General features: G+C 44.3%; 7 protein-coding genes across 14 annotated transcripts in view; 6 read left to right on the top strand and 1 right to left on the bottom strand.

The window, feature by feature from the left end:
- The window catches only part of gpc4 (glypican 4), a 68576-nt gene extending 63749 nt beyond the window's left edge, over window positions 1-4827 (top strand). The window contains exons 5-9 of the mRNA XM_084332377.1: window positions 1356-1486; window positions 1603-1749; window positions 2389-2513; window positions 4219-4391; window positions 4476-4827. Coding sequence (XP_084188503.1) covers window positions 1356-1486; window positions 1603-1749; window positions 2389-2513; window positions 4219-4391; window positions 4476-4711 — 812 coding nt within the window. The 3' untranslated portion in view covers window positions 4712-4827. The remainder of the gene's footprint in view (window positions 1-1355; window positions 1487-1602; window positions 1750-2388; window positions 2514-4218; window positions 4392-4475) is intronic.
- Window positions 4828-11375: 6548 nt separating this feature from the next.
- On the top strand, window positions 11376-12094 carry LOC311243005 (polyubiquitin; the record flags this gene model as incomplete). The annotated part of the gene is made up of 1 exon (XM_084332067.1): window positions 11376-12094. The coding sequence occupies one exon, from the start codon at window positions 11376-11378 to the stop codon at window positions 11835-11837; it is 462 nt and encodes a 153-aa protein (XP_084188193.1). The 3' UTR covers window positions 11838-12094.
- Window positions 12095-61700: 49606 nt separating this feature from the next.
- On the top strand, window positions 61701-64575 carry hs6st2 (heparan sulfate 6-O-sulfotransferase 2). Of its 2 annotated transcripts, none has more exons than XM_084331710.1 (2): window positions 61701-62623; window positions 62799-64575. In XM_084331710.1, the coding sequence occupies exons 1-2, from the start codon at window positions 62040-62042 to the stop codon at window positions 63622-63624; spliced, it is 1410 nt and encodes a 469-aa protein (XP_084187836.1). In that variant the 5' UTR covers window positions 61701-62039; the 3' UTR covers window positions 63625-64575. The 2 variants fall into 2 exon arrangements, with proteins under 2 accessions (XP_084187836.1, XP_084187835.1); XM_084331709.1 differs by having other exon boundaries at window positions 62796-64575.
- A 35984-nt stretch (window positions 64576-100559) lies between these two features.
- Window positions 100560-185524, top strand: mbnl3 (muscleblind-like splicing regulator 3). Of its 7 annotated transcripts, none has more exons than XM_084331323.1 (11): window positions 100560-100809; window positions 107966-108231; window positions 108472-109240; window positions 152447-152611; window positions 155561-155764; window positions 156177-156416; window positions 163773-163923; window positions 172662-172697; window positions 173517-173627; window positions 175587-175672; window positions 177335-177487. In XM_084331323.1, exons 3-11 carry the CDS (start codon window positions 109067-109069, stop codon window positions 177350-177352), a joined length of 1185 nt encoding a protein of 394 aa, XP_084187449.1. In that variant the 5' UTR covers window positions 100560-100809; window positions 107966-108231; window positions 108472-109066; the 3' UTR covers window positions 177353-177487. The 7 variants fall into 7 exon arrangements, with proteins under 7 accessions (XP_084187449.1, XP_084187450.1, XP_084187446.1 ...); XM_084331324.1 differs by having other exon boundaries at window positions 177332-177465; XM_084331320.1 differs by lacking the exon at window positions 175587-175672 and having other exon boundaries at window positions 107966-108130; window positions 177332-185524.
- Window positions 185525-198491: 12967 nt separating this feature from the next.
- On the top strand, window positions 198492-205197 carry rap2c (RAP2C, member of RAS oncogene family). Its single transcript, XM_084331923.1, has 3 exons — window positions 198492-199216; window positions 199474-199796; window positions 203290-205197. The coding sequence occupies exons 1-2, from the start codon at window positions 198944-198946 to the stop codon at window positions 199750-199752; spliced, it is 552 nt and encodes a 183-aa protein (XP_084188049.1). The 5' UTR covers window positions 198492-198943; the 3' UTR covers window positions 199753-199796; window positions 203290-205197.
- A 5442-nt stretch (window positions 205198-210639) lies between these two features.
- Window positions 210640-215069, top strand: LOC311242679 (UDP-N-acetylglucosamine transferase subunit ALG13). Its single transcript, XM_084331680.1, has 4 exons — window positions 210640-210807; window positions 213476-213638; window positions 213811-213949; window positions 214720-215069. Exons 1-4 carry the CDS (start codon window positions 210727-210729, stop codon window positions 214829-214831), a joined length of 495 nt encoding a protein of 164 aa, XP_084187806.1. The 5' UTR covers window positions 210640-210726; the 3' UTR covers window positions 214832-215069.
- Window positions 215070-277408: 62339 nt separating this feature from the next.
- Window positions 277409-288358, bottom strand: part of jakmip1 (janus kinase and microtubule interacting protein 1) — a gene marked incomplete at its 3' end in the record, with an annotated part of 116121 nt that continues 105171 nt past the window's right edge. Inside the window, exons 18-21 of the mRNA XM_084332340.1 lie at window positions 283023-283091; window positions 281252-281329; window positions 280024-280233; window positions 277409-277480 (exon numbers count right to left, since the gene is read on the bottom strand). Of these exons, the coding sequence (XP_084188466.1) occupies window positions 277409-277480; window positions 280024-280233; window positions 281252-281329; window positions 283023-283091 (429 nt within the window). The remainder of the gene's footprint in view (window positions 277481-280023; window positions 280234-281251; window positions 281330-283022; window positions 283092-288358) is intronic.

Below are 288358 nucleotides of genomic sequence, written 5' to 3'. Positions count from 1 at the left end.
TAAGTAACCAACCATTACTTAACGTTGAGAGTGCTTAACCTAATAACGTTAAGTAACCAACCATTACTTAAAGCTGAGTGGTTAACCTAATAACGTTAAGTAACCAACCATTACTTAGCGCTGAGAGTGGTTAACCTAATAACGTTAAGTAACCAACCATTACTTAGCGCTGAGAGTGGTTAACCTAATAACGTTAAGTAATCAACCATTACTTAACGCTGAGTGGTTAACCTAATAACGTTAAGTAACCAACCATTACTTAGCGCTGAGAGTGGTTAACCTAATAATGTTAAGTAAACAACCATAACTTAACATTAAGTAAACAACCATTACTTAGCGCTGAGAGTGGTTCACCTAATAACGTTAAGTAAACAACCATCATTTTACGTTGACATGTGCCACTGCGTTGCATGTTACCAGGTTTATCTACACAACACTCACAGTAATGATATTGTAATGTCATCTAAACTTCCTGACACTTCACTTCCTGACCGTCATCTGAATTCTGCACGTCATTGGAATCATTTGACTGCAAACAAGCTATTTGTTGATTTTTTAAAAAGTGAATTGACCCTTTTTGACCAGTAAAAAGCCAGTGCCCAAACCAAACGTAACACTGACCTCAAGAATCTTATGAATCTCCTATATCCATCCATGCGTTTGTTGTTGTTGAAACATACACTTCTTATCCTACATTCAGCTTTAACTACATTTCTGCTGGATGAAGACTGTTTCCTGTTTCTTGGCCTGTTTTGTGCCAATAATTAAGCCATGTATTTTTTCTGAGTTTACTGTAAGCTCCAGTGATCTCACACAATTTATCAGATAAAAGAGGCCTCCATAGGCATGTTGGGAAGATGTTCTGGAGTCTTGGAAGTATATGAAAGTGAAAATAAAATTTCCAGAGTTTTAAAGACTGTCGTCACAGTACAAGGCACTGATTTGTACTAAATGTTATCCTGAGGATTTTGAAAGTCTGGGTAATTTGAAGAGTAACATTGCCTATACATCTAGAGGATTGTGTTGCAGACTTACTTGTGCATAATTCAGTATGAAACTATGATGTTTTACTTGTCAAAATTTAACCGTTACTTCTAACACAGCTTAAACATCATTGTATCATGTCATGTGTGTGTGCATGTGTCCGTGGGTGGAGGGGTCCAGTAATATTTAGGTGGTATATACAGTGTATCCAGCTTTCTGGCTGTTGTGTGCTTCCCTCTAGTGGTAGTAATATATAACGCCAAGAGATGACTGAGAAGGCCACTATAAAAAGTGTTTATATTTGCATTAAACCAGTAACTAACATGTGGTTGTGTGTGTTGGTAATTATGTGAACTGTGTTTGGCTTTCAGATGCCATGCTGAGTCTCGCTGAGAGGCTGGAGGGCCCCTTTAACTTTGAGTCCGTCATGGACCCCATCGACGTCAAGATCTCTGAGGCGATCATGAACATGCAGGAGAACAGCATGCAAGTTTCACAGAAGGTCAGTATCTTTTTAGAGAGAGGGAGATAGTGTGAGAGTGAGTATGAGAGAGATGGAGAAAGAGAAAGTAACAGATTGCATGTGGGTCTTACTGCTGTTCTGTACTTTCCTACCAGGTGTTCCAGGGATGTGGGCAGCCTAAGCCAAGCGTGGCCTTCCGTTCCCGTCGCTCTGTCAAGGAAACAGGCTTTACTGGTCGTTTCCGTCCCTACAGTCCTGACGCCAGGCCTACGACAGCTGCAGGAACCAGCTTGGATAGACTGGTAAGGTGTCATAATCCACAATGCATCAAGTAGACCTGAGTGATACGGCCAAACTGTCTTTTGTAGAACAGTATTTCAACTCATTCCCAAAGTCCGCACACACCGTTTTCTCCAGGTTCTCGGAGTAGCACATTCATCTTGAATTGAATACTTGACCAAACTGGTATTCTTGCTTCTTCACTTTATGTGGAAATAATTCACAATTATTAATGAATTTAATTATTTCTACATGAAGTGAAGAAGCAAGAATACCAGTGTGCTCGAATATTCCTTTCAATGTATAACAGTATTTGACAATATTTTCTTTTCCAGTATATTACACTGTGCGGTGTGACCTTTTGTAATAATTAATCTGTCGTGGTGCGACTTTCAGAACATTTTCCATCATTACATTTCCATCAATAATGTTTGATAATACTGCAGCGAATGTAAATGTTTTATTTATTTTATTATTTCGTTTATTTGATTTAAAAATATAAAATTTTATATTTATAAAATAAATTATTGCAGACCTATACTGTACACCTCTTTAAAGCGGCCGTGTGCCTCCTACCCCTAAATAGCAACGGTCACTTCCTCCATTTTTTTAACGGTAGTGAGTGATGGAGGCTGACTCTTCTCTTTCCTTTTCCCACCCAGACGACGGACGTGAAGAAGAAGCTGAAGCATGCAAAGAAGTTCTGGTCCACTCTGCCGGACACCGTCTGTGCCGGGGAGAGGATCACACCTGGAGACGACTGCTGGAACGGAACCGCCAAGAGCAGGTAGGGCTGCAGAGTCGCGGAACAATCTGCTCGATGGAATAAAAGCCTAGTTCTGCCATTGAGTGTTCTTAACCCTTTCACTACCACACTACAGAAGGTTAACCCTTTCACTACAACACTACAGAAGGTTCACTTTTCACTACCACACCACACAGTTAACCGTCTGTAGTGTGGTAGCGAAAGGGTTAACCTTCTGTAGTGTGGTTCTGAAAGGGTTAACCCTTTGTTGTGTGGCAGTGAAACGGGTAACCTTCTGTAGTGTCTCAGTGAAAGGGTTTTGGTAGTGTGGTAGTAAAAGGGTTAAAAGAAATGTCTGTTTGACAAAGTGCAGTAGAAACCGAGTGGGAGCTCGGCCAGAGGGTCACTATATGTATTGTGATTTAATTTATAATAAAAACACAAGATACTTGTGCCCTAATGAAAAGGATAAGCTCTCAATGAAGAAACCCACTCCCATTGCCGAAAGAAAGTCCGACATGCCTATAAATACTTAATCATATGCCCAAACAGCACTGCAAACATACCTGTGTCCTGTTGTGTGAGCGCCGGGTATTGACAATGTCGATGCCACATATCCTCCACACGACCCCTAATGGTAAATGGACTGCATTTATATAGCGTTTTTATCCAAATCGCTTCACATTCATCCATTCACTCACACATTTACACACCACAGCGGAAGCAACCATGCAAGGCGCCAACCTGCTCATCTGTATCTTGCTCAAAGACACTTCGACACGCTTCAACCTTTTCAGCATGGGACCCAACTTAATCGGTCACATTAAAACATACTTTCCGCGTGGAGACCCATTTCACACTTACCTAGGCTAGACCCATTTCACACTTACCTAGGTTAGACCCATTTCAAACTTACCTAGGTTAGACCCATTTCAAACTTACCTAGGCTAGACCCATTTCAAACTTACCTAGGTTAGACCCATTTCAAACTTACCTAGGCTAGACCCATTTCAAACTTACCTAGGTTAGACCCATTTCAAACTTACCTAGGCTAGACCCATTTCACACTTAACTAGGTTAGACCCATTTCAAGCTTACCTAGGCTAGACCCATTTCAAACTTACCTAGGCTAGACCCATTTCACACTTACCTAGGCTAGACCCATTTCACACTTACCTAGGTTAGACCCATTTCAAACTTACCTAGGCTAGACCCATTTCAAACTTACCTAGGCTAGACCCATTTCAAACTTACCTAGGCTAGACCCATTTCAAACTTACCTAGGCTAGACCCATTTCACACTTAACTAGGTTAGACCCATTTCAAACTTACCTAGGCTAGACCCATTTCACACTTACCTAGGTTAGACCCATTTCAAACTTACCTAGGCCAGACCCATTTCAAACTTACCTAGGCTAGACCCATTTCAAACTTACCTAGGTTAGACCCGTGGTTAGCACTGTTGCCTCACAGCAAGAAGGTTCTGGGTTCAAATCCCAGCAGGGGTTTGACCAGCAGAGGGCGAGAGTTTGTGTGGGTTTCCTCTGGTACTCCGGTTTCCTCCCACACCTACAACGTTGTCCTTGATCAAGGTGCTGGCATTACAACTGGAGTTGGTACTTGGGCACTGCACTATGTGTGGCTGCCCACTGTTCTTAAATACTTTGGATGGTTCAAATGCAGAGAACAAATGTCCCCAAAGCGATTAATAAAGGTTCAACTAACTAACTAACTTATTTCACTATAGGTACGAGTCTGTCGTCACTGGCAACGGATTAGCCAATCAGGTGTCGAACCCCGACGTGGACGTGGACATCACGAAGCCAGACATCGTGATTCGCAGTCAGATTGCCGCATTGAAGGAAATGACGAGCTGGCTCAAGGCGGCCCACAGTGGCAACGACATCTCCATCGATAACGGTGAGGACCGTAGACTTAGGACTCCTTCACTCCCGTCATGTCCCTCCTGCGGATGTCTTGACTCCCCTTGTGTCTCCGTTTCAGACGAGGACGCCAGCGGAGGAGAGGAGAGCGGCAGCGGCTGCGACTCCGACTCCCCGTCCTGCGAGACGGACCGGGACATCTACTTCTCCACTCCGCCGAACCCTGCCAAGCCCCGCGTCATCCCGGTGGTGCACAGGCCTCCGGCGTCGACCGACGGAGCCCGCGTGTCACAGGGCAGCGCAGTGCTGGCGCTCTGCGGGCTTGCCCTGGCCCTCCTCGCCCCACACCTGAGATAAAACTGCTGAGGCAGGGGAAGGGAGAGAGTGAGGAATACAGGTTGGAGAGAAGGGGAAAACTGTCAGAGAGACTTTAAAAAAGACTGCCTTCAGGACCTTGGTCTGTCCGCCATTGGGGGGGGGGGGGGGGGGGGGGGACTCTTTTGAGTTATTAATATTACAATAACTTTTTTTTAAGGACATCAGTGTACAGCGTTAGGAGTTTCTTCCAAAATATTCACATTTATTTTCCCTTACATTTTTTCGGATAAACTTTCACTCCTCGTGATTCCTCTCATGACGTCACAAACAGCGTTGGATTTCTTCTTTTTTTTTTACCATTTCTAATCCCACAGTTAAAATTTGTGTTGCTTTTTCTAAATGGTTGTCGAAATAGCTGAATAGGAAGCAAGATATGTGGTATATGAGTATTGAATGCCTGTGGTGAGATGTATCTGCGTGTTTCTGAGGACATATCTATTCACCAATGTGTTTTCATTATCCAGAGAACAACTAAGGAGTGATGTAGCAGATAGTGCTTATATTTGTGAGTGTTTGAGTGTTGATGTTTGTTTTTCGTGTGTGCATGTGTGCGTTGAGTGTGGTTGCGCTTCCATTTAAAATGTCAGCTATTCGTCTATTCTTGTTCTGGTCTGGGGGTATTCGTCCCGACACAGGAGCAGTCAAGCTCTTGAGAAGCCAGAATACAACAGCTAGATTACAAATGCTACGAGAGAAATTACCATGCATTTATTTGGTTCACGTGGAGGAGATGAAACTGCTTGGGGATAACTTGTAGTGCTCTCTGTGTGCCCAAACATGCATACATTTATGTATTACCACAACCCATACTATATTTCTATTTTATTTTATTATTTTTGTAACAGATACTCAAGCGGTTCTACTAAGTTCACACCTCGTGCACGCTCAATACAAACTAGCAATCGTTAAAACTGAAGGTGTCTCATTGAGTTAGATATGTAGGAGACATCTGGTGTATGATAACGATGAGAGGAGTGGGACTCCCCTGGCATAACCCCTAAAGAAGGCAAAACTGACAAAGACGAGTCCTGAACACCCTTTGGTACTGTAAGTTCAGTTCAGCACAGAGCACCTGACTCTGTACAGTCTTACTTTTATTTTATTTTATTATTTTTATTTTTTTAAAGGATTATGGAGTGACTTGTGTGTCCAGAATGTTTGAGAGATAAAGTAGAAAAGAGGAACAAAAGACTGGACTCTGATCAAATTAAATCAAGATAAGTAACATTTGTAATACAGGGTTTTTATGTTGAGGAGCTGTTGTAATCTTTAGTTATTTTTTTCATATAAAGATATATATTAGGTACTACAATGAATTTAGTTTTTAGGAGCTGGTGTGGGTGCGGTCAGTATGCACAGACACGCTTTTGGGGCCCTTTCTTTTTGCCCTATCCACCCACCAACCCCTCACCCCACACAATACACACTCTTACCTCTTCAAACGATGGCCTGCGTCAGTGTAAATGGACTCATCTTGAATATTTTGACCTAGCTTGGTCCTTACATTCTAATCATTTCAGCTCAGTGTTGAATGTTGACGTTTTTTTCATGAGTGCTACCAAATTTGATACACGCTGTCCGACATGTAAGCCTTGGTACGTTATTAGCTACTCCTTAATGTTAAAAAAAGAAAAGGAAAAAAAAGTGTCAATGTTTATGACTGGTCAAGGTGGTCACTTGTATCTCTTTTCTGCTCAAATTCTCTGTAGTTTTTTTATTTTATGTTTTAAGTTTGTTGTAGTCAACTGACGAGCACAACATGAGATTTTAATTTGATACTCTGGTCTGTACGTGACATTGCCTGGTCATGTCACCTCTAGCATCCGCTGCCTCCAATTACTTTTGTACAGTAAATTATGTAATCGCATGTTTTTTTTGTTTTTTTTTAAGGCATTTGCAAACATGCTTCCAGAAGTGACAAAGGTATCTACAAAATACAGTATTCAGAATGTATTGATATACATATTTGTAGATGAAAAATATTAATAATTTTTACAAATTAACTATTTGTACTGGTATCAGATTTCCTGTTTCACATTATGCATTTGTAAAAACAAAAAAGGATTTGCATGTTTGAGATTTGTCTGCTGGTCTAAGGTGGCTGATGTTGGGACATAATGGTAACAGTTGTAGCGGTTCGCTCAAGCCTTTGTGCCTCTTGTGTCCCATTGACTTCATCACATTGATTGTAAGTTTTAAGCGAGATCTCTTACTTAAAAGTAATGTTCCCATGATTATGATTGGCCAGTCGAGAGGACCTGAAGGAACCGGTGAGGACCGGAACGAACCGGTGAGGGCATGGACACCAAGAGTTGAACTTTGGGGGGGATCTGATCTTCATGCAGCAGAAACATCTATGCAACCCACAAAAATATTGAAGCCGTGATTTGACAACTCAATTTGGCATTACCTATGTATTTTACTGGTTCAATTTCTGTGTTCCTATGTACCGCCAAACAATATTTCTACAAGGGTTTGTGCACGTTTTGTGCGAGAGAGTTGTACATTCTTTGAAGAAACTCAACTTTCTAAAATTCTAAAAACAGCGAAGAAATGTGTGGATTGATGATGGTAGATGTCTGTGCTTGCGGGCCAGTGCGAAGATGGTAGATGTCTGTGCTTGCGGGCCAGTGCGATGATGGTAGATGTCTGTGCTTGCGGGCCAGTGCGATGATGGTAGATGTCTGTGCTTGCGGGCCAGTGCGATGATGGTAGATGTCTGTGCTTGCGGGCCAGTGCGATGATGGTAGATGTCTGTGCTTGCGGGCCAGGGCAGCAGTGTTTCCCAGCTGGCGTGAGTTGGCCCGGCTGCAGGACTTCCTCCCGACTCAGAGCAACTACTGTCGAGCGACTTTAAAGTTGAGCTAGACGGATGAAGACACCATCCCATCTGCCTTTGGCCCACAAGGACAGCATGGACTCATGTTCTGAGGAGAGAATGCGTGACTGAAAAGAATAAAGAGTATGTAAATAATGAGCAGCCATTTTAGATGTCTCTAAAAGAGGCCATAACAATCCATCAGATTTTTACTTGTCAGAGTATCCTAAATGTTATGGGGGGAAAAAGATGAGATAGATGCTAAATTGTAAGAGAGAGGTATATTAAACAACATTTCCTAGTCTTGCTGAAATAAAGACTGCCAATATTTAAACCGTTGTGAGTTGTTTAATTTCAGTTCAAGTTTTTTAAAGGTGACATGCATTATAAATGTCTTTTTTCAGTGTCTAGCATTGTATTATAGTAATAGGAGTTAGTATCAATGTGTTTGTGTCTCTAAATACCATATTGGCGGATTGCAGTCATTCAGGTCATTCATTTCCTGGTAGAAAAAATCAGGTCATTCTGATTTGACTCTCATGGTGACGTCACGTGGCGAGGATGGAGCGGATAGTGATCCGATTGGCTCTGTGGTTGTAGCGCACCAAACGGGGTTTGACAGAGCGAGCGAGAGAGAGAGGGAGAATCAGATAGACCCTTGCGACAGAGCACACATACACACGCGCGTCGCGCTGTCGTCTCTCGGTCTGTCACTCTCCCCCTCTCTATCTCTCTCGATTTGGGATCATAACGCCCCGTCTATAGCGGTAGCGCGCGGCACAGTGAAAGACTTCCTCAAACGGGAGAGAGAGAAAGAGAATGGGACCTGCGTATCTCGCACGCAGCTGTGTTTACACAGTGCTCTCTCGCTCTCTCTCTCTCTCTCTCTCTCTGTCTGCCACTTGCAGACTGTGTGGATGACTGTCACTGAAAGTGCTTATGGGCAGAGCCCAGCCAATAACAGGCTGAAATCTTGAGGCTGGAAAATTATGCTTTTGAGTACTCCATTAGAAATATAAAACAATGTTTTTTTTTAAAATAAACCTTACAGATGTCTTCCATAGACTCACAGGAATGTGTAAAGTTGCCCAAATAGTGCTAGGAATAGCAATGCAGGCCCCCTTTAATTTTTTTTATTATTAAAAACGAAGGTTCGAACGTCCGTTCGAAAAACTCTGACGAAGTTTGAATCACTTTATTCAAATTGAGGATTTAGTTTGAGGATATATATATATATATATATATATATATATATATATATATATATATATATAAAAATATATTTTAATACATTTTCTTTTTTTAATTAAAAACGAAGGTTCGAACGTCCGTTCGAAGAACCCTGACGAAGTTTGAATCCCAAAAACAGGCTTCGGGGACAGCCTTACCAAACATTATTTATATTATTCAAATGGAACTCAAACATGTTCTGTTGTGATGTCACAGTATGATGTCATTCTAGAACATTTGTGATGTCACAGTATGATGTCATAATCAAACATTCTAGAACATTTGTGATGTCACAGTATGATGTCATAATACACAATTCTAGAACATTTGTGATGTCACAGTATGATGTCATAATCAAACATTCTAGAACATTTGTGTTCTATATATATTCAACAATTCTCTAGGAAGATCTCATTGTGCATCTTGAAACAGGACTCAACAGTACTGAACAGATAGACTAAACAACATAGATTGAAGCCTGCATTTCTCAACCAACAACCAAGGTGCCTTGCCTACCGTTTTGCTGTGGAAAGGTGAGTGTCCACAACGGCTAGCTAGCTGTTCTACTTGAATACTGAATGTTAATATTGAATCAGACAATATTGAATACTGAATGTTAATTCAGGTTGACAGGGGGCTGGACAGTTGATTTAATAAAAGAAAAAAGACTAATTTAATCAGATTAATCACTTTATTCAAATTGAGGATTTAGTTTGAGGATATAATTTTATTTTTTATTATTAAAAAAAAAACTGACGAAGTTTGAATCCCAAAAACAGGCTTCGGGGACAGCCTTACCAAACATAAATTGAACTCAAACATGTTCCGTTGTGATGTCATGTCACAGTATGATGTCATAATAGAACATTCTAGAACATTTGCGATCTCACAGTATCATGTCATAATAGAACATTCTAGAACATTTGTGATGTCACAGTATGATGTCCTAATCAAACATTCTAGAACATTTGTGATGTCACAGTATGATGTCATAATAGCACATTCTAGAACATTTGTGATGTCACAGTATGATGTCATAATCAAACATTCTAGAACAAACTTTTGTGTATATTCAACAATTCTCTCAGAGGGTCTAAAGCTCGCCCTGATCTCATTCAGGAAATAATGTTGGTTTTATATAGGATTGCGAAGGCAGGCTGTTCAGTGGAGTTTTGTTGGGTTCCGGGGCATGCTGGGATTGCGGGAAATGAGATGGCTGACTCCCTTGCCAAACAGAGCCTGGGAAGGGAGGAAGAGATAGGCATTTCAATGGGAAGAGTAGAACTCAGAGAGAAGATAAAGAAAGGAGTTGAGGCTGAGTGGCAGGATGAGTGGGAAAAGGGGACCAAGGGAAGGCACTATTTCTCTCTGCAGCCTCGGGTCAAAATCAAGGTGGATGGATAGGAGCGATAGGGTGAAGATGTGTAGATTGAGGCTGGGACACTGTGGGTTGAACAGTACCTTGTGCATTGTGGGAAAACATCCAGATGGGCGGTGTGAATGTGGAGAGACTGAAACTGTCAGGCATGTTTTCCTAGAATGTGAAAGGTATAGGAAAGAGAGGGAAATCTTTTATAAAAGTTTGGTAGAGTTGGGAGTCTCTTCCTTCTCTCTTAAATCTTTCTTTGGCATGGATAATGAGAACCGCCAGCTGATCACAGAGTCAGTGCTGACATTTCTGCACGCGTCAGAGTTGTATCAGAGGATATAGCGTTATTGTATTTATTAGTATTGGACAGGCAAGAGGAGCAGAGAAGAAGGAGATAGAGACGATAGTAATGTGTTTTGAAGATGAGAAGAAGAAGAGTGTAAACAATCAAAAGTTGATTTACCAGACACCTAACTATGGAAACCAAACCACTAGCGTAGTATAAGAACTGAGGAGGGCAGTAATACGCCATGTTGCATCTACACTGCGGGAAATTCAAAAGAAGAAAGAAGAAGAAGAGCTCATCAAAAGAACTGTGGAGGGCAGTAATACGCCACGATGCGTCTACACTGCCTGAAATTCTAAAGAAGAAGAAGAAGAAGATCTCATTGTGCATCTTGAAACAGTACTGAACAGAACTGAACAGATAGACTAAACAACATAGATTCAAGCCTGCATTTCTCAACCAAGGTGCCTTGCAATGCCTACCGTTTTGCTGTGGAAAGAGACAATACAGACCCTCTCCCGTTGGCTGGCGGTGCACAGGCATCACCCACATTTTCACAATTTCCCAGCGTCTAGTCTAGATTACTATACACCTTACAAATATTGTATTTGTCATGAGTCATTCTCCTTGGCTAATCTTTGCCATCTGTTGGATTTAGCCAGGCATATCTTAGTTATTGGCTCATGATAGTCAAAACCATATCACAACACTAAACATTTATTTTTTGATTATCTTTAATTTAACTTAGAAAATAGAATCAATTATCAGCCCCCCCCCCACCCACCCTACTGCTAGCTGCAAGATAATGCTATTTGAGATTATGACTATAGGTTTGCAGTGGGTTTGCCTGAAATGTATGCTTGATTTGTGGATCTATATAACGTGTTGCACTCTTTTTTTTTTTTTTTTTTTTTATTTTTTTTTAACTACAGGTGCAAAGATGCAGATCTTCGTGAAGACCCTCACCGGCAAAACCATCACCCTAGAGGTTGAGCCAAGTGACGCTATTGAGAATGTCAAGGCCAAGATCCAGGACAAAGAAGGAATTCCCCCAGACCAGCAGAGGCTGATCTTTGCCGGCAAGCAGCTGGAAGACGGACGCACCTTGTCCGACTACAACATCCAGAAAGAATCTACTCTCCACCTTGTCCTCCGTCTGAGGGGAGGCATGCAGATCTTTGTGAAGACCCTTACCGGCAAAACCGTCACCCTAGAGGTTGAGCCAAGTGACACTATTGAGAATGTCAAGGCCAAGATCCAGGACAAAGAAGGAATTCCCCCAGACCAGCAGAGGCTGATCTTTGCCGGCAAGCAGCTGGAAGACGGACGCACCATGTCCGACTACAACATCCAGAAAGAATCCACTCTCCACCTTGTCCTGCGTCTGAGGGGAGGGCAGTAAAGTGTAAACATGAAACAAAGGTCTACAGTACACACTAAGGGTCCCATTGCAGTATATTTATTGGCACCAACCTGAGTAATAACTTATTTTTTAATGGGGCAGTAAATTATTCCATTTTCTTGACTACTTGTCCTTGTTTTTACAATGATTGTTAATATGCTTATGAATATTCCAGATACTAGCCAATATCCAGTTACAGTCTTGGATAGGATATGGTGGTGTTTATATGCATGTTAATCTCCTGATTACCAATTTGCCCGTATACATGAGTAAAATATCAGCAGTATTACCGTGGTAAGAGATTATCTTTGTCTTTGTTACTGGTCATGACCCAATAAAATGTATTTGAACATTGCATTTCAAATTTTTGGCATTGTTATTAAAATATGGATAATGTATTTACTACTTTTATGGATCTACTAACGGTAGTATGCAACATTTCACATCCGCATCAAGTAAACTGGCAAAATACTGTTTCAGATAGGCGGGAAGTGACATTTCTAATATGGCAGATACAGTGGCGGAAGAGATCTCCAGGTCATAAGACATTACACTCGGGTGTATTGAATCAACACTGAATACATTTTCTTAAAGCGTAAAATTAACCAGTGAAGGCTCTTAAATGTGTTGCACTGGCTGTGCTTTCACTTGCAAATGGAGGCCCCAGCAGGGCCCTCATTCATCAACGTGACGTAGAAAATGTTCTATTTCCATACTTAAGCACAGAATTTAGAATGTGTGCACGCACAAAAAAAACGGGATTCATCACACGTGCGTACACAGGTCCTACGCACACCTGTCATGATAAATATCACCTTGGTCCTACGCCGAGGCTCGTGCACACTTTCACGTATTTGCATACCAGAACCGCCCCGATTAACCATATACGGTAATGGAACACCCCCATGAAATGTGGAAAAGTGGACTAACCCAAGCGAACTCTGAGAGACTTCACTGAGAGCGAGATTGATCACCGAGGTCCAACCGAACTTGAACGTATAATCTTCGGTGCGCCGGGAGCCAAGGATGTTGACTGACCCAGTCCTGCTACAGAACCAGCACATTGACAGAAATAAATGACAAGAGATGACCTGACATTAAGCACTGTAATGACTGAAATTAAATCAATTTCAGCACGCCAACTCTGCGCTCTACAATGCCTATTGTGTGCGCTCGTCATGAGCCCGTGGTTCTGATCAGAGTCATTATGGCTTCAGTGGATAACCCTGATCTACATTGTGATGTTTTAGATACCCCAGTAATAACATTACAATTGACTTAAATACAATTAGGCCTGAATGAGACTCCGGCCACCGGCACATTATCAGCCAAAATGCGCGTTTATTGATGGAGCAAACTCTGAGAGATTGTTCACAGAGGCGCTGCCGAACCAAAATATAATATGATGTGTATAATATAATGTGTGTAGAGGCATATGATACAATCCATTTTGTTGTTGGTATTAGGTAGCCTATGAATTACATATAATAGCAGCCAGCCTACATTATGCAACAATAACTTGCGCATATATAACACACAGCCCTGCGAAGCCTGCATACAGTAAACTAACTTGATCATTAATCTAGCTGTTGTATCTTTACGCTTATGAAAACATTAAATAATATGTATAGGCTATAGGCCGCCTATATTCTCAAATGGCTTAATGGCTATCCAAGTCCTCGATATCCTCGCGGACGGACCAGTATTTATATGATCATATCATATTCATATTCATATCATAGTTTACTCTATCAGCCTACCAGCATGTAATACGTTCTTTGTTAGAACTCAACTCGTTATTATTTTGCGCATAGATTGCAGAAATACGGGAACGTTTTGATTTAGGCTTTGACATTGTAAAACTAAATAAGTGAAATTCTGTAATATCACCCACACGATATATGCTCTGTGTCCAGAGCATGTATGCTTTTCATTCATAAGACACATTTATTGCAAGGGTGTTGTATACACATACACTCAACAAATAACCTCTGTCTGTTCTCGTTGCAATGCGTTCTTATATCGTGGGTGTTCATATGACTTGTATTCTGCTTACAGCTTCGGGGTTCCACTTATTACGTTTAACAATGGCAAAGCCTTTTAAATATAATCAAAACGTTCCCGTATTTCTGCAATATATGCGCAAAATAATAACGAGTTGAGTTACGCAGAGCACAGTCAGTGCTTATTTCCGCGTTGTGAAAATATTCTACCACCGGCGCCACCTACGCATGGTCCGACCTGTGCTTAAATATACGCACAAAGTCAAGCACAAGTTCAAATAGATAAATCCCACACTTTGCTTAGAAATGATCGTACGCACGGCTTAAGCACAAATCTGTGCGTACGTCAGGTTGATAAATGAGGGCCTGGACCTCCCTTCCAGTCCTGGTCGGGTCGTTCTGTATCTGTGTTCACTCTGTGTTCATGGAGTGCTGTACGTTACCATTCTGTACGTCACCATCACCTGCCGCGTCTCCGGCGTGAGACGACGGCCCAGCCATTACCACCTGTCGCCGTTTGCCTGGAGTGGGACACCGTCTTCGCTCTCTAATTCTCTACGGGAGGTTTTCCAGTGTTCCCACTCCAGACGTCAAGGCGGCACGCCATCGCTCCCGATTCCACGGGAGGAAGGCGTCTCTTCGTGATCCTCGTTCCTGGGGTGAGGCTCGTCGTCGCTCCCTAGTATTCCACGGGAGGACGGCGTGTTCCCATCCCGGTCCCCTGGGACCCCCTTTGTTCTGCGCTGCCCGTCTGCAGCATCCGAGGAGGAGGAGGAGGATCTCCGTGCCCGGCCCCCGCTGTCAGGCCCCTGTCTCCGTGCCCGGCCCCCGCTGTCGGGCCCCTGTCCCCGTGCCAGGTCCCCGCTGTCGGGCCCCTGTCCCCGTGCCAGGCCTCCGCCGTCGGGCCCCTGTCCCCGTGCCAGGCCCCCGCTGTCGGGCCCCTGTCCCTGTGCCAGGCCTCCGCCGTCGGGCCCCTGTCCCCGTGCCAGGCCTCCGCCGTCGGGCCCCTGTCCCTGTGCCAGGCCCCCGCCGTCGGGCCCCTGTCCCCGTGCCAGGCATCCGCCGTCGGGCCCCTGTTCCCGTGCCAGGCCTCCGCCGTCAGGCCCCTGTCCCCGTGCCCCGGCCTCCGCCGTCGGAACCCTGTCCTCATCCCTGTAAGCAGCTCTGGCCCTCGCCCTGTCCAAGGCCTTAACCCTGTTCTCTGTCCCTGTCTCCAGCCCGCCTCTCCGGGCCTCTGTCCCTGTCCCCCTCTCCAGTGCCCCTGGTCCTGGCCCTGACACTTAGCCCTGGTCCTTAGCCCTGGCCAGTGGTGCAGTCGTAATATGGGAACTGGTAACACGCCACGCCACGTGCATGCGCACAGAACTGATTTATACACACACACACACGCACGCACACACACACGCACACACACATACAAGCGCATATACGCAAGTGCAATCTTTCTATCATACAAGCTCTTCTTGCTCTCTATTTGTGTGAATGTGCACGTGGAAAGCTGGCGCGCAGCACAGACGCTTGATTCAATATATCCGAGCCACATTAGTATTCACCTCCACTGCCTGTGTCACACAGAATGAAGGGGGAGATGCATTCAGATAGCCAACACCCAGACACTTAGTCTACCTGCGCTTTTTGTTATGTAAAACGGTGGCCGGGTACTTAGTCACAACGAATGGATACAGCGCATTTTTGTGTGCGCGTACACGCGAGTACACATCCGTGCGCGATCGCGCGTACTTCTGCCTCAGTGATCTGGTAACATGGCGTGTAACCGCGTGTGACCACGACTGCACCACTGGCCCTGGCCCTTAGCCTTAGTCCCTTAGCCTGTTCGCCTCTTAAAGGCACAGTGCCGCATTTTCCATATTTCCTTGACTCTAGTGTTTTTGTGTTTTCCCTTAAAGGGACTGTGCCGCTTTTTGTTCTATAATAAATATTTGCCCTGTTTTGGCTTACTCTCATACCTGTCTTGTGTTGTGCGATTGGGGTCGGTTACAAACCATAACAATCACTGGGATGTAAAATCTGGAGCTGCTCCATAGACAATGAATGAAAATAATGTTTGTGTGCACCCTTAATCACTGATTGGAGGGTTCCCTCTCTGATTCCTAGATTTAGGAGTGATTGGTGTGTGTGCACAAATACTTACTGGAAAACATAAGTGAATTCTTCAAATGAGTGGCATTCCCCTTTTAAGTGAGAGGTCTGGGGACACACAATTCTGATTTTGTTCGCATTGGGTTTGGATCTGCCAAACCACTTGTGGCTACCATAAAGGAAACCCTAGGGAAACACCATCAAGTCTCTCAAGCGCATGCAGGCCCGATTTTAGAAACTATTTTGAACGTTACATCTCTATTACAGATATGAAAAAATCTGACAACTAAAGCCTTTGTTCACACAGCAAATCTGAATCTTTAGGCTGACTGTACACATTGTAAGTTACAAGTGACCAGATCAGATTTGTGTGTTCAGCCAATGTAATAACAAAGTATCTCTCATTATATACTATAGTGTATCTGGTAATAATAATTTGCTGGCATATCTACTATTGGTTGTTGTAACTGAGGGGTACAATTCCCTGACTGTATTGTTAGATATGATACTTACTACCACTACCTCTTGTACTTTAGACTCTGGCCACCCAGTACTAGGTATGAATAATTATGATAAACACTCCCACCTGATGAAACGGATCCAACACAAATGTACCAAGTCGAAAGTCTGCGTTTAATAATAATACATAGCAAAAGGTATGTACAACGATCACTTAATTACATTTATGATTTGAAATAGTATGCACTTTTATGGCAAATGAGTATTCGTAGGTAGATCAATATCGAATGTCCAATCTCTGATTGCGCAGGAAGCAAATATACAACCTGGAATATTTAGGGAACAATAGCAATGATACTTGAATGATTATATAGCTGGATACACTAGGGGAAGGTTCCGACTGCTTGTAGGACAGCTGGAGGGGGGGGGTAGAGTCTGGCTGTATCCCGTCTGGCCGAGGGTATCCTGGGAGAGCCCACAGTCGTGCGACCCGGTGCCCAGCGATCCTCGATCCACAGATGAAAGCAGTTGGACTCTCTGTGGCCGGCGTCCTCCGGTCCACGATGGAGAGACGTGAGGCGACCTCGTCGTGTAGAGCATCTTCTCACCTGTCGTCCTCTCCGGGGGGGGTATTTCCAACACACCGCAGTGTTGGCCTTTATCCATAGAATAATCAAAGTACTCAAAGCATAATCCAAGCCGGGGAAGGCTAGCCGTCGTCGGTAGAATAATCCAATATACAGGTCCACTCGCTCTTTGGCCTGGAGCTCCTCGGGTGCAGCTTCACGTGGGGTCAACCACCCTGGATAAGCGTCCAGCTGATGCCCGAAACGATGGGGGTGCTGATTACTATAGAACTCTTACCGCACGAGGCACTACATATGAATAGACTATTATTAGCTTAATAGAATACGTCCAACTCGACGATATAGTGCCAAATATGACTATTCAAATATTAATATACACGATGTCTCAATGCCGATACTGGGCCGAATTGGCCTTACTGCCCACACGTGGTTCGCGGGGAGGCTTTTGCGTCTGTCACTCTGTTGGAGGGTAAGGAACTGGACTAAAAGGAAGCTCTACTTTAATAGCGCAGTATATATACGCACTATGAACAAATAGTACCATTAGTGGTGCGGTAGACATATTCCTACGCGGAACTAGGACTTGTCCATACATGTTGAGCGGTACGATTGAACCTGGTCTGAGGGGTATGGCGACCTGGCACCAAGGTCTCGTCCAATGGTAGAATGGAGACTATTATGGGATGTTCAGTAGACTAGAAGGGATATTCAATGCATATTGTACAAGGAATATACAAGGGATATCAGGGGATATACAAATACAATTAAATATATATATATAAATAAATATATATATTCGGTTTAATCTGATCCTTCAGAACAGCCGCCCCCTAATTGGTCCCAACCCAATTAGTTAAGCAGAGACAGATTAACCGCACTGTCTACCACTCAAGGGTTCGCTGTAAGGGTCAGTCAACTCACAAAGTCATAGGGTCATGGTCATCATCGATTGTGTCTGGGAGTCGGGGCAGTTCTATGAGCCTCGCCACAGGACGGGTGTAAATGCGCCCCTGGACGAGTACTTCAGCTGCTCGGACCTTGCCATCGGCACCGGTGATCACTTTGCTTACGCGGCCAGCCGGCCACATAGCTCTGGGTAGTGACTGGTCAATAATCATGACGACTGTTCCTTCCGTCAAATTGTCTCTCTCTTTTACCCACTTCTGGCGGGTCTGTAGAGACGGTAGGTAGTGCAGTAGGAAACTGCTCCAAAACTTGTCGGCTAATACTTGGCTGTACCTCCACATTCGTCGGCCGTTCGCTTCTTCAGGCCGGTACATTGTCTGGGGTAACGCGGGATCTAGCCGCCCCATCAGGAGGGTGTTGGGGGTGACTGGGTCGACATCTGCTACATCACTGGAGACGTAACCGAGGGGCTTTGAGTTCAATACTCCCTCAATCTCCGTGAGGACTGTCATTAGGACTTCTTCCGCCACAGTCTGGGCCCCAAGTACTGCGTACAGGGCTGTCTTTATAGAACGTACTTCTCGTTCCCAAGTTCCACCGAAGTGGGGTGCGTTTGGGGGGTTGAATTGGAAGTCAATCTGGGCTGGAGCGAGGTGGGTCTTAAGTTCTGGGCCCATAGCTTGGAAGCTCTCCCTCAGCTCTCTTTCTCCGCCTTTGAAGTTTGTCCCGTGATCGGACAATAATGTAGACGGTTTTCCTTTCCGTGATGTGAATCTTCGGAAGGCCATAAGGAATGAGTCTGCGCTCATGGTCGGAAGGAGCTCGATATGTATCGCTCTGGTGGTCATGCATTTGAATACAATACCCCACCGCTTCTCGGTGCCTCTTCCTTTCTTTATGTGCAGCGGGCCAAAACAGTCCATGCCTGTTGAGTGGAATGGCTTGTCGCCGAGTCGGAGGCGACATGGAGGTAGGTCAGCCATCCGTGGTATGCTGGGCTGCGCGCGCCACTTTCGGCAGTCTAGACAGGTTCGCTGGAAGCGTCGCACCGCCTCTCTTCCTTGAAGTATCCAGTAGCGACGTCTGATTTCCGCGAAGACTCTCTCTGCTCCTGCGTGGTGTACATCCTCGTCGTATTTCTTTATAATCAGCTCTGTGACCTTGTGTCGGCTGTTCAATACGATCGGGTACTTAATGTCATCCGGTAAATTGGGGGCTCTCCGCAGGCGACCACCCACTCTGATGAGGGTATGTGTGTCACTCTCGGGGGCCAGATGAATCAATCTGCTGTCTGATGGGACGGGCTTTCCTCCCTGTAGACAGTCTAGTTCATCGGGGAACGAGTCTCTCTGGGCTCGTTGCAGTAGAAGCAGTTCTGCTTCCTCGTAGTCAGCTGCTGACATATCAGCGGGGGACTTAATCTCTGGGTGGTGCCGCAGGAATGTCCGTTGCTGCGCACTCTCTATGGTAATGCAATCGTCTATGTTGGGGTCTGCGGAGACAACAGTGCTCAATCCACAGAACATGGGTTTCTTATTCTCAGCCTCCTCGTCACTTGCTTCCCTCGGGGTGGGCGTGGGCCAATCTCCTTCCGGGAGCTTGAGGAATGCTGGTCCGTCACTGTAGATGTTATGACGGGTTAAGTCATCTAGGGACATTCCCCGGGTGATGACGTCAGCTGGGTTATGTTTTGTATCAACATAGCGCCAGTTTGCTTCTCCGGTTAACTCTCCGGTTAACTCTTGAATCTCAGTGACTCTGACTCCCACGAAGACTTTGTATTTGCATGAATCCGATTTGATCCAGGCGAGTACTGTCGTGGAATCTGACCACAGGATTGTTCTATGCACCGGAATGGTGAGCTCACGTTGGATGAGCGTGGCTAGATGCGCTCCTGCGAGGGCTGCGCAGAGCTCTAGACGTGGGATAGACTGTTGCTTGCGTGGGGCTATTCTCGAGCGGGCGAGGATGAATGCTGTGTAGATCTCTCCCCCCTCTTCTTGGGCCCGCAAGTAGGCTACTGATCCGTAGGCGACCTCGGAGGCGTCACTGAAGACGTGTAAATCCATTTTACATGTCTCTGGCCTCACCGTGGGTGTGCGGGAATGGGGTCGTCCCAGCCCTGGTCCTTGTCCCACAATGCTCGTACAATCATCTTTGCCCTGGTGGTGTACGGTAGTATACATCCTAACGGGTCATATTGTCGGGCGAGTGTTCTGTACACACTCCGTCTGGTGGTCGGTATTGCCGTCGACCTTCCCTGCTCCGTGGTCAGGGGTTTGTGTCTATAGTGGAGCGAATCTGTTTTGAAGCGCCACACTAGTCCTAGTGTCATCTCTTGGGCTTCTCCTGGGATTGTGGCCATCCAGGTCTCGCTGCTCGCTGCCTTGTCCTCGGAGGAGAGGCTGCGCAGTACGTGCGGATCGCTGCTGGCCCACTGCCTGAGATCAAAGCCGCCTTTGATCAGAGAGGCGCGGAGTTTAAGTAGGAGAGCCTCGGCTTCTTCCTGGGTCGAAACGCTTTGTAGACAGTTATCTACGTAGAAGCTGTTCTTCACACTGTGTCGGACCTCTTCGTCCGCTGCTGGGTCCTCTGCGACATGTCTCTGTAGTGCAAATGTAGCACAGCATGGGCTGCATGTAGTTCCGAAAGGGAGGACTTCCCATTGGTAGATGGCTGGGTGCTCATCTCCTGGCCTCTCTCTCCATAGGAACCGCAACAGGGGCTTGTCCTCCTCTACTAATCTCACCTGCAGGAACATCCCTTTGATATCCCCGCTGATAGCCACCTTGTCCTGGCGGAAGCGGAGTAGTACGCCTAGTAGGGAGGGGCCGAGTGTAGGACCGGGCAATAGCTCTTTATTCAGATTTTGGGATCCGATTTGGTAGCTGCAGTTAAACACGATGCGGTCTTTGCCGTTGTGATGAACCTTGTGGTGGGGCACGTACCACGATTCAGTCGTCTGGTCGGCCTCTTTAATGTCAATCTTTGTGACGTGTCCCGCTGTGATGAGCTTCTCAATCTCAGCGCGGTATACACTTTCTTGGGCGGGGTCCTTGGCTAAGCGCCGCTCTGTGTTTAGTAGGTACCGCTCTGTGGCGTCTTTCTTTGCGTGAAAGGTAGGCATCCCTTCCCGCCGCAGGAGTGGCGTGGCGTATCTCAACACGCCGCTGACTGGGGCTCTCTTTGTTCCCGTCTCGAGGAGGTTAATGGCGTAGATGTCGTCTTTAGAGCGAATGTCTTTCTTTTCGTTCTTAAAGGGCATTTGTTCTAAGGTCCATAGCCTCTCTACATGCTGCAGGAGTGCGGTGTCTCCCTCTGTGACTCGGGAGTGGAGACAGCTAGTGGCTGTGGTTCGGTTGAGAGATTTGGCGAGTGGGCCTTGGAGAGTCCATCCTAGGCGGGTCTCGACTGCTGCAGGACAGCCTCTGGGTCCGGTATGAACCCGGTCTATCGGGACAATGAGGTCTGCATGGTCGGAGCCTATCAACAGTGTCGGGGTAGCACCGTCTATGAGTGGGATCGGTAGCTTGCGTAGATGTACATATTTCTCCATCAGCTTGGCTACGGGGTATGTGTACCGCGAGAGTCCTATTTCTTGGCTGGTGAAAGCGTCTGTAATCCTGTACCGTCGCTCGGGCTGGCCGCTTGCTGCGATAGAGAATGAGACATTCTCGCCCTTTATCGTTTTCAAATCTCTTCTTATTGTCCGAATTGTCATTTGGTTTTCGCTCCCCCGCAGCCCTAGCTGGGCCGCAGCGGACGCGAGCAGAAGGGTCTTCTCTGACCCGTCATCAAGGACGGCGTAAGTGTCCATGACTTTATTCTGGTAGCTCAATGTCACACGGACTACCTTTAAGAGCACTCTGGCTCCGCTGCTGCTGGCGGGGTCGATGTACATGACGCTTGCTTTGCTGCTTGATGGTGCGGGTGGAGGCCGCCGTCTGTTACTGTCGTGGAGTATGTCCAGATGGGCTCCATCGCACCGACTGCACTTTTTCTTTAAGCGGCATTCGGCTGCCATGTGTGATCGCGCACAGCGAAAACAGCGTCTGTTGGACTTTATCCATTGACTCGCTTCCTCCGCATTCATCTTGGGGAATGAGTCACATTGTGACAGCCAGTGTTCTTTCTCACAGTAGGGGCACACTATCTTCCACTTCTCCTTTCTTGAGGGGGTACTGTGGCTCCTACTGCTTGGCACTGACTCCGATTGGTGCATGACAGTCACCGATCTTCTTCCATCATTTAGTCTCCTGGTTCCTTCTCTGGAGCCAGGGGTGCTCCGTCCGAATGTATCTAGCCGTAAGCTGCTGACTTCTCTCGCCAGGAAGTCGGCTAGATCGAGGAGGTTCGGTTCGGGGCCATTAGGGTCTCGGTGGTCTCTCTGCCGCCTAAAGCGCTCCTGTCGGGCGGGCGGTAGCTTCTCCAAGATCCTCTCTACATTTGAGTTGGCGTATAGTTCATGCCTACCCTTTTCCCTCTGCGCTCCCAGCATCCCTACCAGGGACTGCACTCTGATGGACAGGTCGTCCAGTGCTCGATTGTCTGTTGCTGGGGGTAGGCGGTCGATGTGCCTGATCTCCTGGATCACGTAATCCCATATACGTCCATATCTCTGGTCCAACGCTACCAGCGCTGCGGTGTATGGGGTCGTGGAAGTGGCGTAGGCGAGCGCTATGTTGTGCGCGCGGGGTACCTTTAAATGCTTCAGTAGTATCGCGTATTTATGGCGTTCATCAATGACATCCACCAACATTGTCTCCAGACACATGCGGAGCTCCGTATACTGGGCCCGGTTCTCCTGGGTGAAGTCTGGTACCATAGGTGTGCCAATGTATGACGCGGATTGTTGATACATCGGCGAGCGTTGGGGGAGAGGCCTCCTAGGCGAGTCTCCTCCTGCTCCTTGGCGTGGGCTGGTACCGGCTGTGTACCATGGCCCGCTGGTCCAGGTGCTGTTCCTCGGTGCGGGTCGTGCGTCGTGCTCACCCGTGAATAGCGTCGGGGGTCTGTAGCGCAGCTCCGCTGGGGTATAGCCTGGGCTGTACTGGACCTCCTGGTCCGGTAGAGTACTGTGCTGTCGTCGGGCGTGGTTCTCCTCCTCTTCCTCTTCGTCTTCCGTTAGGTCATCCAGGGCTTGTAGTCTCTGATTTAGCCTCTCCGCAGTGTATGCTGCTCCTTCCCGGTGGCTGGGTCTCGCTTGGACCGGTTGGGGAAGGGGGTCTGCGGGGGGTATAAACCTTGTCTGTTGGTCAAGTTCATGGTCGCTTACTCGGCTAGGGGATGCCGCCCTGGAGTGATGTCTAGACGAGTTCCTGGAGCCTCTGGTGGAGGGAGGGGGTGTTGTCCTTCTGATCAGCTGTTCTATTAGTTGCGCTTGTGCTCTGTCGCGCTCGGCTTCGCGCTTGGTGAGATCCGATTCTCTCTGGGCACCGGTGGCGGCGCGCTGGGCGTCGGCCCGGTCTCTTGCCATATTCTCTTCCATCTGAATGCGTCTTATTTCCCGGCGTATGTGCTCTTCTTCGCTCCGTTGCTGTATCTGCAATCGATCGCGTTCACCCTGGAGTCTATCGCGTTCAGTAGAGGCTTTCAGGCTGACGAGGAATGCCTGCTGTAGTGTCCTCTCTGCCTCGCTGGGAGAAGACGGTTGTATAGGGGAGCCGTCCCTTGGGGTACTCCGTGCGGAGTCTTGGAGCTCTATCTCCACGGTGCTCTCCTCATCTTCTTCCGTGCCGAGTTCTCTCTCGGTAGTGTTGTCTTCCTCCCGGGACTCGTCGGGGACTACTTCTTCGGTATTGGCGGGGTGTAAAGTCATGTCTGGTTCCCCCTGGTCCCCACCGTGAGCTGGGTCAGTTACGTTAGAACCCATAGGGGCCTCTATGGTCGGGGTAGCCTGGTCGTTAGGGTTAGACATAATTTTACTTTCTAGTTTTACCGCGTTTACTGTTGGTAGAAGACTAGGTTGTTGACTGACAGCGTAAGCCTCTAGGTACTGAGGGAGCTGTCGTTTGCGCCGCGGGCGTTGTTGGTTAGGAGGATCGTTTCGTGGAGTGTTCATCATAGGCCATTTTAATATTAATAACACTATATTAATATTACACTGATTACCATCCGGCTCGAAGGACCAATTGTAACTGAGGGGTACAATTCCCTGACTGTATTGTTAGATATGATACTTACTACCACTACCTCTTGTACTTTAGACTCTGGCCACCCAGTACTAGGTATGAATAATTATGATAAACACTCTCACCTGATGAAACGGATCCAACACAAATGTACCAAGTCGAAAGTCTGCGTTTAATAATAATACATAGCAAAAGGTATGTACAACGATCACTTAATTACATTTATGATTTGAAATAGTATGCACTTTTATGGCAAATGAGTATTCGTAGGTAGATCAATATCGAATGTCCAATCTCTGATTGCGCAGGAAGCAAATATACAACCTGGAATATTTAGGGAACAATAGCAATGATACTTGAATGATTATATAGCTGGATACACTAGGGGAAGGTTCCGACTGCTTGTAGGACAGCTGGAGGGGGGGGGGTAGAGTCTGGCTGTATCCCGTCTGGCCGAGGGTATCCTGGGAGAGCCCACAGTCGTGCGACCCGGTGCCCAGCGATCCTCGATCCACAGATGAAAGCAGTTGGACTCTCTGTGGCCGGCGTCCTCCGGTCCACGATGGAGAGACGTGAGGCGACCTCGTCGTGTAGAGCATCTTCTCACCTGTCGTCCTCTCCGGGGGGGGTATTTCCAACACACCGCAGTGTTGGCCTTTATCCATAGAATAATCAAAGTACTCAAAGCATAATCCAAGCCGGGGAAGGCTAGCCGTCGTCGGTAGAATAATCCAATATACAGGTCCACTCGCTCTTTGGCCTGGAGCTCCTCGGGTGCAGCTTCACGTGGGGTCAACCACCCTGGATAAGCGTCCAGCTGATGCCCGAAACGATGGGGGTGCTGATTACTATAGAACTCTTACCGCACGAGGCACTACATATGAATAGACTATTATTAGCTTAATAGAATACGTCCAACTCAACGATATAGTGCCAAATATGACTATTCAAATATTAATATACACGATGTCTCAATGCCGATACTGGGCCGAATTGGCCTTACTGCCCACACGTGGTTCGCGGGGAGGCTTTTGCGTCTGTCACTCTGTTGGAGGGTAAAGAACTGGACTAAAAGGAAGCTCTACTTTAATAGCGCAGTATATATACGCACTATGAACAAATAGTACCATTAGTGGTGCGGTAGACATATTCCTACGCGGAACTAGGACTTGTCCATACATGTTGAGCGGTACGATTGAACCTGGTCTGAGGGGTATGGCGACCTGGCACCAAGGTCTCGTCCAATGGTAGAATGGAGACTATTATGGGATGTTCAGTAGACTAGAAGGGATATTCAATGCATATTGTACAAGGAATATACAAGGGATATCAGGGGATATACAAATACAATTAAATATATATATATAAATAAATATATATATTCGGTTTAATCTGATCCTTCAGAACAGTTGTCATAGTAACTGTTGAGTTTATGTGTTAATATGATAGTATGTAACTGCTTAACTGTTTCCACAAGAGGGCGCTGTAGGCGCAAGGAGATGTAGCTATTGTAGCTGACGTCAGGTAAGAGGGTATATAAGGGATTGTTCCCTCCCCCTCGATCTCTTCCTCATCTACCTCTCACAGAGAGAGAAGGTCTCATGGTGCATATACAAGTAAGGAATAATGTATAGCTACGAGGTCATTGTCGCAAAATAATTGACCGACACAGAGTTTAAAATACCGAGCCGCCTCGGCGAGGGTAACATACTTCTGTATTCACCTGCGTCGTATTTATACGTTAGGTGAACAAACTAGTACCAGCCCTATTCCTGTCTCGTATCCTTGCGCAGAGCCGTTCATGTCCAGGCATGTCTTTGGCGGTGACTTTGAACTAGACCCTGGGGGTATGGCAATGGCGCCTAAGGGACCGCTGTCCAATAGGAGAACGAAATATTATGGTCTGTACTAGGTTAAAGGGATATTCCGTGTATATGTACAAGGAATACACAAGGGATATCAAACGATATACAAATATTATGCAATATATATCAATCAATAAATATATATATTCGGTTTAATCTGATCCTTCGTAACAGCCGCCTCCTAATTAGTCCCACCTAATTAGATAAGCAGAGACAGATTAACCGCACTGTCCACTACTCAATGTCTGTTGTGAGGGTAGGCAGTTCACAAAGTCAGGGGGTCATGGTCGTCATCAAGAGTGTCGGGGAGCCTTGGCAACTCTATCAGCCTCGCCACGGGCCGGGTGTATGTCCGCCCTTGGACGAGCACTTCTGCCGCTCTGACCTTTCCGTCGGCACCAGTGATCACTTTGCTTACGCGGCCGGCCGGCCACATAGCTCGGGGTAGTGACTGGTCGATAATCATGACGACTGTTCCTTCTGTCAAATTGTCTCTTTCTTTCACCCATTTCTGGCGGGTCTGTAGAGACGGTAGATAGTGGAGTAGGAAACTGTTCCAAAACTTGTCAGCCAATACTTGACTGTACCTCCACATTCTTCGGCCGTTCGCTTCTTCAGGCCTGTACACTGTCTGTGGTAGCGCGGGGTCCAGCCGCCCCATCAAGAGAGTGTTGGGGGTGACTGGGTCGACATCTGCTACATCACTTGAGACGTAACCGAGGGGCTTTGAGTTCAATACTCCCTCGATCTCCGTGAGGACTGTCGTGAGGACTTCTTCCGCCACGGTCTGGGCCCCAAGCACGGCGTACAGGGCTGTCTTTATTGAACGTACTTCTCGTTCCCAAGTTCCACCGAAGTGAGGTGCATTCGGGGGATTAAACTGGAAATCAATCTGATATGGAGCGAGGTGGGTCTTAAGTTCTGGGCCCATAGCTTGGAAGCTCTCTCTCAGCTCTCTTTCTCCGCCTTTGAAGTTTGTCCCGTGATCAGACAATAATATAGACCGTTTCCCTTTCCGCGATGTGAATCTCCGGAAGGCCATAAGGAATGAGTCTGTGCTCATGGTTGGAAGGAGTTCTATGTGTATCGCTCGGGTGGTCATGCATTTGAATACAATACCCCACCGCTTCTCAGTCCCTCTTCCTTTCTTTACATACAGCGGGCCAAAACAGTCCATACCGGTGGAGTGAAAAGGCTTGTCGCCGAGTCGGAGGCGACAGGGGGGTAGGTCAGCCATCCGGGGTATACTGGGCTGTGCTCGCCATTTACGACAGTCTAGACAAGTCCGCTGGAAGCGTCGTACTGCTTCTCTCCCTTGCAGTATCCAATAACGACGTCTGATCTCCGCGAAGACTCTCTCTGCCCCGGCGTGGTGCACGTCCTCGTCGTATTTCTTTATGACAAGCTCTGTGACCTTGTGTCGGCTGTTTAAGACTATCGGGTACTTGACGTCATCCGGTAAGTCTGGGGCTCTCCTCAGACGACCACCCACTCTGATGAGATTATGGGCGTCGCTCTCAGGGGCTAAGTGGAGCAATCTGCTGTCTGACGGGACTGGCTTTGATCCCTGTAGACAGTCTAGCTCGTCGGGGAACGAGTCTCTCTGGGCTCGCTGTAGCAGAAGGAGTTCTGCTTCTTCGTAGTTAGCTGCAGTAATGTCAGTAGTGGGCTGAACCTCTGGGTGGTGCCACAGGAATGTCTTTAGCTGCGCACTCTCAAGGGTGAGGCAGTCGTCTATGTTGGGGTCTGTGGGGACGAGTGTGTGTGTCAACCCACAGAACATAGATTTCTTCTTCTCTGCCTCCTCTTCACTCGCCTCCCGTGGGGTGGGTGTAGGCCACTCTTCTTCCGGGAGCTTGAGGAACTCGGGCCCGTCACTATATAGATTGTGACGGGTGAGGTCATCCAGGGACATTCCCCGGGTGATGACGTCAGCTGGGTTGTGTTTTGTGTCCACATACCTCCAGCTTGCTGCTTCTGTTAAATCTTGGATCTCTGTGATTCTGACTCCCACGAAGACCTTGTATCTACACGAATCAGACTGGATCCATGTGAGTACGGTCATGGAGTCTGACCACAGGATTGTTCTTTGCACCGGAATGGTGAGTTCATGTTGGATTAACGTGGCGAGTTGCGCTCCTGCTAGGGCTGTGCAGAGCTCTAGACGCGGGATAGATTGTTGCTTGCGGGGGGCTATTCTTGAGCGAGCCAGGATGAAGGCAGTATGTATTTCTCCTCCCTCCTCTCGGGCACGCAAGTAGGCCACCGAACCGTAGGCTACTTCGGAGGCGTCGCTGAAGACGTGCAGGTCCATCTGGCACGTCTCCGGCCTCACTGTGGGTGGGAAGTAGCTGCGGCGTATGTTGACACCTGGGAGTGAGCTGAGTTCTGTCTCCCACTCTCTCCATGTGGAGGCAAGGTGTTCGGGTATGGGGTCGTCCCAGCCCTGGTCCTTGTCCCATAACGCTCTTACAATCATCTTTGCCCTGGTGGTGTAAGGTAGAATACATCCCAACGGGTCATATTGTCTGGCGAGTGTTCTGTATACACTCCGTCTTGTGGTCGGTAGTGCAGTCGACCTTCCCTGCTCCTTGGTCAGGGGTGTGTGTTTATAATGGAGTGAGTCTGTTTTGAAGCGCCAGACTAGTCCTAATGTCATTTCTTGGGCTTCTCCTGGGATGGTCGCCATCCAGGTCTCGCTGCTTGCTGCCTTGTCCTCTGGGGAGAGGCTGCGCAATACTTGAGGGTCGCTGCTGGCCCACTGCCGGAGATCAAAGCCGCCTTTGATCAGGGAGGCGCGGAGCTTGAGTAGGAGGGCCTCGGCTTCTTCTGGCGTCGAGACGCTTTGCAGACAGTTGTCCACGTAGAAACTATTTCCTACACTTTGTCGGACCTCTTCATCAGCTGCTGGGTCCTCTGCGACGTGTTTTTGCAGTGCAAACGTAGCACAGCATGGGCTGCATGTGGTTCCGAAAGGGAGGACTTCCCATTGATAGATGGATGGTTGCTCATCCCCGATCCTCTCTCTCCATAAGAACCACAGCAGGGGCTTGTCCTCCTCCACTAGTCGCACCTGCAGGAACATCCCTTTGATGTCGCCGCTGATGGCCACCTTGTCTTGGCGGAAACGTAGTAACACGCCTAGTAGAGAGGGGCCGAGTGTTGGGCCGGGCAAGAGCTCTTTATTCAGATTTTGTGATCCGATCTGGTAGCTGCAGTTGAACACAATACGATCCTTGCCGTTGTGGTGGACTTTGTGGTGCGGCACGTACCATGATTCGGTCGTCTGATCGGCCTCTTTAATGTCAATTTTCTTTATGTGTCCCGCTGTGATTAGCTTGTCAATCTCAGCGCGGTACACAGTAGCTTGAGCGGGGTCTCTGGCTAGGCGCCGCTCTGTGTTCAATAGATACCGCTCCGTCGCTTCTTTTGGGGCGTGGAAGGTAGGCATACCCTCTCGCCTCAGGAGTGGAGTTGCGTATCTCATCACTCCGTTGACTTTGACTCTCTTTGTCCCCCGCTCGAGGAGGGCTATAGCATAAATGTCTTCCTTGGAACGAATGTGTTTCTTTTCGTTCTTAAAGGGCATTGTCTCTAGTGTCCACAGCCTCTCGACGTGCTGTAGGAGGGTGGTGTCTTCTTCTGTCACTCTGGAGTGGAGGCAGCTAGTGGCTGCTGTTCGGTTAGGAGACCTAGAGAGGGGGCCTTGTAGTGTCCATCCTAGGCGGGTCTCGACTGCTGCAGGACAGCCTCTGGGCCCAGTGTGGACCCGGTCCATCGGGACGATGAGGTGTGCATGGTCGGATCCTATCAGCAGGGTCGGGGTGGCACCGTCTATGAGCGGTATAGGTAGTTGACGCAGGTGCACATATTTATCCATCAGCTTGGCGATGGGGTAGGTGTACTGCGACAGGCCTATGTCTTGGCTGGTGAAAGCGTTAGTGATCCTATACCGTCTCTCTGGCTGCCCGCTTGCTGCGATAGTGAAGGAGACATTCTCGCCCTTTATCGTCTTCAGGTCTCTTCTTATTGTCCGAATCGTCATCGTTTCTTCGCTCCCCCGCAGCCCCAGCTGGGCCGCAGCGGACGCGAGGAGAAGGGTCTTCTCTGACCCGTCGTCAAGGACGGCGTAGGTGTCCATGACCTTGTCTTCGTAACTCAATGTTACGCGGACCACCTTCAAGAGCACCCGGGCGCCCCCGCTGCTGGCGGGGTCAATGTACATGACACTTGCCTTTGTGCTGCTTGAGGGTGCAGGCTTTCTTCTGTTACTGTCATGTAGGACGTCCAAGTGGGCTCCGTCACACCGACTACACCTCTTCTTTAAGCGGCAATCGGCTGCCATGTGACTGCGCGCACATCGGTAACAGCGTCGGTTGGACTTTATCCATTGACTCACCTCGTCGGCGGTCATCTTCTTGAACGTGTCACAGTGTGACAGCCAGTGTTCCTTTTCGCAGTACGGGCATACAATCTTCCACTTCTCTTTCATCGAGGGGGTACTGTGGTTCTTGTTGCTCGGTACTGATTCGGCTTGGTGCATGACGGTCACCAGCCTGCGGCCATCGTTTGCTCTCCTAGGTCCCTCTCTGGAGCTTGGTGTGCTCCGCACGAACGTATCCAACCGTAGGCTGTTGACTTCTCTCGCCAGGAAGTCGGCTAGGTCTAGGAGGGATGGCTCGGGACCGTTAGGATCACGGTGGTCTCTTTGCCGCCTGAAGCGCTCTTGTCGGGCGGGCGGAAGCTTCTCTAAAATCCTCTCAACATTAGAGTTTGCGTACAGTTCGTGCATACCCTTTTCCTTTTGCGCCCCCAGCATCCCTACCAGGGATTGTACCTTGATAGACAGGTCATCTAGTGAGCGATTGTCTGTGGCTGGGGGTAGACGGTCAATATTCCTTATCTCTTGTATTACGTAGTCCCATATGCGTCCATATCGTTGGTCGAGGGCTGCTAGAGCCGCGGTGTATGGGGTAGTAGAGGTGGAATATGCCAGCGCTATATTGTGCGCTCGGGGCACCTTGAGGTGCTTGAGTAGGATAGCATACTTGTACGGTTCATCAGTTACATCGGACATCATTGTCTCTAAGCACATTCGTAGCTCTGTGTACTGTGCTCTGTTCTCGTGTGTGAAGTCCGGGAACGTCGGTGTGCCAAGGTACGATGCCATGGATGGCTGGCACATCGGTGAGCGTTGGAGGAGAGGCCTCCTAGGCGAGTCTCCTCTTACGTGTCGTGGTGGGCTGGTACCTGCCAGGTACCAAGGCCCGCGTACCCAGGTGCTGTTCCTCGGGGCTGGTCGTGCGTCAAGCTCACCCGTGAATTGAGTCAGGGGTCTGTAGCGCAGAGCCGCGGGGGTAAAGTCTGGGCTGTACTGGACCTCCTGGTCCTGTGGAGTACGGTGATGCTGTTGGGCTTGACTCTCCTCCTCTCCCTCTTCTTCTTCCTCTGGCAGGTCATCTAGATCCTGTAGTCGTCTATTTAGCCTCTCCGCGGTATAGGCCGGTTCTTCCCTGTTGCTGGGTCTCGCTTGGACCGGTCGGGGAAGGGGTTCGGAGAGGGGTATAGGCTCTCTCTTTTGGCCGAGCTCAGGGTCGCTTGATCGGGTAGGGGAGGGTGCCCTTGACCCTTGTTTTGACGAGGCCCTGGAGCCCCGTGCGGAGGGAGGGGGGGTTACCCTGGAAATCAGCTGCTCCATTATCTGCGCTTGTAATCGGTCGCGCTCTGCTTCGCGTTGGGCACCGGCGGCGGCGCGCTGGGCTTCGGCGCGGTCTCTTTCCATATTCTCTTCCGTCTGGAGGCGTCTAGTCTCTAGGCGTATGCGGTCTTCGTCACTCCGTCGCTGCGCCTGAAAGCGCTCTCGTTCGGTCGCGGAATGTTCGCGTTCACTAAGGGCTTGCGCTTGGAGTTTCGCGTGGAAGCGTTCTTGTTCCATGGAATAATGTTCGCGCTCTCTAAGCGTCTGTGCTTGGAGTCGATCGGTTGTTGAGGCTGCCAGGCTGGCGACAAAGGCCTGCGCCAGCATCTTGTCCGCCTCGCTGGGGGAAGACGCTGGTTGAGGTGATCGGCTCCTGGTAGTACTCGTTGGAGATCCGTTCTCCTGTCGCGTACCGAGGAGATCCATCTCCTGGGTGCGCGTCTCTTCTTGTGGTGGGTCGGGTTCCATCCCTGGAGGGCTTTCTTTATCCTGGAGCTCTCCGGGGACTACCTCTTCGACGTTGGCGGGGGGTAAAGTCATGTCAGGTCCCTCCTGGTCCCCACCGTGAGCTTGGTCAGTTACGTTAGAACCCACTAGGGTCTCTACTGGCGGGGTAGCCTGGTCGGTAGGGTTGGACATAATTTTACTATCTACTTTTTCCGCGTTTAACGTCTGTAGAAAGCTAGGTAGTATACTGGCAACGTAATCCTCTAAGTACTGAGGTGTCTGCCGTCTACGCTGCGGGCGATCTATTTTAGGAGAACCGTTTGTGGAGTGTTCATCATTGGCCATGTCAATATTAATACTACTATATTAATATTACGCTAGTTACCATCCGGCTCGAAGGACCAATTGTAACTGAGGGGTACAATTCCCTGACTGTATTATATAAGTATGGTATCATTAAACCACTACTGTCTTATGTACATTACTACTGGCCATACAGTACACAGGTATATTAGATGAACACTTCCCACAATGACACGGTTCCACACAAAACTGGGTTTAAGAATATTTATTAGCAGCAATGATAGTATATAACAATACTTTACGTAGGGTCGCGCTTATAAGGCGAAAGAATGTGCGTGAGCAAATCAATAACGTAAGTCCATTCTCATATTACGCAGGAGATAATGAATACCACCTGTATCTTAGGAATTATATCTATTGTACACTAGTGAGGCAGCGGGAGATACTGGTAGGGTCCCTCCGGTTGTAAGCCAGCAAGGGGAGAGGATTTGTCGGTAGTAGAGTCTGGGTCAACGAAGAATAGAGAGACTCCAAGTACAGGAGACGGTGCAATAATCTCTTGATCCGCAGACGAATAACAGCTGTTCTCCGTGGCATGCAGCTCCGCATGGAAGAAAGCTAGCCAGCCTCAGGCTTCTGAGAGGCGGGCTCGACGTTGCTCCTCACAGGGTAAATCCCACACAATTGTGGGTGTAGACGATTCTCCGCTCCATCAATTACAGGACCAAAGCAAATATAATCCAGCCGAAAAGGGCTATGTAGTCGTCGGGTAGATTATCCAGTGTACATGTCCACACGGTCCTCGTCTAGGGCTCCTCGGGTGAAGGCGCCAGGGTAAGCTGCCCAGCCTGGATAAGCACACTAGCTGGTACGAGGAAACGTTGGTGATGCTGGTCACTGTAGAACGGTAGCCGCACGATACACTATACATAAATAGACTATTACTGAATTAATAGAATAGGTCGAACTCGACGGTACAGCGTTAAACTCTGATACTTCAGTTATTAATTCGCACGCGGTCTCAATGCTCTATTTGGGGCCAAACAGGCCATACTTCACCGCACGTTGTATCGTGGGTGAGGCTTCAACTTATTGGGTAACATACTTCTGTATTCACCTGCGCCGTATTTATACGTTAGGTGAACAAACTAGTACCAGCCCTATTCCTGTCTCGTATCCTTGCGCAGAGCCGTTCATGTCCAGGCATGTCTTTGGCGGTGACTTTGAACTAGACCCTGGGGGTATGGCAATGGCGCCTAAGGGACCCCTGTCCAATAGGAGAACGAAATATTATGGTCTGTACTAGGTTAAAGGGATATTCTGTGTATATGTACAAGGAATACACAAGGGATATCAAACGATATACAAATATTATGCAATATATATCAATCAATAAATATATATATTCGGTTTAATCTGATCCTTCGTAACACTCATTTATTTGACAACATGTACTCGCCCTGACCTATGTTTTGTAGTGAGTAAATTATCACAGCATTTTGCTGATCCCACAGAGGAGCACTGGATTACAGCAAAACATGTTTTTCGCTATCTCAAAGGCACAGCAGATAAACAGCTTTGTTTCAGAAAGAGCAGCGAGGGCTTAGGGCTTCAAGCCTATAGTGATGCAGATTGGGCGGCAGATGCCACAGACAGAAGAAGTACCACAGGGTATTATGTGAGTTTGGGTACAGACTAGTGTTGTCAAAAATATCGAAAAATTGATACATATCGATTCTGAATATTTAAAACTGTTTCAATACTAATTTCCCGAAATATCGATATTTAATTCATAAAAAAAAAATTATAATTGTATAAGGAAGTTGCATTGTTCATTTCAATACCTGTAATAGTACAGTAGTCCACACACACATGTGCATTCAGTTAAGTCTGAATATGACTGTAATACAAACAGTTCAGTTTGTCAGGTACATGCAACACAGATTACAGTGTTTACATCTGTCTGCTTGAGAAAATACCATGTTCTGCAATAAAAATGATTGAAGTGAGATGAACAGTTATTTTTAAATGTGTGATCTAAAGATAAACAAAGGGTTTTAAAAGTGTTATATTTATCTTCTCTTATAGTACCAGAGAGAAGCTGAGGAGAATCAACCACCAACAAAAGCAAGATTTATATAAAAAAATAAAAAATTTAGATGGAATCTTTTTCCCTGTGGTATCGAAAATGGTATCGAATATCGATACTTTTCAAGGTATCGTATCGAAGTTCGAAATACCAGTATCGTGACAACACTAGTACAGACAGCTCACTGGTTTCATGGAAAACAAAGAAACAGTCCACAGTGGCACTATCAACTTGTGAAGCCGAATACATGGCTCTAGCTATGACAATACAGGAATGTATTTATTTAGAACAACTGCTTGAAGGAATGGATACCTATGTATATAAGAAAACTGTTGTTTATGAAGACAACCAGGGAACCATTGCACTAGCTAGAAACCCTGTGTGCCGACAGAGGTGTAAACATGTGGATATAAAATATCAGATCTGTCATCAGAGAAGAAAGGATGACACTTGTTTACTGTCCTACAGACGACATGGTTGCAGATGCTATGACCAAGCCTGTCTCCAAACTGAAATTGAAAAGATTTGCAGAGGTCATGTTTGGTGTGTAAAATATTGCCTGTTATGTAATATTGACTGCCATATTCTTTTTGATGTTTTGAACTGTATTTTCTTTCTTGAAAAGTTGTTTTTGGAAAAGTTGTACAGTATACACGTCATCCATAAGTGGGAGTGTTGAGTTTATGTGTTAATATGATAGTATGTAACTGCTTAACTGTTTCCACAAGAGGGCGCTGTAGGCGCAAGGAGACGTAGCTATTGTAGCTGACGTCAGGTAAGAGGGTATATAAGGGATTGTTCCCTCCCCCTCGATCTTTTCCTCATCTACCTCTCACAGAGAGAGAATGTCTCATGGTGCATATACAATGTGAAATAAACCATGCCGATTAAAGGCTAAAGAAGGACCTTGTCGTTATGAACCCATTATTGTTGCTCCCCAGGTGACTCTGTCAACAGTAACAATGCAGGGGTGTTGTTGCATGTTGCTGTTGCCATCTTTGATCTCATTATTTGTCTTTAGGTATTTCTTTTAATTATAGGGTAGGCCCCAAACAAATATAAAAATTTTGCGATTTTGGCCCAATCCCAATACCCCCCTTGGCCCTACCCCTCAGAGTGTTTTCAAATGCTGACTCTAAACCAGGGGTGGGCAATTATTTTTCCCAGGGGGCCGAATGAGCAACTGAAAATATGTTGGGGGGCCGGGCCAAAATTCCAAACTCAATTATGCATAATATACATTTTATTTCTATATAAAAAGGAGTAAATGGCATTGTTTTGACCCCTGGTAAGAGTGTATGTTATTATTTGGCAATTAAAAGGTGAGGTTAGCTTTCAAAAATATCATTTATTCAAATAGAATTTATTTCCAAAATGATAAACAAAATGTGAAACATTAATAACAAAGGGCATTTTGTGTTATGGTTTGTAACCGACCCCAATCGCACAACACAAGACAGGTATGAGAGTAAGCCAAGAACTGGGCATTTATTGAATACAAACAAAAAAGCGGCACTGTCCCTTTAAGGGAGAACACATAAATACTGGAACAAGGAAAAAGGGCAATGTGCCTTTAAGAGGCGAGCAGGCTAAGGGGAAGGCTAAGGGAGAACACAAAATACTGGAAACAAGAATTAGGGAAAATTGGCACTGTGCCTTTAAGAGGCGAGCAGGCTAAGGGGAAGGCAAGGGAGAACACAAAATACTGGAAACAAGAATTAGGGAAAATAGGCACTGTGCCTTTAAGAGGCGAGCAGGCTAAGGGGCTAAGGCTAAAGGACAGGGCCAGGGCAAAGGACAGGGCAGGAACAGGGGCACTGGAGAGGGGAACAGGGACAAAGGCCCGCGGAGGCGGGCTGGAGACAGGGACAGAGAGAACAGGGTTAAGGCCTTGGACAGGGCGAGGGACAGGGGCACTGGAGAGGGGAACAGGGACAAAGGCCCGCGGAGGCGGGCTGGAGACAGGGACAGAGAGAACAGGGTTAAGGCCTTGGACAGGGCGAGGGACAGGGGCACTGGAGAGGGGAACAGGGACAGAGGCCCGCGGAGGCGGGCTGGAGACAGGGACAGAGAGAACAGGGTTAAGGCCTTGGACAGGGCGAGGGCCAGAGCTGCTTACAGGGATGGAGAAGGAGCGCACAGGCTAGACGTCTGGAGTGGTGCGCGTGGGCTTGAAGAGCGCGCCGGCTCGGAGAGACGCATCCTCCCGTAGAGAATTAGAGAGCGATGCGCGTCTGGAGAAGTAGCGCGCCGGCTAGAAGTCTGGAGTGGTGCGCGTCGGCTTGGAGAACGCGCCGGTTCGGAGAGCGCGCCGGCTCGGAGAGACACATCCTCTCGTAGAGAATTAGAGAGCGATGCGCGTCTGGAGTGGAGCGCGTCTGCTGAAGGAGCGCGTCTGCTGTAGGAGCGCATCAGCGCGGAGTCTGGAGTGGTGCGCGTCTGCTGTAGGAGCGCATCAGCGCGGAGTTTGGAGTGGTGCGCGTCTGTTGTAGGAGCGCATCAGCGCGGAGTCTGGAGTGGTGCGCGTCTGCTGTAGGAGCGCATCAGCGCGGAGTCTGGAGTGGTGCGCGTCTGTTGTAGGAGTGCATCAGCGCGGAGTCTGGAGTGGTGCGCGTCTGCTGTAGGAGCGCGTCTGCTGTAGGAGCGCATCAGCGCGGAGTCTGGAGTGGTGCGCATCTGCTGTAGGAGCGCATCAGCGCGGAATCTGGAGTGGTGCGCGTCTGCTGTAGGAGCGCATCAGCGCGGAGTCTGGAGTGGTGCGCGTCTGCTGTAGGAGCGCATCAGCGCGGAGTCTGGAGTGGTGCGCGTCGGCTTGGAGAACGCATCAGCGCGGAGTCTGGAGTGGTGCGCGTCTGCTGTAGGAGCGCATCAGCGCGGAGTCTGGAGTGGTGCGCGTCTGCTGTAGGAGCGCATCAGCGCGGAGTCTGGAGTGGTGCACGTCGGCTTGGAGAACGCGCCGGTTCGGAGAGCGAGCCGGCTCGGAGAGACACATCCTCCCGTAGAGAATTAGAGAGCGATGCGCGTCTGGAGTGGAGCGCGTCTGCTGAAGGAGCGCGTCTGCTGTAGGAGCGCATCTGGCGCGGGGTCTGGAGTGGAACACTGGAATACCTCCCGTAGAGAATTAGAGAGCGCAGTACTGTGTCCCACTCCAGGCAAACGGCGACAGGTGGCGAAGGCTTGCACCTCGTCTCACGCCGGAGATGAAACAGCATACAGACAGATAGGGAATCTCCCGTAGGAGCTTACAGATAGAGAACGACCCGACAAGGACTGGGGGGGAGATCCAGGTATTTAAAGCCCAATGGGGCGCTAATTAGAACACACATCAGGTGCGTGAAGGTAATTGATACTTGACTAGAAGTGTGTGTTCGGCACGGACCAATCAAACACATAATGAAAGATAGTCCAAGGGTGTGGGCTGCTGAAGAGCAGACGAGAGTAAACGAACGCGAGGGTGGGGGCTAGAGAGGTGAGGAGACAGGGAATTAAAGGTCCAGGGAACAGGAATTAAAGGTCCAGGGAAGAGGCGAACCTCACAGTAACGACAACGCGAGGGTGGGGGCTGGTGAGGTGAGGAGACAGGGAATAAAAGGTCCAGGGAACAGGAATTAAAGGTCCAGGGAAGAGGCGAACCTCACAGTACTCCCCCCTCCACGGGAGCCACCGGGCGACCCAAAAATACAGACAGAGGGGCAGGGGACATAAACAAGGCAACAAACAAAAAAATTGGGCCATGCTAGCGGGGGAAGCTACACCAAAAGTGGGGCTAGCAGAGGGACAGGGTAGCTGAGGGGTAACTAGGGTAGCAGAGGGGTAACTAGGGTAGCTGAGGGGTAACTAGGGTAGCTGAGGGGTAACTATGGTAGCTGAGGGGTAACTATGGTAGCTGAGGGGTAACTAGGGTAGCTGAGGGGTAACTATGGTAACTGAGGGGTAACTATGGTAGCTGAGGGGTAACTAGGGTAGCTGAGGGGAAACTGACCTTGCTAGCTGAAAGGGCAGTCCTAGCAGTAGGGAAACTGACCTTGCTAGCTGAAGGGGCAGTCCTAGCAGTGGGGAAACTGACCTTGCTAGCTGAAGGGGCAGTCCTAGCAGTGGGGGAAAACAGACCTTGCTAGCTGAAGGGGCAGTCCTAGCAGTGGGGAAACTGACCTTGCTAGCTGAAGGGGCAGTCCTAGCAGTGGGAGATACTGACCTTTCTAGCTGAAGGGGCAGTCCTAGCAGTGGGGAAAACTGACCTTGCTAGCTGAAAGGGCAGTCCTAGCAGTGGGGAAACTGACCTTGCTAGCTGAAATGGCAGTCCTAGCAGTGGGGAAACTGACCTTGCTAGCTGAAAGGGCAGTCCTAGCAGTGGGAGAAAACTGACCTTGCTAGCTGAAGGGGCAGTCCTAGCAGTGGGGAAACTGACCTTGCTAGCTGAAGGGGCAGTCCTAGCAGTGGGGAAAACTGACCTTGCTAGCTGAAAGGGCAGTCCTAGCAGTGGGGAAACTGACCTTGCTAGCTGAAAGGGCAGTCCTAGCAGTGGGGAAACTGACCTTGCTAGCTGAAAGGGCAGTCCTAGCAGTGGGAGAAAACTGACCTTGCTAGCTGAAGGGGCAGTCCTAGCAGTGGGGAAACTGACCTTGCTAGCTGAAAGGGCAGTCCTAGCAGTGGGAGAAAACTGACCTTGCTAGCTGAAGGGGCAGTCCTAGCAGTGGGGAAACTAACCTTGCTAGCTGAAGGGGCAGTCCTAGCAGTGGGGAAAACTGACCTTGCTAGCTGAAAGGGCAGTCCTAGCAGTGGGGAAACTGACCTTGCTAGCTGAAAGGGCAGTCCTAGCAGTGGGGAAACTGACCTTGCTAGCTGAAAGGGCAGTCCTAGCAGTGGGAGAAAACTGACCTTGCTAGCTGAAGGGGCAGTCCTAGCAGTGGGGAAACTGACCTTGCTAGCTGAAGGGGCAGTCCTAGCAGTGGGGAAAACTGACCTTGCTAGCTGAAAGGGCAGTCCTAGCAGTGGGAAACTGACCTTGCTAGCTGAAGGGGCAGTCCTAGCAGTGGGAGAAACTGACCTTGCTAGCTGAAGGGGCAGTCCTAGCAGTGGGGAAAACTGACCTTGCTAGCTGAAAGGGCAGTCCTAGCAGCGGGGAAACTGCACAAAAAGTGGAGGCCATACAGAGGGACCAGGTTAGCTGCCTGGGCATGGCTAGCTACAGGGCCTATGCTAGCTGCAAGGGCTGCATTAACATAGAGGCTGTGCTAGCAGCCGGGGCTAAGCCAGCAGACTGGGGCCAAGCTGGTAGTAGAGGCCTGGCAAGCTGCAGGGGAGCTAACGAGGCTAACAGGGAAGCTAACAGGGGAGCTAACAGGGGAGTCAACAGGGGAGCTAACAGGGAAGCTAACAGGGGAGTCAACAGGGGAACTAACAAGGGCTAACAGGGGAGCTAACAGGGGAACTAGAGGGAACAAAAAAAAAGGCAAACTCAACATACACTGTCTGTGCTGGCTGGGGTCGTCGACTGGTCGGGTCGTACTGTTATGGTTTGTAACCGACCCCAATCGCACAACACAAGACAGGTATGAGAGTAAGCCAAGAACTGGGCATTTATTGAATACAAACAAAAAAGCGGCACTGTCCCTTTAAGGGAGAACACATAAATACTGGAACAAGGAAAAAGGGCAATGTGCCTTTAAGAGGCGAGCAGGCTAAGGGGAAGGCTAAGGGAGAACACAAAATACTGGAAACAAGAATTAGGGAAAATTGGCACTGTGCCTTTAAGAGGCGAGCAGGCTAAGGGGCTAAGGCTAAAGGACAGGGCCAGGAGCGCACAGGCTAGACGTCTGGAGTGGTGCGCGTCGGCTTGAAGAGCGCGCCGGCTCGGAGAGACGCATCCTCCCGTAGAGAATTAGAGAGCGATGCGCGTCTGGAGAAGTAGCGCGCCGGCTAGAAGTCTGGAGTGGTGCGCGTCGGCTTGGAGAACGCGCCGGTTCGGAGAGCGCGCCGGCTCGGAGAGACACATCCTCCCGTAGAGAATTAGAAAGCGATGCGCGTCTGGAGTGGAGCGCGTCTGCTGAAGGAGCGCGTCTGCTGTAGGAGCGCATCAGCGCGGAGTCTGGAGTGGTGCGCGTCTGCTGTAGGAGCGCATCAGCGTGGAGTTTGGAGTGGTGCGCGTCTGTTGTAGGAGCGCATCAGCGCGGAGTCTGGAGTGGTGCGCGTCTGCTGTAGGAGCGCATCAGCGCAGAGTCTGGAGTGGTGCGCGTCTGTTGTAGGAGCGCATCAGCGCGGAGTCTGGAGTGGTGCGCGTCTGCTGTAGGAGCGCATCAGCGCAGAGTCTGGAGTGGTGCGCGTCTGTTGTAGGAGCGCATCAGCGCGGAGTCTGGAGTGGTGCGCGTCTGCTGTAGGAGCGCGTCTGCTGTAGGAGCGCATCAGCGCGGAGTCTGGAGTGGTGCGCGTCTGCTGTAGGAGCGCATCAGCGCGGAGTCTGGAGTGGTGCGCGTCTGCTGTAGGAGCGCATCAGCGCGGAGTCTGGAGTGGTGCGCGTCGGCTTGGAGAACGCATCAGCGCGGAGTCTGGAGTGGTGCACGTCTGCTGTAGGAGCGCATCAGCGCGGAGTCTGGAGTGGTGCGCGTCTGCTGTAGGAGCGCATCAGCGCGGAGTCTGGAGTGGTGCGCGTCGGCTTGGAGAACGCGCCGGTTCGGAGAGCGCGCCGGCTCGGAGAGACACATCCTCCCGTAGAGAATTAGAGAGCGATGCGCGTCTGGAGTGGAGCGCGTCTGCTGAAGGAGCGCGTCTGCTGTAGGAGCGCATCTGGCGCGGGGTCTGGAGTGGAACACTGGAATACCTCCCGTAGAGAATTAGAGAGCGCAGTACTGTGTCCCACTCCAGGCAAACGGCGACAGGTGGCGAAGGCTTGCACCTCGTCTCACGCCGGAGATGAAACAGCATACAGACAGATAGGGAATCTCCCGTAGGAGCTTACAGATAGAGAACGACCCGACAAGGACTGGGGGGGAGATCCAGGTATTTAAAGCCCACTGGGGCGCTAATTAGAACACACATCAGGTGCGTGAAGGTAATTGATACTTGACTAGAAGTGTGTGTTCGGCACGGACCAATCAAACACATAATGAAAGATAGTCCAAGGGTGTGGGCTGCTGAAGAGCAGACGAGAGTAAACGAACGCGAGGGTGGGGGCTAGAGAGGTGAGGAGACAGGGAATTAAAGGTCCAGGGAACAGGAATTAAAGGTCCAGGGAAGAGGCGAACCTCACAGTAACGACAACGCGAGGGTGAGGGCTGGTGAGGTGAGGAGACAGGGAATAAAAGGTCCAGGGAACAGGAATTAAAGGTCCAGGGAAGAGGCGAACCTCACATTTTGAGTTTCATATACTATTGAAACAAGGATTTTCTTAGCTTTCTAAAGACATCACATCATCTTATAGCAAAAATAAACAAGACATGTCACTGAACTGTGTAAAGAAAAGTGTCCCAGTTTTGTAGCCTTTTTTACTTTACATGCCTATATTAAACATTTAATGTTTTCAGAACTGTGCAAAAAAAAGAAAAAAAAATATCAAGTGTCCCATTTCACTTGTTATATTTCCACATTTTAGTGTTCTTCAGTTCTTTTTTTTTTCATTCAGTGTGAGAAATCCAGTCTCTGTTGAGCTTTAACAAGTCCATCAAAGTCAGGTTGCATGTCTGAGGTGGAGATGCGAAGCACAGCTGCCAGATGTTGTCAGTGAGAGAGGATCTGTACCTGGACTTGGTAAACGTCATGACTGAGAATGTCTGTTCACATATGTAGGTGGATCCAAAGAGAACCAACATCTTCTGAGCATGTCTCCTAAGCGTATATTGTGCGTGTGAACGTTGACATGAAAAGAAAAAAGTCATCCCGCGGGCCGGATGGCCGTACAATGCCCAGGTCTGCTCTAAACGGAGGGGTAGAAGGGAGAACGTAAAGGACTTAGGTTTTGGTTTCCCTTTGAGGAAATATGCACACTGATTGTTACAAAAATGATTACTATAACTATTTCCATAGCTCCAAATCAATGAATGGATTTAGGTATGTTTTGATGGCGGACACGATGTTATGTCAGTTAAGCAATGAGATACCTGCTCACCAGCAGTACCGCTCATCATGACGGGTTTGTTCTCTCCACAGCCAGGATGGTAGAACACCAGTCATTTAAGAGAGACCTGTCCGGTTACGGAGAACCAGTGGTGTTTCATAACTTGCAGGTGTTCCGGAGATATTGAGGGAAAATGCCAAATTGTGAGGATTTTTCTCTCCAGATGCACAGCGTTCCAAAGATTTCAGTAAAAGAAAATCATTGTAGGCACACAATTAACGTAATCACAAAATACGCTGTAAATAAAGTGCTGTGTTTGATACATACAATAAATATGTAGGCCTATCATTATTATACAGTAGTGTAGTTAAACTACACGATAGGTTACGTTTCTAGGCCCTGCAAAAATAAATTAAGCTCATATTTACAAATATACTTATCAGTACAGAAATATGTAAGTCCATTATTTTACTACTGTTTATTTGTTTGTTGTTATTTGCACTTACAAACTGTGGCAGATATCATCCCCGTCCCATGGCTACATGAAGGATGGGAGATACTACTGCCACGAGGAGAGGAGAAGCAATTAGGCAGCTGATTAGGACTGAGAACACACCTGTGCACCACGAGATCACCCACATCCCACACACACACACCAGACACACATAACATAAAACACTAGGACAGACAGAGTATGGTTGAGTGGAGGTGAGGTAGGAGCGGAGTACAGAGAGAGAGAGATTGTGATAACCTACCGAAGTCGGCCCATGTCACCCCACTTCTTAGGGACCTGCACTGGCTCCCCATTGCTGCACGAATCCGCTTCAAGGCCCTCGACCTAGCATACCGTGCGGCAAAGGGAACCGCTCCCGCCTACCTCCGGTCAATGGTCTCTAACTACACACCCTCAAGACCCCTACGCTCTGCATCTTCTGGCCGCCTCAGACCTACTCCTATCCAAGCTCCGGGAGGGTCATCAAAGAGAAGTCGCCTATTCTCAGTCCTTGCCCCACAATGGTGGAATGAACTACCCACCCCAGTTAGGACAGCCGAATCACGTCCAATCTTTCGCCGTCGACTAAAGACGCACTTCTTCAACCATTATCTGAATTTTAAAAAAAAACAATAAAAAAAAAAATCTAACCCTAACTAACCGTACTGTCATGCACTTGTCCTAATAAACTAACCTACACTGTAGCACTAAACACTTTGATGAACATTGTTGCTCAGCTGATAGAGTTGTGCCCTTCCTGATGGCTTGTCGTACAGAACTTGTAAGTCGCTTTGGATAAAAGCGTCAGCTAAATGACTAAATGTAAATGTAAATGTAAATGTGATACGGAGTTGTGTGATGTGAGAGGTAGTTGAGAGGAGAGGTGAAGGCGAGAAGGTGTTCATTGTGTACTGGACCCTAGACTGGCTGAGAAACCCCCTTGTGTACTACTGACCCTGGACCGGAAGACAAACTCTGAGTATTGAACAGTCCCTTTTTTGTATGAGAGCCTGATACGTGTTTTGACCCTGGATTGTTATACGATTACCCTATTGCCTATTGGACTTGTTCTGTTAATCAATAAATATCATTTATTTATTGAAATTGTGCTTGTGTGGACATTGAAATAGTTTGTTTTGATCCGTGTCGAGCCTGAACACCACCAGGCTCGTCACAAAACATACTTTCTGGAATAAAAGAAGTAAAAGAAGAACAGTTCAAATGTGCAGGAAAGGTAAAAAAGCCCAAGGGCTTATAAGCGACCTCCCCTCTTAAACCTATAATAGGACAACTACAAAATCCCCCCCACACACACACATTATGCACAAACACACATGCGCATATCCCTCTCTCAGACACACAGATACATACAATACAGCATTATACAACAATTATAATGTTGAAAAAAAAGACTACTCACAAATACACATGGATACTACAGACTACAGGATCTGTAGTTCTTTTTTAAGCTTGCTTTTAAATGTATTTAAAGTGGAACATGTTTCTGTTAGATTTTGTATATCATTCCACATCACTGCACCTTGATAAACAAATACATACTGATGATGTAACAAGTGGTGTCCCATTTTTAACTTAAATTTGTATTAACATTTATAGACAAACAACACTTATACAATACCTACAATGACATCAATAACATAACAGTACATTAACATGGGCCCCTTGAATTCAGCTGCGTTCAGCCTCCCAGACCCCGATGAGAGGGACCTTCCCCCCTCCCGCCATCCACCCCTAGAAACCGGGCTCCCCCACACCCCAGGTCCGTCCCACCGGGCACCGAGCACTCAGCGACACGGGTCCCTTGAATTTAATTGGGCCAGGCTCAGTGGAGGGTCGAGGGGTGGTACTCCCCCCCAGGGGCGTATGTAGACCAAGCACTATACTGCGGCACAGGGGGGCACCAAGGTATGTGAAGCGCACGCAAAAAAATTGTTTTTGCCGATTTTGCCCGTTTTTTGGGCGAAAATGGGCAGATTTTGTAACTATTTTATTTTTAACTTTATTTCGGTTTTAGGGTTAGGGTAAGGTTAGATGCATCCATCTGTATGGAGAATGGGAGGGGTTTGTCTGATGTTAAGGCCTTGAGAACATAACCCACTGCCTTTGGAGCAAGGACCATTTGTTCTTCCTAAAGTCATTTTCTTCACTATTTTGGAATCATGTAGAATCTTTTGATTGAGCTTGTTTTTTTTAAAGAAAAAATTTATCATTTAGATGCCTTTATTTCATATTCGACGCAGACGGTAGGCTATATATAGCACATTTTGTTTGGTTTTCAGTTTTCAATCCATAATAAGTTAACAGAAAAAATAAGTACACAACCACATTATTTCAACCCAATAAAACTATGTTTATTGTCATTGTTTTAGAACACAAGGTGACTTGGTAATACTCACATTTTGAGTAAAAAGAATCCCACTGGTCACAATGGTGACCGTAATAATGTTTTTGTTATAAGGCTCTGAAAATGTTACTGAATGATGTATCAATGTATTTCCAGCTAAATTGAAATAATAAAGGGTCTCAATTAAATATGTGTAGTGTCACATGACCAGAACTCAGTCGTCGCAAGGTTTAACTGAGGCTGCGTTAACATGATGGCACACCCTCCTCCAATCCCTCCACCGGAGCAAGGCCAGAGAGAGAGAGAGGAGAGAGAGAGAGAGAGGAGAGAGAGAGAGAGAGAGGAGAGAGAGAGAGGAGAGAGAGAGGAGAGGAGAGCAGAGGGGGAGAGAGAGAGAGAGAGAGAGGAGAGGAGAGAAGAGAGGGAGAGGAGAGGAGAGGAGAGAGAGAGGAGAGAGAGAGGGAGAGGAGAGGAGAGGGGAGAGAGAGAGGAGAGAGAGAGGGAGAGGAGAGGAGAGGAGAGGAGAGGAGAGGAGAGGAGAGGAGAGGAGAGGAGAGAGGAGAGAGAGAGGGAGAGAGGGAGAGAAGGAGAGAGAGAGAAAGACGTTCAAGTTAACACGCCATGTGTAGGAAAATAAACAGCTGCCGCAGCCTACAGTACCTGAGATCCCTGGCACTGTTTTGCTTACTTGGTCCCTTTAAGCTGCACACCGGAGCATCTTTTAATCCAGCTGTTTGCTGTTCTCTGATATTTTCGGACATTTCGTTAATGCGTCGCTCGACACTTCGAGCTGACATGGGGATATCTTTTATCCTTGATTTGATTGTCTCTTTGTTTGGCAAGCCTTCAACATAAGTACACACAGCACGGTCCTTCTGACACACAAACCCGTAGTAGTCTGTCCACGAGGGCTGGAATGCCCGAATTTCTTTTGCTTTAACTTTCTTAGCTGGCGGGGTTGCCATCATGACAGAATGCGACCGCAGCACTGTGTGATTGTACCTGTGAACTGCGCGAGGCCAGCTGACTGCTGGGATGTACCATGTATTAGCTGTCATAGGGGTGTGCAAACCAGTCAACTTACAAAAAAGAGCCTGTTGGAGGATTTCAACAAGATAAATGCGACAACAGTGCAAAATATTTCACTATAATATTTCAAAGCGAAGTATTAACAGCAGTCCTGATCAACTGGATCACTGGGGCACAGCTGATCAACACTGGGGCCTGTGCCCCAGTGATAGTGGTCTAAATACGCCGATGCTCCCCCCCACCGAGCCAAGCCCGCTACCTCCCATGTCACCAAGCACCCCACCCCCCGCACAACGAACCCACAACCCACAAGACCCCACTCTCCCGGGCCAAACCGCGGAAACGATGCCCCCCCCCTGACATCCCCCCCCCCTGAGTTAAGCCTGTAGAACTCCCCCATATGCCAGGCCGATGCGCGCAGAGCCGGGCCCCCAGCGACACGGGTCCCTTGAATTAATTGGGCCAGGCCCAGCAGAGGAGAGGGACAGATTCTCCCCCCCCACCGAGCCAAGCCCGCTACCTCCCATGCCACCGAGAGCCCCACCCCACGCTCACGACCCTGCAACATACAGGACCCCACTGGGCAAAGCTCAGCCGCTCTGACCCCCACAAGAGAAACCCCTCCCTCCCGCCCTCCTCCCCGAGAAACAGAGCACCCCCATATCCTCGTCCACCATGCGCAGAGCCGAGCACCCAGAGCCCCCACCCGCCCCCGCCCCGACCGCCAGCCCCCCGGCCCATGAGAACCCCAAGCCCAGGCCCGCAGAAGGCCTAAGCACCACGCCTCAATGGTCCCCCGACCCCCTGCCCCCGCGGCCCGGTGACCATACAGCCCGGGCCACGGCGGCCGAGGGCCCCAGGAAACCCCACCACCCCATACCGATCCCACAACACGCAAGGCCCCCCCTCCCCCTGGGTCGAACCGCCGGAATGATGGCCCCTCCCCCCGACATTCCCCCCCACCGAACTCAGCCTGCCCGCCTCTGTACCTCCCATGTCACCGATATCACTATATACTGTACATTTATGAAAAAATAGCTGACAACACAATAACACTGACAACACAATAAGAAAGAATTATAAAATAAGCCATATGTTTAGCACTCTTTCCCCCGTTGGCGGTTTGGAGGGGAATCAGCTCTCCTGTTGAAGAAGCCCCCCCCCCTAGAGACAGAGATATCCCCCAAAGGAGATTCTCCAAGCCTCTCTTCATGTCCAACATTTTGAATTCTTGTCCTTCACAATTGTCCATGTGCACATTCAAAGCAACTGCTATTCTAACATAACTCAGAGGGGGAAAAAAAACTAAAGACAATTGGCACTTCCCAGGTAATTCTTTTTAACCCCGTTTAACCCCCGTTGGCGGTTAAACGGAGGGGTAAGGCTCTCCTGGAGAGGGCCCCCAATGGGGATTCGCCAATGTCCCTATTATTGTCCAACATTTTCTTTGAATTTTTATCTTTCATATGATAGTACAGTTCCAGAGCTCCCGGTCACGTGAATATTAAAGGCAACCAACTTGTGTTCGGCTTTTCTCTGATTGGCCGCGCCCCCCCGCCCCCACGCGCAGGCAAGCGAAAATGAAATCCAAGGAGCAAGCGAGCGGCAGCACGGGCAACCAACTTGTGTACCAACGCACTTGTGTTGGGCTGCTGTACCAACGCACTTGTGTTGGGCTGCAAATCCGCTGAACTAGAAAGCGTAACGTTATTATGTTTCGCGTTTTATTATGTTTCGCGTTTTTAACAACCAACTACCAGATTCACTTGTGTATAAACAAAGCCCATACAGTTATGAAATGCGCTGAACTAGAAAGCGTAACGTTATTATGTTTCGCGTTTTTAACAACCAACTACCAGATTCACTCGTGTATAAACAAAGCCCATACAGTTATGAAATGCGCTGAACTGGAAAGCGTAACGTTATTATGTTTCGCGTTCCATTGATTAACGCCATTACCTGCTGTGCTGTAGGAAGCAGAGGTACAGTAAGTTACAGTAGGTGTAGGTTACATGTTTAATCAAAGCCCATACAATTTTTTAGATGAATGATTGTGGATATAATATAGAAAACACATCATTATGATAAATCAAATCAAATCAAATCAAATTTATTTATAGGGCCCGACAACACACGTTAATGTCCCCATGGGCCGTACAGGTCTTCTTTAAACAAGTCAAGAAGACAACATAACAATAAGTCAAGAACAGAACAAGAACACAATAGGGTCCAAACATTTTTTAGATGAATGCAAATAAATGAAAGAATGCAAGCACTCCCAGACATACCCCACGCGAAGGTAAGGAAAAACTCACTAAAACCTAACAATAGGGAAAAAAGCTCCACAGGCGGTGTGGAGGAGAGAAACCTTAGAAGGGCCATTCAAGGGGGGATCTCCCTTCTTAGATGTTGGTGATAGTAGTGTTGCAGACGGACAGTTGGTAAGCATGCACTCATGTGTGTGGTGAAACACAGATGAGTGCATGCAATAGCAACTGTACATTTTGAAAAATTTAAGATAGAGCAAATAGCGATAGCAACTGAACATTTTGAAAGATTAAAGATAGAGTTGATAGCGGATCTATTTGAGGCACAGGGGCGGCGCAAAGAGGGTCACGTCCTCCCCGTCTTAGTCACGGGACATTCAACACTCCGGTCGTTGCTCAGGGACAGCCGGAGACAGGGAGATAGGGGGTGGCGCAGAGAGGGTCGCGGACTCCTCGACATCATCGCGGGACATCCGGCACTCCGGTCACCACTACGAGACCTCCGGAGACAGGGGGGCACACAGAGGGGGTCGCAATCTCCCGGCCTTCGTCACGGGACGTCCAACACTCCGGTCAATACTCCAGGACAGCAAGTCATAGGAAGACAGGGAGACGGGACAGGCGTTAGACAGCTCATGAGATTGTAGTAGGCGGACATAGCAATAGATACAAGTGGTAGGCATATATGTGAATGGAGTAGATATATGAAGTAAGCGTATTATGTGAATAGAATAGAAGTACTTAACCCAGCAATGAAACTGCGTTGACTGTTAATCTGTTAACAGTCTGTTAATCAGTTGACAGGACCACGGACAGACGGCGGTGAATAGCTGATCCAAGGCCTCGGAGGTGCATGTAGAGCAGTCACTACAAGCTTGGCCAAGACCCCGAGGCATCCATCACCTTGGTCAGCGCCAGGAGACGGGTACTCAGAGAGAAGGGGGAGGGAGGGGGGGGGGGGGGAGAGGCGGGGGGGGAAGAGTTAGAGAGTTCCCATGTTTGTGGTGCTGCAAAGGAGCAGACATGTAGTACCCTGTAGTGCCATGTAGTACCCCGTAGTGCCATGTAGTACCCTATAGTACCCCATAGTGCCATGTAGTACCCCGTAGTATCCTGTAGTACCCTGTAGAGCCATGTAGTACCCTGTGGTGCCTTGTGGTACCATGTAGTACCCCGTAGTGCCATGTAGTTCCATGTAGTGCCATGTAGAGCTATGTAAGCCATGTAGTACCCTGTAATGCCATGCAGTACCATGTAGTACTCTGTGGTACCATGTAGTACCCTGTACCCTAACTAAACTACCCTATAGTAAACTACCCAGTGGTACTATGTAGTACCCTGTACCATAACTAAACTACACAGATTAATCTAAAGGTCAGTCCCCGACCAGGTGAGATCAAGGTAGGTTGAAGGAGAGAGAGAAAAGATGAGTCTTAAGCAAGGATTTAAAAGCTTCGACAGAGCAGGTGCCCCTGATGACGGCAGGTAATTTGTTCCACATGTAGGGAGCGCGGTAGACAAAGGCTCTGTGGCCGGCGGATTTCTTTTTAACCCTAGGGGTCGATAGAAGCCCCGCATTTTGTGAGCGCAGAGCACGAGCGGGCGAGTATCGGGAGATGAGATCGGATAGATAGAGCGGTGCAAGCCCATTTAAAATTTTGTAGGTGAGGAGTAGCACTTTAAAGTCAGAGCGGGCTTGGATAGGAAGCCAATGTAGGGCGGACAAAACTGGTGTGATGTGATCAAATTTTCTAGTTCTAGTTAGTATCCGTGCAGCCGCATTTTGCACGAGTTGAAGATTTTTGATGCTTGAATTAGGTAGGCCTGAAAAAAGTGCATTACAGTAGTCCAGACGTGATGAGACAAAAGCATGAATCAGGGTTTCAGCATCAGCCAGAGTTAAAATGGGGCGTATTTTTGCGATATTACGAAGATGGAAGAATGCAATTTTGGTGACATTTTTTATATGTGCATTAAATGAGAGGGAGGAATCAAAAATGACTCCGAGGTTTTTTATGGTGGAGCTCTGGGATACATGACAGGTATCAAAGTTGAGGGAGATGTCCTGAAACAGGCCTCTGTGGTTTGGGGGGCCAACAATTAACATCTCAGTTTTATCTGCATTAAGGAGTAGAAAGTTTTGCGACATCCATTTTTTGACGGCAAGCAAGCAGGCCTCAAGGTTTTGTAGTTGGGAGGATATGATATGATATGATATTGTCAGATGGCGCAAAATACAATGGTGAGTGAGAAATATATCTCCAGTGATAAAACCCAGTGCTCTATGTCTCTATGATACACAGCGTGGATGGGCTTTCAGAGGGAGAGGCATGACTTCGCGACAGCCATATTAGACACTCACTGTACATCAGTGTGGAACTGTAACGTTATATGTTATTTCGCCCGTGGAGGCTGCTGAGCCTGAAGCGCAGCGGGTCCAGCGCATCGAGTCCAGCCTGCGTGTTGATTTGCATGTTAGCATTCTGTATTGCTTCTAGCCTGATCCGAATGCTAACTTGCATATTCATTGTGTTAGCTTCCATGTTAGCTTGTAGCTCCGTCTCCAGCCAGACCTCGCTGTGGTCTAACGTTATACTCGCTGCGTCATCTCCTCGTGTTGTACATTTCCCTTCATCGTATTTTCTTTGTCGGGGGTCACTCTTCTCTCACTTCTCCTCGAGTTTTGTGCACTGGGTCTTGTCATCCTTCTTTTATCTTCGAGTTGTTACTTTTTATCGTGTTTTATAACTTTTTATTACCTTTCTTGAATTTTGGACCGGGAGCTCTGTTCTGCAGCTGCTCACCCGCTCCTCGCCAAACCGGAAGCCGACTCAGTGTCCCATTTCTTAGGTAAAGATTTCAACCACTTCCCCTAGTCAAGCGCACTAGGGACAGGGCCAATGAAAGGGAATTGGGCCTAAGAAGTTATTTTATTCCTTTAATATTAGTCTTGCTGTTTTTCACCTCAAGGTAAAAGAGGTAAGGTAAAAAGGTGCACAACTGATGAAATATGTATATTGTGCATTTAATATAGTTGGCCTCATAGGTGTAGTTTTATATAGGGACGCTAGGGACATGTCCCTACCAAAGACATGACCCTACCAAAGCCACAGAAACATGAATTGTCTCTACCAAAGAGACAAACTTTGGAGACGTCTACCAAAGAGACTGATTGATTGATTGAAAACTTTATTAACAGATTGCAGAATGGGCACAATACTGTACAGCTCAATACTAACAACTGCTAAGAGGATGAAGACCAGAAAAAGACTTTCGTCTTGTTTACATAAGGGTGCTCCATTTTCAATGAATCAAGACATTTATGACATACAAATATATGGTACTGTGTAAGAAAAAGATATCATAAAAAATATACATCCGAAGGGGGAGAAACTGTACATTGGAGGGGGGTGGGGGGGGATTTTGACATTTACCGGGGCCAGTTTCTAATTGCAGCCACCCGTAGGTGCTCTTTGAGAGCGGTTTTGAAGGAGGGTAGGGATTCACATTCCTTTACGGCTGTGGGTAGAGCGTTCCACATTATTGTGGCATAATTGCTAAACGTGTTTAGTCCCTTGTTTGAGCCGAATCTGGGTTGAACGTGATTTGTGAAACTCCCTCTGGTGTTGTGGTCGTGGACTTCACTGACCTTTAGGAAGTATTTTGACAGGTACATGGGTACCTTAGTGGTGTAGTGTATCTTGTAGACCAGGCCCATTGCAAGTTGCTGTACTCTGTCGTCTACTCTAAGCCATCCTAGATAGTCAAAATGGGCAGGGGTAAGGTGGGTTTTAGGAGTAAGGTCAAGCAGTAGTCTGACCAGTTTGATGTTTGTAGCCTTGTTTTTAGGGCCTTTGAGCTGCTTTGGTACCATGAGGTGCAAGCATTGATTGATTGAAAATTGTATTAACAGATTGCAGAATGGGTACAATACAGTACAGCTCAATACACACAATTGGTTAAGGCAGTGTTTCTCAAAGTGTGGGGCGCAGAGGCATGACAGGGGGGGCCTTGAGATTTTTTTTTTTTTTTATTACAGAAAATTATCACTAAAGTGCTATCTGTTGCAGCTGCACTGTTCTCCATGAAAATACCATATTTGGATAAGTTTGACCATTTTTCAAAATCTGAAAATTATTATTTAATAAAACACAGAAATTAGATCCAATCACCAAATGCACCTTGACCATATGGAACAGAGTAGTAAAAACACACAAATTGGAGAAGCAGTCAGGGGTTCTGAGATGGGTAGCACATGACAAGAGGTTCAAACCAAGGAGGTTAGACCATGGATTCAGAAGGTGGGAGAGGGGGGGGGGGGGCAACAGCGATATGCAAAATGATAGAGAAGGGGGAAATGCTGACACTACAAAAATTAAAGGAGAAATTTGGACTAGAAAACAGGGACCACTTCAGATATCTACAGGTTAGAGACTACTACAACAAAGAAATAAGGGGGGCCAAAGACGAAGAACAGAATGGAATAATCAAGATGATAGTATGGGCATACGAAGGGGGGCAAGGAAGAGTAATATCAGCAATATACCGAGCTATAATGAACAGCAAGGGACACATGACCGATTACATAAGGGAGAAATGGGAGAGAGAACTAGAGATAGAAATAACAGGGAAGGAATGGGGGAACATATGCGAGGTGCAACATTCAACAACATGATCGAGGATATGGAAAGAGTTTGGATGGAAAAACATAATCAGATTCTTTATAACCCCAGAGCTGAAGGGAAAATATGCACCAACACAAAGAGCATGCTGGAGGATGTGTGGGAAGGAGGGGGCAAATCACACGCACATATTCTGGGGATGTCAGAAGCTGAAGGGGTATTGGGAGGAGATAGGGGAGGCAATGATCAGAATATTAGGATACGGGTTACCACAAACAGGACTGGTGCTTTACTTAGGAGACCTGACACACGAGGGAATACAAGGGGGGACAAATATTTAATAAAGATAATGTTGATAGCGGCCAGAAAAGCAATAACAAGACTGTGGTACAAAGAAGACCCACCGACAATAGCACAATGGGTAGGAATAGTGGAAGAGATACAGGATATGGAGAGGATAACACACATGCTGAGGTTACAGGAAGAGAAATTTGGAGAAAGATGGGGAAAGTGGGAGGATTACAAGGGGAACGAAAACGACATCACAGAGGAAGAACCAAATACATCACAAGAGGGCGAAGGGTAAAGGAGGAAAGAGGTTCAAAGAGGGTCTCTGAACCCATGTCACACACTTAATGTTTTACAATTGTTTTATGTTTTTTTAAGTCAGTATTTTTATTTTTCGTCTTTTGGGCATTACATTTTTTCTTTATTATTTATGTCTGTTTAATAGTGTTGTTGAAGTTATTGTATATGTTGTGTTGTTTGTCTCAATAAAAATGTAAGTTAAAAAAAAAAGAAAAAAACACAGAAAAGGATCACCAAGTTACTCTGGATAAAAAAATACTTTACAGACAACATTGAGACAAAGCTTCCTGACACATCTCCATCCAAACTCTTGGAAGAACTCATTGAAATCTCATCTGATACCACCTGGAGAGCTAGTTTCAGAGTGTGGTGCTGAGTACCAAGTATCTCATGATGCAGCAGTTAAGGTGTTGATACCATTCAGCACCACATATCTGTGTGAAGCTGGCTTTTCATCCATGACAGCTCTGAAAACAAAATATAGGGCCAAGTTGAGCCTTAAGGATGACATGCGTGTTGCCTTGTCAAAGACTGACAGCAATAAAGACTGTTTGCTTATTTCCTATGTTCGCTTTGTAAATTCCCAGTCACTGAGTGAAGATCTGCTGTTTTGCAAATATGTCAAAAACAGAGCGACAGCTGATGAGCTCTTCAAAATTATTGACAGTTACCTGACAGAACATGGACTGAAATGGGAGAACTGTGTGGGCTTTTGCTCTGACGGTGCGCAGGCCATGGCAGGGAAAAAGAGGGGGCTACAGGCGCTCATCAAGGGGGTCTCGCCAAACACGCAATGGACGCACTGTAAATTCACAGAGAGGCGCTAGCGTCAAGACAGCTTAGCCCTGAGCTGAATGAGGTTTTGAAAGAAGTTATAAACGTGGTAAATTTAATCAAAACCCGACCCCTGAAAGCGCGCCTGTTCTCTGCACTGTGTGAGGAGATGGGAGCTGACCATTCTGCAGTGCTGTTTCACAGCGAGGCAAGGTGGCTCTCGCGAGGGAAGGTGTTGTCAATTTGAAAGGTCACGATATTGGTGTTATTTCAATCAATTTAAACATGGCCCATTTCATGACTATTTTGTTAGGGCGAGGGGCGGGGGGGGGGGGGGGGGGCAAAATATTTTGGTCCGCCAAAGGGGGGCCTGACAGAAAAAGTTTGAGAAGCACTGGGTTAAGGGGATACAGACCAGAGAAAGATTTTCGTCTTGTTTACATCAGGGTCCCCCATTTTCAATTCATCATAACATATATGACATACATGACATAGCATAGTCATAGTACCCTTGAATGAGTGCTCCTGTTAGAGTCTTCAGGGTATTCTTGTTTACCAGAGAGGAGATCCGGTACAAGAATCTTGTTCGTTGGTTGACTTTTTTTATTACATTGGTTGCCATTTTGGTTTGCCTCTAGGATGGAACCCAGGTAGATAATTTCATCTATCCTTGTGACAATATTGTCACCCACTGTAACAGAGAAGCTGTTGGCCTTGCTGAGTTTGCTATTTGATCCAAAAAGATTATGGATTCCGTTTTACCCAGGTGTAATGATAGTTTGTTATCAGCGAGCCAGGTGCAGATTCTGCCGAGTTCAGAGCTGAGGGCTTTTTCAACCTGCAACTTGTCCCCGTCAGAGACCAGAGCCGAGTCGTCCGTGAAAACTGTACTTTTAGTATTATAATTCACAACATTGCAGTCTTGCAGAGCAAAGTCTTTTTATCTGTTGCAAAGGTGTAGGTTGACGGCTGCATCAAGAATCGGCAAGCTATCCTATTATCTGCAATATCCAATCAACAACCTGGACTTTCCTCCCTGTGTGTACCTCATATTACTCTCTCATGAGCGCTTCATCAGCGACAGAGGGAATATTGATTAGCAGCAAGTACGTTTGAAGTTTTCGAACAATTGGGAAAAAAGTTGACAGAATAAAGTTATTTTTCTGTACTCACAATTGTATCAATGATAATAGTTTGTGTCTGCTAAATGCCTAACTGTAAACTGTGTAAGGGATAATGTATAGCTACGAGGTCATTGTCGCAAAATAATTGACCGACACGGAGTTTAGAATACCGAGGCGCCTATACATTATCCCGCTTATTACATGGCTAACTTACTAACAATATACCTAATTCATTTTACACCATCGACAAGACGAGATCAAATGCAGACGCAGTTGTTCTGTTCTGTGGCTCCACGCTGTCATCGCCGGCAGCTTGCACTGATGAGTGCAGCTGTGCATATGCTGAGCAGCTTTCATGACTGCGATCTAAATGCTTGATTGCTCCGGCTGCGAACAGCGATCATTATTGCTCGGTTGCCCCTGACAGCGGTCAGTTATCGAAAAATAACTGACCGCTACTATGGCCAACCGAGCGCTATTGACCAATCACAATCAAGCATTTTCGCGAATGTTAAAACGCCATGTAATAAATAATGTTTGTTTCACTGATGCTTTAGTCAGCGCTAACAGTATTTACGCTCAAATTTGTGCAAAATCCTTTTCTAATATTAAGTGTCCCTACCAAAGCTCAAATCAAACCTATGCCCCTGATTGGCCTATTGGTCAAAATATTATTGTATTGGGCACGAAGGGTTTAGCAAAAGCTATGTTATCAATAACCATTCTAGTCTGTATATCTGATTACAATATCTGTTAATTTCATGTGTCTGTTCACCTCGTGTCAGACAGCTCCTCTCTGGCCACAGCTGTGTATTGATAAGTGTGTGCAGGCATCTATCCTCTGCTAGACTTTGATTGACAGGTCAAGAGGGTTATAGTTCAAGGTCAGACCTGGCTCCTCCCCCCCTCCCTTCTCGAGACTCCTCTTCAGGAAATGTATATCAACATTAGCTCACTTATTTGTATTTGAGTTGGATTCAGTCAGGGTCACTATCTACAGAAGCGTAGGCTATTGCTGCCACACCAGAAATGAAAAAAAGATCAGTATCACGTTATAGCGTGATAACTTATTGTTTTAACATAAAACGTTTCACGTTATAACGTGATAAGTTGGTATCACGTTATAACGTGAAACGTTTTATCAGAATCAGAATCAGAAAGGTCTTTATTGCCCAGTATACTTTTCACATACAAGGAATTTGCTTTGGACGTTACTGGTGCGACATTAGCGGACAGACATTAACAGACAGATAATACAATAAAGTGGTTGAGTAAAATAAAATAAAATATGAGCTAAGTTAAGCACAATAGAATAATATATTTATGAAATCAAATATAGGCCAGGGCTGTACGACTGTATAAGAGGTTGAATAAAATTATGTGGGATATAAACTAAATTAAATATAGCTCAATAGATAGATATAGTACAATTATAAGTAAAAAATAAAATAGGAATAGGAGTAGGCCAGGGCTGTGCAACTGGGCCGATGTGGTCAATTATACAATTATATACACTAGTTATAATGAAGTAACAATACAGTGGGCAAGTATATAGTCCAGTAGGGTGTGTTAATGTAACACAGTGGGGGGGTGTCAGTGAGGGTCCCGAGCCTTGATGATGAGGCTCACTGCAGAGGGGAAGAAACTGTTCTTGTGGCGTGAGGTTTTAGCCCCGATGGACCGCAGCCTCCTGCCCAAGAGGAGTGACTAAACAGGTTGTGACCGGGGTGGTAGGGGTCGGCCACAATCTTACCTGCATGCTTCAGAGTTCTGGAGGCATACAGGTCCTGGAGGGATGATAGATTGCAGCCAATCACCTTCTCAGCAGTGTGGATGACACGTTGCGGCCTGCCTTTGTCCTTGGCCATGGCTGCAGCGTACCATACTGTGATGGAGGTGAGGATGGACTCAATGATGGCTGTGTAAAAGTGCACCATCGTCGTCTTTGGCAGGTTGAATTTCTTCAGCTGCCGCAGGAAGTACATCCTCTGCTGTGCTTTCTTGAGGAGGGAGCTGATGTTCAGCTCCCAGTTGAGGTCATCGGAGATGATTGTTCCCAAGAATCGGAAGGACTCCACTGGGGAGTCACACAGGGTGATGGAGTTGAGTGGGGCTGGGTTCCTTCTGTAATCCACAACCATCTCCAGTGTCTTGAGAGCGTTGAGCTCCAGATTGTTCTGGCTGCACCAGGTCAGCAGATGGTCAATCTCCCACCTGTAGGCGGACTCATCCCCACCAGAGATGAGTCCAATGAGGGTGGTGTCGTCCGCAAACTTCAGGAGCTTGACGGACTGGTGACTGGAGGTGCAGCTGTTGGTATAGAGGGAGAAGAGAAGAGGGGAAAGAACACAGCCTTGGGGGGAACCTGTGCTGATGGTCTGGGAGTCTGAGGTGTGTTTTCCCAGTCTCATGTTATGTTAAAAACAATAAGTTATCACGTTATAACATGATACCAATTTATCACGTTATAACGTGATACCAACTTATAACGTGAAACATTTTATGTTAAAACAATAAGTTAGGCCGGCTGGGTGGCACAGCGGAGATTGCGCTCGTCACCAATGCGAGAGACTCCGGTCTCGAATCCGGGTGTCAGCATTGCCTCCGGCTTGGGCCAGCCGTCATACTAACTCGTTTGGCTGAGTTAGCGGGAGGGAAGTCGATGGGGTGGTAATCTGGCGTTGTGGACAGCGACTCCTACAGGTCAGGTCAGGGCGCCTGCACAGCAAAAGACAGGAAGTGGTGAAGGCAGTGTGACCTCCCACGCGTTACACTTCACCAATGACAGTCCGCGCTGTCAGGTGAAAAGAGAGCCGCTGGCTGTCTCTGCATGTGTCGGAGGAAGCATGTGGTAGACCTCAGGGCTCCCTTGACCGACCAGTAGGGGGCACATGTGCACAACGACCAGGTAGGGGAGGGGGGAATTGGCATAACGACTAAATTGGAATGGGAGGAAAAGCACAGAAAATCAGGTGGGGAAAAAGAGGATATAAAAAATAAATAAAAATAAGTTATCACGTTTTAACGTGAAACGTTTTATGTTAAAACAATAAGTTATCACGTTATAACATGATACTGATATTTTTTTTGTTTCTGGTGTGGCAGCAATATGCTTCCGTAACTATCTCTAGAGGCTCCACAAAAATAGTGAATCTTTTTAGATTTAGCCATATCTCACTTACAGCCCTTCTCCTCCCCTTTCTCCCATGCCAGCAAGAGTGACAGTGTCCATCGATTTGAAGTAAAGTATTCAAATACAAGTAGATGTCAAAATATTGCACCAGTCTGACAGCATAAAGTCTGAATACAGTCACAAGGATTAATTTAATTTCCAATCATAAGTTGATTCTAAAATTATTACTGTCTCTGTTCATTCATTTAAAATCACATGCTATCACTAGAAGAAAACAATACCTAGATGTAGCTGTGTGTGTGTGTGTGTGTGTGTGTGTGTGTGTGCGTGCGTGCGTGTGTGTGTGTGCGTGCCGTGCGTGCGTGTGACAATAACCAAATAGCTGAAACCATGTCCCACATCTTAAATGGTTGCCATGTATACAGGGGCCTCTACATAAGTAGGCATGACAGAATAGTAGATTTAATAGCGAAAGATATCTCTCTTATTTTTAGGTCCTCCATCACGCTGTTTAAGCATTCTACTGTGAAGCTAAGCATGTTCAACCTGTGCAATGATGATTCCATGTTCTCTAGTATTACAGCTAACACCCCTGATGTATTTGTGGTAAATGAACACCTTAGGGAGGTGTCCATTCTTGAGGTTGGCTGTACTTTTGACTACAGCTTAGAAGAAGCCTTCCTAACCAAAATGCTGAAATACCAACAGCTACAGCAGACCATCTCACAGCTAGGCTACAGATGTAAACTCCTAGTTTTTATCTTTGGCAGCCTAGGGCATGTGCACAAGTTGGTTGTGAGGGGCCTACAAATAGCCGGTCTCCCCAAAAGGAAGGCCAAGCAGTTAGCCAGGTACTGCTCAGTATCAGCAATTATAGGAAGCCGCTCAATTTGGAGGAGGCGTTGTTTCCTTTACCCATGATTCTGCCGTCCATGCACCTTGTACCTGACTGTTCTTTCATAATTTTCTGATTGCACTCGCATTGTTTATGTCCTTTGTATGAGGCCTCCTTGTACTTCTGTTCATGTGGACATAAATAAACATTTCAAATGTGTGTGTGTGTGTGTGTGTGTGTGTGTGTGTGTGTGTGTGTGTGTGTGTGTGTGTGTGTGTGTGTGTGTGTGTGTGTGTGCGTGCGTGCGTGCGTGCGTGCGAGAGAGCTTGTGTGCTTGCTAGGCTCTTTCCATTTGTCTAATACAATAACATCATGACCAATGTTACATGCAGGACATACTAATAATAATAAACTGTATTTGTATAGCACATTTCATACAAGAAATGCAGCTTTGTGAAGTGCTTCACAAAAGACAGGCATACGATGAGCAAAACAGACAAAGTCAAAGTAAGACATAGAACACCAATTCACAGCCTATGATGAATTGAAAATGGGGGACCCTGATGTAAACAAGATGAAAGTCTTTCTCTGGTCTCATCCCCTTGTGTGTATTGAGCTGTACTGTATTGTACCTATTCTGCAATCTTAACATTTTCAATCAATCAATCAATCAATCACAGTCCCCCACTTTATCATCCAACATCCCAACAGGCCTGTACTTACTGCAAGATTGGTACCTATAACTATTTCATTGTTTGGAATGAAATAGATAAGTCAAGATAGACTGCGCTCACAAAATAATACACTGGGTGCTGAAATCCCGTGGAGTATATTAGAAAAAGAAAGCAATACGCTTGGACCAGCACTCACAGATTTTGATTATTTAATGGCAGCCTGAAACAAACATGTTTCGGAACAATTTATGTTCCTTCCTCAGTGTTGATGGCTAGCAAATGTTCTCACCGACAATAATGTTTATATACCAAGCAAAGCAGGAAGTGACATCATCCACAGGTGTGTTGAGAGTTGCTATAAGGTCGAATTTGACCCAGGAAGTACTTTGATACCAAGAGTCCATTCTTAAGTCAAAATTACCACAATATAGAAATAATAAATGTAGATATAAAATATATAAACATAAAATTGTTGAATTGAATGAAATAGAACCAGGGACATTTAACAGTCTAACACTGAGCTAAAGTTTCGGCTTGCTGATTGTTATTCTGTATTAAATTGAGTATACTAGACTAGACTTACTAGCAATAGTAATACTACCTACATAACAATATGTCATGTATGTCCCTATGCCATAAATGTCATGATGTCATGTATGTTGTGTATGTCATAAATGTCACTATGAATTGAAAATGGGGGACCCTGATGTAAACAAGACAAACCTCTTTCTCTGGTCTGCATCCCCTTAACAATTGTATGTATTGAGCCGTACTGTATTGTACCCATCTGCAATCTGTTACAAACTATCCAAGCTCCGGGAGGGTCATCAAAGAGAAGCCGCCTATTCTCAGTCCTTGCCCCACAATGGTGGAATGAACTACCCACCCCAGTTAGGACAGCCGAATCCCATCCAATCTTTCGCCGTCGACTAAAGACGCACTTCTTCAACCAGATTATCTGAAATAAAAATATATACAAAAAATACAAAAAAAAATACAAAAAATCTAACCCGAACTAACCTTACTGTCATGCACTTGTCCTAATAAACTAACCTACACTGTAACACGCAACACTTTGATGAATATTATTACTCAGCTGATAGAGTTGTACCCTTCCTGATGACCTGTCGTACAGAACTTGTAAGTCGCTTTGGATAAAAGCTTCAGATAAATGACTAAATGTAAATGTTAATAAAGTTGTCATTCATTCATCATTCAGGCGCAATGATGATAGGCTGTCAGTCAAAAACATTGGTGTGACGTCATTTTCACCAAGCCTCCCCAGATCGAGCGCAGAGACTTCTGGGAAGAGGCTCAGGGACGGGAACGGGAACAGAACCGAACTGTGATGGAGAACACGAAGGAAAGCTCCAAATGCGCTGCGTGTAACTTGCCAGCAGCGAGTTATTTAACGAGACGCGAATGTTGTACAACAACCTCGTCCCACGGCGATAGAAGGGTACTGTCCTTTTAGTTGGACGTCGCCGACCCAACAGCAAACTGGCGAGCTAACGCAACGTTAGCAACCAAACAGCTAACTACTACATTGTTGTTGTTGTTGTTTGGCAGCTAATACCAGAGACAGACGGCGGTGTTTCCCGACCGAGGCAGGGGCTCGTCGTGCTGCCTACGTAATGTTAATGAGTTCTGCCACGGGAAGATGGATGAAAAGTCCAGTAACAACCACCGTCTCCTGCTCGTCCTGTTAATGGTGTTGCTCTTCGGCGTCATCGTGCTCCAGTACGTGTGTCCCAGCAGCTCCGACTGCCAGCTGCTGCACCTGGGCTCGGTGTTCAGGGGGCCGGGGGGCGGCGCCGCGGTGACCCGCCCGGGGGGCAGGAGCGACGGGAGAACCGGCCTCAAGAAGAAGGACCCGTACGTCGCGGAGGACGGCGCTCTGGTCCGCTTCGTCCCTCGTTTCAACTTCACAAAGGCCGACTTGAATCGCGTCGTGGACTTCAACATCAAGGGCGACGACGTGATCGTGTTTCTACACATCCAAAAGACCGGGGGCACGACTTTCGGCCGGCACCTGGTGCGCAACATCCAGCTGGAGAGGCCCTGCGAGTGTCACGCCGGCCAGAAGAAATGCACCTGTTACCGGCCGGGCAAGAGGGAGACGTGGCTCTTCTCCCGGTTCTCCACCGGCTGGAGTTGCGGTCTTCACGCGGACTGGACGGAGCTGACCAACTGCGTCCCGTCGCGCATGGGGACACACCAGGCTCCCAAAACACCCGTTCCAAGGTCGGTGAAAAATATGTCGCCCCCCCCCCACACACACATACCTGCTGCATCACATTATGATAATTAATTAGCATGACCTTTGTCTGATAATTTGATTCTAATATGCTTGTTATATTCTATTCACAACTAATTTTACAATAAAAATCCTAGTAATGTACTGTTGTCTCTCCAGTAGGAACTATTACTATATAACCATCCTAAGGGACCCAGTGTCGCGCTACCTGAGTGAGTGGCGCCACGTGCAGCGAGGTGCAACGTGGAAGGCCTCCCTGCATGTCTGTGACGGACGAGCGCCCACGCTGTCCGAGCTCCCGAGCTGCTACCCTGGAGACGACTGGTCGGGCTGCTCCCTGCAGGAGTTCATGGACTGCCCCTACAATCTGGCCAACAACCGGCAGACTCGCATGCTGGCGGACCTCAGCCTGGTGGGCTGCTATAACGTATCCGCCATGAGCGAGGAGGAGCGCTGGGCTATGCTTCTGGAGAGTGCCAAGCGCAACCTGCGGGGAATGGCCTTTTTCGGGCTGACGGAGTACCAGCGCAAGACCCAGTATCTGTTCGAGCGCACTTTCCGCCTGGAGTTCATCGCACCCTTCACCCAGCTCAATGGCACGCGGGCCGCCAGTGTGGAGGTAGCTCCGGAGACGCAGCGCAGAATTCGCCAGCTGAACCAGTGGGACGTAGAGCTGTACGAGTATGCCAGAGACCTCTTCCTGCAGCGTTTCCAGGCGGTGAGGCAGCGGGAACGCAGGCAGGCCAGGGAGAGGCGGCAACACCAGAGGAGGCGGCTCGGTGAGAGGCTCAAACCCAGGTCGGGGAGACTACTAAAGACCACGGAGGCTCCGCACCGGGATGCGGGCCGCCCCCTGCCAACCGAGGCCAGGCAGAGGGGGAAGGTTGATAAAGAAACACTGGAGTCTGAGGTGCAGCTCCCGGTCTGGTGGGATCTGGAGGAGAACGGCACTGTCGAAGACTACCTGGACAATGTTGAACAGTGGTAGTGGTGGGAGGATAGGGGGGGTCGCTTGTCTTAAAACTGTCTGAATTAGCCACATCTGCCTTGTTCACTATCAACGATGACCAGCTCCCGTTAGCATAGACCTTCCGTTGAACATTTTGTCCACCATGGTCAGTTTTCAGCGATGGACATCTATTTATTGATCTTGATTGTATTTTTTTGTCACAAATACAAGTTTTGTGTATTTACTTAATTAAGGCTGCTTTAGTTGCCACTAATCTCATACCATTCACAATCACTCTAGCCTTCCAGGATGTTTAATGGCTGCTCAACTGTTTGTACTGTAAGTTATTATTATTATTATTTTTTTAATTTTTTTTAAAGAAAAGACAATATACAAATTTTTACTTTTGACTGAAGAGATACTGTAATGTTTAAGTTATATGCTACTGTCATTAACTACATAATGTATGTATGTAGGCCAAAATGTTGAAATGCTGTTAAGTGATGGAAAAATAATGAACCCCCCCCATGTTCTCCCCAATTCCCCACGTGTATTCTGGTCATTGTGGTACCCCTGTCGGTCTGGGGAGGGTGTAGACTACCACATGCCTCCTCCGATACACGAGGAGTCTACAGACGCTTTTCACCTGACAGCTAGGATTTTCACAGGGAGAGCATAACGTGCACAGAGGTTCACGCTATCTCCCCTCCCTGCTGCAGGCCAACCAGTAGGAGTCGCTACTGAAACGACCAGGACTCATACCCTCACCGGCTTCCCACCCGTCAATTGTCTTTGTAAAAAGGAATTACCGCTGCCCGGGATTGAACCTGGGTCTCTACACTACACTTGTACCTCTACACTACAAAGACACAAAAGAATGACATTTTGATACTTACCTCAGTTGTGTAGCATACTTGCTAATGTATATTTACTGATCATGTACAATGTGTCTTTATCTATTTTTTCCTCTTTTTAAAAATAAATGCATTTACTCTGCATAATGATTTTGTCCTTCTCTTCCTTGCCCTTCTCTTCCCTCGGGTAGATGCTACAGGAACCTACAATCCAAGTCAAGCAGACTCAGGAACTTTATGTATGATAGCATGTACAACAGTGCTGTATATACCATATATATTTACCACAAATATATACATATCCATATCTGTGCATATAATCATCCTAGTGTGCCTGGATCTTCTCTTTATACTGCATCTTGTAAGTGTCTATTGTTCCCACAGGGGGAGCCAAAGTACAATACTAAAAATACAATCCGTTTTTTTTGTGCCAACTTCCTTACTGTATAAATGTGGGATATGTTCACATGCTTTCTTAAAAAGTAAAAAAAAAAAAAAAAAAAAAACGAGATGGAAAATAAGCTTTTTGGACATTTCTTAAATAAAGCAGAATATAGTTCTGTTTTACTCCCAAGTGTTACTTTATTAACCCCCTTGGGGAAATGCAGGTCATAGCAGGAGGGGGAAGGGGAGGTAAAGGCAGGAAAAAAGATAATAGTAATAAAGGTAGATCATAGTAGTAGAACGGCGGTATATTCATCAATAATAGTATACATGGTATATATAGTAATAGTATATGGTACAAACATTACCAATGTAAACATACCACAAAATACAGCAAATACAATGGAAAAACATTTACCTGCTGCATGGTGTTATAACTTGTATCAACTAGAGCACTGGTTAAACCCACTTCAGGCTATTTCTAAAATACTTTGCCTCTGGGGAACCCCATTTGAGAAGGTTTTTTTGAAGTTAGATGTTATGTTTTAGTCCAGAATTCTGTTTAACAGTGGAGAGTGAAATCTATGATGGGTCATTCTTGTAGTATTGTTGCTAAACCTTGTAAACTGTAAGACCCCAGTTCCAAAACCACTGAACATCTTCATTTTTAAAATGTACATTTCTTTGTCAAATACAAATACAGTATAGGCCTATACAATCAAACAACAACTATTTGTCTCACCATGTTTTGGCTTGCTAGTTTCATTTATTCCTTCATCAAGGTAACCTACATTGTATGCTATGACCATAGAGCAGTTATTTTGTTTGTCTGTTTTAAATTTATTTTGAGAACCATACAGCAGTGCTGTGGCTATTCTTCCTGGGGTCCATAACACGTAAAATACAGACGTTATACACTCACAAACATTCACATGGCATACAGACAATTAAAACAACAATAAATACTCCTAATCAAATTCATAATACAATACAACAATACATACTCCTAATCAATTAATAATACAATACAACAATACCTACTCATAATTAATTCATAATACAATACAGCATAATATACTATTTAGCTTTTACATACATTATCTATGTTCATATCAACCTATTATAATACAATCTTCTAATAATATATCCATATCAGACACATACCTTTTCATCTACATATATCCCTATCTCATTATCAGACACATACATTTTCATTTACATACACACTATCTATTAGGGAATAGGGAATGTCAATTTCTTTGGTTGAAAATGTTGTTTTACCAAGATTCTGAAACGACATTTACTATTCTCCTGCTTAACATGTCTGGGAAGAGAGTTCCATTCCTGCATACCACAGAACATGACAGTTTGCTTCATTGCATTCGACCTCGCTTTTGGAAGTGTAAAACCTCGTGCAGAAGCAAGTCTGGTGGAATGGTTGTGTCTGTCAAGACTTATAGATAAATTGTTATATAAAATTGAGGGGATCTTTGTAACAAGAATATTCCTAGTGAATACAAGGAGTGAGCACTGAGCAGAGTAACTGTTTGACAAGTAACCAAGTTAAACAACTGTGCATCGCTGCAACATTAGTTCTGTACTCACAGCGAAGCGCTATACGTGCTGCTTTGTTTTGTACCATTTGCAATTGTTTCAGTTTATTCGTCGTTACATTAGACCATACTACAGGACAATAGTTAAGATTTGACAAAACCAGAGCTTGAATTACCTGTTTGATAGAATTTAGTGGTAACAAATGAGCACATATTTTAACAACAGAAATCCCTCTTCCCATTTTCACTACTAGATTGTTTATATGGTGTGACCATGACAATTTACTGTCTAATGTTACTCCTAGGAGTTTAGTCTCCCTGACTTGATCAATTACCACATCACTTAAAAGTTTCAAGACTGGGTTCGTACTGAGAGTATGGTTTGAACCAAAAATGATGCTACTTGTCTTTGATATGTTTAGAACTAGTTTGTATTTTATTTTTTTATTATTTTTTAAACAAACATATAAACAAACATGACAACACACGATAAGATATACAAGCATTAATTGTCAGGGCACATCCAATGAGATCACCTTTTAGTTAGTTGTCTTATATAAGATATACCCATAATACCTGTTATCTAAAAAAAAACCTACACACATATGCTCAGCTCGAACCCCCCCCCTCCCGGACCCCACCTTGAGAAGTACCTCCACTATCCCTCGCACCTAACCAGACACTACCATTATAAGCTAGCTTTTATTCTCTCCACCACTTCTAACCACATTGACATTTTGGATTCATTGAGACCCAGAATTCTTGCTGTAGATATTTCATGGTAAATTACATCGAGATATGTAAGAAACCAAACTTTACGGCAAATTTTTTCCGGTTGAAACCAGCGTGATGCGATCAGCTTTTTGGCTACTGTGATACCCGATAAAACCAATCTCTTTAGCTGTGGATTCACTGCAAACTCAAAAACATCATTCAATAGTAATACCGAGGGGTGTACAGGTATATTCCAAGATACGAGTTTTGATATTTGTTGGGTCACATCTTTCCAGAATGCCTTAACTGGTGAGCAGTCCCAATACATGTGCATAAATGTCCCTTCGTCCCCATTTGTACATTGGGTGCATTTGGAATCTTGTTTAAGCCCCATTCGGCACAGTCTTATAGGAGTCAAGTATGTCCTGTGAATATAGTTAAGATTGATTTGTTGATGATCCGGGTTCCTTGATGTAAGTCGGACATTTGCCCAGGCTCCTTGCCAATCAAAGTAATTTTCCAGGTCTGGTATATCCCTCCTCCAGACAGAACTAGTTTATTTTTATTTTTATTTTTTTTATTATCTTTTTCCCCCTCCTTCTTTTTCCGATTTTTCTTCCATCCCACTGTTAGTCGTTATGCCAATTCCCAACCCCCTTCCTGGTTGTTGCGCACTTTCCCCTACTGTTGGTCCAAGAGGCCGGAGACTGTCACATGCTTTCCTCCGACGCATGTGCAGCCAGCCGGCAGCCAGCCTGGCCGCGCAGATTCTCACCGGGAGAGTGTAACGTGTGGAAGGTCGCACTACCTCTCTCCAGATCCTACCCTTGCTGAGCAGGCGCCCCGACCGAACTATAGGGGTCGCTGTCCACAACGCCCAGGACCCACCCACGGCTCCCCTCACCCTAACTCAGCCAAACGAGTTAGTATAGCGATCAGCCCGAGCCAAGGCTGTAAAGGAATGTGAATCACTACCCACTTTCAAAACCACTCTCAAAGAACACCTACGGGAGACTGCAAAAATCGAAACTGGCCCCTGTAAATGTCCTAACCCAACCCCCTCTAATACAATAAATGACCAAGTATGGTTTCGTCAATATTCCAATGTACAGTTTTGCTTGTACAGTTGTACAACACCCCGCCTCCGACTCCTATTCTTCGGCGCTACACTGTTACTATTGATGCTGACGTTATTAGGTTGAGTTGCACGCCCTCTTGGGGTTTTGTTTTGGGGAAGAGTGGGCGCGCGTGCCTGTGACAGGTCCGTTGTTGTGGAGTGGAAAGAGTTTTGATTGATTGATTGAAAATTGTATTACCAGATTGCAGAATGGGTACAATACAGTACAGCTCAATAGACACAATTGTTAAGGGGATGCAGACCAGAGAAAGACTTTCGTCTTGTTTACATCAGGGTCCCCCATTTTCAATTCATCATAAGGAAGGAAAGGAGGAGAGGAAGGTGAATTTTTCATTTCAACCTTTATTTAAAATCGTAAGCCTCTGAGGTTTCCTTCATTTACAGAAATGACGATTGTACAAAATGTAAACAGTACATAATACAAACAACATTGACAGAAATTTAAACACCAGAGTAAAAATAAAAAACGTTTCAAATAATTTAAAAAGATCAGCTAAAACAGTTATATTTCGTACTAGCTCTGCGCTCTGCTCTTTAGTGGGATATTCCCCTGTCACCTATTGTGACCTTGAAAGTTTCCTGCCACAATGCACCTACACCTGTCCGGCCACGCCCACTTCCGCCCTTGTATTTAAGCGAGGGGTGTGACCGTACTTCTGCTCTTCCCTTGTCTTTCACTTCTCGGAAGTCCGTTGCTACAGGCACACCTCAGAAGTAATTGTTAGCTATAGGTTTTAGATTTAGTCTGAAATCATACGTTTAAACATTCCAAGGGAAGGGAGAACCTCCAATTTCAGAGAGAGTTGAAGGACATTCCATGAGTTAGAGGCATCAAAGGAAAAGGCTGACTTCCCTAGATCAGAACAAACTTGAGGAACCCTAAGAACCATCCAGTCATTCGATCGAGTTGAATAGGTTCCAATATTCCAATCTAACAGTGAAGAGATATAAACAGGTTGTTTACCAATAACGGCTTTAAAAATAAATAAATACCAGTGTTTGTTGTGCCTTTCTGTAAGAGAAGCACACAATGGTGACATACAGGACACAATGGTGAGTATCATATCTGTCACCAGTAATAAATCTAAGAGCTGAGTATAAAACCGTTATGTTGATGATCAGATATCAATTCTCTCGTGATTTTAGTTTACTATAGTTTGAAAGTATAGGCGGACTATTCCTCGGTTACATTGGTTACACCGAGACCCAGTTGCCCCGCCATTGTTCTATTAAACCCATGCCGTGTGCAGTTACTGCTATCTAGAATGCTGCACTAATAACATGAATTATTCTAAAAGTTAGAATTTTGTCTCGTCTTAAAATTAAGAGATATTTCGGCAAGATTTTATTTTGTAAACTACATTTTGTGTCGTCGTTTTTAGTCTGATTGATTGATTGATTGATTGATTGAAAACATACGGTTATCCTATAACCATATAGTTATATGAGTATAGCGAGCGCTCTGCTCGTAGTGGAACCTTATCCCTTTCAATCTAATTCTGAATAAAATTTCTCCACATGTACACACCCATCCGCCTGGCCACACCCACATCTGCTCCTCTACATAAGCGGGGTCGTGGCCATACTAACAGCTCCTTCCCAAGTCTTTCACCACCAAGGCGAAGACCACGGGGTCCTCAGTGAGTCCGAGCAGAGCGCTCGTTATACTCATATAACTATGGTTATAGGATAACCGTATGTTATATTATTGTATAGCTTATGCTCTGCTCGTAGTGGAACACAGGAGCTGAGCAGAGCGTAAGTTCGACAAATGTACCCGCTGAGGCCCCCCACAACCATCAGAACCGGGGAGGACCCGAGCCCCCGGACCCCCCTAGAGGAGGACGGGAGGGAATCGGATCCGACTGTGCGAAGAGGGTTTAGCAACTCAACGCACAGGGTGAGCAGATCGTGGGACTTACCTTCACACAGAAGGACCCGCGACTACACAGGCGCGCATCCCACATGCCACTAGGGAACGAACGGGAAGGAAAAAATACCTGTTACAGCCCCTAACATCACAGGGTCAAAGGTCAAGAACCCAACCCCGTGGCAAGGCCGTAGCAGCGGAGCGCGGAGGAGGACCCAGCCCCAGGAACAGCCTGAGGGTCAGGACCCCCCGGAAAGGGGGCCTGGTGAGGCCAACGATGCCGTAGCATCGAGACCCCACCAGACGGTCACTAGTGACACCACCGCCCACATCGCCAGCGTATCGGACAGGGCCCAATCCAAGAGCAGGCCCTTCCCCCCTACAGCACGCCGCCCTGAAGCACTCCACAGAGGCTACACCCCCACAACACTGTGGGGCCAGTCGGCGCACCGGGGAGACAACCCCCAAAGAGGTTGATCCCTCAATCCTGGCAACAGGTCAAGAGTGTAACTCGACCTGTGCCCGGAGCACTGCGGACTAGACAGGCGCCTAAGGGGTCTACTGAGAACAGCACCCCGGCGGAAGGGGCATTCGGTATGCTGTGCACCATGTCGCAGCCTCCACAAAAACCCGACCCCCTAGAGAGGCCGAGGCAGAGAAGGCTGACATGATTGGCAGACGTCATGAAAAGTACGGGGGCACACTCGCAGGCAGACGGGGTCAAGCCCGGCCTAACCCGAGAGTCGACTCCGCTACCAACACACCAGGGAACCAACCACTCCCCTATGTTTAGTTTAACAGGAGGCAGTTGTTCCCTTAACCCCCCCAAGAAAAAAACTCCGAAACACAACTGCACGTATACACCGGCTATACAGGCAGTACAAGCGTTTCAGTTTTCAAGAAGGGGTTAACCGAGGCCAACAGGTAGATGAGAACGAGTCCGGACCTGGGCCCGGCGGACCGGGACGTACACAGGGATGCCAGAGGGGTACAATAGAACCACCTCGACAGCCCCCTCCCAGCCCCGCTGAGCAGGGAAAAGGAGGGGCGAAAAAGAATGGAGAAGGACCAGGCTCCTTAGCACAACACAATATGGACCAAGCAACTGCGAAGGATAACACGTAGTGACGTAACCACGAACACACCTCCATAACATCAAACCCTGCGACGCCCGGGCCAACCCGGCATTTTCCCCCCGAAAAAGTCCTTCAGGGTACCAGAACAGCAGATCTGCGCCCCGGCGGACAACGGGTTAACTGACCTGGTCCGGCGCGACCAGAACCAGTCCCGTGTCCTAATCACGCCACCATCCCCAGTCCTAAGAGGGGGGTAGGTACACGTGTCGATCTAAAACATCACAGAGGGCGCCACCAAGACGGTCAGAACATGAACGCACCACGCCCGGTGGCCCACCCCATGGGTGTGAGACCCCTCCGCCAATGTTTCGATCTACTCTGTCATCTCCCCCCAGAGATGAACGAGAATTCGTTGAGACTAACCTAGTACACTGGCGCTCGGAAGAGATAAAAATCTCCATCCCAGTTGCTCTATAAAAAACGCCGTTTCTATAATGAGCAACCAAGGCGCGCCAGCCCATGTGTGGTTGCACACAGAAGCACCCAGGGCCAGCGCTATGTACACGTCGAGACCCAAAACACATCAATGGTAATTCTAACAAGAACCCAGATAACGTTCCCTCCATGCCGCCTGGGATGAGCGGTAGGAAGCTGGCCAAAAGACACAGATATGGGCCCCATATGACGCGTCTGAGGGAAAGAAACCCTGTCAACCCTGCTCTGTATAAGAGAGGTGACAGGAACCCCCAGAGAGTGACCTCCCACGTGAGTAATAATTGAAAAGATATATGTAAACATTGAGCTACGTGACCAAAAGCTCAACACATATGCAATAGAGCGCAGAGCAGAAAACAAAGTTTCTACGCACCGCATAACTAAATTTTTTTTTTTTTTTATCTTTTTCCCCCTCCATTTTCCTCCGATTTTCTCCCATCCCAATGTTAGTCGTTATGCCAATTCCCAATCCCCTTCCTGGTCGCTGCGCACTTACCCCCCACAGTCGGTCTGGGAGAGTGGAGGCTATCACGTGCTTCCTCCGACACACGTCCAGCCAATCAACCGCTTCTTTTCACCTGGCAGCGCGGATTCTCATTGAGAGGGCGTAGTGTGTGGAAGGATCACACTATCCCACTCAAGTCCTATCCGCGCTTAGCAGGCGCCCCGACCGAACTGTAGGAGTCGCTGTTTACAACGACCCGGACCCACCCCGCCAGCTTCTCCCACCCTCTAATACTGCCAATTGTATTAGTGTGAACGGCCAGCCAAGCTGGTGACAACCCCGGAGCTGTGAGCTGGATTCAAACAGGCGAATCTAGCCGCTCCGGGGTTTGGTGACGAACGCAATCTCCGTTACGCCACCTGACCGCCCCGCATAACTCAATCTTGACAATAACAGCGGCCCACAACATGGAGCCTGAAAAAAACTCACGGAAGCCTCACGACCAATAGAAACGCGCCCAGTGACGTATTCTATGGCCGGAGAAATTCCGCGACCCACCTGCCCAAATATGGCGTGGGACCAGGGAACTCCCTCCCCCCCCCTCTCCTCACCCTGTGACACGCTGACCCAACAGCGTGACAGGAAGACCAAAGAACAGGAGGTCCAACCCCATGGCCAATCAGGAAAAGGGGGGGAGGGGTTTATCAGTTCACCCCCTTATGACCCCATACCCCGGATACGATGAAAACAAACAAGCAGCGATGATACCAGTTTACCTAGCATGCTACATGAAAAGCGTATATCCACTAGGATAAGCGCAACCATCTGCACGCCAGCCACAGACGATAAACTCGTTTGCAAAATGTTTTTTTTTATACAAGGCTTTAGGCTCATGTGCGAACACGTCACCCGTGTTTATGTACTTCACCAAGTAAAGAGAAAACACAGACGTTTAAAGAGAGGGTCAAAGACCTCGGTACAAGCTACATATATGATTACTTCTGTAGGCTAACACTCTAACCTGGTTGTGGACTCGATGCCATGTTTCCCAAACGTAACAGAATACACACAACCCCCTCAGATAAAAAAGGTAAAGTTCACTCTTACTACTGCAAGAAGAACACAGTCTTCTTCATGATGAGGGAAGACAAGTCTTTCGACCGAGTGCTAGCCACAGGCCTTGCTAAGCACACATATATATAGCGACCAGAAACAATTTTCAAGAAAACTGTCCTACTCTCAACACACAACCCCACAGCTAGGTGAGGGTTTATACATCGTATCCCCAATATATAGTGAATAAACACACATTTTGTAACAAAAAACAGTCCCTCACCAGGAGGGACCTTTTATTTAATAACAAAATCACATGTTGGGGGGGGGGGGGGAGGGGACAGGGGTAAACAGGGGAGTCACTAGCGGCACCTGCCACGTGCAGAGCGATGTTTGCCCCCACGGGGAGTCGGCCCGGAGGAACGGTTCTGGGGAGCCTGGGCCCTCATGTATCAACCTGACGTACGCACAGATATGTGCTTAAGCCGTGCATACGACCATTCCTAAGCAAAGTGTGGGATTTATCTATTTGAACTTGTGCTTGACTTTGTGCGTATATTTAAGCACAGGTCGGACCATGCGTAGGTGGCGCCGGTGGTAGAATATTTTCACAACGCGGAAATAAGCACTGACTGTGCTCTGCGTAACTCAACTCGTTATTATTTTGCGCATATATTGCAGAAATACGGGAACGTTTTGATTATATTTAAAATGCTTTGCCATTGTTAAACGTAATAAGTGGAACCCCGAAGCTGTAAGCAGAATACAAGTCATATGAACACCCACGATATAAAAACGCATTGCAACGAGAACAGACAGAGGTTATTTGTTGAGTGTATGTGTATACAAAACCCTTGCAATAAATGTGTCTTATGAATGAAAAGCATACATGCTCTGGACACAGAGCATATATCGTGTGGGTGATATTACAGAATTTCACTTATTTAGTTTTACAATGTCAAAGCCTAAATCAAAACGTTCCCGTATTTCTGCAATCTATGCGCAAAATAATAACGAGTTGAGTTCTAACAAAGAACGTATTACATGCTGGTAGGCTGATAGAGTAAACTATGATATGAATATGAATATGATATGATCATATAAATACTGGTCCGTCCGCGAGGATATCGAGGACTCGGATAGCCATTAAGCCATTTGAGAATATAGGTGGCCTATAGCCTATACATATTATTTAATGTTTTCATAAGTGTAAAGATACAACAGCTAGATTAATGATCAAGTTAGTTTACTGTATGCAGGCTTCGCAGGGCTGTGTCACACAGCCCTGCAAAGCCTGCATACAGTAAACTAACTTGATCATTAATCTAGCTGTTGTATCTTGCGCATATATAATAATAATAATAATAATAATAATAATAATAATAATAGATTGAATTTTAAGAGAGAAGCGCCTTTCTCAGACTCAAGGACACTGTACAAGGAAAGGATGGAAAAAATAAAAGTAAGTAATAAAATTGAAAAAATATATATAATAAAATACATAAAAGATCTGTGTATAGTAACAAGAAAAAACAAATAAGATAAGAGATAAAAAATAAATAAAAAAGGAGGCAAGTTCTGTCCAATTGGATGAAGTGGTTAAAATTAACAAACAAACAAACAAAACAAAACAAAACAACGGAATCTGTGGCTTAAAAAGAGTCAGGGGTGGGCTACTTGGGAGCGGGGCCGTGTTGCGTGAAGGCAAGTGTGAACAGGTGGGTTTTTAGCTTGGTTTTGAAGAGGTTGATGGTGTCAGAGCCTCGGATGAGGGGGGAGAGGGAGTTCCACAGTCTGGGGGCTTCTGCAGCGAAAGCTCGGTCTCCCAGTGTGGAACGCCTGGTGCGGGGGATGGTGAGGAGGTCGGAGTTGGAGGATCGGAGGCCTCGTGCTGGAGTGTAGGGGTGGAGTAGGTTGGTCAGGTAGGAAGGGGCCAACCCGTGCAGGGATTTGTAGGTGAGGAGGAGGATCTTGTAGGGGATTCGATAGTTGATGGGGAGCCAGTGGAGTTTTTGCAGGGTGGGGGTGATGTGCTGCCAGGGTTTGGTGCGCGTGAGGACCCTCGCAGCAGAGTTTTGGACGTACTGTAAACGATCCAGAACCTTCTTGGAGGCACCAAGAAGGATTCCGTTACAGTAGTCGAGGCGGGAAGTGATGAAGGCGTGAATGAGTGTTTCCGCTGAGGTGTCGGAGAGTGAGGGGCGGAGGCGGGAGATGGTTCTGAGGTGGAAGAAGGCGGATCTGGTGACAGACTTGACGTGAGGGTGAAATGAGAGGGTGGAGTCCAGTATGACGCCCAGGTTCCTTACCTCTGTGGAGGGGCAGATGGAGTAGCCATCCACGGAGAGAACAAGGTGGTCGATCTTTTGGAGGAGGGCTGGGGAGGCTACAACTATGAGTTCGGTTTTCTTACTATTGAGTTGAAGGAACAGCCTGTGTATTATATATGCGCAAGTTACTGTTGCATAATGTAGGCTGGCTGCTATTATATGTAATTCATAGGCTACCTAATACCAACAACGAAATAGATTGTATCATATGCCTCTACACACATTATATTATACACACATTATATTATATCTTGGTTCGGCAGCGCCTCTGTGAACAATCTCTCAGAGTTTGCTCCATCAATAAACGCGCATTTTGGCTGATAATGTGCCGGTGGCCGGAGTCTCATTCAGGCCTAATTGTATTTAATTCAATTGTAATGTTATTACTGGGGTATCTAAAACATCACAATGTAGATCAGGGTTATCCACTGAAGCCATAATGACTCTGATCAGAACCACGGGCTCATGACGAGCGCACACAATAGGCATTGTAGAGCGCAGAGTTGGCGTGCTGAAATTGATTTAATTTCAGTCATTACAGTGCTTAATGTCGGGTCATCTCTTGTCATTTATTTCTGTCAATGTGCTGGTTCTGTAGCAGGACTGGGTCAGTCAACATCCTTGGCTCCCGGCGCACCGAAGATTATACGTTCAAGTTGTTGGTGATCAATCTCGCTCTCAATGAAGTCTCTCAGAGTTCGCTTGGGTTAGTCCACTTTTCCACATTTCATGGGGGTGTTCCATTACCGTATATGGTTCATCGGGGCGGTTCTGGTATGCAAATACGTGAAAGTGTGCACGAGCCTCGGCGTAGGACCAAGGTGATATTTATCATGACAGGTGTGCGTAGGACCTGTGTACGCACGTGTGATGAATCCCGTTTTTTTTGTGCGTGCACACATTCTAAATTCTGTGCTTAAGTATGGAAATAGAACATTTTCTACGTCACGTTGATGAATGAGGGCCCTGGTCACGTCGATCCCTACCATTACCTCCGGGCGTGGGGCGGCTGGCTGCAGCGGACGAGGCACTCCCTCCACTCCTGGCCTTCTTCGTCGAAGGTCCAGTAGCGGCGGCGGTGGTGGCGGAGGCAACGATCGCGGTCCTCTGCTGGTGTTGCTTTTTCCGGACATCACCGGTGGCATCGGGTCGGGGGAAATGGGGTTGGAGCACAGAGCGCTCCTCCTCCATCTCTCTGCAGGCTGCCGTCATCTGCTGCATGGCCGACCCGAATAGCCCAGCATCGGAGAGGGGGGCCGTGAGCAGGGGAACCCTCTTCTGCTCCGGCACACGCGCCTGCTCCAGCCAAAGGTGGCGCTGGGATAGAGTGGCCAGGGCGCGCTCCTTCCCCGCGGCTATCACCTGCAGCTGGGTTAGGTGCAGGATGGCTCCAGCCGCCTGGGCGTGAAGATATTGTTGATGGTCATCCAATACCGACCCGCCCGCCATCATCCCCGACATGTAGCGCGCTAGCTGCGCGATGTTGGAAGTCGCAGCTAGGCTCTGAGTCACGGCGATGTACACCTGGTCACTCCAATTAGCCATCTGCCTAGCCGATTTCCCTTGGGGAACCGGCTTTCGCAACGGTTCCCACACCATTTCGGGACAAAGTATGGATGTCATCGGGCTATCAAGCCGAGGCACCCCGTCCTTTAGCCCCTGGACCAAACCTGTCACCCGCGTGACTGGCACGTAGGCGGGGGTTAAGGCCAACAATGCGGGAGATTACCTGTCCCTGTTTCACGTAGGCCTCCATTGATGGGAAGAATGGGCAGACAACGCCCGTCTCTCTCACAGGACGACGTTGCCAGAGATGACCTATCATGTCATCAGGAACAGGTGCAGGCAGAGGCTGCGGCAACGCCACGCTATTAGCGGCTGCGTCGGCCGCCATGAGCTCGGGGAACAAGGCAAGCAACTCCCCTTGCGTACCTCCCTCCACGTCACTCGCGTCCCTCACGTACGGGAGGCTGCTACGGGCGCCACCATCCGACGCGGCAGATAGCTGGGCATCTTGGCTCAGGGTCGGAGGTTCTAACCCAACACCGGAGAACAAGGGACCCCAAGGAGACGCAACACTCCCTGCCACTCCCCGAGGGGGAGAGTGATACGTCTCCACTGGGGCTTCGAACAAGAGAGCTCTCGCCCCCTCCATATGATCCTCAGTCTCCATCGGAAATGGAGACGAGGCAAGAGAACTCTCATCCGGCTCCAGCACAACATCAAAGCCTGGCCGTTTACCCCTGCAGCTCGCCGCCTTACGACGAGAGTGAGCAGAGGCGAAGAGTCTGCGTCGCAAATCCCCTGCCACTAGAGGAGCTGTCGGCCTACCGGCCGACTGTCCACTGGCGGGGGAACCAGGGCCGGAACCAGGCCATCTCACGGGAGATGGAGGCTCAACGGCCCCTCGGAGAGGCAAACTCACCACCGGGCGCCGCCCGGGCATATCTGACCGCCACAACCGCGGAGCCAGAGACGCCCCACGACGCACGGAGGACGCGGCAATGGAGAAGCGCTGGTGAAGGGTGAAGTTGTGAGCGTCCAAACCCTCTGAAGGTGCAAACATTATGTCTTCGCTTTTCTCGTAAATTGGCGAGAGAGAGAGAAAATTAAGATACAATGTCCACGTAGCTCCTTTCCAACAACTATTTCGGCACTAAACTCAAGTGGTGTATACAGACACTTGTCGTGGTGAAAATAGGGAAGGAACACACCAACGATGGAGATCAAAGAAAAATACAAAATCAAATGGGACATGGACAGGATCAAGTACCTAGGGGTGAACATCACAAGAGGGGTGGAGGGGCTAGCTATACGATGCAAACTATACACAGATAAATCAGAAAATCAAGAGAGATCTAGAAAGATGGACGGTGATGCCCCTAGATTTCAGTTCAAGGATCGAAATCATTAAGATGAACATATTACCAAGGTTACTATACCTATTTCAATCCCTACCTATATTAATACCACAAAAACAATTTAGGGAATGGGATAGACAGATATCAAGATTCATCTGGGGGGGGGGGGAAAGGCCAAGGATCAGATATGTGACTCTACAATTACCAAAGGAGAAAGGAGGGATGGCAGTACCCAGTTTAGAAAGCTATTACTATGCAGCACAGCTTAGAACAGTAGCATGCTGGTGCAATGTGAACTATGAGGCCAAATGGAAAGATATAGAAACCAAAAGAGAGGGATTCAAAGTGCAGGCACTGATAGGAGATAGGGAGCTGTTCAGAAGACAGGAACAACTACTAGATCCAATTACCAGATTCACTATAAACATATGGAACACAATAGTAAAGAAATACAAGCTAGAAAAAGAATCTAAGATACTGAGATGGATAGCACACGACAACAAATTCAGACCAGGGATAGAAGACCATGGGTTCAAGAGGTGGGAACGGGGGGGTATAACAGCAATGTGCACAATGACAGAAGGAGGGGAGATGCAGACTCTACAAAAATTGAAAGAAAGATACGGACTAGATAATAGGGACCACTTTAGATATTTACAGATTAGGGACTACTATAACAAGGAAATAAAGCAAGATAGAGACAAAGAACAGAATGGGGTAATTAAGATAATGGTAAAGTCATACGAAGGACGGAAGGGGAGGGTGATATCAGCACTATATCAGGCAATAATGGACAGTAAGGGAAATACAACATTGTATGTGAAAGAAAAGTGGGAAAGAGAGTTGGAAATAGAGATAACAGAGGAGGAATGGTATGACACATGTAAGACACAACAAACAACCACAGGATCAAGGATATGGAGGGAGTTTGGGTGGAAAAATATAATTAGATACTTTATAACACCAGAAATACAGGGCAATTACACACCAGCAAAGAAAACATGTTGGAGGGAGTGTGGACAGGAAGGGGCGAACCATACACACATATTCTGGGGATGTCAGAAGATAAGGCACTACTGGGAAGAGATAGGAGGGATAATAAATGAAATAATAGGATACGAAATACCCCAGGGAGGCCAAGTGTTGTATTTGGGGAATCTGTCACAGGAAGGAATCCAAGGGGAAGACAAATATTTGATTAAGATATTGATAGTGGCAGCCAAGAAAGCTTTAACTAAACTGTGGTACAAGGTAGAAGTGCCGACAAAGGATCAATGGATAGAGTTGGTAGAGGGGATACAGGAAATGGAGAGAATCACACATCTGCTGAGGCTGCAAGAAGAAAAGTTTGAATGGAAATGGGGAAAATGGGAAGAATACAGGAGGGGAAGTAACGACATCACAGAGGTTTGAAAAGGATACAAGGAAATGAATAAAAATGTAAATAAATAATGCAAATGTAGAATGGACCAAAGGACCCATGTCACACTTTTTCTTTACTAATTTTTAGTCTATTTTATGTACTGTGTATTAGTGTTGTCAAAAATATCGAAGTATCGATACATATCGATACTGAATATTTAAAACGGCTTCGATACTCATTTCCCGAAGTACCGATACTTTCTGCAGTATCGGTACCAGCTGGCGAGTGTTCTACCGCAAGTTGTTGACGGCAACGCGCTGTTCAGAGCGTTCAGCGCGCTTGCTCCCCGGTTCCTCCGAGTCCAGCCCTCCCCCTCACAGAGTCACAGAGAGCCGTCTTCTTCAGTTAGTAAACAAACATTTTAGCTGAAGATGGTAAATGCAGAGCCTCCGCAACTTGTGCTTGTGGATAAAGAAAACAGCAGAAGTGCTGTTTGGAGGTACTTCGGGTTTCAAGTAAACCACGAAGGACAAGCTACAAATTGTGCCAGATTATGTCCGGGACCAGATGGACACCAATACTGGAAATCGCGAGCAGGCAATTGGAATATTCTTTTTGGAATACCCCCACCAAAGATAAGGACTATATGACGTCAATTCCAGCTTGATCGTACAATGTTTTCATATCGATCCAGCTGATCAGCGCGTGTGGTGTTCGAAACGAATGCCGTCACTGGCCATCAAAGCATCAAAAAAGTTTAAAAACTACCCCATTCATGATGAAACATAATACCTATTATATACATTTGATTTGGAAATAGTAGCGTGTCCAGGCAAGAAAAGCCAACGCTTATAGCAGAATTCACGTAGCGCCCTATAACTCAGCTTTTCAGGAATTATCTCGGATCACTCCTAAACTATACAATATTCACCACGGGATAACACACGAACGTATACATGAAAAAATTATCTCTTTGTTGCATGTTCGACGGAAGAAAGTCACTGTCAAATGACCATAGTATTGTCTCCATAGCTATAATATAGAATATAGATATAGCTCTCCAAACATAGTGACGCACAGTGAAAATATGCTATGGAAACCTGGCGCATTAGCTACAAGGATAAGGCTAATGGCTGACGCCCAATGTGTTAAGCAATGAGAAACTAGAAGATTGCATGTTATGTTAGTATGAAACACATGATAATTGAGTGTTCCTATCCTTTTCAGTTAGCTAGCTAGGTTAACTAACAAAATAACGTGACACCTAGCTATACCATTACTAAACAACAGCATTCGGTTGTTTGCTTAACCTCTTACCACGCATTCGGTGAATATACCGCTCAAACCTTGAATTTGCCGACATTCGAACGCCACCCCACTTGACCAATTCCGTGCCTCGGTTCTCGGTTTACATGATGATATGTCAGGCAAGTGACTTTTTACAGGCCGCGGGTCAAATGACCACATTTGGACCTGTACTACATAAGACTTCAGGCTATGGAACCGCAGTGTTTTCAGGCTATGGAACCGCAGTGTTTTCCAGCTCATACCTCTATGCTGGAATAATGGAATCTGGCAACCACTAAAGAAAGATTTGAGTACACAAGTTCAAGTTTAACTCACGTTCAAACCTCTGTTACTCTATTTCATTAGCACTAAAAGTGATTATTCTTTTTTGCATTAGTAACTTCAGAATGGTATCTTTCAAAAGAGACCAGGCTCATGCATGTGGTATAAGTATAAAGTATAGGCCTAAAGCTAAGCTTTGCAAAAAAATTATGCAGTCCTCAAGTTCAAGTAAAAGAAATAGCTTTTCTGCCTGCCTGTTAACACATTGGGAGCCAGACCCGAGATATCCCGGGTTACCTCGCCAGCGGTTGAGCGCCAGAACCGAGATTTCTCGGGTTTTGATCCTTTTCCTCTGATCCCCGTTCTAAATCATCATCCGGATCATTCTAGCCGTCCCTGGCTTGTTTGTAAATGTTTGAATTGCAATGCCGATCGACTATCACCAGGTGGCAGTATCGTCTGTGTCTGAACTGGAATGGCTTGGTGTTGATACACGGCCTCCTTTTTTTCCCCTTGGTAGTGGCCCCTCCTCCTGCTTGAACAGAAATTCACATTGATCGCCTCGAAATTCCGTTGCCTAAGCGTATTTTACTATCGAAACGTGTATAGACATATACACTGGTAATCGCGATGGCGATGCGATCACTTGGAATTATTCTTTTTGGAATACATTCTGGCTAAGGTAAGGTATATTCTATGTCTATTTTACCGAATCTGAAACGTGTTTTTCTAACAATCACAGTTCTGTGTTTCACTGGATGTAAAACATACTCGGCAAACACAATCACAGTTTTGAGTTAAAACGACCCCCCCCCCCCCCTTGATGATTTTGTGAAGGTACTTATACATGTTATATACCTTTGATTTGGGAGTATTTGGGGGTTCAGGGAATCAACCAGAATGATTCGGGCTTATTGCACATAACACGTTTTATCTCGCAATCTATGAAAAAAGACTGGATTATCTTGGAAATGCGCAATGTTTAGCGTGTAATAAACTACAAACTAGTGTGTAGAAACGGTGGCTGGGTGGCGCAGTGGGCAAGGTGCTCGCCACTAACGCAGGAGATACTGGCATGATGGGGCGGCTCAGGTTAGTCTGCATTGGTTTCGGTCCGCAACGATTGTGCTTATTGCGATTGTGCATTTTGTTTATTTTTACTACTTTTTTTATAGAAACAACACTGGCGGGGACGCCATACGACCGCCAGTCACTTATTGACCTAAACTCCGGACTTAAAGAGGAGTTTAGAGACACTTTATGCCAAGATTGGCCACCGGAGATCAGGCGGGACAGAGACAAAGAGAAATGCGGCGGCAAGAAGAAGCATAGAGGCAGAAGAAGTGGAATCAGACTAAGGTTAAAAAGATCTGCTTAGGGGAGCTCCCGTAGCTCACCGCATATCTCGGCGCTATTTCTGCGTCGGGGAAAACCGTGCTCGTCACGGATCTGGGGGACACGAGTTCGATTCCCGGACCCGCCGTCATTTCTCAGAATGTCTTCCCCTGCTCTACATCCCATTTCAACCTGTTTCTGTCGGTCATGCTTGACCAGAAAAAGCGATAAACACTAAAAAAAAAAGTAAAAAAACAAAAAAAAATAATCTGCTTACCCATCCCATCCATCCCATCCATCTTTCTGGCGAATGCATGTTCGCTAGAGAGTAAGATGGATGATTTACGAGCGAGGGTCCGATTCCAGCGAGAGATGAGGGACTGCAACATCATGTGCTTCACGGAGACTTGGTTGAAACCAGCGACGCCGGACCCAGGGAGCGAAATTTACTTTTTGACTCACCGGCCAGTGGCGGGTAGATGGGAAGAATCTACCCGCCAAGCATATTTCTTACCTGCCAACTTTTTTTTTGATAAAATCTTTTTTTATTATTATTTTATATAATTCTTTTTTTAATAAAATATATATTATATAATCATACTTGTGATTGTGTTATCTGCGAGACATCGCCACCTCGCTGTCTGCAAACAGCTCCACTGTCTGTGTGTATACTCGAGTGGCCTCCAGCTCCAGCAAGGATTCTCCGGCGCTGCAGCTGGACCCTAAACGCTACATTCAGCATGCAAAAGGATTCTCCTGAGCTACAGCTGGACCCTATTCAGCAGCCCTCACTCATGCGATGTAAGCCAGGGATTCGAATACGCATGTTGTTGTTGTAGGACATTGATGCCAGGAGCTATCTGTAGCTACTGCTGGATGGCGTTGGGACAACGCCTCAGTGAACTATTTAGTTTACTGCGACATTTCGTAGTGACTAGTGAGCTACCTAGCCAACGGAGGTATTATGCACTGGACTATTGCTGGAGGATTTGTTGATGTCTGGAGCTATCAGTAGCTAGCCGGCTGGATAACGTTACACAATGCCTCATGTATTAAACTAAGTGAATAGTTGACTGGGTCATTTTGTAACGGTAGCAGGCCACGTGAGCGGATCGGCGCGGCCGAGAAATCCGCTCTTCGCTCTTTAAAGCTTGGTCCGCTCCGCTAATCGCTCATGTTGACCCCGCCCCCAAGTCGCTCTCCGCTCGCTCCCCGCTCACCTTGAATCGAGCGCTCCCCGCTCCCCGCGCCAGATCGCTCTCCGTTTTTTTCTTTTCTTTTTGGAGCATGGTGTAAATTAGCTCAAACTACAACAGTCTACACCCCCTGGGCCCCTTAACAATTGTTTGTATTGAGCCGCATTGTAATTGTACCCATTCTGCAATGTTAAATAACGTTGTTTATCCATTCACTAGCTCTATTAAGCGATGATAGGCTAGCCGAGCCACAATGCTATGGTCGCTGCCATTAACGTTAGCATGTAAGCTAACGACAACAACAATGGCGTCGATACTTTTTATAACAGGAGTGAGTGACAAAGCCTGAACAGGATATCACAGGTTCACCCTTCTCATTGGTTGAAAATGGCCTTCATGTTTGTACATCGCCATCTGTTGCTTTGGCATTGTACTGCATGTATATATTACATCAACAGTGTTAAACCACTGTGAGCGGCCTGGAGTGGATTGGAGCGGAGGAGAACTCTCGCTCCGGACATCGCGCCGACTCATTTTAAAACCCACTCCTCGCTCACGTCAAAACCGCCCGCTCCGCGCGCCGCTCACATGGCCTGAACGGTAGCTAACGTTATCTCATGAAGGTCCCACACTGACTAGACTAACTGACCGGAAACATCACTGCCTGGTATGGAAACAGCACGGCACAGGACAAGAAGGCCCTACAGAAAGTGGTGCGCTCAGCCGAGCGTACCACGGGTATTGCACTACCCCCCCTGCAGGTTCTATACAACAAGAGGTGCAAATCCAGAGCCTGCAGGATAATGAAAGACCCTCACCACCCCAATAACAGCCTGTTTCAGCTGCTGAGGTCAGGCAGACGCCTGCAAATCCCAGCTACTAGGACAGAGCGGCTTAGGCTCAGCTTCTTCCCCCAGGCCATCAGAGCCATGAACAATGTACATTGAGTGCTCAGAACATTGAACTGTCCACACACAAGCACACATGAACACACACACGACACGCACACTGTGCACGCTCACACACGAGCAGCCACTTAACACTTTAACATGAGCGGGCACACACTCATGTCGCACACACGCACACTTATGGCCAAAGGAAAGGACACTTTAAATTAGAATAACAGGAACAGTGTATTGCACTACCAAAGCTAACTAGCATGTCACACATGCGCTGTAAATAACTATGTACAGATACCGAGATGTCACTCCATGTTACCTGCTACCTGTTACTGCACAATGTTGTTTCTTCTTTTGATTCTATTATATGTACCACTGTATTGCACATCGTTGCGGGCAAGACCACACGCATTTCATTGTATACCTGTATGCCGTGACAATTAAAACTCTTGACTTGACTTGACTTGAACGTTGCGGTGACTCGGAGGCAATAGCCTCTGTTTACATGCAGGCATACAGAAACAGGTGGGGAGGGGGTAGGAGCAGCAGCAGCAGCAGCAGCAGCAGCAGCAGCAGCAGCAGTGCGCGGTGCGCTGCATGTCTGTGCTGAGACAGCGAGTGAGAACTCCGCTAAAGAATTGGATCATGATTTTCGGTTTTCACATGACTATTTGATTGCCCGCCACACGGCGGTCAGACCTCTCAGTGGGAGGCGCCAAACGTAAAAACTGAGCGCAAATGGCGGGTGGCGCTCTCTAGTTTCGGTCCCTGGCCGGACCACAGCGTCTCTCTCTCGGACTCCTTCACCGTCTTCCGAGCGGACCGCACAGAAGCCTCCGGGAAGAGCATCGGCGGGGGTGTCTGTCTTCTGACCAACAATGGCTGGGTTAGCCCCAAGGAGATCAAGATACTCTCCCGTTCATGCTCCCCGGACATGGAACATCTCTCCATTCAATGTCGCCCCTTCCACCTTCCCCGAGAGTTTACCGCGGTCATCATGACTGCGGTGTACATCCCTCCGTAAGCGAACACCGCCAGGGCTCTGGCGGAGCTACAGGATCATCTAAACACCCACCAGATCAAACACCCAGACGCAGCCATGATCGTAGCCGGTGATTTCAATCAGGCGAATTAGAAGAAAGTGATGCCGTCCTTTTTTCAGCACAGCGCCTGCTCCACCAGAGGAGGGAATACGCTCGACCACTGCTACACCCCGCTCAGAGCCGGCTACAAGGCAGTACCGGCTCCGCCATTAGCGGGAGCTACAAGCACATCTGATCATGACTCCATCTTCCTTCTCCCCGCTTACAAACATAGATCACGTGACGCCGTCGTGTCACGTGAGGTAAAGAGATGGTCCGACCAATCAGAGGCCACGCTTCAGGACGCCCTTGAAGATGCCGACTGGGATATGTTCCAAGGAAGCGCCAGTGATGTCAGCGAGTTCGCAGATACTGTTGTTAGATTCATAGCTACCTTGGCTGATAGTATCGTCCCCACAAAGAAGGCGAGGGTCTTCCCAAACCAGAAACCGTGGGTGGACACTGGACAGTACTATCAGAGCAGCTCTGAAATCTCGCACCACTGCCTACAACCTGGGCAGAGACAGGAAACATGGAAGAGTACAAGGCAACAGTCTATACTCTGCGCAAGGCTGTTAAACTGGCCAAACGGACGTATGCTGACAAAATGGAGACACAAATGGCACAGAATGACACAAGAGGCTTATGGCGGGGACTGAGGACGATAACTGACTACAAAGTCAGCGCCCCCTCAATGGGGAGCGACGACGCCTCTCTCACGGACAAACTCAACTCTTTCTACGCTCGGTTTGGTGCAAACAGTGACAACGCTAGCTCAACGGCTAGTGACGTCACTGGCGCGCCGGCTGTTGTGGAGGGGGGGCAACCGGGGACGCTCTCTCATTGACGGTACACAGTGTGAGAAGAGCATTTATGCAGGTGAACACCAGAAAGGCTGCTGGCCCAGATGGAATAACAGGACGCATACTTAAGTCCTGTGCTAACCAGCTAGCCCCTGTGTTCACCACCATATTTAATCGATCCCTGGCGGAGTCAGTGGTCCCTGCCTGCTTCAAGATGTCTACCATTATTCCGGTACCAAAGAAATCCTCCCCAACAGGTTTCAATGACTACAGACCGGTGGCACTCACCTCTGTGGCCATGAAATGTTTTGAGAGGCTGGTCAAGGATCACATTTGTGCCTCCCTCCCCAGTGATATGGACCCTATGCAATTTGCATACAGGCCAAACAGGTCCACTGATGATGCAGTCTCCCAAGTACTGCACAGCACACTCTCTCACCTGGACCGCCAGAAGGGGGGCTATGTGAGACTGTTGTTCATTGACTACAGCTCAGCGTTCAACACCATAGTCCCCACCAGACTGGTGGACAAGCTGATCAAGCTGGGTCTGAGCTCCGCTCTGAGCGCCTGGATACTGGACTTTCTAAGTGAAAGGCCCCAGGCGGTCAGGGTGGGGGGTCAGACCTCCAACACCATCACCCTGAGCATCGGGTCCCCCCAGGGCTGTGTTCTGAGCCCCCTGCTGTACTCACTATACACACATGACTGTGTGGCCAAATTCAGCTCCAACTCCATAGTGAAGTTTGCGGACGACACAGTGGTGGTGGGGCTGATCTCGGACAACAACGAGAAGGCCTACCGGGAGGAGGTTGAGGTACTGGAACGCTGGTGCCAGGACAACAGCGTGCTCCTGAACATTGGTAAAACCAAGGAACTGATCATGGATTATAGGAGAGGACAGCAGGAGACACACACACCACTGAGGATAAACGGGCTACCATGGACAGGGTGAGCAGCTTTAAGTACCTGGGGGTTCACATCTCAGAGGATCTGACATGGACAACACACATAGACTCAGTAGTAAAAAAGGCGAAGCAGCGCCTCTACCAGTAGCGGCCGGTGTGAACTACATTTGGGTGGGCGCGGGTGGGGGGGGGGGGTGAAGGGGGGCAAGTGGACAGCTCACAGCTGACCAAGTGGACAGCTGACGACATAACGTTACCAACGTTAAGTCGAGTTACTACACTAGTACACGTATGATCAATGCAATAATGAACACATATATATATCTTGTCATTTTAAACAAGTTACCATTCATTCATTCATCCATTATGCGTCAAATTAACAACAACAGAGAGAGAGAGCAAGAGAGAGCGAGAGAGAGAGAGCGAGAGAGAGAGAGCGAGAGAGAGGCCGCATTTATTAACATTTACATTTTACATTTTACATTTAGTCATTTAGCTGACGCTTTTATCCAAAGCGACTTACAAGTTCTGTACGACAAGCCATCAGGAAGGGCACAACTCTATCAGCTGAGTAACAATGTTCATCAAAGTGTTGAGTGCTACAGTGTAGGTTAGTTTATTAGGACAAGTGCATGACAGTATGGTTAGTTAGGGTTAGGGTTAGGGTTTTTTTTTTTTTTTTTTTTAATTCAGATAATGGTTGAAGAAGTGCGTCTTTAGTCGACGGCGAAAGATTGGACGTGTTTCGGCTGTCCTAACTGGGGTGGGTAGTTCATTCCACCATTGTGGGGCAAGGACTGAGAATAGGCGACTTCTCTTTGATGACCCTCCCGGAGCTTGGATAGGAGTAGGTCTGAGGCGGCCAGAAGATGCAGAGCGTAGGGGTCTTGAGGGTGTGTAGTTAGAGACCATTTACCGGAGGTAGGCGGGAGCAGTTCCCTTTGCCGCACGGTATGCTAGGTCGAGGGCCTTGAAGCGGATTCGTGCAGCAATGGGGAGCCAGTGCAGGTCCCTAAGAAGTGGGGTGACATGGGCCGACTTCGGTAGGTTTGAGATCAGGCGGGCCGCTGCGTTCTGAATGAGTTGAAGAGGCTTAGTGGCAGTGGCCGGGAGGCCAGCGAGCAGTGCGTTGCAGTAGTCGAGGCGGGAGATGACTGTTGATTGGACAAGGAGTTGGGTGGCTTCTTTTGTCAGGAAGGGGCGGATCCTTCTGACGTTGCTCAGGAGGAATCGGCAGGTTCTGGTTGTCGCTGCGATGTGAGCAGAGAAGTTCAACTGGTCGTCGAGGACAACACCAAGGTTCTTGGCGGTCGGGGACGCGGTCACAGCTGCATTCTCGACTGTGATGGAAAGGTCGGTCAGGGGGGAGGATTTGGCCGGCAGGTGGAGCAATTCTGTTTTGCTTAGGTTCAGTTTGAGGTGGTTGGTCGTCATCCAGGCGGAGATGTCGGACAGACAGGCCGAGATCCGCTCAGAGACGTGGATATCTGAGGGAGGGAAGGAGAGGAAGAGTTGAGTATCGTCGGCATAACAGTGGTAGGAGAAGCCATGAGACGTGATAATGTTACCCAGTGATTTAGTGTAGAGGGAGAAGAGAAGGGGTCCTAAAACCGAGCCCTGGGGGACACCCGTCCGCAGGGGGCGGGTGGCCGACAGGGTCCCTCTCCATGACACTTGGTAGGAGCGGTCATTGAGGTATGATGACAACCATGTCAGCGCAGAGCCAGCCACTCCCATTCCTGCGAGGGCCGCGAGGAGGATCTGGTGGTTGACTGTGTCAAAGGCTGCAGATAGATCTAGGAGAATCAGGACAGAGGAGAGGCCTTTCGCTTTTGCTAAGTGAAGTGCCTCTGTGACCGCAATGAGGGCTGTCTCTGTGGAGTGACCAGTCCTGAAGCCTGACTGATTAGGGTCTAGGAGGTCATTCTGTAAGAGATAAGCAGTAAGTTGGTTGGATACAGCACGTTCAAGTGTTTTAGAAAGGAAGGAGAGAAGAGAGACAGGACGGTAGTTGCCTATGACGGTAGGGTTCAGGGATGGTTTTTTTATGAGGGGCGTGACTCTGGCTTGTTTTAGGGAGGTGGGGACCACCCCCGAGTTGAGTGAGGAGTTGATGGTTGCAGTTAGGAATGGGAGGATGTCTGGTGCTATGGTCTGGAGGAGTGGGGAAGGTAGCCGGTCCAGCTGGCATGTAGTCGGACGGTTCGACGTTACCAGTGTCAGGGTCTCGGCTTCTGTAATGGGAGAGAAAGATGACAGAGTGAAGGATGAGGTTCTCGATTCAGCATTTGGAATGGGTGGGGGTTGGGAGAAGGAGCTGCGGATGTTCTCCACTTTTTCCTCAAAGAAGATCGCAAAGTCTTCGGCAGAGAAAGATGAGGGAGGGGGGGGTGGGGGGGGAGTGAGGAGGGAGGACATGGTAGCATGCAGTTTGCGAAGATTCTTGGGAGAGGCCTCGATCCTATGGTGAAAGAAAGAAGCTTTGGCATTAGTAATGGTTTTGGAGAATGTTAACAAGAGGTTGTGATATGTGTCGATGTCAGCAGTGAGGCGTGACTTTCTATACTTCCTTTCAGCTGCTCTCAGGACCTGTCTTTGTTCTCTCACTGGATCTGTCAGCCATGGACTGGGTGGGGAACGGCGGGCAGGTTTCTCAACGAGGGGACAGAGCTTGTCGAAGGAGGTTGCAAGGGCTGAGAGGAGGGTGGAGGTTGCCATCTCTGTGGAGAGAGCAGAGAAGGTGTCACTCAAAGGTAGAGTGGATAGTATGTCAGAGGAGAGGGTGGAGGGGGATAGGGAGGGCAGGTTGCGTCTGAGTGAGACGGTTTGAGTTGGGGTGAAGACCTTTCGGTTAAGCATGAGAGTTAGTGAGAAGGATATGAAGGAATGGTCAGATACATGTAGGGGAGTTACCGTGGTGTTAATGATACTGGAGTTACGGGAAAATATGAGATCCAAGGAGTTGCCTGCTTTGTGGGTGGGAGGCATGGCAGTGGGAGTCAGGTCAAATGATTGTAGGAGGGAGACTACTATGACTGACTGAGATGAGTCAGGCAGGTTGAAGTCGCCCAATAGAAGGAGAGGGGTACCATCTTCCGGAAAGGAGCTTAGAAGCATGTCCAGCTCATCTGTGAAGTGATCGAGCGGACCTGGAGGGCGGTAGAGTGTAACAATGGTGAGATTGAAAGGATTAGAGACAGATACTGCATGATATTCAAAAGAGGAGAGTGACAGTGCTGGGAGGGGTGTTAAGTTTGTAGTCCATGAAGGAGATGTCATGAGGCCAGTGCCTCCACCCCGCCTGGAAGGTCGAGGTGTGTGAGTGAAGTTATAGTTTGTAGATAATGCTCACTGTTTAGTTGAAACGTGGTCCAGGAGGGCTTGTCCACTGTCCCACAGTCCCAGACTGTTGATGTATGTATATCCACTGCCCAGTGCTAACAAGTAGCTTCTTGTTAGCATAACACAACAGTACTGTGATGATGAGCTGTGTCTTTGCCCATTTCCGTGTCGAACAGCCTGAAAACTACCTGTCGTTCTATCGCCCTGCTCTAAGACAAACTCTAACCATAACCAACTTTGAAAGAGTGCCTAAGCTTAACCGTCGAAAGAACTTGCTGACAAACTCTAACCTTAACCAACTTCGAAGAGTAACTATACAGCTGCAAAGTGCAAACTACAGTACCTGGCGTTCTATCGCCCTGCTCTAAGCCAAACCGAGAAATGCGGCTACGGAAAAGTACTGGCGTCGCCGCGTCGGCCAATCAGAGAGCGTCTCAGAGAAAGGCGGCTACGGAAAATACTGGCGTCGGCCAATCAGAGAGCGTCTCCGAGAAATGCGGCTACGGAAAGTATAGACGCTGCTTGCTTAGATGATAATAGATCGCTTTAACACGCGCCCGGCTTCCATCATAATACATCATATTTCAACGCACAGCGCGTTACGCACTGATTGGCTGCGACGGATACAGCGATGAAACCAGTGCACGCCCACTGTAAGCGCTATTGCGTCTAGCCCGAGAGAAATGCGGCTACGGCTAGCCCGAGAGAAATTCTCCCTTTTAACCAGGGAGGGCGGCGCTCTAGCGCCCCTATTGACCAGCCGCCACTGGCCTCTACCACCTGAGACAGTTAAGGAAGTTCAGAGTATCTGGGAAGATACTCCAGTCCTTCTACTCCGGAGCTGTAGAGAGCATCTTGACTGGAAACATCACTGCCTGGTATGGCAACAGCACGGCACAGGACAAGAAGGCCCTACAGAGAGTGGTGCGCTCAGCCGAGCGTACCACGGGTATTGCACTACCAACCCTGCAGGTCCTATACAACAAGAGGTGCAAATCCAGAGCCTGCAGGATAATGAAAGACCCTCACCACCCCAACAACAGCCTGTTCATGCTGCTGCGGTCAGGCAAACGCTTGCGAGCACCAGTAACGAGGACAGAGAGACTTAGGCTCAGCTTGTTCCTCCAGGCCATCAGAGCCTTGAACACTGAACTCTCCACACACAAGCACACATGAGCACACACACGACACACACACTGGACACGCTCACACACTAGCAGCCACTTTAACATGAGCAAACACACACTCATGCTGCACACGCTCACACTTATGGTCACTTTACAAAAGGAAAGGTCACTTTAAGAATAGTATAGTATAACTTGAGATTGTATAATATAGCATGTACATAAAGATCCAGTGCCTCATCCGTAGCTAACAGTGTATTGCACTACCACAGGACCTAGCATGTCCTACCATGCTCTGTAAATAACTCATGTACATATACCGATATGCCCTACTCTGTTTACTTGTTTTATTGCACAATGTCGTTCTATTGGATTCTATTATATATTACTATTGTATTATGCACATCGTTGTGGGCAAGACCCCCCGCATTTCATTGTATACTTGTATGCCGTGACAAATGAAACTCTTGACTTGACTTGACTTGACTTGAGATACTGGTATCGAGCCCAGCTCTCTGTGTTGCTACCGGCTTGGCCGGCCGTCATACTAACACAATTGGCAGAAAGCCGGTGGGTGGGGATTGGACGTTGTGGACAGCGACTCCTACAGGTCGGTTGGGTGACGCCTGTACAGCATAAACAGGAAGTATCGGGGGCAGCATGAGCCTCCCACGCGTTACTCCTTGCCACTGAGAGTTCGAGCTGTCTGGTGAAAAGATGCGACAGGCTGCCTCCTCGTGTACCGGAGGGGACACGTGATGCAAGGCTTCTATCCTCACTACAGCCGACCAGTGGGAGGCATAGTCTAGCAACGTTCAAGACAAGGGAGGGAAGAATTGGAATTACGAAATTGGGATGGGAGAAAAATAGAAAAATAAGGAGAAAAAGTGGATACAAAAAAAGCGAGTGTGTAGAAAAAAATGTTTCCCCATGTTGCACTACAAGTAATGTCTGTCAAATTAGCCACACCATTGTCTCTACAGCTATAATACAGAACACACACACAGCTTCGCAAACATAGTGAAACACCGTGGAAACGACTATCAAAGCTGGCCATCTAGCGGTAAAGATAACCGCTAAGTGTGGCGCTGAATGTGTTAAGAGGTTAATCAGTAGCTTTTCTGCTCTACTTACCACTGTCTTTCTTTCTTTTTTCCTCCTCATCTTTTTTCTCCTCTTATTTTCTGCTCCAGATGGATAATTCCTCTTCATTTATCTTTTTACATGTTGGTCCTGATGCTGGCTCAAAGTTTCGGTTTCACATGAAGTTTTTTTTTTTTTTTTTTTACACGAGTGAAATGGTGCCCCTAAGGGGGTTTCCTACCATCATTTCATTGCATTATTATCCATTGATTGTAAAAGGCGGAAGGGGTTGCGGTCGCTGCTGTTGAGTAGTACATTCTGTCAGCCCCCCCTACTGGTGGGAGCTCCAAGCAGTTGCCTGGTTTGTCTGTATTATATATAAATTATTATATATAATTTACTGTTCAGATGCTTCGCCTTACAGGTTACATCATCATTGCAGGTATGTTAGCTAGCAATTTCAGTGATTGCCATTTTGACAACCTAGGATGGCTTAGAGTAGACGACAGAGTACAGCTACTTGCAATGGACCTGGTCTACAAGATACACTACACCACTAAGATACCCATGTACATGTCGAAATACTTCCCAAAGGTCAGTGAATACCACGACCACAACACCAGAGGGAGATCCACAAATCATGTTCAACCCATATTCGGCTCAAACAAGGGACTAAACACGTTTCGCAATTATGCCACAACAATGTGGAACGCCCTACCCACAGCCGTAAAAAGAATGTGAATCCCTACCCACCTTCAAAATCGCTCTCAAAGAGCACCTACGGGAGGCTGCAATACGAAACTGTCCCCGGTACGTGCATGTGACGTCATTATAAACAGAGTACAGGCACTTCTGAAATTACCACTGCCCGCGTCCACCTCTTGTTTGATGTGGTCGTTCAAATAGAGAAGGCATGTGTCAGTGGAGTGGGATGTTCTGAAGTCAGATTGGAATTCGTAGATTAGATTTTTTCCCGCAAGGTACTTTTTCGACCTGTTTGTATACTATTTTTTCCATGACTTTCGAGATGGAGGTAAGGATAGAAACAGGGTGGTAGTTGCCTGGGTCTAATTTGCTGCCCTTTTTGTGCAGGGGTGTTACTCTCGCAATTTTGAAATCCTTGGGGACGTGTCCCTGTTTTATGGAGAGGTTTATTATGTGTGTGATAGAGAAAAGCCGAACACAAGTTGGTTGCCTTTAATATTCACACGTCCCTCACAGGAAGGGAAGTTGCTGTCCCACCTTTATTGTCATGGTATGTGTATACATATTTGTCAGTTGTGTCTAACAGAATGTGAGAGATGAAACCCCATCTCTATCTCTTTGTCGGTCTGCCTGTGTGTGTTTGCCAGAGCTATTTATTACCTGAGTTTGGCCAGGTTGTAACCACCTTATTATCATAGTCATAATAGTTATATAGAAATAGTTTCAACCTACTCTCGGAAACACGCATATCAACACCCAAGGCAAAGAGACATAGAAGCGTAGCTAACAACGCTAACGAAGAAAACAGCGAGCGTAACGGAGCTCACGCTAACGACGCTAATAGCAAGAATACCGGAGCTCACGCTAACACTAACGAAGCAAACAGCTGGCATGCCGGAGCTCACGCTAATGCTAACGAAGCACACGCTAACGACGAGACGACGAGGAAAACAGAGCCACTAGCGACACGGCTGGCAAACACGACCCAGACCGAGCGAACGGCTAACAGCGAAGAGACTATCATGCGCCGAGAACGTCGCGGTAGCCAACGCCGAAGGTACGGGACCAGCGTTAACATGAAGGCTAACGAGGCTCCACCAAGGCCACAGGACTGTGGAAAGAACCAGCAGACTAGGCCTAGCCCAAAAACAAACGGCCCCAAAACTGTTGGAAAGAAAAATGCTAACCTCACACAGAAAATAGACTGCATACTGATTGGAGATTCCATAACAAGGTATGTGGAGATGGCAAACACAGAAAATATCTGTCTAGACAATACAACTGTGAAAGAGCTAGCCGAAAAACTTCCAACACTAATCAGACCAGGAATAACAAAAATTGTCATTCACTCTGGATCGTTTGACATCCTGCGAAAGAAGACTGGCACAGAGACTTTGAAAGACGATTTCACACGTTTAATGAACACACTAGACAAACATCAGTCTGGGTACACAAACACTGATGTGTCCATCAGTGGACCAATTGCATGCTTTCGCAGAGGACAGGAAGCATTCAGTCGACTCCTAAATTTTAATTCATGGTTAGGGGCTGCATGTCTCGTACACGGCCTGAAATTCATTGACAACTTCAATGTTTTCTGGAATAACCCAGAACGTTTTCAAAGAAATGGCTTTTTCCCAAATCGCTTAGGTTCAAAGCTCCTATCAGCAAACATGCGTCATGCCTTGATGGCCTCCAAGAATATTAAGCTCACACCAGCACGAGAGATAGTCATGAAGGACACAATCTCACCACGAAGTACAGCACAAGACGTCCCATCCCCGCCCCCCCCCCCCATATCACACAAGGCCATCTCGTCTGATCAAATGTCCCCGAAAGCACAGTGCAGTCAGTACGGTACAGTATAGCACAATTACCATGCCATCTCTAAAAACATACAAGTAATCATAACTAGCCAATGGCATGGTGAAAAATATACGCCACCAATGCGTTTACCTGCTATTAACCTCAGGGCCATCACGGTCAAACCAAAGCAGACCTCCTCTAAAGAAGTCCAACAAATAAAATTAGCTTTCCTAAATGTCAGATCACTGAATAATAAAACATTCTTAGTAAATGATCTGATTAAAGAAAATAACTTAGATTGCATCTGCCTAGTAGAGACATGGCTAAATAATGACACAGCTACATCAATAATGATAGAAGCTTGTCCACCAGACTATAACTTTTTTCAAATACCCAGAAAAAATAAAAGGGGCGGAGGAGTTGCAGCAATCTTCTCCTCAAAACTCTTGTTTAGAATCACAGAACTAGGCGAGTTCATGTCAATGGAATATCTTGCCATTGAACTAAAAACAGAATCAACTATTATTGTCACAATATACCGCCCGCCTAGACACTCACCAATATTTATACAGGAGCTCTCTGAACTGATCTCACTATGTGTTACCGGATATGATAAGGTGATCCTAAATGGAGACCTGAACATCCATTTTAATAAGAAAACAGACTCCAAAACTATGGAACTAAAAAATCTACTGGATAGCTTTGACCTAATACAGCATATAACAAATGCAACTCACCGGCTTGGGAATACACTAGACTTAGTTATAACAACAACTGGGCTAAGCATAACAAATATCTCAATAACTGAATTACCTCTCTCCGACCATCACTGTATATTTTTTGATACTCAAATAACCCTTACTAAAACAAAAAAAGAAATCATAGTTAAAAAGAGGCTCCTAAACGACAAAGCTGAATCAAAGTTCATTGATCTTATCAGACTACATGAACCACACAATCATGACAGCTCTCTAAATGAAATGGTAGAAAATCTCAATGATGCAATGTCATCTATATTAAATTCTGTCGCCCCATTAAAAACGAAAAAGAAGAAAACTAGAGCCTCGCCCTGGTTAAACTATAATACGGTCAACAAAGAAAAAAGGAAATGTCGTGCAGCGGAGCGAAAATGGAGAAAAACAAAAACCACCATATGCTGTGATATATACAAAGATGCTTTAACTGCTTATAATAAAACCATCCGCTTAGCAAGGAAAGATTACTTCTCTAAAATCATTACAGAAAATGCTGGAAACTCCAGAATCCTCTTTTCCACTATTAATGTACTACTCAACACTGCCCCTACACCTCCTCAGTCATCAACGGTTAAGTGTGAAGAACTTGCACTATTCTTTAACAACAAAATAACCTTGATCAGGGCCAGCATTACTCATGATGGAAATAAAGTTGATTGCGGCAAACCGTGCAATGTAACCATGAGAAGTTTCACATGCATCACATTAGATGTACTCTGCAAAACTGTCTCAGAATGTAACTCCTCCACCTCAGACATTGACCCTATACCTACAGCTTTCTTCAAACGGGTATTTAATAGTGTTTCAAGCCCTGTGCTAGATATCATAAACACTTCCCTTAGGACTGGTATTTTCCCGGATGCCTTTAAAACAGCAGTTGTAAAGCCATTACTAAAAAAACCTAACTTGGATAGTAATGAAATGGCAAATTATCGTCCAATATCCAACCTACCATTCATTAGTAAAGTACTTGAAAAGATAGTTTCAGTTCAAATAAATTCCTTTCTTGAAGAAAACAACATCTTAGAAGAATTTCAGTCAGGATTCAGAAAATATCATAGCACTGAAACTGCCCTCACCAAAATAATCAGTGACCTCAGACTAAACTCTGACGAGAATAAGATCTCCATCCTTATCCTGTTGGATCTCAGTGCAGCATTTGATACAATCGATCATGATATTCTAATCGATCGTCTTGAAAACCATGTCGGTTTCTCAGACCATGTGCTGGGCTGGTTTAAAACATACATCAGAGGGAGGAAATTCTATGTTAAACTAGGAGATCACATGTCTGATATATACGACAACAACTATGGAGTTGCACAAGGGAGTTGCTTAGGTCCTTTACTCTTCTCCCTTTACATGTTACCGCTGGGTGATATCATCAGAGAACATAATGTAGATTTCCATAGCTATGCGGATGATACACAACTGTACATATCTGCTGAACCAAATGATACAGCGATTAGCTCCATTACAGACTGCTTACTGTCAATAAATAAATGGATGAGTAAGAACTTCCTGAAACTAAACGAGAACAAAACTGAAATTCTAATTATTGGCTCCAAAACTAAAAAAGAAACATTAATAAAGAACCTGGGGGGACTAACCCCTTGGATCAAATCTGAGGTCACTAGTCTTGGGGTTATCATAGATTCAGAACTGAACTTCAATTCTCATATTAGCAAAGTGACGAAAACATCGTTCTTCCATCTCAGAAATATAGCAAAAGTACGACCATTTATTAATCAGAACGATGCTGAGAAGCTAATTCATGCATTCATATCTAGCCGGTTAGACTACTGTAATGCACTTTTCACAGGTCTCCCTAAGAAAACCACAGAGAGGCTTCAGCTAATCCAAAACTCTGCAGCCCGACTGCTAACTAGAACCAAAAGGAGAGAGCACATTAGTCCAGTCCTAGCCGCTTTACACTGGCTTCCCGTAACATTTAGAATTGACTTTAAGGTCCTTCTCCTTACATACAAAGCTCTAAATGGACAGGGACCTAGCTACATCGCCAACACTCTAATAAATTACACACCAGCAAGAACACTGCGATCATCAGCTGCTGGACTACTAGAGGCTCCCAGAAGCAGTCAAAAGAGGATCGGTAATGCAGCCTTTATCAACTATGCCCCAAAACTATGGAACAAACTACCCCAAAACATCAGGGAAGCCAACTCGCTAGACATCTTTAAAAGACAGCTTAAAACCTATCTCTTTGCTCAGGCATTTCACTGATAGTTATCTGCTACCACCTAGTGGCAAGAGGAAACATCAGGGATATCCTGACACAACTTGTATTTATTCTTACCCTGCCTACTCTTTTACACTGCCTATCAAACTCATGTGTCGGTTATTGCACTTTTTACTTCTTACTGATGACTATTTTTAAACTGAATCATTTTAAACTATTCTTATTTATTGCTAGATCCAAATGTGAAACACTGCGGGTTGTGACGCACACACACACAGTCACACACACACAGTCACACACACACACACACAATCACACACAAACACACACACACACCGACATACACACATACACACACACACACAGACACACACACCGACATACACACACACACACACACACACACACACACACAGTCACACACAGACACACACACACCGAGTTGTAGTAGCGTTGTAGTTGTAGATCTAGGTTAACTGTGTCCTGGTAGAGTAGATCTAGGTTAACTGTGTCCTGGAGTGGTAGTTGTAGAGTAGATCTAGGTTAACTGTGTCCTGGAGTAGAGTAGTAGTAGTTGTAGCGTTGTAGTTGTAGATCTAGGTTAACTGTGTCCTGGTAGAGTAGATCTAGGTTAACTGTGTCCTGGAGTGGTAGTTGTAGAGTAGATCTAGGTTAACTGTGTCCTGGAGTAGAGTAGTAGTAGTTGTAGATCTAGGTTAACTGTGTCCTGGTAGTTGTAGAGTAGTAGTAGATCTAGGTTAACTGTGTCCTGGTAGAGTAGTAGTAGTTGTAGCGTTGTAGTTGTAGATCTAGGTTAACTGTGTCCTGGTAGTTGTAGAGTAGTAGTAGCTGTAGTAGTAGTAGATCTAGGTTAACTATGTCCTGGAGTGGTAGTTGTAGAGTAGAGTAGATCTAGGTTAACTGTGTCCTGGAGTGGTAGTTGTAGAGTAGTAGTAGCTGAAGTACAACCACACACACACACACACAACACAATAAACACACATACACACTAAACAACGATGCATACAGGATTATTTATGACTATTTTTAAACTGAATCATTTTATTCTTATTATTTGCTAGATCCAAATGTGAAACACTGTGATTATTTGTTCATGAACTACAGGAGTATTACTGAATAGAGAGCCTATTAAGATGCTAGATCCTAATGTGAAACACTGTGATTTGCCATATCTTGCTACGCTCGCTCATGCCTGTATTTTTTATGTCCGTTCTATTTTATAATTTTTTGACTATTTTTAAACTGAATCATTTTAAACTATTTTTACTATTTGTGTTACTGAAAACTGTAAGCGGAGAGCCTATTGGGATACTAGATCCTAATGTGAAACACTGTGATTCTACCCGTCTATCTTTTTATGCTCGCTTATGCCTGTATTTTTTACTGTTGTGAAGCACTTTGAACTGCAACCTCTGTATGAAAAGTGCTATACAAATAAAGTTATTATTATTATTATAAGCCACTGACACACACACAAGGAGGAGAAATGCCGGCTTCTGGTGTGAACTACCAGGCTCCTGCTCGCACGAGAATTAACGTGTTGCAGCGCTTCGGGTCCTGTGTGTCTCTGGCGTTAGTGTTGTGTCTCACCAGACCATGTTGAGGTTAGAGCAGCGAAGGTGAGTGTCGCGTAACTCGCGTTGAAGTGCCGGTGATCTCCATTTGTTCTGTACACACTCCAGATAAAAAGACACATTGTCACTTTAACTGTTTTGACTAAAAGTGGTCTATATTTAGCCGGACACATTCTGGGCCATATTTATGAGGGCTACGACATAGCCACAACAACGTTGAATTCGGGTCTAGGTTTGATATAGTTCTATATAGGGTCTGGTGCTCACACTGGGATAACTTACTAGCTGCATCCTGCATCTTGTTCAAAGAGAGGACGGCAAACACTTTCATTCCAACTCCTCCCTTCTGTTTTTGCCCTCCCTCGATTTTTTTAATCGGCCAGCCAGCCTCACACACTGCTTGTGTTCAGTCCAGACAGCCTGTGTTTGTGTTGTAGTCGTTGCCGAGCAAAATAGTTCCACATTTTCCAGCGGCATCCAGATTTCTTGCTTTCACTTCGAAGCACGCGCTTTTTTCTGTTCAGGCACGCGTTTGTTTTGTGCTTTCATCATTTTTATAGTTATAGTTACATTTTTTATTTTTTATTAACCGCTCGTAACTGAAGGCGAAAATATAAGTGAACTATATCGGGTTATAATAAACGAGAAGCGGTTTGAATTTGAACTCGACTGGACACCGGCGCCAGCAGGTAAGACTATGATCATGATACTGTAACCTCTCATGTCTGTCGCAGTTGACTTTCACCTCCGCGCCTCCAGACTGGGATGCACTCACTGTACTTGACGCATGCAAGCTAGCTGCGCTGGTAGCCACACGTTTATTCCGGCATAATAATAATAACGTACAGTATTCAGTACGTGTGTGATTTAGCAAGAAGTTAAGAAGCGTTTTAGTCCTCGCGCCTGTTGCCCGGTAGTTAATAAAGCTGCTTGTATTATTAAATAGCAAAGCAGCTATTGCAATGCGCAGTCATAGACATGTGATAAATATACAACTAACTGTTCAACACAGTAACTAACTAAAGCCACATCCCTGTGTCTAAATACGGATGGCGTGCTGTTGTTGTTGGTGCAAACATGAAAATGATTATGATTATATTTATCATTCATGCCTCCCACGAATCGCCTTCTGCGCTTTTCTTTTTCAAATGTCTTGTAATAATTATATAATTCAGTTTCCAGACTGAATCATAGAATTTTGGAAAAGGGTAGAAGCAAAGTGCGCAATTCAGGGGACTGGATCCAGGTTAGATTATACTAGTCATATGGAGTTTATATAGTTAAATGTCAAATCGGGGATTTTCACCTACAAATGTGCTGCAGGCTAGGCTACTAAGAGCAGAGAGCGTCTCATACATACACATAAATTATGGACTCGCATAGCAGACCCTCCACACTTGTTAGCGCTGTGCTAGCACAGGAGAGTAATAGGCCTACACACAGGCTTAGCTATCATCACTTGAGTGTATGACCAAAAGTCAAATATTAAACAAAATATTATTGTACTGCAGTGTGCCACGAAATACTGGATTGAAATAGGCATACAGTTTGCCACAAAACACAAACAGGCTGCTAAAGTAGGTTAAATTAGGATACTTCCGGTCATCTTGTTTTAGGTCTGTGAGTGACACTGCACCCAGTCTCCTTCCATGGAAGAAAAACAATTAAGGTTCAATCCAGGTTTTGTTTTCCTTATAACCACAGGAGCGGCAGATACAGGCAAGGAGACGGCGAGTTCTAACAGATCTATTAGGCAGTCAGACCCTCTTTAACATTTTTCTCACTCAATCTAGTTAGTGATATGCATTTCCAGGTGAGCACGTGCCAATGGCTTGCCTCATTTAACAGTACACAGCGAGTCTAGACTCGTTCAGCCTCTCCCCGGGCTGTGGACTCTGCTCCAGTCGAGCTAGTTTTCTTTTACCCAATATAAACACTGATAAACCGCCACACACACACACACACGCACACACACACACACACACACACACACACACACACACACACACACACACACACACACACACACACACACACACACACACACACACACACACACACACACACACACACACACACACACAGGGTTAAGCCACAATATGTCCTCATTTCCCCTCACAGGTATGCTCACAAGATGTAACATATTTTATGGTGCAAATAAAACATTACACTGATAAACCAACAACATTAACAAATCACACAATGTTATGCATGCTATATGGTATTGATTTAGCCACATCATCTACTAATGCTCATACAACTGGCAGTAAATATCCATTATCTGAATCTGGGATTTAAAACACTGCTCTACAAGCTACATCAGTACCTTGCTATGCTATTATAGTGAAGTAAAAATAAAACAGGGTATGTAGGGCCTACATTTTCAATTCACACAATGTGATTGATATGATAAAATGGCAAATAATTTATTCAATCCGACAAAACGATTGGATGCAGGAAATAATAGCAAAAAAAAGCCTATTGCCAGCCTATATCTATTTCCTGCATCCAAGTGTTTTTTTGTCCAATAGGCTAGTTGTTAAGCTTCATGTTTTGTACAGGCCATACTAGCCTACAGGGGACATGCTAGGTGCATGTTTTTGTGAATGGCCATTGTGGCGCTTTAATAGTCTGATAGGATTATAGATACTTAACCTAATTACTTTGCTTTCTACCTCCAGGTTGTAGGCATTCACCCTCATTGTGATTCACAGCTACACATATCTTCCACCTTGTGCTTTCTAATCAATCTTGTATGATCGTTCTGGTTACCATGCCATCTTCCTATCAGCACTTTCAGGAGTAACCCATGCAGATCGGAGCGTACAAGTTATTCTGGGAAGACAAGTGTTTTCTCAAGCCTGGTGATCAGACCTGTGTTTTTCACAGTTATTTGTTGCGGCCGCTTCTGCCTCGTGCTCTGAAAGGGTTCAGTTCTCTCGGCTCTGGATGTGTGTTTTGGTACGAGGGACTCGGGAGGGATTTGGGGGAAACTCCAGCCGACCTCTTGTCTGAAATGGTTGCAAAAATCGATGCAAAATTTAAAACAATCCTGAGAGACCTTGTCTACGAAAACGAAAGGACCTGAAAGAACCCATGGGTTTATTATGATAGCTATCATTCTCCCTGTCAAACACACTGTTCTGAGTGGGTTTCACAGACAGGTCCAAATATATTACCCTTCAATTCACTGGACCATAACCACGTTAGGCTATTTTCCCATCAACAGCTCTATTGGTATAATATGGCTGTCTTCAGTATCAGTAGACTGATCAGGGGCAGTGAGGTTGTCTCTTTAGGTGGCACCTACTAGCCTATAGCTATAATGCAGACGTCAGCTCTCTGGTGAAGGTTACGCTGTCATGTAGCCTGGTGGTGCACCATATTTGATGAGGGACGCAGTGCGCTGTAGTCAACACAGCATCCACCCCACCCCCCCTTCCCTTCATTCTGTCCCACCTCCACCCTGACCTCCTCCTACTGACTCCTGGAGTCTCCCTCTCACTGCAGACACCTGAAGGTGATGCTGCTGCAGCAGCGTAATAACTGTAATAACTAGGCCACACACCATACTTATGCACAACACAGCGTCCTGCAAACGACTGTTTATACTGTTTAACAGACTCAATTGGCCAGTGGCCAGGAATGGGCGGATATTTTGAGTCACATAATCCCTGCTCTTACAGTCTTCTTCCTTGTACAGGTAACTTACACAGGGATAGAGTTGCACGTTTTTGGTGCACTTTCAATATTATCAGGCCTGAATAAGTCTGTTGGCCATATATATGATTGCTTGACTAGAAATGATTGTCAATCTCACCTAATTGTCATATCTTACTACCTCAAGTCAGTGAGGAAGGGCACAGCTGAGAAGAGCTGGGCTATGGAGTGTGTGCTGCCAACGCACTGTAACGCAGCCCTACAAGGACGTGTGAAACAGGCTCATTGACCTTGTAGTGTCAACAACAAGCACCCCACCCCCTCGTTTGTTGTACTGTATCTCGATATCTAAAAACCAAGCTATCTGCTCTCTTAATATTTACATTTCTCCTACCATTATCTGCTCTCCTGTTCTTTTTACCTTATGTAGGCTATGTTTTGTTATTATCGGGTAGTAAGCTATAGGCTATTTGTAGTCCTGCTCCAGAGAAGGCCTGGCCTACTGTTTTATTGTTAGGCTACTTGCAGTACTGTTACAATAATGTCATGAGTGTAGTTTAGCTGTGAGCTGTGCACCATCCCACTGGAATGTAGCTGGATGTGGCCCAGTGTTTATATTGGCCTACTACTACTAAATAATTCACTGGCTATTGTGCTGATTAATCCCATGGTGTGCTTAGAGAATAGAGTCAACCGATAGATTATGAGTTGACAGCTTGTCACAGTAGACAGACAATTGAGTACTGTACAAATGATGGACTATGCATTAAGGTTTATATGTTAGCGACTTCCCTTCCTGTTCATATTGCTACTTTACTTTTCTGCATGCAATCAGAATCTAGCTCTTACCCTGAACAACTAAGTCATGCCCCCTTTCTGTCTCTTAGGGGAATGCAACTAATTTTAAGAATTTACATGTTATTTCTGTGCCCCAGGACAGGTCAACATGCACCTCTCTATCCTTACATTAGAAATCAAAGAGAACAATTTGTGATGTCACCTGGATGTAACATATGGGGCTGCCTAATAGACTTTGAATGGGGCACTGATTTTGTGCGCCCCTTGAAATATATGTGCATGTATTACACCCATATGACTTTTAAATTGTGTTTTCTATGCTAGAACATAAACCTCATGTGGTTGTGAGAACTCTTACATTTTCTTTTTTATTGAGTTTATTAACGGGATGCATCAGCTATCAGTGTAACCATTTCTCAATTGGTTTGACCATTTGATTATTAGGCTTGTTACATCGAACAAGTGTAACAAGCAAAGTACTTTGAAACTGTCACAAAACCGTATGAGGTTTTGACACTCAGCCTTGACAGGAGTGCATACTATAAGAGTTGGGACTTGATGCATTCATAAGCAGAGGCATAAACAAAGTGAAATATTACAAGAAGATAGTGTAACTTATTATTTTATTTATTTATGTCTCCACAAAGTCATTGTCATTTTCTATGGCCACATTTTACACTTGGATGACATCACAAATGTGAGGGTTCTCTCTCTTAGGAGAGACTGGTGGTCATATTTGCTATATTGAATTCTATATGAATTCTTAAAACTCATAGGCCTACAACTAGATCTCAAAGGCATCACTGGTCATGATAGATCCATTGAGAGAGATTGATGCTCTCTGTTGTGAAAGTGTTTTAAAGCAAACACGTCATAAGCTTAGCACAAACGAATGGAACCGGATGCGTAGCAGCTAGCCTAGTAGGCGTTGGCCAACTAACACCTCTCCCAGAGTTTTAAGCTAGGCTAGATGCTACGCATCCATTTCCATTTGTTTGTGCTAAGCTAGTCTAGCTTGCAGCCGGATAGCTTTCTAGTACTGAACGCACAGAGAGGAAATTGGTATCTATATTCTTGTCTGATTCTGGAGAAGACAGTAAGCGGCTACTAAGCACATTTCCTATAATGTTGGCGTGTCCCTTTAAGAAATGGTCAACCCAAGGAGGGACTCTGTCCAGAGTTATCTTACTTTAACACTTACTCATGATGGCATGGCATGGGTCCACTATTTGTCCACTGTATGGGTCCCCATTGTCCTATCATATGTAGCCATGATATCAGTGCCTTTGGCACACAATAAGCAAACAATTTGCAGGGATATTTGGAGGGTGAAACAAGAGAAAAGAACCACGGCGGTATAGAACAGCACGGGAAAGGTCATTGAGTGCCTTCTGTTTCTATTCAAAAGGCGCACAACGCCGTATAGACCATTAAAGGCTCTGGAGCAGAGCCAGTGTCCACTGTGTGTAACTTTCCAAGAAAGGCTGTGGTGGAAACTGCGTGCCATTCCGTGTATCTTAGCGTTTGGGGAGAGAGAGAGTGAGCAGACAGTGTGCTGCACTGTGAAGCACACACACACACACACACACACACACACACACACACACACACACACACACACACACACACACACGCACAGTGAAGTATTCTGATGATGCTGGCTGCAGCGTTGCTGCGTTGCTGCTGAACCGCGCTCTCTTAGGTGTGCCAAAGTACAAGCTCATGACGCTGATCTTGACCTGAATGCAGGATAGGCAGAGCTGCAGGAACAGTGCTCGCCCCCCTGAGGAAACTCTCCATCGATCCGTAGGTGGGATGAAAGTGGGGAGGAGGAGGATATAGAGGCGGTGGAGGAGGAGGAGAAACGGGTATCAAGCAAGCAAAGCAATCCTGTCCTCTCTCTCTCTCTCTCAGCCCCTGTATTCCCTTTGAGCCATGGTGCCTTTGTTCTCGTGTTAGAAGGTGGGTGTAGCAATTCGTCCCCCCCCCCTCAACCCCACCCCATCCCTCTCTCCTCCACCGCAGTGTTCTCCTTCTGGGCTGTCTATGTGTTCACTGTAACACACACACAGACGCTCTCACCCCCCCCCCCCCCCCCCCCACCAGCTCCTCCGTCTGTGTCTGTCACCGTGAGACACAGGGAGCAATAATATCTCCTCATATCCTCCCTGCTCCTCTTCACTCCTCCTTACTCCTCCCCACCAGCCGTTTGTTTATTCACTTTGTGCCTGAATGCACTGCATTCATGTTTTATGTAGGGTAGCCCTCCTTTCTCTCCACTCTTTCTCTGGGGTCCAGACCAGAGTGCTGCCCAGACTTTGTCCCCAAACCGCCAAGCCTCCTCTTTGTGGGTCGTAATAAGTCTTCTCTGTCGAGTTGTATTGAGTTAACCACCTTACTGTTTCCTATCTGTATTCCGATGGTGTCCACACACACAGAACAGAAGGTGGATACTGTAGGTACGCAGCACACATCTGACAGTCAAAGCCATAAGTAGTCGAGCCTGTCATTCGAGTTGCACTGTTTGAATCTGCATGTGGGCATGTGGCTGAGCCATGATGGGCTGTGCCAGAGAAGAGGCTGGGAGGGACAAGGATGGTCTGGCAGAAGGAGGGGTTGTTGTGGAGCATCCCCTCTTATTTGTTAGTGACGTATTCTGCCTGCCTTAAAACCTCCAGCTGATTGGCTGTGCCCTTGCGAGGAGTACATCAGTTGCAGGCAGTTATGAAGAAATACCCTCTATCTCTCTCTCTCTCTCCCTCTCTTCCTCCTCTTCCTTGTGTCTCCTTTTCCTCTGCTTCCCCTCATATTTATAACTATATATGATCGCTGCGGATCACTGGTGTATATCGCAAGCACCAGCATGTGCCAGCTCAAGGACATTGCCTTCCATATTGCAGTATGATTCATGTCAAGTTAGTCAATTACTTTCAGCTATGCGAAGCTCATGGGAGTTAAGGTGATGTCTCTTTCTTGCCTGCAATCTCCCTCCATCCTCTCTCTCTCTCTCTCTCTCTCTCTCTCTCTCTCTCTCTCTCTCTCTCTCTCTCTCTCTCTCTCTCTCTCTCTCTCTCTCTCTCTCTCTCTCACTTAATCAAGACATAGCTTGCCCTTTCCTGTTCATCCCTGCCTCCCTCCCTTCTGTACGCCCAGCTCTTCTTTGGTTCTCCTTTGCCTTTATTCTCTTTGTCTCATTCTCTCTCTTTCTCTTTCCTCTTCACTCTGTGCTTTGTGTTCTTCATCCTACTCTGTTTACAGGGCAGTCTTGAAAGTCTTGACTAGTTCTAAAAACCAGGAGCTAGGTGCTACTTTAAAAATGCAATTTTTTTTTATTTTCTCAGACAAACGACCAACTTATGTATTGTGTTTGTTTGTTGTTCCCCACAGCGAGGACATTGGTGCCACCGTGCACATGCAGAGAAGTCGCTGAGGAGGAAGGATGATGACAGCGAGGTAGAACGTCACGGCGGTCCGGTCCTCGGCTATGGGGGTTAGGAGGGATGAGAAAGAGACTGAAATAAGAGGAGGAAGTGGAACTCCGAAGTGCCTGCTGTGAGTGCCTGCCCGGTCCTGTGGTGTTTGGCTGCTGTTCTGCTGTTTGCTGCTGTGTTACTCTGCACTGGGCTCCTCCTCTGAGCTGTGGCCCTGGCTAGGTGAGAGCAGGACAGAGCGGTGTGTGTGTGTGTGTGTGTGTGTGTGTGTATGTGTGTGTTTGGCCTTGAATGGGGCTATATTTTACCCTGACAGCCAGAGAGTCATCCGTCCTACTGCTGATCTGCAATTCCCTACCTACCCGAAAGCCGCCGCCTTGTCTCATCAATACAAGGACGCCGGTCGATAAGGTTCTGCTTTTTCTTTTTTCTTTTTTCCTTTTATCTTTTCTGTTTCTCCAGCAGCCTGTCCAGACAGACTTGGTGCTACAGTGACCGCGTGCCCAGAGCCCGGCCATGTTGACGTGAGTGTGTGTGGCTGGTGAATCGCTGTGACGTGTATGAGGCAGACCTGGAAGCCGGACTGCGGGGAGGGACCCTGGACAGCAGGACACAAATCCACTCTTGGGACGGACGTACGCGGTGGGACAGAAGAGGGCAGAAGACACGGTTGCCGAAGTGCTTACCTCTCCCGGACGGTATCCGCCTGAACTCCATATCCCAGCATGCCAGAGTAATGTCCTCAAATACGTTTTTTCCTTATTTTTCTTTTTTTTTCTCTCTCTCTGAGCGAGAGCTGGTCTCTGCTCACTGTCAAGCCTTGCTGTCGCACTCTACATAGTGAATCTTTGACTAGTCACTTACCCAGTGAGACGCCCCCCTAACACCAGCCACCTCCAAGAGACCTGCTGTCGCTATACCCAGGAAAACTGATATCGCTCCCATTCTGTTTTGAGTGCTTATTTCCTCACCACCCATTCGTTTAGACTTGGACTTGTAGTCTTGTATCTTAGTCCTCCCACCTGCTCCCCCAACCCCCCCCCCCCCACCCCCTGTGATGGCTGTCAGTATGGCCATGGGACGTGACACCAAATGGCTGACGCTGGAGGTGTGCCGTGAGTTCCAGAGAGGCACCTGTTCACGGTCTGACGCCGAATGCAAGTTTGCCCACCCCTCCTGGAGCTGCCACGTGGAGAACGGCAGAGTCATCGCCTGCTTCGACTCCCTCAAGGTAACGAGCGGCACAACAGACACACCACACTCACCAGGCGTGGCCTGGCTGAGATTAGCTCTTAGTCGCTTGTCGATGCTTGCAGTAGGATTCATGTCACGTTATTTTCTTTTTCTTTGGCTCTGCAATGTGGGCTACTAGTACTACACCATGAGTGAGGTTAAAGTGTTTCTTTCTCTCTCTCTGTCTCTCTCTCTCTCTCAGTGTCTCTCTCACACATTTGAAATGTTTATTTATGTCCACATGAACAGAAGTACAAGGAAGCCTCATACAAAGGACATAAACACTGCCAGTGCAGTCAGAAAGTATGAAAGAACAGCCAGTTACAAAGTGCATGGACGGCAGAACGCTGTTACATACAGTATGGCTGAACTACTTGTCAGACACATCGGACACGAATCATGGGTAAAGGAAACAACGCCTCCTCCAAATTGAGCGGCTTCCTATAATTGCTGATACTGAGCAGTACCTTGCTAACTGCTTGGCCTTCCTTTTGGGGTGAGCGGCTATTTGTAGGCCCCTCACAACCAACTTGTGCACATGCCCTAGGCTGCCAAAGATAAAAACTAGGAGTTTACATCTGTAGCCTAGATGTTAGATGGTCTGCTGTAGCTGTTGGTGTTTCAACACTTTGGTTAGAAAGGCTTCTTCTAAGCTGTAATCAAAAGTACAGCCAACCTCAAGAATGGACACCTCCCTAAGGTGATCATTTACAACAAAGACATCAGGGGTGTTAGCTGTAATATTAGAGAACACAGAATCATCATTGCATAGGTTAAACATGCTTGGCTTCACAGTAGAATGCTTAAACAGCGTGATGGAGGACCTAAAAATAGAAGAGATATATTTTGCTATCAAATCTACTATTCTGTCATGCTTACTTATGTAGAGGCCCCTGTATACATGGCAACCATTTAAGATGTGGGACATGGTTTCAGCTATTTGGTCATTGCCGTGATGAATACAGTGAGGAGCATGATTGCCTGGAAACCAGATGGAGAGATTCAGTTTAGATGGTAAGACCTGTAATCTTGCTTTCAAAGTAAAGATAACAATGCACTCATCTATGGCAAAAAAATTTAACAGAGTGAGAGACAGAATGGTCCGCAGCAGGGAGACACGCAGTCTTCCCCTGCAGTCTCAACTCAGTCCATTGTTCTTGCTGTCTTTGCTGTTGTGCCCACAGGAGGCGACCTCGGGCATTAGTCAGTGGAAGTTGGTGATCCATTCCACACACAGGCATAGATGCTCTGACAGAGATACTGGGGTCAGATATAATATTCTCTGAGACAGCCACTGCCTCAGAGTTAGACCCCACCCACTCCAGGGTAACATCAGCCCAGCAACACATGACACACACACACACACACACACACACACACACACACACACACACACACACACACACACACACACACACACACACACACACACACACACACACACACACACACACACACACACACACACACACACACACACAAAGAGTGTCCTCATGATAAGAAATTTGCATTCTTATCCAACATAGCGCAGCTACAGTAACATTATTACAACAGGTTGGTTTTCTGTATCGTTCCTACGGCGAAGGGTGTGTGACTTATTAAGGTTCCTGGAGATATTTTGGGCCGCTGGCATTTTAATAATAAATGCCCGTTGGACCCATCCTCGACTCTTGTTTCTCCTCATCTATGCGTCTTCCCCATCTTGTCCCCTTAACGTCCTGTCCCTCCATTGCTGATGTGGCCCAGTCAGGTCAGTCAGCCCTGACATCTCCCTCTCTCACTTGCACTGCAGAACCAAAACATTACTGATCAGAATGAAGTTGAACTAACTGAAGTGGTTCTGCTGGGTTTTAATGGAGACACAGCATCAGCTGTCATGGTGGCTAATCATCATGCTAACATTTAGAATACACTTTCCATGCATGTGTGTGTGTGTGTGTGTCTTGGTGTTTTTGCTTGACCAGTGCCCCTGCAGTGTAAAAGTGAGACCTATACAAGGGGCTCTCTGTCTGACTGCAGCTGCTGTATCCCCGTTTATTGGGTTAGAATTTATTATTCAGCCATTTTTCTGTGTTACATCCTCCAGAGCAGTGGGGAGAGATGCAGACAGAGAGAGAGAGAGAGGGGGGGAGAGAGGGAGAGAGAGAGTGGGGGGGGGGGGGGGCTAGCAACAGCACAGGAGTGTGTACCCATTGGATAGTTGGGTTTTGATGTTCCTGAGTGGCACGGCTGTTTTTAGAACAGAGCAACAGTCTGTCTCAGTATTGGTTAGATTGATGGGTGGCGGGAAGGGGGGGGGGGTTGGGGATAAAGTGTAAAAGGCCACGTTTGGCCATCTGAGGCCTCAGGTTCATGCTGCTGCTTTCAGAAATGCTGAGTGAGAAATGCTGAGTGAGACAGGCTGAAGTGAGACAGGCTGAAGTGAGACAGGCTGAAGTGAGACAGGCTGAAGTGAGACAGGCTGAAGTGAGACGGGCTGAAGGACAACGTGGCTTTTCTCTTTCATCAGGATGTTCACATGCAGGTTATCCCTCCTACTCCCATCATCAGTGTTTGTTCCCTTATTGTCATGTATTCCTTTTATTTTACAATCACTGCTCGCTTGGCAGGCAACACTTCTGTAGGTCGTAAAAAATAAGAATCCGAATCCGACGGAAGTGCGTTCTGTTTCCACGAGAGCTCGAATCCTGCACCATCGTTTCTTCCTTCCTCTCCTCCTTCCCGCCCCTCCTGTCTTTGTTAATTTGATGGATTTATCCGCTAATGGCCTGGCCTGCCTCCCTCGCCGCCCCCTCTCCGTATCTGGCATCTCCTGGCCTCTACTCCTGCTGCTGCTCCTCCTGCTTCTCCATTAGCCCTGTCTGGTCAGTCTGAACCTGCTGGAGGAGGAGGAGGCTGCTTTACCTTGTTAGCTGGAGTGCTGCTCTCATCTAAAGTGATGAGTGTGCCTCTACCACATCTGCCCCTCCATCCTACTTTGTTGATAAATGCTACAGATTCAGCAGAAAATCTCCACGGCAACGTCTTGTTCTGGGTGACGTCATCGTCTCGTGTGCGAAGTAAACACGCCTAAACTTGAGCCGGTAGGTCCTTTTTTAATTAAGGATAACCTGTTAATTTCTCCCATTGTTTGGGTTCAGAAATTATCATTTCCAGATGCAACATGTTTCTATTTGTTTCTGTAGGGTGATCCAGGCTTGGTTTGTTAGGTTAATGTCCTGTCTCTTCCCTCTACATCATGCACACAGCAGAGGATAGGATACTACTGTACTTCTGTTGCTCAGTGTGTTGCCATGGCTACCAAAAGGAGATTCCTGACCCAGTATTCTGCTAGAGACAATACTTTTCGCTTGTCTCTCCCTCTCCACTAGTTTATATACATGTATATTATATTCACCCTTTAGCTAATGGGATCATATGCTTAAGGGAATAATAAAGTATGACTTAAACTTAAACTTAATGATCTTGGTAGTTGGTACGTTTTTTATCTAGGTTTAACTCTGACTGCCACGCTCTTCCCATCTTTACTCAATGGCGCCAAAATTATTGACCATTTTCGCAATGTTTGCGGACCCATCGTGTGTTCTGTATTATAGCTATGGAGACAATAGTATGGGTCATTTGACAGGCATTGTTTATAGTCCAAGAGTGACAAAGCAGTTAATTTCTACATACTGTAGTTTGTGCGCTATTACACGCTAAACATCGACCCTTTCGAAAATAATCCAGTCTTTTTCCATAGATCGCGAAATACGATGCGTTATATGCAATAATAATAATAATAATAACAGGGCTTGACATTAACTGTGGCTAGTGGTTTTCCAAAGTTACTAGCCACTCAGCATTTTCACCAGCCAAAAATCATCACACTAAATAATTTTTTCATCAATACGTTCCCATTTTATAGCGTGATGTTGAATAGGTTTAAAATCAAAATGCATATGATCGGTCGGGGGGGGGGGGGGGGGGCGGCGGACGTTGTTTCTGATTATTGATTACCAATTAACGGCATTCGTTATTGTAGCATCATACACTGATGTGTCATGATGTCATGTATGTTGTGTATGTCATAAATGTCACTATAAATTGAAAATGGGGGACCCTGATGTAAACAAGACAAACGTCTTTCTCTGGTCTGCATTCCTTTAACAATTGTGTGTATTGAGCCGTACTGTATTGTACCCATTCTGCAATCTGTTAAATAAAGTTTTCATTCATTCATCGGCTGGTTGGCTATGCTAACAAGGCCTGATCAGCATGAAATCGTTCTTACCTGTGGCCGGTTGGATCCCAAAAAGGATTTCCCAGTTATTGATCGCCATCTGGTAGATCGATATGTCCATTGGCTGATGCTATATTCCTTTACTGCATACTGAATTCGGCGTCGCAAAAGGTATTCCATGCGATCTGATGAAGGCATAGCTTCACGCTAACAGAAAAAGTAGGCCTGAATGAAACATTTTTACATCTGGTCTGAAAACAAGGAGTACTCCATTCTCGAGACAGCACCACTACCAGGATCTGGCCGGTAATGCACTTTTCTGAATTGTTGTGGGAGTTGTAGTATTATGTAGTATCACTTGGATTGACTTAATTATTGCAGATGCCTTTTGTAGACTACAATGTTTTTTTTTCATAGAAAAAAAGTCACCGGCCACTGTGGCCGGTAGAATGACAGAGTTACCGGCCACAGCCGAATTCTACCAGCATTTGGCCGGTGGTCAGGTGTTAACGTCAAGCCCTGTATAGCACTTTTCATACAGAGGTTGCAGTTCAAAGTGCTTCACAACAGTAAAAAATACAGGCATAAGCGAGCATACATTTTTTTTAATGGAAATACAAAGAGATAGAGAGGTAGCAAGGTTAGGCAAATCACAGTTCTTCAGCAATACAAATAATAAAATAGAATAGATTAGATAGAGTAAAAAAGTGCGGTTTGATTCCGTTTAAAATAGGCTAAAAATAATAAGATAGAACAGACAGTAAAAAGTGTGATACGATTGTTCAATAAAGAAAAATATCTAACAACAGAGCAGTGTATCGCTCTTAGTAGAACAACAGAGCAGTGTGTCGCTCACAACAACAGAGCATCACTCTAACATCATAGAACCGACATATGAATTTCATTGGAAGTGTATGAAAGTAGGTACTGGTAGGGTAAGAATAACGAGCATAAAAAAATAAAAATAAAAAGATAGACAGATAGCAAGGTATGGTAAATCACAGTGTTTCACATTAGGATCTAGCATCCCAATAGGCTCTCTGTTTACAGTTTGATTCAGTAATACAAATAATAAAAAGAGTTTAAAATTAGTCATCAGTAAGAAGTAAAAAGTGTGATAAAATAGTAAAAATTTCAGTGCATACAGTAGGAGGTAGTGAGATCAAATTAGCATAGAACCGACACATGAATTTGATAGGCAGTGTATAAAAGTAGGCAGGGTAAGAATAGTGCAGGTAAGTACAATTTGTGTCAGGATAACCCTGATGTTTCTATAATAATATTTCCCCTTGCCACTAGGTGGTAGCAGATATCTATCTTCAAATATTTGCCTGCATTACCCCACAGTGAAATGCCTGAGCAAAGAGATTTTGCAGGTTGTATTTTTGTTCAATAAACAATGTGACTAGGCCAACGCTGACTTTCATGAAGAGGGGAAAAAAATTATCGAAATTGACCCAGTTTTAGCGTTTTTATCAAACATTTTGTCGACCAAACCACAAGCTCCACGCACATGCATATTTTAATGCTTGGATCAATAACGTGCATGTGTCATCTTAATGCTGACGTCACATCAGGTGCAGGGCAGCGAGGGGCTCTGAGACTCACACACAGCTAGTGGCAGAAGCAGAGAGCCTTGCTACTACTAGGGCCTAAAAAAGATAATGGTTTGTTTCCGGTTGCCGACCGACCCTGCCGATTTAGGTGCAACCCAATATATATGAGTTAAAAAAAACAATTTTTAAATTAAATTTTTTTTTAATACAGTTTCATATAAATCTTAGTCAAACCTTTAGTATTATGGATATTAAACATGCTGGCAGAGTACATGCATCCATGTTGTTGTGAACATTTTAATTAAATAAAGAAATTCCCTATCCATAGTCGCCATGGGAAAGAATAAAATAGAAAATTTAATTAAATAAATTCCCTACCTACCCATGGCCTTAACTGACAACCAACAGCTAGCCGGCATGATGTGTGTGCAGTGTAGTGTTGTCACGATACTGGAATTTCGACTTCGATACGATACCTTGAAAAGTATCGATACTTCGATACCATTTCGATACCAAAAAAAAATATATATATATATATACGTGCTGCGTTAACGCTATACTAGTATCGCGCGATAATATAATTAACGCATTAATCTAAAAAAAAATTTAAATGTTTTTTTTTTTTTTACATTTTTTTTTTTTTTTTTTACCTTTATTTACCCAGGGTAGGTTCGCTGAGCACAGATGCTCTTTTTCAGGAACGCCCTGCTTCACATTCACACAGTTCCATTCACACCTGGGAGCTGCCCAGTACAACCACAGTTGACACCATTGGCCACTGAGCAACTCCACTGGAGCAGTTGATTCAAGCCATGTCACATAGTTCAAGTTTGAAATGATTCTTTCTGTTTTGCTCCTGAGAGTGTGCTAGATACTGTACTGTACTGGTAATATTATTTATTTGTGTTAACTTCTGAATAAAACAACTTATTAAACACAAGTACATCTTATTGAACATTATTTTGATATTTCATTACCAATTATCATAGCAAAACAGCTTTTTCAAACAGTCTGTAATGCATTTTGGAAACGGGAGATGGGCTCATGGTGTAATGGGCCACCTGGCCTGAGAAACATAAGGAGGAAAGAAAAAGTAAGGACTTACTTCTGGTCATTATTTGGGTAGAACACACATATTTTGAATGCCTTCGGCAGTTTTTTTTTTGTGCCATTTTAATCTAGATTAATCTAGTCCAGGATTGCAGATTTGAATCTAGATTAAAAAAATTTATCTATGCCCACCTCTAATATATATATATATATATATATATATATATATATATATATATATATATATATATATATATTTTTTTTAAACAAATTTAGCTTTTGTTGCTGGTTGATTCTCCTCAGCTTCTCTCTGGTACTATACGAGAAGATAAATATAACACTTTTAAAACCCTTTGTTTATCTTTAGATCACACATTTAAAAATAACTGTTCATCTCACTTCAATAATTTTTATTGCAAATGCAGAACATGGTATTTTCTCAAGCAGACAGATGTAAACACTGTAATCTGTGTTGCATGTACCTGACAAACTGAACTGTTTGTATTACAGTTAGTAACAGTTTCGATTTTTATTTAAAGATAACGAGAGAGAGAGAGAGGCTATGCTATGCTCGGAGCATTTTAGTAACGTTACATTTTCAACAAGATTGCTGCTATTTAAACACTTCATGGAAACGGGGTAACGTTAACCTTATGTCGACTGTAGTATTGTATGACCTCGACATAACGTTTAAACGTTAATGTTACTCCGTTTCCATGCAGTAATTATAAAGGTGGGCAGCTAAGCTAACGGCTAGCAGTAGCTAACGTTAGCTGATAGCTGTAACGTTACAACGAATCAGCTGTTGATATTATGCGCCATCAGTAGACAACGTATCATGTATTAAACTAGAGTTAATGGTTTAATGCTTCAGTCACAGTGACGTTGAAAGAGCAGCTGTCACGAACCTCTTTCATTTCTTTATGGAGATCCGCGCTGGCACTGCTCTGTAACACTGCTTGCAAATAGCATTGGGGCATTTTTAGCTTGTCCTTCGTTGTTTACTTCAAACCCGAAGTACCTCCAAACAGCACTTCTGCTGTTTTCTTTATCCACAAGCACAAGTTGCGGAGGCTCTGCATTTTCCATCTTCAGCTAAAATGTTTGTTTACAAACTGAAGACGGCTCTGTGACTCTGTGAGGGGAGGGCTGGAGGAGGCGGAGGGGCAAGCGCGCTCTGAACAGCGTGTCAACAACTTGCGGTAGAACACTCGCCAGCTGGTACCGATACTGCAGAAAGTATCGGTATTTCGGGAAATGAGTATCGAAGCCGTTTTAAATATTCAGTATCGATATGTATCGATACTTCGATATTTTTGACAACACTAGTGCAGTGCACAGGTCTGAGAAGAGGACCTGCACATTTTACTCGTTCCCCAAACTATTTTGCATGGCCCGATTTAAAATGGTTCACGACAGTAGACATAATGCTAACGTTAGCAGGAGCCATATAGCCATATAGCCAGTACCCAGTAGTACTATGACCCGGACGGGCATAAGTTGCCTGAAGTGACGTCACAGCCGTGCTGATAAGCTTTTTGATTGGCTCCGTGCATGTTATTCGTGCGTGGACCTTTTTAACCCTTTCTGAGTGGCATTTCCGGGGTCAAATGGGGAAAAAAATTTAATTAGATACCAATGATGTAAACTACCCATAATTGCAGAGTAGGGTTTAACCTGCAAGTTGGCCTTTAAAGATGTCTAGCGAGTTGGCTTCTCTGATGTTTTGGGGTCGTTTGTTAAGCCCAAATAATAAGCCCAAATCGTTCTGGTTGCTCGGCTGAAACCCCAAATACTTCCTAATCAAAGGTATATACCATGTACATATGCGTCTTCACAAAATCATTAGGGGGGGGGGGGGGGGGGGGTCGTTTTAACTAGAAACTGCGATCGTTATGCGTAGCATGTTTTAGGTCTGGTAAAATACGACACTGATCGGTACAGAAGCATGTTTTACGTAAAAAAAAGTACCAGCAGGTTACCTAGGATAGATCTTACCTCAGTCAGAAGATACTCCAAAATGAATAAATCCCAGTTGATCCCATGGCGATCGCAATTACTCATGTATATTGGGCATGGCTACCATACGGGAAATAATAGCACTGATGCACCAAATCTTCCACCGATTGCTATGTTGTGATCCACTCCTAGGCGAAAACAGCCAGAGGAAAGTCAGTACTGGAAGACAAGTGATATCCCCAGTTCAAAAGGTAGGCGACACTGCCACCAGGCGAGATTCGATCGTCATTGTAATTCCAACGTAGGCAGATGTGCCAAGGAGACCCAGGGAGCTCCGGCTGAGTGTATAGAACGGGGATCAAAGGAAAAATATCAAAGGATTGGCGCTCAAGCGTTGGCGACGAAACACGTCGTTTTTGGTGCAGAAAGTGTTAATGCTAGTACCACATGTGCATAGAGATCAAGTTGTGACGGGCTGTTGGTTTGGTCCACCTTCTGTTTTGTACAGTACAAGTTTCAAGTTTCAAGTTTGTTTATTATTTGTCACAATAAAATACTGTACTTTACGGTGAAATGCTTGGTTCTGTATGAGCCCCTGAGTGCTTCATATAGTAAAAAAGTAAGTAAAAGAGGAATATACAATATACAATACATTATACAATCTAAAGTACAGCTTAAGTACAATATTCTAATCCAATGTTGATAAGTGACTGACGGTCATATACATTAAATGCACCGACAGTTGGTCCATCAAAAACACGCAAAACTATAGAAATGTACAAAATAAAGCACAATCTTGATGGAGCCCACAGAGAGGCGGCCGGACAGTGCGGCTCCATTTACAGTATTTAGGTCGTACACTGTGTACAAATGAGACCATTAAGCTCATTAGCTCAATAGGCTTACTCAATGGCCTGATCTCTCTCTCCCTCAGAATTTGGGCTAGTTTACCAGGCTCAACGAGACTTCTCATTACAGGTTCATCCTTGAACACATAGGCTGCTGACGCAAAGCTTGCTCCTATATCTCTGGTGCGGAGCGGGCGAGACTGTTTGTGTAAGGCTATGTTCGTGTGTAGACCTATTTCAGGCTGTGTGTTCAAAGAGGTCAAAACTCCAACAACACTTGTAGTATATAGAAAAACTTTTATTGTTCTAATGAGTTTCAGCTTCACAAGCCGAAACAATAACAATGCAAAGTTGTTCTATGTACTACAAGTTAGTGTTGCACAGTATACCGATATTAGAAAAGTATCGCAATAGCCTGATCGATTTTATTAGTACCGGTACTTCTGTGGCTCTGCTTCCACTCAGGCATAGTGGCCTATGAAATCTATTTGACTTCCGGTTACGCTACAACATGTAGCACACGCATTTTGCAATTGCTCCGCTCCCACTAACGCTAATTTCGTTTAAAAACATTATTTGGACAGTAAAGAAAGAGAATAGACCACATCGTATGTATTGTTAAGACCCTCTACTAACCATATCAAAAGACAATATGGTTAAAGGTGGAAAGAAGGCAGAGAAAATAACTACGGCAACTTCAACGGCGCAGGACGTAAAAAAACGAGATAGACGCGTCCGAACCGTCGCTGGTTCTGAGCCGACGGCGACAAGCTCCGAGGAGGAGAAGGAAGAGGACAACGTACCGGGATCATCGATTACGGTCCCCGAAAGAGAGTCAATAGAGACCAACATAAAAGAAGGTACAGATTCAAGCTCCGTGAGAGGGAGAGCAGCCAGATTTATGGATTCCAACGTCACTGCATCTATCTACCATATGTCGTCAACTGAAGTAAGCAGAAATCCACCCGATTTCAACACATTGTCTAACCTGATGGTAGAACAGTCTAACATGATGAAAGAACAGTTAGAACAGTCTAACCAGATGAAAGAACAGATGGTAGAACAGTCTAACCTGATGAAAGAACAGATGGTAGAACAGTCTAACCTGATGAAAGAACAGATGGTAGAACAGTCTAACCTGCAGATTACACACATCAAGGCGCTCGAGGCAAACGTCGAGGCTAAATTCGATCGCATCGAGGCTAAATTCGATCACATCGATGAGAAATTAGAAGAAGTCAAGAAAGCGTTCGATGCACAGTCAGAGCGAATCACGACAGTGGAGATTTCGGTGACAGAAAACACAAAAGCAGTCAAGGCGAACGAAGGTATCATGACAGTGATGGGAGAAGAGATGGAAAAAGTTAAAGATGAATACCGGAGGGAAATAAAATTGCTTAAAAACGAAGTGATGGAGAGGCAACTAGAAACCCATCGTTACCACAGGCGGAATAACATCCGCATTGTGGGGCTTGATGAATCAGTGAACTGCGATGACATCAACTTTCCGAACGAGTTATCAACGATTTTGAATAACTCCGATCCAAACAAAGTGCCAGAAGTGGAACAAGTTTACAGAATTGGTTCCCAGGGGCAAAATATCAACGGGCCGAGAGTCATCATTGTCACTCTGCGGAAAACTACAACAAGGGATGAAATCATCAAATATGCTCGCAACCAACGTGGGAAGCTGAAGTATGGTGATAAACCAATATTTATCTACGAAGATTTGAGCAGAGAGGCCATCATCCGACGTCAACCATACAAAGTTGTGATGCAAAAGCTGTACACAGCCGGCCACAAACCAAGGCTAGCATATCCGGCGCTGTTATCATTCTTGGACAATAACGGCCGCAGGTCAGGTCCATTTACACCCTTTGATGCTGAGGATTTCCTGATTCAAAATGCAGCAAATAACCCAAAGCATGACGGAAATGCCGGAATCAGTTAAGCCTCTCTCTAAATATATACCAGTGTTGGAATGACTTTATTGTGTTCATCAATGAGGTCATTCCACCAATGTTGGAATAACATTGCTGTGTTCATCAAAGTAGCAAACGATATGCAAGTCGTCTATAACAATGTTTACTGTGTATAATACGATTCATAATACATTATAATTTCAGTCTCTGGTCTCTGAGGGGACAAATAAATATCAATGCAAAAAGATCTATCTGGAATATTCTGGGTTTATCGCTCAAATGCCCTGGGTCTCTTAGATCATTCTGGAATGTAAAATAGTCTAGGCACTAGTATATTCTACAACCTTCTAGAATATAAGGCACCATGACAACGAAGTAAAATAGTCTAGGCACTAGTATATTCTACAACCTTCTAGAATATAAGGCACCATGACAACGAAGCATACAACTCTAACAATAACATTCGGTGTGCATACACATAGCATATATAAATTAAATGAAGTGCAATCAGCCCTTAATAATACTTTAAAATTATCCACACATAAACGTATGGGCACAGCAAGGTTATTCTAACAATTTAAGTAATCACTCCATTAAAGGCACATTGAAGCGCTAAAAGGCGCTGCTTTTCTATCTTATCTAATCAGTTAAATCGGTTCTAGTGGCTTCTCCACGTTGATAATTATTTATCTCTTATTCCTTATCTATATCTTTCCATTGATTTTTATTTTATTAAATTTTTTCTTCTCATCACCCTATATTTTTTAAATATAATTTAACTTACATTGTTCTTTTCCAATGTTCTTCACATTAAGGTGTCAATATTACTATATATTTTTTAAATATATTGTAACTTACATTATTCTTTTCCAATGTTCTTCACATTAAGTGTCAATACTGATCTACAATCTTTTCCTTTTTTTTTTTCCCTCACACGTTGGTGGAGGGTTCAAAGGAATATGTCGATAAAGGTTTATTCTCTTTTTATTTTATTTTTTATTTTTATCTTTAGGTTATTTATCACAATACTTCATTACAGTAAGGGAAGGTGCAAGACCAAAAGCGACATTCTATTGCAATAGAATGGAAATGTTAGATCCTATGGCAATGAGCATAGGAAAATTAGGATTACAATGCTCAGGTTGGGCAATCCGGTGGACCATGGGAGAAAGTCAATCGCGGAGGATGTGTTCTTGGAACACAGGCATGTTCGACTTTCTGGGAGAGGGGAAAATAGGGGATTTTTATTTGTATATATATATGTTTTTAAGCTCAGCTCTCAACGGGACCTCATTAATTGGATGTGCATCTATTGTAGCTTCATACTCCAGAAACATTACCAAAAACTACACGAAAACATGCATAGACTATGGCTAGTTTGAATATAATGGTATGGAACACCGGTGGGATAAACAAACAACACAAGCGCAAAAGCGTGCTTACACTGATGAAAAAAGAACATGTGGACGTGGCACTATTAAGCGAAACGCACATTTTAGAGGGAGACATAAATACGTTAGCGGATAACATATACCATAATATTGGTCACTCTTCTTTTGCTACGAGAACTAGAGGGGTAGCCATAGTCGTCAGACGCAAATTAAATATCGAATTGAAAGGGGTATGGTCGGATGCTGAGGGGCGCATAACTATAGCTAGGATTATACACAATAACAGGAAAATTGCATTGGCAGCGGTATATGCCCCGAATTTGTACGAAGTGGGTTTCTTCACTTCACTAACAGGAGAAATGTTAAACCATCCCGAGTACTCATACATAATAGGTGCGGATTTTAATGCCATTTGGAACCCAAGGATGGACAAAACTTACCTTTCCTTCTCCAGCGAACAAAAGAATTCATCTAAAGCATTAAAAGATTGGTCGAAATCAACAGGAGTAACTGATTTATGGCGTTCACTTAACCCCATGACCCGCAAGTACTCCTGTCGTTCGGCGAGACACAACACACTATCCAGAATTGATTACGTCTTTGCATCCCCGAGAATATTTGATAAATACGAAGTGGAAATGACACCCAATGCGCTATCAGATCACTGCTACTTAATCCTGAAAGCAACATTTGGTACATTATCTACCCGGGCCCCAAGATGGCGTTTTAATTCGATGCTGCTTAACAACAAGGAATTCATTACACAAATTAAAGAAGCTCTCACAGTATTCCTACAAGTTAATGCTAACTCGGTGCGAGATCCCAGAATATTATGGATGTCGGTAAAGAGTATGATCAAGGATTTCTCGGATAGATTTACCTCCATATTGCGCAAAAATCAAAACACAAAACTGTCTGAAATGGAAACGCTTTACTCAACGCTTTTTAATTCTTTAAAATACAACAACTCTACTAGACTAGATAACCAAGTTAACATTCTAAAGACCGAGATCAAAGCAATGTACAGACAAAAATCGGAATTGCAAATACGCAGCACTAGACAACAGCAGTACTTCCAAGGTTCTAAACCTAGTCACCTATTAGCCATGCGACTAAGAATTAATGCAAAATTTGCAGATATAACTGCCATTAGGAAACAACAAGCTCTAGTAACAGAACCCAAAATAATAAACGATACATTCAAAGAATTCTACTCCGATTTATATAACTCAGAAACGACCTTTGATCAAGACAAATTAGACACATATCTTAATCAAATTACTCTCCCTAAACTTACAGATGAAGACGCTAAACAGTTAGAAGTACCGATCACATTAGAAGAACTCAAGAAGGCCATATCCGGAATGAAAAACGGCAAAGCTCCGGGAATTGACGGTATCCCATCAGAAATGTACATTTCTTGCTGGGACATATTTGGACCCTTATTACTAAATATGATCTTATACTCAGTCAAAGAGGGAAGCTTCATCGAACACCAAAATACCGCACTCATTTCAGTTCTTCACAAAAAAGACAAAGACCCCACTGAATGCGGTAGTTACCGTCCTTTAAGCCTCCTCGGAACCGATGTCAAACTGTACTCTAAGATATTAGCCATCAGATTGCAAAAGCATATGACGTCTTTAGTTCATACGGACCAAACAGGCTTCATAAAAGGTCGCCTGATCAATGATAACATAAGGCGAATACTGCACGTACTAGATACAGACAAAGAGGACATCACACCTAAGGCGATACTATCCCTGGATGCTATGAAAGCATTTGACAGGTTGGAATGGTCGTTTCTATGGGCAGTATTGGAAAGGATGGGGTTAGGAAAAGGTTTCATTGATATGATTAAAGTACTATACAAGGACCCATCGGCCATGATTACAACAGGCACAATCATCTCCAAAATCTTTCCGGTATCACGCTCTGCCAGACAGGGTTGCCCTCTTAGTCCCGGACTATTCAATTTATCATTAGAGCCTTTAGCACAATATATAAGACAATCCCAATCCATAGAACCAATCGTAATCAAGGGCACACAACAAAAAATTAGTTTATATGCGGACGACGTAATATTGTTCATGCAAAACCCCAACACCACATTGCCTCATCTGCTCAAGTTGATTGAGAACTTTGGTGATTTATCGGGATTTAAGATAAATTGGCCGAAGTCGGCTTTCCTTCCACTTAACACCCCTGCAAAAAAAGATATAACCCTCCCAGGTGCGATACCGATGGTAAAACATTTCAGATGCTTGGGAGTGGAAATATTCCCCACCATAAGACAAACGGTGAAGCACAATTACACAAAAATACAGAACAAAATCAAGGACGACCTGGACAGGTGGGCAAAACTTAAAAACTCAGTACAGGCAAGGGTATCAATAGTTAAGATGGATGTATTACCAAGAATCAATTTCTTCAGCTCAATGCTTCCGTTACCTCCTCCAGAGGGCTACTGGAAAAGATTACAAACCTCCACATACAAATTTATTTGGAATAACAAACCACCTCGCATAAAAAGATCCACCGCACAGAGAAGTAAAGCAGACGGTGGCATGGCAGTCCCAGATTTTTTACAATATTTTAATGCCTTCACATTAAGACCATTGAAGAAGATATGGTTTGACCCCGAGGCTTTGGTATCTTGGAGAAAATTAGAAGAAAACATAGTAGCCCCACAGAGATTGAAAGACATAGCATACACTAAACTTTCAATCAAGCATTGTGAGCGAGAATTTGGCCCAATAATAACCCATGCAATCAGGACATGGCGGGAAACTCAAAGGAAATTTCCTAACAATCAAGTATGGCATAATCACACTCCCATATTCAATAACAATGCTCTCTTAATGGGAAAACTACCTATAAGATTCCCTGTATGGGAAGAAAGAGGCATACACTCATTAGGGGATATTTTTAATAACAAGGGCCTCTGTAGTTATGTCGAAATATGCATAAAGTTTAACCTCACCGAGTCCACATGGCTTTTTTACATACAGTTAAAACTTTGTATGAGATCTCACGGTGTTCCATTACACATACCAATTGAACACCACAGATACCACAAATTTTTCTATGACAGAAATACATTGGGAGGTTTTGTATCAGGTTTTTATTCACAATTACTAACGTCCTCGTACGAAACCCTTCAACTAGACAATGTCTGGAGGAGGGATATACCAGACCTGGAAAATGACTTTGATTGGCAAGGAGCCTGGGCAAATGTCCGACTTACATCAAGGAACCCGGATCATCAACAAATCAATCTGAACTATATTCACAGGACATACTTGACTCCTATAAGGCTGTGCAAAATGGGGCTTATACAAAACTCCAAATGCTCCCAATGTACAAATGGGGACGAAGGAACATTTATGCACATGTATTGGGACTGCCCACCAGTTAAGGCATTCTGGGAAGATGTGTCCCAACAATTATCAATACTCGTATTTTGGAATATACCTGTACACCCCGCGGTAATGCTATTGAATGATGTTTTTGAGTTTGCAGTGAACCCACAACTAAAAAGATTGGTTTTATCGGGTATCACAGTAGCTAAAAAACTGATTGCATCACGTTGGTTTCAACCGGAAAAAATGTGCCGGAAAGTGTGGTTTCTTACATATCTTGATGTGATATATCAAGAAATATCAACAGCAAGAATTCTAGGGCTCAATGAATCCAAAATGTTAATGTGGTTAGAAGTGGTGGAGAGAATAAAAGCTAGCCTATAATGGTGATGTCTGGTTAGGAGTGAGGGATAATGGAGGTACTATCCAAGAGGGGGTCCGGGAGGGGGGGATTTGAGCTGGAGCATATGTGTGTAGGGTTTTAGAAAATAGGTATTCGGGGTATATTATATACTAACATTTATATAATTGTAACTTCGCTGGATATACACGGTATACGGTTAAAATGTTATTATTGACTATTTTTGTTTTATCCTGTTTCTGTACTTGCATATATTTTAACCACCTTTACTGAAAGTTTCATTATACATTGTGTGTTGAGTACTGACTTTTAATAAGTTTTGTTTTGCAATAATAAAAAAAAAAAAAAAAAAAAAAAAAAAAAATCTATTTGAAATGCTTAGGCTAAATGGGGAAGTATCAGTAATACAGTACAGCTGCCACTACCAACATCTTAATTTCCACAAACAAACACAGTGCAGACAGAGGATTTCCTTTGGTGACGTTAGTATCATTGTTTCTAATGCGAGCGGTGCGTGGATGTTCTCAGCTGCAGATATTAATTCCCAATGTTAGCGTACAACTAACTGCTCTAGCATTAGTTGGCTAACACACTCCTTTGAACGTGGATTCTCGTACTGTCATAGTGGACTGAATACTTGCTCTTTGAAAAATCTACAGACAATAGTGTACCTCTGCTGAATCCTGCCATGTAAGTTAAACAGCGGACTCCCAAGTATTTTCCAAACGTAGAGGGATGCATTCAAGAACAGCAGCATTTTAGAATGTGCAAATCTAAACATAGCTACAGCTGTTTTCACACATTTAACTAGTGGTTTTATCTAAATAATTTAACCCATTTAGTGTCGACTATTAGTTGCAGAAACATTTAAAGGTGTAGTTGTAGTTGTTTAATCACAAACATCCCTAGTTTTTAACCACCGGCTTTCCCACCCCCTAATACTGCCAATTGTATTAGTATGAACGACCAGCCAAGCCGGAAGCAACGGCGAGAGCTGGGCTCGAACCCAGCATCTCCTGCGTTAGTGGCGAGCACCTTGCCCACTGCGCCACTTAGACGCCCACCTTCTTGACTTTTCAAGGTAAGACAAACTGCTATGGCTAAACCCCACATTCCCAATCAAGTTCATTTCTACAATAATAATTAGGGATGCCCCGATCACGTTTTTGCCACAGATACCGATCACCGATCGTCTATGAGCCATATCGGCCGATACACTGCCGATACCGATCATTTTTGGTTTTGTTATACTGTAAAAACTGGGATTTTGGTTCATTAATATTTATTAAATAATTATTAGTAACCTATACATAATAAAAAAGACTGTGCCGTTTGAAATCGAATTGAGCTGAATTCAATGCATTTTAACCATTTTCATATGTATTATCTGTATTATCAGCGCCAACACATCGTTGATCGCCTGAAACCCCAAATACTCCCAAATCAAAGGAATATACCATGTACATATGTGCCTTCACAAAATCACCAGGGGGGGGGGGGGGGGGGGGGTCGTTTCAACTACAAACTGCGATCGTGTTTGTCGAGCATGTTTTACGTCCGGTAAAACACGAAACTGTGATTGTTACAAAAACATGTTTCAGGTTTGGTAAAATAGACATAGAATATACCTTACCTTAGCCAGAAGGTATTCCAAAAATAATAATTCCAAGTGATCACATCGCCATCGCGATTACCCGTGTATATGTCTATACTTGTTTATATGGGAAATAGGCTTCAGGCAACAAAATCTCGAGGCGATCGCTGTGTCTCTCTGTCTCCGAGGAGGAGGAGCCCTTGCAAAAAAAAGGAAAAAGTATCCACACCAAGCCATTCCAGTTCAAAAGGTAGGCGATACTGACACCTGGTGAGATTTTATCGTCGTTGCAATTCCAACGTAGGTAGACGAATCAGGGACACCTAGAGGGCTCCGGCTGACCATATAGAACGGGGATCAAAGGAAAATATCAAAGGATCAAAACCCAAGTATACTCAGGTTTTGGTGCTCAACGCATGGCGAGATAACCTGACTTTACTCGGGTATGGCGCAGAATGAGTTAATAAATGTACAATTAATAAAACAGCTCAAACTCAGTGTACATGTACATACCTATTCGCTGTTGTCCAAATCATAAATCCATTTATTTCAGTCATGTCAGGAGTGTCATCTAATTTATTCCATTACTTTTCCTGATGTTTTAGGGGCGAATTCACAAAGGGATTGCACAACTTTTTCTGACGCTATGCCGGCGCAAATAGCTCTGAAACACAGTTTGCTATTCACAAAGGAAGCGCAACGGGTGAAATGTGGTGGTAATTGCGTTTCAATCAGCATTGCGACTCTGTGCGTCTGTGCTATTTGCCGGGATTTAAATGAGGTAATATGGGCGGAACATGTTCCCCTTTCTATGTAAATGAGCCTTGTCAAAAAAGACAATTCACAAAGGCCAGTGCTAAATGTGCCGCACAGTTAAGCGACACTATTTATGTCTTCAGAGATCTGGTGGTAACTAAACTTTTTTTGTTAGTGGGAAGACTGACATTGCATGCTGTTCACCAGTGTATTGTAATCTGGTGTGAGCCGGCAGACGAGAGCAAAGTGCCGCGACGTGGAAACATTTGGGTGATTTTGCGCACGCTCCCACATGTGCACCCGTATTCCGATTCATGCAATAATATTCACGGGGTAGATCTCGTCGTGGGTCACAAGCAGTGATGCCAGAGATTACTTGTAAAAGTAATCCGATTACTGATTACTGATTACTCCTTTAAAAAGTTATCCAAGTTACTTTACTGATTACTTGATTATCAGAGTAACTTAGTTACTTTGAAAGTAACTAGGTTACGAAGTCGTCGTCGTTCCCCCAACAGTTTTTTTAAAACGCTTTATTGAAAGTGCATAAATTGTTTTTAACTTGTTTCTCTGCACATAACGTAAATTGTTAAACTAGTGCTTCAGCTTCTGTACCATCAAGTATGGTAAAGCAACAGTCTATGATGCTCACAGCATTAGAGCAGCCAGCCAGTGGTTTTACAAAACCAGTGTATCCATTCACATCTAACAAATGCAGGCTGAACTATTCAATTATATCAACTGTAACTATTAAATTGTTTTTATAAATGTCTCTCTATAAACATACAATCAGTCTCTCTTTAACATGTAAATTAACTGTAAATCTGGCAAATAAGAGCTTTTGCTCTGCCACCATCAAATATACATTAATCAATAGGGAAAGAAACAATCTCTCTCTTTTGCTGTTTGGCTGGCCTCCGAGTCCTCCTGTACCTAGTCGAAGCGTCGTAGTGTTGTGATTCCAGATGCTTTCAATGCAATTGGATGTGCTGTTTTTAGCGGTAGACAGTATTTACGTTTATACAACGGCATGCAAATTTCTCGATTCTGATTGGCTGAAACAGTCATTTTACACGTCTTTATTGGCAACAATCCACGATGCTGGCCCAGGACCCGCCCACAACCGACCCACATCACATCACTCCGCCGGATCACAAGAAGGTGGCCAATAATCTTTACAAATGGATATGTTGATGGCGACTAAACGACTAAATATCAAGCGATTCTGTCACAGCGAATGTCTTAGTCGTTTAAACAATGTTGGATGATGTAATTGATGGGTCTTGAATCATTCTGTAACAAAAGAAAAATCGTGGATTGATTGATGGATTAATTTGCGATTTTTTTTTCAATTTCTTTTTCCTTTCGACTGTCAGCGCTCGCTCTAGTCTCCACCCACCGCCACACCCCCCCCCCCCACACACATACACACACACACACACACACACACACACGCACGCACACGCACGCACGCACACACACACACACACTCTGCCTGCAACGCGGGGGATAGTCAGAGAGCTGGGTGCTGCGCTGTTGATTGATTGATTGATTGATTGATTGAAAAGTTTATTAACAGATTGCAGAATGGGTACAGTACAGTACAGCTCAATACATACAATTGTTAAGGGGATGCAGACCAGAGAAAGACTTTCGTCTTGTTTACATCAGGGTCCCCCATTTTCAATTCATCATAACATATATGACATACATGACATACAGATAGACAGTACTGCTACATCTATACATTTATGACATATCAGATTTGCAAATACAGTACTGTTTGTGATACAAAAGTGTCCAGAAAAGGAGTGTATATACATTTGGCATAGAAACTGTACATTGGAGGAAGTGAGCTTGGCCTATTGAGTTGATTGATTGATTGATTGCTAATTTTATTACTGTACGCTTGGTTTCCAACTGGTTAAGTTTAGGCCCTCTACAGTAGGTTTAAAAAAAATAAATAAAAGAATAGGGCGAAGAAAACGTTTTTTTCCTATAGGGCAAAGAAGACTTTTTAATTTGTTTTACCTACTTTATATAGAAGCATCTAAGAATGAAGTTCTATGGAAAGTAGGTCTGCATTCCCTTAACAATTGTGTGTATTGAGCCGTACTGTATTGTACCCATTCTGCATCTGGTAATAAAATTTTCAATCAATCATTCCAATAATACACAGTTGGATGTGTTAGTTGGTTGGATGCACTTCAAGCTGCTTCCACATGAGGCAACTTCTCTCAATCATTCCAATAATACACAGTTGGATGTGTTAGTTTGGTTGGATGCACTTCAAGCTGCTTCCACATGGAGGCAACTTGTCTTTTTTGTAGTTGTGGGAACTACTTTTTCTGGCGGATGGTTTTTTCAATAAATCTTCGATTAATGTGTGTTTATTGTATAGAAATAAGGTTGGATGAATCTGGCAGTTGTATAAAAGCTTTACATCACTTGCAGTCGTGATTTGTGACCAATAAACCATGCCTAGGGGGGTCTAACGACCCTCGGCTGCGCCTCGGGCCTAACGACCACCCCTAGGCATGGTTTATTGGTCACAAACCACTCCTGCGCGTGATGTAATGCTTAATTAGGTCGCTTTCACATAGAGTTTTGGTGGACTCGGTGCGGTTCTGGGGGTGAAGTTGCAACATTGTTGCATTCTTCATTTGGTTCGCCTGCTTTCACACAGAGGCGGACCGAGACCTTCTGAACAATGTCACGCGGTCGAAAAGGGCGCTTGTCTATTGGACAGTGGAAATGTGTGTGTGGCTGCTGCGATCCCGTGTGTGCGCGCGCGCGTGTGTGTGTGTCTGTGTGTGTACTGCGGAGCCCTTCAGATCAGCGGAGCCGAGTTTTGACATGGCATTGATCCATTGTTCTATTGAAGCACATTACCACCATCCTCTCGCTAAACAACTTGTAGACCACGGTGTTTTTATGAGTGCCCACAAGTAGCTGTTTTAATAATATAATAAGCCGCGCGCCTCGGTAATAATAATAAGCCGTGTTTTTTCTTCCTGTAAGCGTTTTGGGGTGGAATTCTCAGACGAATGCAACGGAGCCCTGCTGTCACACGATTGGCGCATATGTCACATGACGTGCTGTGAAGACCCGCCCTACTCTGCCTCTGATTCGCAGACTGTGGATGGGGAATGTGATTGGGCCAAAGCAGAGTCACTCACAGACAGAGAGTCCAGTCACGCCGCGGGACACATTCTTGTGTAACCCTTTCACTGCCACACCACGTCACTCCCAAATAAGAAAAACAGCTCAAAAATGTATTTTTGACTGTCGAAAACGAAATAAAATACTGCATTCCGCCTGCATTATGAATTTATGATGAGATAGTAACGAAATAGTAATGCACAGCCACTTGGACAAGTAACTGCAATCAGATTACTGGCTTTTAAAGATTAACGCGTTAGATTACTATTTTCGGGGAAAAGTAATCCGATTACAATAACGCGTTACTTAGTAATGCGTTACCGGCATCACTGGTCACAAGTTCCCAATGCATTGTCCCATGGGATTATGCCCCCCCCGCGGTGATATTAATTGAGGGGCGGATTTGCGGGGATGAAGAAATAAAAGAGGCAACATTTTATTAGAAACGCAAGGCTTGCCGTGGGCAACTCATGTGGTCCGCGGGCACCATGTTGGAGACCCCTATATGATATATATACAGGGCTTGACGTTAACTTTTTGGCTCACTAGCCACTGTGGCTAGTGGTTTTCCAAAGTCACTAGCCAAAATATAAATAGATATAAATCAAAAATCATTTTCACTAGCCAAAAATCCCCGCACTCGCGCCCCCACCCAAAAAGTTATAAATATAGGTCATTTCTTCTTCACTAACCCCTGCTGGGGACAGTATCATTGTAATCATACTGCTACACGCCAACTGTACAACTGTGCTTCTGACTGTTGACTCCATTGTTTACTACTGCGACCAGTGACTCAGCCGCAAAAGGAGCTCCAGTTGGGGCAACGGCTGACTGGGACAAGATGGAGGGTGTAGATGTGGAAGAGTTGTGTTGAACCTAGCAATTACATTGTTGCTCCAAACGCCGTGAACATTATCATTGACACACCTATGCCTTGGCTGTGTTGAACCTAGCAATTATATTATTGCTCCAAACGCTGTGAACATTATCATTGACACACCTATGCAGGGCTTGACGTTAACTTTTTGGCTCACTAGCCACTGTGGCTAGTGGTTTTCCAAAGTCACTAGCCACTCAGCATTTTCACTAGCCCTGGGCAGGTGGGCAGGTGTCAACGTCAAGCCCTGTATATATAGTATATGATAATGTGGGTTCTATTCTCTTTTTTCTTTTAATCCACTTTTTCTCCTCCTATTTTTCTGTATTTTCCTCCCATCCCAATTTAGTCGTTGTGCCAATTCCCCCCTCCCCTTCCTGGTCGTTGCACGCATGTGCCCCCACTGGTCGGTCTAGGGGGCCCTGAAGTCTATCACATGCTTCCTCCGATACATAGGAGACAGCCAGCAGCCTCTTTTCACCTGGCAGCGAGGACTCTCATTTAGGGCTGGGCGATATGACGATATTATATAAATATCGGGTACAGTTCATTAACAATACACTTTTTCAACGTATCGTGGATATCGTGATGTTTTGCCCAATAGGATTGTGTCGCGTCAATCTGGTCCACACGTTACTCGTTCATATCTCAGCCTGTGTTGAGATATGCCCATTCCGCGGTCTGTTAATAAAGTTTTCAATCAGACAGATGTATGGAAAGGCTTTTATTATAACATTCGTTGAGGTAAAATCATTATGGCTCATTTAGTCATCCTGTGGTGCACTGGTCTCCTACTAGTCGGTTGCGGGGAGCTAATGTAAGTAGCTTTGTTGATGTCAGCACACCGGACATTCAGGAAGTCAAAAACTAATGGCGCTTGCCGATTGGTGCTAAGAACAGCAGGGCGGGTGCAAGCGGTGTGACGTAATTGGCAGACTCGACTGTCAATCAAAATTATTCTGTTGTCCGTCAGAATGAATGAATGAAAACTTTATTAACATATTGCAGAATGGGTACAATACAGTACAGGAGGATGAAGACCAGAAAAAGACTTTCGGCTTTTTTACATAAGGGTCCTCCATTTTCAATTCATCAAAACATTTAGAGACATACAAATATACAGTAGTTTCATAAAAATGCTAAAATGCTATTGATTGATTGATTGATTGATTGATTTAAAACTTTATTAACATATTGCAGAATGGGTACAGTACAGCTCAATACATACAATTGTTAAGGGGATGCAGACCAGAGAAAGACTTTTGTCTTGTTTACATCAGGGTCCCCCATTTTCAATTAATCATATTTCATATCTAAATCATATAATATCTCATTGATAAATATATGCAATATATTATAATCTAATAATCCAATAATCTAAATCTAATATATAATATAAAAATGCTAAATGCATGGTTATTTTATTTTGTCTTTAATGTTAGCTTGCAAACTCAAATACTGTCTTGGTAAGCCTCATAATGAATCGTTTGGGGTAAAAAAGAAAAACATCGTGATGTGTATCGTGTATCGCCGAAAGGTCAGAAAATATCGTGATATCATATTTAGGCCATATCGCCCAGCCCTACAGTCTCATTGGTGAAGTCAAAGTGTAACGTGTGGGAGGTCACACTACCTTCACCATTTCCCTCCCTCGCTGTGCAGGCGCCCTGACCGACCTGTAGGAGTCGCTGTTTACAATGACCAGATTACCACCCACCGGCTTTACCTCCCGCTGACACTGCCAATTGTGCCAGTATGACGACCGGCCAAGCCGGAGGCACCGCTGACAGCCGGATTCGATACCAGTGTCTCTGCGGTGGTAGACAGACACTTAGTCCACTGTGCTACCTGGTCGCCCTGTGGGTTCTATTCTCTTAACTCTTAACATTAAATACAAATTTCTCACTGGCACAGTGCCACAGATTCAGCACCATGGACAGGTCTTCTCAAAATAAGTTATTTGGCGATGACATCAGAATCAGAAAGGTCTTTGTTGCCAAGTAGTTTTCACATACAAGGAATTGGATTTTGGTGTGACATTAGCGGACAGACATTAACAGACAGATAATACAATAAAGAGGTGGAGTAAAATGAAATATAAACTAAGTTGAGCACAATAGAATATAATAACTTAAATAAAATATAGGCCAGAGCTGGACAACTGTAAATAAAGAGGTTGAATACAATTAAAAGGGATATAAACTAAATAAATATAGCACAATAGAATAGAATAGAATATAATTATGAAATAAAATATAGGTCAGGGCTGTAGCCTGCAACTTTAAATAAAGAGGTTGAATAAAATTAAATGGGATATAAACTAAAGTAAATATAGCACAATAGAATATAGTACAATTATAAGTATAAAATAGGAATAGGACATGACGGACAGATGCAATGACTCATGAAAATACAAATTAGGCAAGCTCTATACATTATGAAGTAAACGAAATACAATGCCAAATAAACGGAATACAAATGGTGAAAAATACTGTCTGTCTATGCCTCATTTTGGGTTTATTTCTTCCCCTTCCTGATATCGGCCAACAGCGCCGCCAGGTGCAAACTGCTCGGCGAGCCAACTGCGCTAGAGCAAATCAGGAGCAAATTGCACACATATGGGCGTGTTTGCGCTAGTATCTCATCCACGCAATATCCTTAGTGAATGCAAAGACGGAGCAGTGCGCAGTTAAGGGTGCTATTAGCACCGCGCAATCCATTCTTTGTGAATTCGCCGCTTAGAGTTTTGACCTGTTTAGACTTCCTTTTCCCCACTTCTCCATGATATGATAAGATAAGATGTTCCTTTATTGATCCTCTTGGGGAAATTAGGGGTGCCATAGCAGCATGGGGGAGGGGAGAGGGGAGGTACAGGTATGGCCAGGGTAATAAAGAAGACATAAATATAGGCAATAAAACTTGAAAAATAAACAGTGTAAACAATATAATTAACTCTGAATATTAGGGCTGTCTTAAATACTTTGAAGCTTCGAAGCTTCGTTCGATGGGCATGGGATTCGAATATGAAAATTAAATTTGAATCTATTAAAAAAAAAAAAAAAAAAATGTGTTGCAAAATCAACTCTGCCTCTCTTTGTTAATTACAACAAGCAATGCTGTTTGTTATTTAAGATGAGGTCGGACTCGGCACTGACAGATTTGTGTTCATTGTGCTGCTTTTATAAAGCCTCAAATGACGGCTTACAATATTTCATGAAAGCAAAGTGTTTCGTTTGTCTAAGATTTAAAAAGGTTTACATTTTACAGCACTGACAAAGTTGAACAAAGTCCCACAACATAAAAAAAAAAGTATTTATAATTTTTTATTTAATTTTTTTTATCTCGAAGCTTCGAATTAAAATCGAATCTCGGCCCAGAAGCTTCGAATTAAAAAGAAAATCCGAAGGTCAGCCCTACTGAATATAAAAATGTGAGAAAAATAAATGAACAAGGAAGGGGAGAGAAAATGCACCTTGGAAGTAGATGAAGTAGTGTCAGAAAGCCATGCTCTGCTCCTACAGTAGGCTGTGTGTATTTGTCTGTATGCTATTGCTCTGGTGTGTCGTGTCATGTGACCCGAGCCCCTGGGGTCCTGCTGTAGGAGGCACTGCGGTTTTTCCTCCGACCTTTCAGTGTCTATTCTGCCCCCACTCAGCACTTCTTATACGCTGCTGTTTCCCACCACGCCCTCATCATCACGGCGTGACACCATCCATCACCACCATCATCTGTGTCTCCGTTCGATGACATCATAACTTCACCCTTACGTGCCACGTACTACGACAGAGCATAATAGGTCGGCCTCGGACCACGTAGAGTAACCTTCTACCTTTGCTCTCTTGCTTTGTCCGGTGTCCCGCTCGTCTTGGCCTAACGGCGGCGGGTGCGGTTTGATGACGGGGACTCCGGGCAGTAGAAGAATTTGGGGAGGTAGTTTAGGGGGTTAACAGCTTATCTGCAGGGAGAGACAGATGCTGCCGGCCCAGGGGTTTAATGGGGACTGCGGTTTCCTCTGAGTCTGTGTCAACCTGCAGTCTACCTGCACCAACGTCTCCATCTCCCCGATGCACCCCGACAGGAAGGCATGAGGGAAGGACATGGCTTAGACTTAGAGGACGTTTGGGGGGAAAACAAACTGCAATTAGATAAATGGCTCAAATCGGATTTAGGCTTTGTAAAGAAGCCAAAAATAAGGGTTTATGTATTTTTAAAAGGACCTTGAAGAATAATTATTATTATACTCCTAAGGCTTTGGAACAGAGGCTGGTAGTTGCAAATGAGCCTCAGCTGAAAGACCTGCGCAGGAAAGATGTATCTTGTAAGACTGTTCCTGTTGGTCATGTTTGAACAAGTGATGTTTGCTGTCATGTTTTGAGGGAAAATGCCAGTTTTTGATGAATGCCGGTACTCTGCTTAAACTAGTGCACATTGGCATTTACTTTACTGTTATCATTATAAAGGCCTGATGTATTGACTATGCATACAGGATATATAAAAAATTTATTTGGCTATGCACATAGGCCTAACTGTAGCTTACCGTTTAGCAGGAGTGGAAAGTAACTAAGTACTTTTACTTAATTACTGCACTTGAGCATGTATACAGTACGTGTGTGTGTGTGTGTGTGTGTGTGTGTGTGTGTGTGCACAGCTCCGTATTTATCCTCACCAAGCCGCCTGCATCGTAAAATTAATAAGCTATAGACTTATATTGAATTTGTTAAACTTATCCTTTGTGTCTGTTGTCATTTGTGTGGGTTCAACTGTGAACAGTAAGATGAGCAGTGGAATGTTTCTCCACTGGCTCTTACGATGTGCACACTAAGCAATGTAAGAAATAAATAAAACAAACAATAAATAATTATAACAATAGAGAACAAGACGGTATATGGTATATTAATACAGTCTATCCACTATAGCTATATCCACGTGATTGGGTTTAGTTCTAATTTATTTATTCACTTGTCATTTGTGTAGTGCTTCCATAAATTTTCGGACATCACGATGCCTCGTTCAGTCATGACTATAAATGTAAAACATAATTGTTAATGATACAGATATAGTCGTATTTATTATTATGCTATTTATTTAATTCCGAGGATGTCTATACTCTATAGAATCTAAGTGAACACAATCACCAACGATTTCTCGCAAATGAAGCTGTTAAAAACTTTGGTGCAGTTATAGTCGTATTTATTATTATGATATTTATTTAATTCCGAGGATGTCTGTAGAATTGAAGTGAACACAATCACCAACTACTTCTCGCAAATTAAGCCGTTTAAAAACTTGGGCGCACACCAATACATCCGGATATAGTCGTATTTATTATAATATTTATTTAATTCCAAGGACAATATGATGGGTAAGGATAACAATCAATTTAAACACATATAACTACGACAGTGGTTCAGGAGGTAGAGCGGTCGTCTGGTAATCGGAAGGTTCCTGGTTTGATTCCTGCTCCTCCCTGGCAGCATGTCGAAGTGTCCTTGAGCAAGACACTTAACCCCTAATTGCTCCCGATGAGCTGGTTTGCACCTTGCATGGCTGCCTCTGCCGTGAATGTGTGAGTGAATGGGTGAAAAAAGTGAGGAACAAATTGTAAAGCGCTTTGGATAAAAGCGTTATATAAATGCACCATTTACCATTTACCAACTTGATTGACTGGTTGGAGATCAAGGTTTTAAACTCTGCAACAGAGGGGAGACAGAGATTCCTTCCTTTATAGTTAGATGATCAGAGGCTTATTTGCATTGCTATTCCTTTCACTATTTGGGCAACTTTACACATATCCTGTGATTCTATGGAACACATCTGTAAAGATTTTTTTCAAAAAATTCATTGTTTTATATTTTTAACACTTTCACTGCCACACACGAGATATCTCGGGTTTCCGATAGTTATGTTGAAAGCCACTCATGGGATTTCTCTGAATTCTTTTTTCTTTTTTTTTTTAGCAATCTGAAATCATATTGCATCACGCGAGCCTACCCGAGTATACCCGAGCGCCGCCGGCGATCATATGTGGGAAAAAAGCGCCCCCTATCGTCTCCCAGATGACACAAGAGATTTTGGAATGGACTCAATGAAAATGGATGGGGAAAAAAATCCGGTACTCCACATTTTCCAGTCCACTGATCCAGCCGGGGTTACCACAGTTCATTCTGGAGCCTCTCAGCCCCACGGAATCATGTGTACTACTGTATCACGTTGGATCCATACACTTATCGATTTTTTCGAATGGTGATCAGGAATTGGAATATACCAGTTGGATACCATCTGATGTCAGGTAAGGAATCTATGTTATCAGTGTTAGGATAATCAGACTAATTTTGATGAAGATATAGGCTGTTTTGTGAAATGGGCTCTCGGTTTTACTGAAAAAAATCCATGAGGAAATGAACACGGCTATTATCAGCGCACGCCTCGAATGGGCGTGCGTGTATGTAAAATATTGATCATCTAGCGTTTATTTGAAAACAATTCATAAATAGGCCGACAAATATCAACGTTCTGGAATATTCCAGTAAAAGACGATTTTCATAGAATGGGCCAGAATGGAAGTTTTTTTTTACCTCAAAACGGGTGCTTTTCTAAATGCTCTGAAACGGAAATGAAGCGATAAAAAACCAATCTGCCTTGACAGCACTGACTGGAAAAGTATTCTTTGATAAGCGACGGGCAGATTAGACACATAGCCATAATTTAAAACATAGATTAGGCGATATTAACGTTAACATTGAAGTGGACCGTGGCATCAAGGGGGTAAAAAGATTTGGCTGGGCTCCGCCCATAAGCGCTTTGAGTGACAGTCACCCACACAGCGTGATAGATACGAGAGACAGAACGAGGGAGAGGGAGAGCGAGAGAGACAGAGACAGACAGAGAGAGGGAGCGAGCGAGAGAGAGGAGAGATGCGTCCCGAACACACACACACACACAGTTGGGTTTGTGTGTAAATGGCTCCGAGACGAATGACAGAGAGAGAGGAGAGATGCGTCCCGAAAACATACACGCACACACACAGTTGGGTTTGTGTGTAAATGGCGATGCGTCCCAAAAACACACACACACAGTTGGGTTTGTGTGTAAATGCTCCCGTTGCTCCGTATCCCTCTCTCCCTCTCGGCACCCGCGCAACCCGTTTGAGGAAGTAATCCACTGCTCTGTTGTTGAGCGATGTGGGCGGTGAATACAACCACAGAGCCAATCAGCTCAATCAGCTCCTTGCTACGTCACATTGCGAGTCAATTCAGAACAGCTTAGGAAGATCTTGTGAACTCGAGACTAGACTGATGAGTCAATATGATAATTAATAGGGATGCCCCGATCGATTGGCCAGCGATCGGTATCGGCCGATATTCAGTATAAATATGAGATCGGTGATAATGCTTTATTTTCGCCGATCGTCAAAACCGATCGAAAAACATGATCCAATTCTTAGCGGAGATCTCACTCCTGACTTCTCTCTCAGACACACAGAGCTGCTTGCAGCGTACGGCCCCTCCTCCCCAGCCCCTCCAGCACTCGTGTAAACAAGAGGCTCTGCCTCGCAGTCTGCTATAGTCTAGTGCATGCGACGTGAGCTAATGTTGGCTACCTACCGAGCTAACGTTACTGTTTAAACTAAATGACCCAGTGACTACATGAGGCATTGTCTAACGTTATCTAGCTGGCTAGCTACTGATAGCTGCTGATATCAACAAATGCTCCAGCAATAGTCGAGTGCATGATAAGTTACCTCCGTTGACTCGGTAGCTCACGTTAGCTCACGTTAGCTCTAAACTAAATAGTTCACTGAGGCGTTGTCTTAACGTTATCTAGCCGGCTAGCAGTAGCTACAGATAGCTCCTGATATCAATGTCTTATAACATTGATTCGATGCGTATTCGAGCTCAGGGCATGCTGAATGTGATTTATACCAATAGGGTCCAGCTGCAGCGCCGGAGAATCCTGGCCGTAGCTGGAGGCTACTCGAGTACACACAGACAGTGGAGCTGTTTGCAGATAGCGAGCATTTCGACTTGTTGCGTGGTGGCGATGTCTCGCAGATAGGGGTGGACGGTATAAACGGTATACGGTCTAAACGGTATGAATTTGCTCTACGGTATGGATTTTGACTATACCGTGTAACCGGTAGTGCAGCTCTAAAATAGCAATGACGTCATGTAACCACAGCTCGACTATTTCACTCGCATTTGCCCCTAAAAATAGATAGAATTAGTCATAGATAATAGATATGTGCGAACTGGAAAAAGTTATTTAGGAGGCTTCGCGCAGTGGGCGTGCCAGCCCCTACCGCACGCATGTAAACACGGGTCTAGTAGTCTAGTGGGACGGGACACGGGAGCTGTCGGGAGGACGGCGGCGTCTCCCTGAGCTAACGTTAGCTTAGCTACCGTTACAAAATGACCCAGTCAACTATTCACTTTTAGTTTAATACATGATGGGGCATTGTCTAACCGAACGGTATCTAGTCGGCCAGCTACCGATAGCTCCTGACATCAACAAACGCTCCACAAAGTCTAGTACTAGAGACGTGTGTGCTACCTGTTAGCTCACGTTAACGCAAGTTAGTTCACCGTTCAAAACGAAATGTCCCATTGAACTAAATAATTCACTGAGGCGTTGTATTAACGTTATATATCCGGCTACAGATAGCTCCTGATATCAATGTCTTATAACACTGATTCGATGCGTATTCGAGCTGAGGGCTTGCTAACGTTATACCAATACAATAGGGTCCAGGTGCAGCGCCGGAGAATCCTAGCCGTAGCTCTGCTCGAGGCTACTCGAGTATAGGTCCAGGTGCAGCTCCGGAGAATCCTGGCCGTAGCTGGAGGCTACTAGAGTACACACAGACAGTGGAGCTTGTTGCGTGGTGGCGATGTCTCGCAGATAATATAAGTACAAGTCTAATTATATAATATATATATTTTATATATATAAAAAAAAATGATATAAAATACAAAAAAAATTATCAAAAACGATGATACCGTGATATATACCGTTACCGTCTATGCTTCAAATTATACCGTGATATAAATTTTAGACCATACCGTCCACCCCTACTCGCAGATAATACAAGTACAAGTCTAATTATATATTTTATATATAAAAAAAAAACATTTATATAAAATAATATATATATATTTTTTTTTTAATCAAGAACGATCGGTATCGGATCGGTATCGGCCGATATGGCTCAAGGCGATCGGTGATCGGTATCGGTGGCAAAAAACGTGATCGGGGCATCCCTAATAATTAACGACACAGACCACATTGATATAATCCCGCATTGCTAGGAAACAATGCTAAACACTGGAAATGGCCATTTATAATGCATGGGACCTTTAAGAAAATCATTATCTCCAGGTCACACTTCTTCAGATACTTAAAATGTTCAGCTTCATATCAAATATCACTCAATTCCCTTCACAGCCCCCAGACACACTCCTAGACTCAATCAATGACATCATATCATTACGAAAGGGAAAGATAGGTGACATATTGAGAGAAAATTTCATAACTTAATCAGTGGAAGGGGGATCTGGGTATAGACATTTCGGAGGAGGGGTGGGTGGGGGACACTGTACAAGCAAAACTGTACATTGGAATATTGACAAAGCCATACTTGGTCATTTACTGTACATTGGAGGGGGTTGGGTTAGGACATTTACAGGGGCCAGTTTTGAATTGCAGTCTCCCATAGGTGTTCTTTGAGAGTGGTTTTGAAAGTGGGTAGTGATTCACATTCCTTTACAGCTTTGGGTAGGGCGTTCCACATTGATGTGGCATAATTGCGAAACGTGTTTAGTCCCTTGTTTGAGCCGAATCTGGGTTTAACATGATTTGTGGAGCTCCCTCTGGTGTTGTGATCGTGGTATTCACTGACCTTTGGGAAGTATTTTGACATGTACATGGGTAGGGCTGACCTTCGAAGCTTTTTTTGGCAATCGAAGCTTCGGGGCCGAGCTTCGCTTTTAATTCGAAGCTTCGAGAAAAAGATTTATTTAATTTTATTTTATTTTATCTTATGTTGTGGGGCTTGTACAGCACTTTGGTAAACTTTGTTGTTTTTAAATGTGCTCTATAAATAAAGTGGATTGGATTAATTAATTAAGTAGCCCCTTTCGTGACTGTGACGCAGCCAACAAGGTTTCACTCGGCTGCGCTGTCTGGGTGCAGTGGGGCTGCTCTCACAGCCAACGACATAACATTACATAATTATGTTGCAACCTTCGTCTATCAAGCAAACAATTATATTATATTTAATTTATAATTTATAATTATATCAGACAATACACCTACAAAAGCAGATGATTACAATTAAATTAGCCAACTTGGTAACACATTAGTCATAGCAGCATAGGCAATAGGCATAGCCTTATTAATGTTTTGTGTGGCGTCGCCGTCGTGTACAACTCCAAGGGATATTCCCTTGGAGATGCATTTTGGAGGCAAAAAAAATATATATATATTTTTTTTACACTTCGATTTTTTTTGTATGTTCGAAGCTCATGCCATCGAACGAAGCTTCGAAGCTTCGAAGTATTTAAGACAGCCCTATACATGGGTACCTTGGTCGTGTAGTGTATCTTGTAGACCAGGCCCATTGCAAGTTGCTGTACTCTGTCATCTACTCTAAGCCAGTGGTTCCCAAAGTCGGGGTCGCGACCCAAAGGTGGGCCGCGAGCAGCCACGGATGGGCCGCGAGATGATTTAAAAAAAATAAAAAAAAAATAAAAAAAAACAAAAAAAAACATTTTTTTTATTTTTTATTTTTTTATTTTTTATTTTTTTATTTAAATTTTTTTTGTCAGGCCACTGAACTTAGAAGCAGGCCAGGACAGTGTTTCTAGTTGTATTCTAAAATTCTATTCTATTGTATTCTAAAATGTGACTATATGGTTTTATATTAACTTAATAAATAAACAAAAACGAAAAATCTACTTATTTCAACGAACATTTCAAACTAAATAACAGATTATGCACATAAAACGCTGAAAACAACCGAAGCAACAATAGTATTTTAATGAGGCTATTATTATTATCATTATTATTTTGCAACAAGTTAGCCCTCTCATAAATAGCACATATAAATGAATAACTAACTTGAACTAACTTAACTTAACTTAATAGGATTGAAGTGATATTTGGCATAAAAAATCGGTCGCCTGACAAAAAAAAAAAAAAAAAAGCCAGACGATGTGCATTGGGCCGCGGCTCTCTGACGCCTTATTTTCTGGGCCCCGGCCTGAAAAGTTTGGGAACCCCTGCTCTAAGCCATCCTAGGTTGTCAAAGTGGGCAGGGGTGAGGTGGGTTCTAGGAGTAAGGTCAAGCAGTAGTCTGACCAGTTTGTTTTGAGTTGTTTGTAATTTAGTTTTTAGCGCCTTTGAGGTGCTTTGGTACCATGAGGTGCAAGCATAGTCGTAGTACCCTTGAATGAGTGCTCCTGCCAGAGTCTTCAGGGTATTCTTGTTTACCAGAGAGGAGATCCGGTAGAAGAATCGAGTTCGTTGGTTGACTTTTTTTTATTACATTGGATGCCATTTTGTCACAGGAAAGATTAGCCTCTAGGATGGAACCCAGGTAGGTAATTTCATCTTTCCTTGTGACAGTAACTGAGAAGCCCTCGGTCTTGCTGAGTTTGTTATTTGAACCGAAGAGAATGGACTCTGTTTTGCCCATGTGTAATGATAGTTTGTTATCAGCGAGCCATATGCAGATTTTGCCTAGTTCCGAGCTGAGGGTTTTTTCAACCTGTAACTTGTTCTTGTCAGAGACCAGCAGGGCTGAGTCGTCCGCAAACAGGAACAAGTTGCAGTCACAAGCTGACGACATGTCATTTGCATAAATTAGGAACAGTAGCGGTCCTAGTATGCTTCCTTGTGGAACACCACAGCTCACTGGGAGGGGGGGGGGGATAGGGTACCGTTTACCTCCACCATCTGTTCTCTCCCCTCCAGTTAGGATTGCATCCAGCTCACTGATAGACTATCAAAACTAGGGATGCACGATAATTATCGGGCCGATAATTATGACGTCATCCCGATAAACCCGATAACGTTATTGATAGCTCCGATAATATATCATAATTTTTTTGGTTAAAAGAAATCCGGTGTGGGTGGATTTGGATGAAGGCCGCTTGTTTTTATTATAGCCTCCTCCCGTTTTGCCAGTACTGTGGTACCACTCATAGATATATATATATCTATGGTACCACTGATAGCGTGTGGTTTAGGAACAGGGAGTTTCTCACAAATCCAGCGCTCCCTTTCTTGGCTGTGACGTAGTCACGTTACATTCGGAGGCAGACAGTCGATCTGCCAATTACGTCCCACCGCTTGCACCCACCTCTTCTTCTTACCACCAATCGGAAGCTCTCATTCGTTTATTTACTTCCGGATTGTCAGCCATTATTCTACTCGGAGCTAACGTTATCTCCCCGCCAGCCACATTGACAAGTACCAGCGCTTATACATTACTGGCAAATGTCTTGTTGCACTTGTGGCAACGAGCGTTGTCAGCATCGACTTTAGTAAAATAGACCCAGACTTTTGAACGTTTCGTTCTGTCCGCCATGATGAGAGCAGAGCTGTCTGTACTCGGCAGCACCCGTGTGTGTGTGTGTGTGTGTGTGTGAGTGAGTGTGTGTGTGAGCACAGCACAGCCCGCTCCTCGCGCAGGCAGAGACACCGAGGCAGGAGAGATATAGAAAACGGCCAACAAGATTAGTTTGCGACGTTTAAATTCCTCAAAAAAAAAAACATAATTTCTCGAGTACCGATAGCAGTACCGATGACGTCGGAGCTTATAAATACTAAAAAAAATATATCAAAAAAAAATATATATATACATTTAAAAAAAAATTATAATACAATAAATATCGGTTATCGGCTTGAGGAGCATAAAGTTATCGATATCGGTGTCAAAAAATCAATATCGTGCATCCCTAATCAAAACCAATTGCTTTTAGCTTGTCAATCAGAATGGTGTGATTGACAGTGTCGAAGGCCTTTTGTAGGTCCAGCATGACCATGCCGCAGTATTTGCCCACGTCCACCTCTTGTTTGATGTGGTCGTTTAAATAGAGAAGGCATGTGTCAGTGGAGTGGGATGTTCTGAAGCCAGATTGGAATTCGTAGATTAGATTTTTTTCCGCAAGGTACTTTTCGACCTGTTCGTATACAATTTTTTCCATGACTTTCGAGATGGAGGTAAGGATAGAAACAGGGCGGTAGTTGCCTGGGTCTAATTTGCTGCCCTTTTTGTGCAGGGGTGTTACTCTCGCAATTTTGAAGTCCTTGGGGACGTGTCCCTGTTTTATGGAGAGGTTTATTATGTGTGTGATGACTGGGGTGATGGCGGCTGCTGAGTCTTTGAAGAATTTGGAGGGGATGTTGTCATGGCCGGTGGCCTTGTTCGGTTGGAGTACCTCATCTGTTGTTACCATTTCCAGTTTGAAGTCGTCTTTGTGGACCCCTAGGTTCTTGTAGTATGCTACTATGTGTTCTACCCCATAATGCTCTGAGTGGGAGGGTAGTTTGTTTACCAGTGTTGTGGCTATGTTTGTGAAGAAAGTGTTTAAGTAATTGGCTACATCCAGCTTGTCTGTGATGAGCGTGTTGTCCGTCTTTATGTTTATGTTTGAGAATCTGGTTTTAAGTTTTTTACTGCAGCCTAGTTGATTATTGAGTAATTTCCAAAGTTCACGTGGTTTCCTCTGTTTTGTCATTGATGCAGTTTTGATCATGGAGTTTACATCATTTCTTAGTCTGTTTCTTTCCAGTTTGAGTTAAGTCACGTGGGCTTGGAGTTCACTGCTCGTGCTTTTGGTAAGCTTTGACTAGGGGTGCACCGATATATCGGTCGGGTATCGGTATCGGCCGATAAGTGCCTTGTTGACTGCTATCGGCCTATCGGCCGATAAGCTCAATTGTGCCGATAGCAGTCGCCGATAAATACCCATCAATTTGTGTAGCGTCAAAAGGCAAAAAAAAAAAGGTTCACTCGCGACCTATCTGCACAACGCCCGCCGTCCCCCACACACACACACAATCTACTGCATCAAAGTAACTACTTATGATTAACAAGGCATTCGTTTTGTGGCATTAGCGTTATATAGTTAGTGTTACACGGACAATAACATCAGCATATTATTATTACCCATAGCAGCAAGGCATTACTCCGAGTCCGTTCATTAGCTCGGTTCCATTCCGTTGCTCATTCCGTACCCAACTACACATTCTGCAATCTGTTAATAAAGTTTTCAACCAGACAAATGTATAGAAAGGCTTTGTTTTATTATAACATCTGTTGCAGTAAAATCATTATGTCTCATTTGGTCATGCGTGGAGCGCCGGTCGGCGGGCCGGGCAGCTAACGTAGCTACGTTATTAGCTATTAGATGCAAGACTAACGTTACTGGTGAAAATGTGATTTGCGTTGGAATACTCCTTTGTCAACTTGCTGTACTTTGCTTGCAGGTCTGCAGTCATTATTGCTGCATTATGAATAGCCCCAACTTTAGCCAAGGTAACGTTATGGCTAAACCTTTAACAATAGTTAACGCTAGCTTTCGGTTAGCTGTTCAATGCTATTAATAACACAACTCCCCGTCAACACCCTCTCTCGGGAAGATGGCATTTAAGAAAGTATCTGCTGTTAAAATGAAGTGTTACACGTTCAATAACAAGCATATTATTTACCCGAAGATAGCAGTAAACAAGGCATTACTCCGTTAGTCCGTTCATAGCTCGGTTCCATTCCGTTGCTCATTCCGTACCCAACTACACATTCTGCAATCTGTTAATAAAGTTTTCAACCAGACAAATGTATAGAAAGGCTTTGTTTTATTATAACATTTGTTGCAGTAAAATCATTATGTCTCATTTGGTCATGCGTGGAGCGCCGGTCGGCGGGCCGGGCAGCTAACGTAGCTACGTTAAGTGTGTTCTGCTCTCGCAAACAGAACAATGGCTTCTTCTTCTTCTTCTTCTTCTTCTTCTTCTTCTTCTTCTTCTTCTTCTTCTTCTTCTTCTTCTTCTTCTCCTTCTTCTTCTTCTTCTTCTTCTTCTTCTTCTTCTTCTTCTTCTTCGTGTACTTTCCGGCAGACTGGACACCTTCCGGCGTATTGCTGCCTAACAGATTTATCTGCTCACAAGTTCTCTTCTCCTTCTACTCTACCGCCATCTACTGGAATCCTCCCTCCCCCACATTGTCCAACGACGTGCAGCTAACACTGCTACCTCCTGACTGACTCCCCCTCTGCAACACACGCTTCGCCCCCCGTGGCCTGACTCTGTCCTACTCGCTCACTCACACCCCCCTTCCCTAACGCTACCCGATCAGCCACCCTGTTCAACTCCGTCAAAACATCCTCCACTGTCAACCCCTCCATACCCAAGTGTCCCACTGCTGCTAAAACTATCAACCTAGTCCTCTCTGTCCTACTACTAACCGCCGCTGTCGTATTCACTACTCCTGCCACAAAGGCCACCATACCTAACTTCTCCCTAAACACCCTCTCTTTCTTCGCCTGAACTTCCTCTACCACCCGATGCCCTATCCCAAAACCCTGCCCCCTACCTTGCTTTCCCTGATGCTCCTGCACTATCCTTACTGCCAACTGCCCTTCTCTAATCCCCTGTCCCTTGTCTTGCTGTCCCTGTCCTACCTTCCTAGCTGCCTCCGCATATGAAATTCTACCTTCCCTTCGCACCTGCTGGACCATTACCTCTACCTTCATCGCCTCACAACCCCAATACGCTACACTATGCTTCCCACCACAACTACAACACTTTGGCTCCACTCCCAGCTCACACTCCCCATACTTATGCTCCCCACTACACCTACCACATCTCTGTCCCTTCCTACACCACTTAGCTACATGTCCAAACTCCTGGCACCTATAACACCTCAACGGATTTGGCACAAACTCCCTAACCCTATATGCCAAATACCCTAAAAACACCACTCTCGGACTAACCTCACCCTCAAACTGAATAACTATGGTCCCTGTCTCCTCCTTCTCTGCCCCTCTCTTCATCCTCTCTACACTCTTAACTTTCCCATTGCGTTCGTCACTCCTCAAATCCCCTAACAGCTGATCCATATTAACCCTAATTGGAATTCCCCCAATCACCCCCTTGCACCCACTATCCCTTCTCTCCCCTACTATCCCTACTTCACTGACCTCCACTTTCCCAATGCTCTTCATTTCCCTTGCCCTCTCTACCTGCACTACACTTACACACGCTATAAACAAGTTCCCATCCCCCAACACCTTCCCGTACCTTACCTCACCTAACTGCGCTTTAATGAGCTTCGACAGCTGGTCCGGCTCTATATCCCCAACTCCATTTCCTCCCTCAAAACGCACCACTACATTCAACCCTCCAAAACCCTTTCCTCCACCCTCATCCTCTGACCCACTCAAGCTATCTCCCCTCTCTTTCTTCCTCTTACTCCCCTTCCCCTCACTTACCCTACTCTTCTTCTCCACCTTCGTCCACCCTTCTCCCCCACTCTCTTCCCCACTACACTCCATACTGGCCCCACCCGTCCCCTTCCCGTCGTCATGGCCATTCTCATCCCTACCGCTATCTTCCTCGCCCTCCTCACACCATTTACTTCCATCACGATCCTCCCAATACCCTGGATAGCCGTTCACAGGCCGGGGCCACCAATCAATAGGTTTCTGCTGTGCCTGATCCCTCACAGCCACGTCCTGCGCCTCCCACCACCGACTACTACCACTCCCACGCAAGTCTTCGCGGCACAGTTCCGACGGACGCAGACGCCGCCACTCGGCGCACCTCTCAATATCCACCCTCCCACATGAACAAACCGCACTTCTGTCTTCCTCTCCAAACAACAGCCGCCCCCCACGAACCCGCGGCATGCCTGCTACTCCCAGACTCCTCAGCTCCAACTCCCACACAGAACAATGGCGGCATGCCCGGAAGTAGAAAAATGTATAAACGCTTGCCGATTGGTGGTAAGGACAGCAGGAGGTGGGTGCTAGCGGTGTGGCGTAATTGGCCGAATCGACTGTCAATCAAAATGGTTCCATTGCATTGGTTGAAAGCTCTGGTTGAGAGAATAGTATCCCGCTGCAGGCTGCAAGAATGGTTCCATTGCATTGGTTGAAAGCTCTGGTTGAGAAAATAGTATCCCTCTGCAGGCCGCAAGACGATACTGGGAGAGAGATAGTGATACCATAAACATATTTCTTGATGTTTCCTTTTTTTAAGTAAGTAAAGAGGCCTACAAATACAAACATACACATACAAATATACAGTAGTTTCATTAAAAAAAAAAAAAAAAAAAAAAAAAAAATTACAAATACTTATATACAAATATACAAATATCGGTATCGGTATCGGCCGATAGTGTTAGTTGAACAATCGGTATCGGCGGCCAATTTTCATATCGGTGCATCCCTCTGACTTTTACGAAACTCAGAGCATTTTTTGTCTCTGGTTTTCATAGCGGTCAGTATTTCAGTGTGCATCCACGGCTCAGCGTGATTTTTTACCCTGGTGGTTCTTAGGGGGGCCATGTTGTTTAGTATTGTTGAAAATTTGGTGACGATCAAAGCATCAAAAAACGACCCCCCCCCCCACCCTTTCATGCATTCATGATGAAACATAATACCGATAATATAGATGTGATTTCAAAATAGTAGCGTGTACAGGCAAGAAATGGCAAAGTTTTTAGTGAATTGCACGTATTGCTGCATAGCGTCGCTTTCTGGGATTAGACAGGATTACTCTAAAACTATAGTCATATTCACCACGGTATAAAACGGGAATGTATGGATGAAATTCTTTTTTCTTTAACACATATTGAACGATAGATAGTCGATTTCAAATGGGCCATAGTATTGTATCCATAGCTATAATATAGAATATAGTTATAGCCCCCCCACGTATTCCTATATTTTAGAGCGTCAGCCTTTTAACAACACATCACGGATTCACGCATATCGCTGTGGCGTCCATTGAGTTAAGTTGTACACCCTCTGAATGTTATCATGGCTGGGTGGATGGGGGGGGCGGGGTATCACATCAGTCCAAATGTCTTTATACAGTGAATTGTCAAAGTATTCTGAAATAAACTTTGAGCCAGCCTTTGGACCACCAACCCTTTACAGATGAATGCACCGTAATCAAGCACTTTTAGTTTTGATACTTACAAAGTGCATTTAATATGACTTGTCGTACAGAACTTGTAAGTCGCTTTGGATAAAAGCGTCAGCTAAATGACTAAATGTAAATGTAAATATCATTATCAAGTACTTTACTACTTTTACTTGACTTGAATATTTCATGGTGACATTTTACCAAGAGTACTAATTCAATCAGCACTGTTCCTACTTTTATTTCAAGTACAGGATTTTGGTACTAGATAGGTCATGCACCGATCCGATATTGGTATCGGTATCGGCCGCCGATATCAGTAAAATAGCTGGATCGGGTATCAGTAAAATATATATATATATATCAGATTTAAAAAAAAAAATTATTAAGAAATAACCATTCAGTACATTTATATCTATGTGTTAATTTTGTTACATTTAGTTTCACTAAGTTAGGAAAGTAATGTTTTAAGTCAAGCCTGATGTTGCCTTGCACAAAAGAATGATCCCAGTCTCTTCCACACAGTGACAGTGAGGCATACAGTTTATTAATTGAATGAATGAAGTTTATTTTCTGTCTTTGTTTACAACAAATCAAAAACACACTTGTGATCCTTTACAATTCTTAAAAAACAAAATATATTTTAATATATAATATTTTAATGGGGGGGGGGGGGGGGGGGAATTGGACAATGGATCGGTATCGGCCGATACCCAAACCCAGGTATCGGTATCGCGACTGAAAAAGTCGGATCGGTGCATCCCTAGTACTAGACAACTTTCACCACTGCTGTTTAGCCAGCATCTCTATCTTTCTGCTTTGGCTTCTGTTTCACTAGAGCTGAACTGAATGCAGTGGGCTAGCTGGTCTCTCTCTTCCCCCTCTTCGCCATACATGTCAGCAGTGCATTGTGGCTCGGTCAGTCACATGCTCCGAGATGTTTGTTTTTCCCTCCCTTGAAACCCACTTACTCGCTAGACGGATAACCTAGCGAGTAGTGATATAAAAGGGTGGTGAGAGCCGAGCATGTGTTTTCAACACACCGACTCTATCCTCTGCAAATAGGTTTGTCAGGCTGGCTGCACCGGAGCCACTGTGCAAATATCCAAACCTGGCTCAAGACATTCCAGCCGTCCATTCATATTTAGCAGCATTGTTAACCCTTTCACTACCACACTACCAAATAGTTAACCATTTCACTGCAACGATACAGAAGGTTTTCACTACCACACGACAAATGGTTAACCCTTTCACAAACACACTACAGCAGGTTAACCCTTTCACTACCACACTACAGACGGTTAACAGTTTGGTAGTGATAGGGTTAACCTTCTGTAGTGTGGTAGTGAAAGGGTTAAAGGTAGTGTTATTTGAATTAATATTACAATAACAAAACAGAAAAGCATGGTTACATTGTAATGCAATTACAACATATTTTGCTAAGTAAAGGCACTAAATTGGAATTTGTCATCATGGAAATAGGTTTGCATGTTGTACCAATTAACAGGGACTTGGAGCAAGCGCCAGTTCTGTTTCTGCCAGGTCTTTGATTCACCCAACGTGGCATATTTTAATCGTAGAGGCACTAAAATGAAATGCAGAGTTTCTCATAAATTATCTTTCATGCGATCTTCTGGGACTTCATTAGTATTTTCTTTCCCACTAGCAATTATCTAGTTCTTATATTACAATGAAAAGGGCGTGGATCACTGATGTTTGATATCACAATTAGCACTCTGTTTCATTGTTGAGCCTTCTTTAAACTGAGCGCAGATTAAGTGCTACAATCAGGAGAGTTTTTTTTTTAATGTGTTTATTATATATATAATTTTTATATCTTGGTGCGATTGGGAGCCCTGTTGTCTTCACGGTCCCTGTCAAGGAAATCCCCATTTGATTTATCCCCTCAATCACATCAGTCTCATCTCCCTGTCTCACTGCTCCATCTGTCCTAAATCTAATAACTGAGAATAACTGCAATGCATCCCGTCTCACAGGGACGCTGCACGCGTGAAAACTGCAAATACCTGCACCCCCCTCCGCACCTGAAGACCCAGCTGGAGATCAACGGGAGGAACAACTTGATCCAGCAGAAGACGGCAGCGGCCATGTTGGCTCAGCAGATGCAGTTCATGCTGCCTGGAGCCCAGCTACAGCCCATTGTGAGCACTAACACTAACCGCTTCCAGTGCATTTAAAAGGAAGCCAATGACACAAAACAACATTACATGTGATTTAGTGCAGCTGCGAAAACGAAACGCCACACCGCACCAAGACAGTTCCATTACAGCGATTCCCATTGTCTCTACGGAACCCCCGAACACTGGCACGGTTGTGTCGGCTGCCGGAGCCCCGGGATCGATTACGACTGGTGTTTATTTGGCAAGCGCCAAAGTTGAAGCATTCAGTTGTTTTAATGGTAATCTTTCATTTGTTTGGTTTAAGTGGGTAGACGATCTTATGTCACTCCATGCAAAGCCTTGGATAGGATATATGTAGGTTACATTTATTTTTCTTTCAAAAGATGTTGAAGATCCACACATTTTAGAGTAGGGTTTCTCAACAGGGGTGGTACCACCCCCCAAGGGGCGTTCAGAGAGTGTCAGGGGGGTGCTGGGTGCAGAATTGTTGAAAGGGGGGTGTTGAGATGCTCAGAGGCGGCGCTAGTTTATTTGATTTATTGTCATTGTTTTAATATCAGGACAACAACTTGACTGGAACCAGAGAGGAGCCTATATGAGCACAATCAAAACCAAAATCCCACTTCAGAAACGGGGAAAGTGTCATTTCTTTGCTAATTTAACTTACTGTAGTAAAGTAAAGTAAGTCAAATGAGTACAAATTTATTCAGCCCTCATTTGACACTGACATGCTTAAACTGAACCAAATAGAAACATTAATAACTGAGAATGTAATAGATACCCATGCTAAACAGAAAATAATCATAATTGATAGCCGAAGATTTTATTCCCATTGGGTGGGGGCATTGACCCAAAAAAGTTTGAGCATATGCCACTGGTGTTAATCAGCACCCATCGTCTTTAACATGGTATACCATGCAGCCTGACCACTAAACACTACACTGTACTTTTAACATGGAATAACTGAATGAGCAATTGTAGCCTAGGTTTTAGTTTTTTTTATCACATTGGGCAAAATTATAAATAGGCTTTGCCTACAACCACGTTGTCAGTAGCCTATAAAAGTCTATAGGTGAAATGAGCAGAGAGGGTTGCTTGTTGCTTGTCTGTTGGTGCTTCCGGTGTGTTCATAGCCCCTTTCGGGACTGTGAATCAGAGAGTGAATACACAGTCCCTTATACGACCATATAAAAATCGCACAATTAACTCTGAAGAACTGGTTCTCAGCAAAACGCTCCTCGTACAAGTATCGCAGAGAAATTTCAAAGGTACTCAATAATGGGGCGGCTGGGTAGCGTAGCGGAGATTGCGCTCGTCACCAATGCAAGAGACTCCGGTCTCGAATCCCGGTGGATTGCCTGCGGCTTGGGCCAGTCGTCATACTATCTCAATTGGCAGAGGTAGTGGGTGGAAGTCGATGGGTGGGGATTGGACGTTGTGGACAGCGACTCCTACAGGTCGGTTGGGTGACGCTTGCACAGCAGAGACAGGAAGTATCGGGGGCAGCCTGAGCCTCCCACGCGTTACTCCTCGCCACTGAGAGTCTGCGCTGTCTGGTGAAAAGATGCGACAGGCTGCCTCCTCGTGTACCGGAGGGGACACGTGATGCAAGGCTTCTATCCTCACTACAGCCGACCAGTGGGAGGCATAGTCTAGCAACGTTCAAGACAGGGGAGGGGAGAATTGGCAATACGAAATTGGGATGGGAGAAAAATAGAAAAATAAGGAGAAAAAGTGGATAAAAAAAGGTACTCAATAATAAATTTAAAATAATCTTTATAAACCAGTCAACACTGCTCAAAACTGCTTTATTTCCGGCGTTGGGTGCCTGATGTGATCACAGCGCAGGCAATATAGCCGGAAATAAAGGCGTGTTGACCAGTTTATAAAAATTATTTTAAATGTTTATTAGCAACGCCGAGCTTTCAAACCCTACCGTTTGTCTGTCCGAAACCCTCATGCAACTATGAGTACCTTTGAATTTTCTCTGCGATACTTGTATGAGGAGTGTTTTGCTGAGGACCAGTTCTTCAGAGTTAATTGTGAGATTTTTATATGGTCGTATTCGTATAAGGGACTGTGTATTCACTCGCTGATTCACAGTCCCGAAAGGGGCTATGAACACACCGGAAGCACCAACAGACAAGCAAGAAGCAACCCTCTCTCTATTGCAGTCTGCAGTCGCCTTTAGGTGAACATGTAGGTGTTTGTACTGTGGAGTGGAAATCGCAACGCTGCGCTAATACTTCCTGTTTCCCAAGTCTCCGAATTTCAGGATTTATTAGGTCAAATTGACGTCCTCAAGCCTTGGGCGGTGTATTAAAAACTGAAAACATTTGTGGGCGGCTACGTGGCGCAGTGGGCAAGGCGCTCGCAACGAATGCTGGAGACTAGGCTCGAACAGGATGCCTCTTGTTCGAGCCCCGCTCTCCACATTGCTTTCAGTTTAGCTGGTCGTCCACAGTAATACACATTGGCCGTATTACGGGGAGGGAAACTGAAGGGTGGGGATCGGGCGTTGTGGACAGCGACTCCTACAGGTCGTTTGGTGCGCCTGCGCAGTAGAATCAAGAAGCGACGGGGGCGGGGCCCCTCCAAAGCCCAGACCCCCGACGCTGAAAGATCGAGCCGCGCAGGTGAAAAGATGCGACGGCTGTTACCTCGAGTATCGGAGGGGACTCGTGCTATGTATGACTTAGTCCACATTGCAGCCGGCTTGTGGGAGGCAAGAAACCACGTTCGAAGACAGGGGAGGGTTGAATTGGACGATATGAAAATTGGGATGGGAGAAAAATAGAAAAATGGGAGAAAAAGTGGATAAAAAAACTGAAAACATTTGGAGGATGTTGTGTACTCATCCCTATACTCTCTCTCTCTCTCTCTCTCTCTCTCTCTCTCTCTCTCTCTCTCTCTCTCTCTCTCTCTCTCTCTCTCTCTCTCTCTCTCTCTCTCTCTCTCTCTCTCACTCAGACCACATTCCCAATGGCACCATCCCTGGCCAGCAGCCCCAGCATGGCGTTTAGTCCCTATCTGAGCCACATGGGTCCAGGCATGGGCCTGATGCCCGAGCTGATGCCTAGCGCTCCCATGCTGGTCCCTGGGAGCCCAACCGGCCTGACAGCCATGGGCAACGGCAGCTGCATGCAGAAACACATGCGGACCGACAAGCTAGAGGTACGCTGTCACATGTCTGCGTTTGATACGTTTCTATGTTTGTTCTAGGAATGTTAATCACCAGGGAGCTCCCAATACACTATTACACAGTGTTATTATGCTATGTGTGATTATACGATACTGAGATATATGGTGATTTATCACTCTGACACACTGAAGTAATATCTCTAAGGAAAATTAAATGTCAAAATGTATTACATTTATGAGTAAAACACCATTAATCAACTACTGTAATAAAGTACCTTGTATCTTGTACTAAATGTAAGGCCTTTTTAATAATTGCGTTTGAAATAATACATTCTGTGTGTCCTTGACGATATAATTATCACAATTCTTCAGCATTAGTCCTTGATGTAAGGGGAATTCTGCGAGCCCCAATCATTGATCCCCATTTCCCCCGGCCTCAAAACAGGTCTGCCGTGAGTTCCAGCGGGGCAACTGTACGCGAGGCGAGGGCGACTGTCGATACGCCCACCCCCAGGAGGCGGGCATGGTGGACTGCAGCGAGAACTCTGTCATCGTGTGCATGGACTACATCAAGGGTCGCTGTAGCAGAGACAAGTGCAAATACTTCCATCCCCCTGCCCACCTGCAGGCCAGGATTAAGGCCGCCCAGCACCAGGCCAGCCAAAACGCCGCCACCGCAGCCATGGTGAGTCCACCTCACACTCAGGAGCAGGCGCAAAGTATACAGCCTGCATTTCTGGGTTTGGGTGGCATACTTTTCTGTGGTTGATTTTGCCCACAACAATGGAACCTTTCCTTGTGGCCATATTGATAGGACTTCGCCCGCACCATGTCTGCTCAGAAAAACACCATGTTCCATTGTGACATTTTCTGTTGCACACTTGGATGTAGTCATGACTCAACAAGGCATTGTGATGTCCGAAAATAAATAAAAGCACTACACAAACACTGCAAATGACAGTGAATAAATAAATAAGAACTAAACCCAATTGCACGGATATAGCTATAGTGGAATAGACTGTATTAATATTCCATATACCGTCTTGTTCTCTATTATAATTTTTCTGTTGGCTTTATTTATATCCTACATTGCTTAGTGTGCACATCGTAAAGGCCAGTGGAGAAACATTCCACTGCGCATCTTACTGTTCACAAGTTAAACCCACACAAATGACAACAGACACAAAGGATAAGTTTAACTGAGGCTACGTTTAGACGAGCGTTTTGGGATGGAAGTCTGAACAGAAACCGCAAAAGTCGTCTTGCGGTTGCACTTCTAATTTTGCGTTAAGACGAGCGTTTTGGGGTGGAATTCTCCGTGCAGACGACACTGTAACGACGGAGCCCCGCTGTCACACGATTGGCGCATATGTCACATGACGTGCTGTGAAGACCCGCCCTACTCTGCCTCTGATTCGCAGACTGTGGATGGGGAATGTGATTGGACCAAAGCAGAGTCACTCACAGACAGTGGGTCCACTCACGCCGCGGGACAGATTCTTGTGTATTTAACCCTTTCACTGCCACACGACAGCCGGTTGTGTGATAGTAAAGGGTTAACCTTCTGTCGTGTGGCAGTGAAAGGGTTAAAAGTACTGCCAATGTAGCCTCCAGGTGATCGCCATGGATAGAATCAGACATGCTTTGTTTACGCTTCTAGGCTACTGGCGGCGCTGGCGCTTGCCTGTGATGTAAGCAGTACGCGCGACCAGAGCCGTGACAACCCTTTAGTCATCGTTTTATGCGGTTTTGACAGTTTAGACGAGAGCGCAAAGGTTTAGCGTTTCTAGGAATTCCACCCTGGAAGGTAGTCTCACTTTTTTGCGGTTTCACCCCGTAAAAACGCCGTTTCCGTATAAACGAAAGGCACATCCGAAAAAATATTTTTGCGGATTCACCTGCTAGCGTTTCCGTCTAAACGGGGCCTGAGGAGCCGGACCAAGCGCTCAAACCCTGTGCCACCACATGTTCAGCTACTGTCCACCTTGGAGCGCATCAAGGCACCCTCCCCAGATGCGTTTCCATATCTCAAAAGAAAGCAATACCACTCCATAAAATCATCTGCGATGCCCAGAACCACCTGCTCTACGTGGTCTCACGCTTCCCAGCAGGTGTACATAACTCCTACATCTTACACAGAACATATCTGTGGGTGTGCACCTCGAGCAAGGGGACGCTGGAGATGCATGGCTAATTGGTACGTACTGTATATGTGTGTAATTAATCGTTCCAGCAACAGTAGACTTCCATTATTTTAGTGACTTGTTTTATTAGGAGATGCACTGCCCCCCTGGTTCATGACCACACTCACCAACCCCCAGACGGAGCAGGAGGCGGCCTACATTGAGAGCCAAGTGCGCACTCGTTCCAAAGTCGAGCACAGTATCAGACTGCTGAATCTTTTTTTGGACTCTTTTGGATTTCACATGAGCCCATTTCTTTTTCACTTCAGCCGCTGTGCGCTCCTCTCCTGACACCACCACGTTGACCTCACCTGTTAACTCGTTCCATGCTGCTTTTTCTGGGTGACCTTGCATCCGTATTGACACTACTAAATAAGATGTCACGCTAAGATGTCCTACAGTCTTTATACCTGTATCACGGTGACGGTACATATTAATACTACAACTCTGTACATGCATCGGATGAGCACTATTACTCAGTAGTATTTATATATTTTATACCCAGTTTAATCACCTGTGCATTGTATGTTACTATTGCACTTTACTGTTACATTTGTACTCTGGTTAGATGCCAAACTTATTTTCGTTGTATTGTACTTGCAATACATTTTAATCTAATCTAATCAAATCTTTAGCAGTCGCTAATTGCTTTTGCGCTACCTGTTGAATATTTTCCCCCACTAGGGATGCCCCCCGGACCCCGGTTTTAAACGGGAACCGGTACTATATTAGAAAATACCGGAGTATTTATAAGCTCTGACGTCCTCGGTACTGCTATCGATACTCTAGAGAAATTATTATTATTATTATTATTATTATTATTATTTAAAAGTTGCGAACGATCCTCTGTCTCTGCACGAGAAGCGAGCCGCAGCCAGCTTGTCAATTATTACACACACTCCTCGCGAGTCGCTCGCTAGTGCTACACATAGACATACGGGTACTACATACGGGTACTCCTTAATGAAAGCGCTGTCCCCGACGCCCCGTGCTATAGCGCTCTGCACACAGACAGCAGGGCCCTGTTTCATGTACGTGGTTCAACTAAGTCGATCAACATGTCCATTATCCAGCTTCAGTTAACCCGATGTTCAAAGCCGGGATTTTCCTGTTTCACAAAGGAGGATTCAGTCTCGTTAACTCAAGCCAGACTTGAGAGTCAGGCTCAAGTCAGGCTAGATGCGCGCTCCCGTTTTAGGTGGAAAGCCAGCACGTATCGATGGCAGAGACCCTGATTCTCAACGGCATTGATTGATTAATTGATTTAAGACTTTATTGACAGATTGCAATAGGCTCAATCGCCTCGCCGACAAGTTAAATGCGTTATCTATAGGCTAATTCTAAGTCCCTCATTACCTCAATCAATCAGATTATATTTCTTTAAACTTGCCTGCTGGATTGAATAATCAAATGAGATCTTGCTAGCGAAAATAACTAGTTAACTGTTATACAGAATTACGAGACGGCTTTCTTGCCCATTGATTGATGTATAGTCAATATTTAACTTATCTCCAATGTGGTCCAACGGGTTGTTCTTTTGACTTCCACACGGACGACCCGGGTTCAAGACCGGGGTCCTTCTTTTTGCAATATAGGAATAATTCAATTTGGTGCACGTTGAGAGCTATATAAAGAATGACATCCTCAATGCATGTAGATTTATAATATTTTAACTTAAAACCAGGCTACTTTGGCGTATAATCATTAATATTATATTCAAAAAAATCATACTGGAAACACGGGGATTTGAACCCCGGTCGGTGGATTGGGAGGCTTGAGCACTACCGCTGGGCCACTGGGCCAGATGGGATAAATTCATTGTTTATACATTAATGAACGAGAGACCCGTGTTTAGAATATCCTTTGTTTTGAATGAAGTTTATCTCTTTATCCTCATTCATTAATGTGACGTCAACGGCTCATTCAATTTCTCAAATCCGTCAAACAGCGCATCTCATCAGACATCTTAATCCCAGTTACAATTAAAATAACCACATCATGTGTACATCGCACGAGCGAGCGCCACCGTCGCCACGGTATATATAACGTGCATTATTTAGGACAAAGTGAATTTAATATCAGCATTTTGGGTCTATTTTACATTTCAAAAGCCCCCTCTGGAAGAATGGAGCACAAAAACGTAATTCAGAATGGTATAATGCAGATCGTAGACTGTGGGAATAGTTTCAGGAAACGGGCTGTCACTTCTTTGCGGGGGCGTGGCGATAGTTCAGGCTAACTTGAACTTGAACTCTGCTTTCGACCAGGCTCAAACTTTTGGATATGTTGTCATGGTGATTTGGAAAATCCAGGTACATGAAATCGGAAAGTCCGGCTAACCCAGTTATCCAGCTAAAGTTATCCGGCTAACTCAGTTATCCAGGTACAAGAAACAGGGCCCAGCTCTGCATGCACTGAGTCGTGATCATGGCGGATAGAGCGAAGCGTTCTAAAGTATGGATATACTTTACAAGGGTCAATGCCGACAATGCACGTTGCCACAAGTGCAACAAAACATTTGCCAGTAAGGGTGGCAATACGAGCAAATCAATTTATCAAAACATCTGTTGGCAAAACATGATATTAGTGTGCAGAAATGCGCATATTCGACTGCCTTGCGCGCAGTGTTCCATCTGCATCCACTGCAGCCGTAACCGTAAGCCAAGATACGGAGTTGCCTAGGCTAATAACGAATTATTACAAATAGGCTAATAAACAAAACAATTGTTTAGCTACAAATACTACAATCTAAACTTTTTATAGATCGTCAAGCTGAGGCGTCAGCCACTATGTCCCAGCCCAGTGAGCCCAGGGCCACCACACATCCTCCCTCTACCTCCCTCCACCACCCAAAGTCCTTTATCCCTAGCAGCTAGAGGAAGGATGACAGAGGATAGGGTGAACGAGTGTCACAGTTCTGTTAGCCTTTTGCATTTGTTGTTTATTATAAAAAGTCTATAATTCAGAGTCAGACACATTTAAAACATTGTTGCTGCTGTTGCTGAAGAAATTATATTAATTTATTATATTTATTTATAAAGTTATATAAAAGAACATTGCTGCTGCTGTTGCTGAAGAAATTATATTTATTTATAATACTTATTTATAAAGTTGTATTTATAAATAATAAAGCAATGTTGATTCTGTTCTTAATTAATTGTCTTTTTTTCTTGCAAAAAAAGAACCAAAAAGAACCGATAAGAGTATCGATAAAGTACCGAACCGTTAAGCAGTATCGATAAGAGTAGTAGTATCGATAAAATCCTAACGATACCCATCCCTACCCCCCACTACCAGAAATTATACTATTGACATGTGGGGAATTCACAGGGATCAGCACAACCAGCGTGCAATGCTTAGCCTCTCCCTTATAAGGAGCTGGCAGGGTGTTTCTGTATGCAAATTCAGGTGTACGAGAACGTGCTTTCAATCTAAGAATGAGTGATGTTCTTCATTCAGGGGATCGCAGCTGAGAACATTTTGAACACCTTTTCACGCGTTCAGGCATCCGGTGGAGGACTTTTGTACATTTGTTCGTTTGTACTATCTATCTACTTACGAAGATAGTTACGTACACTTTTGATCATGAGGTCCAATGTTTGTCTGGTTCCTTTTCTTCCGGCAGGGCTGTCCTTAACTCATTCTGCACCAATCACAAAAAAAGTCAGGTTATCTCGCCAGCGGTTGAGCGCCAGAACCAGAGAAATCTCTGGTTTTCATATTTTTTTCTCTTTTTTTTCTTTTATTCGCTTTTAATATTCTATACAGTCTCACGGACCTTGGTGTATCATTGGTACTCATTCTGAGACCTTGAGATTGCAATGCCGACCGAATCCTGCTAGGTGGCAGTATCGCCTACCCTTTGAAACCTTATTTCACACTGTGTGTTACATTTTATATGGTCCTGGCGGAGAAATGGGACCAGGGCAAGTGAAAGGCTTCATTCGAGCCACTCTGAACACGTCCAGCACACTTGATCCATAGTTTGTCCCATTTCATGTCAGGGACCCGATGGACATCAATACTGGAAATCGCGATCAGTCAATTGGAATATTCATTTTGGAATACCTCCTAGCAAAGGTAAGGACTATATAACATCAATCCTACTTTGATCCTACAATGATTTTACATCGATCGCAACAATCATATGTCACATACTCCAAAACGTATGCCGTTGCTGACGATCAGAGCATCACAAAACGACCCCCCCCCCCCCCCCCTTTGATGCCTTCATGATGAAACATAATACCTGTGTGATGTCCAGGCGAGCAATGCAAACGACTTTCGCAAAATGCACTCCATAACTCAGCTTCCAGGAATTAGCCCGGATCACTCTGAAACTATACAATATTCACCACGGGATAACACGCAAATGTATACATGAAAGAATTAACTATTTTTTTACATGTTGGACGAGAGATAGTAACTGTCAAATGAGCCATAGTATTGTCTCCATAGCTATAATATAGAATATAGATATAGCAGACAGTAAGCCAGTGGAGACAGATGGTGACATCAGAGGAGAGGAGGCGTGCATAATAATAAGATAAAACAACTTAAGACATCACAACAAGCCTGGTTTACTTAAAGTAAAAGGGGACAGAGAAACAGATAAAAAAAACACAGAGCATTATGAAAGAGGACGGTAGTCACGGCAACCGTGTTGAAATAGTACACAGCTTAAGAAGCTGTTGCAAAAGAAGCCGAAGGGATGAATGGTTTGGTGAACATTTCCATCCTTTCTGTTATCTAATACCCTGCAGGTGGTTTTCTCTGCATCTCCAGCCATGCTGGAAGAAGGAGAGTCAACCAAATTCCATGCACGGCCTCTGTTGATATTCGGTGATGCTAAGGGATTTATTCTCTAGGAGCTGTCTAGTCCTCTGCACTCTCTGAAATGGGAAACAAGCGGTGGGGGCTGGAGAGTTATAGCACCGTGAGCACTTAAAGCCTAATCAGGTATTAATCTGCAGCGCAAGATGCAGAAAAACAACCTGCATGCTTTTAGATACAGACAGGAGGAAGTGGAGATGGTCGTTTAACTGCTTCTGTGTGATATTTCAACACGGTTGCCATGACTACCGTCCTCTTTCGTAATGCTCTGTGTTTTTTATCTGCCCCCCCCCCCCCCCCCCCTTCTTTTCTTTAAGTAAACCAGCCTTGTTGTGATGTCTTAAGCTGTTTTCTGATTATTATGCACACCTCTTTTTCTGATGTCACCCCTGTCTCCACTGGCTCACTGTCCGTCTGTTATTTGCTTGGTCATCATTGGTTGGCTGTTGTCATGCGCTCCTCAGCCTATCGGCAGCTCCGTTGATGTGAGGCATGCTGTGACGTGATATTGTGAAGTGTCATCATTCTTTTCTTTTGATCATGTTATACCTTTATTGGTCTCTTTGCAAATTTAAAATCTCTTTCAAAATCGTCCTCCATTCCTGTCTGATGGTTTGAGCACAACCTCTGTTAGAAAATGGAATCTAAGCCTGTGGGCTGCTGGCCTACTTGAGCTGTCCTCACACACAGCAGCATCCTCTTGTGGCGGCATAGAGACGCAACAAGAACAGGCAGATTGAAGCGTCTGTAGCTCTCGTTGCGTTTGTATTAGTATTGGATCAGGAACATGCTGGAGTTCCACACTTTTAACACCAAGGAGTGCCTTGCTCAAGGGCATCGCAACAGTACTTGTTGATTGAGGAGAGAGCGACACCCGTTCACTTCAACTGGGAATTAGAACTGGTTTCCATCACAAGCCCATTTCTCCATTAGGCCTCTGTTGCCTCCAGATTTATCCGTATCCTTATCTACCCCTATATCTCCCACTCAGTCTCCTGTTTTACAACGTCTCTCTCTCTTCCCAGGCCTTGCCCCAGGCCGCCATGCACTCACTACCAAAGAGGCCCAGCATAGAGAAGAGCAACGGAGCGACTGCTCTCTTCAGTCCCAGTATGTTCCACTACCAGCACGCCCTGGCCAACATGCAGCTCCAACACCCAGCTTTTATCCCCACTGGTGAGTATCTCTCTCTTACTTACACACACACACACACACACACACACACACACACACACACACACACACACACACACACACACACACACACTCTGCCTCCACCTCTCTCCCTAACCTCACCTCTCGCTCTCTAACCCCCCTCTTTCCCCCCTCTACCACCTCTCTCTACCCCTCTATTTCCACTCCTCTCCCTTCCCTTTCTACCCCTCTCTCCCCTCTACCTCTATTTCCCCTCACTCTCTCTACCCATCTCTCGCTAACTTGTATGTAAATATGTTGAAAGTGACTGGATTTCCGAAGGTCATAGTTAGGCCTGCCACGATAACACATTTTGCTGGGCGATTAATTGCCCCCGAAAATATCGCGATAAGCGATATTATTGCGACCGGTTAGAGAATTTTTTTTGAGAAATTTATTTCCCAAAACTTTTATTTTGAAGCCCACCGCTCCGTCTTTTCCGGTTTTAGACTTTTATTTTGAAGCCCACCGACCGGACCGGAAGTATTGATGCGATTATCCTAAGCAAAACATATGAGCCGACAACATGTCTCGTCCGGTTGTTTTTGAGCTAATAACAAATGTTGAGATTGTTGGTGAACAACTAACTTTAGGTTCGTTTTAACGTTAGCTACTAACGTTAGATGCAGCTACTACAGGCAATCAACGATGAGGAGGAAGCGTCAAAGCAGTATATAATAGAATAGCTGTGGTGCGTAGGCACTGCAGCACGACTCGAAACTACCGGAGTGTTATAATAAATTAATTCATGTTTAACTTGTCCCCGTGTCCAGTCCTTTGACCAGCCCCACCCGTTCATTGTAAACAATGATGCATGTAATTGTATTAACGTTATTCTGTGTTGTACTTGTAGCTATGCTATACGTTGTATTTCGTTTGTTAGCTAATGTTGTTAGCATGGAATGAGAATCAAAGCTCTATCTTTCATCTTTATTTAGCAGTCCAGTTTCTCCGGGCAGTAGCGAGTAACTACTTGGGTCTAAAAATAGCTAACGTTACACTACAAATAATGCTACTTGGTTAAAAGGAGCCACACTATTGAGAAATGTAGTTAAGCTGTGGCGTTGCCCCACGGGGCTCCCGTGCTGTACTCTAGTAACGTCAGCGACCCGCCTCCCAACACGGACAGTGACTGACAAGCGGCACTGGTTCCGCCTCATTAAAACAAACGCGCAAATAGCAATTAATCGCGCCCGTCAAAATCATTGCATTCATTTTAATTATCGCAGCAATTAATCGATTTATTGCTTATCGCGGCAGGCCTAGTCATAGTCATTGGTCCTCATTCTCGAACTTACATATGTAAAACTTACCAAGGAATTTATTTGTAACTCGATTTACGTACTTATTCGGCATTCTCGAACGACTTCGTATTGTAAATTTGTTTTAGGATTTATGTAGGATTTATGAACTCAAAAAAGCCGTCGTAAGTCGGACAGACCGGTGTGCGCCCGTGTTTTCAACAGCTTTATCTGGGACAAGTCATTGGGGATTGCCGATACTACAGACATCTGTGGAATTAAATAATTATAATGATAATAAATACGACAATATTTGTATCATTAACAACAATTATGTTTTGCATTTATAGTCCTGACTCAATGAGGCACCGTGAGCATTACACACACACACTGCAAACTAAATAAATAAGAACTAAACCGATCGCCGTGGATATAGCTACTGTATAGTGGAATATACTGTATTAATATGCCATATACTGTCTTCTTATCTATGATATTAATTATTGTTGGTTTGATTTATGCCTATTGCTAACTAAATAAATGTGTAGAAGCGGCTTAGTGAGGCAGCCTCAGCGCACAAGCACACACACATACTGTATACGTGCAAAATGAATCATTCCAGCAAAGTAGGCTTATATTATTCTAATAATAATTCTAATAACGCGCATTGCAGTTTAAGAATGAGTGACGTATTTCATTCATGGGAACCCAGCTGTGAAGAGTTTGGCCACTTACAAAGACCATTTCACGCGTTCGGGAATCCAGAGGAGGATTTTTGTAAATTTGTACCAAGATATTTACAAATACTTACGAACATGTTCGAGAATGAGGACCATTGTTAGGGTCCTTTCCACCCTGTTGAGTTCCTTTCCACCCTGTTAGTCACCTTTTCTTTTTAAATAACTTAACAACTATGTTAAATGTTTTACATGTTTTTATGTTAATTTGCACAGTTGAAAAGGATCATCATCAATCATTTACCATTTGGGGTAAATTGGGTGCATACATGTGATTGTTCTGAATAATAAACACATGTTCTATTCCACAATTCTTGTTTCATTATTATTCAATTAAAACAATAGATATGATGGAATAAGGGACACATAAGGTGTAAGAAAAGCTAAGTATTGTTTAATATTTACATTATTAACACTTTTCAATAGCTAGTATTAGGGCTGTCTTAAAAACTTTGTGTGTGCGTGCGCGCGCATGGGGCCATTGGGTGGGGCCGGGGGACAAATACACTGGAGGAAAGTAACCCAGCTCAGCACTGCCCAAATTATATCATCACTATTGCCTGTTTGAAGGATATCATCCTCAAACACATATACACCTACATGCCTTGTAGAATTCCACACATAAGAAAGAAAGATACTGGGATGAATAAACAAAATAGGAAATAAAATGTAGAAATGCATGCAATAAATAAATAAATATGAATCTCCATATATGAAATAGAACATTTAGATAAGGTGCTACTGAGATGTTTTGGTGAGTTATTTGTTTTTTTGTGGAAGTAGCCCTTCTTAAAAATGCATGCACATTCACTGATAATTGGTCTGTAGTGGAGTCTACAAGGTCTACATTGCCGGACCATGTAGAATCCGGACCTTGTAGACTGACATAATTCTGTGCATAGTTTAGTTTACACAGGCCATATTTCAAATAATCAAAATCTTACTTCATTCATCTTAAACATTCTTGATTTGGGGGATTGGTAGTTCCCATGAAATCTGAAGTTGTTCAAACGACAACAGCAATCCACCTTGAATTAAATCACACAGCCGAGTGAAACCTTGTTGGCTTGTCACAGTCACGAAAGGGGCTACTTAATTCATTAATCCAATCCACTTTATTTATAAAGCACATTTAAAAACAACAAAGTTTACCAAAGTGCTGTACAAGTCCCACAACATAAGATAAAATATATATATATATATACCGTAATTCCTCTAATAGTGACCCGGGCTTGTATTTGCTTAAACTGTAGCGGGTACCAGGCTTTTATTAGGAGGAGGCATGTATAAGAGAGAGGCCTATATTTCTAATTTTCAAACAGATCATAATGAATAAATCAACATTTTGTGTCAGTTTGAACCCAGTAAAATGTACTGGGTTCATTTATTGAAACCAAGTACTGTATGAAAAGCAAAGTGCTTTATATATATATATATATATATATATATATATATATATATATATATATATATATATATATATATATATATATATATATATATATAAAAAAATCGAAGCTCAGCCCCGAAGCTTCGATTGCCAAAAAAAGCTTCGAAGGTCAGCCCTAGCTAGTATGTATATGTCCCTAACAGGGTGGAACTCTCTCGCGGTCGATGGCTGAACAATCCACCCATTATTATCATTTAAGTGCTTGAGCTCTACCAATACAAGTACCTGAAGGTTAAACATGTCATTTACCTGATATAATTCTAAAAACACAAAACATGATTTATCTTTCGCAAAGGTTACATTGAAAAGTCACCAATAGTCAGGAATGACCCTGTTACCAAGTTTCTATCAACCTATCCACCAAGTTCATCCAAATCTGACAATAAACGTTTGAGTTACTGAAGTTAAGTAATCAACAACTTGTACTAATGATTTCAGCTGGGTGTTATAGTTATAACAGCTGAGTGTTATAGCAGCTGATTGTTGTAATTTAAGCAGATGATCGTTATAGGTATAACATCTGGGTGTTATAGTTATAGCAGCTGAGTGTTATAGTTATAACATCTGGGTGTTATAGTAGCAGCTGATTTTTATAGTTATAACAGCTGAGTGTTATAGTTATAACTGTTGATTGTTATAGTTATAACAGCTGATTGTTATAGTTATAACAGTTGAGTGGGGCGACAGTGGCTCGGGAGGTAGAGCAGTCGTCTGGTAATCTGGAGGTTCCCGGTTCAATTCCCGCTCCTCCCTAGCAGCATGTTGAGGTGTCCTTGAGCAAGACACTTAACCTCTAACTGCTCCCGATGAGCAGGTTGGCACCTTGCATGGTTGCCTCTGCCGTCGGTGTGTGAATGGGTAAAATGTGAGGAACAAATTGTAAAGCACTTTGGATAAAACTATTATAGCAGCAGTTATTAGAGCTGTGAATCTTCACTGGCCTCACGATTCAATTATATTATGATTCAGCTGTCCACAATTCGATTTGATTAGATTCTACTAGGGCTGACCTTCAAATCTTTTTTTGGAATTCGAAGCTTCAGGGCCGAGATTTGATTTTAATTCGAAGCTTCGAGATAAAAAATAATAATAATAATAATAATAATAATAATAATAATAATAAAAAAAAAATATTTAAAAAAAAATTATGTTGTGGGACTTGTACAGCACTTTGTTCAACTTTGTCAGTGCTGTAAAGTTTAAACCTTTTTAAATCTTAGACAAATGAAACACTTTGCTTTCATGAAATATTGTAAGCCGTCATTTGAGGCTTTATAAAAGCAGCACAATGAACACAAATCAGTGCAGAGTCCGACCTCATCTTAAATAACAAACAGCATTGCTTGTTGTAGTTAACAAAGAGAGGCAGAGTTGATTTTGCACACAAAAAAAAATCATATATATTTTCTTTTTTTAATAATCAAATTTTATTTTCATATTCAAATCCCATGCCCATCGAACGAAGCTTCGAAGTATTTAAGACAGCCCTAGATTATATGATGCATCTCGATGCATCTCAATAATATATTACATCCTCAATTTTATAATCTATATTACTGCACATGGCTACATTTTCATCAATTAATACAAGAAGTCAGATAAATTAACTATTAAAAAAATATATATGTATTTACATTAAATTAAATTGTAAATCAAAATAAATACATAGTATAAGCCTACCCACATTTGTGTCTGAATTTGTTTCCATTCTCAAAAACAAAACATACTGCTGCATCTGAGCTGTAATCTACAAAAATAAAATACGTTGGGTGGCGCAGCGGACATTGCGCTCGTCACCAACGCAATAGACACCGGGTTCGAATCCGGCTGTCGGCGTTGCCTCCGGTTTGGGCCGGCTGTCATACTAACTCGATTGGCAGAGTTAGCGGGTGGAAGTCGATGGGTGGTAATCTGGACGTTGTGGACAGCGACTCCTACAGGTCGGTTGGGGGACGCCTGCACAGCAGAGACAGGAAATGGCGGGGGTAGTGTGAGCCTCCCACACGTTACACCTCGCCAATGAGAGTCCGCGCTGGCAGGTGAAAAGATGTGACAGGCTGCCTCCTCGTGTATCGGAGGGGACACGTGATGCAAGGCTTCTATCCTCCCTACAACCGGCCAGTGGGGGGCATATGCAAGCAACGTTCAAGACAGGGGAGGGGAGAATTGGCACAGTGGAATTGGGATGGGAGAAAAATTATTTAAAAAAAGAAAAACGTTTTCTTTTCACAGTAGCAGCTCTAAGACATGGCACTTCCTGAATGTGGCAAAAACTCATATGACTCTGAGTATAAACACAGCAGATAACAGAACTGCATACTACAATAGAAATGCAGTAATGTCTGCAGTAAATATTACATTGTAAACAAAAATATAGAGGCATATGAAATCCGTTTTATTTTTTTCCAAATTCCATTTTATTTTTTTCCAAATTCCGTTTTTTCTGTTTTAATATTTCAGAATTCTGTATTTTGCTTTGTACGCTCATTTTACCATCAGAAATAGTGTCTAATAAGTGGGAATGAATAAATGTCCACAATTTAATAAGATATCACAGTCCATTTAATAGGGCTGTCTTAAATACTTCGAAGCTTCGTTCGATGGGCATGGGATTATATGAAAATAAAATTCGATTATTAAAAAAAAAAAATTCTATATATTTTTGCAAAATCAACTCTGCCTCTGTTTGTTAACTACAACAAGCAATGCTGTTTGTTATTTAAGATGAGGTCGGACTCGGCACTGACAGCTTTGTGTTCATTGTGCTGCTTTTATAAAGCCTCAAATGACGACTTACAATATTTCATGAAAGCAGTGTTTTGTTTGTCTAAGATTTAAAAAGGTTTAAACTGTACAGCACTGACAAAGTTGAACAAAGTGCTGTACAAGTCCCACAACATAAACAAAAAAAAAGTAAAAAAAAAAAAGAAAAAAAAAACTTTAATTTTTTTTTTTTTTTTATATAGTTGATTCCATTTTTATTGCTCAATTCCGCGATTCCGTCCACGATTCCGTGATCGCGGATTCCATATGGCTCTACAAAAATAAATATAGGCCTAGCCTCCACATCTCTTCTTCTCCTCCTCCCCTCCTCTCCAACATAATGTAAATAATAGAAATACAATACAAAATGCTAACAAATGTCTGAAGTAAACATTAAATTGAAAACAGAAATAAATAGCATAGGCCTAGCCTCATCTCCTTCTCTCCTCTCCTTTCCCCCTCTCCTCCTCTCCCCCTCTCCTCCCATGTCTTCCTCTCCTCTCTCTCCCCCTCTCCCCTGTTTTCCTCTCATCTAATCTCCTCTCCTCTCCTCCCCTCCTGTTTTCTTACTTGCAGCAGACTCTAGCTCCTGGTGAAAATGGAACGTGGTTCCTCAAATTCGTCGTATTACCAAAGTATTACATTTTTGTGTGACAAACACACGCCATGTGTCTTGTCCAGTTCGTGCTTCCCTGTGACTTCATAGAATCCAAAATGTGCCCAAATGTCCGCCTTCAGAAAACTGGGCGCATTTTTTTTCACTCTCTCTCTCACATCAACGTTAGTAGGCTATAATAATCTATTATGTTCTGTCACTGCATCGATGCAGAATCGTCCACGTCCACATCGCGATGCATCTTAAAATCCTTTTTCCACACCCCTAATAGTTATAGCAGCTGGACGTTCAGTCAACGTAGAGTTGGATGTCAGTGCTAAATGCTTCTTACCGATGTTAAACGTTATGTTACATATTGTTTCCTTGTTAATATCAATAAATAAATGGGCACCTTTTGAATATATTTTATGTGACAATGTTTCAATATATAGCATTTTATAGATTTTTATTGTATGTATATATTCAATTGTCATATTTTGTCAGGCTATAAAGCTTTTGCCAGTGCAAATGAAGTAAATTGAATGTGACCATCGATAAATATTAAAAGGTGTCAAATGCTGTCAAACATACAGTTCAATAAATAAAAAATTTATTTACAAAAATATTAGTATCAGTACTTGGTATCAACAGATACTCTAGGCATCTGTATCAGATCGGTGTTATAAAAGTGATCGGTGTGCATCAACCCTAGGTAGCATTTTGAGCCCTGGTGATGTTGTCCGTAGCCCTATTTTCAGAAATTCCGCCTAAAGGTACATGCCCAAGTAAATGGAAGATTGCTCCACTTCTACAAGGTCAATTTGCATGTTCTTGGTATCTAGGAACATCTAGGGACCTGGGGGTATGTATTCCAAGTGTCAGAAATATTGTGTCTGTTACTAGGCTTGAGTAAATTGTGATGAAACAACAGAGAATATAAATTATGATTTGTTTTTGCATCCTTGCCGGTGAATAACACAACACCATGTTACAATTGTGCAACCACTGAGCTCATTCATCACCTTCTTGAGATCAAGTGTACATCTAAGCAAATTAATAAAGGAAATATGATTAAACAGAAGGATTTGTAGATACAGTAATAAATTATAACCCATTTTAATTATAAATTCATATTTGTCCTTGAACTTGACCTTATTACCAAATCATACATTTATGGATAGGGGGAAAGCTCCCCTTTCCAATGGGAGTGTTAAATCTGGATTTAACCTCATTTCCTTGTGGTTTTAAGATAAAAGAGATAGAATTAGCATTTTTCCGTTAAATTCTTATTTTTGGTAAATCTTAAAAACATCGGTAAACAAACGTGGTGCTGAAAATATACACTTTGACTGCTGTTTTGATAGGGCTAGGTTCTTTACTCTTGGCTACATTTGAAAAAGAAACAACATTAATTAATACGGTCTGTATTGATCGATTTATGATAAAAGCTCTCTCTGTCTGTGTGTGTTGAGCTGCGTCTGGTGCCCTCCACTGTTCAATGGCCTGTGCTCTAAATGTGTGTGTGTATGAGTAGTGTGTGTTTGTCTGTGTGTGTGAGTAGTATGTGTGTGTGTGTTTGTGCGTGCACCCTCAGTCCTCCATGATGTGTTGACGTCTTTGCTGTAGTGTATACTGTATCTGACTGTGGTAGACGACGCTTGTATCGTCTGCACTAACTAGAACCTGTTGACTTGTCTTGTTCTGTTGTTGCCAATCACACCTTTTCCCTTGCCTTTTCTTCTGTTGTCCTTTCTTCCCCTCCCATCCTCTCTTCTTTCCCTCCCATCATCTCCTCGTCGTTCTCCCATCCTCTCGTCATCGTCTCCTCACCTCCACCCATCCTCTCATTGTCATCCGCCTGTTGGGTTCTTTCTCCTACCTCCTCCATCCTCTCTCTCATCTACTCCATGCGTCTGCTTGATGTGGTCCTGTAGGCTCCGTCCTGTGCATGGCACCCTCGGGAGGCATGGGTAGGTCATCTCTCTCTCTCTCTCTCTCTCTCTCTCTCTCTCTCTCTCTTCTCTCTCTCTCTCTCTCTCTCTCTCTCTCTCTCTCTCACTCTCTCTCTCTCTCTCTCTCTCTCTCTCTCCTCTCTATCTCAGTAATGGGTGGCTGTGCATGTTGCATGTCGCTGCCGTCGGGACAAAACCTCATAACTCCATTTTTTGAATTTTTTTTTTATTATATAAATCAACTCCGTAGATCATCCTCCATATGTGTGTGTGGGTTTTACAAAGTTTAAACAATGGGAAAGCATTAAACCGATCATCTGTCTAAACCTCCTAACTCTATTCACCCTCAAATCTGTGTTAGTTTTTTTCATCTGCTGAAAAGTTGGGTTTTTGGAGTTATGAGGTTTTGTCCCGACAGCAGCGATGTGCTACTTTGTGATTGGGCAGACAGAAAAAGGTCTGATAGCCTTATGAATCAAACTGGGTTATTGATAAAGTGTTGCTTCTATAATCCATATACTGTAAGCATCCTGTCTGTGTGTGTGTGTCTGCTTCCTCCCTTCTGTATCCTGCTTCTGGATTCATGCCCATTTCCAATTGACTTACCACAACTTCTGCTTTCAGTTTCTGCAAGTCTGCAAACATACCTGGTGTACATGCATGCGTGTGTGTGTGTGTGTGTGTGTGTGTGCGCGTGCATGCATGTGTCTCTCTCTGTCTGTCTGTCTATCTATTTGTCTGCACATCTTGTGTGCACCAGCTCATGTATCTGAGGGAGTGTGGCCGGTTACTAGGCATGGCTTGCTTTGCAGTAAGCCTCCATCCTGTGTCTTATAGGGTTAATGAAGGCCCTGGCCCCGCCCACAGCAGAGGGCTGCTGGGAGAGGCGAGACTGGAGTAACTACAGGCACCCCCCCAGCCACCTCCTGTCAATGCCGCGACTCACTGGTGAGGGGAATCCCTGGGTCTCCTGTCCTCGGCCCCTACCTGTATCTCCTTGAATGCCCCCCCAGAGCTCCCGTGGAGCTGTCAGGAACGGCCAATAGGGAATGGGAAGCTCCATAAAGCTGCATTTGGGGAACGTGCCAACATTATGGGAAATACCCATTTCCTCTCTGTGCGTTCAATAGAAAGCTATCTGGCTGCTTTCGGATGGCTTTCTACTGAACACACACAGAGGAAATTGGTATCTATCTATTCCCCATAATGTTGGTGTATTTATTATCATTAATTATTATCATTTAACTCAGAGATTGTTGGTGTTCTTTACACCTTTACACTTGTACACTGTCAATTGAGAGATTTTAGAGGTTTTCAATATTTTTCTAAGATATATTTAAAGGTAGACTCTGTAATGCTGTCAAACAGTGACCTCTAGACAAAAGTGCTCCGCTTGGTATTGCACTTTGTTTACTTTCTTTGTTTATGTCGGTTGGAGTTAATAACTTATTCTACTGTGAATACTGAAATCATACCCAAGCATCAGAAAAAGAAAATGTAACAAAGCGCAATACCAAGAGGGGCTCTTTTACCTAGAGGTCGCTGTTTGACAACCTTACAGATACTACCTTTAAGGCATTTCTGCTTTATTTTGACAATACAGGGTAGAGAGACAGGAAATATGGGATAGAGAGAGAAACAAAGGTCCTGGGCGGGATTCAAACCCAGGACGTTGCGTGACATCACATGGTATGTGCCTGAGCTCAGTGAGTCACCAGGGTGACCAGTCTGAACTCTCCCCACACCACAGCAGTTGAAAGCCACTGGTATAGACCTCCAAACCTCACCAGGTGTGTTTGTGTGTGCGTGTGCGCACGCATTTTTGTGTATGTATGCATAATCAGCTGTTTGTATGCATTCCCTGCCATTCCTGTCTTTGTTCTTCATGCATATCCCATTTGATCTCCTCCAATATGCTGATGATATGATGCTGGTTTTTAAAAACACTTTTCAATCAGCATAGACAGGAATTTATTAATTTAATGATATGTTGGATATACATATATACTGTATGCAATTCATTGTATGCACACATTTTAATGTCTTCAATATCCTCCTATTCTACATTGTGAATTGCATTTGCTTCAATGTAGGCATTTGCATGTAGTTTCCTCCCGATAGACTGGGAAGTCGTCTATTACAAGCAGCAGGGAGGGGAGAACTAATGGAATAAGCTGATTTAAAAGCATGTCAGAACAATGCCCCAACGATCAATATCATAATCCATCTGTCAATGATATATTTAGAGAAAAAGCCTTCACGGGTTGCCTCCGACGGACGCTTCTTGAGCCGTCACAGGGCCACGTCGTGATTACAGAAGGTAGAGGGATTGATTATGCAGAGCCGGCATGTGGCCGTTAAGTTAGGAGGACACGGCTGAAGGACAATTTGGTGAGTGTCGCTAGAAATAGTAGTTGATTTATCCGAGATTGTGGGATACAAATCAAATTTCATAGCAATTTCCTCCCGCTATACAATCTTCATTTTGAGATAAGAAGTGACAAACGAGAGTTATATTCTAGTTAATACCGTTGGTTTTGTGTGAGGTCACTGAAAGAGCATTTGCTTCTTTCTTCTCTTATTGTTCATTTGCTTGCCTGCCTTCACATGCCTCCTGCTCATATGAATACAATGATCAGATGCCTTCGTCTGATTGGATTGTATATATTGCCATATTTTGTTAACCGCCATTAGTCACGGAGGAACACATTTCTTTACGTTTTTAGAAACGGGTCAGCTTTTCTCCCAGCGGAAATTTTCCTCATCCTGGCAACGTCGCACGACTTGTTGCCACAACGTTTGTGCTCCTCCACATTTTGCCATGGTAACCATATCATTCCTGTCCCCCCCTCCTCCCTGCCCACATCCTCGTTCTCTTGTCTTTCGTCTGACTCGCCTGAATAAAAGTTCCCATGATGCACGGTGCTGCCACCTCCACTGTTTCCTCGGCCTCGACCCCAGTTCCTTTCGCTGAATCTGCCTCCTCCAATCAGGTTTGGCCTTTTATTTTGGGTTCTATCTTTTTGTTGTAGCTGTAGATTCTCAGTCCTCTGTCTGTGGTCTCTTCTTTTTTCTTAGGAAATAACACCTGACTATGATTTCACACGTTGTATGTTCACATTTCATCTGTCCTCACTCTTCAGTCTTAATGTTATGTGAGCGAATGAAAACAGACCATTTATTTTGAGACAAACCTTGAAATAGCTGTTTTCATTAATGGTCTTATCTCCTGTTGTTGAGCCATACAGTATCACGCTACCCCTGTCCGTCTCAGTTGACACTATTGCTCTTGTGTACAATATGGACATACATTATGTGGCGTCTGGCACACAAGTCGCTACCGTCCTCTCAAATGAAGAGTTATTCAGGACACCTTTGCCTCTGTCCTCCATCACATCTCAAACATGTCAAGCCAATGACACTTAAGATCTGTAAGGCCCACTTATTGATACGTTTCTCGCTATCTGTTAATTCTTAGACCCCCTCGTTTGACAGATTACTGTAATATTTGATTTAGCACAGAGTGTTACAAGAGTCCTACCATCTAGAAGTGGTGAAATAATAGTTTGAAACCGACTGTACACCCACTATCCATTTGCTAATTATACTGATTGGAAAATAAAAACATAGTGAAATTAAAGGTGTGCTTTCTTTTTGGGGGTTGGACCTTCTCAAGGACAACAGAAATGTTTGCAGTTGCACCATCATGAATACAATATTAATACAAGTTTTATAAAAGGAAAAGAAAACTGCCAGAACACAATGATGCATCAGTATTCTACCTGGCCAGTCGAGGACCAGGTTTAAACTCATCAGTATTCTACCTGGCCAGGCCAGTCGAGGACCAGGTTTAAACTAATCAGTATTCTACCTGGCCAGTCGAGGACCAGGTTTAAACTCATCAGTATTCTACCTGGCCAGGCCAGTCGAGGACCAGGTTTAAACTAATCAGTATTCTACCTGGCCAGTCGAGGACCAGGTTTAAACTCATCAGTATTCTACCTGGCCAGGCCAGTCGAGGACCAGGTTTAAACTCATCAGTATTCTACCTGGCCAGTCGAGGACCAGGTTTAAACTCATCAGTATTCTACCTGGCCAGTCGAGGACCAGGTTTAAACTAATCAGTATTCTACCTGGCCAGTCGAGGACCAGGTTTAAACTAATCAGTATTCTACCTGGCCAGTCGAGGACCAGGTTTAAACTCATCAGTATTCTACCTGGCCAGTCGAGGACCAGGTTTAAACTCATCAGTATTCTACCTGGCCAGTCGAGGACCAGGTTTAAACTTGTGTTTAAGTGAAACAACAGGTATCATCCAGTATCTACCACCACCCTGGCCTGCTGCCATCACCTCAGTTTAAATAGAAAAAATGGGTTAGAAAATTGTTTAAGCTAAAAATGTCTTGCTTTTATGAACGGCTTAACATCAAGAACATGTTGTACACTTAACTTAATGATCTCTGTTCTGAAATATGGTGTATTAATTCACACAGTTCTCTGTTTATTGTTCCTCCTTCCTTCCTTCCTTCCTTCCTTCCTTCCTTCCTTCCTTCCTTCCTTCCTTCCTTCCTTCCTTCCTTCCTTCCTTCCTTCCTTCCTTCCTTCCTTCCTTCCTTCCTTCCTTCCTTCCTTCCTTCCTTCCTTCCTTCCAGTAGATCCTTCGGAGGTACTGAGCGCCGACCCAGTGGATCTTCACTGCATCCCCATGGAAACCCACTTCAGCTCCGTCCCCAAGCTGCTGCTGGCGGCTCCTGTGTCCCTGGGCTCAGTAAGCCTCTCACCAAACCCCACTTAAAGCGCTACCGACCAACCGTCCTCTAGTGTCCATCTCACCCTCTGCACCCCATCCCCCCCAAACCCCCACGGCAATCACCTATCTGAATGCAGCAAACGAGTGCCTGACCTACGGCACAGTGTTGAGTGGAAAACGTGAAGCTCGTTTTGAGAAATTCACGTCATTTAAAAGTTAAGAAACCGCCTATTGATATTTACACACTGCAATATGTAAAGCTCGGACCCGTTACCGGTGATACGAGCCGGTCGTTCTTGACGCATACCGACTTTGAGGAGCAGGCTGAGCGATGAGAGGTCCCTTTTGCTCTTCACAGCCATATACGCCCACATCTTAAGATATACACGGTGCACACAAACACACACTGTTCAGAGACGGCAGACCCCTTTGTGGGTTGGAGACACTATTTGAGGCGTGATGTCTGTTCCAAAGTGAGCAAGTCTAAATGGCTGATTACGAGATGCTCCTCCCAAGAGGAACGCATGGATTGATCCACGTTATCTTTTGTCACTTGAGAAGAAATGTAGTGTTTTTTTCATATCATGTTTACGTTTCAAGACGGCTAGAGTTTTAATGTCTCGATTTCAACTGTATGACGTTACACCACTCACTTTTTCAGGGTCTATACTTGCATCTTTGCCTGATGAAATATTTTGTCTCTTCATTTTGTTTGTGCCTTTTGATTTTGCCGCTCGACCATAGAGGAGACTTCACGATCTATTAGAAGACTTACAGCTCACAATGGAACAATCTTTACTTTACGTACCATTTAAGACAATATTCATGATTCCAACAGTACAGTTTATATCTCCTACAGTATACTAAGACAATTCTATACTTAGTGGTTTCCCCATAAATTAAAAAAAAAAAAACAGTTCTTAATTATTCTTCAACGATTCTCTTCATTTTCCCATCTCTCTGGAAATGGAGTTAAAACGGATGAGACTTTGCATTTTGTTGTAACGCTCACAGTGTTTTAGTATTACTATTTATAAAGTCATATTGTCTAACTTATGAAGCTGTATCATAGATATTGTAACTCAAAGGGAGCCGAGTTGAGACGCCCTTTCAAGAATGTGGTCCTTTATTCCAGGAGAGAGAGAGATAAAAAAAACTGCTTTAAGCAGGTGAGCTAACGTACTGTATGTAAAGGCCTGTGTTGTCTGGTTAACTCCCCACTCCAAGTCATTTTGAAACGACTAATTTACTTTGACATGAAGTGTCTTGAGTGATGATGTCTTGATCAGTGGTCGGTTTATTGGAATGTGTTAATTAATTGTATGATGATTGATGAGCCATCTGTGTGGCTGTGGGAGAGAGGTTTGTTTTTGATATTTGCCATGAATCTCCCGTGATTTGAAATCCAAAACTTGTGCAATGTACAGAAAGGACAATCTGCTGGATGTACTGTAGCTGAGAGCACCTCTCGTCACGGGCTCTCTGTACGACGGACTCCCTTTTCTCAAATCTGATTGTAAGATCACACTGAAACCAAAAAGATTGACATCAGAACTAAAGTGAAAGATTTCTTGAACTTGTACCTGTACAGCTAATGGTAGAACTACTGCAGATATTGGAAGCAGAATTTGTTTGCCGTATTTGTGCCATTAACCGCCGCCCCCCCCACACCAAAGTCTGTACGTGCCAATTAGTGACGTCTGCCAGCAACAGCTCTACTTAACTCCATATCTGAACTATCCTTCCAAATTAACACGTTTCCTTGTCTGATGTCAATGTGTACAATACGCTACAATAGCAGTTGCTTGGTGTATTTTGCTACTCTCACGAGGCTCTTGGAGTGAGTCAAGTGGCACAAGGTTTCCACGTCCCACAGCTCTTCAGGGAGAAAGCTTAGAACTTGAAAATCGTCCCGTCCTGACGTTGAAAATGTGTCGTCGTTTTCTCTGACCGTGTTTTTTTTTTTTTTTTTTTTAAGTCGCCAGACTCTAAACGCCAACGGCCACAGTGATTACGATCAGGACTTTAGTGGAGGGCCAGACGATAGGGGTATCAGTGATTACGATCAGGACTTTAGTGGAGGGCCAGACGATAGGGGTATCAGTGATTACGATCAGGACTTTAGTGGAGGACGATAGGGGTATCAGTGATTATGATCAGGACTTTAGTGGAGGACGATAGGGGTATCAGTGATTATGATCAGGACTTTAGTGGAGGACGATAGGGGTATCAGTGATTATGATCAGGACTTTAGTGGAGGACGATAGGGGTATCAGTGATTATGAGCAGGACTTTAGTGGAGGACGATAGGGGTATCAGTGATTATGATCAGGACTTTAGTGGAGGACGATAGGGGTATCAGTGATTATGATCAGGACTTTAGTGGAGGACGATAGGGGTATCAGTGATTATGAGCAGGACTTTAGTGGAGGACGATAGGGGTATCAGTGATTATGAGCAGGACTTTAGTGGAGGACGATAGGGGTATCAGTGATTATGAGCAGGACTTTAGTGGAGGACGATAGGGGTATCAGTGATTATGAGCAGGACTTTAGTGGAGGACGATAGGGGTATCAGTGATTATGAGCAGGACTTTAGTGGAGGACGATAGGGGTATCAGTGATTATGAGCAGGACTTTAGTGGAGGACGATAGGGGTATCAGTGATTATGAGCAGGACTTTAGTGGAGGACGATAGGGGTATCAGTGATTATGAGCAGGACTTTAGTGGAGGACGATAGGGGTATCAGTGATTATAAGCAGGACTTTAGTGGAGGACGATAGGGGTATCGACAGAAAGAAGAACTGACCTGTTTGATGTCCGCCGGTGAACATTCCCCTTGCCGGTCGGATATTTGTCTTAAGAGTCCATCTAGGAATATTTAAATTAAATGGAATGGAATGACTGTGGATATCAGGTTGACACCACCTCTGAATCAGGTTTGAATGTGCTTCCCCTTGAGTTTGTTTTCAAGTCTCCTCTTGTCCCATACACTGAACAGCCCCAGTCCTTAGAAACACCTTGTTATCTAGCACTGTTATCATAACAGTAAGTTGTGTGTCTGTCGTTTCTTCTGTGAGACAGCTGTGCTGCCTCTTCTCTTTAGTAGTGTGAAAAAGAAAAAAAAGGTTATACTAATACTCTCACACTGAGTTGTGTTCATACGTAAAATGTGTTGGAAAAATACATTGAATCACATATTGGGTTTTAGGTGAAAATGTTAAGAAATGTTTTAAGCATTTTTCCTCCGAGAGTTTGTTCTTGTTCGAGTCATGTTATTGTGCGGTGATTGTATCTTAATGCAAAAGCTCTGAACATGCCCATCCAAAAGACATGGCATGTTGAAATGTAACGGTTCACTATATATAGACTTATTTCTAAGAGGTCACGTTAATACCATGACATGTCGATACTGTGTTAAGAAATATTAAGGTATGTGTATTGTTATATAGATTTATATTTAACATTGATGGGTGGTGTGACTACTTTTAGAAGAAGTATCCGTGGGCAAATGCAGTCCCTGCAGTTTTTTTTAATATATATAATTTCTTTGAAGAATTGAAAACAGTAAATAGGCCTCTTCTTAATCAATTAAATTGATTATTAGAATGTCGGGACAAATCGATTTGTCTATACGTCTCTTACAGCTTTGAAGGACTTGCATTGCCCCCGCCCCCTCCTCCTCCTCCTGTCTGTCCTCTGTGTTTTCCTGTCACATGATCATGCCTTTACCAACTGTTATTCAGCTGGAATAAGAAAATACTTGATTAATAAACTGTGCCTCCTCGTGGGGCCTTTTGAATTGAATAGAAGACCATAGTTAGCTAGGGCAATCGCCATCCTTTCTTAAGTGTCTCTCTCCCTCCCTCTCTCTTTCTCCCTCTCTCTCGTATACCTGATTTAGAAAAATCATCAACATGCTTTTCTTCAGGCCCCATCATACCTTGTCACACAGTCATGGGCCACACACTATATGTCCATGTAAATTATATTATGCAAATGTTCTGATCATTGCGGGTAATGATGAGCAGACCTTTTAGCATGTGGACAGATCATCTAATCGTGGGCTCTGGGTCAATATTCGCAAAGCCTCTTTCATAGTGGGAGTACTGATTTAGAGTTGGCTTAAAGCTGCAGTGGGCAACTTCAGATAAATTATAATAATTCATAATTATTAGTGAGTTCACCTTCCCAGCAGAAATAGAGCAAACTCTGCATCACTTTTTAATCCAATGCACAAGCATATAGGTTTTTCACAGACTCCCAGAGGCACCAGCAGCTGACATTTTTTTAATAAAAAAATATTTCCCAGCCTCTGATCTGAAGGTACACACGATGTGCAAAACCACCTGCCAAACTTACTATATTTCTGCTGGGCAGGTAAAATCACTTTTGCTAAATTGCCTACTGCAGCTTTAAGTCTGGTAGTTTGAATAGGGAGACTCAGACAAGTGGTCCTGGTCACTGATCAACACTCCTGCTCTTTGAGGCTTTGTGAGCATGGGGCTCTGTTCTCCGGGACACAGACAAAGGGGCCTTACTTAATCATTGTATAAAGATGTGATTGCTATCTATGAAAATAACTATTAGTAGTTAATACATTTTATTTGACATAATAAATCTAAGCATGAAAATAAAAATCCTCATTTATACATACGTAATTGATAGTTTGTCTAAACTGACAGTAAAAAAAAATAATACGCAAATTTACATTTGTATCTTTACAATGATAGTCATTGTTAATAATAGTTGCTGTTGCTATGGCAACAAAATGACAACATGGCTACCTTTGTATTATCTTAATTGTGAATTATTTCACATTAATTGAAATAAGGTACAACACTAACTTATTCAGAAAGGGAATGTCTAGTTAGATTGTCTTGGATTGCAACACGATTTAATATTTTGTATGGAAAAACAGATAAATCCTTATAATATCCAAAGGTCCTTTGGGGAGATCAGGTGTTTATTTTTGTTTTTTTTAATGGGTCTTAATCCTCTTATTTTTTTTTTATTTTTTTTGTACATTGTTTTTTCTTTGTCAAAAGTAAGAATGGATTTAAGCTTTTAAAGCAAACACCTACCGGTCAGGGTGGCAAAGAGACTTCTGAACTATAAGCAAGATATAAATAATTCAACTTCATCAATGAAATGAAAGGGCACTTATTTAGGATTTAATTTAGGATACTGTCCTTTGCTTAACGTCTATACACAGGTGGCAGCTTTTAGTATCCACTACTATTATTTGGTCGCCTTTGCACCTATTTCACAGATTTCTTGGGAGTGGTTCAACAGAAGTCTCTTTCCAGCCTGGCCTGCCCAGCTGTGCTGGGTGATGTCAGTTCTCGCTGGGGTGTACGAATGTGTGATATTCACCTTGTTTGCACTTATGTACATAACTAAGTCAAAATATTCCAAATTTATTTTGAATAAATATAGAGAAAAGAACTGATAAAAAAGAATCAACCGACTGTATTGCTAAAAAAATAAGCTAAGACATATACAGTTATCATTTTAATACAATATGAAAAGATTGTCTTGAGAAATCTATGACTTTTTGTTCTGTTTGCTAGAGCTCTACTCTTTGCAAAGCATGACATTGCCTCGCTGTAAAATATAGTATGGTTTATGTTAAAGGAAGCAGAGGTTTTTTGTTATACCAATATTTATCAAAGCCGTTTTTATTGGTCGAGGTATATCTGATCTTGAAATCACTTGTCACTGGTAATGCAATGATTTGCCAAATCCGTAATTCGATTTGACCTAGATTTTTAAATCACAATTCAATTAGATTTTCTTGTTTGTTTGTTTCTTGTTTTTTCTCTGATTAATGGCTGAGCTGCTGTTGGATTATCAATTGTGAAAGAAAATCACTTGCCCCCCCCAATCACCCCCCCCCCCCCCCTCTCACAAATATATATAGGCTATGCAATTGTTATTAGAATGCTTACAAATCTTTATGCACTCGTGCAAACGTTTTTGAAAATACAACGATGTGAAATGTCCATTCAAGTCGATCACGTTACAAATTAAGGCATAGCACTAAAATAAATCAAATAGAAACTGCCTCTATATACAGTAGACACCTTTAAACATCCATGCAGCCGTGCTGGATTGCCAGTTGTGGCAATTCCCAAAATATACAATTTGATCAAATATTTCAAGGTTCATGATTTAGTTATTGAACGCTTGCTATCTTTGATGCTCAATTTCAATACAGACTTGTTGACACCTCTACTTGTGACAGCAGTATCTGTGACTCTCCTCTGTAATTTATAAGATCAAACTGAACTGGTGCAGAACAAACAAAAGACAAAGCTCAGCCGGACCCAGTCCGCACCTTAGGCCTCATTCACATCTAATCAGACAATGCAGGGAGAAAACTCAAGTTTCCCCTCAGGGTAGTTTCCTCTTTTGAATGAGGGGTAGTTTCCTCTTTTGAATGAGGGGTAGTTTCCTCTTTTGAATGAGGGGTAGTTTCTTCTTTTGAATGAGGGGTAGTTTCCTCTTTTGAATGAGGGGTAGTTTCCTCTTTTGAACGAGGGGTAGTTTCCTCTTTTGAATGAGGGGTAGTTTCCTCTTTTGAATGAGGGGTAGTTTCCTCTTTTGAATGAGGGGTAGTTTCCTCTTTTGAATGAGGGGTAGTTTCTTCTTTTGAATGAGGGGTAGTTTCTTCTTTTGAATTAGGGGTATTTTCTTCTTTTGAATGAGGGGTAGTTTCCTCTTGAAGGAGGGGTAGTTTCTTCTTTTGAAGGAGGGGTAGTTTCCTCTTTTGAATGATTTTTTTTTTATTTTTTTAAGCTCACAGCATGATGTCACACAAATGGCCCATCTACACAAACACACAATCCTGCGGCGAGGTGCTGCATTGTCTGATTAGATATGAATGGTCCTTAGATTGTCAGCAGTAATGCAACATACAGTGTGTAGTATAGCCCTAGACTCGAGTATAGTCCACCTGCAGGCCATCTGAAGAATGGCAGCTGAGAAAAATAAAATAAATAAAGACGAAGAGGATCCTGTATCAAGATCAGAGGATAGGAAATGCAAATAGTGTGAGATGTGCATTACATTCCGATTCATTTCTATTCTGTTTGTCAAAAGCTGTTATTCTTTGCTCACTCATCACCACTATCCAAAACAACAATAAATCTGAATTCTCCTTAGGATATTATATTTTATCAAACATAAACAAGACCCAGTCATCTGACGTTACTCTTGTAACACAAACATCCCTTACAAAAGGTTTTATCATCCAAACTTGTACATTCGATGCTTTTCAACTGCTCTTGAAGCCAATGATTTTGTTGCCATGGCACTCGTCCTAGTGGTGTAGCCTCAGCCCTGTGAAGTGATCGAATGCCCTAGAATGGTAGAAAGTAGGAGTCTGATCAGAGATTATGGTGTTTGGTTATATGAGCCTATGTACCTGAAAACCACCAAAATTGCCGTCTCCCCTACTTTACCTTTCCCAGCGTTGTGAATGTGTCAATATGAGAAGAAATGCTTGTGGAGAAGCTCTCTGATGTGGTCTCACTTAGAATTTGAAACTACCAACAACTGGATTGTGCTTTTAATTTGAAATCTTATTTGAAATCAATTTAGGTGTTGTGCCTTCATTCTTCTGATATATTACATGTGTGTGTTTCTCCCTGTATTTCTTACATTTGAAATTTGTTTTCCTCGTCACACAAAAACGGCACTTGCAAATTAGTGCCTGTAGAATTTGTCCCTTTAACTGGAGCCCCGTTAATTGAGTTGGGGGGCCGTCATGGAGTCGGGTGAGTTGAGTGCCGGGCTACATAGCAACCGGAGAGGAAAGGTAGCGAGGGCCAAGACTGTTCAGGACAAAGCCATATGAAAACCTCCTCTTGTTGCCACTCTAGGACAAACTTGAAAGTCACTGCTTTGTTTCCTCGTAGCCTATCTTTTCACTGTTATTTTGCTCGTGCTTGTATGTGCTGCCGTGCTAAATGTCTTGTTTATTTTTTGCTGTGTATGAATATCAGAGGTAGGTTACTGTGCCGATGATGATGATGATGATGATGACTTCTGCTGTTTTCAATTTACTTTTAATAAAGCACTTCAATGGCGATCCCTTTGTGGTACAGTACATTTCATTGCCTAACTTGTTTTTAATTTTTTTGCATAGCCTATAATTGAACCCTTGCACAGAAGAACCATATAAGTCTGTTTTGACAGCCCCTGTGTATTAAAATTAATCACTTTGAGTGTGAATGTTATATATCACCATAAAGTACTCAACTTCTACTGTCTTTAACTATGAATGAACACAACACTAACTCACCATCTTTAGATAATGAAGTACTCAACCTCTACTGTCTTTAACGGAATTAACACAACACCCTAACTCAGTGGTTCCCAAAGTCGGGGTCGCGACCCAAAGGTGGGCCGCGAGCAGCCACGGATGGGCCGCGAGATGATTTAAAAAAAAAAAAAAAAATTATTCTTTTATTTTTAATTTTTTTATTTCATTTTTTTTTGTCAGGCCACTGAACTTAGAAGCAGGCCAGGACAGTGTTTCTAGTTGTATTCTAAAATTATATTCTATTGTATTCTAAAATGTGACTATATGGTTTTATATTAACTTAATAAATAAACAAAAACGAAATATCTACTTATTTCAACGAACATTTCAAACTAAATAACAGATTATGCACATAAAATGCTGAAAACAACCGAAGCAACAATAGTATTTTTATGAGGCTATTATTATTATCATTATTATTTTGCAACAAGTTAGCCCTCTCATAAATAGCACATATAAATGAATAACTAACTTGAACTAACTTAATAGGATTGAAGTGATATTTGGCTTAAAAAATCGGTCGCCTGGCAAAAAAAAAAGAAAAAAAAGCCAGACGATGTGCATTGGGCCGCGGCTCTCTGACGCCTTATTTTCTGGGCCCCGGCCTGAAAAGTTTGGGAACCCTGCCTAACTCACCATCTTTAGATAATGAAGTACTCAACCTCTACTGTCTTTAACTATGAATGAACACAACACTAACTCACCATCTTTAGATAATGAAGTACTCAACCTCTACTGTCTTTAACTATGAATGAACACAACACTAACTCACCATCTTTAGATAATGAAGTACTCAACCTCTACTGTCTTTAACTATGAATGAACACAACACTAACTCACCATCTTTAGATAATGAAGTACTCAACCTCTACTGTCTTTAACTATGAATGAACACAACACTCTAACTCACCATCTTTAGATAATGAAGTCTTCAACTTCTGTCTTTAACTGAATGAACACAACACTCTTAACCTACTGTAACATCTTTAGATAATAAAGTCCTCAACTTCTGTTTTTAACTATGAAATGAACACAGCACTCTTAACTTACCATCTTTAGATAATAAATTACTCAACCTCTACTGTCTTTAACTATGACATCTAGTGGCGTTTAACCCCCAACTGCTCCTGTGGAGCTGCTCAGTGGCCAACAGTGTCAGACTGGTTGTACTGGGCAGTGAATGTGTGTCGCTGAAAAAGAGCATCCATGCTGGGTGAACCTACCCTGGGTAAGTAAGTAAAGATTTAAAAAAAATACTATGGGTGTCCAGTAGAGGGCAACAGATAACCAGAAGACTCGAGACACATAATGATAATGAAGACCTGACAGATTTAATAGCAGTTACTGTGTAACTGTACTGCACTCACTCAAAATTATTATAATTTTTTGCCTAGGGAAGACTTGCTGAGCCTTTGTGTTCTTTTTCAGCAATACTGTTTAGAAGTACACTTAGCAGCCTCTGCACTGAAGCATTTCCGTGTTCAGTGCCTTGCTCAAGGGCATCTCAACAGTAATTGTTGGGGGGACAGGATGGACATTTGAGCGACACTCATCGCAGATTTGTCCCCTGGTAACCATTGCTACCATTTTCCAAAATCTGCCACCTGCTGTTATTTTACCAGTAACTGAGGTTCTGGTAAAATATGACTAATAATTACATCATCCTTGTAAATGTCTAATCCTGATGAATCCAGTGGTAACATTTATAACATGCTAGCAACTACCTAACTACATATATCTGGCATTCAGAGAGCTAAATATTAGTAAAAAAACACCTAATATTAGCACAATTGTTTGTAGGTCATTAGTATGCATAATGTGTTTAATATTTTACCTTAGGTAATATGTTTAAATCTATGTGTATTGTTCATAATAGTTCATGTGAAAAAAATAGTGATCATAAGCCATAGACATTGACTGGCGTCGTCGTACCACACTCCTTCCACTCCGCCAGCCTGCTGCTGCACAGAGCATAGAGCACATCTACCACAGCCTGCTGCTGCACAGAGCATAGAGCACATCTACCACAGTCTGCTGCTGCACAGAGCATAGAGCACATCTACCACAGTCTGCTGCTGCACAGTGCATAGAGCACATCTACCACAGCCTGCTGCTGCACAGTGTATAGAGCACAATCTACCACAGCCTGCTGCTGCACAGTGCATAGAGCACAATCTACCACAGTCTGCTGCTGCACAGTGTATAGAGCACAATCTACCAGCCTGCTGCTGCACAGAGCATAGAGCACAATCTACCAGCCTGCTGCTGCACAGTGCATAGAGCACAATCTACCAGTCTGCTGCTGCACAGTGCATAGAGCACAATCTACCAGCCTGCTGCTGCACAGTGTATAGAGCACAATCTACCACAGCCTGCTGCTGCACAGTGCATAGAGCACAATCTACCACAGTCTGCTGCTGCACAGTGTATAGAGCACAATCTACCAGCCTGCTGCTGCACAGTGCATAGAGCACATCTACCAGTCTGCTGCTGCACAGAGCATAGAGCACAATCTACCAGCCTGCTGCTGCACAGAGCATAGAGCACATCTACCACAGCCACGTTAACTCAGTTGAGATCACTAGACTGTTAACGTGGTAAGTCATACAATAGGCTGGCCTACTTCGTTTATTTTTTATTTTTTTTTAAAGCATGTCAAATTACCTTGGCTAGCTTGACCTTAGTTATAATACTTACTGTTGACTGTGTTTAATTATGTCTAACTCGATACCTTACACTAGTCGGATAGCTATACTTACATTATAGTAAGAAATAATTATTCAGTGGGCTAATATGCTTGTCTTGTCTTTTCACAGTGTTTTCACACTTGTCTAATTCCTTTGCTTTCATTAAATATGTTGTTATGCTAAAGAGTTCCCTGCCTCTGTACTTTCTCACTAGTTCCACTCCGATAATTGATATAACAAGTTGCAGGTTGAAAAAGCTCTCAGCTCTGAACTCGGCAGAATCTGCACCTGGCTCGCTGATAACAAACTATCATTACATCATGTGGTAATTAATCAAGTCCAGGAGACTAAACTCCTAGGGGTAACATTAGACAGTAAATTGTCATGGTCACACCATATAAACAATATAGTAGTGAAAATGGGAAGAGGGATTTCTGTTGTTAAAAGATGTGCTCATTTGTTACCACTAAATTCTATCAAACAGGTAATTCAAGCTCTGGTTTTGTCAAATCTTGACTATTGTCCTGCAGTATGGTCGAATGTAACAACGAATAAACTGAAAAAATTACAAATGGTACAAAACAAAGCAGCACGTATAGCGCTTCGCTGTGAGTACAGAACTAATGTTGCAGCGATGCACATTTGTTTAACTTGGTTACTTGTCAAACATAAATTACTCTGCTCACTCCTTGTATTCACAAGGAATATTCTTGTTACAAAGATCCCCTCAATTTTATATAACAATTTATCAATAAGTCTTGACAGACACAACCATTCCACCAGACATGCTTCTGCACGAGGTTTTACACTTCCAAAAGTGAGGTCGAATGCAATGAAGCGAACTGTCATGTTCCGTGGTATGCAGGAATGGAACTCTCTTCCCAGACATGTTAAGCAGGAGAATAGTAAATGCCATTTCAAAATCGTGGTAAAACAACATTTTCAACCAAAGAAATTGACATTCCCTAATAGATAGTGTGTACGTAAATGAAAATGTATGTGTCTGATAAAGAGATAGGTATATATGGATGAAAAGGCATGTGTCTGATAGGGATATATTATTAAAATATTGTATAATTGGCTGATATGAACAGGTATTATTGTATTGTATTATGAATTCATAAGGCGTATATATTTTTATCTTGTATTATGAATTTGATTCGGGTTTTTATTGTTGTTTTAATTGTCTGTATGACATGTAAATGTTGTGAGTGTATAAGGGTTTTTATTGTTGTTTTAATGGTCTGTATGTCATGTAAATGTTATGAGTGTATAAGGGTTTTTATTGTTGTTTTAATTGTCTGTATGATATGTAAATGTTGTGAGTGTATACGTCTGTAACTGTATTTTATGTGTTATGGACCCCAGGAAGAATAGCCCCAGCACTGCTGTGGCTAATGGGGATCCAAATAAACTTAAACTTAAACTTAAACACCTGGGTAAAACGGAATCCATTCTCTTTGGATCAAATAGCAAACTCAGCAAGGCCGACGGCTTCTCAGTTACAGTGGGTGACAATATTGTCACAAAGAAAGATGAAATTACCTATCTGGGTTCCATCCTATAGAGGCAAATCTTTCCTGTGACAAAATGGCAACCAATGTAATAAAAAAAGACAACCAACGAACAAGATTCTTGTACAGAATCTCCTCTCTGGTAAATAAGAATACCTTGAAGACTAACAGGAGCACTCATTCAAGGGTTCTACGACTATGCTTGCACCTCATGGTACCAAAGCTCCTCAAATGCCCTAAAAACAAGGCTACAAACATCACAAAACAAACTGGTCAGACTACTGCTTGGCCTTACTCCTAAAACCCACCTTACCCCTGCCCATTTTGACAGCTCAGGATGGCTTAGAGTAGACGACAGAGTACAGCAACTTGCAATCGTCCTGTTCTACAAGATACACTACACCACTAAGATACCCATGTACATGTCGAAATACTTCCCAAAGGTCAGTGAAGTCCACGACCACAACACCAGAGGGAGTTCCACAAATCATGTTCAACCCAGATTCGGCTCAAACAAGGGACTAAACACGTTTCGCAATTATGCCACAATAATGTGGAAATGCCCTACCCACAGCCGTAAAGGAATGTGAATCCCTACCCTCATTCAAAACCGCTCTCAAAGAGCACCTACGGGTGGCTGCAATTAGAAACTGGCCCCGGTAAATGTCAAAATCCCCACCCAACCCCCTCCAATGTACAGTTTATTCCCCTTCGGATGTATATATTTTTTTATGATCTCTTTTTCTTAAACACTGTATATTTGTATGTCTTGTATTGTTATAAATGTCTTGATGAATTGAAAATGGAGGACCCTTATGTAAACAAGACGAAAGTATTTTTCTGGTCTGCATCCTCTTAGCAGTTATTTGTATTGAGACGTACTGTATTGTGCCATTCTGCAATCTTTTAATAAAGTTTTCAATCAATCAAGTTCTGCATTGTACTCTGGCATGTCACAGTTTGAAGACATGCATACTCTGGCAATATTAAATATGGTAGTTGAGGCATTATTTAGTTCCCTCAATGCCATATATATGTAGTTAGGTAGTTGCTAGCAGGTTGTAAATGTTACCACTGGATTCCTCATCCTTGTAGATGTAGGATTAGCCACCGGAATCAAGATCCTAGTGGTCTAGAACCGGTGGTTATCCTATAACCCTAGTTATATGATTACTGGTGAAGCGTCTTGCTTCGCCTACTGGACTTCACCTTGGGCCTAGTGCGCCCACTGAAAGATTTTCTCATGCACCTTTACATCTATCTAGCCACGCCCACTTCCGGCTAGTATATAGCCCAGGTGGCGTGGCCATGCTCGCCCTTCCGAGTCTGAATTTCATGTGAAAAGCAGTCAGGGGTCCTCAGGGCTTCGAGAAGCAAGACGCTTCGCCAGTAATCATATAACTAGGGTTATAGGATAACCACCGTTATATGTCATACTGGCTCCGTGTCTTGCTTCGCCTACTGGACTAATGGCGGAGCAAGGCGCATAGCCCTGATAAATGTACCCCCTGAGGTCCCCTTTACGACTATCAAAGAAACAGGGGGGGTCCCAGCCCCCACACTCGTCCTAATGAGGAGCGGAGGGTAGGACTCCGACCGTGCATAATAGGGCGCAGTTACCCACAACACATAGTGAGTAGATCATGCGAAAACCCGCCGTCTACCTCACCATGCATCCCGCCGGTTGCCTAGCAGCGGGATGTAGAAGAGGTTCCAGCTCTAAGGACTGCATGAGAGACAGGGCCCTCAGCCAGGTCCACGAGATAGAACCCCACCAAAGGTCCTGATGAGGACCACAAAGCTGCAGGTTTTTGACAGCGCCCTACCTCCATCAGGGCCGCTGTGACATTCTAATGAACAGTTGCCTGGCAGCCCCAAGGTCCCACCGCTAGCGCACGGAATAGGGAAAAATAGGTGGAGACTGTCTTCCACCCCACTTGCGTGAGGGGGAAGATGGAACGGCCCTAGCGCCACAGCCACAGCCCCAGAGCCTCGTTTATAAGAGCTCTGCAGTCTTTGAAAGACAGCTGCTCCAATAGCTTACGTTCGAGAGGTTTAAAAAACACCCGAATAGCCTACCCAGGGCTAATTGGAGGTCCCGGTTTTAAGGGACAAATCACGTTTTCACAGGCTTGAGACACTCTCTTTTGTGCGCACAGCAAAAAAACGTTTTCCCAGAGGGGGGTGGAATAGAGGTTGCGCCCTCGAAGCTTATGATATGGGGACATAGCCGCAGCATACTGTATGCCCCACTATCAGCCGAGGGCCTAAAAAAATTGCGTCTACAGGATATGACCTCAGGTCCAAATCCTCAGCCTGCCACCACTCTTGAAAAATATACATCACAGCATGCTTGAACCGCGGCCGTGGAGGGAGCATGCGCGCCCCGCTAACGGTATCCGTATCAATACCTAATTGTTCCATATTCAACCATATTCAACCAATATGTCTCAGGAGCCCTCAGCGTTGGATTGGAACGGGGACCAACGGGCCGAACCTCATTCTGGTCCGGCACCACCAGGATAAATCCTGTGTCCCCAACGTAGCCGCCCGCTGTAAAACTGGTGTACCAGACAGGGGGGGGGGGGGTGCACGTTTGACCGTAAATCACAGGGGGCGCTAGCGGGACTAACTGCCCGAAAGCAGCTCTGCGGTGGCCCAGCCGCTAAGTGAGGACCCCCCCCCCTTGTTTTATAAGGACTGCTACCATTATCATTTAATTGAGCTGTAATTAACACAACACAAGGATGTGATATTTATCACCCTGTGGTATTTCCTTGGACACAGGGGGCCCTGTGATATTTTATCGATAGAAGAGTTGGCCCGTGGGGCGGCTACGTGGCGTAGTGGGCAAGGCGCTCGCCACGAATGACGGAGACGCTGGGCTTGCCTGTTGGAGCCCAGCGCTCCACATTGCTTTCAGTTTAGCTGGTCGTTCATACTAATACACATTGGCCGTATTAGGGGGTGGGAAACTGATGGGTTGGGGATCGGGCGTTGTGGACAGCGACTCCTACAGGTCGGTTGGTGCGCCTGCGCAGTAGAATCAGGAAGTGTCGGGGGCAGCGTGAGCCTCCCACGCGTTACTCCTCGCCACTGAGAGATCGAGCTGCGCAGGTGAAAAGATGCGACTGCTGTTACCTCAAGTACCGGAGGGGACTTGTGCTATGTATGACTTACAGTAGTCCACATTGCAGCCGGCTTGTGGGAGGCAAGAAACAGCGTTCGTGACAGGGGAGGGTTGAATTGGATGATACGAAATTGGGATGGGAGAAAATATAGAAAAATGGGAGAAAAAGTGGATAAAAAAAAAGAAGAGTTGGCCCGTGTCCACCTCCATTCATTTGTGCTAAGCTAGGCTATCACTATCTTGCAGCCGCACAGAGAAGAAATTGGCATCCATCTTCTTGTCTCTGATAAGCGCATTTCCCATAATGTACAGATCTGCAACGTCAATGTGAATGTACAGTGTGTCTTGTACAATCCCCCTACTGTATGTGAGGTGCTTCTCTAGGCTGCAGGAAGCTTAAGGGACATATGATAAGATGGATCAGCTTAAACAGCGGCAGAGGTTCTACTCTGGTCACGTGTCTAAGCCCTCACCTCCTCTGCTCAAGGATGACAGGTTCAGGGCGTTACAGCGCAGACCCGGTGGTCCTCGAGTGACGCTGTGCTTCATGGCCGTGGCTTCAGCGTCACCGAGTGTGTGATCGTGACAGACGTCTCGGCCATGAAAAGGAATGGTGCGCATTTAATAATGAAATCTCAGGATCAGAACTAACTGCAAAAGCACACACTTGCCGCCAGAAGCGGCTGACACACACACAGGTACAGATGGACTAACCCAGAGACTGCTACGTCTTGAACCATCACTAGGGTGTGCCATAGAAGCACCAGAGAGACTTGACTCGTAAAAGTGTGCACACCTCATCCGAATACGTCCATGGAGTCACCTAAATATACCCATACACAGAGGGACTGTGGGTTGGATCATTAGAGAGTACCAGAAGTTTAGTGCTACTATATATTCATTACAATCTGGTAGACTTTTAAAAGTTAATTGCAGATTTTCAACATATCTATGTATGGCACGTTTATATAGGTTTTTACACTTGTCAGTACTCCTAATATTTCAGAGGTGGGTTCTATTCCCCAGCCTACATGCTATATACCTGATGAATCAGTCACGGGCTGAGCAGCAGCACCAGTGACTACAGCACCAGTCTTCCTGTTTCCAACCTTTTCCTGGTTTCAGAAAACTAAAGCTGTGCCCTTTTGTACTGCTGCCCTTTCTGAAAGCTTTTTTTCTTTTTTAAATGATTACTCTAAAAATGTTATCTATAGCACATTTAAGTGAAACTAGATACACTGATAGAATAGTATTATGGTAAAGGTTCTCCATAAAGGTATCAAGGTATAGGCCAGAATGTGAGTACAGTACTTGAGCAAAAAGGATCTGTCAGTGGCCATTCTGAACACCAACACCGGCACACCATCCACTTGAACAACTGATTAATCACACTAAATCAATTACAGCTGTATGTACAATGTACAATGTACAATTGTGTTTGTTTGTACAGTGTCTCCTCCCCCCCCCCCCTCAATGTACAGTGTTACTTGTTTATACAGTGTGCCCCCCGCCCCCCCCCCCCCCCCCCCCCAACCACCTCCAATGTAAATTACCCAGTATGGTTGTCAATATCCCAATGTACCCAACCCCCCCCACCCAACCTCCAATGTACAGTTTCTACGTCAAATGTATATACTCCCTTTTCTTGACTCCTTCTGTATCACAAACAGTACTGTATTTGCAAATCTGGTATGTCATAAATGTATAGATGTAGCAGTACTGACTATCTGTATGTCATGTATGTCATATATGTCTATATGAATTGAAAATGGGGGACCCTGATGGAAACAAGACAAACGTCTTTCTCAGGTCTGCATCCCCTTAACAATTGTATGTATTGAGCCGTACTGTATTGTACCCATTCTGCAATCTGTTAAATAAAGTTTTCATTCATTCATTCATTCATTCATTCATTCATTCAGCTGTGTGTTTCTCACAAAGTTTTCATTTATTGCAAAGTCCATTTAAATTTTAGTCAGTTTCACTGGGTTGCATTTTTTTGCACACATCCTCATGCTGGGACAGTGACATGTAGTCATGGCAGTTTCATGGTCAGTGTGTGGTTATTATGAAAGTTTGATCATGCACCATCAGGCCATATAGAATTATCCAGTGATGACATCACTACTTACTTTGGCCTACATGTAATGGCAGTTTGTGCGTGTGTGTCACATACAGGATTCTATGCAACCCAGAGGGCAACAGCTGGAAGACATGGTGTTTGATTGATTGAAAACTTTATTAACAGAGAAAGACTTTCGTCTTGTTTACATCAGGGTCCCCCATTTTCAATTCATAATGACATTAATGACATACGCAACATGACATTTGTGACATACAGGTATACAGTACTGTTACATTTGTGACATACAAGATATGCAAATATACAGTACTGGTAAACACAGATCCTAACAGAAAATATATACATACGAGGGGGAGGAAACTGCACATTAGGAGGGGGGGGGGGGGGGGGGTTGGACATTTACGGGGGCCATACAGATATATATCATGACATTTATGACAATACATCACATACAGGTATACAGTATACTGTTACATTTGTGACATACAAGATATGCAAACACAGATCCTAACAGAAAATATATACATACGAGGGGGAGGAAACTGCACATTAGGAGGGGGGGGGGGGGGGGGGGGGGTTGGACATTTACGGGGGCCATACAGATATATATCATGACATTTATGACAATACATCACATACAGGTATACAGTATACTGTTACATTTGTGACATACAAGATATGCAAATAATACAGTACTGTTAAACATTGATTGATTGATTGATTGAAAACTTTATTAACAGATTGCAGAATGGGTACAGTACAGTACAGCTCAATACATACAATTGTTAAGGGGATGCAGACCAGAGAAAGACTTTCGTCTTGTTTACATCAGGGTCCCCCATTTTCAATTCATCATAACATATATGACATACACAACATACAGATAGACAGTACTGCTACATGATCTATACATTTATGACATACCAGATTTGCAAATACAGTACTGTTTGTGATACAAAAAGAGTCCAGAAAAGAGAGTATATACATTTGACATAGAAACTGTACATTGGAAGAGGTTGGGGTTGGGTGGGGGGGGGGCTGTACATTGGAGGTGGTTGGGTGGGTGGGGTGGGGACACTGTACAAGCAACACTGTACATTGGAATATTGACAAAACCATACTTTGTCATTTACTGTACATTGGAGGGGGTTGGGTTGGGACATTTACAGGGGCCAGTTTCGAATTGCAGTCTCCCGTAGGTGTTCTTTGAGAGTGGTTTTGAAAGTGGGTAGTGATTCACATTCCTTTACAGCTTTGGGTAGGGCGTTCCACATTGATGTGGCATAATTGCTAAACGTGTTTAGTCCCTTGTTTGAGCCGAATCTGGGTTTAACATGATTTGTGGAGCTCCCTCTGGTGTTGTGATCGTGGTATTCACTGACCTTTGGGAAGTATTTTGACATGTACATGGGTACCTTGGTCGTGTAGTGTATCTTGTAGACCAGGCCCATTGCAAGTTGCTGTACTCTGTCGTCTACTCTAAGCCATCCTAGGTTGTCAAAGTGGGCAGGGGTGAGGTGGGTTCTAGGAGTAAGGTCAAGCAGTAGTCTGACCAGTTTGTTTTGAGATGTTTGTAATTTTGTTTTTAGCGCCTTTGAGGTGCTTTGGTACCATGAGGTGCAAGCAGTCGTAGTACCCTTGAATGAGTGCTCCTGCCAGAGTCTTCAGGGTATTCTTGTTTACCAGAGAGGAGATCCGGTACAAGAATCAAGTTCGTTGGTTGACTTTTTTTTATTACATTGGATGTCATTTTGTCACAGGAAAGATTTGCCTCTAGGATGGAGCCCAGGTAGGTAATTTCATCTTTCCTTGTGACAATATTGTCACCCATGCACTGTAACTGAGAAGCCGTCGGTCTTGCTGAGTTTGTTATTTGAACCGAAGAGAATGGACTCTGTTTTGCCCATGTGTAATGATAGTTACAGGTCCAGGGTTCGATTCCCGCTTGGGGACCAGGTGGGGTATCTCCCAGGCCTTTCTGTGTGGAGTTTGCATGTTCTCCCCGTGCTCGCAAGGGTTTCCCCCCAGATAAGATAAACCCAATGGAAAAACATGCACAACAACAGATCGCTAACGCTGTGGCGTCCTTGACGAAGACGGGCAGGAGCACTTGGATTGGTCCCCTGGCGCGGCCCTCGCCGACGCCTGTCTGCTCCCGGCTGCCCTTGGGGGGAATGACGACGGGATGGGTTTATCGCAGAGATGAATCGCATCGGCGATCCTACAAAAAGACAATGCATGCGTGTGTGTTCCGGTGTGTGTGTGTGCTAACCGTGTGTGCTAACCGCTAAACATTGAGGATAATTGCATGCCAATTAAAGACCTCTGAACAGGTCCTGCATTATTATTATTATTATAGTTTGTTATCAGCGAGCCATATGCAGATTCTGCCTAGTTCCGAGCTGAGGGTTTTTTCAACCTGTAACTTGTTCCTGTCAGAGACCAGCAGGGCTAAGTCGTCCGCAAACAGGAACAAGTTGCAGTCACAAGCTGACGACATGTCATTTGCATAAATTAGGAACAGTAGCAGTCCTAGTATGCTTCCTTGTGGAACACCACAGCTCACTGTGAGGGGGGGGGGGGGGGGGGGATAGGGTACCGTTTACCTCCACCATCTGTTCTCTCCCCTCCAGGTAGGATTGCATCCAGCTCACTGATCACAACCAATTGCTTTTAGCTTGTCAATCAGAATGGTGTGACAGAGATCCTAACAGATAATATATGAGGGGGAGGAAACTGTACATTATTTTGACCTTCTCTGTTAGAGAGGAAGCTGTGGATCCAGTGACAGATGCAGGGGTCAATGTTCATGTCCAGTAGTTTATTGATGAGTTTGGCTGGGTTGCTTGTGTTGAATGCAGAACTGAAGTCCATGAACAGAATGCCGGCGTATGACTTATCAGTGTTTTTATACCTGTATCACTGTACATAATAATACTATAACACTGTACATACATGCAATTAGCACTATTACTCAGTAGTATACTCATTTATATATTTTATATCCAGTGTAATCTCCTGTACATTGTATATTTCTATTGCACTTTTTTACTGCCACATTTGCACTGGTTGGATTTCCACTGTAACTAATCTAAATGCAAACTGTGTGAGAAACACACAGTTGTAATTGATTTAGTGTGATTAATCAGTTCATAAACTTCTAATATACACATTTCTGAATTATTTTGCAGACCTCAATTTATTTGAGTCGATGTTAATATGCCGAGTGAAGCAACACTATAACAACAAATGTGACAACAACACCAGACACAAAATACATAATATAATTTATTGTGTTTCTCTGAACTGAATAATAATTATTCTCATGTTTTCTTGGACCTTTCGTGCAAATTCCAAAAATGTCAAGAACAGGAAATATTTTCATAGTTGTCCAGACCATAGAAGTGGTCCCCTCCAGACATGCGTGGGTTCCCACACTAGCAGCACTGAGAGAAGGCTCCTTATCCAGCAGCGAGCATGGGGCATTGTGGGTTTGCGAGCTAGCCAACACTAGCTAACACTAGCTGGCTAACGTTGACCAACAACTTTGCTCGCCGACAAGCTAGCTAACGTTAGCTAACAGAGGGGACTTTTGGCGACTGTCAACGAGCAAGGCTAGCCTTTTTCCACATGGATTTGCGTTCTTTCGGTGATATTTTAGCTCGTTTGCTAGCTATTATCGGGGCTTGATAAATGTTGTCAAAACGAGTAGCGGTCTAGCTAACGGTAGCTTTGCTAAGTAGCCCTGGGTCGAGCTCTAGCAAAACACCAATGAAGGAATACAAAGTTGTTGTGTTGGGAAGCGGTGGCGTTGGCAAGTCCGCACTGACCGTCCAGTTTGTCACTGGTACGTTCATCGAGAAATATGACCCGACGATCGAGGACTTCTATCGGAAGGAAATCGAAGTGGACTCGTCGCCCTCCGTGCTGGAGATCCTGGACACAGCAGGGACAGAACAGTTCGCCTCTATGAGAGACCTGTACATCAAGAATGGACAGGGATTCATCCTCGTCTACAGCCTCGTCAACCAGCAGTCATTTCAGGTTGTTAACCCGTGTCTTCTCGAGCTAAATGGGTGAACAACTGTATTGTACCACGTTATAATGTGTGTATGGCATTGGAGTTAACACTAGCTAGCTAGTTAGACTAACTAGCCATGGTTACTATAAACTAGCATCTCATGTCCAAGACCATTGCAAATTGAATAGTTGAGTATTAATGCAGCAAGGCTCTATATTATCATAATAATGTAAAGAAAATCTAAGCGTTAAATGTACATCTTGCTCTCTGTGTCTTCCAGGACATCAGACCCATGCGAGACCAGATAGTGCGAGTGAAGCGGTTCGAGAAGGTACCACTGATCCTAGTGGGGAACAAAGTGGACCTGGAGTCTGAACGTGAGGTCGCTGGATCAGACGGCCGGGCCCTGGCCCAGGAGTGGGGCTGCCCCTTCATTGAAACCTCTGCAAAGAGCAAAACAATGGTGGATGAGCTGTTCGCCGAGATTGTTCGGCAGATGAACTATTCTACACTCCCAGAGAAGCAGGAGCAGTGCTGTACGGCCTGTGTGATACAGTGAGGAATATGTGTGGGCACTGACTTCCTACACACATCTCCCCCAAGGTTCGAGAGACATGGTTATTAAATCAACTTTCCCCTCCTACTCATAGTCTTGCTACAGCACAGTTGGTTGGGTCATTCAAACATTTGCATTTTCATCAAGTGTAAAAACTAGTTGCGGGGAAAAAAACATGACACAAATTGCTTTGTGAAGAGAATCACTATTCATTGTGCTACAAAATGACAAGTGTTGATGCAAAAGAAACAGGGCTGGGTATGCTGCTCCGTGAGAGCCGTTGGTTTAGCCTGTTATCATAAGATCACAGAAAGAATGTGGCATGAAGAACACAACTGTCTGAGTAGCGGTGGGGGTGAGTAGTGCTGGAAGTGAGTAGTACTGGAAGTGAGTAGTACTGGAAGTGAGTAGTGGTAGGTTGATTAGCGGTAGCGTGAGTAGTGGTAGCACTGGGGATGAGTAGTGCTGGGGGTGAGTAGCAGTAGGGTGAGTAGTGGCTCAGGGGTAGAGCGGGGCATCCAATGATCGAAGGGTTGGTGGTTCGAATCCCGCTCAAGCCCATGTCCATCCCACTGCCGTTGTGTCCTTGGGCAAGACACTTAACCTACTTGCCTCGTATGAGTGTGTATGCATGTGAATGAATGTTGGTGGTGGTCGGAGGGGCCGTAGGCGTTGATTATTCGCCACGCTTCCGTGAGTCTGCCTCAGGGCAGCTCTGGCTGCAATTGTAGCTTACCACCACCGGGATGACTGTGTATGAACGAATAATGGACTCTGTGAAGCGCTCTGAGTCAGAGAAGAGCGCTATATAAATCCAATCCATTATTATTATTATTATTAGTGCTGGGGGTGAGTATAGTAGCACTGGGGAAAATGACTGATTGAATTGATTGATTGAAAACTTTATTAACAGATTGCAGAATGGGTACAGTACAGCTCAATACATACAATTGTTAAGGGGATGCAGACCAGAGAAAGACTTTCGTCTTGTTTACATCAGGGTCCCCCATTTTCAATTCATCGTAACATATATGACATACATGACATACAGATAGACAGTACTGCTACATCTATACATTTATGACATACCAGATTTGCAATTACAGTACTGTTTGTGATACAAAAAGAGTCCAAAAAAAAGAAGAGTATATACATTTGACGTAGAAACTGTACATTGGATTGGGTAGGTGGGGGTGGGGGGGGACTGTACATTGGAGGTGGGTGGGGGGGGTTGGGTAGGAGGGGTGGGTGGGGGACACTGTACAACTGTACAAACAAAACTGTACATTGGATTATTGACAAGACCATACATGGTAATTTACTGTACATTGGAGGGGGTTGTGTTCGGACATTTACTGGGGCCAGTTTTGAGTTGCAGTCTCCCTTAGGTGTTTTTTGAGAGTGTTTTTGAAAGTGGGTAGTGATTCACATTCCTTTACAGCTTTGGGTATGGCGTTCCACATTGATGTGGCATAATTGCGAAACGTGTTTAGTCCCTTGTTTGAGCCGAATCTGGGTTTAACATGATTTGTGGAGCTCCCTCTGGTGTTGTGATCGTGGTATTCACTGACCTTTGGGAAGTATTTTGTCATGTACATGGGTACCTTGGTCGTGTAGTGTATCTTGTAGACCAGGCCCATTGCAAGTTGCTGTACTCTGTCGTCTACTCTAAGCCATCCTAGGTTGTCAAAGTGGGCAGGGGTGAGGTGGGTTCTAGGAGTAAGGTCAAGCAGTAGTCTGACCAGTTTGTTTTGAGATGTTTGTAATTTTGTTTTTAGCGCCTTTGAGGTGCTTTGGTACCATGAGGTGCAAGCATAGTCGTAGTACCCTTGAATGAGTGCTCCTGCTAGAGTCTTCAGGGTATTCTTGTTTACCAGTGAGGAGATCCGGTACAAGAATCGAGTTCGTTGGTTGACTTTTTTTATTACATTGGATGCCATTTTGTCACAGGAAAGATTTGCCTCTAGGATGGAACCCAGGTAGGTAATATCTTCTTTCCTTGTGACAATATTGTCACCCACTGTAACTGAGAAGCCGTCGGTCTTGCTGAGTTTGTTATTTGAACCGAAGAGAATGGACTCTGTTTTGCCCATGTGTAATGATAGTTTGTTATCAGCGAGCCATATGCAGATTTTGCCTAGTTCTGAGCTGAGGGTTTTTTCAACCTGTAACTTGTTCTTGTCAGAGACCAGCAGGGCTGAGTCGTCCGCAAACAGGAACAAGTTGCAGTCACAAGCTGACGACATGTCATTTGCATAAATTAGGAACAGTAGCAGACCTAGTATGCTTCCTTGTGGAACACCACAGCTTACTGTGAGGGGGGGGGGATAGGGTACCGTTTACCTCCACCATCTGCTCTCTCCCCTCCAGGTAGGATTGCATCCAGCTCACTGATAGACTATCAAAACCAATTGCTTTTAGCTTGTCAATCAGAATGGTGTGATTGACCGTGTCGAAGGCCTTTTGTAGGTCCAGCATGACCATGCCGCAGTATTTGCCCGCGTCCACCTCTTGTTTGATGTGGTCGTTTAAATAGAGAAGGGCAGAGAATAGGCACATGAACTGGAGGCCCTCTGAGTCCGACAGGAGAAACTAGACAAAGGAAGAGGAAAATACAACATCCTGCAGATGAAATGATGTTCCAAAACAGGAAGTAGAGTTCCTATACCGTGAGAACTGTTTCTATCTTGAAACAGCTGCCTACACACATGGACATCGTGAATTGCCACTGGTTCAATGATATTTAGGCAGGTGGTTAGAGACCATTCCGCAAACCGATGGGTCGCATGTTCGATCCTTCGTGATGTGCTCATCACTGTTTTAAGTGTTGTTTACTAAAATACAGAAGTTGACCCCCCCTCCTACTCCAGGGGTGGTGAAAATTGTTGGTCCTGACCCCCAGTGAAATGCGTACCTAATCTGTGTTGTTGTATATTTTAAAATATATTGCGAATCGTGAAACAATTGCACAATTTTGTTGTTACATTATAGGTGCACAACATTCAGCCACTAGATGTTGCACTAGAGCACCAGCATTTATCCAATCAAGTGCATTCCACGTGGGGAAATGGGAAGTAGGGTGGGGATACATGCATGCAACATGTAAACAACAACATTCATTTTGGACCCGCAACATTTTTTAAATGATAAATTCATGAATACATTTTTTTTTGTTGGGGAAAGCAATATTTTTTTCACACCTTTCTAAAAGCTCTGTGGTTATAAAAAAAACAACACATTATATTATACATACATACTAAACATGTTATCTATAGCACATTTTAATGATAAAAAAAAATGTCTCACAAAATAACGTCTTTAAGAATGTCAACTGAAAACTACATTTTCAGTTTGATACTCTTATAAAACGTCCCATTCTTTAACTTGTGGTTCAACATCATTATATATTGTGTGATTTTCCATACCTATACCAGATATATACTGATATACACAATATGAAAAAAGTCCCTCTGAATATTGTGATTTGAATTGCATTATTGCTCAGTCATATTTATTTCGTTTGTATTTCCCTTTTTATAGATGCATCCTTTGGCAGGATCACCACTACATTTCCTGTCATGATGACCCATAATAACCCCAGAGCACACTGGCTACACCCCACTGCTGAATGACTATAGTGTTTCAACGACTGGGATGGTTAATGACTGTCTGACCACAAACCATCTCAAAGGAGCGGAACCTCATGGGTTTGTCCTATTTTTGATATCTCGACATGGGAGCACATTTTAATGCAAACTTAATGGCCTTTGCAGTGACACAGGATGGAGCTACTCTTTTATGCCGTCAACGACAGACTGATGGGAACTGGGCAGAAGGGGCCATCTGTGAATTTCAATGTTCTCATTTGGAGTCGGAAGTATTACTGAAGTAACAGACAGGAGTGTTCTTGGGGCTGCAGCTTCTTTTTTTAAAGCTGCTCAGTAAATTTATCATTGATTTAAACATTTTAATTGTATGATTTATTGAATTTGCTATGTCATTTTAGAGCTGTATTTCCGTTTTGGTAGAACATTCTCACTTTACAGCATGCCTGCCTCCATGGGTTGAGGAACAGCTACTATTTACTGCCCTTGTTATACAATAGATATCACTGCTCAGTTGCTGTCCATGGGAAAACCTACTAAAATGTATACTTCTAACACATAAAAGAATCGTAATTGATTTTATTCACCAAATACATTGAATGCACAAGCAATTTGACTTGGTTATTTGGCGCTGACACATAACAACAACAACAACAACATTAATGGAACAAGGATGTGCAGGACCTGACATTAAGCGCAGGTAGACAATGTAAGACAGACAAACATACATACTCGATGTCAATAGAAATTCCAGCTGTTGGCTGTATTGGTGTTTGAGCAGTAGTAAACATGTGTAGTGAGAGAGTCTAGTGTACCATAGAGGCCATATAGCCAAATAGAATTGAGTATAATGAGACCACCTTGAGATATGGAAAAAACGCAAAAGGCTTTACAGATGTTGTAAGGTGCAAAGCTGACTTGCCTGTGTGTATTTTGGAAGGTGCGGTAAAAGAAGTACAATGATATTGTCTAAAAGATAACATTTCACAATAACTCCAAAAATATTGATGAAGTTGGAAACTGGCACTGGGTGAACATAGAACGAATAGGGTGACAGTATTATAAATATCGGGTGATCAGTGTCTGTATACGGGTTGAACACCACGATCTGAACACCTAATTTTATTTTATTGTATTTTCAGCATCATACTTGTCGAGAGGGAATATTAATTTGCCGTTATTAAGTTTGCAGTTATCAACGAGAAGAGTGGGTGGTGTGGGGATGATTACCTCTGGTGATTATTACACATTCCTGTGGCAATTCAACTCATGGAGGTATGCATGCTGACATCTTTTAAGTTCTACCACGTGAAATACCTTTCTCAAGTGGTAAGGAAGAGGTTTTGCCGGTCGGGGTCCGAACTATGTAAAACCATGGAACACATGACCGCTGTGCTCTACAATGCCTAAATCCTTATGTACAGGTCTTGGGACTTTTGATTTTCATCTGTATTGCTCATAGTTTTGGATGTGCCTCCAAGTTATGAGATGTTCACTACTAAATGACCATAGAGCTTACAGTACCTTATTGTTTTTAGAGTGTGTTGTGTGGATCGCTTTAACTGCAAGATACACAGGTTATTTTTCATCAAATCACTCCTGCTATGTGGTTTGATCAGAATTCGGGCCTGTTAATCAAACATAGCATTGTATTTTACTTTTTTTATCGTTTTGCTTTTCTCATAATAACCTATTTATTAAAAACTAATGACATAGATAGGCAATTGTAAACATTTTTATTTTATACTTGCTTTTGTCTTTTGCTTTTGTGACTTTTCACTATACATTCTATTGGTTTTGAAGGTAAGAATTTTAACAGAGCCTTAAACAATTTTGTTCCACACTTTTTGTCTCTGTGGTTTATTTTCTTCTTGATAATGGTCATTATTATATAATTGCCAACCTTGGTTGACCTTCCGTTTTCTTTATAAAGAACAAAGTGAAATGGAGAGTGTTTGTTGAATGAAGGTGGACCCACAGTAGTTTCAATTGACTGGGATTTTGCCATAGACGTATTCCCCCCCAAAAATTATTAGCTTGAAAATTCGAACGATTTGATTCTCAAGGTGGTTGTACTCATCTACTGTCATTTAAAATGAGTTGAATCCAGTTAATCCAAATGCATTTTTAACATTAAATACAACCCTGATCATTTACATGACAGCCTGCTAGATGAGTGGAACGACCTTATTTAAATGGTTTGCCTTTCAAGACTTTAAACATTTTATTATTTAATATTTTTAAATGTGTCTGGCAAAACCATGGCCTATTCAAATCCTTTTCTGGGTGTGTACCTTCTGTAATCTACTGAAATATTTTGGGTAGTAGGCCTTTCTATAAAACTCAATCCAAATGTTGTCCACACATTAAATTATTAACTCATTATCCTAATCCCTTAGGAATGTGCATTTAAAGGAACACAACAATATTATGAGAAATGCGCTTACCGTCTTCTCAGGAGTCGGACACAAAGATGGATACCAATTTCCTCTGTGCGTTCGGTAGAAAGCTATCTGGCTGCAAACTAGCCTAGCTTAACACAAATGAATTGAAGTGGATACGGACCAGCTAGCTTAGCTTAAAACTCGGGTAGGGGTGTTTTTGGCCAACATCTACTAGCTAGGCTATCTGGTCAGTATAGCTCCATTTGTTTGTGCTAAGCTAGGCTAACTTGCAGCCGGATAGCTTCCTACTGAACGCACAGAAAGGAAATTGGTATTTATCTTCTTGTCTGATTCTGGAGAAGACGATAAGCACATTTCCCATAATGTTGGCGTGTTCCTTTTAAGAATAGAAAATTGCAGAGGCAGTGCTCATGCAATCACTTCCAGCTGAAAGGTCATGTTATATGTATTGTTTATTATACTATTTATTGGTTGTTTTGCCTTTAGACGTTGGATGAAATTAGTCATATCAGCGATTAAGGGAGTTGCCACTGCTCGAGTCTCAGCCAATAAGCCTTTGTTCCCAATACCCCTGTTTGTCAACAGTAAAAAATGTCTTCATCAAAATGACAAGAGGGCAGTAGATGCTGTATGTTGATTTGAAAGGTGACATATTATGGAAATGGTCTTTCCTAGTCTATGGATTAGACAGTCTGACATAAAATAAGCTATTCCTTTATTGATCCCCTTGGGGAAATTCAGGCATAGCAGCATGGGAGCACAGCTATGGGCAGGGTAATAGTACAGTAAAATGATATACAGTATAAAAGTTAAAATAGGCAGTGTAAACAATATAATGAACTCAATATACAGTGTAGGCAGTGTGATCAAAGGTGCAGATGAGACCCTCATCAGTTATATTGTACATTACACTACAATCTAAATACATACTATAAGTAAGTAAAGTATACAGTATACACAGGTGCAGTATACATAAGGTACCCTAACTGGCGTGATATACGTAATTCGTTATACGTTGTAGTCTGCAGTTTAGGTGGGAGTCAGACATTCATTGATCAGACATTCCTAGTAGTTCTCGTTATTTAGTTATTACAGGGAAAATGACAAAACTCCTTGCTGTTTGCCAGGGTTTGAAGTCTTCAGATTAACAAGATGTTCAGAATTATTGCAGTTTGTTTTGTCATAGGAGGGTGAATTAGCTTTGATTAATCAATTAGCTGTGCTTTTTGGAGCCAGGGTGTGGGGTAGCCAAGCAGGGAAGAAACGTGTGCAACACCCACCAAAAATGGCGTGTTCTAATACAAGGGAATAAATTATTACAATTACATTTAGACTAGTTTCTTTGTTTCTTATCTTTGTTCCACAGATTCAAGGCAGACAAAGAAACATTAAAAAAAAATATTATTTACATTTTCCAGTCTTAAAGGAACACTCCAACATTTTGGGAAATTAGCTTATTTGCCATCTACCCTGGAGTTAGACAAGAAGATACATACCTTTTTCTTCTCTGTGCATGAAGTAGGAGTAGGAAGACGTGCACCGTTAGCCTAGCTTAGCGTCAGTCACTGGAAGTAGGTTCCTCCATTAGCCTAGTTCCCAATGTCTTCCTACTCCTACTGCATGCACAGAGAAGAAAAATGTATGTATCTTCTTGTCTAACTCCAGGGTAGATGGCAAATAAGCAAATTTCCCAAAATGTTGGAGTGTTCCTTTAACATTTAATTTTCTTCTAAAAAAGGACATTTGAAAGACAAAAATATGTAAATATAAACGTTCACTTAACTTATCCCAGGTCTGACCACTAAGGAGCCAACTCAATCAAAACTGCTGTTGGCCTGAGAGTATACACCGGAAATTCTACCCAGTAGACCAGTGGCGGTTGGAATGCCCCACGGGCCCTGAGGCGAGATTGACAGCTCTTGACAGCTCGGGCCAGCTCGGGCCCCCCCCCCCCCCCCCCCCCACACCACCTGACCCGGCACCGGGACATCCCTCCCTCCTCCCACGTGTGCGCAACACGGACATTAATAAGAACGCTTCAATAAGGAAAGTCACGGAGCATGGAGGGTCACCGGGACATCCCTCCCTCCTCCCACGTGTGCGCACACAACAGTGGATTTAAAAGCCTTTTATAGATAATTCATTTGTATCGCAACGGAGTCACGGATCTAGTCGTGCCACGTAGCATTATGTAGACAAAATTCATATAGAATAAACAAGTCTAAAACAAAGACTTTTAAACGAAGTTTAGCCTATTAAATCATTTTATAAGCGTTCGTTTATTTGTGGTCTGCGTGAGAACACTGAAGCAACAATCTGCAGAACACCAGCCCAGCCCAGCCCTCCCCTCTCCTCTCCTCTCCTCTCCTCTCCTCTCCTCTCCTCTCCTCTCTTCTCTTCTCCTCTCCTCTCCTCTCCTCTCCTCTCCTCTCCTCTCCTCTCCTCTCCTCTCCTCTCCTCTCCTCTCCTCTCCTCTCCTCTCCTCTCCTCTCCTCTCCTCTCCTCTCCTCTCTCTGTCCCCACGCTGTCAGGCTTGATTGATTGATTGAAAACTTTATTAACAGATTGCAGAATGGGTACAATACAGTACAGCTCAATACACACAATTGTTAAGGGGATGCAGACCAGAGAAAGACTTTCGTCTTGTTTACATCAGGGTCCCCCATTTTCAATTCATCAGGACATTTATGACATACAGATAGTCAGAGGAGAGGAGAGGAGAGGAGAGGAGAGGGGAGGGCTGGGCTGGTGTTCTGCAGATTGTTGCTTCAGTGTTCTCACGCAGACCACAAATAAACGAACGCTTATAAAATGATTTAATAGGCTAAACTTCGTTTAAAAGTCTTTGTTTTAGACTTGTTTATTCTATTTGAATTTATTCGACATAATGCTACGTGGCACGACTAGATCCATGACTCCGTTGCGATACAAATAAATTATCTATAAAAGTGCCCTATCTTTTACATCCATCCACTGCTGTGGCGAGCCTGGGGCGAGCCTTTATCGCTACCGGGAAAACATAGGGGGAACATAGGGGGCCCGGAGAACATAGAACCCTTTTGGAACATGGGAAACATAGGGGGCCCGGGGAACATAGGACCCGGGCCCCGGGGCATGGCGCAATGCAGTCTGTCATCCAGTCCCACGAACGAACGGCAACTCCATTCAGTCCCGGGCCGGGCCGGGCCCTAGACCCCCCGCGGGCCATAAGGCGGCTGCCTCAGTCGCCTCGCCTATATATCCGCGGCTGCAGTAGACACTGTACAACTGTACAAGCAAAACTGTACATTGGAATATTGACAAAACCATACTTGGTCATTTACTGTATATTTACGTCTTTCTCTGGTCTGCATCACCTTAACAATAAATTGTATGTATTGAGCCGTACTGTATTGTACCCATTCTGCAATCTGTTAAATAAAGTTTTCATTCATTCATCTCACGGAGATAAAACTGGGAACGAGGTTAGCCTGAGACATAGTAGGCATGGATTGTTCATGCAGCATGCTCATCTCCACGCCAGTAGATGGCAGTGTGGCGACCATTTTAGTCTAGAGGAGCAAGTTGAGGAGGAGGTTAGCGGTAAAACAAGTAGCAGTTCAACACATGGGTATGAAGGGGTTGTAGCAGTTCAACACATGGGTATGAAGGGGTTCATAGATATCTATAGAACACAGATATCTATGAAGGGGTTGACATGGGAGGATGTAGTAAGAGAGTTAGAGAAGGGGGTTGTGGGTGATCAAGTAAGAGAGTTAGAGAAGGGGGTTGTGAGTGATCAAGAAGGCCAGAGTCAGCCCACAGGAGGCAATGAGTGACTCAGATTAGGTTTGGGTTTGGATAGGGTGGTGATATTAGGGATGGGTTTTTTGTTTTGTGTGTTATGGGGTTTATTGGTTTTCTTTATTGTTTTCTTTTATTTGCCGGGTCTTGCTTATCCGGCCAGTTGCTGGGATGTTGCTGGGATGCAACTTGCAATGGGCCTGCGGTCTACACTACACGACCAAGGTACCCATGTACATGTCAAAATACTTCCCAAAGGTCAGTGGAATACCACGATCACAACACCAGAGGGAGCTCCACAAATCATGTTAAACCCAGATTCGGCTCAAACAAGGGACTAAACATGTTTCGCAATTATGCCACATCAATGTGGAACGCCCTACCCAAAGCTGTAAAGGAATGTGAATCACTACCCACTTTCAAAAGCACTCTCAAAGAACACCTACGGGAGACTGCAATTCGAAACTGGCCCCTACAAATGTCCTAACCCAGTTGTACAGTAAATTACCAAGTATGGATTTGTCAGTATTCCAATGTACAGTGTACAGTGTCCCCCACCCACCCCCTACTCACCCCCCCCCCACCTCCAATGTACAGTCCCCCCCCCCAACCCACCTACCCAACCTCCCCCAATGTACAGTTTCTACGTCAAATGTATATACACTCTTTTTCTGGACACTTTTTGTACAGTACTGTATTTGCAAATCTGGTATGTCATAAATGTATAGATAGCAGTACTGTCTATCTGTATGTCGTGTGTGTCATATATGTTATGATGAATTGAAAATGGGGGACCCTGATGTAAACAAGACGAAAGTCTTTCTCTGGTCTGCACCCCCTTAACAATTGTATGTATTGAGCTGTGTACTAGTCTGTACCCAATCTGCAATCTGTTAATAAACGTTTCAATCAATCAATCAATCAATCAAACAGTAGGTGGCGGTATGCGCCTTTTTGTGATTGCGACCCGCCATTATTTCCAAAGAAGAAGAAGAAGAAGAAGAAGAAGAAGACATTGTAAAATGGATTGTACAGTATGTGGCGGTATGCGCCTTTTGTGGTCGCGATCCGCCATTAAACCAATTGAAGAAGAAGAAGTTGAGGAGGAAGCTAGAAATCACCAGTTGTTCAGAAATACCATAACAGCATATAACGTTAGACTGACAATTTATAAAAAGTGCAATATGAAGACGGTGTTTGTTACTGTCGGTACTACAAGTTTCGATGAGCTCATTCAAAGTATCACGTCTTCTGGTGCTATTGAGGTGAGTAACGTTATAGCAAGGCGTGACCAAAAGAACATTAACGTTAGTTAGCTTCAAGCTTGCCTTAACGTCAACGTCGGACTCGTTAGCAAAGCCAGTAACAAGTTAACGTTATAGTCGAAGTTACCCGGAGTACAGCCTACTTTCTCTTTGAGTATTTTAGAATATTCCATTACATCATCGCAGACATCTTGCTATGCAAAGATGATTAATTGAAAATGGGGGACCCTGATGCAAACAAGACGAAGGTCTTTCTCTGGTCTGCATCCCCTTAGTTGTGTGTATTGAGCTGTACTGTATTGTACCCATTCTGCAATCTGTTAATAAAGTTTTCAATCAATCAATCAAACGACAACCATGCCATAGCCAGCCAATGAGCTGTGTTTATAGCCCCACTACACCACTGATATTTATAATGTTGTTAACCTGAGTTTGTCTATTACGAAATGCATAATATTTAATCAATTACCGGAAAACCCATTTACAAAATGAGTGCCATTGCCAAGGTTTATTACAAACAAATATAAAAGGCACAATTCCAAACCCTCATTCAACTGCTATATTCCTACCTGTAGGCCAGTGTTACAATCTTTAATCATAAGAAAACCACGACACTTAACCTGGTTTCTGACTGGGGGCTGAAATATTTCTACATTCTACATTCTACATTCTACATTCTACAGTACCTTCTACACAGTTGACTACAATTACCTTAGAATCCACAGACTGATTGATTGAATTTTTTTGTCTCTGGTTTTTTACCCTGGTGGTTCTTAGGGGGGCCATGTCGTTTGGTATTGTTGAGAATTTGGTTTTGAAACCAAGCCATGTTTCTTCAACTAGTGTACTGTACCACTGACTGAGCTCTTCTGACCAGTCCAGGCTCTCCAGTTCTAGGTTGAAGGCCTCGCTAGAGTAGGTTTTGAGGTCTCTAGATGTGACTGTTTTGTGACAGCCGGCCTTTTGTTTTAGCTTTTTGCGGGTACAGAATATCATATAATGATCGCTTAACCCGCATGCTATATGTGGGAGCTCCACAAATCATGTTAAACCCAGATTCGGCTCAAACAAGGGACTAAACACGTTTTGCAATTATGCCACATCAATGTGGAACGCCCTACCCGAAGCTGTAAAGGAATGTGAATCACTACCCACTTTCAAAAACACTCTCAAAGAACACCTACGGGAGACTGCAATTCGAAACTGGCCCCTGTAAATGTCCTAACCCAACCCAATGTACAGTAAATGACCAAGTATGGTTTTGTCAATATTCCAATGTACCCCCCCCCACACCTACCCTCCAATGTACAGTTTCTACGTCAAATGTATATACTCTCTTTTCTGGACTCTTTTGGTATCACAAACAGTACTGTATTTGCAAATCTGATATGTCATAAATGTATAGATGTAGCAGTACTGTCTATCTGTATGTCATATATGTTATGATGAGTTGAAAATGGGGGACCCTGATGTAAACAAGACGAAAGTCTTTTTCTGGTCTGCAGCATCCCCTTAACAATTGTATGTATTGAGCTGTACTGTACTGCAATCTGTTAACACATTGGCGACCACGGCTTGCAGTGTAATATATGGCTGGAGGACAACGCTTTGTCAACAAACCGATGTACTTTCTAACAGCTATATATATACTTTATAGTATTGCTATCTGTCCATTCTCATTGTCACTTCTTGAGTGCATAAACCGTGCCTTCATAATGGCTTAAAGAAAATAAAAATCCATCGGTTGGTTGTCATTTTATAGCGCCGTGAATATAAGGTTTATCGCAGTTTTCGCCTAGTCTTTTTTCTGGGGAGCTAGATAATAGGCTAAAGGCTAGTCACGTTATATCAAACGCCATTTCTGCTGTATATATACAAATGAAATAAAACAAACTGCGTAGCATCCGGACTATTACAGAGCATCTATGGATGAAATGGGGGCGGTGGGGGACGCCGATTACTATTATTGATTAGCAATACAGTGTGCGTTCACGTAGCCATTTCATTTTCACTGATTGATCACGTTGCGTTTTAAAACAATGTCCAATCCAGCTGTAATTTGGGGGAATAGTATCCTATCGTCAACCCATGTGATCGCCGGCAGCATTTCGTCATTAGTCATCGGAATCTGGTAGATCGATATGTCCATTGGTTGATCATAAATCCCATTATTCCAGGCTGAAATCTGCGTTCGGTAACGGGATCAAAGATGGAGTCTGTTCGGCTGGGATCGAGGCTCATATGAAACGCCCACAGACAGTAAAAATATTTTTTTCCCAATCGCCCTCAATGATACTGCAGTGGAGCGATGGCGCCCCTAAGCGGATCTGGCCGGTATTGCATGTTTCGAAAATCAAATATATACGGGTAGGTCCTGCAAGTTGATCGGGGACGTTAATAGCGTTATTAATATGGAATAAAACAATAACAACTTGCCACGAGTTAACTCGTGGCTCTGGTCCACAACGCATGGCACCGAAACACGAGTTAACTTGTGGCTGGTTCCTATAGTGTTAATAAAGTTTTCAATCAATCAATCAATCAGTTTCTGACTAGAGTAGTTGAATGTCACTGTAGTATAAATGTGATGTATGATGTTATTCGATTTCTGCTGCAGAATTTTGAATAATATTGTATGACAACGTTACTTTACTCTTTCTCCTAACAGGCATTGAAAGCTCGTGGTTATCAGCATTTGGTTCTCCAGGTTGGAAGGGGCTCTATTCTCCCAAGTCCAGAGAGTTGTCCAGGTCTCAAATTGGAGGCGTTCCGTTTCAAAGATTCAATAGCAGAGGACATCACACGTGCTGATCTAGTCATCAGTCATGCTGGTGTGTATCTACAACTCTTGGCCACCTTTATTTGTTGCTTAACCTAGTCAACATGACCGTAATAGTAGGTGCAAATGTTGACTCTAGTAATCGGTAGGTGGCCTCAATTCATTAGGCATTCTAAGTTGAGACCACAGTGACAAACAAGGATCTTGATCTGTTTTTTCAACAGGGGCAGGTAGTTGTCTGGAGGCTCTTGGTGCAGGCAAGGCGTTACTGGTTGTGGTCAATGACAGACTGATGAACAACCACCAGCTAGAGTTGGCCAGACAGCTACACATGGACAACCACTTGTTGTACTGCACCTGCAGGTATGTTTCCACAGTGAGCTAGTATTTACACCAGTGAGGTAGAATGTGTCCACAGTGAGCTAGTATTTACACCAGTGAGATAGAATGTCTCCACAGTGAGCTAGTATTTACACCAGTGAGATAGAATGTTTACACAGTGAGCTAGTATTTACACCAGTGAGATAGAATGTTTACACAGTGAGCTAGTATTTACACCAGTGAGATAGAATGTTTACACAGTGAGCTAGTATTTACACCAGTGAGATAGAATGTCCACAGTGAGCTAGTATTTACACCAGTGAGATAGAATGTCCACAGTGAGCTAGTATTTACACCAGTGAGATAGAATGTCCACAGTGAGCTAGTATTTACACCAGTGAGATAGAATGTCTCCACAGTGAGCTAGTATTTACACCAGTGAGATAGAATGTCTCCACAGTGAGCTAGTATTTACACCAGTGAGATAGAATGTCTCCACAGTGAGTGAGCTAGTAATTACACCAGTGAGATAGAATGTCTCCACAGTGAGCTAGTATTTACACCAGTGAGATAGAATGTCTCCACAGTGAGCTAGTATTTACACCAGTGAGATAGAATGTTTCCACAGTGAGCTAGTATTTACACCAGTGAGATAGAATGTGTCCACAGTGAGCTAGTATTTACACCAGTGAGATAGAATGTTTCCACAGTGAGCTAGTATTTACATCAAGTGAGCTAGTATTTATCTAAATGAGATAGACTTTTTTAATTGAAGATTATAGCTGAACCGGACATCTTCTGAACATTTTCAGCACCCTGAAGGAGACCCTGAGGACTATGGATCTTTCTGTTCTGTTGCCATTTTTGCCTGGACAGCCAAAGGATTTTGCCAGTTTCCTAGACAAGGCCCTTGGTGTTCAATGAATCTTTCTGCTTAACTGCACTATGTATGGTCAGGTGTCGTTCCTGGCCTTGAACAATTCCTCACGTTGAGGTGACCTGAAGGAGAATATCAGTTTATTTTATTTTATTTTTGTAAGGCATTTAACACTTAGTTGTAACATTGTAATTATGGAAAACGGTAATGTATTGCTTTGTTAGCATACCAATTTATTGTATTTTCAAATGCGAAGAATTGTAAATAATAATATTTTACACATGGTGAACTGTTTATGTCCTCATTTCTGTATTGTCATTTTACGTCAAACTGAACCTTAGAAAATGGTAAAACCACTTCCCTGTCCAGATGATTTGAGTGTGTGATGATAGTGAGAAGCGAGGGAAGAGTCATCCTCTGAGATGAAAACAAACACCACGTTGGTTCAGATGAACACAGAGCGGAGGTGGCAAAGACAAAGGACCGACACAGTATTCCATGGATCTTTGGAAACCGTATTCTCAGGATGTTAATTCTCACTAAAAGACTTGGGTTTCTGGGAACTCCCTGAGTGATGTTCATCTATATTAAACATGGAGGTAAGCCACTGCGGTGTTTAATCTGTATCCGTTCCTGCTGGTAGTACTTATTTTCAATGCTTTTTAATACATTTTCATCCCTGTGACAGAGGATGAGCAGTTCCTCGCCAACACTAACTGCTCTCTGATGACACTGCTTCAGTACATGAGAACTAAGCTTGGCGTTCCAGATCCAGGTGGGAATATTGCTTAATATCTTGTCATTGGAATAATCGTTATGGTATGTCATACTGCATCGGTCGCCTCTCACCTAGGTGTCTCATTAACATGAGGCATATGGCGACAAACCATATGTCGCTTTGAATCTCGTCTGATGATTTCACATCAACTGCTGCTTACACTACAGGCAAAAGGATTTTCGTTTTTTTTAAGTAAAATGTACATTATAAATAATACATGATTTTTAAGCTGCATGGCTCTTCGTTGTCAATCAGACATGCTAGATGCCCAAGTCGAGGTTGGTATATAAGGGTATCGGAGGGACATATGTTGAGGGATCATTGAAGGATGCCATTAAATATTTCACACGGTTCCACTCCAGCGGTGTCTGCTTACAACTGTTGCGTCCCGCTTCGCCACCATTACTGAGGCCCGGTGGAGTTTCGGCTAATCAGGCTATCATTACTACACCCATTACTACTATAAGTAATGGGGCACAGGAGTTGGTGTGACCGCAACTGGGCCATCAGCTGTCGGTGTCGAAGCTCTTGTCCCTCCTCCCCTCCCAACAGTCAAATATGCAACGAGAACGACCATCTCTACCGTCTCGTTTTAGCATGATTGTTCATGGTTCTTTTTTTCCCTGATACATTTTCTTTTTTATTATTCATTAAACAAAATATAATATGCATCACATATTTATTCATCCAGAAATGATAGATTATACATACAACCCTCCCTAATCCCACCCACTCATCACTGCATACACAATTAGCCTTGGTTGTCATCAGAGATGCACTCTCATCATAATGCACTGGACTCCGATGTTTGGAACAGGACATATCATAACAAACAGACCAGTTCTGAGACGGGGAAGTACAAAACAAATACATATTTTTATCCATGCATAGATTGAGATGAGTATAACCCCATGTTACGTGTATATGAGTACCATGTCGGGTGCCTTTTTTTTAATACATGCTTCCAATCTTCCAAACCGTTTATAGGACATATTTTCTAACGCAGCTACTCTTAACCCTGTGAGGTCCAAATAAAAAAGACATTAGCAACTTCAGAGGGTGGGACCTATAAACACATTTACTATCAAAATAGTATTGTGAGGTTGAACAATGGGACCCATTGACTTTGTAAATGTGCTTAAATGTTTTATAAACATTTACAGACTTTTTTTTAAATAGCTAAAAGTGATCACGAAAGGCCTCACATGTCTGCAGCCCATGCCTGGACTGAAGGCGTGCGCTCATTCTTTCATCCCCTTATTGTTCATGGTTGTTGATTTATGTTTGTGTGAAGATGCAGTGACTCAACTAATAGACATAATTCGTCCTATGTCAGCAACATATTGTTAAAAGGACTCCCAACACTTTATCAGCTCCCAAGTTTGAATGAGGCAGGTTCAGGTGTTCCTCATTTATCCAAAGTGCATAGGTGTGGTCATAGAAAGCCAATGGGATATATATATATATATATACTGGTTTTTATTTAAACGTACCTGACGAGCAGATGAGGGCTCGAAACATTGTAGACTTTCAATGCAATTAAAATAAAAACATTGGGAGCTGTTAAGAGTCTTTTTGAATTATATGAAATAATTTATTTGACTCGGCACATGGAAAAGAGATGTGCGTGTGCATACTCTGACTACTTGGCTACCTGTAAAATACAGGATTGATTAAAAAATTTAGCTCGCCACCTCCAAGGCTTTAAAGGGTGAAGCCCCAAGCTACATTAGTGAACTTATACCCCCCTACTGCCCCAGTAGGGCTCTCCGCTCCTCCGACCAAGGAGTGCTTTAATTGATCATGTATGCGGTGTAACATTTGTGTATGTGGTTGTTATTTTAATACATTTTTTTTAAAGTATTTTACAAACTTAATTTATGTGATGTAATAACATGTGTGGTTATGTTATTCAGATTAACCTTTTACTGCCTGTAAAGCACTTTGATTTTAATCTAGAAAAGCGCTATACAAATAAAATGTACCATACCTTACTTAGTAACACATGTTAGACATACATGTTTTCTGAATAGCAATATGTTACTTGTATTTTGTGACCGCAGTCATGATTGCATCTATGTTTTCTGAATAGCAATATGTTACCGGTACTTGTATTTTGTGACCGCAGTCATGATTGCATCTAATGTAAAACAAATTTAAATAGACATTTGTGAAGTGGACATTATGATGGTATTGAGTTATTAAACATGGAGAACAATAAGGGTTGTGTCATGTTTGTTTGATTTTTTTTTATGTTTCAGAGCTGGTGGATCTGTGTGATGACCAAGGTGTACTGAAACTCCTTTTTCTGTCCCGCCACCCAGAGGAGTCTGCCAGTACATTACTTCAAGCCAGACACTCCTTTATTGTCTGCAAAGTCAACCGTAAGCCATGTTAAAGGAACATGCCAACATTGTGGGAAATGCATTTACGTCTTCAAAGTCGAAGAAGAAGATGGATACCAATTTCCTGTGTGTGCTCAGTAGAAAGCTATCTGGCTGCAAGCTAGCCTGGCTTAGCACAAATGAATGATGGATACAGACTAGCTAGCCTAGCTGTAACTGAGGGGTACAATTCCCTGACTGTATTAATCAAGTATGGTATCATTAAACCACTACCGTCTTATGTACATTATACTGGCCATACCGTACACGAGTATATGATGAGAACACTTCCCCACAATGAATCGGTTCTACACAAAGTTGTCTTTAAGTATTTATTAGCAGCAAGAATACATAATATACTTTACTTGAATGCACTTGTAAGGCAAAGGAATGTGCGTAGGCAAATCAATAATGAATGTCCATTCTCTGGTTACGCAGGAGATAATAATACAACCTGAATATTAGGAAATATATCTAGGGGATACTGGTAGGGGGGTTCCTACCGGTTGTAAGCCAGCAGGGGGAGGAAATGTTCGAATGCAAAGTCTGGGTCAGCGGGGACTCAGTAGGCTCCTGCTAGGGGAGGCGGTATATTACTCCCTGCTCGGCAGACGAAAGGCAGCTGTAATCCCAGTATGCGTACAGCACAGGTGGAAGCCGGTCAGCCTCTCCAATAGAGACGGGCTCGAGTGATGTCCTCACGGGCAGGTCCCACAGCAGTGGGTGTCAGGGTTTCCGTTAGAAAAAATTGTTGTCGGTCTCCGTGACCTGCAAGATTTCAATCTACCGGACAAATGAGATTAATTCCGGTCATAGTTTAGAATAAAGAATGTCATCCTCAAGGCATGTAGATTTATAATATTATTACTTAAAACTAGGCTACTTTTGCGTATACAGTCATTAATTAATATATTCCAAATAAAATAAGTCCCTCGATACTCCGTGCTGCTGCTGACTTGAACTAAAATAGACCGCGTATGTGGGCACTAAACAGCAGTCTGTTATAATCACATTTTTATGAGCTAACGAATTCCGTTATATTGGACATTTGTATTAATTATATCAAGCGAAGAACTGAGAAAGCAGAGAGGCGGCAACATTATCGTGGTTTGCGTGACGACTCTCTCCACCTCGCAACAACTTATTTGCAAAGAGTATGGCGCTGCAGAGAAGCTCATTCAGCTGTTATTGGCTCTTTTCTGGGAACCGCACAACAGCGCCCCCCACCCAACATTGGCTGAAAATGGCCGAATTGGAGTACTGATGGAATACTGCATTGTGCCGTTGCCTCTCTGGCTCTGCAGCTTCACATGCACTCGCACACCCAGCACTAAGCTCTCGCTGACAACGTCGTTGTCATTATTAGAAGCAACGAGGAAACAAATGTAATGATCGTTTCGTTCATCGCATAGGCTATTTAATTTTAGCCTATTTTAATACAATTCAAATAATCAAATTGTGCTTAGACTCAGGGAATTATTTTCACCGGACATTAAGACCGGAGATATTAAATAAGTCGGACTTCAACAGATTTTGCCGGTCAAAAACCGGTAATTACCGGCTAACGGAAACGCTGGTGGGTGTAGACGATTCTTCTCCGCTCCAACAGCATGGTTAAAAGCAATAAGAATAATAATCCAGCCGGAGAGGGGGTCTGCATTCCCCGGTGTAGATCCTCCGGTGCGCGGTACTCCACACCAACCAAGTTGAACTTGACGTTACTCAACCAAGCTCTGATACTCCACTATCCTATTCGCACGCGGCTATAAGTGCTCTATTTAGACGCACAATTGCTCACTTCACTTGGTCTTTGACTCGTGATGAAGGCTTTACTAGTAAGGAGCGAACGATACGTTGAACAAACGTATTAGGATAAAACAAGACTCTATTTTGGGGCAAAACGGGCCCTACTTCACCGCACGTTGCATAGTGGGCGAGGCTTCACTTGGGTAACTCGAACTCGAACGGACTGCGGACTGAACTGAACTACTTCTGTATTCACCTGCGCCATATTTATATGTACGGGGAACAATCTAGTGCCAGCCTTATTCCTGTCTCGTAGTCCTGGGCAGAACCGGGCATGTTGAGACAAGCCTTGACGGTAGCTTTGAACTCGACTCTGGGGGTAAGACACTGGCGCTGGGGGCACGCCATCCAATAAGAGAACGAAATATTATGGTCTGTAATAGGTTAAAGGGATATTCCGTGTATATGTACAAAGAATACACAAGGGATATCAAACGATATACAAATATTATGCAATATATATCAATCAATAAATACATATATTCGGTTTAATCTGACCCTTTGTAACAGCCGCCTCCTAATTAGTCCCACCTAATTAGCTAAGCAGAGACAGATTAACCGCACTGTCCACTACTCAATGTCCGTTGTGAGGGTAGGCAGTTCACAAAGTCAGGGGTCATGGTCGTCATTAAGCGAGTCGGGGAGCCTTGGCGACTCTATCAGCCTCGCCACGGGTCGGTTGTAGGTCCGCCCTTGGACGAGCAATTCTGCCGCTCTGACCTTTCCGTCGGCACCAGTGGTCACTTTGCTTACGCGGCCGGCCGGCCACGCAGCTCGGGGTAGTGACTGGTCTATGGTCATGACGACTGGACGTGATGAAGGGGGGCTTAGGAGGAAGCGGGCCTGAGACTGCTTTGATCTGTGCTTGGCTGTGCCTCCTCCTCCTCCGTCTGTTTCTCTTGTTTGCTCTGTACCCCGTCTGAGGAGGGGCCGGTCCCGGCCGCCCCGTCAAGGAGTCGCTTGGGGTGCTGGGTTCGAGGTCAGCTACGTCTGAAGCGCAGCTGAGGGGGGTGGAGTTCCGAACTCCCTCTGGTGCCCACGGTTCTCACGGGCCTCTCGCTTAATGTCAATAGCCTCTGCTGTACGAGGGAGTGGCCGGTGTCGCTCGCCTTTGTGTGTAGGCAGCGTGTAGACGTGGGTTGACTGTCAAGTCCGTAGAGGGGGCCCTGGAGCGTCCATCCCAGTCGGGTCTGAACCGCGACTTGGCATCCTTTGGGTCCGATGTGGGCCGCCTCAATTGGGAGAATGAGGTCCGCGTGGTCGGAGCCGATGAGCAGGGTCGGTGTGGCGCCGTCGATAAGCGGTATAGGTAGTTGACGTAGGTGCACATACTTAGCCATCAGCTGTGGGATGGGGTAGGTGTACTGAGACAGGCCTATGTCGTGGCTGGTGAAGACGTTGGTTATACTATACTGCTTCTCGGGCTGGTCCACCGCTGCTATCTTGAAGGAGACCCTTTCACCTTTTATGGTCTTCTGGTCCCTTCTGATGGTGCGTATGGTCATGGTATCTTTGACACCCCGCAGGCCCAACTGGGCTGCTGCGGAAGCGAGGAGGAGAGTCTTTTCAGACCCATCGTCCAGGACGGCGTAAGTGTCCAGGACCTTGTCCTCGTAGCTCAGGAGCACTCTGACCACTTTGAGGAGCACTCGGGGGGTCCCGCTATGCTGGTCAATGTGGAGCACTCCTGTTGGTCGGTTGCCTTGGATCTTCTGGTGGGCTCCGCACCGTGCTGCGCGGTAAGCGGCGCCCGCCTGGGCCGCCCCTGCGCGGTAAGCGGTGCCCGCCTGGGCCGCCTCACGCCACTGGTCAACTTGGACGGGGTTCAGTGTCTTATATTCGGCGCACTGTGCCAGCCAGTGTCCGCCGTCGCAGTAGGTACAGTAGGGAGCGGTCTGGTGGCTCTTCGGTACTGGTGCCACCGCCTCGGCATGGTACATTACCGCGACGGGCCCACTCTGTTGTCCTGGCTGACGCCTGTTGATGTCATGCAGGACCTCCAAGTGGGTGCCACCGCACCTGCTGCACTTCTTCTTCAAGCGGCACTCAGCTGCTAGGTGGCTGCGCGCGCAGCGGAAGCAGCGGCGGTGGTCCTTGATCCACTGACTCACCTTGTCCGTGGTCAGCTTCCCGAAAGTGTCGCATTGGTACAGCCGATGTTCTCCCTCACAGTACTGGCACTCAATCTTCCACTGGTCCTCTTTCGTCGAGGGGGTGTTGTGGTTCCTGTGCTGTGGTACTGATTCGGCTTGGTGCATAACGGTCACCAACCGGCGGTTATCCGTTGATCCCCGAGGTCCGAGTCTTGGGCTTGGTCCACTCCATACGAACGTGTCGAGTCGTAGGCTACTGACCTCCCTGGCGAGGAACTCAGATAGGTCTAGGAGGGATGCCTCTGGACCGTTGGGGTCGCGGTAGTCTCTGCCGCCGAAAACGCTCTTGTCGGGCGGGAGGGAGCTTCTCTAGTATCCTCTCTACATTAGAGTTAGCGTACAGTTCATAGATCCCCTTTTCCTTTTGGGACCCCAGCATCCCTACCAGGGACTGTACCTTGATAGAGAGGTCATCTAATGCTCTGTTGTCTCTGGCTGGGGGGAGACGGTCAATGTCTCTTATCTCCTGTATCACGTAGTCCCATATGCGTCCATAACGTTGGTCGAGGGCTACTAGAGCCGCGGTGTATGGGGTAGTAGAGCTGGAGTATGCCAGCGCTATATTGTGCGCTCTGGGCACCTTCAGGTGCTTGAGTAGGATAGCATACTTGTTTTTTTTTTTTATCCACTTTTTCTCCCATTTTCTATATTTTCTCCCATCCCAATTTCGTATCATCCAATTCAACCCTCCCCTGTCACGAACGCTGTTTCTTGCCTCCCACAAGCCGGCTGCAATGTGGACTAAGTCATACATAGCACAAGTCCCCTCCGGTACTTGAGGTAACAGCAGTCGCATCTTTTCACCTGCGCAGCTCCATCTCTCAGTGTCGAGGAGTAACGCGTGGGAGGCTCACGCTGCCCCCGACACTTCCTGATTTTACTGCGCAGGCGCACCAACCGACTTGTAGGAGTCGCTTGTTCACAACGTTCGATCCCCACCCTTCAGTTTTCCCTCCCCGTAATACGGCCAATGTGTATTACTGCGGACGACCAGCCAAACTGAAAAACAATGTGGAGAGCTGGATTCGAACACGCGAATCCTAGCGTCTCCACACTGGTAGCGAGTGCCTTGTCCACTACACCACCTAGCCGCCAGGATAGCATACTTGTACGGTTCATCTGGTACGTCGGACAGCATAGTCTCTAAGCACATTCGTAGCTCTGTGTACTGTGCTCTGTTCTCGTGTGTGAAGTCCGGGAACGTCGGTGTGCCAAGGTACGATGCCATGGATGACTGGCACATCGGTGAGCGTTGGGGGAGAGGCCTCCTGGGCGAGTCTCCTCTCACGTGTTGTCTTGGGCTGGTGCTTGGTGGGTACCAAGGGCCGGGTACCCAGGTGCTGTTCCTCGGGGCTGGCGGTGCGTCAAACTCACCCGTGAGTTGAGTCGGGGGTTTGTAGCGCAGGGCCTCGGGGCTGACTTCTGGGCTGTACTGGGCCTCCTGGTCCAGAGTACGTTGCTGCTGGTCGGGGCTGTACTGGGCCTCCTGGTCCAGGGTACGTTGCTGCTGGTCGGCTTGACATTTCTCCTCTTCCTCCTCCTCTTCCTCTGCTAGGACCTGGAGTCTTCTGTTCAGTCTCTCGGCGTGGTCCGGTTCTTCCCGGTTGCTGGGTCTCGTATGGACCGGCCGGGGAGGGGGCTCGGAGACGTGGACAGGATCCTCCTGTTGGCGGGGTCGCTTGGTCGGGTAGGGGAATGTGTCCTAGACCCTTGTCGTGACGATCTCCGGGAGCTCCGTGCGGAGAGAGGGGGTGTCGCCATGGCAACCAATTTGTCCATCAGCTCCGCCTGCAGCCGGTCGTGCTCTGCCTCGCGCTGGGCATGGGCTGCGTCGCGCGCTGCTTCGCGCTGGGCATTGGCGGCGTCGCGCTGCGCATTGGCGCTGGCCTGGGCAGCGTCGCGCTGTGCGTTGGCGGCGTCGCGCTGGGCATTGGCGCTGGCATGGGCGGCGTGGAGCTGTGCATTTGCGACGTCGCGCTGTGCATTGGCGGCGGCGTGCTGTGCATCGGCGCGGCTTCTTTCAATGTTCTCTTCCGTCTGAAGGCGTCTGGTCTCCAGTCTTATGCGGTCGTCTTCACTCCTTTGTTGCGCCTGGAAGCGCTCTCGCTCGGTTGCAGAATGTTCGTGTTCACGGAGGGCTTGCGCTTGGAGTTGCGCGTGAAGGCGCTCTCGTTCGTCTGCAGCTTGTTCGCGCTCGCTCGTCTGTTGCGCTTGGAGTCGATCGCGTTCACCCTGAAGTCGATCGCGTTCGGTAGAGGCTGCCAGGGTGGCGATGAGTGCCTGTGCCAGCATCTTGTCCGCCTCGCTGGGGGAAGACGCCGGTCGAGGCGATCGGCTCCCGGCAGTACTCGTTGGAGATCCGTTCTCCTGTCGCGTACCGAGGAGATCCATCTCCTGGGTGCGCGTCTCTTCTTGTGGTGGGTCGGGTTCCGTCCCGGGAGGGCTTTCTTTATCCTGGAGCTCTCCGGGGACTGTCCCGTTGGCGTTGTCTGGGGGTAAAGTCATGTCATGTCCCTCCTGGTCCCCCCCGTGAGCTTGGTCAGTTACGTTAGAACCCACTAGGGTCTCTACTGGCGGGGTAGCCTGGTCGGTAGGGTTGGACATAATTTTACTATCCGCTTTAGTTACTTTATCCGTATTTAACTTCCTTTTAAAGCTAGGTATTGGACTGACAACGTAGTCCTCTAGGTGAAGAGGTGGCTGCCGTCTGCGCTCTGGGCGATCTAGCTTAGGAGAACCGTTTGTGGAGTGTTCATCATCGGCCATGTCAATATTAATATTATATTAATATTACGCTAATTCTCTCCGGCTCGAAGGACCAATTGTAACTGAGGGGTACAATTCCCTGACTGTATTAATCAAATATGGTATCATTAAACCACTACCGTCTTATGTACATTATACTGGCCATACCGTACACGAGTATATGATGAGAACACTTCCCCACAATGAATCGGTTCTACACAAAGTTGTCTTTAAGTATTTATTAGCAGCAAGAATACATAATATACTTTACTTGAATGCACTTGTAAGGCAAAGGAATGTGCGTAGGCAAATCAATAATGAATGTCCATTCTCTGGTTACGCAGGAGATAATAATACAACCTGAATATTAGGAAATATATCTAGGGGATACTGGTAGGGGGGTTCCTACCGGTTGTAAGCCAGCAGGGGGAGGAAATGTTCGAATGCAAAGTCTGGGTCAGCGGGGACTCAGTAGGCTCCTGCTAGGGGAGGCGGTATATTACTCCCTGCTCGGCAGACGAAAGGCAGCTGTAATCCCAGTATGCGTACAGCACAGGTGGAAGCCGGTCAGCCTCTCCAATAGAGACGGGCTCGAGTGATGTCCTCATGGGCAGGTCCCACAGCAGTGGGTGTAGACGATTCTTCTCCGCTCCAACAGCATGGTTAAAAGCAATAAGAATAATAATCCAGCCGGAGAGGGGGTCTGCATTCCCCGGTGTAGATCCTCCGGTGCGCGGTACTCCACACCAACCAAGTTGAACTTGACGTTACTCAACCAAGCTCTGATACTCCACTATCCTATTCGCACGCGGCTATAAGTGCTCTATTTAGACGCACAATTGCTCACTTCACTTGGTCTTTGACTCGTGATGAAGGCTTTACTAGTAAGGAGCGAACGATACGTTGAACAAACGTATTAGGATAAAACAAGACTCTATTTTGGGGCAAAACGGGCCCTACTTCACCGCACGTTGCATAGTGGGTGAGGCTTCACTTGGGTAACTCGAACTCGAACGGACTGCGGACTGAACTGAACTACTTCTGTATTCACCTGCGCCATATTTATATGTACGGGGAACAATCTAGTGCCAGCCTTATTCCTGTCTCGTAGTCCTGGGCAGAACCGGGCATGTTGAGACAAGCCTTGACGGTAGCTTTGAACTCGACTCTGGGGGTAAGACACTGGCGCTGGGGGCACGCCATCCAATAAGAGAACGAAATATTATGGTCTGTAATAGGTTAAAGGGATATTCCGTGTATATGTACAAAGAATACACAAGGGATATCAAACTATATACAAATATTATGCAATATATATCAATCAATAAATACATATATTCGGTTTAATCTGACCCTTTGTAACACTAGCTGTTGGTCAAAAACACCCCTCCCAGAGTTTTAAGCTAGGCTAGTGGTCTGTATCCACTTCCACTCATTTCTGCTAAGCTAGGCTAGCTTGCAACCGGATAGCTTTCTACTGAACACAGAGGAAATTGGTATATCTATCTATCTTGTCTGTCTCTGGAGAAGACGGTAAGCGCGTTTCCAATAATGTTGGCATGCCCCTTAAACGGCCAATGCCAGCCATTTTTAGATTTCATGTTATTCCTGTGCCCCAGTACATGTCAATATTTGTGAACATGCATCACTCTCCTGAAGCTAGGATTCAGAACGAGGGCCCCACTGACATACAGTGGAGAACCCTCCAGTTTGTGACGTCCCCTGAATATAAAATCATGGGCCGCTCCCAAGCGCTCCATAGACAATGAATGGGGCACAGACTTTGTGGAGCCATAAAATGTTTGAGTTCTTACACCCAAACAAGGTTCAAATTATGATTCAGACCTGTTTGCAATAGAATAGTTCATCACCATAGACGTTTAAAGGGGAACACCACCCAAATTTAATTATGCTATTTCCATGGTCTAGGAAATTTAATTCAATATTTGTAAGTATGTTTTATTTCTAAAGCACATTTAAAACAACTGTAGTTGCACAAATGCTGTACATACTGTATAAATGGCACTATAATAAAACACTGTATAAACATGGTAAAGAAAGCAATACAAATATGACGCATATAACTAGTATGCTTAAAAATATATATATATATTATTAATAATATTAATGATTACACAACATACAACAGGGTAGGTGTGAGATCCAGACTAAAAAGCTAATTTAAAAGCTCCCAAGTTTGAATGAAGGCAGGTTCAGGTGTTCCTCATTTATCCAAAGTGCATCGGTGTGGTCATAGAAAGCCACGGTAAGAACACTATATATAAAATCTTGCGTTGATCTGATATTTCTTTCTCCCGTGATTGAAGCTGTGTGTGGACCGTGTTGTGCTTTCCACCGTTGGCTGTGGTGGGTGGGGGGGTGAGCGCCGCGCTTCAGGGCCCTTAATTTGCCTCGCACACCTACGCGGCCGTCCCGGGTTCGCCTCCCGCTTCCGGTGACATTTGTCTTCCCTGCCTCTTCTCCCGTTCATCCTCTCCTCCTCTGTCGGTCATGTCTAACCATGAAAAAGCAATAAATGCTAAAAAATAAATCTTGAAAAAAAAAGCTAAAAGGCCTGGTAAAACGGGTAGGTTTTTTAACACCTTATGTTGGGGGGGTGTTCCTCAGCTTTGGGGCAGCAACTGCAAAGGAACGGTCGCCCCTTGTGAACATGAGCTACTCTCCCACAGCCAGAAACCAGAGAGGTAAGTATAACTGTTCGAGTTATCACCTGAGAGCTATGGGGCCCCTGAAACCGCGTGCCGCAGACTTCTTTTTGACAATTTTGGACATTTATGAACTTGAATGAACATTTATTTAACTGTCTCTGAATGAATGAAAACTTTATTTAACAGATTGTAGAATGGGTACAATACAGTACGGCTCAATACACAATTGTTAAGGGGATGCAGACCAGAGAAAGACGTTTGTCTTGTTTACATCAGGGTCCCCCATTTTCAATTCATAGTGAATTGCACTTATAAATAAAAAACGTACAAAAAAAACGAATGGAAAATAAATAGTTGTATGGCACTTAACAGCAGCATTTATCAGGATACAGTAACATCTGATGGAACATAAAATCATAAATACTTGAATAAATCAAAATAAATATGTTACAAACAAATGTGCACAGGTAATCAAGAACAATGAAAAATGTATTGCACTGAACAGAAGCATATTTCAGCAGCAGCATCTTCTTAGAACAACAACAAAAAGTGACTAATGCAGCATGTCACCAAATAAGCAGCAACATTACATCAAGTAAACGACTGTAATCAAAATGCATTCTTCAGAGCTAACGCTAGTACGCTACTAGCATTATCAACTTCAGTAGCGCTTGATTGATTGGGGGGGGTGGGTAGACAGGGTGGGGGAAACTACAACTGTACAAGCAAAACTACATTGGAATATCGACAACCTTACTTGGTCCCAAGAAGAGGTTCTTGTGTATTATTGGGTTAGGACATTTACTGTACATTTACAGGGGCCCGTTTCGAATTGCAGTCTCCCATAGGTGCTCTTTGAGAGTGGTTTTGAAAGTGGGTAGTGATTCACATTCCTTTACAGCTTTGGGTAGGGCGTTCCACATTGATGTGGCATAATTGCGAAACGTGTTTAGTCCCTTGTTTGAGCCGAATCTGGGTTTAACATGATTTGTGGAGTCTTGAACAGCGTTAGTCTTTGGCCCTTTTACAGACCCGAAGCTATACAGCCTTGTGGCGGGTTCAGTCTTTTTTTCGGCGGCATGCGCTATTATTAGTATGGCATACTTTTTACTTGTACAGGAGTCGCAGGACATGCGGAACATACTGTAGACTACTACAGTAACTACAGGACATGGGCAGCCTGTTTACATCACGTGATGCATGCAGCTTGCTGCTTATTCTTCACCAAATGGGTTGGAGTAGCGTAGTAGACACACTCATGGGCGACGCATAGCGGCTTGGAGGTGAAATGCAGCCTATTCCACAACATTAATTACTCTGTTCTTTTAAAAACTGATAAGAAAAATATGATCTATTAACAATTTATTTAGGTAACATAAATAATACTAATTCGTACATTGAAAATCTATATATAATTTTTTTTTTGAGAGACCCCCACAGGTGTTGTTGACTATGGGGGCCCAGACTCTATGGGGGCCAAGCCCTCATTGGGCCCCCCATAACTCGAACCCTAACTTGTGATGTCATCAAGTACAAAGGCTGGAGCTCTATTGACAATGGAAGACTGATTTTGTGAACCCACACCCAAACTACACTGGTGTTGTTGGTGGCCGATGGCAGGGTACATCCCTGATACACCCCAAATCCTCAATGATGCCTTTTGACCATGCCCCTAATCTGGTCAAAATGGTTTGGCCTCCCATTTGGCTTAATACAACTTTTAAACATGGTGGTCACTAGATGCCACACATGAAGCTTAGTGAGTCAAGTGAAGTGAGGAGTAGTAAGAAGATATGATTATGAGAAATTAAATGGTGCCACATTGTTGTGTGGTAGGATGTCACAAAGTAACTCTAAATTACTCATTTCATCATGATCAAAGAAGCTGTTAAAGAGTTAACTTTGAGATTAAATTAATCAAAATGTCATGTTTGGTATAAATTGGACAAAGCATTCTGAGTAATGCGTCACTTCCTGTTGACCTTGCATTTTTCTGAAATTCGATGGAATCTAAAATAATACATGAATAACATCAGTATAGATGTCAAGTGACGACACATTTCAGATGTCATGATCTGACGAGCCATTGAGTGGTTTTAACTTTTGCGCTGCATGCGTCCAAATTATGATGATAATGTAATAATAATGACTTTTGAAGAAGTCTTTAACTCATTGAGCGCCACGCTCTTTTCCCATCTTTAATCAATGGCGCCAGCGTTATTGACCATTTTAGCAATGTTTGCAGACCCATTGTGTGTTCTGTATTATAGCTATGGAGACGATAGTATGGCTCATTTGACAGGCATTGTTCATAGTCCATTACTGACTAACCAGTTCATTTCTACATACTGTATGTAGGCGCCGTAATGGAGGTCTCTTTATTATGATTCAGTATTCTAGTTTTGTTGTATTATTAGTTGTACTGTCACTTTAGGTGGTGGGCGTGCTCACGGGGGTGTGGCGCTAATGGGAGCGTCTTATGGAATTTCATTCACCTTTTCACGTCTGACGGTTCTCGTGTTTGACAGTACTCAGAGGTTGACAGTTCTCGGAGAGAGGGGGTGAGAGTTAGGAGAGCATATTTTCTTTTGACCGCAATAACGCAATACCGCAAAGTGCAAATCGTATTTTGTTTGTCTCATGATGAAGCGTAAGAATAAATGCCTTAAAAGTATTTCCTGGACGTGGAACGGAGTTATTTCATGTCGCGCGTCAATTGTTTGAACTCCTCCGCTCAGCCCCTCGGCACTACCTGTCTATGACAGTTTACTGCCGCAACACTGTAGTTTGCACTATTACATGCTATTGCCCGCCTGAAACCCCAAACACCTCCAAATCAAAGGTATATACCATGTGTCTTCACAAAATCATCAGGGGGGGGCATTTAAACTCAAAACTCTGATCGTTACCAAAAGCACGGTTTAGGTCCGGTAAAATACGACACTGATCGCTACAAAAACATGTTTCAGGTTAGGTAAAATAGACATAGAATATACCTTACCTTAGCCAGAAGGTACTCCAAAAAGAACAATCCCCAGTGATCCCATCGCCATTGCGATTACTCATGTATATGTGTATACTCGTGTATACGGGAAATAGGTGTGAGGCGATAAAATCTCAGAGCGATCGCTCTGTCGCTCTGTCCTCAGAAGGGGAGGAGTTCTTGCAGATTCACATCCAGGATCTGTGGAGGTGGCAGATACAGCGGCAGTTGGGGAGAATCCATAATATCCCTGACACTGAGCTTTATTCTATAGTAGTGTTCTCAGTTCTGAAACAGAAGATGTATCTGTATACTCTTCTAAAATTATAATTTCCAAACATGGCTCTTGAATAATTTGTTTATCTTTTCAGGAAACCCAGAGGATGGTGCCTATGTTTCCATCACCCCTTTAATGGACAACCCAGACCATGCACTGCTTGGTAATAAGGACAGTATATTACAATATTGTTAGTTATTATTGGGGTGTGTGTGTTTCATTTGTGTCTCTGTGTGTACAGTTTATGCATGTGTACACAGTAAATGTGGGGAAAACGGTGATTGTGCCCCTTTCCCGGGAAATGTGTACACTTACCAAGTCTGTGGTGAATGTGGATATTAACCAGGTAATGTGCACAAATCCCTGTTTGGTTGGTAAAGGTGAGATTTTTTAAGCCAATAATTTGTTAATATCTGTTAAAGGGGCACGCAACATTATTGGAAATGTGCTTACCATCTCAGAAGATGCATACCAATTTCCTCTCTGTGCGTTCAGTAGAAAGCTATCTGGCTGGACTACTAGCCTAGCCGCTGGCCAAAAATACCTCTCTTGGAGTTTCAAGCTACCTTCTAGCAGCTAGGCTAGTGGTCCATACCCGCTTCCATTAATTTGTGCTAAGGTAGGGCTAGCTTGCAGCTCGATAGTTTTCTACTGAATGCACAGAGAAAACTGGTATTTATCATCTTGTTTGACTCTGGAAAAGACGGAAAGACACTGGTAACGTCGAACCTTCCCACTACATGCCAGCTGGACCCGATACCCTCCCCAATCCTCCAGACCATAGCACCAGACATCCTCCCATTCCTACTGCAACCATCAACTCCTCCCTTAAGTCTGGGGTGGTGGGGGGGGCAGGTGGCGCACGGAGATTACGTTCGTCACCAACACCGGGAGACACTAGGATTCGCCTGTTCGAATCCAGCTCCCGGCGTTGCTATCAGCTTGGCTGGCCTCTCACACTGATACAATTGGCTGTATCAGGGGGTGGGAAAGCTGAAGGGTGGGTCCTGGGCGTTGTGGACAGCGACCCCTACAGTTCGGTCGGGGCACCTGCTCAGCGAGGGTTGGAACTGAGGAGATAGTGTGGCCTCCCACACGCTACACTCTCCCCGGTGAGAACCTGCGCGGCCAGGTTGGCCTGCCCCAGGCTGCACAAGTCAAGTTCTTTAGTTCAAGTTCTTTAATAGTTGTCATACAGAAGTACAGAATACTTTCATACAAAATGCTTCTTACTGTTACGCTCCAGAGACTGTGCTAGACAAGATAGTATCAAATAACATAATAACATAATATAGCATGAATTTAGAAGAAGAAAATGAGGTCACAGTGTTCGGTATAGACATATGTACAATGTTCTGAGTTACCATATAATATACAATACACAATACTATGCAGTGTACTAATGTACAGTACTATCTAGTGCAAAGCAGAAATGGGATGAGGTACAATTTTAGGTACAATTTACAGTAAGGTGTACGAGTTGTAGTGCAATCCTTCATCCATAAATATAAAGTGTGGGGAGTGGGTGCTACAGTGTGTTTGTTTAAAGTGGGTGTGTGCTATAAGTGTGTGGAGTGGGTGCTACAGTGTGTTTGTTTAAAGTGAGTGTGTGCGTGTGGATGTGTGTGCTATGTGCGTTTGGTGGTTGTTGTTGTGTAGTGTTCATTCATTGTTCGTGCGTCGGAGGAAAGCATGTGACAGTCTCCGGTCTCCCGGACCAACAGTAGGGGAAAGTACGCAACAACCAGGAAGGGTGGGATGAAAGAAAAATCGGGAAAAAGGAGGGGAAGAAAGATTAAAAAAAAAAAAAAAAAAATCTGGGGTGGTTCCCACCTCCCTAAAACAAGTCGAGTCACAACGCTCATAAAAAAAAAACTGTCATAGATAACTATCGCCCTGTCTCTCTTCTCTCCTTCCTTTCTAAATCACTTCAATGTGCTGTATCCAACCAACTATCTATATTACAGAATTACCTCCTAGACCATAATCACTCAGGCTTCAGGACTGGTCACTCCACAGAGACGGCCCTCATAGCAGTCACAGAGGCTATTCACTTAGCAAGAGCGAAATGCCTCTCCTCTGTCCTGATTCTCCTGGACCTGTCGGTAGCCTTCACACAGTCAACCATCAGATCATCCTCGCATCCCTAGCAGGAATGGGAGTAGTAGGCTCTGCGCTGGCATGGCTGTCATCCTACCTCAACGACCGCTCCTACAAAGTATCATGGAGAGGGACCCTGTCGTCCGCCTGCCCCCTTCAGACGGGTGTCCCCCAGGGCTCAGTCCTTGGACCCCTCCTCTTCTCCCTCTACACCAAATATCTGGTTAACATTATCACGTGCCTTCTCGTATCACTGCTATGCCGATGATACTCAACTCTTCCTCTCATTTCCTCCCTCAGATATCCATGTCACTGAGCGGATCTGAATGTAAGCAAAACAGAATTGCTTCACCTCCCGGCCAAATCCTCCCCGCTGACCCACCTTCACACCACAGTGGAGAATGTAGCTATGGCTTTGTCGCCGACCGCCAAGAACCTAGTTGTGGTCCTTGACGACTGGCTGAACTTCTTCGCTCACATCGCCACAACAACCAGAACTCTGTAGCAGCACGGTGGTGTAGTGGTTAACACTGTCGCCTCACAGCAAGAAGGTCCAGGGTTCGATTCCCGCTTGGGGACCAGGTTTCCATGATGCCAGGTACTCAGGTGGGGTATCTCCCAGGCCTTTCTGTGTGGAGTTTGCATGTTCTCCCCGTGCTCGCAAGGGTTTCCCCCCCGATAAGATAAACCCAATGGAAAAACATGCACAACAGATTGCTGTGGCGTCCTTGACGAAGACGGACAGGAGCACTTGGATTGCTCCCCCGGGCGCGGCTCACGTTGACGCCCTATCTGCTCCTGGCTGCCCATGGGGGGAAGGACGACGGGATGGGAAAAGTGCAGAGAGACATTTCATCAGCGACTCAGTGCATGTGTGTGTGTGTGTTCCTGTGGGTCGCCCATCTTGCGCGTGTGTGTTAAAACTGCATGACAAATAAAGACTTCTAGTCAACCAGAACTCAGATTCTTCCTGAGCAACGTCAGAAGGATCTGCCCCTTCCTGACAAAAGAAGCCACTCAACTCCTTAATGCAGTCATGTCTCGTCTCGACTACTGCAATGCACTGCTTGCTGGTCTACCGGCCACGGCCACCAAGCCTCTTCAACTCATTCAGAACGCAGCGGCCCGCCTGATCTCCAACCTACCAAAGTCAACCCATGTTACCCCACTTCTTAGAGACCTGCACTGGCTCCCCATCACAGCACGAATCTGCTTCAAGGTCCATGACCTGGCATATCGCGCAGTGAAAGGAATGGCTCCCGCCTACCTCTGGTCAATGGTCTCCACACCCTCAAGACCCCTCTGCTCTACATCTTCTGGCTGCCTTAGACCCACTCCTATCCGACCTCTGGGAGGGTCATCAAAGAGAAGTCAGCTATTCTCTGTCCTTGCTCCACAATGGTGGAACGAACTTCCCACCACAGTTAGGACAGCCGAAACCCAACCAATCTTTCGCCGTCGACTAAAAACACACTTCTTTAATCAATATCTGAAATAAAGGAGAATCTTTTTTTAAATAAAAAATGAACCTTCGTACCGTCTTCTACTATCATGCACTTTTCCACTAAATAATCTTCCTTGCCTATATTACTACCTACTGTCTCTACTACTATGCACTCAACACTGCAGCGCCCAATTTTCAACACTGTTTGATGAACATTGTTTTTCTTTTTTGAATGATCTTTTCCCCCCTTCTTTTACCATTTTTCTCCCCTCCCAATGTTAGTCGTTATGCCAATTCCCAATCCCCTTCCTGGTCGTTGCGCACTCTACCCCCTACCGTCGGTCTGGGAGGGCGGAGACTATCACATGCTTCCTCCGACACATGTGTACCCAGCCCACCGCTTCTTTTCACCTGGCAGCGCGGACTCTCACTGGGAGAGTGTAACGTGTGGAAGGTCACACTACCTCCCTCCAGATCCTTCCCTCGCTGTGCAGGCGCCCCGACCGAACTGTAGGAGTCGCTGTTTACAACGACCCGGACCCACCCACCGGCTTCCCTCCCGCTGACTCTGCCAATTGAGCCAGTATGATGGCCGGCTAAGCCGGAGGCACCGCTGACAGCCGGATTCGATACCAGCATCTCTTGCGGTGGTGACGAGCGCTTAGTCCGCTGCGCCACCCAGCCGCCTTTGATGAACATTGTTATTCAGCTGTGAGAGGTGTACCCTTCCTGCTGACCTGTTGTACAAAACTTGTAAGTCGCTTTGGATAAAAGCATCAGGTAAAAGACAAAAAAAAGAAAATTAAAATGTAAATGCATTTCCCATAATGTTGGCATGTTCCTTTAAACTTAACGTTAAGCTTAACCTCACTGGAGACGTCACACCTACTGTAACCCTAAACTGAAATAGAGATCACTTGATGAAATACAGTGAACACTTGGTGGTTGATATCCTACTTAGTTTCAGTTATACATAAAAATAAAATGTGCACTTATTCCACAGAAGCAACAGGTAATTCAAGGACTGTGCTCCGTGGCACATTTTCCTCTCGCATATACCGACCTGCTGGGGGAGTGCACGTCCACCGCACAATTGGTGAATGTACACATTTCCTGTGAATTGTGCACCATCACTGTTTTCCCACATTTACTGTAACATACGTACATGATATGGATGTTTACTGTAACATATGTACATGATGCATGTTTACAGCAGGCTCTGTTGTCAGTTATTCTTTGTGTTTTGTATCAGACACGTTGCAGACTCAGGCGAACAGTCTGGAAACGACTCGTCGTCAACAGCTCCGAGCCACTTCCATGACGACTCGGACCAAACGCACACAGCCTGTGAGTTTGTGTGTTTTGTGGGTAGTGCACAAGTATATGTGCTCACGTGCCTATCTGCATATCTATAATGTTTTGGACACTATTATTATTATCATTATTATTCTTTTAACACTTTGACTGCCGGGAAACGCTTTACAGCGTCATTCCCGGCCATGCTCAAGTTGCCGAAGGACGCTGTACAGCGTCTTTAATATCAATATTTCAAAAATCTGTGATCGGATTCATATTTCCCCTCCGCTGGCCTGAGATCCACCAGGAGGACCCACTGAGCTCTCTGGCGGTTCAGGAGCGCCATCTGGTGGCCGATCGGCGCAATCGCCAAACAGGAAGTGCTATGGAGGTTGTGCTGGTCGGCCATATTACTTCCGGGCACTCGGTACATGTCCCGGGACTCTGGCTCGTCACAATATAATAGCGATCCATTGCCAATAACTCGATAAACAACATGATTAGTATTATACAAGCTGGAAATGGTTCATCAGGATAAACATCCCATAATCGAAAACGGTCTACACCACGCTGATCGTCCAACGGCGCGAGGAAGATCCGGTAAGATCCAGCGTTATTTTCTAACGTATTCCATATAAACTGTTATGATGAACATATGACCCACACTAGATGAATGATATAACGCTGCCCACGTAATTATAAACGATCCCCCGCCCATCCGGTCATCATCAGATCATACGTAGATCATTCTAGAAGTACGTCCAATTGAAATTTTTTATATCGCCCCGATTGCCATCAAACTGTATTTCATCATCAATAGAATGCATTTGGGGCTATAGATCACGTTCTGGAGAAAGCTGCAGAAAGAGATGAAAACATACTTATACATTAGACCATACTTTACTATGAATATGTGAATGAAAAAGTTTAACGTTGCTACACAATGAACAATACATATAGGACTTTGAATGGGCCCTAATAATGGCAATGTATCAATAGAATTTAAAAAGTTATAGCCATGCAAAGAAGGGGTACTTCTCCATAGACAAATAGAGCCGGCAACCTATGGTATATAATGAATTTAACCCATGGCACCCATAGTGTTAATATTTAATTTATAGTTTATTTTTTTTACATAATGCAGTGGTTGCAGTTGAAACTGATTGGCCAATATTGACACATTTACTGAAATATTTACTAGTGTGCATTGTCCCTATCAAAGCGAACTCAATAAAATTATGTAAAGGATGCAAATACCTGTCTTATGCTCTTGTTTCTTGTAGGATAATGGTCAAAGCCAAGCACATGCCCCTGACGATGAACCCCAGAAACGCACTGCAAGGCAGAGAGCCAGGAAGGGGCCAGCAAGGACAGCAAAATGAAGAGGTTGATTCTGTCAAATGAAGCTGAACATCATATAATTAATACTAAGTGACATCTATGCATATATCTATGAATTTACCATAGCCCTATGGATTATTATGGATGATTTCTACCCCACTCCTTTAAAAAACATGGACCAATGAACCGTATGGTGTAATGACAACTAGACCAGATGTTGTCGGGAAACATAGATGCGTCAGTGTGTAAGCTACATGGGGGGGGGGGGCTGGTTTACACCTACGGTTTGTATGAATAAAAGTGTTGCTTAAGTATTGCAATGGTGATATTATAAAGAGGTAATAGGCACACTAGCAATCTGAGGTTTACCTGCATGTTGCAGTGAAGGTAGTAATCTGAGAAGGTTTACCAGCATGTTGCAGTGAAGGTAGTAATCTGAGGAGGTTTACCAGCATGTTGCAGTGAAGGTAGTAATCTGAGAAGGTTTACCAGCATGTTGCAGTGAAGGTAGTAATCTGAGAAGGTTTACCAGCATGTTGCAGTGAAGGTAGCAAAAGCCTATGGGTTAGGCGGATTGACAATCTGTGTAGAAATTACTGTTGAGGGGGGCATGCTATGGTAAATGGAATGTGTCATGTTTGTATATAGAATTTAGTAGCCTGGAATATTATGTAGGTGTTAACAAAAGGTAAACATTTTGTTAACTCCATGTGAGCTTTAGGCTGCTACAGTAACATGCATAACATACCTGAGTTGGATGGGGCAGCAAGAGATGAACTAGGAGCTAGACAGTAGAGAGATGAACTAGGAGCTAGACAGTAGAGCAAAGAACTAGGAGCTAGACAGTAGAGATGAACTAGGAGCTAGACAGTAGAGATGAACTAGGAGCTAGTCAGTAGAGATGAACTAGGAGCTAGACAGTAGAGATGAACTAGGAGCTAGACAGTCGAGAGATGAACTAGGAGCTAGACAGTAGAGATGAACTAGGAGCTAGACCGTAGAGATGAACTAGGAGCTAGACAGTAGAGATGAACTAGGAGCTAGACCGTAGAGATGAACTAGGAGCTAGACAGTAGAGATGAACTAGGAGCTAGTCAGTAGAGATGAACTAGGAGCTAGACAGTAGAGATGAACTAGGAGCTAGTCAGTAGAGATGAACTAGGAGCTAGACAGTAGAGATGAACTAGGAGCTATACAGTAGAGATGAACTAGGAGCTAGACAGTAGAGATGAACTAGGAGCTAGACAGTAGAGATGAACTAGGAGCTAGACAGTGGAGATGAACTAGGAGCTAGACAGTAGAGATGAACTAGGAGCTAGACAGTAGAGATGAACAACAGTAGAGATGAACTAGGAGCTAGACAGTAGAGATGAACTAGGAGCTAGACAGTAGAGAGATGAACTAGGAGTTAGACAGTAGAGATGAACTAGGAGCTAGACAGTAGAGATGAACTAGGAGCTAGACAGTAGAGATGAACTAGGAGCTAGACAGTAGAGATTAACTAGGAGCTAGACAGTAGAGATGAACTAGGAGCTAGACAGTAGATGAACTAGGAGCTAGACAGTCGAGAGATGAACTAGGAGCTAGACAGTAGAGATGAACTAGGAGCTAGACAGTAGAGATGAACTAGGAGCTAGACAGTAGAGATGAACTAGGAGCTAGACAGTAGAGATGAACTAGGAGCTAGTCAGTAGAGATGAACTAGGAGCTAGTCAGTAGAGATGAACTAGGAGCTAGTCAGTAGAGATGAACTAGGAGCTAGACAGTAGAGATGAACAAGGAGCTAGACAGTAGAGATGAACTAGGAGCTAGACAGTAGAGATGAACTAGGAGCTAGACAGTAGAGATGAACTAGGAGCTAGACAGTAGAGAGATGAACTAGGAGCTAGACAGTAGAGAGATGAACTAGGAGCTAGACGGTAGAGATGAACTAGGAGCTAGTCGGTAGAGATGAACTAGGAGCTAGACAGTAGAGATGAACTACATTTACATTTACATTTAGTCATTTAGCTGACGCTTTTATCCAAAGCGACTTACAAGTTCTGTGCGACAAGACAGCAAGAAGGGTATAACTATCAGCTGAGTAACAATGTTCATCAAAGTGTTGCGTGTTACAGTGTAGGTTAGTTTATTAGGACAAGTGCATGACATTAAGGTTAGTCGGGGTTAGATTTTTTTTTTTTTTTTATTTTTTTATCATTTCAGATAATGGTTGAAGAAGTGAGTCTTTAGTCGACGGCGAAAGATTGGACGGGATTCGGCTGTCCTAACTGGGATGGGTAGTTCATTCCACCATTGTGGGGCAAGGACTGAGAATAGGCGGCTTCTCTTTGATGACCCTCCGGGAGCTTGGATAGGAGTAGATCTGAGGCGGCCAGAAGACGCAGAGCGTAGGGGTCTTGAGGGTGTGTAGTTAGAGACCATTGACCGGAGGTAGGCGGGAGCGGTTCCCTTTGCCGCACGGTATGCTAGGTCGAGGGCCTTGAAGCGGATACGTGCAGCAATGGGGAGCCAGTGCAGGTCCCTAAGAAGTGGGGTGACATGGGCTGACTTCGGTAGGTTTGAGATCAGGCGGGCCGCTGCATTTTGAATGAGTTGAAGAGGCTTGGTGGCAGTGGCCGGGAGGCCAGCTAGCAGTGCGTTGCAGTAGTCGAGGCGGGAGATGACTGTTGATTGGACGAGGAGTTGGGTGGCTTCTTTTGTCAGGAAGGGGCGTATCCTTCTGACGTTGCTCAGGAGGAATCTGCAGGTTCTGGTTGTCGCTGCGATGTGAGCAGAGAAGTTCAACTGGTCGTCGAGGACAACACCAAGGTTCTTGGCGGTCGGCGACGCGGTCACAGCTGCATTCTCGACTGTGATGGAGAGGTCGGTCAGAGGGGAGGATTTGGCCGGCAGGTGGAGCAATTCTGTTTTGCTTAGGTTCAGTTTGAGGTGGTTGGTCGTCATCCAGGCGGAGATGTCGGACAGACAGGCCGAGATCCGCTCAGAGACGTGGATATCTGAGGGAGGGAAGGAGAGGAAGAGTTGAGTATCATCGGCATAACAATGATATGAGAAGCCATGAGATGTGATAATGTTACCCAGTGATTTAGTGTAGAGGGAGAAGAGAAGGGGTCCTAGGACCGAGCCCTGGGGGACACCCGTCCGGAGGGGGCGGGTGGCCGACAGAGTCCCTCTCCATGACACTTGGTAGGAGCGGTCATTGAGGTATGATGTCAGCCATGTCAGCGCAGATCCAGCCACTCCCATTCCTGCGAGGGCCGCGAGGAGGATCTGATGGTTGACTGTGTCGAAGGCTGCAGATAGATCTAGGAGAATCAGGACAGAGGAGAGGCCTTTCGCTTTTGCTAAGTGAAGTGCCTCTGTGACCGCAATGAGGGCCGTTTCTGTGGAGTGGCCAGTCCGGAAGCCAGACTGATTGGGGTCTAGGAGGTCATTCTGTAAGAGATAAGCAGTAAGTTGGTTGGATACAGCACGTTCAAGTGTTTTAGAAAGGAAGGAGAGAAGAGAGACAGGGCGATAGTTGGCTATGACGGTGGGGTTCAGGGTTGGTTTTTTTATGAGGGGCGTGACTCTGGCTTGTTTTAGGGAGGTGGGGACCACCCCCGAGTTGAGTGAGGAGTTGATGGTTGCAGTTAGGAATGGGAGGATGTCCGGTGCTATGGTCTGGAGGAGTGGGGAGGGTAGCTGGTCCAGCTGGCATGTAGTCGGACGGTTCGACGTTACCAGTGTCAGGGTCTCGGCTTCTGTAATGGGATAGAAAGATGACAGAGTGAAGGATGAGGTTCTCGATTCAGCGTTTGGAATGGGTGGGGGTTGGGAGAAGGAGCTGCGGATGTTCTCCACTTTTTCCTCAAAGAAGATCGCAAAGTCTTCGGCAGAAAAAGATGAGGGAGGAGGAGGTGGGGGGGGAGTGAGGAGGGAGGACATGGTAGCATGCAGTTTGCGAAGATTCTTGGCAGAGGCCTCGATCCTATGGTGAAAGAAAGAAGCTTTGGCATTAGTAATGGTTTTGGAGAATGTTAACAAGAGGTTGTGATATGTGTCGATGTCAGCAGTGAGGCGTGACTTTCTATACTTCCTCTCAGCCGCTCTCAGGACCTGTCTTTGTTCTCTCACTGCATCCGTCAGCCATGGACTGGGTGGGAAACGGCGGGCAGGTTTCTCAACGAGGGGACAGAGCTTGTCGAAGGAGGTTGCAAGGGCTGAGAGGAGGGTGGAGGTTGCCATCTCTGTGGGGAGAGCAGAGAAGGTGTCACTCAAAGGTAGAGCGGATATTATGTCAGAGGAGAGGGTAGAGGGGGATAGGGAGGGCAGGTTGCGTCTGAGTGAGACGGTTTGAGTTGGGGTGAAGACTTTTCGGTTAAGCATGAGAGTTAGTGAGAAGGATATGAAGGAATGGTCAGATACATGTAGGGGAGTTACCGTGGTGTTAATGATGCTGGAGTTACGGGAAAATATGAGATCCAAGGAGTTGCCTGCTTTGTGGGTGGGAGGCATGGCAGTGGGAGTCAGGTCAAATTGTTGTAGGAGGGAGACCACTGGGACCGACTGAGATGAGTCAGGCAGGTTGAAGTCGCCCAATAGAAGGAGCGGGGTACCATCTTCCGGTAAGGAGCTTAGAAGCATGTCCAGCTCATCTGTGAAGTGATCGAGGGGACCTGGAGGGCGATAGAGTGTAACAATGGTGAGATTGAAAGGATTAGAGACAGATACTGCATGATATTCGAGGGAGGAGAGTGACAGTTCTGGGAGTTGCGTTAGGTTTGTAGCCCATGAAGGAGATGTCATGAGGCCAGTGCCTCCACCCCGTCTGGAGGGTCGAGGTGTGTGAGTGAAGTTATAGTTTGTAGATAATGCTGCAGGTGTTGACGAGTTATTGGGGGTTATCCAGGTCTCAGTTAGAGCCAGGAGCTGCAGATTTAGACTATGGGCGTAGGCAGTAATGAAGTCAGGAGCTAGACAGTGGAGATGAACTAGGAGCTAGACAGTAGAGATGAACTAGGAGCTAGACAGTGGAGATGAACTAGGAGCTAGACAGTAGAGATGAACTAGGAGCTAGACAGTAGAGATGAACTAGGAGCTTGACAGTAGAGATGAACTAGGAGCTAGACAGTGGAGATGAACTAGCAGCTAGACAGTAGAGAGATGAACTAGGAGCTAGACAGTAGAGAGATGAACTAGGAGCTTGACAGTGGAGATGAACTAGCAGCTAGATAGTAGAGAGATGAACTAGGAGCTAGACAGTAGAGAGATGAACTAGGAGCTAGTCAGTAGAGATGAACTAGGAGCTAGACAGTAGAGATGAACTAGGAGTTAGACAGTAGAGATGAACTAGGAGCTATACAGTGGAGATGAACTAGGAGCTAGACAGTAGAGATGAACTAGGAGCTAGACAGTAGAGATGAACTAGGAGCTAGACAGTAGAGATGAACTAGGAGCTAGACAGTAGAGATGAACTAGGAGCTATACAGTAGAGAGATGAACTAGGAGCTAGACAGTAGAGATGAACTAGGAGCTAGACAGTAGAGATGAACTAGGAGCTAGACAGTAGAGAGATGAACTAGGAGCTAGACAGTAGAGATGAACTAGGAGCTAGACAGTAGAGATGAACTAGGAGCTAGACAGTGGAGATGAACTAGGAGCTAGACAGTAGAGATGAACTAGGAGCTAGACAGTAGAGATGAACAACAGTAGAGATGAACTAGGAGCTAGACAGTAGAGATGAACTAGGAGCTAGACAGTAGAGAGATGAACTAGGAGTTAGACAGTAGAGATGAACTAGGAGCTAGACAGTAGAGATGAACTAGGAGCTAGACAGTAGAGATGAACTAGGAGCTAGACAGTAGAGATGAACTAGGAGCTAGACAGTAGAGATGAACTAGGAGCTAGACAGTAGAGATGAACTAGGAGCTAGACAGTAGAGAGATGAACTAGGAGCTAGACAGTAGAGATGAACTAGGAGCTAGACAGTAGAGATGAACTAGGAGCTAGACAGTAGAGATGAACTAGGAGCTAGACAGTAGAGATGAACAACAGTAGAGATGAACTAGGAGCTAGTCAGTAGAGATGAACTAGGAGCTAGTCAGTAGAGATGAACTAGGAGCTAGACAGTAGAGATGAACTAGGAGCTAGACAGTAGAGATGAACTAGGAGCTAGACAGTAGAGATGAACTAGGAGCTAGACAGTAGAGAGATGAACTAGGAGCTAGGCAGTAGAGAGATGAACTAGGAGCTAGACAGTAGAGATGAACTAGGAGCTAGTCAGTAGAGATGAACTAGGAGCTAGACAGTAGAGATGAACTAGGAGCTAGACAGTGGAGATGAACTAGGAGCTAGACAGTAGAGATGAACTAGGAGCTAGACAGTGGAGATGAACTAGGAGCTAGACAGTGGAGATGAACTAGGAGCTTGACAGTAGAGATGAACTAGGAGCTAGACAGTGGAGATGAACTAGCAGCTAGACAGTAGAGAGATGAACTAGGAGCTTGACAGTGGAGATGAACTAGCAGCTAGACAGTAGAGATGAACTAGGAGCTTGACAGTAGAGAGATGAACTAGGAGCTAGACAGTAGAGAGATGAACTAGGAGCTAGACAGTAGAGATGAACTAGGAGCTAGACAGTAGAGATGAACTAGGAGCTAGACAGTAGAGATGAACTAGGAGCTAGACAGTAGAGATGAACTAGGAGCTAGACAGTAGAGATGAACTAGGAGCTAGACAGTAGAGAGATGAACTAGGAGCTAGTCAGTAGAGATGAACTAGGAGCTAGTCAGTAGAGATGAACTAGGAGCTAGTCAGTAGAGATGAACTAGGAGCTAGACAGTAGAGATGAACTAGGAGCTAGTCAGTAGAGATGAACTAGGAGCTAGTCAGTAGAGATGAACTAGGAGCTAGACAGTAGAGATGAACTAGAAGCTAGACAGTAGAGATGAACTAGGAGCTAGACAGTAGAGATGAACTAGGAGCTAGACAGTGGAGAGATGAACTAGGAGCTAGACAGTAGAGAGATGAACTAGGAGCTAGTCAGTAGAGATGCACTAGGAGCTAGACAGTAGAGATGAACTAGGAGTTAGACAGTAGAGATGAACTAGGAGCTATACAGTGGATGAACTAGGAGCTAGACAGTAGAGATGAACTAGGAGCTAGACAGTAGAGATGAACTAGGAGCTATACAGTAGAGAGATTAACTAGGAGCTAGACAGTAGAGATGAACTAGGAGCTAGACAGTAGAGATGAACTAGGAGCTAGACAGTAGAGATGAACTAGGAGCTAGACAGTAGAGATGAACTAGGAGCTAGACAGTAGAGAGATGAACTAGGAGCTAGACAGTAGAGATGAACTAGGAGCTAGACAGTAGAGATGAACTAGGAGCTAGACAGTAGAGATGAACTAGGAGCTAGACAGTAGAAATGAACTAGGAGCTAGACAGTAGAGATGAACTAGGAACTAGACAGTAGAGATGAACTAGGAGCTAGACAGTAGAGATGAACTAGGAGCTAGACAGTAGAGAGATGAACTAGGAGCTAGTCAGTAGAGATGAACTAGGAGCTAGACAGTAGAGATGAACTAGGAGCTAGACAGTAGAGATGAACTAGGAGCTAGACAGTAGAGAGATGAACTAGGAGCTAGACAGTAGAGATGAACTAGGAGCTAGACAGTAGAGATGAACTAGGAGCTAGACAGTAGAGATGAACTAGGAGCTAGACAGTAGAAATGAACTAGGAGCTAGACAGTAGAGATGAACTAGGAACTAGACAGTAGAGATGAACTAGGAGCTAGACAGTAGAGATGAACTAGGAACTAGACAGTAGAGAAATTAACTAGGAGCTAGACAGTAGAGATATGAGCTAGACAGTACAGATGAACTTAAGAGCTAGACGGTAGAGAGATTAGGCTTGTTTGATATGAGCTACTGTAGGCCTGCGCAGTTTTAGAATGTTGTCAGACTTGCTCTGGAAATCTGACTGCATGAGCCGCGGAAATCTCACGGGAGGCGCTCAGTTTTCAGGGCTAGGCGACACAGTTGCTCTCCACCGACTACACAACCTCATGCATGATGGGAAACGACTTGCTCTGGTTTGCGCAAAGCGTCCATTGGCTCAGAAAAGCTGTCACCACCCACAAGGAAGTTATGAGACGTCTATCTTATCCATCATTATTCCAAGATAAACTGTCACAGACACCAAATGATTTTTTATCAAGAGTACTGACATTCACATGTCACATGAAATGTAGTTTCTTCGTCAAATGTATATACTCTCTCTTTTTGTATCACAAACAGTACTGTATTTGTAAATCTGGTATGTCATAAATGTATAGATGTAGCAGTACTGTCTATCTGTATGTCATGTACAGAATGTCTGGAATGGTCTGGATGCGAGTATAAAATTAAGCAAAAATATCAATAAATTTAAAGGTAGCTATAAACAAGCACTTATGGACACATATAAGAGAGAGGAGCTTGAGCAGTAATGTGACTGCCTATTTTTTCTCATTTGGATATTTGAATATATAAAAAACTGTACTTTTATTTTATTTTTTATTTGTTATATTTTTATTTTTATTAAATTATAATGTCAAATATTGTAAGGAAGGGGCAGGGCTTGATAAGTTGTTTTACTTCCCCCTGTTCCTTCTCGAACACTTATTGTATGGAAATAGTCTTTGACTATTTAACTTTTTGTTTTTGAAACAAAAATGTTCGAGACAAATAAAAATCAAATCAAATCAAATGTATGTCATATATGTTATGATGAATTGAAAATGGGGGACCCTGATGTAAACAAGACGAAAGTATTTCTCTGGTCTGCATCCCCTTAACAATTGTGTGTATTGAGCCGTACTGTATTGTACCCATTCTGCAATCTGTTAATAAAATGTCCAATCAATCAAACCCAGCCCCCCTGCAGTGGCTTCAGCCAGTACAGTACGTTGATCCTCCCTGCTGGCCAAACTCTAGAATGCAGCTTAAACCCCTCACAAAGGACACAGCTTTTTGAAAATTAAAGGTGCAATAGATAATATTATAGTAAATAAGTTTCACTTCATCTGTACATGCGTTTTAAAACAGTTACATGGACTCCACAGGAAACAGACTTAAATCGAATGACCGTATAAACATTTATTCTCTACATTTGAAAGGAACCAAATCGACATCATTATTTACACGTGACTGATAGAAAAATACCTCTGTTGAACCACGGTCTCTCCACACCCTGAACCACGGTCACTCCACACCCTGAACCACGGTCACTCTACACCCATAACCACGGCCACTCCACACCCAGAACCACGGCCACTCTACACACAGAACCACGGCCACTCCACACCCAGAACCACGGTCACTCCACACCAGAACCACGGCCACTCCACACCCAGAATCACGGCCACTCCACACCCAGACATCCACTGTGACAAGATGTAGAGAAACCTAAATCATGTAGCATGTAGTAGGATATAGAATTTCTTCTGCAATCAGCAGCGGATATGAAAAAAGCAGCATCGCTCGTACAAAAAGACATAATTTGTAACCATACATGTACACACCATTGGCATATATTGTGTTTTTAATAATAATAATCACTAGAAAAAGATATCAGCAATCATCTTCTCACTTTTAATCTGCTAAGACATCAATTAAAGAGTGCGTGTGGTTGTTTGTGTGTGCAAACTTTATTTATGTTGGTTCTAATAACAAAGAGTTATGAGGTGCGGACCAGGAACGTCTTTGGAATGAAGTCTCCATTCTCTATATTTGGCTTGATGTCTGGTAACAAATCAAGTAAGATGGCCTTTGGGTGCAACGATGCTTCTGCTGTGACGTCACACTGATGTCACACAGTCGTGAGGTTGGTTCGACGTGTCATCTTGAACTGCTTAACACATTGTCCTTCACACAAACACTGAGACATCGGAGTCAATGTAGGCAACAATGTTGGGAATCCTCAGTGAAGCAGAATTATGATGACACATGATCCCTCAGTATATTCCACACAGTGTAAACATTTTAAACGGTCAAACAATGTCCAATATCTCACGTACTGATTCGGGACTAAAATGTTCATAAATGTTTGTTACAGGCAGCTTTTTGATGGTTGGCCTCGTAAACATTTGTTGTAAAGGTATATTTTGACAGTGTGTTGAGCTTTGCGCACGCCCTAGTTTGATTGGCAGTCACTCTGGCCTGTCACTTGGTCATCTCTCTGATTGACGCTCACAAAATGTCCTATCAGCTTTTTCAGGAAGTGAAGTGCATGGGGCGGGGCTCTGAAACCAGAAGTTCCTCCAAGACGGCCATAGGTGCCAGTCCTCTCCTGCCATTGACCTTCAACACACAGACAGTGCAGTGTTAGTTAGTGCAAGATATTTGGAATGGATGATGTTATATTAACATTTAGGACACACTTATAATCGAATTAGGCTATGTAAACCATTATAGATTACACATACATTTAACAGCAACATTATTGTTATGAATGCATACAAAACTCAGCCATGAGGTACTGCATTATGCTCCTCTACATTGGAAATTAATTGAATGTAGACTCGCTGCCAAAGTTGGCTGCTTTGAGTGAGAACAGCCCCATGACCTGCTGATGCGTCAGACACCTGACAGATATCAAGCAGGCTAAATCTGCGGAGATGTGGGTGGACAATTTGGCTTTGTTCTCTGCTAGCTTGTTAATTATGATTTTACAAACTTCAACACCGTATTTGTCAGTAAGAGTTTCATATTCATATTCTGAATATCCACAATGAGAATATGAAGGAGAATAATGAGTGAAAATAGATAGAGAATGATATCTGACACCGAGACCAGGCAGTGGGTGTGGCAAGGGGAAAATGACAGCTCATTCTCTCAGAGAAAAAGAGAAAACCTTGCCTTGTGCTTTCTCCAGTGTATTCCTCTGACCAAAACAACTATTGCAATGTGTAACCCCCCCTGTCGCCACTCAGTCATGTACTGTGAAACACAATGACTTCAAGATTCCCAGATTACAAGACAGAACATTGCGTTGTGTGAACAGTCGTCGTGTGTTGGCTCCATTACCTGGGCCTCACAGAAGCCGTCGTGCCGAGGGTTGGCTAGCAGCGTGACGGTGTCGCCCTCTCGCAAGGCCAGTTCCCTGCTGGGGTGGAGGTTAGGACTGTCCCTCAGAGGGCTGTAGCTATAGATGGCCATGCACTGGAGGACATAACATGCATACACACGCACGCACGCACACACACACACACACACGCGCGCGCACACACACACACACACACACACACACACACACACACACACACACACACACACACACACACACACACACACACACACACACACACACACACACACACACACACACACACACACACACACACACACACACACACACACACACACACACACACACACACACACAAGAGACTGTTCAAACAGAGTTTCTAACTTCATGGAGATACTTGAATTTCAAACAGACACACTAAGTGCACACAATGATGTGTTCATGAGTTGTGGGGACATTCCATAGACTTACATTAATTCCCTAACTCTACTACAGTACATGCCTAACCTAGCCTGCTTGTTTCTCCTCCATGTCGTCTCTCATGTTGCTTGTTTCTCCTCCATGTCGTGTCTCATGTTGCTTGTTTCTCCTCCATGTCGTGTCTCATGTTGCTTGTTTCTCCTCCATGTCGTCTCTCATGTTGCTTGTTTCTCCTCCATGTCGTGTCTCATGTTGATGCTTGTTTCTCCTCCATGTCGTGTCTCATGTTGTTGCTTGTTTCTCCTCCATGTCGTGTCTCATGTTGATGCTTGTTTCTCCTCCATGTCGTGTCTCATGTTGTTGCTTGTTTCTCCTCCATGTCGTCTCTCATGTTGCTTGTTTCTCCTCCATGTCGTGTCTCATGTTGCTTGTTTCTCCTCCATGTCGTCTCTCATGTTGATGCTTGTTTCTCCTCCATGTCGTGTCTCATGTTGATGCTTGTTTCTCCTCCATGTCGTCTCTCATGTTGATGCTTGTTTCTCCTCCATGTCGTCTCTCATGTTGATGCTTGTTTCTCCTCCATGTCGTCTCTCATGTAGCTTGTTTCTCCTCCATGTCGTGTCTCATGTTGATGCTTGTTTCTCCTCCATGTCGTGTCTCATGTTGATGCTTGTTTCTCCTCCATGTCGTGTCTCATGTTGATGCTTGTTTCTCCTCCATGTCGTCTCTCATGTTGCTTGTTTCTCCTCCATGTCGTGTCTCATGTTGATGCTTGTTTCTCCTCCATGTCGTGTCTCATGTTGTTGCTTGTTTCTCCTCCATGTCGTGTCTCATGTTGATGCTTGTTTCTCCTCCATGTCGTGTCTCATGTGTAGCTTGTTTCTCCTCCATGTCGTGTCTCATGTTGCTTGTTTCTCCTCCATGTCGTGTCTCATGTTGCTTGTTTCTCCTCCATGTCGTGTCTCATGTTGCTTGTTTCTCCTCCATGTCGTCTCTCATGTAGCTTGTTTCTCCTCCATGTCGTCTCTCATGTGTAGCTTGTTTCTCCTCCATGTCGTCTCTCATGTGTAGCTTGTTTCTCCTCCATGTCGTGTCTCATGTTGATGCTTGTTTCTCCTCCATGTCGTGTCTCATGTTGCTTGTTTCTCCTCCATGTCGTGTCTCATGTTGATGCTTGTTTCTCCTCCATGTCGTGTCTCATGTTGCTTGTTTCTCCTCCATGTCGTGTCTCATGTTGCTTGTTTCTCCTCCATGTCGTGTCTCATGTGTAGCTTGTTTCTCCTCCATGTCGTGTCTCATGTTGCTTGTTTCTCCTCCATGTCGTGTCTCATGTTGCTTGTTTCTCCTCCATGTCGTGTCTCATGTTGCTTGTTTCTCCTCCATGTCGTCTCTCATGTTGATGCTTGTTTCTCCTCCATGTCGTCTCTCATGTGTAGCTTGTTTCTCCTCCATGTTGTATCTCATGTGTAGCGGCGTCCAAGCAGTTGCATCTGAACATGGAGGACTTTTGTAGCACAATGATGATCGACTACAGGCTGATAAAAGACTGATTGACGGCATGGGTGAGAAACAAGGTAGTATATTAAATGCCCAACCTAAAGTTCCAACCCTAACCCTCATCCTAACCTTGACCATTAACCCTAAAATAGCTCCTTTATCTTGTGGGGTCTGGCCAATGTCCCACCAACAATAAAAAGTAGGGATGTCCGATATTATCGGCCGATATTGGCATTACATTTATTATTATTATTATTATTTTTTTTTTTACATTTCTATAACATTTATTTACCCAGGCAAGCAAGTAAGAACAAATTCTGATTTTATTTATTGTCAAAAGTATGCATAATGTTATGTTAATTCCACAACAAGACATATGTAATGTTAATGACCTGAAATTATTCAGTTTTGGGGGGGGACCCTGCATATATCGGTATCGGTTGATATCGGTATCGGAAATTAAGAGTTGGACAATATCGGTATATCGGTATCGGTAAAAAAGCCAATATCGAGCATCCCTAATAAAAAGTATTGTTTTCATCACTTGTGGGACATTTAGTCCCCACAATGGTAGGAAAACAAGGCCACACAATCCAATGACACAAACAAACACACACACACAATTACCGTTCTAGCATCCATCCCTGGTGATGGAGGGCTTGACTTAGAAGAGTTGCTGGAACTCTACAAAAGATACAGACACAAGGATAACTGACAGATGCTACCATCCGTCACATACTCCTGCCTGTTGTTTTCCCTTCCCTTCCATTTCTCTCATTCTCGTTGTCCCAGATTATCTGGCCAATTGGCATCTGTGTCTGTCCTTTTTAAACAGGCCTCTGTGGAGGCTAGGAGACAGACTCCCAGACTTGCAATCTCTTAGCCTTTTTGTCTACTTTGATATTGTTTTCCTTTTTCTTTGGGGAGCGAGGGAAACATAATGTCTTTATGTTTGTGGTTATGGTTATGGTCTTTGTCTGGCACTAACACTGATAGGGTTAAAAGTTTGAGTCACTCTAAAGCAGCTGATCCCACTATCCTGACACTATCTATTGAAAAAGCTTAGGCCTACGTTTTTCTCTCTCTTTTGTTTAAAAAGGTTTCCCATTTTAAGCCAGAAAGAAAATTGTGCAAAGTATATTTTTGTCTGTATTGGAATATGGTGATGTGATTCACATGCATGCGACTTCATCCCTACTTAAAAAACTGGACTCTGCATTATGTTTTATAACAAGTGAGGGCTCACCATAGCACTTTATATGAATCTTTAGGATGGTCTTCTCTCTACCAGATGAGAGAAATACACATGTTGATATTTATTATCAAGACACTGTCAGGTAAACTACCTACGTATAGCTCCAGCCTTTTATCCTATTACACCAGCAACTATAGCACTATATCTACTAATCTGATTATTTTAAATGTCCCCAGGGTGCACAGAGCGTGGTAAAACTACTTTCTCCTTTTATGTACATTGGGTATGGAATGTGTTGCAAAATAACATTGAGCCAACTGATTGAAAACAACTGATTGAGCCAAAATGTCCCGACCATCATGTCTTACTTACTTGTTGGCTAAGTAGTGGCTGACTGTGCCTGTGTGTGGAAGGAGTCTTGTAGCCAGGAGTGGCAGACTGTGAGCCAGTGAGATGGTCTATCCTGACTGAGTCGTCATGGTCTGACTTAAGACCGCTCCTGTACACGGTGTGGACTCTGTTCGAATTCAGACCGCTAGAACCCAGGGTCTGGACACCGATGTGGACCGGAACACTCAAATCCACGTTCTCTAGAATACACTGAGGGGGGGAGGAGAAACATACCATTTTATTCAGTTCCAAGTGTGTGTGTATTGGTAACAAGTTGTGAGATGTTATGGACACGACTGATACCTTGGTACATGCTGAACTCATGACAGACTTGTGGAACTCCCCATCTACATAGACCTGAGATGAGACAAGAACAGTGAATTGTAAGCAGAACAAACAGTAGCACTGCGTAGATACTAGATAGACACCAGATTTTCTTTTTAACACATTAAGATGAGACGCTGTGTTTCAGACATGCTGGAGAGTCGGTTTTATGTTCTTGTGTATTCATACGGTTCCCTGTTTCCCTGTGGTTCTATGTTTCTTTGTTCTTTGTTTTGCCTATTGTCATTGACTTTGGGTCATTGAAAAGCACTATAGGCTACAAATAAAAATAATAATAATAATTATTATTAAATTCAGATTTCCTACTGGAAAACATGAAATGGGACTGACTGCTCATGGAGTTGAAATTCCAATTTGAGTTTGTAGGAAATTCTCAGGTTTCCGAGATGCAGTTATCTGATGTCGTGTCAGCATAGAGCAGGCATACAATGTAAACCATATTCTCAACATAAAATATACCTGCGTGGTTCGTTAATTCACTTCCAATAGATTCTCTGCATATACGGTTGGTTACTCAGGAACAAGCTCTATATTGTCGTGCCGTATAGGGCTTTTCTCCCCCGCTCGCACTAGTTCTATTCTACTATTCATGTCCCCCCCAAAAACGTGTGCTCATAGTCTAAAAATCCCTGAATTAAGGCCCTGAATAGTCTAGAGCCTTGCTGCTCAAAATTCAGTAAATTATAATATTGACAAAATAGGAGGGAGAGAATCTGAGTTGACATCGCTCCTATTAAGTTGATTCAACTTACTTAAAAACCTGATGCAATCAATGTGAATTTAATTGTCATTATTGGTCTGATATTACATAAATGGTGATCTAATAACAATTTAATTTTATTGATCCTTTATTTAAACAGGTTAATCACATTGAGATTTCCATCTCTTTTTCAACAACAATGCAGTCTGAATTAGTGCTGTCAGGCGATTCATTTTTTTTATCTAATTAATTACAGGATTTGTAATTAATTAATCGAATTAATCGCATAACCATTTTAGGCCTGATATTTTATATTCTATAATCATATTTCAAATTGCATGTGTCCGGATGGCAGAATTCAGTACTGTATCTACAAAACCTTCTGTTTAATCATCTTCCCTTTATTCATTTGCTTAGATTTTTCAGGTCTGGTCAATTTTAGCATGGTGTTATTCACAGTCAATTTTTTTTTTATTCATATTCTCATTTGGTTCATTACAATTTACTCAAGCCTAGTAACACTGGGAATACATTCCCTGAGATCCATAGATGTCCCTAGAATCAGATACCAAGAACATGCAAATGGACCATTTAAAAAAAAAGTTTGTAAATGTTTATTCTACGTTATAATGAATGAGATTAAAAATAAAAAAAATATAAAAAAAAATTATTAAAAAAGATTTGTATTTTATTTTTTTTAATACATTTTGAGTTAATTTTCATAACGCGATAATTTGCTGTGTAATTCATTAATCTAATTAACACGATAAACTGACAGCCCTAGTCTGAATATAAACATATTTGTTGAAACTGTAGAACCAATCACATCCCTCCTTACATACAGTATTGTACATACATGACAATATATTGGGAGCTGTTTTCTTTCCTTGGAACCTTCCTACAGTAGGTTACATTCATAGACTACTTCACAGTGCCAACAAAATATTGTTTGGAGTGCTATCTTCTCTGCGCCCAAGTTGATTTTCAAACCCATGCGGTTATTGTTGAATTATTGGCTCTTTTCATCTCGAGGAATAGGCTTGCATTTGATTTTCAATTCGCTATGAAATGAAAGTGACGCCAGGTCTGATCCTGTTTTAGCACTAACGATGCTGCGTTTTGGAAATACTACAGCTATAATCACACCCTGCTTACAGTGGCCTAGTAATAGGCAAGAGTGATCTTTAAATACTAAACACTTGTTGTAACTAAGATTGTAACAAAAAATTATCGCTTTTGTGCATAGATCACTAGATTTATCAGCTTATAATACACATTTCACATGCACATTTCCTTGTTGATAAGCAGACAGCATTGATGAAATGCACACTCTGATAGCACACTATTGATATAATTAAGAGATTTACTGGGGGAAAAGAAATTCTCATATGTGCTCTGCCCATCATTCTTCTAATGTTACTAATGTTCTCTGTGTGTGAATGCACAAATGGACACACGGCCCGGCATGATTCGCTAATGCAGAGGCACTGTGCCCCCTGGTCACGCTCCTAAAAAAATAGCCAACCTACCCTGTATCCATACACAAAGGTGCCGTTGCTGCAGCCCAGCTCATCAAGCAGTGGTCTCTCCCAGCCAATCATAAGGCTGCTCTGGCCCACGGTTCTGATGACCTCGACAGAGCCCACCTCTACTGGAGCCTCTGGAGTGGGCAGGACAGAGGGGGACAAAAAGAGTACAATGGTTAAAAACACTCATGTGATTGGCTTGTGATGTTAGATTTCACACAACTAAAACATAATTATCAAACTTTAACGTTGGCATGGTCCTTTATGGGCTGTGAAGGTTTCATGGTATAATAAAAAAAATGAGTAGGTGTTAATCTGAAGATAAGGGGTGAAATAATTCCTGAGAGATTAAAAGTCATTGGGAGATGCAAGGTTTTGATCGGACTCGCGTATTTGATCTAATCATAACTAAAACGAATGCCAGTGAAACCTCTGACATCAAAACATCACACCAATCATAAGGGATATGTAACAGGTGGGAGGTGTTCTACCTGGATTGGGTCTCACTGCTTTGCCTTGACGAACACCGGACTTGGAGGCCTGAGAGGGTCTCCCGGGAGAGGGAGGGGCGGATCTAGCGGAGCGCGTGGCAAGTCCAACACCATCAACGACAGGGGTGGATCTAGCGGAGCGCGTGGCAAGTCCAACACATTCAGCGACAGGGGCGGCGTGACCCACGGCAGCAGGGATGCAGTTCATCCTCTGAGCCGGCTGGGGAGTGTCAGCCTCAGGGGCAGTTAGAAGGCTAGGGACAGTTAGAAGGCTAGGGGCAGTTAGAAGGCTAGGGGCAGTTAGAAGGCTAGGGGCAGTTAGAAGGCTAGGGGCAGTTAGAAGGCTAGGGGCAGTTAGAAGGCTAGGGGCAGTTAGAAGGCTAGGGGCAGTTAGAAGGCTAGGGGCAGTTAGAAGGCTAGGGACAGTTAGAAGGCTAGGGGCAGTTAGAAGGCTAGGGGCAGTTAGAAGGCTAGGGGCAGTTAGAAGGCTAGGGGCAGTTAGAAGGCTAGGGGCAGTTAGAAGGCTAGGGGCAGTTAGAAGGCTAGGGGAAGTGTTGTTTGAGGCAGTGCTCGTTGGATTAGAAACAGTACACACCAGGAGTGTGGGAACAGTAGCTGTAGAATTGACGTTATTAGTAACAGAGGGATAGGTCCTCGTAGTGTTTACCATGGTGGTAACTGTGTGTCTAGTAGTATCTGATACAGTAGCTATAGTGGTTTGCCCTGTAGGTTTGGGTAATGTTAGATATGGTGTAACAGCAGAGTTGGCATTGCTGCTTAGACTGTAATTAATATTGTTAGGTGTCATAGTGGTAGAGGAACTGGGAGAACCAGTAAGAGTTGTCGTAGTAGCGTTACACCAGGCTGCTTTGGAACCTGTGTGTGCAAACCTGCTAGGGCTTAGCGTAATGTTGGCAGATCTAGAGGCGACCGCAGTAAAGAGTGTGGTCGGTGTGTGGGTAGCGGGAGTGTATTTATTTGTTAACATGGTCGGATTCGCTTGGCTCGGAGCGGCTGCCGCTGGGATCGGAGTAGAGTTCAGGATATCGATACCGAGGCTCTGGCTCTTGGTCTGAGAGGCCATGCTCGGCGCTCCGGTGGCTGAATTGGAGAGGTGTCTCCTGGGCTGCCGTCCTCTCCCTCTGCCCTCTGCCTGAAGCTCAGGCACCCCCCTCCTCACCGGAGCCTTCAAGGGAATAGCAAGGAGGATGTACACTGTGTGAATAAGACATTAGAAACAACTTCTCTTTCCATGACAGACTCTGGCTAGGTGAATCCAAGTGAAAGGCTCTGGTGACTGATTTAGCTAAATAAATCCACCTCATGAAAGAGAGATGTAGATGAAGGGAAGTGTACAGGTGAAATGAAAGAAAATAAATCAGTGATGAGACACGAGACTTGAGGTAGGGATTGTGCAAAAGGGGGTGTCACTCAATATGAAGAAGAATTTCTACACTGCAGAAATTTTCCACTGTACGACTGTATGAATCTTCACTCAAATGAAGACATTTATTCTCTAAACGTCGATATTTGTATATCTTGTATGTCATAAATGTCTGAATGTAACAGTACTGTATGTTGTGTATGTCATAAATGTCATGATGAATTGAAAATGGGGGACCCTGATGTAAACAAGACGAAAGTCTTTCTCTGGTCTGCACCCCCTTAACAATTGTGTGTATTGAGCCGTACTGTATTGTACCCATTCTGCAATCTGTTAATAAAGTTTTCAATCAATCAATCAATCAATAGCAGTACCTGATAGCTGCTGGAGAGAGTGTTCTGGAGCTGTTGATGTATGCTGATGATCTTCTCAGGACTATTCAACCGCCTGTTCAAACTGACATTTCTGTCCAGGGAGGGAGGAGCAGAGCTGTGGGGGGTCTCGTTCTCCTTTGAGAACCCGCCAGGAACCAGGTCGATCCCCCCTCTCACCTCTGATTGGTATGGCCCATATCTGTCTGGAACACCAGTTGGTCCGAGCGGTTTATTGGCAGAGGGGGGTGTTTGCTGTGGAGAAGAGTAAGGGCTATTACACATTGCATATTCAACATTAAACTTCCAAACTGGACTGTTTTGGGAGCTGGGTTTGATCATGGATAGTGGTTACACTACTATATCACCTGTTTTACGCTGCTTGCTGCAGCCAAATTAGTCAAGCCCTTATTCAGCGCTGGAACAGCGGGTGGTGGTGGTGGTAGGACATTGGCGTGCTCTTGGCTTGTATCAGTTGGCACAGGAGATTTGGCCTTTGGTGCAGCAAGTGTGAACTCACTACTGCAGTCTTGGTGTTTTGCTGTGGACTCAGGAGTGAACACGCCAATGTAGTTTCCACTAGTAGTAGTTCCCTGGCATTTTACACCAGAAACAGATGTGAATCCGTATTGATATTCCACAGGATTTACACCAGGTGTGAACCCAGGAGTGTGGTTTCGATCTGGTGTGAATCCATTGATGAGGTCTTGGAGTTTGAAGCCTGATTTTGGTGTAAATCCACTATTGTAATTATCCTGGACGTTGACACTATCTCCCACTGTGAATTTAGAGGTGTAGTCCTGCAGGGCGGCGTCACTGAGCAGGTGCTCAGCCTGCAGCGCTAGTGATAGGTCCAGGCAGCCTTGTCTCCGCATGGTTCTCATCATCTGAACCAATAGGCTGTTCCTCTCCTGACACTTCATTACTAGGCACGACAGCTTGGCCTGTTAAGAGAAAAACACCTGTCAGAACATCTTCAAAGAAAAACAATACTTTGACCATTGGACAATAGAGTTGTCAATCACATTTAAAGATGCACAATTTGAGATTGTTTACATTAAAAGGGGCACTTTTAAAATGTTTATTTTGCACATAATCTCACACACAAAAGTCTAAACAGTTTTGCACATATTCATCTTTGGTGAAGTGCCCCTTTAATATAGCAGATTTAATATAACAAACAACTATAAACTGGTGCCCCTCCCCGCATTTATAAAACAGAGTAACCCTAGCAACAGATTATTTCCCCATTTCAACCAATCAAAAAAAGTCCCTATCAAGTCAAGTCAAGTCAAGTCAAGAGTTTTATTTGTCACGGCATACAAGCATACAGTGAAATTGATTGAAAAAAATGCGGGGGGTCATGCCCGCAGCAATGTGCAACACAAGTAATAAGACAGGAATAGGACATTTGTGCAATAATACAATGTGCAATAATACAGTGCAATAATACAAGTAATAATAATGACAGGTATGTACATAAAGTTTACAAGAGCATGCTAAGGTCCTGCGATAGTGCATACACAGTTAGCTACGGATGAGGCACTGGGTCTTATGTACACTACTATACATGCTATACTATACAATCTACAGTTATACTATGTGTCCTTATGCTAGCTTGCTATATCCTTCTGTTTACTATACAAGAACCTCTCCCGTTCTTATTTTTTAAAGTGACCTTTTCCATTGTGTATGGTGTCCGTTGAGTGTGGGCGTGTGCAGCATGTGTGTGTGTGTGTTCATGCTAAAGTGACTGCTTAGTGTGTGAGCGTATACAGTGTGTGTGTTGTGTGTGTGCTCATGTGTGCTTGTGTGTGGAGAGTTCAGTGTTCAAGATTCTGATGGCCTGGGGGAAGAAGCTGAGCCCTATGGTGGAATGCACCTGATTGGATTAACACTCTGCTAGTTGAGTGGTTCCTGGTTCTCTGCAAGCAAACTATAAAAGAAGGAAGGGTCATCACGGCACTGTGTAGCATGTGAACGCACATTGATGCCAAGTGTGGAAACTTTCAGTTTGGCTGACATTGAGTTGAATGGGATCAGCCATCTCCTCGTTTATGACATATAATTTAAACAGGTTATTACATTGGATGTCAGAATCATCAGCAATTTGCTGCATTGTTAACTAGCTAACATATTATTTACATCTCCCATAGGCTTCAATAAAACTGGCACCAAAGTCTGGCACCAAGCAGAGCATAGAACGCTGGTATTCTGACGTGATGACCCTTCCTTCTTTTATAGTTTCCTTGGTTCCTTGTGACATCTAGTGGCTGAAACATGTTGTATACTGGACCCTTAATAAGTAACTAATGGATGTAAGAAAAATAAATGTCTGTCTGTACTCACCTTTAAAGGAGCTATGTCCAGCTCTGTCTGGCTCTTCCTTTTCAGCAGCACATCATACTGGAAAACACAAGAAAACATTTTATGTTGTTATGTTTATGTTTATGTGTTTGTTTAAAAAATTATAAAAAAAAATATATATAAAAAAAAAAATACACAAAATTATATAATATAGAAGGAATAACGTTATATATTATATTAATAATATTAGTAGTAATAATAATAAAGTGAAGTCTAAACTTCACTAATTGTAAAAATAAATAAATAAAAAAATTAGCCTATTGGTTGCATACCTTAGCTCTGATGTCATCATAGCACGTCCGGAGTGAGGCAAGGGTCATGCTGGACTCCTCCCTGCTCCCCTGATCTCTCCTCAAGGCAGTGTATTCTGAGTTCAGCTCCTCTAGAGCCACTGTCTGTGGGATTATACACACACAATGATGAATACTCGTGAACACACATTTGCACTTAACAATCTCACGTCTCCACGTCAAGCTGCGATTGTGTTTTGCTACACAGCAACACACACACTAAACGCTACTTTAGTTAATTGCCTTAAAGGTGCTATAGATAACATTCAGCCACTAGATGTTGCACTAGAGCATCAGCATGTAATTGATCCAATTAGGTGCATTCCACGTGGGGAAATGGGAAGTAGGGAGGGAATACATGCCTGCAACATGTAAACAAGAACATTCATTTTGGACCCACAAACATATTTTAAATGATGAATTCATTAATCAATATATTTTTTGGGCAAAAGCAATACTTTTATTTGAACCCATACACATAAGTGAACACTAAGAATATTGTCATTTACATTTTGATTTGCAAAAAAATTATGATTTAGGTTGTCCAGTTCACTGTCAAGTGATTCATAAATGAATGTGATTTAGTTTAATATGATTTTTTACGTTCTTTATGTTATTCTAGATGTGACTTAATTTTGCATGCTGATTTTATATCCATACTTGGCGTTACTGTATCTATATAATATCAGCATGCAAAATAGTGTGATATATTGCTGTATCGATATTCCCCCCACTCCTAGTATCTGTGGCATATCCGTCTGTTACAAAAGTTCAACCTCTGAACTTTCTGTCCATCAAAACAGATGGAGACAAACTCATCATCAGCACTGTCCAACAAACAGATAGTCCTCAATGGAAAATCATTAAAAACAGACTTAGACAGACATACACAGATTAATGTAACCTGGCCCTAAGTGTGTTTTCGTCCACTGGGTCCCCAGAGGTTTGTTTCATTAAGTAAAGGTTTGCCTCATAAAATAATGTTCTGATCTGATCATACAGTAGGTTATTTAATTGTAAGGGAGAGGTGGGCTATCGCGTCATCGGTTCAGGAGAAGACGCGTATCGCTTGTAAAGATGGTGACGCAATGGGGGGCATCTTCAGAATTGCACACTCTGGGGGCGGCTAGGTGGTGCAGTGGGCAAGGCACTCACCACCAATGCTGGAGACGCTGGGTTCGAGCCCAGCTCTCCACATTGTTTTCAGTTTGGCTGGTCGTCCGTACTAATACAATTGGCAGTATTAGGGGGAGGGAAAACTGAGGGGTGGGGATCGGACGTTGTGGACAGCGACTCCTACAGGTCGGTTGGTGCGCCTGTGCAGTAGAATCAAGAAGCGATGGGGGCGGCGCCCCTCCAAAGCGCAGACCCCTGGCGCTGAAAGATCGCGCAGCGCAGGTGAAAAGATGCGACGGCTGCTACCTCGAGTATCGGAGGGGACTCGTGCTATGTATGGCTTCATCCACATTGCAGCCGGCTTGTGGGAGGCAAGAAACAGCGTTCGAGACAGGGGAGGGTTGAATTGGACAATACAAAATTAGGATGGGAGAAAATTGAAAATGGGAGAAAAAGTGGGAAAAAAAAAAGAATTGCGCACTCTGGGAGCTGGTATCAGAAAGTATCGTCTTCAGGCTGCCAGAACGCAGTTCCGTGTGGCAGAACAGTGCAAACGATCAAATACTTTGCCTAAAACTACCAAAATCGTTTTAGTCTGGACATGGCCTAAAGGTACAAGAGTGGAAGGAGCAGCATTTCTATAAATTACATCTCCATAATCCAACACTGATAGGAAAACTGCTTCAACAATCTTTTTCCTACTAATCATAGGGAAGCTGGTTCAATTATTTTTGCAGTTTTCTGGCAAGATTGTATTTAAAATATAAATGTCTCATCAAACCAGATGCCAAGATATTTATATTCAGTAACTCTCTCAATGTTAGATGCATTTACATTGATGCACACCATTATAATAAATATTTATGGCCCTAATAAACAGTATGAACTTTGTTATATTTGCATTATAATAAATATGTATGGCCCTAATAAACAGTATGAACTTTATTATATTTGCATTAAGTACAAGTTTAAGATTAATAAGAGATTCCCGAAGAGCTTTCAAATAAAGTTGCAAGTTCTCAATGGCCAATTGTACAGAATCAGCAATACAAAAGTAGTTCATGTTTATTGTAGAGCCAGTGTCGCAATCAAAGCTATTTACACTCTAGTTTTGCTCAGCACCCTTGCGTGTTTGTTTTACAAATATACAGTTCAGCGGCCGGGTAGTGCAGCGGACTAAGCGTCTGTCTACCACCGCAGAGACACTGGTATCGAATCCAGCTGTCAGCGGTGCCTCCGGCTTGGTCGGTCGTCATACTGACACAATTGGCAGTGTCAGCGGGAGGGAAGCCAGTGGGTGGTAATCTGCTCGTTGTAAACAGCGACTCCTACAGGTCGGTCAGGGCGCCTGCACAGCGAGGAAGGGATCTGGGTGAGGTAGTGTGCCCTCCCACGCGTTACACTCACCCAATGAGAGTCCTCGCTGCCAGGTGAAAAGAGGCTGCTGGCTGTCTCTTATGTATCGGAGGAAGCATGTGATAGACTTCAGGGCTCCCTAGACCGGCAAGTAGGGGGCAAATGCGCGCAATGACCAGGAAGGGGAGGGGGGAATTGGCATAACGACTAAATTGGGATGGGAGGAAAATACAAGAAAAATAGGAGCAGAAAAAGTGGATAAAAAAAAATATATATATACAGTACATATCTATTCATGAGTACACAGCAACAAATCTTTGAAGACACATTTATTTTTCCTATTTGCCGCATACAGTATTACTGTAGCTCATTGGGTGAGTTTACCTTTAGTTGTGAATCTGCATTTTGCTATGATGCCCCTAGCTCATGGAATCAACTGTCCTTAAAGCTTGAGATTCTCCCCTCTGTTGCAGTTTGAAACCTTGATCTCCAACCTTTGCCAATCAAGTTGTACATGTTTTAATTGATTTGTCTTGTTGTCTTATTGTTATGATTTTATATGCTGTATGATTTCTTTATGCTTATTTCTGTATGTACAGTACAGTACACTCAACGTGACTGTAAATGAGGGAAACCTCAGTTGTCTTTCAAGTTCAAATAAAATGAAATAAAAGTATGAGCTGTGTATATCCATGGTTTTGGACTTGGTATTTATTGGCACCTATTAGCTGGATATTATTTATATAATTCAAAGTACAGGAACTCGCTATCTGAAAACCACTGACGGTAATCCTTACACACCGTGGCTTTGAGCTGAGCCTGGAGGACAGTGTATTGCTGCTCTAGCTGTGTCTTCAGCAACAGAGTGTCAGCCTTCTCCCTGGCCAGACCTGTCAGTCTGCTCTGTAGCCCCTTCACCTAGAACATACACACACAACCATAAGGTTAAAGCAAGAAGCTGATTGCATTAAGTCTCAATTACCCTGACAGTGTTGTTTGTGGAGGCGCAACGTCAGCGAAGACGGATGGTGCTGGTCTCAGGTGAACGATGTGAATGTCATTTTATTTTCATATAAATGTGGGGTATTTATTAGGAGTGGGAATCACCAGAGGCGCCATGTATGAATATATATGTATGAATATACATATAGAATACATACATATTCTGGAAGAGTTTGATTTATAGATGGAAAATTTGCCTTTTGGAAATGTATCTTACAGTCTTCTCCAGAGTCAGACAAGAAGATAGATACCAATTTCCTCTCTGCGTGTTCAGTAGAAAGCTATCCGGCTGCAAGCTAGCCTAGCACAGCACAAATGAATGGAAGCGGATACAGAGCAGATCACTAGCCTAGCTGTTGGCCAAAAACACCTCTCTCTGAGCTTTAAGCTACTAGTGGTCCGTATCCGCTTCCATTCATCAGAGAGGAAATTGGTACCTATCTTCATGTCCCTAGAGAAGTATAAAAGATTATGAAGGCAAGGCTACTCTGTTGCATGATGCATTGAAATGAAGCTGAATACTGTAGATCAAATTAACGGGCTACAAAATAGGTAAATGGAAGCATGATGATGAAATCATAGTCTTTTTATCTTTACCTGTGATGTCAGTCTGTCATTTTCCTCCCTGGTTTCCTCCAACTGATTGGCCACATCTGTCATCGTCATCACCTCATTGGTTGCTTGAGCTGCCCTCTGCTCCGCCTCCTCCCTCCTGGCCTCTGACTGGACAAGCTCGCTGTACCAACTTTGGGCCTACATGTATACACACATGCATTTCACATGATTTATTTGAATCCACCAAATAAATTATATATACTGTATAGATCTGGGGAGTGAGGTTCCACCTGTGATTTCCCCCCAATGTAGCCACCCATTGAAGATCAAAATAGTATAACAGCCAAACTATATTGTGTAGGTTCATAATCTTTGATGGAGGTATAGATTATTTAATTATTATACTGTTACAACCGATAAATGTAAATGTTTTTTAACTTAATCTTTTATTTTCGTCCTAAGCTCCGCAGGATTTGCTCCAGACTGGTCTTCAAATGCATGACGGATGTAGTTTTGCATTACATACACAGTCTTGTACCGAAGACTCAAATGTAAAAATGCAGATCTCATTTAATTATACTCAACTCTGCTCCTGTCAAATGTCAGACCAATTGAATAAGTGGAACCATATAAACCCGCTACCTTGAGAAACTCCTAAGGTAGATTTGTCCGGAACCAGGCGGGTCTTAAAACTATCACATGACTCCCCAGGTCTATATGATTTATATATTTTATATTTTTATGAACATGCCAGAGGCTGCCAAATATCAAAACCACCACACACACATGACATATGGAGGTTTCATTGCTGCTAATCTATTAGGATACATCCAGGATATATAACTCATTAGCTAACAGGACACAGCTATGGAAGTTGTGGAACCTCACCTCAAATTTGGATTTGTCTAGTTCCTCTTGTGATTTCCTGAGTTCTGCTCCCAAAGCCTCGACCTCCCTCAACAGATCACACTGCTTTTCATCCTGAGTATATACAAAAAATTATAATCATCACATATCTTCAATCATATAATATTTAAATCATATTTTAAAGGGGAACGCCACACAAATGAACAATTCCACTATGTTATTTCCATGGCCTAGTAAAGTTCAATCAATATTTTTTTGAACATGAGCTACTCTCTCCCTTAACCAGAAGCCATAGAAGTAAGACATAAACTTGTTGTGTTCTTTCATACCTGAACAAACTTCTCTTGATAGACAGCAGTCTGGTTTCTTTGAGCAGCATGTTCTCCGGCGACTGCCATGATCTCTGCCTGTGTTGCCATGCCAGCATGGCTCCGACAGGCCTGATGCTCCCCCTGACTCCACCCCTCCGCTTGTGATTGGCTGTGGAGCATAGCCACGTCAGCCTGCAGTTTGTCTCTCTCTCCTCTTAGGCCACTTAGTGATAGCATTATCTGCTCTTTTTCCCGTTTCAAACCACTGAGGGAATATTCAACCCTTTCTCTCTCCTCTTTCAAACCACAAACAGATCGCGACAACTCGTCTGTCGCTTCTGTCGAAGTGTAAGCTGATTGTTCTCGGTCTCTTCGCTCCTCGAGACGATGGAGTAAATCGGTTAGTTCATTTCTCTCCTGTTTCAAATTGACCACCGACCGACTAAGCTGGTCCGTCTCTTCCTCTAAACTTTGTTGCGACTGTGTGATTTGGTCTCTCTCCTCTTTTTCACTCGAGAGAGATTCTAAAAGCTTCTCTCTCTCTTCCTTGAGCCCAGACACCGATTTGGTCAGTTGTTCTTTCTCCTCTCTCAACCCGCTCATGGACCTACTAAACTGGTCTCTCTCGTCTCTAAACCCACACACTGTCCTGGTTAGCTTGTCTCTCTCCTGTTTAAGAGCGTGCATCGATTGAGCAACACGATCCCTCTCCTCTTTCAGTCCCCAAACGGCCCGAGTCAGCTGCTGCTTCTCCTCCGTCTGACTTTGTACAGACAGGGCTGCCTCTCTTTCCTCCTCTCTCAGAGAACTTAGAGAGCGAATCAGTTCTTCTCGTTCCTCTTTAAGGGCGTGGATGTTTGAATCATCTTGTCGGCTGTCGCCGGTTGAGTCCATTCCATCGCCGTCGCCTTGCTGAGAGAAATGCGCCAAGTCCGAGGTCAAGCGGTCGGCTTGGTGACTGCTGGACCCTGGTTCTTCTTTACCTTCTGCTGGACTGTTCAATGATCCTTCAATCAATTCTTTCTGTTGACCACTTCCTGTTTCTAGAACTAGATCACTCTGCACTTGGACACCACAACCATCTGGTCCTCTCGTATTCTGTCCACTGTCTTCTATTTTCTGCTGAAGCTCCATAATAGTATTCAAATCATCCTCCGTCTTTCTAGTCAGCTCAGTGATCAAACAGCCTTGCTCCTGGCTCTCCTGCTCCAGCCTGACACTGTCAGCCTCCAGCCTGGATACATGCTTCCTCAGCTGGGTGACCACCCTGGTGCTCTCCCCCTCTTGGAGCTCCATGTGGGCCATCAACTCCTGGATGCGGCCCGCCAAAGCTCGGTTTTCTTGATTGAGGGCCCGGGCAAGGTCGTCGTGGGCTACTAGGGAAAGGATGTTGTCATCGTCTTGGGTGGGAGAGGATGGGAGATTGTCTATGTCATCACGTGTGGTGGGCGTGGTCTGTGTTGGCACCATGTTAATCTGAAGCAAGCAGAGAGGTAGGGTAGGATTCAATCAGCGATGTATTCGACAGTATGTTTAAAAACCTAATCGTTTAAATAAGGAAGGTTGGAGTGTTATGTGCGGTACATTTATAGTAAAAGACGGTAGACTAGATGTTGTGCATCATATTTACACTCCTGACTCCTTGACTTTACAACAGCAAATACAGTACATGGGCTGTCAAAGAAATTCAAAACAGACTGGTTCTTCATATCAAGGGTTAGTGAATTCCATTATATCACATACCTGTAGCCCTAAGGACCCCTGCTCCCTGAGTTGTAGTTTCAGTCGGGTGTTCTCCTGAGCCAGTTTGTGTAGCTGCTGCTCCAGGTGATCTCGCTGCCCTCTGAGCTCCTCCAGATCTTCCCCAAGCCCCAGGCTCCTGTACGCTTCCCTCAGGGCCTCGGCCTCTTCGCTGGGGGCGTGCTCCAGGCTCAAGGCACCTCTGGAGCACCAGGCCCCCAGGCTGAACTCCCCGACCTCCACTGTCTCTGTGGCCAGCGATAGAGTCAGCAGGCCTGGGGTGGGTTTGGAGGGGTTAAGGTGAGCTGAAAGGTTCAGAAGATCTGGTTGGGGTAGAGGCAGAGTGTCTGGATTGACAGCAGATGAGGAGTGATCTTCTGGGTTGTTTGGTGTGTTCTCTGCTGCCCCCAGCTGGTGAACAGGAGTAGGTGCGGCTGGATGCAGCTGGAAGGTTGGCTCATCCTGGGTTTGTTCAGCCTGCATAGGGAATACGATTTAACAGCTTTAATGGGACAGAATTTAATCACACACACACACACACACACACACACACACACACACACACACACACACACACACACACACACACACACACACACACACACACACACACACACACACACACACACACACACACACACACACACACACACACACACACACACACACACACACACACACACACACACACACACACACACACACACACACACACACACACACACACACACACACACACACACACACACACACACACACACACACACACACACACACACACACACACACACACACACACACACACACACACACACACACACGAGACTGGGTGGGCCCGGTGTATCATTCCCGTTTCCAATTTCCAGAGGGGCGGCAATTTTAATTAGTAAGAGCACCCCCTTTGTTTGTTCCTAAACTTTTTCTGATAGTCAAGGAAGGTGGTAGTGGGGAAACTATACAACGTTCCAATGTTAGTTGGTGTATATTATGCTCTCAGTTTTGATAGATTTTTTCTCTCACGTTTTTTTTGCACCACTATGGATTTTAATCCCTAATTTGAACTCACATAATTGAAATAATTAATTGTGCTTTAATTGTGTTCTAAATCCAGAATTAGACAGATCTTAAAAAACAATCAATCACTTTCTAGATCAGCAAGGAATATAGAATCTTTTTTTAAATAATAATGTGATTGTTGACCCTTGAAGATTTAAAAACCATTCAGCTGAATCTTTTTAAAAAGAATATGTGATTGTTGACCCTTGGACATTTCCAGGTACAGTATATTACTGGGTGTGTAACGTTCAAGCTCTTTCCTTATGGGCCCATTTTGATAAGGATACTGAAAGTCCAAGTTTGATACAAATGGAACACAGCTCATGTCATGACTTCTCTGAATGCTCTTTTGTTTTCTCCAGTGCCCCTAGCATGGCATTATGTTAAGAACAACCCCACTGTAACACAGTCTTGGTCTAATAGCAGGAGAAAATATGGATGTCAAAAGGGCCTCTCTGCTCGCCCCTGTTTATCCCAGCCTCCTTTAATCCCCTCCATTATAGATGATTATTTTGATATATGGAGAAATAAAAAGTAGTATGATTAATATGAAGGCCATTTATATACACAAAATGTATAAAGCTGCAAAATAAACAGAATTGACCAAAAATCCCCCTTCTTCAAATTCCTCCAAATTCTCAGTTATAGTAAAGCTAATACTCCTTTCTCAAATTGCCGGATGAGTCGCTCATGGAATCTTTGTTTTTGTCATCTTTTCCCCATGATCTCTTGTAAAATTTACATAACTCATCACTAGAGATCATACGAAGAGAGGTGATGCAGCATCTTAAACCTGAGAAGTTGAGAATCAGTGTGGGGATCCTCTGATTTCGACCCAAATATCTCTTCTTGTACCCTCAATATATGTGTAAAACGTTCCATGTCATATATTTCCTCAACTATACCCAACCACTGCTCATTTGTAGGTGGGTCCACCCTGTACCATGTTCTTTTTTTTTTATCTACTTTTTCTCCTCCTTTTTTCTGTGATTTTTCTCCCCATCCCAATTTACCTCTCGTGCCAATTCTCCCTCCCCTGTCCTGACCGTTGCTCGCATATTCCCCCCACTGGCCGGTTGTAGGGAGGATAGAAGCCTTGCATCACATGTCCCCTCCGATACATGTGGAGGCAGCCTGTCACATCTTTTCACCTTGCAGGCGCGGACTCTCATCTGGCGAGGAGTAACGTGTAGGAGGCTCACACCGCCCCCGCCATTTTCCTGACTTTGCTGTGCAGGTGCCCCAACCGACCTGTAGGAGTCGCTGTTCACAACGACCAGACTACCACCCTTCGACTTCCCACCCGCTAACTCTGCCAATTGAGTTAGTATGACGGCCGGCCCAAGCCGGAGGCAACGCCGACAGCCGGATTCGAACCCGGTGTCTCTTGCGTTGGTGACGAGCGCAATGTCCGCTGTGCCACCCAGCCGCCCCCTGTACCATGTTCTTGTTATAGTTTTCTTGGATCTGGACAGATAACTACAGATGTGGAAATGTTAGTACATTTAAAATGTTTTTTTTAGATCTAGAGATGTTTATTTTTTAAAAGGCAAATACTATATATTTTTCAGTTCCAAATACTTGTGACTAAATGTTTTGCTTCTTTGTAGATCCACTGTGATCTGTAAGTTGTGTAAATTATAAACCGAAGCACAGTATTGTTGAAATTGCACTTTTAAATATATATATTGATATAATCTTTCTATACATTTGTTTGTTCATACTGTTTTGTAAAAGATAGCCCATTAAATGTGGCAATATTCTGAATGTACTTATTTGCACTTAACCCTTTCACTACCACACTACGGTTAACCGTCTGTAGTGTGGTACTGAAAGGGTTAACATTCTGTAGTGTGGTTGTGAAAGGGTTATTGTCATGTGGCAGTGAAAGGGTTAACCTTCTGTATTGTCGCAGTGAAAGGGTTAACCCTTTGGTAGTGTGGTTTGACACCCCTGCTTTAGACCCATGGAACACGCATGCTAGCGTGTCTTACCATGATGATGCGGTGGTGTCTTGTCTCTCATCCCCTCTCATGAATTCCTGGCGCTGTAATCACATTAGAGCATAGGAAAAAAGATGACTTCCTAGTTGATCTGTGTGTTACCAAGGCAGCGGGCTGTCGGTGTGCGCGCAGCCGCAGAGGCATTTATATTGAAGCTTAGCTCCAATGCGTGGAAGGAGGAATTACAGTGGGGAGAACTGTAGGCTGTTACAGAGAAATAGATAAATCAGCTTTTACCCACACTTTAATGTGATTACAGCACCAGGAATTCATTACGGGGTGAAAGACAAGACACCCCAATTTTCAGCGGGAAACGAATCTTCGGTTTGCCGCATTTTGACCTGATGAGAGAGCTAGCTTGAGGAACGTTCCATGGGTCTGACGCGTCTTGGAGTGAGATTAAGTAGTAGTACTCCTATTCCTGAAAGACAAGCCTTTGAACAAGCTCTTTGTAATCCTATCTATTTTACCTTCCCAGAGCTATCTGCTGAACACTGTCCCACAGCAGTGCTGTTTGTGAGAGGTGGGAGGGAAGGCCAGGAGGTAAGGACTGGACTGAGGCTGGGGCCGGGGGAGCTTGGTCCAGGGATGGCGGGTGTCTGACCGGGCACTTGGTCAGCCACCTCTGTGAGCAGCTGATGCAGCTGCTGGTTCTCCTCTCTCAGCTCCTCGACTTCCTCTGTCAAGGAGCTCTCTGACATCTCCAGCCGGCGGACCGCCGCCTTCGTCTCCTCCACGGTACAAGCCAGGAAATGGCCATTCTCCTGAGCTTCCTGGAGCTGTTCGGTCAACTTCCTCCGCTCCTCCACCACCTGCTCCTCTCTCTCCAGCAGCACCCTGAGATCCTCCTGGAGGCTCAGGATGAAACCTTGCAGTCTGGCCACGCCCAAACAGCTGGTCGTCTCGTTCTCTCGTTCCCCGTCCATCTTTTTCTCAACCTCTCCTTGATCCTCCTCTCGTTCTCCTCTTCTTTGGCACCCAAGCCCCTGCTGCTGCTTCTTCTCTCCTCCTTCCTCCTCCTCTCCCTCCCCCTCTCCTCTCAAGTAGGGTAGTCTAGTCGTCTGTTGTACAGACCCCGCTGCCGTGATGCTGACCGCGGTGATGGTGGCCATGTTTGTGGCGGCGGACACAGTCATGTCCAGCAGCTGTCTCTCCAAGGCGTGGACCCGGCTCTGTAGGCTCTGCTCTCTGTCCCTGGCCAGGCTGAGTTTGTGCTGGAGCTGGGCCTTGTAGTTGTGGAAATACTGGGACTGGCGGATCATCTCCTCCTCTTTGGCCCTCAGCTGGTTCTGGCAGCGCTGCAGCCGGTCCCTCCCCACGCGCTCCCCTCGCTCCTTCTCCCGATTCTGGGGTTGGGGTGGTGGTGGTGGTGGTGGGGGGTAATAGAGTTACTCCACCATGACACAGTTAAACACACTGCACTTATTCCTACTGTATATGACAACTTGCTTTACACACACACACACACACACACACACACACACACACACACACACACACACACACACACACACACACACACACACACACACACACACACACACACACACACACACACACACACACACACACACACACACACACACACACACACACACACACACACACACACACACACACACACACACACACACACACACACACACACACACACACACACACACAGACACACACATAATTAATAACAGGTATAGCTGACATTGAGCGAACAACTTTCTGAATTAGGTTCCACACAGCAAAACAACAAAGGAGTACTATGAGAAAAAGCTATTTTCAAAAAAATCTAAATGGCGGGGAAATGTACAAATTGTCTGTCATTTGACCACAAATTTAAGAAGAAGCCATCCTTTTACTCAGACTTTGATGGAGGGAACCACAACGAAAAAGTGGTTAGCACATTGTTAGCAGAAAAAAGAACACTTTTTTGCACTTAAAAGTACCTTTTTCATATATCAGTTATCAAATTCAGCAAGGTTTGAAAAGCTACATGTTGATGAACTACCAATGTATAACAACATCTTAACATGACTTAAAGAATAAGCTTGCTGGTCATGTTAAACAGCTGGCCGTGTTACAGCTGGCTGACTGATTCCATGATCTTACACCTAAGAAGTGCTGTGATATTGCACTTTAACATATTGTTAAAAGTAAACTTAATGAAAATGTCAAATATGTCAATAAGACATAAGAAAAGAGACTGTGCTGCTCAGTTGTATTTGATACAGGAATAGATCATATTTTATTATACAACAGGTAGGTCAGACCACACATTGTGATTGGTCGAGAGCGTTCTAAGCTATGAGTATATTCATGATACACTCACGGTTAAATCACCATGAATATACCGCTGGCTTTAGAATGTTGTAGAAAGTTTAAACTGCCATTCATCAAACAGAAATTGTCAACATGACCTACTCCGCGGACAACATTACGTTTGATTTAACGTACCCGTTAACTATAAATGAGTGGATAGATATAGAGTCTAATGCAAGCGAAAGTCGGAAAAAGTCATCAGCACCTCGGACAGTTCCAATGCCCAGGCCGTCGACTTGGTGGTGTTGAAGGATTAATTATGGCTTTTCTCCAGCGCATCCAGCTCATCTTTCGTTGGATTGGCACGTCTAATAATGCTGTTTTTATGAATACCGTTAGATGTAGGCCCGTCCTATATCTATCCACTCGTTTATAGTTAACGGGTACGTTAAATTAGACAAATACGTCATTCGTTTGCGTTGCCAAGCTTGTTGATAGCCTACTCCATTTGATATTCAATAGCAATGAGACATCTTTAGGAAAAAAATGTCTACGCCAAGTTCACTGAAATCGATATAAAAGACCCTAGAATTGTCTGTATTCATCCTATATTTTTCCCAACGGTGTAACTTGCTGTATAAAAGCAATAATACACTCGAACCTGTGGTATGTCATGAATATTGCCACTCTTTTTTTTATTTTGACTTGATAAAGTCAGTTTACCACATTCAACTTAAAGTATAAACTTACCCCTAGCTTGGATCAACTTACCCTTTAACCTCTTAACAGGCAACCAGAAAAGTGGCAATTATTTTTACTTCAACTTGAGGACTGGATACTTTTTTGCAAAGCTTAGCTTTATACTTTATACTTATAGCACATGCATGAGCCTGGTATCTTTTGAAAGATAGCATTCTGAAGTTACGCTCTGCATCTTCTGGCCGCCTCAGACCTACTCCTATCCAAGCTCCGGGAGGGTCATCAAAGAGAAGTCGCCTATTCTCAGTCCTTGCCCCACAATGGTGGAATGAACTACCCACCCCAGTTAGGACAGCCGAATCACGTCCAATCTTTCGCCGTCGACTAAAGACGCACTTCTTCAACCATTATCTGAATTAAAAAAAAAAAAAAAAAAAAAAAAAAAACCCTAACTAACCGTACTGTCATGCACTTGTCCTAATAAACTAACCTACACTGTAGCACTCAACACTTTGATGAACATTGTTGCTCAGCTGATAGAGTTGTGCCCTTCCTGATGGCTTGTCGTACAGAACTTGTAAGTCGCTTTGGATAAAAGCGTCAGCTAAATGACTAAATGTAAATGTAAATGTAAAAAAAGGAAAATCACTTTTAGTGCTAATGAAATAGCGTAACAGAGGTCTGAACTTGAGTTGAACTTGAACTTGTGTACTAAAAATGTTCTGTAGTGGTTGCAAGATTCCATATTCCAACATAGCATAAGCTGGAAAACACCACGCCTGACGTGTTATGTAGTACAGGTCCAAATTTGATAAAAATCCGTTCAGAAATGGGTCTTTGAGAGACGTCCGAGTAAAACCGACGACAAAAGAAAAACCTTTCCAAAATCCATTTCCTCATCCACCGCTGTGTGTTCTAAAGTCTGAATCACTTCTGGTTTTCGCTCGTCAACTTTCACCTAGTTCCCTTATTCGCACCCCCTCCCACATGGGGTATCGTTGGAAACGTACACTCGTTGGCTACAACGCTGACCAATAATTTTCAACATCATTGGCATTTCTGGAGTGTCTGGAGTCCGGGGTGGTCATCTGACGCACGTAAAAAGACGCTCGCCTGACATATCGTCATGTAACTCGAGAACCGAGGCACGGATTTTGTCGAGTGAGGTGGCGTTCGAACGGCAACAAATAGATATTTTGAACGGTATATTATATGTTCAGCGAAAAATGCAGCCTGAGCAGCTAGACGCTTGCAAAGTGCTGTGACTTGCACGCAAGTGCTCGTGAGCACATATACGTCCCTGTGCACGTTATGTGGTTAATAAGTCATATTTGCATACCCCTTTAATGCAGGTGCATTCTTATCATTTCAATGTGTAGTAAACATCCTGAAATATGGGTAGATGTACTTGTTTTACTTCAGTCTTTACTTTCCTTCCCGAGAGGTAATTTTATGTAAAAACTGGCTCATATTACCCCACTCTCCCCTACTGATAGGGTACTGAAATAATACCCAGTGTAAAGGTAAAAGCACACAGGCTTCATAAAGAAGAACTGTCACTTTAAGTCTCTGGGAGATCTGCAATGAAAGTACCTAGTAGTCTGGATATAATCCACGCCTGCACACACAGGAGACGACCAGGATACTCACCATGTTCCTGACCTCCTCCCTCAGCATGTGGAGCCTCTGGTCCAGTCTCTGGCTGGGTTGCATGCTGGGACCGTGGGGGTGGGAGGTGGCGGAGGAGGCTAGCCGGCTGAGCTGTGACAGGAGAGTCTTCTCTGAGCTTTCCAGATCTTTGATCCTAACCACACACAGCAACACAGTAGTAGCACAAACAGGCTCACATTACATTGGCTTAGCATTAGCATAGAAGCTAGTTAAGTTACACTTAGCCCACACTAAACTAGCAGGCATGGTAACATGAAATTTAATCACTTTCACAGGAACTTTGACATTAATATACTGCTGTGGGGTTTTACCTTCAACTGTGAGCAAAGTAAACCAGCAAAGAGAATCCACAATGTAGGTAAATGTAGGTAAATTCCAGGCAATAGGATGAAAGCAACACACTCACTCACAGCGCTGTCAGATGTTTTGTGATATGTGATATCGCCATGGCCATATGTGAGTGTGTAGGCTAGTAGTTAGGTGTGTGTGTGTGTGTGTGTGTGTGTGTGTGTGTGTGTGTGTGTGTCATGAGATCCTGTCTCCCCCCGTCTCTCACCTGTTCTGCATGTAGCTGTCAGACTGGTTGATTGAACTGGCATTTTGTTCCAGAACTATGACCCTGTCGCATAGGACCCGCAGGTTCAAGTCTGCGTTGGCGGCCACCGCAGAGTCCGTTACCATGGTTACAGGACTGCTTCCTGTCCCCACTGGGACCGTCACGTGATCCTCCATTTGATGAGCGTGGGTCAAACCTTTTGGCGTTGTACCTGTTAGATGAACACTGCTTACAGCCTACGGGATGGGAACCGACAGGGTGGAAAGAGTACTGAAGTATATAATATATCATGTATAGTATATAAGTATATAAGTCATATCATATTAATATTTATTCATTTAGTAATATGTATATGATATGACTAATATTTATATTATATATATAAGTATATAAGTATCAGTTCACTTCAGTGAAACTTACCAACAGTAAAAGTAAGACTACTGTAGTTGTCTAGGATACAGTAACTCAAGTAGGGTAAGTAAATGAAAATGTATGTTTCATTATGATTTTGTGTTTGTATCTGAGTAACTGAGTACTATTTCTGGTGTGGTCTTTGCAAATATTTAGATTGTTAAATATAATAACAAGTAGTTATGAATGAGAGGATGAACATTTGTAAATTAAAGAACTCATTGCAGTCACATTACACTACTACACTACACTACCCCACACTCAAGTAGAAGAAGGTTAAGTACAGGCATAAGCACTACATAAACATACGTAGGGTAATAATTGTTATTAGTTTCTACCTCTATCATGGTTTTTACTTGGTTTGGTGGTCCTGTGATGGACATCACTGGATTCTGTGGATTTATTCCTGTGATGGATAGCTGTCAATGTCAATGTCAATGTTAATTGTCCCTTAGAAGGGCAGGTGCGTGGGCTTGATTGTGATATTGCAGCTGTGCCTAATGCTGGGCCTATTTACGTTTTTTAATCTTGCAGGGTTAGCTGCTTTCTCATTCTTTTTTGTGTATGTTCTCCTTACGGTCAGGCTCTCTAGTATTCAGTGTAGTGCTGTTCTTTGCCCTGTTGAGCATTTAGCCTTTCATTGAGCTGTCCTTGTTCTAGGCTACTGGCTTTATTTAGCACTTTGCATTTTAGAAGCTGTTTTGAGTCTGTAATTGATTATTTTTTTCTTAAACTGTCATTATATAAACTCCTTTTTTAGAAGGTGCCTTTGTGGCCTATTTCAGTTTTATTTTCTCGGTTTCTCGGTATCTCTTTGAGTGTTGTCCTGTTTCTTGGAGTTGATTTATTCTACTCTTCTCACTTTGAGGCGTTCCACCTGTAAATGTTTTTTTTGTTGTTGTTTATTTCCCCCTTCTCCTTAGTGTCTGCTTAGCAGTTTTGTGGTTATTCTTTACAAATAACTTAAGATTCCCTATTATCTGTTAGTGACCCAAACACCCACAGCCCTCACAACCACTGAGGGTGAGATTCTACTGAGCAGACGACCAACAACTACAGCATCATCAACACATGAACGTTCACCTCATTCTCTTCACCCGTTTTATCTCAACCATCTCTGTCACTTATTGGGCAGTTTCCACCCATGACCCCCCCCCCCCCCCACACACACACACCATTATCTATTATTCACAACACCGACAGCTTGCTAGCAAGTCGTCAACCGCAGGCGTCTCTCAAGTTACTCCTCCTCCTCCTCCTCCTCCTCCTCCTCCTCCTCCTCATCATCCTCATCCTGCTCCCCTCCCCAACATTCCACAAATCCCTCTCTACTGCAAACTACGGGGCACCATTCAAAGTTTATTTGGTTACTGAGTATAGCAACGGTCCAGACGGGGACAAGCTAATGGATAACTGACTCCACAAGCAAACCTTTAGATTTGTCACAAGTAGTTATGAATGAGAGGATGAGGAAAGCGTTTTCCCAGGCCCACTCAGGTACATCCTGACCCACCAGGTGCACGTTATGTTCTTCCTGTGCACCAGGACATTTAAGTCAGCATTGGTGAACACGCACCACTCTTTCCTAAAGCTAGAAATCAGATAGAGATAACCCTCCAATCGATCTAGGATGTAAAATCAGAGGTTTTGATTCTGGTTCAGATCTAGCAATGCTACAATATAAACCTAATTTAGGTGTAAGAGCTCACACACACACACACACACATAAAACCATGGTCCTAGTCATTGTCTATGGAGCACCCCCAGATTTAACATCCCAGTTACGTCACTGGTTGGAGGGTTCTCTCTTTGCATTCTTAAAATGGGTGACATTCCCCTTTAAGCTTTTTCATCTCCCAAAAAAATACAGACATCTGACCTGCTCCCTGACTCCCCTCTCATCATTCACACACAACCAACCCAGACCCGCTGGTGTCCACCACAAGTAACCCGACAACCTGTTTCAAAGAACCAGACAAGTAACACACAGTATTACCTGTTTTTTGTTCCAAAAAGCCAAAAACTCCAGTCATCTCTGTCCTGATGTGACCCTCCAGTGTCGTGAGTTCGGTTTTTCCGCTGCTTTCTATTCTGGTTTCCAGAGAAACTCAGATGTGGACGCTGGACTTTGCCGAGACCTCCTGTGTCCAGAGCACTTTGGCACGGCTCAAGGTTTTCACTCCTCCCATCTCTCAGTCCCTTTTCTTTCTTTACTCCTCTCTCCATCTCTCTCTGTGTGATTGCTTTCTGTTCGTGTCGTCTGGCTTGGCATTCCTTCATCTGAGGCTGTGGTTCTTTTTCCTGGGATATTTCTCCCATTCTGTGTTTCCTTTCAACTAAGTCCATGGGCTTATTATTATTATTTATATATATATTTTTTTAACTCACAGTGGAGTCAGGGTTTACGTTTCAGGTCCAAGAACCACAAGAATAGGTATCATCTCTCTCTATATATATAAAATATTAAAAACAAAACAAAAAAACACTTATATCTTATGTATCTTTGTATTTTGTTGTTTTCAAAAAGGTTTTACTCCATTGCATTCCAGGTTCCACAAAAAGTGCGTGTTTTATCAAAAAGGCCATAAGGTTTGTGAGCCATCTACAAATGCATAAAAAACAAATAGGCCATGTCGCCGAGCGCCTTAGCACCTGATGAAAAGAAAAAACAAGCATCACCATCATCATCATGACCACCCCCATCATTCCATTGATCACTGAAGTGCATCGTTCTTACCTGATGTCGGTCCATGTTGCTTCTGTTAAGGCCAAAGAATAAATGCTAAAGAGAAAAACAAAAAGAGGAACAAAAACTAAAGAAACCCAAATGATTCAAAGGAGAAAAAGAAGAGGGAACGGTGTCAATTTGTTGGTTTCATAAAACAGAAGAGTAGCATCATCAACACAATACCTTATTTGTCATTCTCTCTCTCCGTCTTTCATCCACATGCAGGCTAATCGCACCCCAAGCCATGAAACAATGCATTCCTGACAGATTCAGATTCAGAGACAGAGTGTGTATTTATACCTTTTCCTCTATTTCTTTTATTAGTCTCTTTTGCACATCAATCCTGTTCTCCAACTCTCTAATTCTCTGTAAGGAAAAATTACAGAGAATTACAGAGAATTAGTGGTTAGAATGGTCAAATATCTTCCAAACACAAGTTAAATAGTTTGTACATAATGCATATGCATGCATACAGGAAGTCATCTGTTACTTCGGTTTCTAGTCTGGTTGAAAACCATGTAGCAACCTGAGAGAGTTGACAGCTATTAAGGACTTCACCAAAAACAATGCTGATTTATTTAATACACATAATCTCACACACATCCAAACACTCTATAAACAGTTTTGCACAGGTTAATTTAGTTTGAAGGTTATTGAGAGTAAAGGAGTTTGAATATGGCCACTGGTGATGTCATTTACATTGAATTCTTGTGTTGTGTTAGCAGTATAAGGTAGCAGTCTCTATAAGACAAGGTATTGCTATTTTGTCATCTACATCATTTCATGGAGCTGCAATTAACACAAGGATTCAATGTCCCTGATGAAATCACTGGTGGCCATAATTCAAACTAATTTGGTCTCAATAACTGTGAATGTGTCCAACACTGTTTTGAGTTTTTGGATGTGTGCGAGATTATGTGCAAAACAATTCAGCATTGCTTCTTGGTGAAGTGTCCCTATGTCGTTTTAGGGAGGGGAAAAATGCCTCTGAATTAATTACTTACAAACACTTAGAACCTGTTTATCATCTCAACACAAATCCAGAAATGACTTATTGAATCCAACCAACATCAAGCGATGCGTCTTTGTATTGTAAATGTGCTGGGAGGGTAGGACAGTGTTCCTCTTGGGACTCTTCATTTATTAATAAACACATATCACATACTATTTGCGCTTTTCAAGAGCTTTATTATAGTGTGGCTTCAAAAAGGTACACAGTTGCTAAACAGTTAATAAAAGCGAGTGAAGCCCAAATCCATTCCCATCATGCACCTCTTGTCTCCATGGCAGCTGTTGCTCAGTGTCAAAGTAAGAATGAGCTGCCATGGCGATGGGAAAAGGCCCAAAAACGAACAAGTGGAAAGTGACTGATAGTCTCCTCAGAGGCTAAGGAGAAAGTGGATTGACTAACAAAACGCTCCAAGTAGCGTCCTTGGCTGCAGTCACATTCCCTTTCACCACTTTGAGATAAACAGACAGTTGGGACTCGAGTCCTTTGGCAAATGTAGTAAGTAACATAGGGGCATAACCAATTTAAAGGCGGAATCTATAATCCAAACAAACGTAAACAAATGGGTAGCCCCACCACAAAAAAAATAAGAAAGAAATAAGACATTGAAATGGAGACTAGTGTTCATTATCTAGTTGATTTATTGAGCTAGTGATACAGGGAACAGTAAAAAACAGATAAATATGTATTTTGTGGCTTTAAAACCTTTGTTTACGTTGACAATGTTTTGTAAACAGACCTATATTCTAATTTATGAGTTAAGAAAGTAATTTATCATCCACAGATCTACATTAATGTATGAATAAAACCCACATTTAAAGGCGCATTTTGAAAATGTTTAACCTGAATGCTATTGTTCTGTTGCAAGGACACAAAAATAAATATTTGATCACTATTTGGCCCCTCGAGAAACTCCATCGGGTGACATCACCCTCTATTTCAACAACAACTGCAGACACTATTTCTTGGACTTTCCTGGAGCCTAACTATACTACAGATGCAACTAGTTGAGGAAATAGCACCTGCAGTTCATCAGAGCTCTGCTCTCTCGCACCGAACACATGTCCTCCTCACTACAGAACAATAGCATTAAGGTTGAAATTCAGCAAAGTGGCGCCTTTAATACTGTATCTCCTCGGGGCTAAAGCTGCAGGCAAGTAGGCTGTGTATTATTCTCCATGTTGTGGACGTCATACGTTGTCTTTTTATCATACTGTACCTTTCACTAGATGCGTCTTTGATGTTTTGTGGTTGGAGGCCAGTAGGTATATATCATGACAAAGTTAGGTATGAGTTTCAAATGACGTTCAGAACATTATGCCTCATGTAACTGTACATGCCAGTACATGTATACTGGTATGGGTACAAGGTCACTGTGAGGGTTGAGAAGTGGAGAGGTATACATGACACACACACACACACACACACACACACACACACACACACACACACACACACACACACACACACACACACACACACACACACACACACACACACACACACACACACACACACACACACACACACACACACACACACACACACACACACACACACACACACACACACACACACACACACACACACACACACACACACACACACACACACACCATTTTCTCACTCTCTCCCACTTCCACTCAAACATAAACATAAAGTACTCACACAAACATACACGACTCACACAAACAAAGGACTCGCACCACGCAAAAGTACAAGTAGGGATACTGCATCTTTTTTCATCAGAGGTTCAGAGGTGTTTGGGGGTGGGGCTTAGATTGAAACTGCAGAGGTCACCTGACCCTCAGCGGCATGTGGTCACCTGACCCTCAGCGGTATGTGGTCACCTGACCCTCAGCGGTATACATCACCTGACCAGGGGTTTGGTGTGTCTCACCTGGTGGGCCTGCTGTAAGAGCTCCATGCGCTCCTGTAAGATCTGACTGTCGTACTGCCGGCTCTGCCGGAGGATCTGGCGGCGCAGCTTGTCCACAGCGAGCCTCAGCTCCTCCCTCTGCCGCTCGCTCAGCGACTCGGCCACCGCGCGGCACGCCGGCCGCTCCTGCTGGAGAGCGCAGTACAGCGTGGCCTCCAGCTCCTGTATGCTCTGTGCCGTCACAGTGCACACACACACACACACACACACACACACACACGCACACACGCACACACACACACACACAGACGTGCACATGCACATAGACGCAGAGGCGTGCAAAAGCACACAGGTACATACGAGCGCACGTGCACGTGCACACACACACACACACACACACACACACACACACACACACGCACACGCACACACACACACGCACACAATGTGACCATGGCAGATATGGAGAACACTAGCTTGTTCCATGTTGTATTGTGTTCTTTTGGACTAGGCATTTACATGGTTGCTACTGGGCAATGTGTTAATAACAAACAATGCATTTCTTGATTATATCATGTTGATACAACGTGTCTAGTCTTTTTGCACCATGTAAACACCACGTCTTAACCAACACAATGTAAAGCGGGACCACCGCAGACACGAACCAACATGGAAACAGCTGAATGAATCAAATGGTTAGAAACAGAAGGAGTGATGTGTTATGTCATGCCATCTGGGAGCTAACGGGCCTAGGAGGAGTCGGTGAGGTTGACATCAAGACAGGAGAGAAGAGAAGCTAACACACAGAATCAGTCTTGCTGATATCCGTTATCACAGTTGAATAGTTTTACACCATCTCAGTTTAAACATAATCAAATGTCTAAGAAAGTCTACCTCTTTTTTTTTGTTTAAGATCGTATAGTAATTTGTTTGTAAAAGATGCAGTATCCCAGCACAAATATCACAAAATGTATTATTACAATGCATGGTGGATTTATGATGGTTAGATGGGTTCCTAAAGCTTAATATGTTACATGCCTGAATGACAATGTTCAGATATCTATATTATTACTGTATAATGAAACCGTTCAGCCTACTGTGAGAAACTTTGATTAGTGTAGTTGTTTAAATGTTGTTGTTGTTTTGTGTGTGTGTGTGGTCTCTGAGGCCTACAGGTAGAACCCCCACTGTGCCATAGCGACACCATAGCAACACCATAGCGACACCATAGCGACACCTGGCTCCGTACCATGTAAGCCTGGTCCAAGGCCTGCTTCCTGTAGTCCAGCTCCTCCTCTAGGAAGCCTTTCTGCTTACTGAACATCTCCTGGAACAACAGATTGCACAACACAGGATGTGACATAGCAACCGGAAGGATCACTGAGAGAAGAGAACAGAGTAAACTACTACATTTATGCTCTGATGAAGGCTGACTAGGCCCAAACGATAGCATGTTTTGTTTGATGGCCAAAATAAATGTGTGAAAACTGAAGCACTGTCCCTTTTCTCAAAGTTGGTGAGTGCTACCGTACATCCTTGGATGTTCTTTTTTGAAGTATATGTTTTTTTGGTTTAGCACCACAGTAAGAGCTTCTTTCTGGGACGACGTCTCCAACTCCTCCACTGAGAACAGAGTAAACACTGCTTCCAAACTGCATGTATCTTTTGGAATCCAAATCCAAATCTCATTCTCTTGCTGCAGTCACTATTAGAGCTGGACAGGATCCTTAAGTGTTTAATGCTCATATCTGGTTAGACTATTACTGAGCTCCACAGTCTTTCCATGGGAGAGACTACAGGGACATTGTGGATAAAGCTCTTGACTAGACACCAAAACCCGAAATAAAAAATAACCGAACTGAACTGAACTGAAGATAACCAAACGACAGGCCGTTGGACGTTGCATGGTTTCATCCAGACTGTCCCTGGAGACTCATGTGAAGCCAAATTGCGAACGCATCCCAACAACGTAATCATTGTCTACAAACAGTAAAAGACTATAGGTTCTATTCTATAGGGTAGGTTATATTAAAGTAATAATCTCCAACATTTTCATATAAATAAACATTAGTTTCACCACTCTCTATTGACAATTGATAGCAACTGATTCCACCTAAAGTAAGTTATTTGAAATGTTTTACATTTGCTCTGCTAAAGACCAGTTTCTGGTTGGACATTCCCACAAACATAATTTGGCACAAAGGAAATGATTAATTTTACATCACCAGCAGCAACCGTGGTTTGTTTGGAATTAATAGAAGATTAACTCAGTAGTTACTTAGTATGACTAATGATGTATTTTCAAGACGGAAAGCAAGTGCGGTGTATGAAATGTAACAGGATTACCACTTAACATCTTTGGATTGGCTTTTTGACAGCAGGTATCGGTGGAACAACTCCCATCAGCCATGTCCACAAATAAGAGTAGGAGGTAAATCAAGGATTATACTATGCACACTCTGGGTATATTGTAAGAGCTGCTCACCACATCTCGCTAGATGTTCCCTGTGTTAACACTTCCTCTGGCCAAACCTCCCTCCGATTTGCTGCTCCTAGTTGGAACGACATGCAAAAGACCTACCCCCCCCCACTCCTTTTAAGGACTCTATCGCAGAGTTGTTTACACACACTTGCAACCCAGCCTTTTAACGTACATGTAAATTGTCCTGCTTCATGTCTTACATACCTTGTAATTTTATTTGTTTGTTTGGTGCGTGATTTAATTATTTATCTTACCTCTGTGATGTATGTATCATCTGTGTCCAATAGTCTTAACTGGATTGTTCCTTTTAGTTTATTTATTTAGTTATACATTCTTTTTTTTGTCCTCTCGCCAGGCCATCATTGTAAATAAGAATTTGTTCTTAATTGACCTGCCTGGTTAAATAAAATAAATCCAAGGACCACCCTACTCCACAGGGGTGACAAATATCCACTTGTGTCTGGGATCAGTTGGGGTATTAACAATCTCCTTTGGGTTTGGGCCTGGAGGATTAGGTATTCTGATCTTCGTCTCTCACCTTATCATTCTCCAGGTCGATCATCTTCTGGGTGAGAGCAGCCTCTGTGCTGCCTATCTGCTTCAGCCACTACAGAGGGAGAAAGAGAGAGGTAGGGTTAAGCGCCCCCATCAGGCCGATTAGGGTAATATTCCAAGAGTCACACCCCTGGCCTGCTGTCAGTCTGTGTGGCAAGTTTCATCCACCACAACCACACTACAGAAGGTTAACCTTTAGGGTTAACATAGAACTTTCTCCCTCTATGTTGTATAATGTATGTTTTGAACCAGTTTAGCACATAGTCTGAGAAACCAACAAGGTTTTCAAGTACGTTTTGAGTATAGTATCGTATCGTTATCGTTATCTATGCTTTCTTTGGTGGCCAGGAGGAGATGTCAGTTTACCTCTCACCGAGTACAGGATGACAGTACATCTATTTTGTACCACTTCCTCAGCAAGTTGTGCAACCTATGCTCTCACTAAAACCGCTGAAGACAACAAAGATGATTTCTCTGCAGAAGCTGTTGACACTGTCGGAAGAAATGTCTATGTTGATGACTGCTTAAAATCTGTCGCTTCTGCGGCTCAAGCTGTGAAGTTATGTGAAGAACTCAAGGATCTTTGTACAATGGGAGGTTTTAATCTGACAAAGTGGACAAGCAACAGTAAAACTGTGTTGGTCTCCATCCTAAAGAGTGAAAAACCCAAAGAGGTAAAAAACCTGGACTTAGAGACCCAAGACAGTCTTCCAATAGAAAGAGCCCTATGGATACAGTGGCATGTGGAGGAAGATGTGTTCAAGTTTCAAGTCTGCTTAAAATCTCAACCAGCCACAAGGAGAGGCATCCTTTCAACAGTCTGCTCTGTGTATGACCCACTTGGATTTCTTTCACCATTTATCTTCACTGCAAAGCATGTCCTACAAGAGTTGTGCAAACTCAATTGTGGGTGGGACGAAGAAATCCCGGAGGCTCTCAAGAAACAGTGGCAAAGATGGCTCATGAGATTAAAGCAGATAGAAAGCTTCAAGATTGATCGATGTATCAAACCAAAGAATTATGGACAAATTAAATCTGCACAATTGCACCATTTCAGTGATGCAAGCGAGATTGGATACAGTGTTGTCACCTACCTTAAGATGACAAATGAAGACGAAGACGTTCACATATCCTTCATGTCAGGAAAGTCACATGTCGTGCCTCTGAAAAAAGTCACTGTCCCAAGATTGGAGCTCACAGCAGCAGTACTGGCAGTACGCATGGACAAGATGATCAGAACCGAGCTGCAAATCCCATTATGCAAACTTGTCTTCTGGACTGACTGTTCTGAGATACATCATGAATGAAACGCTAAGGTTTCAGACATTTGTAGCCAACAGAACAAGTCTGATAAGAGAAGCAACAGCAACATCACACTGGAAATACATCAACACTAAACTGAATCCAGCAGATTATGCATCTCGGGGATTGGCAGCAGAATCATTCTTGAAATGTGAGACTTGGATAAATGGTCCATTGTTTCTGAAAAAACCTGAGGACAAATGGCCTGAGTTTCCGGACGCACTTAAACTGGTCAATGACAGCTATCCTGATGATCCGGAGGTAAAGAAGGAAAAATTCAATGTGAACCCAACCATTGCAACTGACCTAAATGGCACAAGCAAGCTAGTGCATCACTACTCTGATTGGAGGAAACTGAAAAGAGCGGTTGCATGGTTTCTTCAAGTAAAACATCTCTTGCTGCTTTTAAGTAAGAAGAGGAAGGAAGTACTTACTTCTACTCAAGCACAAGAACCAAATCGAATAAAGCTGATTGAGAAGGAGATGAGTGTTTAAAGACTCTATGAGAGGTCTCGCACTCTCTAAGGATAACTTGGATAAGGCTGAAACAGCAGTGTTGTGTTTCTGTCAAAAACAGTCTTTTCCAGAGGAAGTGGACACTTTGAAAAGGGGAAAACCTATCAAAGGAAGTAGTACACTGTATAAATTGGATCCAGTGTATGAGAATGAACTGGTAAAGGTTGGAGGCTTGGAGGTTGGAGGCTAAATAAAATGGCAATGCCTGAGGAAGCAAAGCACTCTTGGAAAACACCACCATGTCTCTAAAACCATACTTCGGGATATTCTTCAACAAGTTGGTCACAGTGGAAGGAATCATATGTTATCCAGATTAATTTAAGACAAAAATACTGGATACCATGTGCCAATGCATTAGCCAGAAAAATTATATCTGAATGTACTGTGTGCAGACGCATGCATGGAAATGCAGGGGAACAAAAAATGTCAGATCTGCCAAAAGACAGAATTACACCAGACCTACCACCATTCACATATGTTGGAGTGGATTACTTTGGTCCAGTGAAAAGAGGACGAAGCATTGTGAAACGATATGGAGTTCTCTTTACCTGTCTAACAACCAGAGTGGTGCACTTGGAAGTAGCTCATTCGTTAGATACAGATTAATGCATTAATGCCTGCAAACGTTTCATCAGCAGAAGAGGACAAGTATTGGAGATGAGGTCAGACAATGGGACTAATTTTGTTGCCACTGAAAGAGAGCTGAAGGAATCTATATAAGAGTGGAATCTGAGCAAAATAGAACAAGCCCTCCAGCAAAAGGATGTGAAATGGACCTTCAATGCTCCTTATGGAGCACATCATGGCGGAGTATGGGAAAGATTAATCCGGCTTGTAAAGAAAATTCTGCTATCCATCACAAAACAACAAACACTTGATGACGAAAGCCTTTCAACAGTTCTGTGTGAAGTTGAAGGAATTCTCAACAGCCGACCAATAACTATAGTGTCAACTGTCAAATGATCCAAATGACTTGGAACCTCTCACACCAAACCATTTGCTGCAGCTCAAGGTCAAACCTTTGTTGCCCCCAGGCTTATTCCATCAGCAAGATACATACTCAAGACACCACTGGCAACAAGTGCAGTATATAGCAAATTTGTTTTGGACCAGATGGATCAAAGAATATCTACCACTTTTGCAAGAAAGACAGCAATGGAATCGCATTAAAAAGAACTTCATACCTGGAGACATTGTATTAATTATGGATCAAATGCACCTCGGGGATCCTGGTTAATGGCAAGAGTTATGGAGACGCATCCTGGATCTGGAGGACTGATTTGGAGTGTTCTTCTTAAGACAAAAACCAACACGCTGGAAAGACCAATAAGCTAAATATGCCTACTGGTGCCTGCCTTAGAATAAGGAAATAACTGAAGATGGACAATTAACACACCCTGTCTATCTCAAATAGAATATGATATATATTATGGCTTATATATTATATGGCTCTTTTTGAATGTTTGTTTATTGTTATTAAAGGAAAACTCCAACATTTTGGGAAATTAGCTTATTTAACATCTTCCCTGGAGTTAGACAAGAAGATACATACCTTTTTCTTCTCTCTGCATGCATTGAGCTTAGGGAACGCCTGGACCGTTAGCCTAGCTTAGCTTCATCACTGGAAGTGGGGCAGACATCTAGCCTAGTTCACTACAGTCAGGAAATACTCCAAATACAATCAAAATACAACTCCCAAACGTTCCTGTAAACATGTTGTGACCTGTGTATTTACCACGTCTCCCAGTCACACAAGTCTCCCAGTCACACAAGTCTCCCAGTCACACAAGTCTCCCAGACACACAAGTCTCCCAGTCATTGAGGTATGGACCGATCATAACTCACGTGATCCAAACGTGGCGTAATGTACAGAAATCGTGTGGGGTTAAATGCCCATGGCACCTGGACTCTCCAATTTTTAATAATCAGCAACTACTTGTTGAGCACAAGCCGGTTAGTATTCCTCAATGGCAAAGGAGGGGAGTTCATACTCTGGAGGATATTTATGATAAGAACGGCCTTCGGGCGTTTCAGGACTTAAGAGAATTTTATGATCTTCCCGGCGAGTCCTTCTTTCTTTACCTTCAACTAAGGTCAGCGCTGAGGGCGCATGGCGTGCCGTGGGCTCAAGCTTTGCAACCACACCCCTTCCTCAGGCTCATAGTGGACAGGACGACCTCCAGAGGGTTTGTCTCAGACTTTTATATGCTCTTAATTCAATCCACGTATAAAAATTTGTCATTGGATACAATCTGGCGTGTGGATATCCCGGAGTTGGACCCCGAGTTTGACTGGGATGATGTTTGGGCAAATGTGGCATTGTCTTCCCGCAACCCCAATCACCAGCAAATTAATTTTAATTATATTCATAGGACCTATCTTACACCTAGGAAGCTATTTGCTATGGGACTGGTAACCAACTCTCGGTGCACTTTGTGCTCCCAAAGGGCCGCTGGCACTTATATGCATATGTATTGGGATTGCCCACCAGTGGCCCGCTTCTGGAGGTCAAAAACGGACAAACTTTCAGATTTGTGTGGCTTAACTATCCCATTCACAGCTGTTACGCTACTCCTGAACGATATAACGACACTACCCGCGTCCGTACAACTAAAAAGGGTTGTCCTAGCGGGCATCACAGCAGCGAAGAAGCTAATAGCATTGAGATGGAAGGAGCCTGAGAAGCTCACAGTGATTAACTGGTCCCTAACACTGTTGGATGTGATTTATCTTGAGATATCCACGGCGCGGGTGATTGGGGTGGGGCAGGCTGGTATTGACCTGTGGTTTGCAGCAGCTGAGAAGGTCAGGACCGCCGTGTGCGGCTGAGCGGGGTTGAGGTGCTTGTTCGGGGGAGTCCGGCGGTCTCGTGGGAGGGGGAGGAGGAAATGTCTTGTCTGTCTTGTCTTTTGTCTTGTCCTTCTTAACTTTAACTGGGGGAATTTTATTGGGGGGGAGCTATTTTGCTATTTTGCTATTTCTTCACTGTTTGGGCACTTTTGCACGGTTCCTGTGAGTCTATGGAACACTCTGTAGGTTTTTGTTTTTCGAAAAGGTTCATTGTTTTGTATTTCTGGTCGGGTACTCAGGGGCAGCGTTTTTCTACCTCAGGATCTTAAGCCGTTTTGAGGCTGGGCTCCAACCACTGTGTGGCCTGGTGACAATTGCCACATTGTTATGCAGCTGGAAATCTCTGACATCACTGATATGCACGTTTTGAGATGACTCCGTTTTGTGAGGGTGAGGGTTGTGAGGGGAATTGGAAGAGTGCGGCAATATGAGAATTAGAGACATAAGTCTTATTGATATAGAGCCACACGGCCGGGAAACGGTACTGAATACTGGGAAAGGCCAATTGTAAGATAGTACCCCTTTAAAATTTAAAATGTTGTACTCTGTTTTTATAAATAGTTATTTCTTTTATTATTATTGTTCTGTTATCTCCCTGTGAAGTTCTGTGTATTGTTATTATGGTTATTGTATTGTGTTGTCTTGTTTTCA

This window comes from Notolepis coatsorum, assembly GCF_963971535.1.
Source record: "Notolepis coatsorum genome assembly, chromosome: 16".
Classification (NCBI taxonomy): Eukaryota; Metazoa; Chordata; class Actinopteri; order Aulopiformes; family Paralepididae; genus Notolepis; species Notolepis coatsorum.
Note: the sequence above shows the minus strand (reverse complement) of the source record. Positions and strands in the feature narration are given on the sequence as shown.

What these genes read in the sequence shown, in the direction of transcription:
- rap2c (XM_084331923.1), top strand. Translation starts at nt 198,944, where the DNA reads ATGAAGGAATACAAAGTTGTTGTGTTGGGAAGCGGTGGCGTTGGCAAG. An exon ending in TCAACCAGCAGTCATTTCAG is followed by an intron (nt 199,217 to 199,473) that starts GTTGTTAACCCG and finishes TGTGTCTTCCAG; the next exon opens with GACATCAGACCCATGCGAGA.
- LOC311242679 (XM_084331680.1), top strand. Translation starts at nt 210,727, where the DNA reads ATGAAGACGGTGTTTGTTACTGTCGGTACTACAAGTTTCGATGAGCTC. An exon ending in CGTCTTCTGGTGCTATTGAG is followed by an intron (nt 210,808 to 213,475) that starts GTGAGTAACGTT and finishes TTCTCCTAACAG; the next exon opens with GCATTGAAAGCTCGTGGTTA. An exon ending in TCTAGTCATCAGTCATGCTG is followed by an intron (nt 213,639 to 213,810) that starts GTGTGTATCTAC and finishes TTTTTTCAACAG; the next exon opens with GGGCAGGTAGTTGTCTGGAG.
- mbnl3 (XM_084331320.1), top strand. Translation starts at nt 109,067, where the DNA reads ATGGCTGTCAGTATGGCCATGGGACGTGACACCAAATGGCTGACGCTG. An exon ending in CCTGCTTCGACTCCCTCAAG is followed by an intron (nt 109,241 to 152,446) that starts GTAACGAGCGGC and finishes CCCGTCTCACAG; the next exon opens with GGACGCTGCACGCGTGAAAA. An exon ending in GTCAATGCCGCGACTCACTG is followed by an intron (nt 173,628 to 177,331) that starts GTGAGGGGAATC and finishes CCTTCCTTCCAG; the next exon opens with TAGATCCTTCGGAGGTACTG.
- hs6st2 (XM_084331709.1), top strand. Translation starts at nt 62,040, where the DNA reads ATGGATGAAAAGTCCAGTAACAACCACCGTCTCCTGCTCGTCCTGTTA. An exon ending in CCCAAAACACCCGTTCCAAG is followed by an intron (nt 62,624 to 62,795) that starts GTCGGTGAAAAA and finishes TTGTCTCTCCAG; the next exon opens with TAGGAACTATTACTATATAA.